Raw genomic sequence first — 255,507 nt, forward strand, 5'->3', positions numbered from 1 at the left:
CTGTAAAGGGACGTTAGAGAAGTGAGGGGCGGGATTTTTATTAAATAAATCACAAGAAGCCAACAAACAAAGACACCAAGCGGGCAGTTGTTTTTTCACCGTCTTACATTTCCATTAATTTATAATTTCTTTAATTCAATCAGTAAGTACAAGTAAGTGCCCCTGTTTTGTCATTGGTGTCATTGTTTGTTGGCTTCTCATGTAAGGGCAAGTTGAAATGTCACAATAAAAGTAAGCCAGTGCTTAAAGTGTGGCAGTTCATTATAGAATCATTGTGTCTTGCAATGTTTCGTGAAATGCCGACTAATATATGCGACGACATGCAGTTCTGCCCCATCAACTTAGTAGCAACGTAGTGTGTATTTACGCTGGCTGTGTGAGCGCATTCCCTGCAACTGCAGAGCATTACTTTGCACATTCCGATTCTCGATACTGGCACCAGCCACAGGGTTTCAGGATTGCGCTTTCAGTCCTAGCTGACATCAGCTCTGCAATTACACCACGCGTTTTGAAACAAGTCTTCATTACTGAAATTAAGTTGCTCTAGTTTTATTCCCTAAGCTAAATGAAAAAGTTATTCTAGACGTGGAATAAACTTCCGTTGCTTTGTATTACAATGCAGTTATTATATCAACATCTATTGCTTAGAATTCCCGCCACTTCTACGAAGTGTGGCCAGTAGTAATTATTTTCTTAAGAACCCCCGCTTTTTTTTCCTTTTTTTTATTTTTACGAACCTAAGACAGAGGTCGCCGAATAACACGGAAATAATGCAGCAAACAATTTTTATCGACAAATACACTAAGCAGTTGGTGTTCTTTTTTTCTTGCTTTCTTTTAATTAACGCACTGTCTCTATTGCATTCATTTCGCTCCACACTCTTTCTAGTAGTCCTCGAACTTTAGCTGAGTAGTCATACGCAATCTATTCATCCTGTTTACGAATGTTTGGAACCACAGAACACGCCAGAAGTGAGAGGCGCCGCATGCATCAAGCTCATATTCCTGCGTCCAGTAGGTTAACAACTGGCAAAGCCTAGCAACTGCATTATAAGAAGTGAGACACCACAAAAATACGTGGAAAAAGGATTGGAATGGTACTCGCCGTCGACGTCTGGTCCCGCCCACGGCCGGTAGTTCTCAGGCCCTTACACAAACGCCGGCTGGAATCAGCAGCTTTTCTAATGCTCGTTTCGTCTTGCGCTGGTGTGGCCTATATGTCTTTTCGTAAAATACCGTTAAAACACAAAATAAGCGTGCTTACATCCCTCAAGGCAAGGTAGCGTACCGACGCCCTCCGCTGCCCAAGCGCCATTTGCAAAGTGAGAGGCCGGATGTTCTCAAGCACACCCAACTTCCGGCAAGCTTACTAACAGAAAAAAAAAAGTTAAATCCGGCGTATTTCAAGCGCCAAACCACGATCTGATTATGATTTCATGAACTAGCATTCGGCGATGCGCGTAGCGTTCCCCACATCCCACCCCCCACCGGAATGCGGCCTCTGCAGCTGGGTTCGAACCCGCGACCTCGTGCACAGCAGCGCAACGCCTTAACCACTGCGCTACCGCGGCTGATGCGCATCGCGTTTTATTTGCTGGGAATAACATGCCCGAAGATATTTCTGCAGGAATTACCAGGTTCAGCGTATCAGTTAGTGTCACTGTGGCGCAGAAGCAAACAAAGTGCGCACAACCGCTAGCAAACGTGCCCCGAGGCCGTATGAATAACGCCATATGCCGTACAGACAATGTCATCATTCTAATAAATTACCATTCTGCAATAAAATATATATACATATAGGCTGATTTCTTGAGAGGTAGCCTGATAAGCCAAAAAAAGACGCGAAGACGAAAGAGGGGTGTGGTGCACGCGCCAGCTCGCCGTGACGTCATCACACTTTAATGTCATGTGCTCGAGCTTGGTTAATTTTTCATTGATAGTTATGGACTATTTGGTATTCTGGAAGAACGAAAGAGTGAACTCAGAAACTTTTAACACTTTTTAATGAGCCAGAACGAACGAAATAGCGATATAATGTTTTGAAATCCATGACGTCACACTGACGTACGGCCATGTGGTTTACGCGCGAAATCTGAAAAAGAAAAAACTTCGAACCCCATTTTCTCTTCTAATAACCAACCTATTAACGCGGAATTCAAGAAACACAATTTTAACGAATGCTTTATTCATCTAAACATATTTTCATGTTTCTCTTTAGTGTCGCTTTAAGTATAGATTGTTACGGCACTTCAGACAGACAGTATCATATCTCTAGGAGGCGTGTATCTATGTACAGAAAATGGGCTCTGAATAAAATAAGATAATATCCTAAACTGACGCACCCTGTGAAATTAGAATAAAAAAAACATTTTGAGTTATGCTAGGGCTTGAACCACGGACCTGCGAAGTTCCAGCGAGTCTGGAATCGAACCCGTGACCTTGTGGTCCGCGAAGGAACGGCGTAGCCACTGCACTACCGAGGCGGACGAAAGAAGCCGCTGCTCATTTCAGCTTAAACACTGCTTCACCGCAAGGAGTAAATAGGAGGGAAGCTCTCGACCTTTTATATATTTTATTGAGGTGATATAAGGAGACGTTGGCAGAAAAGTACGGCGCCAGGCGACTTCTTCGCTCTTGAATACATCACCAAATTGAAACATACAGCAGGCAAAAATTAACACGCAAGTTACAACAAGGTTGCGTTATCACATACAAGTCCAACTAGCACCCCGACATTACACAGACACGTTTAAAGCAATAATGCGAGCAACTGTATCACATAAAAAAGCCTGAAGCAAAAATGTCAGTTAATTTAGACCAGTCGAGGTTGATCCTAAGCGCGGGTACACGCTTGCTTTCGCGAAAGAAACAAACGGAATGCGGCCCGGGCAGTTGGCAATCGAACCTGCGACCTAGTGCTCAGCAGCAGCTGCTTTATGGACGAAAATGTTTGCTCGTAAAAGCTATCTTCAGCTATAGGAGTTATTTGCGGGCACGGAAACTACTGTCCTGGCCACTTCGCGAAGTGCCGTCTTCAATCAATTGAGCGCAAGATCGTAACCGAGCGTTTTAACACGCACGCAATTTTTTTTCCCTGCTTTCATGTGTAGCGTGTACGGCTTGACTGCTATACGTGACGTTCAAGAGTCGATTCCAGGATAATGTCGAAAGGAATAACGTAAAAACTTAGGACCGTAAAGGAAACACGGCACCTTGCGCTATTTCTACATTAAGCGCATATATGCCCGCGAACGGTGGTGAGGTCTTTCTTTTTCTTTAGAAAGATGTGGTAGGCATGCACATTAGTCTGCATAACCTATCGCATGCGGCGGTACGCGTGTGTGAAAGCAATCCTTAAAGAAATATACTGGCAGACACCACTGACTTTTTGGTTCCATTAACTCAATCACTGCGCACAGCAGTTATACGCAGGCAAACGCCTGCTGCTCCCCAGTGCTGGCGTAGAGCAGTGATAGCGCGAGCTGGCTCGAAGCTTCTTGTCTATCGCGGTGCCAACTCGCACCGGTAGCGCCGCCCGGACCGGGTGGCCACGGCACCCGACATGACTCGGCGGTCGGAGAGGCACGTGATCAGCTCTGCATCGGCGCTTGGAAAGAAATGAAAGTACGCTCGCGCGAAACACGGGTTCACTTGGCAGAAGGAGTATCATTTTTCTATTTCTTTTTTCTTTTAATGCTTGTTTCTATCCTCACAATCACCATGTCGAAGTCCTTTCTTTCGTACTGCGCATCGTTCTGCGTAGCCTTGTAAATTCACTCCAGCCGAGAATGACACCGTAAAGAAAGAAATCCGATAAGAGCAGACACTGCTATACAGCCCAGCGGCCAAATCTACTAGCTGATAATAACTGAACCTCACTTCCGGTTTCGGTTTAGGGCGCGCGCGTTTTGAACGTAGTACTAAGCGTCACGCCGGCTGCGCAGATCGGCGTGGCATTCTTTTTTTTTTTTTCGCTTCTACTGCTCAACCGCACTCGGTCTGTGCGCCATCGTTTCCTTATTTAGCAAAAATGTTAGCAAAAATGAGTGCGTACGATCCTTACAAGCCTCCATCGAATCTGCGCGACGTGCAATTTTATAAGATAGACGCAAGACGCCTTGTGAAATGAGGAAATGTTTATTTTGCTCTATGTGAGTGCTCGTTCCGGGCTTTTTGTGCATTCGTCCAACTCTCTGGGACCACGTAAACAGCAATATTTCCTGTACGAAGCTCCACCGGATGGCATCAGCTGAAAGAAGTAAATTATAAGCATGTGTTATTTTAGTATTTAGACCTTGCAGGAAAACGGCGTGTATAGAGGCAAATGGGTGGCATTACAAACAAAAGAAATTCGCTTTTACATACATGGCATAGAAAATAACCGACTCGGCCTGAACAATATCATAAGATATGAAGAAAACCTTTGATTTCCGATCATTCCCGGGCACCACTTGCGGTACTTTAAGAGCGTGGGTAAAAAGCCTGTTTTCAGTTGCTCAGAAGGCAGAATGTTCAAGTTAAAATTGCGCCTGGTTTTTTAGTTACTCGGCATTATCTTTATCGTGTTTAGCGTTATCGCTCTAGGCAATTGTTCGTCGCGTTTTCGACAAGCGTGAGCACCGAAAGAATGTATATGTTGCTGCGCGGCCAGTTACGAGCTGGGAAATAATCCGATCATGTTTACTGGTAGTTATGATCCTAGCCTAGCGTGGCACAACCATTACCTGAAGTAAAGAATAGCGCGCGCAATTTTATCGAACATTTGCCCATATCTACGATAAATACGCCACGCGCTGGAATCGAACCAGTAACCTCGCCTTCACCATATCAGGAAGTTTGATCAACGCTAGTCGAAACCACTCGGCTACAGCTGGAACAGTTACTTCGGTTGACCAGCAGGCATCGTGAGCTTGATCTGGAGACCACGTTACGAAAACAGCAATTTTGAAACACCAGTGCCGGCGAGTGCAATGGGCATTCTTGCTTTTTCTCGCGATGTTACGAACCAAGCAAGCCCCTGTTTTCCAAGTTAAACTTTGCCTGTCGGTTCTTTACGGGAGTTGGTGTGAGCCACTTGCGTTAATAACGTTGTAACACACTGCGAGTCATTTCAAGTTTCATTACACTCCAAAACGTTTCCATAGGAAAGAAACTATTGATAATATAAATTTCCCGCCTGTAAAATGTTTAGATTACAAACGTGTGCTAGTTTTTATTGGATCTAAAGTACGGAATAGCATACCACATAAAATTAGGATGTTGCAAAACTTGTTAAGATCGCTGAAAAGGTATTCTTTTTAACTAATATTTCTTGCTTCCTGAAGTCATTGGTTTTTCTGTTTTGATTTTTTCAATTGCTGTGTAATTTTTTTCGCCTTGTAGACTTGTACTTATTGTCAAATGTTGTATGCTTCTGTTATATTTATCAGCTCAAGAGCCTCACCGCGGCGTCTGTGCAGAGCCGTGCTCCCTCAAGGGCTGCAGAGGAGAGTGCCAACTTTTCCTTCTTCATAAAGAACCACATCTCTCTCTCTCTCTCTTTCTCTCTCTCTGTAAGATATATTTTTTCTTCTTTCTTTCTTTCTTTTCCTTCTCTATTGGGCGAGATGTTTTGACATCTCTTCGTACTTAACTCCTGTTTCTCTATTCGCTGTACTATTATACTGACACTTCTTCAAATGTATTTTTGGACCAGTACTAGCCTTTGGCTATGGGGCCACAACCATGTTGTGTTCCTTCCCGAATAAAGTGATGCGCAATAAAGAACTCGGAACTTTATCGTCGTTTCTTGACTAGTTACTGCAGCGGGGTGAAAGCTGATTCACTGAAGCTGGCAAAACCCCTACAAGGTTCCTATCGGCAAAGTAGTCCAATCAAAGGTCGGCTTCCTTAAATTCAGTCAGTCTGATCAAAAGCTCAACCTCGCAATGAGTAAGTATGTCCTCTCGGCTATCCTCTATATCCCAGTCATTTCACTCCTCTATCACCCACTCTGGTGACGGTCGTTCTGGTGTTAGTAGCCTCGCGGTAGATGATTACAGCGTTGTCTGCAATGATTTCCCCTTTTCCCTCCTTTTTATTTTACTTTTATGTTTTATTAGATAATGCAAGCGCGCACATTTTATACTATGCATCGGCTTCACTGCAAGACATTGCAAATAGTTGGCTTCACTGCAGCACAGACCGTGGGAAAAAATTTTGGGCCTGATTTCGCGAAAGATAAGCTTCGCGCTGCGTAAGTAACGCAACCGTTTAAAGTTTCGCGCCACTAAACTTTTTCCCCGTCTTTCTCCTTTCCTCGGGCCTCACCCTCCCGTTCGCCTTCTTCCTATTCAACTATACGTCACGTGACGCTACTTGTTTCTTGTTTTTTTTAATCGCCTCTCCGGTGGAGGGCGCTGCTTAACTTTAGTAAGCATTGCCTTCACTGCAAGACAAAACGCTGCAAGTAGTTGGCTTCACTACAGCACAGACCGTGGGAAAAAAATTTTGGCCTGATTTCGCGAAAGATAAGCTTCGCGCTGCGTAAGTAACGCAACCGTTCAAAGTTTCGCGCCACTAAACTCTTTCCCCGTCTTTCTCCTTTCCTCGGGCCTCACCCTCCCGTTCGCCTTCTTCCTATTCAACTATACGTCACGTGACGCCACTTGTTTCTTGTTTTTTTTAATCGCCTCTCCGGTGGAGGGCGCTACTTAACTTTAGTAAGCATTGCCTTCACTGCAAGACAAAACGCTGCAAGTAGTTGGCTTCACTACAGCACAGACCGTGGGAAATAAATTTTGGCCTGATTTCGCGAAAGATAAGCTTCGCGCTGCGTAAGTAACGCAACCGTTCAAAGTTTCGCGCCACTAAACTCTTTCCCCGTCTTTCTCCTTTCCTCGGGCCTCACCCTCCCGTTCGCCTTCTTCCTATTCGACTATACGTCACGTGACGCCACTCGTTTCTTGTTTTTTTTTAATCGCCTCTCCGCTGGAGGGCGCTACTTAACTTTAATAAGCATTGCCTTCATTGCAAGACAAAACGCTGCAAGTAGTTGGCTTCACTACAGCACAGACCGTGGGAAAAAAATTTTGGCCTGATTTCGCGAAAGATAAGCTTCGCGCTGCGTAAGTAACGCAACCGTTCAAAGTTTCGCGCCACTAAACTCTTTCCCCGTCTTTCTCCTTTCCTCGGGCCTCACCCTCCCGTTCGCCTTCTTCCTATTCGACTATACGTCACGTGACGCCACTCGTTTCTTGTTTTTTTTTAATCGCCTCTCCGCTGGAGGGCGCTACTTAACTTTAATAAGCATTGCCTTCATTGCAAGACAAAACGCTGCAAGTAGTTGGCTTCACTACAGCACAGACCGTGGGAAAAAAATTCTGGCCTGATTTCGCGAAAGATAAGCTTCGCGCTGCGTAAGTAACGCAACCGTTCAAAGTTTCGCGCCACTAAACTCTTTCCCCGTCTTTCTCCTTTCCTCGGGCCTCACCCTCCCGTTCGCCTTCTTCCTATTCGACTATACGTCACGTGACGCCACTCGTTTCTTGTTTTTTTTTAATCGCCTCTCCGCTGGAGGGCGCTACTTAACTTTAATAAGCATTGCCTTCATTGCACGACAAAACGCTGCAAGTAGTTGGCTTCACTACAGCACAGACCGTGGGAAAAAAATTCTGGCCTGATTTCGCGAAAGATAAGCTTCGCGCTGCGTAAGTAACGCAACCGTTCAAAGTTTCGCGCCACTAAACTCTTTCCCCGTCTTTCTCCTTTCCTCGGGCCTCACCCTCCCGTTCGCCTTCTTCCTATTCGACTATACGTCACGTGACGCCACTCGTTTCTTGTTTTTTTTTAATCGCCTCTCCGCTGGAGGGCGCTACTTAACTTTAATAAGCATTGCCTTCATTGCACGACAAAACGCTGCAAGTAGTTGGCTTCACTACAGCACAGACCGTGGGAAAAAAATTCTGGCCTGATTTCGCGAAAGATAAGCTTCGCGCTGCGTAAGTAACGCAACCGTTCAAAGTTTCGCGCCACTAAACTCTTTCCCCGTCTTTCTCCTTTCCTCGGGCCTCACCCTCCCGTTCGCCTTCTTCCTATTCAACTATACGTCACGTGACGCCACTCGTTTCTTGTTTTTTTTAATCGCCTCTCCGGTGGAGGGCGCTACTTAACTTTAGTAAGCATTGCCTTCACTGCAAGACAAAACGCTGCAAGTAGTTGGCTTCACTGCAGCACAGAGCGTGGGAAAAAATTTTGGGCCGATTTCGCGAAAGATAAGCTTCGCGCTGCGTAAGTAACGCAACCGTTTAAAGTTTCGCGCCACTAAACTCTTTCCCCGTCTTTCTCCTTTCCTCGGGCCTCACCCTCCCGTTCGCCTTCTTCCTATTCGACTATACGTCACGTGACGCCACTCGTTTCTTGTTTTTTTTTAATCGCCTCTCCGCTGGAGGGCGCTGCTTAACCTTAGTAAGCATTGCCTTCACTTCAAGACAAAACGCTGCAAGTAGTTGGCTTCACTACAGCACAGACCGTGGGAAAAAAATTTTGGGCCGATTTCGCGAAAGATAAGCTTCGCGCTGCGTAAGTAACGCAACCGTTTAAAGTTTCGCGCCACTAAACTCTTTCCCCGTCTTTCTCCTTTCCTCGGGCCTCACCCTCCCGTTCGCCTTCTTCCTATTCGACTATACGTCACGTGACGCCACTCGTTTCTTGTTTTTTTTAATCGCCTCTCCGGTGGAGGGCGCTACTTAACTTTAGTAAGCATTGCCTTCACTGCAAGACAAAACGCTGCAAGTAGTTGGCTTCACTGCAGCACAGAGCGTGGGAAAAAATTTTGGGCCGATTTCGCGAAAGATAAGCTTCGCGCTGCGTAAGTAACGCAACCGTTTAAAGTTTCGCGCCACTAAACTCTTTCCCCGTCTCCTTTCCTCGGGCCTCACCCTCCCGTTCGCCTTCTTCCTATTCGACTATACGTCACGTGACGCCACTCGTTTCTTGTTTTTTTTTAATCGCCTCTCCGCTGGAGGGCGCTGCTTAACCTTAGTAAGCATTGCCTTCACTTCAAGACAAAACGCTGCAAGTAGTTGGCTTCACTACAGCACAGACCGTGGGAAAAAAATTTTGGGCCGATTTCGCGAAAGATAAGCTTCGCGCTGCGTAAGTAACGCAACCGTTTAAAGTTTCGCGCCACTAAACTCTTTCCCCGTCTTTCTCCTTTCCTCGGGCCTCACCCTCCCGTTCGCCTTCTTCCTATTCGACTATACGTCACGTGACGCCACTCGTTTCTTGTTTTTTTTTAATCGCCTCTCCGCTGGAGGGCGCTGCTTAACCTTAGTAAGCATTGCCTTCACTTCAAGACAAAACGCTGCAAGTAGTTGGCTTCACTACAGCACAGACCGTGGGAAAAAAATTTTGGGCCGATTTCGCGAAAGATAAGCTTCGCGCTGCGTAAGTAACGCAACCGTTCAAAGTTTCGCGCCACTAAACTCTTTCCCCGTCTTTCTCCTTTCCTCGGGCCTCACCCTCCCGTTCGCCTTCTTCCTATTCGACTATACGTCACGTGACGCCACTCGTTTCTTGTTTTTTTTTAATCGCCTCTCCGCTGGAGGGCGCTGCTTAACCTTAGTAAGCATTGCCTTCACTTCAAGACAAAACGCTGCAAGTAGTTGGCTTCACTACAGCACAGACCGTGGGAAAAAAATTTTGGGCCGATTTCGCGAAAGATAAGCTTCGCGCTGCGTAAGTAACGCAACCGTTTAAAGTTTCGCGCCACTAAACTCTTTCCCCGTCTTTCTCCTTTCCTCGGGCCTCACCCTCCCGTTCGCCTTCTTCCTATTCGACTATACGTCACGTGACGCCACTCGTTTCTTGTTTTTTTTTAATCGCCTCTCCGCTGGAGGGCGCTGCTTAACCTTAGTAAGCATTGCCTTCACTTCAAGACAAAACGCTGCAAGTAGTTGGCTTCACTACAGCACAGACCGTGGGAAAAAAATTTTGGGCCGATTTCGCGAAAGATAAGCTTCGCGCTGCGTAAGTAACGCAACCGTTTAAAGTTTCGCGCCACTAAACTCTTTCCCCGTCTTTCTCCTTTCCTCGGGCCTCACCCTCCCGTTCGCCTTCTTCCTATTCGACTATACGTCACGTGACGCCACTCGTTTCTTGTTTTTTTTTAATCGCCTCTCCGCTGGAGGGCGCTGCTTAACCTTAGTAAGCATTGCCTTCACTTCAAGACAAAACGCTGCAAGTAGTTGGCTTCACTACAGCACAGACCGTGGGAAAAAAATTTTGGGCCGATTTCGCGAAAGATAAGCTTCGCGCTGCGTAAGTAACGCAACCGTTTAAAGTTTCGCGCCACTAAACTCTTTCCCCGTCTCCTTTCCTCGGGCCTCACCCTCCCGTTCGCCTTCTTCCTATTCGACTATACGTCACGTGACGCCACTCGTTTCTTGTTTTTTTTTAATCGCCTCTCCGCTGGAGGGCGCTGCTTAACCTTAGTAAGCATTGCCTTCACTTCAAGACAAAACGCTGCAAGTAGTTGGCTTCACTACAGCACAGACCGTGGGAAAAAAATTTTGGGCCGATTTCGCGAAAGATAAGCTTCGCGCTGCGTAAGTAACGCAACCGTTTAAAGTTTCGCGCCACTAAACTCTTTCCCCGTCTTTCTCCTTTCCTCGGGCCTCACCCTCCCGTTCGCCTTCTTCCTATTCGACTATACGTCACGTGACGCCACTCGTTTCTTGTTTTTTTTAATCGCCTCTCCGGTGGAGGGCGCTGGAATAGGAAGCAAAATAAGAACATGTGCTGCGGGAAGACTGGCGCCAAGTTCAAAAGAATGGAATGTGTACGTACTCAGGGGCTTCTAATGGGCCCAAATCGGCCTAAAATATTTTCCCACTGTCTGTGCTGTGGTGAAGCCTACTTCTAGCGGCACTTTGTGTTGCGGTGAAGCCAACGTACGGAAGCGTACCTTTCGCTCAAATTACATGACCATTTTTGCGCAGCCTTTATGTTACATATCGTGCCGAGATCGACGCATTCTCTATGTCGTTGGCATCTTTGTGGCGTCAGTCGGAATACTATTATCCGCATCGATTGTGACGTGAATACGTGTTTTTTTAAACCTGACCTTGATGTCTTAAGCGATAATCTGAACCGCCGCTTGGCATATCTATTTGTCTGCTTGCAGGCATAATTAGTTACAACATATATTCGACGCTACTACAGTGCGTTCAAGGGAAGGACAATCGTGAGCGTTACTTTCGTTAACATTCGAGCCTTCCTGTGAAATGGCGAAGCGTTGCATAACTTTGGAGCTTTAGACAATCATTGACCCGGAACTGATGCGTCAGCTATTGCCCTGTGTAGCCATAAATTAAATATGAGCGAAACTACTTAAAAAAGAAGTAATGAAGAACCAAAGCGCTGGAATTGATCCAGCGACCTCGTCTTCATCTTATCTAAGAGTATTTCTCAATGTTCGTCGAAACCACTCGTCCACGACCTGAAGTGGTACCTAAGCTCAGCAACAGGCTTATATCGATAATATTGCGTTTGATTCCCCTATTCCCTTACCCCAGCGCAGGGTAGCCAACAGGACTCTTGACTGGTTAACATCCCTGTCTTCCTTTTATCTCTCTCTCTCTGTCTCTCACTCTCGCGTTTGATTTAGCGACGAAGTTACCAAAACCACAATTTTTTAGCAAGCTTTCGGTCGTTTCGCGCGTAGCTTTCGAACATTCGGCCTCGCCTCCTTGAGCATCTTGTGCATGATATTCCAAGTATCAGGGCACAGCCATGATAAGTAATTAATGTTTGCCGTATAAAGAAGCGGTAGTGTTTTTTTCCTACCTTTCCCCGTGGTTTGGCAGTTTCTGGACGATCGTGTAGGCTGGGCTAATTTGACTTACTGTTCTACGGAGGTTGCAGTCTGCGTCGTGCTTGCGCTGATGTCCGTCGCTATTTCTGGATGATCCTACTTACCTTGTTTCAGTCTTGCCTTGAAACGACGGCTTTCGTTCCCGTGAGACTTCTTTGTTAGTAAGGACTTGTTTTCGGAAGCCTTAGTGAGGATTCTGATGTACTATGCTGTGAATCACACTTCTCTAGAGTGATCAATTGGTCTATTTAGCCATCTTCGTTAAAAGAAAGAAAGAAAGAAAGAAAGAAAGAAAGAAAGAAAGAAAGAAAGAAAGAAAGAAAGAAAGAAAGAAAGAAAGAAAGCACAGGCCGATGTTGAATGAGACCGCGCATGGTCAGACCACGCGCTTGGTCAATACGCTGTAGGACAAACATAAGTAGAATCTTGCAAAAAAAAAAAGGGCCACTCGACCACTCTAGACAAGTGTTATTCACACTGCACTACAGTACAGTAACTCGCTCTTGTTCTTCTCTTTTCCCCTTTTGTCTCCAAGTGTGTGCGTCGTAAGGTGAGCATTTCTGCATTATCTTTATTTTTCGGACCACCTTAAAGTTCAGTCTTAATCTGAGTAAAGGCTCCTAAGCAAGGAAAGACTCAAGGATAAATACTGGTGACGATGTCTCCTCGGAGGTCCCGGAGAAGCTCATGGTTACCTCATGGGTTTGGGCGCCGGCTTGGGACTGTTTGTCGATTGAAAGTTCGATTAGATTGCCTCCTAACGCTGCTTAGAGACTTCTACCGACAACTTTGCAAAATTTCCACGCAGAAATAACTGATACTTAAATGTATAAATAAAAGGCCCGAGGATGGGGAAATAGTGAAATTCGTAACGTTTCCAAGACTAGAAAAAAAAAAAAGAAGTTGGTCTTCAGTTGCTCCGCTGTAATAACCAACCTTCGACCCCCAAATAAATAAAATCAGCGTGATGGGAGAACCTTCTACCAGCACAATTTGACTGCGTCTTCTCTCTTTATTTGTTCCTTTAATATCAAGGGTGTGTCATCCCGTGTCAGTGGGGCAGCTGGCGCCTTGTATGCAGTCTACCTTCTGTCTTCTCCTTGAGCGCTATCCGCATAGTTCCCGGCGTTCCTCCGCCGTCGCGTCTTGGTACAGGGCCTCGGCTGGAGCCTTCGACGCGGGTCTGGGCCTCGGCGGGCACTGCTGCTTCGTGGTCCTCGTGAAGTGGTCGCCGACTACTGTCTGGATGAGCTGCAAACATACGTATCCGAACTAGGAAAACACGGCACGAGGTAGCTTCTTTAGAGTGTCTCGATAACAAACTGAGGGACTTCATTCATTCATTCATTCATTCATTCATTTATTCATTCGCTGCACAAGAACTTCGCAAATTCAGTGCTCCTCTTGAGTGTTTTGTTAATAAATCGAAGTCATTCATTCATTCATTCATTCATTCGCTGCACAAGAACTTCGCAAATTCAGTGCTCCTCTTGAGTGTTTTGTTAATAAATCGAATTCATTCATTCATTCATTCATTCATTCATTCATTCATTCATTCATTCATTCATTTGCAGCAGAAAAACACCGCACGTTCTTGCTTCTCTTGAGTGTCTGGTTAACAAATTGAGGTATTTTGTTGCATTATTTAAAAAATTATTATTTCGGCGTACTCCTAAAGGCCGTTCTCCCATTTGCACAATACATGGAGGAAGGGAGGTGGGCAGAGGGTTCACAAATAATTATCACACAAACTGGTGTGCAACTTTTACGATTTCCTCACGCTTTCCAATAATTAATTATATTAAATGTCAGTAGCGGAAGGAGCTAGTACAAGCAAGAATGCAGCAATGGCACCTAGATGAAGCACGACACCATTAAAATCTTGACCGCGGCCGGCCCATGTGTAACGCCGCTTATTTTTTTTAATGTACTCTGCGATCTCTACTCCCCCCCCCCGTTCCCCTTCTCTTCGCCCACTTTCCGATCCCTAACATTTTTTTTTAGCACTAAGCCAGTATTAAGACGAGCTAAGTCAAGGCAAACTATCCAATGGAATGAATACTGTGCATTTAGTCAGTTTCCGATAGTCTCAAAGCGAAAGAAATGAGCTAAAAACAAAACGCCTATTAGGTTTAATCCAACTTCCGCGGTCTAACCGACGCCTGGCACTGAGCCTAGCGGGAGGCCCTGATTGGTAAACGTGGAGGCGACTCTGATAGCTACCGAAGAAGCAAAGGACGATTCTGTAAACAAAAAACAGCTACGCAAGTGTCGGTGATGATGTGGAAAGCTGAAGTGCTGACACTAAAAACAGTGATTGAGGAAGTCCTCAATGTGCCCCCGCAGTCTAACAATTGTGGTGAGGACATTACCCAGCGGTGCCCACGCATGGTCAATCTGATAATGGCCCGGATCGTTTGGTACGTTTTCTTTTTTTTTTCAGCAAATAAGAACAATGAAGAATTATTTACCAGGTATACCGCACTGGTTTGCAAAATGGCGAAAAGCAACAATTACTCATCAGCTTGAAGTGCATGAACCAATGCTTTGTACCATGAAAATCTAACAAATTACTTTTTAAGGCGAAAGCCGGAGTGCCCCACGAAGCGAAATATCGGGCGTCCCGTGTTTACATCGGATGGCTAGAAAATTCACGCGACCACGTGAAGACGTCACTTTCCCGGCGTTGGACCTGCTGCAGCTAGCACTGCGAAATCCCACGGTGAACAGCCACGGCCTCGGCATGACACCGTGGCCCACGCCCAAAACTGCATTAAGGTGGATTGAGATGGATTAAACTATATTAAAGTGGATTCAAACGGATTAAAGTGAATTAAAGTGAAATAAGGTGGATTAATGTGAATTAATGTTGGTACAAATCAGAGGAATTAAGATATAGAGTTTTAATTCAAGCTGATAATTTAGACAAGTCTTATTGTTTTCTCATTCAACGTTTCGATTTACGTATGCTTTGTTACGTTTCGCCTACGACGCGCGGTTTAGCCGGCGCGATTGCAACAAAGCGGCAGACATTTTGGCCCGTTCGGCGTCGCCGCTACGCTCCCCGCCAAGCGTTTCCAGGCATGTTCCGATGCCACGTGTCTTCATGTGCGTGTGTGAGTGTATGTGCCATTGTGCCCGACCGGCGGCGATGCGACAGCAGGGGGTCACCTTCTCCTCCCAGTCATTGTGCCCGACCAGAGGCGCTACGAGAGCAGGGAGTCACCTTCTCCTCCCAGTCATTGTGCCCGACCAGAGGCGCTACGAGAGCAGAAGTTACCTTCTCCTTCCAGTCATTGTGCCTGACCAGAGGCGCTACGAGAGCCGAGGTTACCTTCTCCTTCCAGTCATTGTGCCCGACCAGAGGCGCTACGAGAGCCGAAGTTACCTTCTCCTCCCAGTCTTTGTGCCCGACCGGCGGCGCTACGACAGTGTGCGTCACCTTAGCCCATTGTACAATCACGTGCTCGTCTATTGAGGGGTTCCTTCTTGCCCTCAACTGCGAGAGTATAAAAACAGCTGCCCCCGGACGCCAAAAAGAGGGCTCCGATTTCTTCTGTTGAGTAAAGTGCTCTCCCGTCTCTCTACTTCGGTCAACCTGACCGCCAACTCTTTGCGATGTTAAAATAAACAAGTTGTTTTGTTGTTACCAGTCGACTCATGCTTTGCCGGGACCTTCGGATGCTTCCAGTTGTACCCCAGGCCGCCAGGCCAACGCTACCCTTGGGGCTTGCGACCCAGGTACAACCACGGGCGTCAGCGCCGAGTTCCCAACCGATCGCACCAGCGGTGCGACCACAACAACCGTTGCCATCGGTGCGATCCAAATAGCTTTCAGTACTCCTTGATTATGCAAAGCTTCTATGACTTTTGGTATCCCTTATGAATCAAGCGCTTTTTGTTTATCCATGAAAGCCATATAAAAACGTTGGTTGTATTCCGCAGATTTCTCAATTACCTGATGGACGACGCGAATGTCAATCAGGTGATTAAATGTAAACGTTCAAAAGTAGATATTGGTTATGGTTCTTAGAGGGTGGAGGATGTGCTGTGGGTGTCTTAAGTCTGGGGAGCGTGCCTACCCGCGGCTGGTTCGGGTCATTAATCATCGAGAGTGTGCAGCGACGTTTTTGTCGGAGGCACAGCGCGTTGGCTGCCCGCCACTCCCTGACGTAAGCAGTGACGTCGCCCAGAGGAGGGTGGCTGCGCGCGCTGTTCCGCCTCCGCGTTTCTGTTTCGCATGGTCTCAGAGCTGCAACTTGCCGCTCTGTATAGATACTTATCAGAATGAAAAGTTGGTTTTCCTTGTACAAAAACCTCGCTTCGATTTCCCCGTTATGATTAGCCCGCTGATAATAAATGTTCGAAGGTTAATTAGCATATTGGTGCAAATTAATGACTCATTGCCACGAGTCACTTGTCACCGCCTAATCGCCACGGCTGACGGCATTTCTTCGCTGGGCCCGCGATTTTATTTAAAAGCAGCAATTTTTAAATGTTACTTATGTTGTGCGTAGAAACATCCAGTATATATCGGCTCGCAATGATGACGGCCGCTGAAATGCCTTAGGTCCGCGAATAACATGGGCAACAGGAGCCTTTTGGGGGAAGCCAACGTTCCTACAGTAAACTTAAGAGTATGACGATTATGATTATTGCGCGAAAACATACGGTGGGTCGCACCGCATTTGGTTATAGGTAAGTTTGCCGGTGAAAATGAAGGGTACGTGGGGTACTAGGTAAAAGTCAGGATGCCATCGCACGCGGAAGTTTTCTGGTTTCAACGGTTCAGGCCTATTTACGTGCCCTTAGAGCTGACGGGAGCAAGCCGTTTACGAGTTGTGTGACGGCATAGACAGGAAAAAAAAAAGGCTTCCAGCACTAGCACAGAATAAAGTAGTGCCACCGTGCTCAATTTCTCTTATCTCAATTGTCCGGTTTACCTGTGTACGAACAGTTGGCTCAGCACCGAAGAGACGTGGTTGTCGAGGCCTGCTCGGTTCATGAAGCGCGTGGCGGTCTCGTCGAACGAGGAGAAGGAGGGCGGGTACGGAAGCACAGCCAGGTGACGGCCCGGAAGCAGCGCGGTCTAGAATATTTTGGAAACACGTAGACGTATTAGGCAGGAAGTCAACGAAAATACAACATGTCCTAGCCGCAGATATAAACAAATTGTAAAGGTACGCGGCATTAAATTACATTCGAAAAATAACAGTCGAATCTCCTCGTGGCAATGACGAGGTTGTACTTGAGGGGGAGAAAAGAGCACGAAAGAGAACCGGATGAAAAAGGAGCTGGCCCTGACAAGTTTCAACTAGAAGAAAGCCGAAGAGAAAATTCCTAAGCGCACAGCCACAGGGCTAGACGACATCCCCGTTAGGCTGATTAATGAACTAGGACCAAGAAGTAAGGAAGTTCTGTTGAAAGCAGCACAAGAAAAGAACCACTTAAAAGATAGACGAATAGCAGATAGTTGACGACAAAGTAGAATGAATTTAATTTACAAAGGTAAAAGGGGAAAAGACAGAATTCACTCAGACAGTTGACCACCATATCGGTACTGTACAGATTAGCAATGAGCGCGATTGAATTAAAGCTGCAAGCATGGGCACACTATAGTGGCATAATGGGAGAACTTCAGAATGGTTTCAGAATCGGTAGAATGATAACCTGGATGATAACTTATTTGTCTTTACTAAGTGCATTGAAATATCCAGAGTCAAAGGAGACCGTTATATGTGGCTTTTTAGACATTATAGGAGCGTATGACAACGTAGACCACACCGTTATGTGGAATATTCTGGAAGGTGGGGCTTAGGCGACGATTGTATGCAGCTTTCGAGAGAGATTTACCTAGAAAATACCATTTGCGTTGAATGGTAAGGGATAAGGAGCGAGGAGAAAGTTGAGAAAGTTGAGAAACCGCCCTTTATCCCCACTGCTGTTTATGATGTACATGGTAAGGGTGGAAAGGGCACTAGAGGGAAGTAATATCAGGTTTAATCTCTCATACAAACAAGCAGGTACAGTATTAAAGCAGCATGCAGCTTCCAGGTTTGTTTTATGCGGACGCCACTATTTTGCTAGCTCACAAGCAAAGTAATACACACGTTGTTCGGCTACTTAGTGCATTGCATTCAGAAAAACCAGCCATAAAGGGACGCACCCAAAAAACATACACGCAGACAGGAAAGACGCTGGCCTCTTTCCTATCAGCGTGTATGTTTCCTGTGCGCATCTTTTTTTTTTTTGGCTGGTTTTTCTTAATGCAAGCAAAGTGATATGCAACGTCTGGCTAATATCTGTGGAGAGGAAGGCGATAATATCGGTCTGAAATTTAGCGTTCAAAAATCAGGTGCTCTGGTACTCGATGAAAACAGTGAACAGACAGTTTAAATACAGGGCCTGGAAATACCTCGGGTAAGAGAATCTAAATACCTTGGTATATGGATAAACGAAGGCAATAGATATACGGGAACACAGGAAAAAACAATAACAGCAAAAGGGAAGAGAAATCCGGCCGTAATGAAACACTGAGCACTATGGGGATACAATAGGTACGAGATGCTCCAGGGTATGTGGAAAGGTGTGATTGTTCCAGGACTTACATTTGGAAATGCGGTTGTTTGCTTGAAATCAGGGGTACAATCAGGACTCGATGGCAACCAAAGGTCAGTGGGACGCCTCGCTTTGGGCGCCCACGGGAAGACTGCAAATGAAGCTGTGCAGGGTGATATGGGCTTGACAAGTTTTGAAGTGAGGGAAGCTCACAGTAAAATAGATTATGAAGAACGACTGAGTAGTATGGAAGAAAGTAAGTTTGCTGGGAGAGCGTTGAGGTATTTGTACATGAAAAACATTGATTCGCAGTGGAGGAAAAGAGCTTGGAAGCTTACCAGCAAGTATGCGGCATGTAAGGTGAGGAACACAGCAACCAATAACGTCAAGCGGAAAATCAGAGACGTTGAAATAATTTCATGGGCGGCGGCAGTTGAAAATAAATCTGCTATGAGTAATTACTTAAAAGGAAAAAAACAAAATCAGGAAATAAACAATTTATGATAACTCAAACGAAAGCTCTTTACTTTTCGAAGCGAGATCAGGACGCCTTAGAACACGCACATATAAAGCGAGATACAAGGAAGAAGAAGCATCTGCTTGCTGCGGTAAAGCTAGGGAAATGATTGTGCATGCTTCATTAGAATGTGAAGAAATCTGCCCAGTGGTCGAATCAGGCACCTCTGGCCTCATTGAAGCCCTTAGGTTCAGCGAGAGCAGGGGGAAAGTAAACATGTCCGCAGTAGAAATTAGTAAGATGCGATTGGAAGATTGGTGGAAGTAGGGAAAATACAAACAACGGAGGCGTACAAAATTCCCAATAGGGGTTCAGAAAGTTTGGTGACGGAAATTCTTCGTGGTTACTTTTTCTTTTTTCTCTTTAACATAGGTAGGACATTAGGCAATATATTAACGAAAGCTTGGTAGCACAACTCACCGCTCCATTCCAAAGGGGACGCTTATAGCATCCATCCAGCATCCATCGAATCCTCCGGTCCACTGGGCGACCCGGAACTGTTCTGAGGCTGCCCAGGGTTTGAGAACGTCACCGCGATTCAGGGCGACTGACTGCCAGTCCTCGACCAGAGAGTTGCCGAGGCTGCACAAGGTTACCGCCGTTTGCTCCGTTCACGTCGCTGCATGTAAGGCATCGTCGAGAATTGGTAAATTAAGGAGGAAACTCAATATATGGCAGAAAGCGCCTTCAGACACTTCGAACGAGTACCAGTGGCGCTTATTTCGCTAAGCCATAAAAAAACTGGGTGAAACTACAGCACTTTCGAGACAGTTCAAATCACATGCATTATTAGGTACAAATATCTCCCCTGCGTATGGTGTAACACTGCGGTGTATGATGCGTCATGATGAACGGCCAATGCCTGATCAATGAGTGCGACACCACAGTTTACTGTACGCTTAGTCTAATTCCTATGTTTATGTACGTATGTATTTCTATGTTTAGTTCGTGTTCTTCCTGATCATTTCATTTGTAATTAATAATCAACTATTTAAGTACTATGTTTAGAGCAGAGATATCGATACCATGTGTCAGAGCGACTTGAAAAACACCAATTTTAATTGTTTGCGACAAGCTATATCTTGCGCGGTTCTTTCCGCGTGTGCCGCTTGTCACGTGGTGTATTCTTATATTTTGAGGGCTTTCCTTATCACCCGTTTCTTAAAGAATTAAAACTGATTCCATTCGTAGTAGCCCTAAAGTCAAGTGTTGACATGTCAGCCGTAAGTATACTAACTAGAAAGTTAGTCAATAACTAATTACAAATTAATTAGTAAAACAACAAAACGTACGAGACACTCCTCCAGGTTGCTGCTAACGACAAGTGATTGGTTTCATCCATGTAGACGTAAGTAATTTAAAATACGCCATACGTCATAACATAAACATCATATGTCAAAATGCGGGCCGATGTTGAAAATGGTCCAGTCTAAAAATGTAAGCCGATCCCGAAGTTAGTACGGTCAAATTTAAAAATAAAATATCAAGAGTCCGACGCTCCTACTCCCATCACGCGAGGAATGACGCAGTAAAGTGCCGTGCGCAGCGGCTCCGCTCCTATGTCATCCCTAACTTGCTTAGGAAGGCTGTCTTTTGTCGACTTCAGCTAAGGGTTGAATTACCTTCCAAGATTTTTTTAAAATCATTGATAATTGCATCTCTAGAGCGAAAAATCGGGACTCCGACACAGATCAGATTTTTTACTGTTCTGTAATGTTTATTTGTTTAATTATTTATTTATTTGTTCTTGTTTTTCGTTTGCGTGCTTGTTTGTTTGTTTGTTTGTTTGTTTAAAATCCATCATCGTGATGGTGCAGCGGCAAAAGGCAACAGTAGAGTTACCTGACTATAGGCTTCAGCACCACCTGACAGGAGCAGCACACCAATCAGGTCGCCGCCGCAAGACCATGGTAGTGGAAGTGCCCTTAACAACTTCGTTCTAAAAAAAAAGGGGGGGGGGGGGTGGAACGAGCTTTAACCAAAGGAAACTCACCTTTACTGCCTCTGCACATTGTCCCAGGTCTCGTTGCAGTTGTCGCTGCTGCAGTTGTCCCACCGCCTTGTCGAACGGGAACCACATGCGTACCGTCCTGCGCCAACGTTTTTCCGGTTCCTTGGCGCTATATCGCGCACCAGAGTAAGTTGCAGGCAGCGAGCGTTCCGGGTACAACCCAACAGCGCATTGCGCCGACTGTCGCGCTGCTCCAATATACTCACCACTCACACGACTACTCTCCGGACGATGACTCCCGCCTAATCGCCGACTCACCCTTACTCTCCGACGATGAATTCAGCGACAGATCTGCGATAGAGGCGCTCGATCTTCTCAAGCTATTGAAGTTCAGCCTTGAGAACATACACTTTTGTGTTTCGGGATGTTGTCTACAAACAAGAGCACGGGACCTAGATGGCTGCTTCAACTTCAGTTAGGGCGGCGAACCTTGCCGTCGGGTCAGTGGAGAAACGAGCTTTGACTTCCTTCGACCGCTCCCCCCTCCCCCCCCCCCCCCCCCCCAAGGATTTGCCTGCACTGTATTGATGTCTGTTTTTGCAACATCAAGAAGGAATCTTTAGATGCATTCCCAGCGGATCTAAACTGCACAGAGACATCCATTCAGTTTACAATTGAAACGAAAGTCTATGGTCGTCTTCCTTTTCTAGATGTGCTGGTAGAAGGCAAAAAACGGCCGCCTTTCTTTTGGTGTCTTCAGGAAGGAGACGCACACCAGTCGCTCGTTACGAGTCTGTTCACCAGGCCTGCCACAAACGCTCAATTACCTCTTCCCTGATACAAAGAACGCATAGGATTTGCTCCAGCGAAGATGACTACCGTGCCTCTGACCTGTTCAAGATGCGCCGCGAGCTTTCCGGTTGCGTTTACCCCATTAGTTTTATTCCTTCCGTAGAACGGCGCACAAGCAAATGGCGCTTTGTCGCGCACGATACGGCCCCGGGCCCACGTAGCCGTCCCCTATGTGCCAAGGGTTCAGTGAGGCGTTGGCACGGGTTCTGCGGACATTTGATGTAGACGTGGCGCATGTTCCCGCCTGGAGCTGCTGCACGTGAAAGACCGGCTCGAGAAAGACAAGTCTCCAGTCGTTGTTTATAAAACTCCCTGCGCAGTCTCTGACTATATATGCTTATTTCGGCAGGAGCAGAAATCTTGAAAGACGGCTGAAAGACCACATGAATGACGTCCGAAAGATGAACGTTGTCTCCAACTCACTTACGGGGCACGTGGCAACTTCTGATCATATGATAATCGAAATGAAATTTATTTTCCTCGTTCGAACCCTTCTACCGCCCGATTCATCGGCGATGACCCAGAGTGTGTTTCGCACCCTTTCACTGAGGAAAGACCAACCAATCACGTTAGCGTGCCCGTTCCGAGCGTCCGCGCCGATAGGCATCGATAGTGCTCGAAGAGATGTGCGCATATGCTGTATTTAATTTGTTTTGTACTAATGCGCAATGTGTTTAAGCAGCCTACGCACGAATAGATGAACTTGAAGGTACACCCGTGAGCAAAAGTATCCTGACCACAGAGTCACCGAAAAAATACAGAATTTCCTTGTAATTAACACGCATAAACGCAAAGTGACAAGTGCACTAGAAAACTCGTAATGCCAAGTTTGGACTTCAGTCTTCACTTTCAAGTTGCATTCGCCGACAGAGGAGAAAATGAGTTTTATCGTGCAATCCCTGGTCCGTATACTTTTGCTCACGGGTGTACATACGCCAACAGAGATAACGGGTTGCTGCTTATAGCCAAATGTCATGTCTTATAAGGGTTATAAACGGGGATAAAGTGCCTCAGAAAGGCTGGCCAACGTTTCGATAGGAGGACCTATCTTCGTCAAAGGCGGCCTCGTCATCCTCGGCATGTTAGTTTTAAAGGGTTAGTACAGTGACGTCACGTGCGGTTGTTTCGGTGGCGGCTTCTTCTAAAGGGAGAGGTCTCAAAGAGAATGAGCGCTGTCACCTGACGTCTGTAAGCGTGGTTCCTAAGACGAGGGCACAAGAGCGGGAGAGTGGGATGGCGGGGTGAAAAGAAAAGAAAGAAAAGGAAAAGAGCAAGAAAAAAAAAAGATAGGCATGTGAGGGTGTTGCGGAAGCAAGAGGTTAGGGAGCATTCAGGGGTGTCGTTGGCGGCACGTTTTTTGTGGCTTTAGAAGAGCCGGTCAGGCAGTCAGTGCGCGAGTAACAAAAAAGACGCAAAAATACATCAGTTGAAATATTTACCCGAGTAGCGTAGCAGCAATGCGTCGGGCAGTTTTCAAGGAGTTAAGATGGCGACAAGGAGTCTGGGGTGCAATACATGGGGTAGCTGGAAGGCAAGCGGCATGGCCTTTCCAAGGACGTTCTGTCAGCCCCTTTCTTGATTTTGTATGTTTTTTAGCAACCTTTAAAAATATTGCAGGGTCACATACTTCACTTGTGCACATGCTTTATTGCATAATTGTCACAACACTGCGGAAAAAGCCCAAGAGGCCTACATGATCGGAAGACATCATTTCGCAATTATATGCGTATACTCTAGCAGTAGAGTTCTCTTTCGTTATCTGCATATGGCACTCATACGTTTCACATCACCAGGAGAGCATCGCCACCACAATTCCCACCACAAGGGGTCGGCCAGTGTCACATGGCGCACGGTCCTGAACAGCCCCGGTGGCGCTAGGTGACCTGCATAGTTTTGATAGATTATGTACGCTACCGAGAAGGCGTGCACAGCATGGGCAGCTGGGCTGTGCCTCTGAAACGTATAGCCAGGCATGTAAATTAATGAATTCAATTCTGGACTTTTACGTGCCAAAACCACGACACGATTATGAGGCACGCCGTAGCGGGGGACTCCGGATTGATTTTGACTACCTGGGGTTCTTTAACGAACACTCAATGCACGGTACACGTTTTTTCTTTATTTCGCTCTCATCGAAATGCGGCCGCCGCGACCAGGATTTGATCCCGTGATCTTGTGCTTGGCAGCACAAAGCCAGGCATGCACGACTATTACATTTATTTATTTTTTATTTTTCTTGACCAATTTTGACCAACCGTGGTGCTTTAACGTGCAACCACTGCACGGTACACGAGCGTTCTTGCATTCCGCCCCCATCGGAATGCAGCCTCCGCGACAGGATCGAACCCACGACCTCGAGCTGAGCAACGTAACGGCGTAGCCGCTGAGCTACCGCGGCAGGACGTGAGGAGGGTGGGGGGGGGTGGTAACGCAAGCTGTAACGGAACGCGGCATAGAACCTGCAAGCAGTACAGGGTAGCGACAACTGCCCAATTTTAGCCACTACTTGCCACCAGATTCGGCGGGCCGTCATTTCGTGGCCCAAACTAGCTAGAAGTGGCGGCACACTGCCACCTCCTTTTGTTATGCGCTGTACATGTTAATGGCACGCTTTTAATTGAGTTTTCTTAAAGCTAATTTCGTTGCAGTGCGCGCAGGGAAGTCTACATGCGCACCTCCAACATATAAGTCACGTTTTTCTTGCCCCTTTAACACACAAATTTATCTGTTTAGAATTGTACGTCGCTCGAGACATCGAGCGCATGGCGGTGCACAGTTGGGTAGCATCACCTCTCGTCAAGTATGTGAAGCCGCGTGGCATGCTCTCCGTTTGCATGTAAAATAAGTAAAAAGAAACGTGCTTTTCTCAGTGCTCCTTAATGAAGAATGTGCTTACTAGCCTGTCGAACAATAAGGTGTTAACGCGCATAAGCGTGCCGCGCGTCCAGCACACATGGGCCATGTTTTAAAGCAAATACCTTTCGTTGCCCCGTTGGCCCGTTTTCGTGGTTGACATTTCCCCGCCCATAGAAAGGCACCCGTGCAAAGGGCGCGTAATGTCGTGCGACCGAGTTCTTCGAAACGCACATGCGGTAGCGCGAGAGCTTTGCGACGTCCGATAGTTTTAGATGCTGTGGTGGAACGCCCGAGAAGGACACTCTCTCGTGCTTTCTCGCCGCCCTCTCCCAGAGTGTCTGCTGCGGGAGAGGAGGATGGCAGTAGTCTTCCGCGCAGGCGCTCGCGCCGCTGTAGGCAATGGGGACGACAAGGTACGTATGAAGCATCGGCTTACATGTTAGCCACCTGCACTACCGCTACAGATGCTCTGCTTAACGGCTCGTTTGAACCTCTGCACGACGTGGCGCCTGGCGCTGTGCCGAACGACGGGGAATTCTGTGCGCTGCGTGGCTTCAATGGGCGTCAACTGAACGTGATACTTTAGAAATCGACATGTAGAGAATGCCGTTGCTGATTCGCTATCCATATAAGCACGCAGTTCCGCTATCCAAACACTACACTACAAAGCTGCCTCGTAGCAATGGGCCTCCGTGATACACACGTTGCTATTCGCGCCTCAAATGGCGCGGAAACTGTCAACAGATACGCACACTAGCACGTGGCGTGATAAGTCGTAAGCGTAACGCTTCCGCTCAGAACCACCTAGAAATCCCTCGACGGAACCAGCGGTCCCAAATGTTCGTGATGTCGGTGAAGATGCCAGGGTTGCGTCGCCTCGGCACTGGGGTGGTCGTGGTAGTCGTAGTGGTTCGTGTGGCCGTTTTCGACGTAGCCGCGCTGCCGCCATCTTGACCTGCGACCACGCACGAGCCCTCGCGGCAGTACTGCAATCGACAGAACGAACGAATAAGGCATGTGATTAACCAGGAATTCGACCGATGAAGATTCGCGTTCGCAAAGAAAAATGCGTGGCACAATGCTAGAACTATATATGCCGCACACACTCTCAATACATATGTTTCGCTCGTTCATTCGTTCGTTCCTTCGTTCGCTCACTTACTTAACGGCGCTACACTGCAGCAGTTTCCTCGTCTGGCACGCAGTTGACTCAGGAACGAATCTTCGGGGAGAGGGGGAGAGTCATTGTTCTTAACTATTTCTATTGTGATAGCAATTACATGGACACGCCAAGTGGATTTTTGCGGTCGTCGCCGTCGCCGTCGCCGTGAGGTTCCGTCTATATTTAGGTATAGATACGCTACATGCTATGCCATGTTATAAGACATGCGCTTCCAACACCCTTCCATCACTAAAGCTGCTCGTAACAGGTTTTACATTCTTGACAATGTTATTCCTCAAAATTTCGGAATGGCAGCCCACAAACAAATGTCATAAAACAAAACACCGACAGCGTATGTCTCATCTTCAATGTACATAGACTTAAATATTAAAAGTGCAAAACGATAACAGTGCTCGAACCTCCAAATGATGTAATTTCATTGGCGCGGCTTCGCGCTACCTTCGGGGATCGGCCCACGAAAGACATTTGAAACATAGCCGATACGGTAAACAAGTGGTAAACTCGGTAAGAAACGCCCTGGGTTTAATTAATAAATAGAAATGAAATTGTACGATGGCAGGAATCAAATAGAGGACTCCTAGCACAATAGCTCGTTTTTACTTAGCTTAACGTTTAGTTCAATTCACACTGCCACTGCAGCTACGAGGCTTACACTTCCCGTAATATTCTAACATGTTGCTGTCGCATTCATTGCTTCGCCATTATGGCGAGACTGTGATTTTATTTCTTTTTCGGCTCGTGACGGATCTAACTTAAGGCCACAGCTTTACTCCCTACAAAGGAAGGTTGTAGAAGAGTCGGTGACAGCTACAAATGTAAAATCATTTGGACATTACTTAGTCTCGTGAAAAGGTCTGTAGACTGTGCTCGACTTTCTTCCAGCTGCTCTTCCGTGGGTGCGACGGGAACGGAGTGACAGGGCATGGGCTGGGGTGCTACTATTTGCTACTACATTCTTTCAACTCCTCCTCCACTCCCATTTTCCTCCCGCTTGCTTTCCTGCCTTCTTCCAATTTCAAATAGGTGAGCACGCCTTTCGGGGTACTTGTTAACCTTAAAAACAGGTGGTCCACTTGACATAAGATAAGACAAGCCCCTCGATCTGTCTTCTCTCCTCGTACACGTCTCTGTGCACTAAAACATTCTCACGATGCAAGTAAAGCAACTAGCCCAGTTTAACATTCTGTTACACATGCGGTACAAACAAGCTGCCGCGCCCTTTCCTAAATATCTCTCTATAACCCTCTTCGTTATCCCTCCACCATCACGTGGCGGTCGATTTAGCGGCCGAGTGTAACTTCACCGCATATACAAACGTGCATGCGGTGAAGTTCATGTTTACCGCAACTTTATCTTTGCGTGGTTAATACTAGAATACGTAGCACGACCGATGTTTGCGCTAGTTGGTGAAAATGTACTTTCAAATTCTGGGGCATTGTGCGTCAGAATTTTGAGGCCCGCCGCAGCTGGCGACTTCGGATCGATTTTGACAAAATAGAAGTGTACGACGTGCACCCGAATTTGAGCAAACGAGCGGTTCTTTTTTTTTTTTGCATTTCGGCTCCAAAAGCATTTCTATGTGGCCGCGATCAAACCCGCGACCTCCAAGCTCAGCACCGCAACACGCTATAGCCACTAGGCTACCGCAACTGGTTGGGCTCGTCGGTAACAATTCGTATCTATTTCTATTATTTATATTACTTGAGCAACTCAGTGAATACAAGGGACGTGAATATACCTTTCCAGTGGCACATGATGTGCCATCCAGGGCGGGGTGCGCCGAACTAGCCCACTGTCCTTCCTGGCACCACAGTTCCTGGCACACGTCCTACAGACAGAGAGAGCGAGAAAGTAACCAGTGTCACAGAGTTAGGGACAACCATCGTTAGACGCCATCATGACGCACAAGCCGATGACAGCCTGCAAGACGAAGACGGCCTACAGACACGGCTGAACGAAACCTCGTATCACACGCTCCTCTCTTAAATTTGGGAAGCCGGTAACTTAGACCCCCCTGCTAAGAGCACACGAACGTGGCGATATATACCCCATCCCCTCGCATGGCTTCGATAAAGACGCAGATCGGCAATAAGGACGTCTTTAGCGCGATAGCGTCAAAGGCCGTGTCGCAGAGAAATCCGGCGTCGGCGTCCAGCGTCCAGCGCCGACTGTCTTAAGAGTGAAAAATCCCTCCCAACCACGAATTCCGAACCATGCAAGCGTTTCGTCTAGCGCACAGAAGTTACTGCGCTAATCAAATTTCTCGAAGTAAAACGCATCAGAAAAATCGTAAAGCACGACTTAGACAAAACCTACGGAAATGATAGCGTCGCATTGTAATTTGAATATACGAGAAAGCATTATTATGTTATGCGGAAACTCAAACACAAACCCATGTTCCAGCATTTCTACCATTCATAGAGCGGCGCGCGCGGTTCCTTGCAACGGCATTCGGTTGGCGCTCGCGTGCGCGCATCCGCGTCCCACGAAGGAGGCCGCGTTTCTACCAGGAAGATCGCCTCCGTGCATAGCGTTCGCCGCCTCCGTTTTCCGGTAAACATTACGGTTACATAAGCTGCAGTTGCCGGGAAGCGTGAGAAGCAGTCAGGGATCTTTGAATGCTATTGGGTATGATCCACAGGCGAAGCTTAAGCGTCCTCCAAATTTTATTGCAATAGCAATTTATGGACACCCCAGGCGCATTTCTGCCGTCGGCGTCGCCGTGAGGTTCCATATAAAGTCCAATGGCGATAAAATGCGCAGCATGCTGTGTGTGCGAGTGAAAGCATGCGAGGGTGAGCCGGCGAGCGCAGTTGCATCTCGCGTGTGCGAGTGAGGAACGCGGACCGGAAGCGTACCCTCTCCTGTGGCGCGCGAGGCAGGGGGGTCAGGCGAGGGAGAAGGGGCGTTCTTCTCCGGCGGCTGCTAGGCTGCCTCGATGTCCTCCTTCCCAACCGCTCCGTACAGAGTGGAGACAACCACGGCGTCTACTACGATATTGGGCACGCGATCGGCGGATACCGTAGGGACGCGTTGCCGGCGCTCGTGTGTCTTGAAAGCGATCTGCGACGTGGCCAAAGTGCGCGCCCGCGCGCGCCTCATCTTCAAATCTATCTGCGGTGTTTGCAGAGCGCGCGTAGTGCCGGTGGCTTCGTATGCGCTGTGCTTTCGACGATTCGTTCGCGTTGAAGCGAGAGATGCCCACAGGTCATTTCGCTTGCTGCTGCCGCGATTCCTCACTGCCGCATTTTGACAGCGAGTTTCTGCGCTCATCGAGCGATATGTGTTCAGTTTAGCTTTGCGCGCGTGACACCGTGCTTGTCAATTTAGTTAAAACACGTTGGCGGGCTAGCTGATTTGAATGTATGATAGAATGTGTGAGGGCGACTGAATAAGGAGGTAGAAAAAAGTAGACACAAAGACAGAGCTGTCTCTGTGTGTCTGTTTGTTCCTACGTCCTCGTTTTTATCATCATTGCTAATTTATTTAGTAAGCGAATGTTCATACGGCCGCTAAAACTACTATCCTTACTTAGCACAGCTATCCACTAATTTGCTATCGCAATCGGTGCTTCGCCTTTCGGGCGAAACTGCGACATTTTTACTCTACTTACCGACAAAAAAATTATTATGCCGTCAAAATTCATTGCGTCGCGACCTGGCTGGTGCAGAAACTTCGTCAGCGTAGCCGGATGTCTTTCTTATTTTGCACCTTTTCCAGCTTGTCAAATCTCCTCTCACGGTAAGACCTTTCTTTTTTCTTCATTTACGAAAGGTAATTTATTGATACAGTCCAACGTAATTTTTCTATTTAATGGCTTTTAAGAACACGCAGCTTTTGGGAACAAACAGGTGCACAGTTAGCGTACGCTTTCGGCCCTGGCGAACGAAAAGGCGTCGAGTTCGGATTGTGCGCATGCGCAGTCAGTCTCACGACCTTTTTTTTTTCAGCATGGAGGGAGTACGCTAAGGTCCAATTAGCGCGTGAATGACACTTTTCCGCCCCTCTATAGATACTTCTAAAGCGGCACGTTACCGCGGAATACTGCTAAACTCAGCGACGCTATTCTCCGCCTGTGCAACCTCCGGCTGCCTAATTATACTTGTACTGCAAAGTGAGCTGTTGGCCGAGCTGCGAACCTAACAGCAGAGGAGGACGAAGACCGGGCTCTTCAATGTACGCTGCACTTACATTGAAGGGGCTCCTGGAGGAAGTGTACGCTCTGTACTTCGCTCCCAGCGCCAGCTGGCACTGGTCGTCCGCCGGAAACAACTGGCCAGGGAGCGGGTCCTCGCTCAGCTTCTCAACTGGGTGACTGGTCTTCGACGCCAGGCACGATGACGTTCGGCTCCTGCAACAGGAAGTCACACATGAGCCGCCAAGGGCCGTAGTACCATGCCGTTTCCCCATTCCCTATGTTCCCTATGTTAGCCTTTGGCTAAGGATGCAACGTTCTCGAGTCACCATACTGTAAAAACAAGATAAAGCTGAACAAAATACCCCTACGACTACTAAAATTGATGCTGCTGCCGCTACTACTAGTACTATTATTACAACTAACTAATGCTACTACTACTGCTACTACGACTACTGAGCTACTGCTACTTGACTGCTCCGCCTCCTCATGATATTACTACCAGTACTGCTACTACGAGTACTACTACTAGTGCTGCCACTACTTCTACTTCTGCACCTCTCCCTCCTGCTGCTGCAACTGCTACTAAGACTGCTGATGCTACTACTACTACTACTACTACTACTACTACTACTACTACTACTACTACTACTACTACTACTACTACTGCTGCTGCTACTACTACTACTAACATTAACACTACTATGTTATTGGCGATTGGCGTACACGCGCGCGGGTCGGACAACGCAATGCCCCACTGTAAACATTCGTTGGCGTCACGGTATTTCAGCAGTGCACAATTATATTTCACTGCACGGCAAAGAAACATATAGACAATAAATAAAGGACAGGAAGCTCAAAGCGCGAGCTATATGTTCAAGGATCTCAACTCTCTGCGCCAGCGCTGCACAGCTATGGCCATGTGCCACATAGGCGCGCGCGCACGTACAAAAATCTAATCGCGATGGATGATCGAAAGGGGAATCGAATGAATAATGGGCGTAAAATACCTTACAATTAAGCATCTTGCCATATGCACCCAGAGCCCACTAACCGAGAGCGTAACATATCGTGTTCAGTGGCGAACTAGTCCTAGTACCTGTTCTGCTTAACTGCCTTTTCAAGCAGTTTTAATTCGTTCTTCAGTTATGAGAGGATATGTTCGTAAACAAGCGACACGGGTATGGAATAAATTTTGTTGGACTTAAAGCTGAAATTTATTCTAAAGCAGTAAATAGCATAAACGTTCGTGCGGATAGTTCGTTTTCCTTATTTATTTATTTATTTATTTATTTATTTATTTATTTTTACATTTGCCCTCCATCACTGTGCGTCCGCCGTGACCAAGAATTGAACCCACGACCGCGTTCTCAGCAGATGGACGGTATAGCCTTTGAGGAACCGACGCAGGCCGTCTATAGAATGAGAACACTAATAAAGCTTATAGGATGTCTGCACACAGCATTTAAACCTGTGGTCTTACGCTTTTTGTCAGCTATTCTCTACGGACTGTGTTCAAAAAAGCAGTTAAAAAGCCTATATATATATATATATATACCTCAAATATCTTTTGTTGGTAGGAGATCTGTATTAGGCACACAGAAGGACCAATCTGAAGGGAGACACACTAGCCAGCTTCACAGGTTATTCGAACATGTACTGTGCAATAACTATCCAATAAATCCCTTTGCACTCTGCCGTTTTTGTTATGACCAGAGACGCGACAGCACTCACGCGAGAAAGTCGTCGAGATATTGCCTGGAGCAGGCGGACCAGCTGGTCCTTCCTGGGCCTACGCTAGGTGACATGATGAACTGGCTCGGGTTACATTTGTTTCTGGTTCCGTCATGATCCATGCCCAGATTGTGTCCCATCTCGTGCGCCGCCTCCAGGGCCGCCTGGAAGTTCTCCGCCTGGATGATGCTGCAGCTGAAGCGGCACTGGCACATGCCTCCCACAAACGCCAGACCTATCACGTTGTTGCTGTTGCCCTGCATGCACGCGTGCGATGCGAGGATAAGCTGCACGTCTGCAAAGAGGGCACTGGGTTCTTGAATTTTTTATTGCGATAGCACCCGGCCGAATTGCTGATGTCTGCGTTTGGCATCGGCGTCGCCGTGAGGTTTCACAAAAAACAAGTGCGAAAAGACAGCGGCCGCGCACCGTATGCTGGGGCGCTATAACGTAAAACTATTCCAAACTTTTCTATTCCAATTCTGCTATCAGCCCTCCGCGATTGGTCAAAAACTTTTTTCGACTACCCCCCACTTCACCAGTCTGTCACGCGACGTCACGAAAACCGCGATACCTCCCCATCTGATATGATGTGTACACACTGATTATGCATGATTTGACAGAAAAAAGAAAAACAGTTATTTTTGATTCGACCCCTTTTCGCCATTAGCCCTCGGCTATTGGTAAAATGTTTTCGGGCTGGACCCACTTCACCTGCCTGTCACGCGACGTCACAAAACCGCACAAACTCACCGCGTCAAAGTGACGTGTACGCGATAAAGATACATTAATATGCCGAACAAAACTGAATTTTTTTCGGAATAGCTGTAGGCTGCCCCATTCCGAAAGGAATAAAAGATGGCTGCCGCCGATCGCTGAGACGCTGGCTACTCGCACCTGCCGGAGAGCATGGGTGTATTTGCGTATAATAAAACTTCTTGCGTGGCCGTGTAACGTTTTCAAGCATTTTCGACATGTCTACTACCTCATTCTGCCAACTCTTCTTTGCTGAGGGTCAGTTTTAGCGTCCATCTTAAGCTTCCGTTGCATGCCGCCGCGATTTTCGACCAGCCACCACAAGCTAAGTAAGGGAAAGCCGACCAATCGCAGACGCCGGTACCACCCTCTTCATCCGGTTATCGATTTTCAGTGCACTGGCTCTGCCCCGGTGAAGCCCTCTCCACTTGAGCGTTCTCGTCGCCTCTTGTCAGCCAATTAGATACGACAAGCCGCTCAGTGTAGGCAATGTTATTCGTTTTTCAAGCAAGCACAAGTGACCTCCTATGAATGAGGAGAGCGTTTGATTGGTCTGTTCAGACAACCCTGCGGGTGACCGCCCGGTGCTTGCGTCGGTGTTTACGCAAATTTGACGTCAGGAAATTGGAATAGAAACATATTGGAATAGTTTTACGTTATAGGGCCCTGGAGGCATGAGGGAAGACTTACGGGGGTGAGCGGAGAAGGGCAGTCACTGGGTGCGGCGGCGCCTTCTGGCGCTGTGTTCTCGCTCGCCTAGTTCACGCTGAAGCAACAATCAGCACGAAACAGAATTCACTCGTCGCTGCTGCCGCTCTTTATCATGCCATCGTTCTGACAGCGAGTGTCCGCGGTCATCGAGTGAGATGTGTTCGAGTTTGCCAGCGTTCTGACAGCGAGTGTCTGCGGCAATCGTGTGAGATGTGTTCGACTTCGCCAGCGTTCTGACAGCGAGCGTCCGTGGTCATCGAGTGAGATGTGTTTGAGTTTGCCTGTATACGAGTGACACAATGCTTGTTAACTTAGTAAGCGAATGTTTACAGTAGATTATACAGCTGATAAAACTACTAACCTTACTTCGTATTGCTGTCTAATAATTTGCTATCGCAGTCAATGCTTCGCCTTTTGGGCGAAACTGCGACTTTTTTCAGCCTACAGGTAGTTCAAAGAAAGTTCACAGACACACAACGTGAGGCATAGTCTATGACAACATCATTACGCGGTCATATCCAAACTTGAGCGTCGTTGCATAAGCCCCGGACTAATCGCTACCTGTATGCATTGTTATGTCTGCTAATTTGTTTCCCCGAAGTTGGCCAGAGAACTAAGTTTCACAGGCGAAGTGAAGTTTTCACATTACATTATACAAAGTGGAAGCCAAGTCTGGAGAGTGCGCACATAATCAGCAATTCCAGGCCCGACAGCGTCATTGTGTTTTCATACATTCCCATTCCCAGCTACCGGCTGCAAGATTACTTCGCTATAACAGACAATTTGCTACATCGAGGTTCCTTAAAGAACGCGATCCGACTTTTACGCTGTACGCTAGAGCAAATGGTGCCCATATTCAAGCAATACGCACACTGTGCAGGTCGAGTCCGGACATCAGTATCGCGTGGTCCCACTGTCCACGTCCTTGGCTGGCCGCTTCCTTGTTTCGTCTGCACTGCCACGTGCAGAAGTTGTCTAAGTAGTTGTCGATCTCACCGCCGGCCGTGCTGGGACCAGACTGCGATGACAGAGTACGCATTTGCATTGACTGCGTAGCGCAATCTGGATGCTTGCTTTGACCGCTGCAGGCACATGCAAGTGCATAGCGCCTGGATGGTTCGGTAATTTTCTTATACTTTTCGTACAGTGTGTAAGTGGATTAAAGACAGTGATAACATCTTGACATCTATGACGTCACAGGATACGTGAAATTATAAACAATGGTGGAAAAAGCTTCACGTTTGTTACTAAGTTATTTCTTATCTGCACCGGAGAGCACTATATAGAAAATTTCAGAAGCGTGACCTGGAAGCCTAGACTGATGCAATGATCCCCGCAGTTTAGTGACAATTGCAGTCGAATTAATAACGATTAAAGCACTCGTCGAATAACCAGCAGGTTAAGCGGTATATGCAACTGAAGTTACCCTAAGGCCACGTATGAGTCTCTATAGCCCAGAAAGCAACGCGGTCGTTGCTGCACTTCCTGAATCTTAATTTGCAGTTCCGTATGTGAACCAGTCGCTAGCGTTTTCTCTGTCCCTCTCCTTGCACGCTTATTTTTATAGATTTATCGCTTTACCGATGTCCCTTTAGATAGGGTAGAAAACCAGACTTGCGTATGGTCTACCTCCCTGCCCTTTTTTCTCTCTCGCCGAAAGGTTACCTGCCACGACATGAATGCCATGCGGCTTCCGCATGACATTCATGTCGTGGCCAGTTGCCTTCATTGACCAGTTGCCTTCACCCAAAAAGATCACATACTCGTGACGCCTGCGGCAGAAAGGATGTTCCACATCCGCCGCCAAGGCTTGTGAGTGGTGGCGCTGGCTAACACTCTTAAGGTTAGGTGTAGTAGTAAAACATAAATGCCCAAGAAAGTGGATGGGGAAGCGGCGCCGCGGCGGCTCAATTGGTTAGAGCATCGCACGCGTAATGCGAAGACGTGGGATCGTTCCCCACCTGCAGCAAGTTGTTTTTTCATACACTTTCATTGTCATTAATTTATCATTTCTTTAATTTCAATTAGTAAGTACAAGCAATTTCCCCCATGTTGTCGTTGGCGTCTTCGTTTGTTGGCCTCTCATAATATCATTAATAAAAATCGGGCCCCTCGGTTAATCCCCTTTCTTGTCGTTCGTGCGGCTTCCGCAGTAATTCCCGCAAGACCTCACCTTCGAGTCGAGGACTTCAAGGTGGACGATATCTAGCCCGATCGGTATTCCCAGTGACCTGTACTCCAGAATAAGCTGGATCTGCAGCGAAAAGGTAACGAGAAACGTTTTTCAGAGAGGTGCTTCGATATCGTTAAACTCCCAAATAGAAACGCAACGCTACTGAGGGCCTCATTTGGCCGGGCCGCTTGGTTGGTGAACGCCCACCTGTTCGAGCATGGCTATTAGCCGCTTGTGGAGCTCGTTCTCGTTGGGACTTCTGTTCCTGAGAGCGGCATCCACGAACACCGCCAGCTCGATGGCACGACGATTTGACGCAGTAGCTCTGCAGATGAAGTACCGGTCAACATCATTATCATCATCAAACACAACAACAACCACAACCAAGTGTGCTTTGAACTTTGCTGCTCCTTACTCAATGTGCAGACGATAACCTTCATTGTGTTGTAAAATCACGAAAAATTGTCCGAGTTTGAGAGAGAGAAAGATACACGGGATGGGAAAGGTAGCGAGGTCAACCGGAAGAGATTCTTGTTTGCCACCCTGCACTGGAGGAAGTGTAAAGGGAAATCAAACACGTAGTTTAAATCTGCTTGCAGCTTTGCCTTCCTTATAAACTCTTGTATCCATCCACGTGTTTATAACAACTTTATCACAAATATATATATTATTGTTATTGATTGAATAAACAATCGCGGGTAATTATTATTAATCTCAGAAACACATATTTAAAATGTAATTGTACGCTTAAGATCAGCAGAAAAAACTGAACGAGCCTGAGTAGTTTCATCAAACTTCGTAAGGAAATGACAAATTATCCTCACAACACATGCCCCCCCCCCCTTTAAATTGCCAGTATAAGCATAAGAGAACTTAAAGCAACACTTCTGCAACGATCTCCAGAGGCAACACCTCAACGGAATTCATCGATTAGCAGAGCGATCTTGGGGCTGGCAAGTACGACATCCAAATGACAAGATGCAATTTTATAGATGTAATACTACAAAAACTTCACAACGGTGGAAGCTCCTTGCATAGAAGTAGAGCAGTCACAAGGAGAGTTATACGAATGGGCGAAATGTACGAACAGGTGCAACGACAGATAATGCAAAAACTTCAGTAAGTTTCTATAATGGCAATCCGCTTGAACCCACGTACTTAAGTCAGCAGGGCGGTAACTGCAGAGCGCAGTATCTCTCGCAAAACACCCGCAAAATGAGTACCCAGTGCGACATTTGTTCTTAAGGTGAACAGCGCGGAAGAGCGATGGACATGAACGTATGGACACAAGACGTAACTAGGCACAAACGAACCGGCAATGCGGTGCGTCACGAAGTGGATAGAACAGATCCAAGAGGGAAACCTCGTGATCGAGTGGTGGCTTACCTGCGTCTTCTGGTGGACAGCTTGCTCCAAGAGGTCAGCAACTTGGACGTCGAAGGTACGCGGCGCACCACGTGTCTTCCTTCGTCTTCGCTTCCGTCGGCGACGCCACCACTGTGGTTCCGGTTGGGCGCCACCGAGATCGCCTCGCCCTGAGCCGTGATAATCATGGCGTGCACTTCCTTGTCGCCGGGACACGCAATCACCACCGCCCTGCCAGTGCCGCTGACACCCTGTTCGTAGACGGCGCCCTCGAAGGTGCAGTTGGCCGGCGACACCGCAGGTCCGGCGAAGGACTCGATGGCAGCCCGCTTACGCCGAAGCGGCACGTACAACCTGCGCACTCCGGTGCGCAGTGACAGAATTTCTGGCCTGATGGCCACTCGTGCGTGCTCGTCGGGGAGTTCTGGTTCCTGAGAGAAAAAGAAAGAAAGCTGAAACCAACGCTCGGTTTGTATGTTAACAGGTATGTACATGGGAAAGTTTGTCAGCGCGCTTGTTGCTTCAACGTAACTTCAAGACGTGCGCTAAGTTACGAAAATACCTGGACGGGTGGGGAAAATCACAGACACGTGACACAGAGGTCGTGTCATGCGTCTGTGACACTACCCGTTAGTCTAGTTGTCTGCGTAGCATCGGAGTACAAAGCCAAGTTATGAATAGAGTCCGATTCAGAAGCCACTATTTTATAAAACAAGCGTACCGGCCTGCTGCATCACCTACGCATCCAATAATCACAAGCAAATTGTAATATGAAATCAGACGGCACTGACATCGTGCTTAGAAAACCAGACACATTAATTCTCAGTTGAAAAAAAAACTATTTACGTGTTCGATCATCACTTATTAAGCAAAATATATACGTTTCGACTCACCTGAGCAGCGGACACTCCATCCAAGAGAAGTATTTGCAGTGCCGCGCAGATGGCCAACAATGCTAACGTTACACTCGATGGCAAATGCGCGACGGGACGGACTGAGCGTACTTCACCAGTCGCCATTTTCTTTCTTCTCGAGTAGTGCACTCTCAAGAACTTTCGAGGTTTCAAAGATGGTACTCCGGACAAAACGAGAGCAGAGGACCGTACTTTCACCAGCGGCAGAACTGGCGCGCATGTAGCCTTGGCCCTGACTCCTATATCGATAGCTAGCTGCATACGCGCATGTTATATATCCGTGCGCGCCGCTCACGCTGTCTCACGGGCACACGGGCGTGGGTGGCGTGCGGAGTGAACAAAGCGTGACTCCGCGGTACCGTACACAGCGGGGCACGCCGCGGAGTCACCCGCTGTCGATAATGTCACCCACCGGAAGCTGTTGCCACACTCACGTGCATGCCAGTGACTCCGTGTCGAAACCCTGCTCGTCGCACGCCTTGCGGTCCTGCTTTTACGAATATGACCTTTTTTTTTGTTGTTTTCGCCCGAGTCTGTCTCCCTTTGTAGAGAACTGAGGACTTCCCGGTAGCCAACAACATTTGCATACACCTCCTGGGCTGCAATGGGAGTCCGATACAGGCTTGCGTTTTCAGACCGTGTGAAATTTACGTTTGGCCACAACACTTCATCGAGGCTGCTGCTGCCGAAGTATGATCTTTTCACATGGTTCACGATACCCGTTGGTAGGACATGTAAAATACTGCTTTCTCCAGCCTCTTCCAGACTTCTTGCCTCCGCTATCTGTCAATGGATTCGTACAGTGAAATACAGAAAACACAACACTCTGGCAATCAGCAACTGTGGTCGCGCAAAGACTGTCGTTAGGCGTCTACGTTATAAAAAGTAGCCTTCTCTGCGCCGACACCAAGGCAAGTTCGTTTGTCGCAACGTCGGATCCAGCGACATTCCTTCTACGACCACTCTTGACGAACTCAAACCTCCCGGTTCATAAACTTCTGTGTCGTAAGATTCTGGCAAATTATCTGTTAAGAATACTTCGTCTGTGTTCCCTGGCCTCCATCGCGGGTATTATCATGTATGGCGTCATCGTGTTGCCTTGCCAGAAGGTGTCGCGCATAATTCACTTGTCCCCGTCAGCTTTTAATAAAAAAAACACGACGTGTGAGCGGTCATGATCGTCGGTGTCGTCATCGAATCTTCATTTTCATCGTAGACGTCAGGCCATCTATCGCTTTTCTTGGATTGCACTTTAGACTTGCACGGCTGGAATGGACATCTACAATGTTTTCAGGTTCCAAGTTCTTTTCTTTGTGCAAGATCCCGCAAGTAGCAGACCCAGTTCGAGGCGCAAGTCCGAGGCTCACTGTTGGTGTCCAAGGCTTATTCTGTTGAAGACGGTTTGAACATTTTGTGAGACCGTAAGCTTGCTCCCTCTGCGGTTTCTGTAGTTATGAGCATCGCTTTCATGGTTGTGGAGTTGAATGAATACGCTTTACTCTCCGTTCATTTGAGATACATTCATGACTCTTGAGGAAGTAGGATAATGGCACAAAGACGAGGACATCGCTATTTTTGTTTCTGTCGCTCGCTCGCGCGGTTATACCGTCACGGCGAGTTACGACATACCCCAAACCAACGCTTTGCTTAATCACATAACGAGGGAGCGTGATAGAAGCGAGAAGATGGATGAAATTCGGCACTTCGCTAACCGTTGGTGTTACTATGGCTGTAACTTGAGAAATTGGAGCGGGTAACATGACGCAGGTTTCGTTGTCCCGATATCCACAATGCGACGTGTTTTCCATCAGTGCAATCCGCTCGTTATGGCTGAATGATTCAGCGGCCGTGCGACCGCGTTGTCTGAAAGTCGTGGCAATAAGCAAGAATGAAACATTTACTTAAAAAGGATTCTTAACAAATTACAGCTTACCTCGCAGTCTAAATAGATGCTGTACTCGGCGCCTGATAATTTCTTCTGGACAAAGCTACTGGCTCAAAGTATTAGCAGGAACTTAATGACTAGTTCTGTGGTAGCAGGGTTCGCAAAACTAACTCCAACCTAAATGTTCATAATTTTAACCTGTATGCACCTTTTTTAAAGTTGAATATGAAGCTTTCTTCTAAATGTTCTTATTAGATTACCATAACGTCACGCTGAGCGCATCTTCACTCAGCCTGCTTGTGTTCGACGTTTTCTTCTTTTTTTTTCTATGCACGTGCGCTGTCTAAAGGTGTGTTACTCTATCCAAGCGTCGTGGTATACATGTGCTGTCGACTATTGTTTTAAATTTCTGTTGAAATACTCGCGTGTATGCAGAAATGCTGAAAGCCTTCGCTTCACTTTATTAGAACTTAAACAGTGTGTTGGCTTTTGCAATGTATACTGGTTTTTCTATAATGTTTTTCTTTTGCAAAAAGGTGCAACGCCGAGCAGACATAGACTGATCGACTGCTTGCTTCCATACGTGACATGCTTACGCGCACTTGCCATCATAAGCACAGTGTTACATATTCAGCGCGAACGCTCTCCATTATGAACGCTCTTACCTACTTATGTATGCGCACGTTGCGTTATCTGCGCGTGCAATTTACGTCAGCTGGCAGTGTTGGCGCCTAACGGAACCACGGCAGTAGCGGGCCACGGAGGATTTCCTTTGCAGTAAGCCAGGCATGAGGGTACAGGTTACACACAATGGTTCGTCATGCGACTGAGAGAACAAGCAAACGCACAAAGAACGCCCCGTTGACGAATCATCCGGCGAGAAGGCATGGCGCGCAGGGGGGCGCGTGGCAAAAATAAAAAGGTGTTGGAATGTGAGGCGGCTTCCACGTAGCGTTGCCTATGGGATAACACCTACAGTACCAGACTGTGTGCCAAATGGTTAGGAACCGAGGTGCAAGAGGCGAAGAACAAAGGCTTTGTGACTCAACAATCTGTCAGCGGTTCAACCGTATACCATTACAGCGTGAGGCATAGGACTGCGGTACTGTGCGAGTGCTAGTATAAAGACATGCGTAAAGTATATCTAGAGATCGCGCCACATGTAACGCCGTCGACTTCTGGGTGCATCCGGGTGAGGTTCTTCCTGCTGACTGCGCGACCATGAAAGGTAAGGCGAACTTTATTCATCCGGAGTCCGGCTCCTGCAGTACGCTTCAAAAGCTGCGGTGGCTCACTGACTATGATGTTCTCCTGCTGAACATAAAGTTGAGCGTTCGATTCCTGATCTCGAAAGCCACATTCAGATGAGGCAGAATCCCACAGGACCTTGTATATTTAGATTTAAGTGCACGGTAAACAACCCCAGGTGACCAAAAAACTAGTGTTAGGCTTTCCGAGGACCTACGGCAGCTGACGCTTTGGGACGTCGAGTCTGATCAGTCATCATGTGGCAGTATGCTTTAATAATTTATAAACAGTAACTATTATTCTCATCGCGTACGTCGGAAATGTATCAGATAACTCCGTTACTTACACACAGTGCCAGATATGTACACTATAAGAACTGATGCTCAAACGGTAAGCGATGGCCGCACGACATCAGACATAGCGTTTACTGGTGTGAAAGGTTACGCCTCTCGCCACTCTTCTTTTTTTACACACAACCATTTATTGATATGGCGAAACAGGTCATAAAGTTAACGACACCTCACGAAAGCAGCTGCAGGCAAAAAATTGCCGCGCTTGCGTGTAATGGAGTACGCACACGTAAACAACCATAGACGTGCTATCGACTTCGCGCACCAGTTGTAAAGCCACCAGAGCAAAACGTGTGGTGAGGCTCACGGGGCACTCATTTTTCAAGAAATTTTGAAGGGTAAGTCGGGTAGTCCTACATCGAAAGACCATGGGCGGCTTGCACAAACATTTAATAACGAAAATAATAAAGAATTTAAGAACGCTTTCTTGTGCGGACTAGGCGTTTTCTGTGGAACATTTACGAACGCGTTCTTAAATTCGTTATTATTTTCGTTATTAAATGTTCGTGCAAGCCGCCCCTGGAAAGCGACGGGAGCGCCACCGCGAGGCCCCGCGCGGCACGAAACGGCCTGCGCGTTTTCTACAGTGAGTGCACATCTCCCGGGTAGCTTACACTCGAAGCACTGCGTGCTATTGTTCTCTCTGCGTTCAGTTCGTACGTCACACGTGCGCGCCCGGCTCACCGTGGTGCGACACGTCGGTGCTTCCATCCCTTGCCGATATATTACCGTAGCATTACCGACGCTCCGTGTCTCATTCTCTGCAACATCTGCCACCCAGGTATAAGGGCCACACAACGCCTTGTCACTGAGCACTATAGATGTGGCCGTACGTGAACGCGGATATTCGCCTATGTGCCCTGTAAGAGCTGCGGTCGGGCACGTCAAGAAGGGCTAGCTGGCCCATGCCGCCGACCGACTCATCCTCGCTAAGGACGTAGTTGAAGGAAGGAACTCGTTCTCATCGAGAACGAGGAGTACGGGATTTATTTACAACATCTATATGAAGGGTGGAGAACGTTACATTTCATCAGTCTAGCATGACTGAAACGAAGCAGACCGAGGAGCCGAAAACGGCTGCTTAAGACCACCTCTGTCTTCCCTGGATCCCTAGGCCAGGGAAACTGCCGTCCAACCTTCGTCCAATCGGAGCGTCCAAAGTCGTCGAAGCCTTTGAGGGCGAGGGTTCACACACTCACTCCCGCACTTTTGTTTCACTGAACACACCGAAAGGAGTGGAGCGTCGCAGACAGGGGTTGTCACGCTTGACTCAAGCTGGCACGTCTTGGTTTCTGAGATGACCCCGCAGTTAGCTGCCGCGTCTGTCAAACGACCGTGGCGATTACCGGAGTCCGTGGGAGAACTCCGTAGAACACCCTTTTCCAGGAGTTTTCTTGCTCCAATTGGTCCGTGAAGGCGACAGCGAACCAGAAAGACGCATTGTTGGCTTCACGAAGCGATTGGTCGCAGAGGGCAAGGATAGGCTAGAAGCTCACTACCCCCATTGGCCGATCGTAACAGCCCGCAGTCGCGTGCCATGCCAGTCTGCCAAAATGACATGTCACACACACACACACACACACACACACACACACACGCACACACACACACACACACACACACACACACACACACACACACACACACACACACACACACACACACACACACACACACACACACACACACACACACACACACACACACACACACACACACACAAGGTCAGGCTGCTTTTTCCCACCCGCGGACGTTGCGATCCCGTGCTCATTGACGTCGTTGCCGCTCTTCCCTCGTCACACGGTCTCAGATATACCTGCTGACGATGGTCAATCGTTTTACACGTTGTCCTGTGAAGCTCAGGCAGTCACGCTACGTTTACTGCAAACCGGGACGTACCCACTCCGTATTTCATAAAAAAAAAATTCACCCCGAAAGAGAAATTAGGAAAGGATGTAACATGTGCGATGGCATCATTGACATCAGACACATGCTGGCGGGCTGTCCCGCGACTCTCGCCGACCACGAATAAAAATGGCTTTACTGGCACAAGATGATACCAAGCTCTTCATATCAAGATCAAATACGGGCTGTCCAGAGGGTCCACGATGGCGCCATAAGGCTCGGCCTGGCGGTGCCGACGTGGATGCGGCCCGCCTCGGTCTGAAAAGAACGGGCTTCAGGACTCTAATAAAGTTTTGTGAATGAATGAATGTGAAGCTGTGCTGATTGCGGACGTCACAGCCAAGAATGCTGCCTATGCCTTTGTCTCCGTTCGGATCTCACGTTTTTGGTGACTGACTGGGGACGCCAACTTGAGCCCGCGTTATTCACGTCCCTCCACCCTATCATCTCGACATTAAAACGCCGCCGCGATATGGCTCGCCACCTAATGCGAGCGGCACGGCCTAGATGGACTCCATGGCCAGATGAAGTCTGCCCTCACGGCTCGTCTTGACCGCGACCACTGGGTCGATCATATGTCTATGGTGCTGCGACGTCGATGAGCCGTCTACCACAGATATCTCGGATGCTCGGTGGCTGAACTAGTACTCGGCGTTCTCTTGCGGCGTCCAGGCGATTACCTTGCCCCCATCGACTTATCATCACAGCACTGCATCAGTTAACTTTATTTATTTATTTATTTCGCAGTACTGCCGGCCAGAAAATGTCTCATGGTGTTCATGTAGAATTACCCTGTGTGTTCATAGGGTAATTGCAGTGCCAGACTATTTAGCCGATTTGAGCACCATAATGTTTTTTTTCGTTCTTGTGCGTCACGAATTTCAGCTTGAAGTAAGCGCTCGTTCTGCCTTTACCTCGCTTCGCGCCTTCGTTATATTCCTCCTTTTCTTTTTTTTTCTTTTTTTTTCGCGCTGTGTAGCAACCATGCAGTCTTACGTACTCGCTCAAGTTTCCGAGCTCCCAAGTACGAAATATTTTGACACGGAAGAGCGTTACTCTTTCTCGATAAGAGCTCAAATCACAACCACTCATGAAAAGCACGCAGAGAGCAAACTGGAAACATTTTACATTTTTATTACTTCGGTCAACAAAAACTTCGCGGCAACGTGCGAAATTCCGCGTCGCTCAGTATAACAACTCCATTATACTCCGTTCCATATATAGCAGTCAACGCTGTGGAAGCTACGCAAGTAGTTCGGTCAGGAAAAGTTATCAGCTATCAGTTTGGGCGTTCCGTCCATGCTTCGCTGCGCGCCAATGACGTTCGCTCGCGTGAGCATGCACATGAGGCTCCCAGCGACGGGTCACAAGAAAAAAACCCGAAAATAACAAAAATAAACATTATATAGAACAACGCATTAGCAGCTGCATACCACAGTGTGCTTCTTTCTAAGGAATAAAACGTGTTTCATTCAATACCGAGCCCATATAAACAACAGTTGCGCCTAATTGCGGTCAAAGAACATCGAAATACATCCAAGCGCGAACGAAGCCACTGCAAGAAGTATCTCTAGCCTCCACTGTGTTGACTGCTATGTATGTAACGGCGCATAGCTCCCAGCGATAGCAACGTACAAGTACAGGACATCGTAGAACTAAACCAGATCTATACGAGCAACCGCTCCGCTGTTCTTAAGATCGTGCAAACACTCGTACGTCAATGGACACCAGCTGCCGTATGTGTATAGTCGCAATAACAGATGAGTGAGTCAGCGAAGCAGGAAATACGTGAACGCGAGCGAGAAGCTATAATCCCGGACGCATCGGGGTAACGTCGCCCACTACAGAATACTGGGAGCCAAACTTCAGCGCCTGTATAAGGCGTGGCACCCGGCGGTACAATGAGCATCGGTCTGCTGCAACAAAATCCTGGCAGCAGCGTATTTCGCGTTAGGGGGCGTGTAAGCTTGCGCAGGTATGGCCGAATCTTCATTTTAAAAGAAACTGCTCTGTCAAGCATCAATGCCATGTCGACACTGGTATAGAGAAATTACACCCTTTCGGCAAAGGGGGGCCTGCGACACGTAATAGTATTTGCAAAATAAACGAGAATACTAATTGATAGTCCTATTGTTCTTTGTTATATATTTGCTACTTCGCGCGTTCAGCGGGAACGTTTGAGGACTTGTCCCCAAGCCTTGCCTTTCAAAAGTATATATATTTCCGGTAGAATTTGTCGAAAAATGTTTGTTCTTTTTTTTTTGCAACTGAACAGAGGCGACGTCACCGTCTCTTCGTGGCGTCATTATTCGCAACTTGTCGTAGGGTGAGGCGTTTCTGAGGTCTTGGCCAAAATTATTACTGGAAGAATAGCTGCGACAGACTACGTACGGTCTATACAACGCCTGGGTGCTCTTCACGCCGAGGAAGTAAACAAGAAGAGGAGTGTTTTTATGTCTCTGAAATCAAAGGCATTATTTATTGCATTCAGTGTCCATGTATGCGCTAACAACTAGATCTACACTACGGGCGTATATTACTTCTTATCTTACTTCAACTTCATCTCTCACTCGAGCTGTAATCAGCGCTCGAATACCAGTTAGACGCTTTAGGTTTGGTGCGCTCTGTGCGTTCAGAATAGTTATTGGTGCTCACGGACAAAATTAAGCTGCTGGTCCACCTGCAAGTAATTACACAATCCTCGATGGTCAGGCCACCTAAAACAAGTCACTCATGTTTCGCCCATGTTCGATCGCGACCGTCCGTTGTTGGTTCCAGTGCTCTCGGTCAACCAGCTTCTGCTAACTTCTGCTACGTTGGTAGTGACGCGTCACAGATGCGTAACGTAGGCGCAGACCGGAAAGGGCAGCTCTCTCTCTCTCAAGTCGAGGTCGCGATCGACAGCAACGCAAATTCTAGCCTTCTTTCCTCCTGATTACGAGATGAGCGACATATTCGCAACAGCAGGCACAGGTTAACTGCCGCTCACCCAAATATACCATATAATACACAAACGTAAATAACTTGCCAAACACACCCTACATGATGTCGCGCACTACAACTGAATCCATCTTGTCCTGCATGTGAGGCTCATGAGGGCCTCATGCATGTTGCAAAGGCCTGAAGAGTGACCTCCAGGAGCCTTACCAACTCTCTAGTAGTCCTACATAGAGTAATTATACCCCCTAGGGCATAGGAAGACCTGGAAAGATACGGGGGCGCCCCCACGAGGCCCTTCGGCACGCGCGGAACGACATGCGTATAAGAGTACTTTTCACACTGACTTCACGTTTACCAAAAACATTGAGTCGGAGTTGACAGCAAGCGGCGCTTCTCAAACGAGAACTGTCCACTATGCAAAGGCTCGAGACAGGGCCGGGAAAGCCACGATAATTCTGTATTACTGAGGTCTGGTCTATCAAGTATGTCGAGTACGAAACGAGAAACTTCACGCATTGCGTCTGACGACTTTCGCCGGTCGGTTCCGCAGCGCGCTTTATCAGCGGCTAAGAAAATTGTTGCGCTGTTGCACTACATGTGTACTACTTAGAGCGCAAAGACCAAGACGAATCTCAGCATGAGAAGCGCTTTTGCGTTGCCTATCTTGTTCGCACAATAAGCGTCGCAGATGAAACACCAACTAGGCATTTTCATCGCTTGACTCGCGGTGTGGCAAATGTTAGAAGCACCAGAGTACTTCGAATGCGAAGGCTTCGCAGCCGCTGCAAGTACCACGATGAAATTTGGCCATGTGTCGGTATCAGCAAGAAAAAAAGCGAGGGCTTCTTTCTTGGAGTAACTGAGCATCACTGAGCATCAACTGAGCATCAACTGAGCTGATGTTTCGGAGCATCATCAGCTGATGTTTTCGGAGTAACTGAGCATCAACAGTAAATTATTGCAGGATTTTATCTGGCATCTAACGGGCAGCTTGGCGTGGAAGATATGGCGGCAAGCTGCTGCGCGTCACGTGATGGGACACACGTCCAAGAAACAACTCTTTTTGAACAAGCCTTCAGCAGGTCCTTCGCCGTTCACGAGTGCTGTAACCATGCATTCAAAGCCTCGTGAAGCATCGCATCGTGCGTCGCAGTAGCAGCCCGCGGAACTAATTGCAGAAAATGTGTATAGCGAACTGATTTTGTCGGTATGTGTTCACTTAGCGTGGGAACACAGCGATGAAAAAACAAGGCGTCGAAAGACAGGCCGCACGAGCACTGAATAAGCAACCATCGCACGTGGCTAGTACTTACTATCACGTGTTTCGCGTAATTCACACGCAACAGAACTTGCTGGCACGCCTCACAGTGGCCTACAGCAAGGCCCACCTTTACAACAAGCGGCTTCTTCTGCGAGAGACGAGAGGTCCCAAATAAGTGCTCTAGGTCAAGCCTAAACGAACTTGGTACCCTGGCCTGCGAGCCAGGATTAGCTCCATGCCCTTTTTTTAACGTTTCGCACCGGTAAACATGCAAGGCGACACTACGGCTAATACCACGCTTTTAGGCATTGTATGCCTTGCCTTAAATTACGCAGGAACCTTCAACACAGAACTGCTTGTACTATAGGGCTGTCGGAAACGCAACGTCCGTCTCAGAACCAACTGGGAAAGCCGCGGCGGAACCAGTTGTTCCAGATTCTCGTGATGTCGGGAAATACCACGTTGACCACGGACCGCCGCGTCGACGTCGTGGGGTTCGTCGTCGTGGTGACCACGGTGCTTCGTGGCGCCCTCTTGGTCGATGCCGCGAGGCTGCCGCCTTGCTGGCCCGCCGGACGCACCACGCACGACCCCTCGCGGCAGTACTGTGCACGAAGAGAGGAATCGAAGTCTTAGAGCGAGGGTGGCGTGAAGATGTCACTGAGAACTGAAGCCGAGAGACGGCAGTACTAAGTTCGCAGTGAGTACACTGTTTAACTTGAAACAGGATCTAATATACTGCTCTTGTCGCCTTTTTTTTTTCGAATGCAATTGCCGTGTTGGAGACTTGAGCAGAAATATACCCACCTGAGTATAATCCTTCTGATCTTGGCAGACCTTCAACACTTATTGGCATCTTGTTCACATTTCTTTCTATCGTGTCCTATCTCGTTCTCGATCCTTCCATTTCTAAAGCTCATCACTAAAACCGCGGCACCGACGGCTAGCTGTGTCTGGCATCTTTCACTACGTAATTATACCATCGCGGTGACATCTACCGATCCTGGGTGGAGACAGAATTTTGTTTTATAGTGTCTACCGAGCACGGACGCCCGTCAACTAAGGTGCGCGTGCATGCGTACCTTGCCCTTTGCGCATGCGGTGCCGTCGAGAGCCGGATGAGCGGGGCTGGCCCAGGATCCTTTCAGACACCACAGTTCACGGCATACGTTCTGTACAGAGATACAGGAAAGAAAGCGTTACGCGCGTTTCTACTTAACACGATCACAAACGTCAAGATCAGTTTCTGTCCTTCTGTGCTAAACACTTTAAATGGCCGCTCGGTCTTTCATAAGCGCTATCGTCAACAAACCCTTGACCGACGAAGTCCCCGTGTCAGAACGTTGGCACCGGGCCGACGTTTCTGTCTTTCGCCCACGGCTGGTCAATTCATCTCCACCTTCCTGTGACCCACTTTGTCTCGATTAAAACCAAACACAGCATCATCAGTTCTCGCAAAAATTTGAACGCCAACACTGCCGAACGACAGTTTGATAGCTTGAAACAGGCTTAATCGCGCTATCTGCATGCTAAGTCACATGCTGTCGCGCACTCGAAAACCGGAGTGTCAGACGATGGGCGTATACTTGCATTGAAGGGGCTCCTGGACGAAGTGTACGCACTGTAGTCCGTTCCCAGAGCCAGCTTGCACTGGGCGTCATCCGGGAAAAGCTGACCGGGCAGGGGTTCTCCGTCCAGCTCGGCCACTGGCTGGCTGGTGCGAGAGGCCAGACACGACGACGTTCGGCTTCTGCGACCGGACGCGACTACTTTGCAACCTGGTCCGTTACGTCATATCGGCACTACACAGTTGCTATAAATTGGCAAATTCAAACCAGGGACCCAGCAGAAGAAAAGATCGATCAATCGATTCGTTCGTTCGTTGGTCGATTGACTGATTGACGTCCCAAAGCAGGTGTATATGCGAGACCGTAATGGTGGGCTCCGAATTAATTTTGACCACCTGGACTTCTTTAGCATGTACCTAAATCTAAGTACCCTAGCGTTTTTGCGTTCCGCCGCCGTCGAAATGCGGCTTACGGGAATCAAAACCGCGACGTAACACTCATCAGCAGAAAGTCATAGTCACCAACCCGTAGCGTCGGGTTACAAAGTATGTAACCAGCATACTTTTACGAACGGGACTTTCGCGAGAACATTTTGCGAGCGCAATGACTTCTAAATTCCTTCGCCGTACGCGCTCCGTGTTGTGCCTCTTGCATAATCTCGCAAACCATTCCACGCAATTGGTCGCGCTCGGTCTGCACGAGGGGGCAGACGTCGACACTTTCCGCGTGAACAACTTAAGTGTCGTGAACAACTTAAGTGGACAACTTAAGTGTCGCTACGACTCTTCGGCACGCAAAGCAGGAGTCAGCTGAAGCCTCGCCTAAACGACGGCGTCATCTGAGCGAGGCAGCAGTGCGCCAAATTGGGCCGGTTGGATACACACTTGGGCGAAGAAACAGCATTTTTTGGACGGGACAGAGAAATAGCGAGAGAGAGAGAGAGAGAGAGAGAGAGAGAGAGAGAGAGAGAGAGAGAGAGAGACGGCATACGCGAGCGCTGTGCATGCGCCGCCTTTCAAAGCACCGTTCAAACAGTGCTGCTTCTTCACCCAAGACTGAGCGCGACCTCCTCATTGACGCCGTCGATCGACTGACGACGCATCATCTCTACTGACCTGAACTTTTGGCGCACAAGACGAGTTGCCCAGATATGAAGAAACAAATGTATACCTTTCAGAGTGCGGTAGGCCTGTGCGTCGGCTGACCCGCTCTAAAGTTTGTCAGGCTCGAAACGGCACCTGTCCTGTACTGTCCTGTGGCTACTACGCGCGGGGTCAACGCCGGAGCCGCTGTCGCAGCGGGTAGCACTGCCCGCAAACAACCTGCTTTGTTGAAGGTTCTGCCATGCATGCTGAATGATTGCATGCATGCTGACTGATGCATGTCAGTGATAGCAGTAAACGCCTTAGCATAATGCCTACGTTACGCGAGATCACCGTAGCGGATCGCTACATGATGATTTTGGCCACCCGAGACTTTCTTTTTTCTTTTTCACATGCGCCAAATCTAAGCAGGCGGACGTTTCTGCATCCCGCCTCCATCAGAATAAAATTGGCGCGACCGATAATCTGACCCGGGACGATGTGTTCAGCAGCACAACGCCTAAGCCGTTGTGCTTCTGCACCGGTGTGGGTGAAGCTCTGCAGTCCAAACCGAACCAACCACCGTCGTTCGTGGCGAAAACGTGCATATTAACTATTGCTAAATTCGTGGCGACACGAATATTCGAACGAACACTTTTACCATTCCTTTTTTATGCTATCTGTTATTACTATAATGGCACTCTTCCTGAGACAAGGATCTATTTCCTTTCTTTTCCTTCCACTATGCGGCTGCTACCTTGCACGATAGGCCGGTCCCGGAAATAGTGCAAACCAAGTTAGTATATGGTCATCATACACCGGGACCAGGCATGACAGGGGCTTGGAAGAAGCGTGGAACGGAGCAAGAACATCTTCGATACGCGGCGAAGCGTTGTTCGAAACGTGAGTCCATGTTGCTGGCTCGAAGACGCCGCAAACGGAGCAGCGTCGAGCGGTGGCAATTGAGCACCGAAGATCTGTGGTCAGCATTTCACCCAGAAACGCGAAGCGGAGCGGCGTTGATATGTAGTGGATAATGGCTTGGAATATGAACGCATTTCTTTTTCAAATGTTTTTTTTTTTTTGCACGCCAACGTCAAGCCGGATTGCGTTAATACGCAGTGACATATAGCGATACGCAAAGTCGGGGCCGAACAGCGAGTGGTGAGACACCAGTGGAACGGGATGTGACGGTGTCGTTTACGGGTGGAAACAGACTGATTTCCTTCGGACGTGTGTGCGGTGCTGGAGCACTAGAAAGTTACGTCGAAAGACGAGCCGTTTCCGGTGAAAACGCGTTCAACTACGTCGTGTGCTCCATAATTGCAAATGCTTGCTAAAGAAGAACAGCGTTCCTCACAAACACAAAAAAAGGAGAAAAAACTTCTCTTACGCAACGCGTGGGACACGCGTAACATTTTTAATTCGTCTTCATTTAATAATGATACGTGCTTTCAACTTAAATTAATGTTTCTTTTTCTAATACGATATCGTAATAGCTCGAATCAGTGAATGATACAATTTCGTTCTAATCACATCATTCTTCAGTATGGAGTAGCCCTTAACAGTTCTTTGGGATCTCCAGTGCGCACTGCTCATCATAAGCCCACTTTCCTGCACAAGTGATATTTAACAACGCTGATGATGATGATAGTTGGGGTTTTACGTGCCAAAACCACTTTCTGATTATGAGGCACGCCGTAGTGGAGGACTCCGGAAATTTTGACCACCTGGGGTTCTTTAACGTGCACCTAAATCTAAGCACACGGGTGTTTTCGCATTTCGCCCCCATCGAAATGCGGCCGCCGTGGCCGGGATTCGATCCCGCGACCTCGTGCTCAGCAGCCCAACACCATAGCCACTGAGCAACCACGGCGGGTCTTTAACAACGCTGAGCGGGCGAACTCGATCCCGGGTGCTGACAACGTGTTGTTTGCGAAAAATGCCGGTCAACTTGCTGGCCAGCCTGACTGACGGCACATTACAGCGTTGAGGTCGTCTCCGCTCGCTTTGAGCAAACACAGGGTGTGAAATCAGAAAGGGGGGGGGGGGGTATTCTGTAAGAGTCCACCTAGTGGACTGTCTATTTCGGCCGCCGCTGATTGGCTAGGGCCGCTCGTCTCCTCCTCTCTCGTACACCTGCATCCAATCAGCAGCGGCCGAAATGGACAGTCCACTAGGTGAACTTTTACAGAATACCCCCTCAGGACTGAAAACAGGGCTAGTCATACAGGTTGCATGCGCTGCAACAAGCAAAAACTCAGCGCCAAGACAAAGAAGGACGAACAACGCCCTTCTCTTAGCGCCGAGTTTTTGTTTGCCGCCACGAAACAAAAGGTGCCAAAAAAAAAAAGGGCCGCTCACGAGAGGAAGTCCTCGAGGTACTGCCCCGAGCAGGCGGACCAGCGGGTCTTCCCGGCGCCCGTCTTGGCCGACATGATGAAGCTGTCCGGGTCGCAGCGGTTGTCAGGCGGCCCGTCGTGGTGCATGCCCAGCGAGTGGCCCAGCTCGTGCGCCACCACCAGCGCCGCTTCGAGGCTGCGCGCCTCGCTCAGGGTGCAGCTGTAGCGGCAGCGACACATGCCGTTCACCCACGCCAGGCCCAGCACGCGGCTGTTGTTGCCCTGCGAGCGGCGTCCCGCGTGCGGCGTGAACTCGCGCTCCGCTCGCGATTGATTGAAAACTGTTATTCCACCGAGCTGGGGTGCCCGCATCTTAACCTACACGTAGGTAGGGGGGGAGGACGAAGCAGTCTCCGCGCGTTGAGGACGGTGAGTCTTCACGGCCTCAACGACCAGGCGGATTGCTCGACGCTCCGCTCGCGAAAGAACACGGGTGTCCCTCTCGATGTCACTTCCTGTCCCCTTCAGTCACGAATTACGTTCGACTGTCGATAAATGTGTGAAATTTATGTAACTTTGTGCCGAGAGGCTGGAGACTCCATAGAAAGAAAGTCGAGGTGCTATAAGAATGACTCTGTGCATTTTATAGAGAGCCACCATAATTACACAGTAATTCAATATTCATTTATTGTACACTCAGTCGTGCTACGTTCCTTCCTTAAAAAATATTGAGTCACCCATTCGAATTACATGCGCAGGTTAATCATTGGCCAAAAGCATCGCAACACAGGAAAAACATCTTTCGAAATTACTACCGAAAGCCCCACTTCAAACGTCCCGTCAAACACGGTATAGTGCCTTCACCAAAGCGCTCGTCTGAAGCGATAAATTTCGCTCAGAAAGGAAATGGATGTACTTTAGGAAAGTGGAATGTTCAATTTACTCAAAGCTTAATGCTCGTCGTCTATTCCTTGCAACCACTGCGCAGTAGCGGCAAAAATAAGTTGCGTTCACAAACGTGTACGCAGTGACTGAAGGGGCTATTCTGACAGCGCGCGTCTCTTACTTTTCGCCCAGTGCCTTCGGGGGCAACGCGTCGCCTCGCGCTTTAGGACGCGGTTAGAAATGGGATGCTGCTACCTGTGAGAGCCTGAAATTCAGACTCCCGTTCACCTTTCAAGTTGTCCGAAGAAGATACTACGGTAGCGAATTTAAGCAAGGATTCTATGACAGACAACAAAAAATAAAGACCGCGCACTCATGTGCCAATCCTTGGCCACGTTTACAGTAATGAGACAGTAGCGTATCACATTTCTTAGCGCATCACGGTAATTACTATGGAGCTGCATTTACCTCTCATACATGCCGGAATCTGTGTCCGATCAATTTGCGTTCCAACGGTGAGTGCAGGAGTTCACACAGCGTCAGCCGTCTGACTTTTCGTGTGTCTCTCAATGCGATACGCCAGGGTTTACACGCACCGTGCGAGACGACACTCCCCGTCTCCCGCAAGCTGCCCCCTATTCCTTGCGCACTACCACCGTTTACATGGATACGATGCGCCAGAACTGCGATTCGACGCGTCACTTGTTGCATTCACGTAAACGCGCACGTAAAGTAACATTCACTTAATTGTTTCGGTACCCTTTTATTTTCGTTATGGAAACGAAATGAGAAGAACGTAATGAAAAAACGTGAAAGAAATCCACTCTAGACTCAGAGTGATAACTGCGGCCCATTACCTGACAATCGTGCAACTTTGAGCATTTTATTGTAAACCTGCCATGATCATGAAGTGACCTTGCGATGATGTACTTAATTTGCTGTGTTGAACATCGTGTGATCACTGCATGTCAGCGCGAGCTCATGCTAGTTTCAAAATTTTCCTCTTTTCAATCACTTCATGCTGTTCACGACCACCATCACCAGCACCGACGTCAACGACGGCAACGACGGAAGTGTACGTAAGAAAGAAAGAGCTTATAGAGCTGTAAGACGTCAATAACCAAGACTTCGCTGTCGTAACATTGTTCTAGCAGCACGCACCTTGACAAGGTCGAGTCCCGAGAGCATGAGCGCGTGGTCCCAGCGTCCCAGTCCCTGCTTCGCTGCCAGCTGGTTGCGGTTGCACTGCCATACGCAGAAGTTATCCAGGTAAGCGTCGATGTCACCACCGCCAGTGCTGGGACCCCGCTGCAACAAAGACGGCCCGATCACGCCGTAGGTTATACGTGTTACATCAGCAGAGCGTCGACAAGCAATACAGTTTACCTGGCAGTGAGAATGTACTGGCATATCATAAAGACGCGCAAAATGAAAAGTTAGGCGGCAAACATTTCTTGCTTGCGCCGTCTTGAGACTGTCCCGTCAACGAGCATCGTTAAACCATTTGTCTGCCCCCCCCCCCCCCGCCTCTACGCGCACACACACAAATTCATAAAAACATGCTTCAACAATGAACGGTTCTTTTCTCGCTCTTTCCTGGTCATTATTTTTGTTGTGCGTTCGTCTGATGTTTACGCTGTTACGTTTACGACGGATCAATGCCAGTCAATCAAGCCGCAGAATAGCTTACGCTGGCACATATGCCAAACACATATTACTGTGCGAGCAAGGCGTCACGGCCATTCATGTTAAACGCACTTGGTATCGCAGAAATAAAAGCACCTTCAGAAATCTGAGGTTCGGTATCTCGTTAACAAAAAGACCAAGCCGGAAAGTTTTCTACAGAGAACTGTAAACAATGTTGAAGAAATTGTATTGATTTGCGCGCCACCTTCACTTATTTGCTGCGTTGAGTACCGATACCAAGCGTCATTATCTGAAACAACTTCTGCCGTGTATACTCCGTGCCAGCTCACCTTGGAGTCGACGAGCTCGAGGTTGACGATCTCCAGTTTGAGCGGCTGTCCCAGAGACCGGTACTCCAGAATCAGCTGGACCTGCGGTGAAGAGACGACAACGGCCGTATTCGCAAGGCACGTCCTCGACTGCGAAGCTCTAAATATTCACCGAGGTCTGAATCCGAAATAGTTTAAGGCAACAGCTTGCAACGAAACAGAGTGGCAAACAAACACGCATAGCGCTGACTTCCAACTGATCTTATCGGCGACAGGTGACCCATTCTTTAAACATTCAGAAACAATAGTTCAAGTCACTGCACCCGCTCTGGGAACAAGATGTCGCCGAACAAGGCATCGTCGCTCTGCGCCACTAACACCTTACCGTGCCAAGACTAACGTTTTCGGGTATTCTTTCTTCCCTCGCACAATAACAGAGTGCAACAATCTGCCCGTTGAACAAGTGACCGGCATTGACTCTATTGAACATATATCTAATCAAATAGGCCGAGTTCTTCATGTTTAATTAACCTGCTGTTGATACTGCTGCTTAATGAACCTGTTGTTGTTATAGTTGCGGTACTTCTAGTTCGATATGATTTCTGATTTCGCACTGCTGAAGCTACATAAAATGATTTCGTTGTATCGTTTGTATGATGTAGCATTTTATTTTATTGATGTTGCTGTTTTTTCTAGTTCAATATGACTTCTACTTTCGCACTACTGAAGGTGTGTTGCATAAAATGATTTCGTTGCATCGTTTGTATGCTGTAGCATTCTATTTTATGCATGCGAAAGCATCATATGGCCCAGTGAGTGACAACGCCAACGTCTGTAGCAGCGAAAAGCCACCTGAATTCCCATCGGCTGCGACGCCACGTCACGAGCGCGCCTCGACGGAGCAGAGCGAGCGAATCAGAACAGCTGCTGCATGCTTCGATAGCGCGCAAGGTGTTTGGTGAGGGGAGAGGGCATCGCCGCGACGCCACGTCACCAACGCGCCTCGACGGAGCAGAGCGAGCGAATCGGAACAGCTGCTGCATGCTTCGATAGCGCGCAAGGTGTTTGGTGAGGGGAGAGGGCATCGCCGCGACGCCACGTCACCAACGCGCCTCGACGGAGCAGAGCGAGCGAATCGGAACAGCTGCTGCATGCTTCGATAGCGCGCAAGGTGTTTGGTGAGGGGAGAGGGCATCGCCGCGACGCCACGTCACCAACGCGCCTCGACGGAGCAGAGCGAGCGAATCGGAACAGCTGCTGCATGCTTCGATAGCGCGCAAGGTGTTTGGTGAGGGGAGAGGGCATCGCCGCGACGCCACGTCACCAACGCGCCTCGACGGAGCAGAGCGAGCGAATCGGAACAGCTGCTGCATGCTTCGATAGCGCGCAAGGTGTTTGGTGAGGGGAGAGGGCATCGCCGCGACGCCACGTCACCAACGCGCCTCGACGGAGCAGAGCGAGCGAATCGGAACAGCTGCTGCATGCTTCGATAGCGCGCAAGGTGTTTGGTGAGGGGAGAGGGCATCGCCGCGACGCCACGTCACCAACGCGCCTCGACGGAGCAGAGCGAGCGAATCGGAACAGCTGCTGCATGCTTCGATAGCGCGCAAGGTGTTTGGTGAGGGGAGAGGGCATCGCCGCGACGCCACGTCACCAACGCGCCTCGACGGAGCAGAGCGAGCGAATCGGAACAGCTGCTGCATGCTTCGATAGCGCGCAAGGTGTTTGGTGAGGGGAGAGGGCATCGCCGCGACGCCACGTCACCAACGCGCCTCGACGGAGCAGAGCGAGCGAATCAGAACAGCTGCTGCATGCTTCGATAGCGCGCAAGGTGTTTGGTGAGGGGAGAGGGCATCGCCGCGACGCCACGTCACCAACGCGCCTCGACGGAGCAGAGCGAGCGAATCGGAACAGCTGCTGCATGCTTCGATAGCGCGCAAGGTGTTTGGTGAGGGGAGAGGGCATCGCCGCGGCGCCACGTCACCAGCGCGCCTCGATGCAGCAGATACGGCGACGCGACGCCGAGGGCCGAGACGGGTTGTCGTCGGTGAGACAGTCGCGCGAATCGCGCGTGCTAGTAACGCCCAAGTCGAATCCTATCACCGGACACATTTCCCTTTCTGTTGATGAGAACCCAAACGAGGCGAGACAGGAAAAAACGCCTACCACAAAGAGCCTGGTAAGAGACAAACAATGATTCGCAACAACAACAAAAAAAGAATACAGGCAAAACACTGGCTATTTATCGGCTATTGGCAAACATGCATCTAGGTAAAGCGACATAGATTTCGCGGCCCGGTCCCCTAAAAAAACAATGTGCAGCGTGTCTGTAATGATAAATTGGAAAGAGTTAGACTTATTGGGCGCAGTTACTGGCCCAACTTGGCGCTTACCTCGAATCTCACGCGTACACATTCTGCTTAACCCATCGATGCCTTCGTGTGCATGAACCCGACGCGAGCAGATCGGGCCAAAACCCAGGCTGAGATTACCGGACTCGACAGCGCGTTTACGTGAACTCGTTGCTGACGGGACGAGATGCCAGTGGCGAACGGCCTGAGAAACGAGAAAGCATCCCGCGAACGCAGCGTCTTGTTCTTAGCTCCTGACTACGAACCGTCGACCCAACCCGTCCGGGCTTACATGTACCTTGTCAAGCATGTCAGCGCTGTCAGCCTACACCACGTGAGCGGACTGGCTAAGCCCGACTGGCTATATATCGTTCACACCAGCTCGGCATACAGAATCCGTCACTTTTATCGAGTTTACGTAAACGGCACGAACGGCCGGATTTAAAGCTGCAACTTCTCAACCAACTCAACGTCCCTGCGGTCCTTGAAGTGCGCAAGCATAAGGTCGCAGTCAACGCACGGCTCCCAAAGAAGGGCCCCTACTCATGTCTTGCTGAAGGGCATTAACGGTTTCACTCACGGCTACAAAAGCTTCCAGAGTATTTGATTCATTGGCTGCTTGATAATATGGATACGTGCAGTACTAAGATGTTCCGGAATAAGTGCCGGCCCAAGACGGTGATGTCCTTTGATAAATGGACATGGCCAAGGAAGGACTAAACTAAAGAGACCGTGAACCAAGAGCATGAACTATGCTTTGCCCTCTCACTCTTCCTCGGACAGGTTTCACCCACCATTTTAAACAAACTCTTCCGGTCTGATCTGATGCGCTACTAACTGTTGGTCGCCCATCAAGAAGAGGAATTATTGTTTGTGCCGCAGGACTGGTGAGCACGCAGAGATAGAGGAATGTATGTAACTTGTGGCCCGAGGCCAAACTCAAATTACCACATGAGTTCTGCGAAAATCTGCAACGTGGCGTTCACGACAGGAAATGTTGACCTGAAAACCGTATTACCTCAAGCAGGCTAGGTGATTACTTTTCACTGCCCCGTTTCGAAGAAGATGCTATTAGTGATAATCATCATCATCAGCGTTATCGTCCATCATGAATGGTAGCACTAAGCTACAACACATGGAAACACGCGCGGATTTATCAGGAACGACACTGTCTTCGCTGTTGAAACTTACGGGGCCGGCGATCCAACTCGGCACCATCGCCTTTCCGCAGCAGTCACTCTAGCAACTGAGCCATAATAGGGGGCAAGCCGATGGAAGGGAGAAGGCGAATTAGTCGAGAACTCAGAGCGCTGGAACGCTGAATAACCAAGTGAATTACAAAGACGGAAACTCTCAAGGCGGAAGAATATTCATCAAATGGAAAGACAAACTATAGAGCAAATATACTTACTGAAATGCTATAACTCCAGTGTATGATGATAACACTTCATCCGTATCTACCCTTTCGCTGTTTCTTGTACTGTGCGCTGTGCGCAGAAACATACCTGTTCAAGGACAGCCGTGAGCTTCGTCTGCAGTGCCCGCTCCGTGGCCATCGCATTGCTGAGCGCAGCGTCAACGAACACTGCGAGCTCAATGGCACGCTCCCTGGACACCGCAGCCTTCGTCTTGGTGGCCCTATAGGAGCAAGGCGCGTGCAAGAATGTAACCGCATGCAGTTCTCGTATGTGCAATTCATACCCCTCAGTTCAAGCTTAGTAACCATCACGCACTATATTCAACCGGAGGACTTTTCAAACATGTAGATGAATATAGTACCATTAAGGTCTAACTTTGACATGTTGCATGCTTTCGAGGTCACTCGTAAAAGTCTGCAGTGTCGTTTATTGCGTTTCTTTCTTCTTTGGAGAAAAATGACGCAATGACTACCCCGATCGGTGGTTAGTGTAAGCTAGCGTTAGGCGGCGACGACCTGTGACTTTTTTTTTTTTTGCTTTCGTCGCGTGTTTTAAACCGACGGTGGATCGCCGTGCGACCCCTTCTAGAGGTGTCGCCCAGAGCGAGCAAGAACGACTCGTATACCTGCGTCTTCTGGTGGACAGCTTGCTCCAGAAAGCGAGTAACTTGGACTTCGGGGACTCGCGGCGCACCACGTGTCCGCCACCATCCTCGATTTCGACGCTCGCGTCCCGGGATCCCTGAGACGGCGCCACAGAGATCGCTTCGCCCTGGGCCGTGATGACGAGGGCGTGGACTAGTTTCTCACCGGGACACGCGATCACTACGGCTCGGCCCGCGGCGCCGACACCCTGCTCGTAAACCGGGCCTTCGTAGGCACAGTTCTTCACTGACGCCGCACCGCCCGGGAAGGACTCAACTGCCGCGCGCTTGCTGCGAAGGGGCACGTACAGCCGGCGGTCTCCAATGTGCACCGACAGCAAGTCTGGCTCGAAGAACACCTGGACTGGCTCTTCGCTGGTTGCATTGCCGACCTGGGGAAACGTGGAACAGAAACAGAGTGAACTGCGAACTCTCTAAAGTCCGACGGGCAGATCGTCATTAACAACATCATCATCATTTATAATCAGCCTATTCTATGCTCACTGCAGGATAACAATATCCCTCATCGATCGACAATTGCCATTGTGTTGTGCCAGCTGACACCACCTGAAAATGTCCCAATTACATCACACCACCTGCCACCTCTCGATTGAGCTGGACTTCCCCTGTCCCTCACTCGGTAACTGCAGTATATTATCGGTTACCTGCCCTAAGCCTGCCTAACTCCTGTCCTTCTTCTTAATTTCAACTAGCATATAAGCTACTCCCGTTTGCTTTTTAATACACGCAGCTGTCTTCGCGTATCTTAACGTTACGTCAATCATCATTCGTTCCATCGCTCTTTGCGCGGTCCTAGCTTCTTCTCAAGCTTCTTCATCAACATTACTAGTCTAATAAATAGAAAGGCTTACGAGAGGCTTCTTTCATAGATGCCCAATTATTCCCTGTTCGGCGTCAGCCGAACCAACACAATGCATGCCAATTTCGTAATCTCAACATTCCATCAAATCCTGCTATCCCCCTCGGCCGCGCTCCTATTCCTTCGGAACCAACTTTGTTGCACTAAGAGACCGCAGGCCATCTTCATGTTTTACGCATTACATAGCCTGCCCGACTAGAACGGCAACTACAGCGGGTGAAGTTACGTTACACATACGCGTATACTGCATACGACAAAACATCCCTTTAATCGAGGAAAAAAGAAAACGAAATTTAGTCGCAGCCAATAGGTCCGACCTCGGTTGAAGGATGCCTCACTCGCCTGCATTCCCAACTATGGTGAAGAGGCGAGTAAATTTAGCTTTTTCACAAAAAAAGTTGGCATCCACCTGTGATTCAACTCGACAGCTCAGAATTTAACAAATCATTTCTCTTCCCTATGCTTTGCTTTGTTGTCTGTATAGTCGTCATGTGGTTGTTACTTAAACAACGAGTTCGCTGTGAACTGTAGATGAACCGTAGAGGAACCATGAAGGAACCATAGAAGAACATGATAAAAGCAAGACTGAGGAACACTCGTTGAGCCATATTCATATACAAATTTTATCGGTACAGTCATCATAAGATAAACCCGCCGTGGTTGCTCAGTGGCTATGGTGTTAGGCTGCTGAGCACGAGGTCGCGGGATCGAATCCCGGCCACAGCGGCCGCATTTCGATGGGGGGCGAAATGCGAAAACACCCGTGTATTTAGATTTAGATGCACGTTAAAGAACCCCAGGTGGTCGAAATTTCCGGAGTCCTCCACTACGGCGTGCCTCATAATCAGAAAGTGGTTTTGGCACGTAAAACCCCATAATTTAATCATAAGATGACACTTGCGAACGACGTTGCCGCAAAGCACCGTCTTTTTCTCAAGTAGCATGAATACGTCAGCCGTATATAATTCGACTCACTCATCCGTGGCTGTCCGGAAACTTCTACGTAAGTTGTTCGTTGTTAAGCTCGGCATCCGGACCAACGACCATCAGAGCTAGAATAATAATGTCGTGTGCATCAAGAGCAGAATAGTTGTGAACTTAATATGGTCGCTTAATTTGGGGGGCAGTTCGCTCAAGGCTCCGGGATCGTTCGAGGACGCCACAGCCGAGTAAGACAGCCAAGCTTCGGTGTTCAAAAATGCAAACTGCACAGCTAGACAAAAAAAGAAAAAAGGGGAAGACGTTAATTAATTCACTCAAGTCTTGGCATGCCCGCGCTTATATCAAACAATGACTGCTTCATCAACAGCTTGAGCGTTAGGACATACCGCTTATTCAAGTAGTCCATTTCAGTTTATCAACAGTCCTCAAAGTCGACTGAGGCGAACAGGGACAATCTTTTAAGGGCGCTCAGGTTATCCGCCTCCCAAGCTTGCGCAGTACGACAGCCGCGAACTGAACTGTATACTCGACTACCAAAGTCCTATAGCTTCAAAACGTTCCAGCAATTTCCCGCAGTAGCGCTTGAACAGCATCCGGTGATTATAAGTCAGTCAAATTTTTGTTTCATAAAAGCACACCGAACAGCCGCGCCTAATATGTTTCAAGAGGTCGAAATACATCTAAATTGAGACTTCCCGTATGTATTTCCTAATAACTCCACATATTTTCTACATTATCCTCACGGAGAAGATGCGAAACTGACGCTCTATACTGTCAGTGAGATGCCGAAAATGGAATGGAAAGCATTTGAAGTTCATGGAAGGCGTACCAAAACGTTTCAGAAGGTATACATGCGACAAAATGTTCTGAATTCACTATGAACTCTATACAGTGTGCTAAACTTTTATGAATATGCTGTCCAAGAGTCAGACAAAAAGCGTGGCTTGTTTCAACTACATTGTCGAAAACCTGAACGGGTGGCAAGCGCCAACGAAAGAGGAAAGTTGTGCTTCGAATGGTCGCGCAGAATAACTTGTCGACGTTCAGAAAAAAAGAGACCTTGGCTAACCTACAACCGCACGCACGCCATACGATGAAGAAAGCTGAAACTGAAGGGTTAGCCGCGTCTTACAGCAGTTTCATGTAATGGGGTACCTACAGAAGGATTCTAGTCGTACCGAAACTCTCTGCCCGGCAAAGCCTAGAAGGTACAAGGTTGCGGACTACCATCAGCGCAGCTGATACGGCGACACAGCAGGCCTGAAGCTCCTCAGTAACTGCAGTTCCAGATTTACGCGTACGATTCGTTCCATCAATTAGAAGCCAGGACTTGAACAGTTTCAAGAGTGCAACGAGAAAGAAAGGCCGAGTTCAGCCTTGAAATTCCGCACATTAGCTGGACACGTGTCCCCAAGCAGAGGCCTTCATTCATTCCCAGCTTAAATAGGGCGCGTAAGATGCGGGCTTACCTGGCCACTGCACGAGCCAACCAGAAGCAGCAGTTGAAGCGTCACGCCGACGGCTAGCGACGTTAGCATTACAGCACTGCGCGGCAGACGAGCGGCGACGGGCCGTAGCGCACGGCGCACATCGCCGGCGGCCATCCTTTTTTCGAATGGCGCTCGCGGCCCTCGGGTCCTTGGGTTCACAAACGGCTGCCTGCTCGGGCGTGACGGTCTCTTCCGGAGACCATCCACCTCGCGTTCGCAGCTTCGCTGTCGGAACCACCGAGCGCGCGCTCGCCAAACCCGGCGCGCAGCGGCACGTCGCACGGCTGGTCTCGCCGACAGACAACGAGACCTGCGTCCCGTCACCGACGCTGGCGGCGCTGATGCAGCCTTGGCCCTGAATCCCGACGGGAGCTCGCTACACGCCGCCATATAAACACATACGCACGCTACTGACTCACGGGAACACGCACGTGGGAGGTGCATGGCGCGAACGCAGCGTGACTCTGCAGTACAGCATGCGGCCAGGTATGCCGCCTGTCACCTCCGGAAGGCGTTGGCAAACACAGAAGTGCATACCGTGCGTGCCCAGTAACCCGCTGTCAAGACCCACGTTCGTCGTAGCACGCCTTGCGGACCAACTCTGACGACTTGCCGACATTTTTTTGTTGTTGTTTCCACACGAGCTGTCCGCCGAACACTGTGCCCTCCGGTAGGCAACGACACGGATGTGGACGCGGGTTCCAAGATCACGACGAAGCTGGGCGTGCGTCAAAGAGGTTCATCGAAAAGCGGCACTTACACCCGGTGGCCAATACCTACAGACCAAAGTTGGCGTCAAAGATGCTCATTAAAGAGCAGCACGTACCCATTGGCACATATCGAGTGATATATAGTAAGGTTCATTACAGCGCAACACAAGACACGGACAAAAGGTATAAATCGACGACAGGGCTAAACGACGACACAGTGATCTAAGCCGGCGTCAGAGAGGTTCACTGTAGAGCACGGCATACCCGGTGACCCAAACTGGTCCAACGGTTGGCTTTGAACCCGGTTTCCTCAGCGCAACACCCCGATACTCTACCCATTTGACCATGTGCTACCTATCGGCGGGAAATGTGCTACCTATCGGCGGGACCATGTGCTACCAAGTCGGTGGGAAAGAGGTTAGGCGCGGACAGACACGGCATACCGCAAAGTGGGGGAAGTTCCCAAAGAATGATCATAGTGTAATGAAGCAGACATTAATATATGCCTTGCTGCAACTTCGACGGTGACATTTCTCACTGTTTCCACCTGAGTTGTTCGCTTGTCGTCAACACCATCCCAGGCTCTGAGATTACGACAAAACCGGGAACGGCTTCCTGTAACAGGGTGTGCTTGAAAAGGCCAGGGATTTATATCTGGAACCTATAAAACAACCAATACCTCTGCCGAGAAATAAAATTGCTGACGTAACTTACAATACCGAGAGGCCAATCGCGACATTGTAGGCCTTGAACATGACACCACGGTGCAGTACAGCCAGATATACGAAGTGAACGTACCATGTCTGGCTGAACGACACCGGGAAAGAGTCACCATGGACAGATGTGCAAAGTGCATAACCACTAACCTCCTGCTAAAACTTAACATGTAATATAATTTACACTCCAGCCTTAGCAACTTTTTGTTGATTCTGCCTATATTGTTACTCGAGCAGTGGTCAGTTCAGTCCTCATCAATATCCCGTAAATTCATTTCTTAAGAACAAAATAAGGACTCACCTGCTGTAATATCAAGCCTGAACTTAAGTTTGTGAGCCTATGCACCAATAACAGCGAAGCTCTGCTTGTCAATAAAGAAACTTTTTGCACATATTAGAGGTCAGCTACGACTTAGGACGTTCGGGCACGATTTTCCGGGGCAGTACGCGCCCGCCAGGTATCTGACGGCCATGCCCTACTGTCCCCGTCGGAAAACGTTACCATACACAGACACAGTACATGTCCATTAATCTGATTTCGAAGTCCCATGGTAACACGCTTAATGTCAGACTTTGACGACATACAACCTTTCCATATCTGCATTTGAGCTGGCTCGTCGAACATAGATATGAGATCTCGACGAGAGGATGACGTACTTGGTGTAACAGACTGCGCTATGTCTAAAAGCACAACATGACGTTGGAATCCTGTCACCACTGTTGCAAACCCACCGTTAGCCGTTGCCGTTAGCAGCCAACACACACTAATACAGTGCACGGTCAGATGTTTCTATATGGCGCGCCTTGAGGCTCTGTTTAGACAACGTCCTAAGCCACTGTGTTGGCCACCAAGGTCATCGCCCAATTATTCTTGTGGTCCTCATCTTATTACCATCATCATCCGACCCTTCGTTCATCTCTTCTCCTTCCCGAGTACAAAGTAACAGTCAAGAGCACACAAGATCAGGTTGATATAGCTGCCCTTCTCAGGATAACTTCTACTCTCTCTCTTTCTCTGTATTGAAGACATTCGGCTTGTGCGGCTCTCACCTGGGTGATTCGCTCTGTAAGGTAAGGTTGTCACTACCTAGTACACTGTAGTCACCACCAACAATGAACAGAGTCTCTGTATAGCCCCTGGGAACACGCCAGAAACCGGTTACGAGAACATGCATGACACTAAATATGTGTTCAAAGCTGGACAATCCATTTTACGGACTTTACCCGCCGTGGTTGCTCAGTGGCTATGGTGTTGGGCTGCTGAGCACGAGGTCGCGGGATCGAATCCCGACAATGGCGGCCGCATTTCGATGGGGGCGAAATGCGAAAACACCCGTGTATATAGATTTAGGTGCACGTTAAAGATCCCCAGGTGGTCGAAATTTCCGGAGTCCTCCACTACGGCGTGCCTCGTAATCAGAAAGTGGTTTTGGCACGTAAAACTTTTTTTTACGGACTTTTTGCAACAAATTCCAAGATTCAAGGATACCCTGCAAACAAAGAAATGAACTTCATCAAATACGGTTGAAGTCTTTCTTCAACCTGTAAATGCTATTGCGAACCACACAGTAATGATTATTACATATTGTCCATGACGCGAGGTTATTGAAGTATGTTTACTGAAATATTTATTCACTCTTGTCAGAAAACATCAATGACATTTTGTGCACGCACGTGACAGATGCATGCGGCGTCGCTGTTCAAGTACACTGAATTTCGCGCGGACTTTCACATGCATTACTGACGACTTCGTCTCTCTTCTACATACAGTTTATTTATGACCCCATTTCAACTGTTCTGTTGCGTTCGGTACGCGGCACGCGTACACATGCACAACATCCTAATTCAGCTACTGCATATTCATCAAGAACGTTACTGTGAACCGCGCAACTTCGGCATGGACTCATTATTGCGCGCTCGGGAATGCACGCTTTGCATGCCCTCCGTGCAAACAGCGGGAATCTTCGCAGAACACTCTCACTGTCGGCAGCTAACGCAACCACAGGTACGCGAGGAATGAAAAGGGCCATGCTCAGCGGTAAGCCGGCCGTGACAGGTTTGTCGGGGTACAGCATGGTTTGTCGCAAGGACGAGGTGACAAACCAGTCAACGCGCAAATAACACCCCGCTGACGCGTGGTCGGGCGAGACGACCTAACGCGTTGGAGCATACAGGGTGTCCCACGTAATTTGTGCCAAATTTTAAAACTATGCGAGTGCCACGTACGTAGCTCGACAGAACTAAGATATTATTTGCCGTCGTCTGGAGCAAGTCAATCTTTCTTTAGTTCGCCTAATTAAATAATGATATTTTAGTAATTCGCTTCTCAAACAGTCCGACGCGACTTGTCGCACGGCAATTTTTCGCGTTTTGTGGGCCTTCTTTAACGCTTGCAAAAAACAATTATGTTGCCCGTATAGAGCAACATAAAGATGTATTGGGAATTTTCCATGATGGCCCACAATTTTTTGACAGACAATTTTCGGTCTGATTAATATATTTGAGAAGTTATTCAAGTTAACTAATTATTTAATTCGGAAAAATACGAAAAATACTCTGACTTGCTTGAAGCGACAGCAAACAACATTACCTTGCTTCTGTCCAGCTACGTGACAAGAACATATTTCTAAATTTGAGCAGAAGTTACGTGGAACACCCTGTATACAGACCCCCCAGAATATCCCATGAACTATACGTTTACAAGAACTCGGCAAAGTCGTGTCGAGTTGGCGTGTCGGACCGAAAGTCAGTCATCTCGTTCCTAAAAACGTCAGCGGGGCGGACCGAGGAAGTTCCGGGACCGGTCCGGTGAGCCCACCAGTAAAGGGTGTGTCGACGTGAACGTGAACGCGCAGTCGAGTCGATATGGGTCACTTAGACTGGTGATCTGACCCGCCCACGTCGAGTTCATCTAACTATAAACGAAGCACTCTGCGCAAATCTATGCACTCAAAAGTGCAGACAGCGCATCACTATGACAGGGAACACCTAATCTACGCTTAAGCAGTGATTCCTGGAAATGCAGAAGTCAGAATTTCCCTCACTGTTCTTTGTTGTATAGTGCCCGTGTTGAAGGATCACCCTTATGCGAAGATTTTGTTTAGCGCGAAAAACAAGAGCAAACATCGACGTTACACGGAAAGCTGCTGTTTCCTTTCCTATTGGCACTAAGCATATGTATGTGTGCTTTTTCTGAACAGAACAGCCGTTTCTGTCAGAACTGCTTGATATATGGGGGAGCAGGTTATTCTATGGCATAGGATTGAACGTTTTCGCGGCAGAATGCGATACACGGCCGAACACTAACCGTACCTGATGCTGCTTGCACTTGCTAATCCGACGAGAACGGGCGCATTGAGCGCGACACGGCCGATGGTGAACAACTTGTCGGCTTTGACATCTCACGACGACTCCATGGAATGAGAAGATACACATACACGCATGTAGCATGAAGTAATTCTAAGCACGACGACTACACCGGGGATTAGAGACACTCTACCATCGGCTGCCACTTTACGTGGCGTACACATACAACCTCCTCTACCACCTTGGTCAAACTACAAGCCCCTTGTTGCAACAACTAAGGCTCTGTGGAATCGATGGAACATATTCTGCAAGAATGTAGAACGCGCAGTGATGAAAGGTCCACATATGAGGACTACAGAACCCCACAATGGACAGCATATGGACACCGCACCAATACGACGCCACAACCGAGGACACGTGGTCCATACCAATGTCGGCACAGCGAGGTGCGAGTGCGACGTCAAACGTAGACCGCGACCGGCCACGCATATCCGAAAACGTTGCGGGCGACCTGTGACAGCACGGGGTACACCACCTCCACGAAGCCAGGCGGCACCACAACCGAGAGATCACAAGGTCCCAACATCAAACCTTCTTCGAAACGTGCAGATCAACTGCTTGCCCTCAGCAGTTTCACGTATGCGCACAATTACTTTGCGTCTAACTTTACATGCATGGGCGATTTCAATATCCCAGCTGTCCACTTGCCTACTCTGTCTTTAACCGGTCGTGAAGCTTCCTCAGTTGCAGACGTCATCAATTTTTTTTTTATCTCTTGGACTGACTCTAGTGGTGAGCAACGCTACCAGGGAAAGTTCTGATCTAGGCTTGGTGTTTTAGGTTCCGGCCGTGCAGCTAAGGACTTCGAGTGTGATGTGGTTGAAGATATCTCAGACCACAGGGATGTGTTGGTTACCATTAATTGCTGTGCTCCTAAGCCATATTTTCTTTTTAGCACATTTCTTGGCTTTAGCAAAGCGAATGACACTTCAATTGTAGATACTCTTGCTTACAATTACGGCACGTTTAAGACACTGTCGGTGGTAATATTGATACCCTTGTAAAATACTTTGAAGATATGGTTAAAATATGTATTCAGCGTTTCGTTCTGCTAAAAGCGAAAAGGGAAAAACCGCGAATCCCGTGGTTAAATAGAGATATCCTGCACCTTTAACGTCGAGTACGCAGGATTAGGCACTCTAGAGACCCAACCAAACACGACACCTTTGCCCGTTTTGCTAACGAAAAGGAGGAGCTAGAAACCCAGTCAGCCAAAAACTACTTCTTTCAAGTTCAACTTCCTCATTTTGCTGAGGGATAACCCTAAAGATCTTTAGCCTTCAATCTTACCGAATGGGGATTGAGGTTAACAATGAGGTTAATGACCCTGCAGAAGTTTCTAATGCCTTAAATAAATACTTTCACTCGGTTTTTTCACAAAGCAACGACGAGGTTCCTTCTTTTGATAGTGACTCGGACAACTGTATTCAAGATATTGAACTCGCTGCTGAAGGTGTTTTGAATCGTGTGTTGAACCTAGATACAAAAAAATTTTACGGCCCCAATGGAATCCCAACTGTGTTCCTTTCTCGCTATTCCATGTGAACTGCGCAATACCTCCCCAATATTTTAATATATATTTTACTTCTAGTATGGTTCCCGAATAATGGAAAGTAGCTAAGGCTATCCCGGTATTTAAATCCGGTAATAAGCAGCACTTATGTAATCATGACCCATTTCTCTAACCTCTTATTTCTGTAAGATATTAGAACATATAATTTACACGCACATTCTGGAATTTCTGGCAACAAATGACTTCCTAACTAACCTTCAACGTGGCTTCAGACGTGGATTTAGCGCTCCAAACACAATTGAATTCAACCATGACATCAGCCTTAGTTCGGATATTGGAAACCAATTAGACGCTACTTCAATTACTAGCATTCAACACAGTAATCCATTCCAAGCTCTCACATAAACTAGACGTGATCCTAAAAAAGCTCTGTCTTAGTCAACTGCATTGCTAGTTTTATGTATCAACGTTCCCAATATGTCGTCTCTGTTCCAGCTGAATCCTCCTTTGTCGATGTATGTTCCGGGGCTCCACAAGTGTCGCTGCTGGGCACATTCCTGTTTTTATTATATATTAATGACGTGTCCAGTAGCATCGCCTCAAAAATTCGCCTGTACGCCGATGATCCCGTGTTATATGACGCCATCAAGGCTCCTGTTGATCATCGCCACACTGATTCACAGTTCTGCGCGTAGCGATATTCATGGCAGATGAAAATCAACTTTCGAAAAACAGTTGTCATGACATTTTCCAATCCAGCTTCACCTTCCATGTTTAATTACTCATCTAATGAATTAACAATAACATGGGTTCGTGAATACAAGTACTTATAATTAGGTGCTATTTTCAACCATTCTCTTGTGATCGAAGCACATTGATTATATATGCAATAAAGCACTGAAGAAGCTTGGCTACATAAAGCGAACACTTCAGGGAACACCGAGGCACACTAAGTTGTTACTATATAAGTCCCTAATACCCTGTGAGTGTTGAAGTATGCTTGTGTTGTTTGGTCTCCTGATAAGCAACACGTTAAACATGTTAAACATGTGTGTGATAAACATGTTAAAATGCGTTCAAAAGAAGGCAACAGGCTTTACCTTTCACGGCTATACGACCGCGACTTTTCTCCATCCCCAGCTCTAGTCTCACTGAGTCTAACCCCTCTCTCTCTCATCGTCGGGATAATGATTTCTTAAAATAACAATACACTGCATCGTCAATTCTTCCTATCGCCTGTCAAACACCTTTAACGTTTGCTAAGGAATCGTCCCCTCGGAGTCACCATGAAACAAGCATTACACTTGCATTTTCACGGACTAACGTCTTCAAATGAAGCTTCTTTCCCCGGACAATTCAACTCTGAAACTCTTTAAGTCAGCAGACTCGTTGTCTGCCGCTCGATAAGATTTAGTCTACACTTCGCGAAAAGTGACCACGTTTTTAAGTGATTTGTTTTTTTTTTTAATTATTCCTTTTACCTTCTTTTTTTTTATTTTGCTGTTCATGTAAAACCACTTCCACTCCTGCACTAGCCCTTACTGGGCTGCAGTAGATATAAATAAATATAAATAATAAATACACAAGGCATAAGAGAACAATCGGTATAGTCCTTCTGACACTGCGGCGCATACTAGGCCCCCGCACTCTCCATTCATGCAACGTCAAGCGCATGACTTTTTATTTGATTGCCTTCTATCAATCAGTTTCCTCTCAAAACTACACCTGTTATCCCGACTATTACACCGTATGGAAAGCCAGCAGTGAAGTCAAGACGACTCGTATATCCAGACAAGTAGAACTCAAACGCGAAATGAAAATATAGAGTGATGCAATTTTTGTTTACTTTCTTCCGCCCTCCTTTTACGGCTTTTTTTTTCTTCCTTCTTCCCCTTCCCTTACATAGTAGTATGTAAGCGAATACTTCTACGCCGGCAAATCTTGTGGCATTTCAGTGAAGAGCTCTCTCTCTCTCTCTCTCTAAACATATGTAATTTGGCTGTCAGAACCTCGTGGAAGCGAGCCAGTGAACGCAGCAACAGCACACAGGCCGAGATGTACTCGTGAAACAATCACCGCTTGCCCTGAATGACATTGCTCGAATTTAGTTCCAAATGGGAGCTGGCACGGTGCGTCATTGCCGGCCCTCAGTATAGGAGGTAGATGCAATAGCTCCTCGGCTGGTGCTCATGCAGTTCGGCAGCTCCTCGGAAGGGTCTCAAACGTGGATGCCTGGCCTCGTGCGTTTATCAAACAATGCAAGCTCGTCAGCGTGAAATTATCCGGGGCTTCCGCCGTCTATGTCGGCAGCGTGGCAGTAAACGTCACCCATTCGCTATGTATGTTTCTTAGTACTGCCTGTGCGAGCGAGAAGAAAAGGTCACAGGAGCCCTCTCGCCCAAGAGCACACGATACCGGTTCCACGCACAAGCTCTCGAATCAATTGTACTCTCGAGTGGACTGATATCGCGCGGTGGTCAAACACACAAACACTTGACGACATCAATGTCCAATTCTCCCATCCCAAACATATCTTACAGATCGGTCTCAGTGTTGTGTGTACAGAGGTAAACAAGGACCATTATTATCACACAATTTCGTCAAGAGGGAATCGATAGAAGTTAACCCGCGTAAATATTTCTTGAATCGAAGCCAGTATTCGTTTATTGGCACATCAAAAGCCTCTATAGTTAAACGGTATTACGAAATGGCTCGCCAAATAGTACATTCATTCTCAACAGGACGCAAGGGAAATTTACTTCTTAAATGTTAATGCTGCCGCTTTAGCCTCTGTTTTACCCATCGACGAGCGCTTAAGGAGTTAATGACACATATCTTCGAAGTTGTAAAAGTTCTACAACGCGCTTTTAGCACGTGTAGGGTAGCAAACACAGGGCGAGTTCCCCGCACAAACAATATATATGTACTGTTACATTTCTATTTATTTTCGAATGCCTTCAATAGGACGTCTGTTGAGATGCAGTTGAATAGCATCCATTAAGGCAAGTCTGGTTGACGTCCCTGTCTTTCCTTTCCTCTCCGTCTCAAAGTCGTCTCTCAAATTCACGACCTTGCGTCATCGACATTACCAATTCGTCACGGCACAAAGCGAAATTCGATTACGTCGTGTGCTAGCATGATGGCGTTACGCATATAGGTTTCTTTAGACTGCAAGCCCAGTAACGGAACGATCGAATATATTTTGACGTCGTAGGACGCGTGCACCATCTGGATATACCGAAACATAAACGCAGAAGCAAGGGTCATAGTGAATTATTTAAGGCGCTCTAACACTTGGCAGTTGTTGCTTTTTTGTTTAATGCGATAGCATTATAGGCGGACCTCACACACTTTGTAGGTATCCGTCCTAACAAAAATGTAGGTAGGTCCCGAACGCAGTGCAGTATAACACACCGACTCAAAGCACTGGCTGTCATGAGGGAAGAATGCGAGAAACTGGCGTCTGCATGACGCACGCGCCAGACGTTTCAAAACCTTATGTTTTAGAGCAATAGGCCGCTGTGCTGGAAGTTCGATTCCATCGTAGGCTACACATTTCTTTACAGCATTATAGGCAGAGTTAACCCACTTTGGTGTCACAGTGTGCACGAAGTTGCAAGTTTGTGAGAGATACCGTGCATAGAAACGTCACTTCGACAAATGAAAAAGTGCGAGGTCGCCCGCGATGCATGCGCGTCGCAGCTGTCGAGACGACACAATTTCTGCATGCAATGTACAGGCTCGTTCTCTTTCTCATTCAAATCGTTTCCGTCTTCATTTAACGCAAAGAAAAATGAAGTCTGGAATTTCATGTCACTAAATTAAGTAATTACGCTCTCATCAAATTTTGTTCTTTTTGCTCGCTCGATGCATTTCTTTCCATACCAGTGGCCCACGCGGTAGAGAAACTAAACAAATTATTCCCGCTCGACGAAATTACACCAGCTTGCTCATTTTATTTTTCACTCGGTGGAAACCTTTCGTCTTTCAGTCCTTTCTCTTGCTCCGGATGACAACGCCAGAAAGCAGCAAACAAACACAGAAGGCCCGGGAAAGGGTTCTCTTTTTGTTTTGAGCGAGACGCTTGCAGCTTTCTGCCTGCCTGCCTTCACCCATAGACAAAAGGCCGGCCAAGCCGGGGACGAGGCCGCGCAAACAAGGGCGACAGGCGCTGACGGCCCTTGACTTTCGCGCGAACCAGGAAGTTCTCGCGTTCCTTCTCTTTTTCGGCTTCGCACGCCGTGTGGACTGCCGCCGCGGAATCACTGTTCAGGCGACACGTGCTACAGGAGTGGGAAAGCTAAGGTCTTACAGGAACGATCAACAAGCATGCAGGTTCCAAGCACTGCACAAATCGGTCTATATGTGCGCAGCTTCGACGAGCGAGCGAGCGAAAGAAAACGACGCCTCGCGACGAAAAACGCGCAGCGGATTCCGGCGACGAACGCGTCGCGTAACGGTCATCAGTCACGGTGGCGAACCTTGCAGGAGAAAAGGTAAGCTATATTCAGGGGGTGATGTTCTCGAGAGATCACTTTCGGTGATCGTATGTCGTAACCTTCGCAAGATTTCGCGTGCATCCGCACCGGGGGTTTTACTCCCGGAGATAGTCAAGCTCCGCCATATTGTCGAATTCCGTAATGGCGGCAGCCAATCAGAGAACCCGCAGCAGCTCTCTCAGCCAATCAGAGTTGGCAAGATGGCAAATTCGACACCATAGTGGAATCGGTCAATGTCGATAATAGCACCCCGGACGCGTCGAAATAGAAGAAATGGTAGATAGTTTAAAGCGTTCCTGGCACTGTGCGAAGACATCGAGCTTTGAATAGAAGCAGAAACGATGTCAGCCGCGTATACGCCGACGTGTCCGCTGACGAGTCGGGTGAAACCTCGCGAAAGTAATCGCAGCCCAGATAGCGACAACATGATGGCTTAAGTAGCGACAGCTTCTACTCGGCGAGAGTGCCGACGACAAGCCAAATCGCGGAGCAGTATAGGTGGAAAAACAGTTCACTTTAATAAGCCTATAGAAATCTTATAATGTTAATCATCGTCAGACGCAACAGCGGCCCAGTTAAGTCAGCCGCTTCAGAAAAGGCTTCTACCGCAGATCTCTATAAGCATCCGTAGCATCCCTCATCCCGATATCCAAAAATGTATGATCGGCTACCTCCGTAGGCATTGTGTGCCACTTCTGATTTCTGTTCGTTTATTTTTTTTTTCATACTTCTGCATCAGCAGCACCACCATCATTATCACCGTCATCATCAGCCTAATTTATGCCAACTGCAGCACGAAGGCTCGTCGCAGCGATCTTCAACTGCTGCTGTTCTACGTCAGCAGGCTAACTCCGTCATCGGAAAATTTCATAACTTCATCACATAACCTCATTCTCGGTGGTTATCAAATGCGTTTCCTTCCCCTTCACCTATTATTTTATACTCTAATGGATCGCGAGTAATATGCACTGCGAACTGCATGAGCCTGCCCTTAGAATCTTAGGACCTTAGAGCTGTACCATGTGTACTTGGACCTTGGAGAAGCGCCGGTACAGTGCTTTGCACGCCACGAAAGCCTTTTCCAGAGACAGTGGCCTCCACCAGACACTTTCGTTACTTGAGGGTACTTTGTGTTCGTGTATACTATATATGTATGAATGCATCATTTCATGTGTCACCCTCGTTGTTACCCTCGTCACGTCATCACATTGTACTGCAATTGCCAAGCTATCTCCAAGCAAGGCCAGCCGCGCAAGGGCCTCGAACGCTATTTCCAAGTTCCAAGTCAGGTTCCAGTGACTTTAGTTCTGAGTAGAGTTACAGTATATGCTTACACAGCAACTCTATTTCCAAGTAGAGTGGTTTCACATACGCACGCCTACTCCCCGTCAAACAGCGCTTAAGTTTGTGTCTGTATGGTGGCTTCCTATTTTCAAGCTTATTTCAGCACGACTGCCAGATACCCTCACCACAGTCCTGTATTTTGTAATCGCCTTTTGTCAGAAAAATGATTCCCGAGGCGCTGGTTCAAGCCGTCATAAGCACTGAGGGCATTACACGCGTCATTGCTCAATGCATCCAGGTCACAAAATTGTTGCGCTATTCCGCACGCATATGGCATATTAAAAAAAATTATCTCGTCTGTCTCTCGCTCACCTTTCAATGTCTTCGTTTTCCAGCCATCATACTATAACAGGGCCAACCATCCGCATCTTACTCTGTCCAATTTTTTCTATCTTTCAAGAACGGAGTATGCATTTCCGGCTCAGCAAGATTATCATCTAAAGCGACCGCTGCACAGCTATACCTTTGACTTCTATATATTGACTTGTTTCAGGTAACATAACGTACTGCCTACGCACCAAGGCTGAAGGAGAAACTCGTCTCTGACTGCGACATTAGTCACGTAGGGCTAGACAGCAGCAGTGACACGCTGTGGGCACGCATTAGTTATACGTTTACATGAACACTATAAAGTCGGTTCGAGTCGGCTTGTCGGGTCGAAATCCAACCGTCGGGTCAGCTCGACTCCCGAGTCAACCCGCTCGCGTCTAGTTCGTGTAAACGAAGTTTACACATAATATACCTCCTTCTCTACTCGAATAGTAGTAGCTGCCCGCTGCATCCGGCCACAAATTAATATTCGAAACTTTTGACTATCCAGTTCCCGAACCGAACACGAATAAAATAGCAAAGAGTATTAATCAATTCGTCCTCAAAATCTCTGGTATTCAGAAGCTTCAGAAGTCTTTAAACATCGCTTTTCGCAGATAGCCCCGTCTTATATCTTTTCAGCTGGATTATACACCCACACGGACAAGCAAGCAGCTCTTGTACGACAAATCACAATGTGCAGTTGAATAAATTAACAAGCCATCAATAAGCCCAGTTAAGTGTTTCCAGCTACGCATTGCTATTACGGAATTGAAGTCAGTCAGTGGTGTAGTCATTTAGCGAAAAATCCTCAGACCTTCCGAGGTGCTTACACCGAGAACCCGCTGACATATATTGCCATTCCACGCAAGATTATTTCCCCACAAGACATTCCTTTCTGAGCAATGCAAAACAAAACTGCGTGGAAAGTCGATCGATTTCGACGCACATTCCGCGAACGAATATGTCAAGACTGGTAAATTTGCGAATTCCTGCTGAATGAACTTGCCTTCAACAGTGGATCGCGCCATACGCGCAATTCGATGGCGCAGTTGCAATACGATGCAAGCGGTAGCCGATTGCGGAGTCCATCACGCAGCTTTTACACTACACAAGGCGATCATACTTAAGTTTTATAGAATATTAAAAAATAGTGTGTTGCATGCAGATAACATAATTCTAGTCCTTGAGCTGGATTATTCAGAGAGGCGGACATTACGTGCATGAGAAATCGAAACACGTATTACACAAATTAACAAAATTGCATTAATTAACTTCTGAATTAATTACCTTACAGCACGTATTGCAATTTACAAATTGCAGCTAGTAAGATTGCAAAGCGCATCTATTTGGAATGAATTTCTAGAATAACCCCAGTTTGGAGATATGCACCATGAAACTTGCTGTAAAAATGCGCTGTTGTTCCGCTTACTTATTTTTTAACAAAACGCTCTTTTATGCATTCAAGGATAAAAGTAACTGGAACGCCCATGTATTTCGCTCCACACTTAGGAAAATATCTCGTAACCGTTGTCATCCTGTAAATTCAAGCGTCTTCCAAGCTCACCGGCTACAATTCGTCAATTGCAACATGTTCCGTAGAGTAAATAATTAAGAAGTTAACTAGTGTTCTTTGTTAATTTGTCGCATATGTGTTTCGATGTCTCGTGCTAGTAATGTCCCCCTCTTTGAGAATAATGCAGCCCAAGGACAAGAATCACGCTATCTGCCACAGGCGGTTTTTAAGAATTCCACAAAAATTAAGAACAATCACCCTGCATATCACACTTTGACTGATAACTTATAAGTGATCCCAACGATAGTTTCGCGTGACACTGTTACTTGTAGAGGAATGCAGGTAACGTTCGCCTCTTCATGTAATAGCCAATTATAGATGTAGAATTATCGCTATTTTTCACAGATCAGCTCTTAAATACTATGCTCCAAGTAAAAAGACTCAGTCGCGTGCAAAGGGCGAAGAATTGGCAGCTATCGCTGCCACTTCTTTCACCAAGAATTCTTTCACCAAACACGTAAGTGCTTGGCTTCCATTAGCAACGTGACACAAAAGGATTGCTGTCGGAGACAGTCGAGGGTTTCAGCACTTCTCGATACAATCGCCACTGATAACCAGCCCGAATGCATTTGGACGTATATCGGTGCAAGTAGAGCGAGATATGTGTGATGCGGGCTGCACTCAACTGGAGGGGCACATTGCGATTTCGAGATCGCGTATAACCTTATAGGTCGCGCGTCGCCTTAGAATACGTTTGAGTGCTTCGTACTTCCAGACCATTGTGCTGCTTCAAGACTCTTGCGCAAGTATCTCTTCTTGTGCAACGAAAAGAGTCATGCAGACTGCTATGTCTCCGTCGCTTATGTTTGTCTCGGATAGCTAAAGATATTGCCCGCCGGCACACTCTTCGCTCTAAAAAGTCAAACTTGGTTCACGGCAGTACCCTATTCACGTACTTGAGCCAGGGTTCCTGGGCTCTGCACGGACTCGACTTCTAAACTAATGCGCGCTCACATATAGCCATTCGCAGTGTAGGCTTACTATTGACGACCTTGCAAAAGCCGGCTATTCGCGCTGGCCATTTTTCTCAGACTTTCACGATTGAATGAACAGCGATATGAGTGAGCTCTCGAAAGCATGAGTGCTCAAAAGTGCAGAAGGTTGCTCTAGAAAATTTGGTTCCCAGTGCCTCCTGCCCGCGTCGCGTGTTCATACGACTGCTCTTGCCGGGGAAGTATTGCTCACTCTCTTGTATACCTCTCGATGTGCAACATACCGCTTGTTCTTGTTTTTAAACTTATATATGTTTTCTTTATTTGCTTGTTTCTTTGTTCTTTTAGTGTTCAACGTGGCGAAATGTGGCTGTCACGCACAGTGCTGTACGGAAACGCATTGACGCGTCCGTTTGCGTGGGGACACTTGCACCAAGTCACTTGACACGCGACGCTGACGCCCCCTGCAGCGCGTGCCTCCAACAGGCTTCGTCGCGCTTGTTTTTCATGGAAGAATAGGCTCCACCCACATTCGCCAGCTTTCAAACATTCGCACGTGCGCTTAACAGAGCGAACAAGTCGCGACAAGCACGATTGCGTGTTGTTTCCGCTTCCAAACAAGTAAGGCACGTCCGCAAAGTGCTTAAAAAACATGTCGTGTCTGTCGCAGACTTACGTCACTTTTTTTCCACAGGGTGAGCCCAGGATGTCGTGTAAAGCTAGGCCTAAGATAAGAACCTAAGCCTAATTCACACACGTCATTTTACTTCCCCCAAGTTCCACGAGCCGGCAAAATGCGAACATGAAAACAGCTTCGAAACATACGACGAGCCGTTAATTCGGCAGTATTACGTCCTAATATTTCTGCAAAATTTCGAGTTCTTTTTATTTCACAAGAACGCAGCTCTCGTGTGAGAACATAGCAAGGAGGACACGTGCAGTGTTCAGCAATCGAAACGCGATAATCGAGGCATCATGGCTACGGACGCTTTTTGCACCACAGGTGAGAGATGGGTGATCACCGAGGTTCTAAATTATCCCGTTTTCATGTAATACAAGAAATGCGATTAGCTCGGTGTCTGCAGCCCTCCAACAGTGGCGCAAAAGGTACCGGCAGCCAGGTGCTTCGAGTATCGCTGAGCACTGTACATTAGTATTGCACCGCAGAAAAATCTGCGAAAAGAAAAAAAAGAAAGAATTATGCAGATCCAATGCACATGTTAGAATCTATGTGAAGCGTAGCTTTACTGAATCGCGGTTAATTACGTGCTGCCCGACTAAGGGCGATGCGCTATCATTGATTACTTTGGCCATGTGCAACGTGTAACATCATGCAATGTTTATGATATCCACTACACAGGTCGCATACTTAATCTCATGCCATATTTTTATACTTATTTATCGCACCGTTCACAAACTATGTCAAAACGTAAACAGCAAATTAGGCTAATGCGCAATGTGAGATACGCAAAGAAAGCTTTGCTTTAAAAAAGAAATACGTCAGAAAAATGTCGAACACTCAGTAAGCCACAACAGAGACATATGCAGTATAACGTGCACGTAAAAGTCAATACTACTAAAGATATTTGTAGCAATTCTATCGCCTGTCTCGCTTCCCTGTGCAACTACGTAAGCTAATGAGGAAAACTTCGCGACTCAAGTGAGCCCCACTGCAACGTACGATCACGTACACGCGAAAAACACATAAAGAGTTATGCGTATATGCAAAGCAAGAAAAAGAAAGAAAAAAGGAAGAAAATACGCCAACTGCTGCATGTATAAGTAGAAGCTCACAAAGAAAGCAACACCAGGAATGAATCGTGAATGAGATGAAATGGCACGACGAAGCAATATTAAGGCGGTCGTCACCGTAACTGAGCTTCAAATGCTTTTTTTCTCAAGTATAGTGACCAAAAAGGAAATGTACCTAGAGATAAAGTACCACTAAACTTTATTAGAGACTGCTTCAGTAACCGGTGTCAAATGGTGCAGGTTAACGGCCATCTCTCATCATCCAAACTAATTAGCGTAGGAGTCCCACAGGCATCCATTTTAGGCCCACTTTTATTTTTGAAGTATTAACTACCCACTATTCTTGCTAAGACCAAGTGCATATTTTACGCTGATGACACGACCATTTTGACATCCAGTAAATCAACTGCGACACTCCAGGCTAACCTTAACACTGACCTAAACAATATTACTTCATTGTGCCAAAATAATCGTCTGCACATTAGTCCCACTAAAACCACATTTATGGTGTTTCATTCCCAACGAAATTCAATCGACGTCCCACCTTCTGTTCCCATTGGTGATTACGTCATACAGGTTTTGAACGAAGCGCGGTTCCTCGGTGTCATCTTAGATACTGAACTAAAATTTCATGGACACGCCCGACCAATTGCGAAAAAGATTGCATTTGGCATCCACATTATCGTCAAGACAAGAGCTTATTTTCCACCTCACATCGTACGATCTTTGTATTTTGCTTATATCCACAGCCACCTTTCGTATTGTGTATCGTCATGGGCCAATACGTATTCCACGCATACTGAACGTCTGCAGCGACTTCAGAACCAAGCTATGAGACTAATGACTTTAAGCCCATTTGATTTGTCCTGCAGGTCACTGTTTCCTAAACTTAACATCCTCCTGTTACGACAGTTATTCCGTCAGAAACTATCCATAATAGCATATACATGCTCATCACACACACCTTCATTCAATGTATTGATCCTGAACACATCACTAACAACTGTACCCGGTTTTGCCTGCGCAATAATCTTCTTTTACCTGCCGTAAGGACAAATTGCGGCAAGTTCACAACCTTCTTCTCAGGCACAGCAATATGCAATTCATTACCTTTCGAAATAAGATCATCACGCAACGTTCATACATTCTCCGCGCGCACCATGAAATATTTAATTCCGGAATTAGCCGACACATCTTAATTTCTTAATTAACTATCAATATGTATGTCATTTTGCTGCATATCTTTTGTTTTTGTATAATTAATATTATTGATAAGAAAACCAGTTTGGTATCTCATGACGGGTTGATTATTTCTGTTAATATTCGTTATTATGCTGCTTCAGACGCTTTCGATTATTTTCCATGTTTTTTTCAATAACTAGCATTACCAATAACTTATGTATCCAATTTCCTATCATAGATAATCAACTTGCCTAATTATTACTTTTATTGTTCACATGACCGTACTTATTTGCTGTTTTTGTATAGTAACCCTATTTATGTAATCATAGGAAGTCCCCATGGCAGTCTGTTTTTTCAAAACTATGGGACCTCCTGCTGTAATACTATTACCATGTAACTTTAATATGACTGCTGCAATGACTTGACATTCAGGGTTCATTAGGGAAGAATGCAATTTATTCCGTTTAGCAGTTCACTGTGAACTGTCAGCCAGGAGCGGATTTACTGGTCCATGTAAATGGGGGTGGGCGGCAAGAATATGTTTGTTGGATTGTTTAAAATCGCCGCGTCAATTGTGTCATTTCTTTACTCCCACAATTAACGAATAAATTTTTCAATTATAAGCCTATATATTTTTTACACCATATCAAATGCTGAATGCCTTAATTCTGAATTTTGAATTCTGAATTCTAATTCGTGAACTTATGTTTGGAATGATATTGAAGCTCTATGCGACACTGGAGATTATCAGGTTGATAATTTCATCACACCGACGCGATGTGTGTAATACTAGGCTACCAGAAGCTGTAGTCAAAACACAACCTACACGGGCTCCTAAGTAGCTAACCAGTCACAATGCAAACCTTACATTTCCAATTGATCCCATCAAGATGCGTCCATGTTAGCGCTTATTCTCACACCGGCTCACAGTGCCTGATTGACAGACTTCACCGCTAAAGCATTATTATGAAGATGGAGCACCTCAGTTCGCTGTAACTAGCGGGAGAAGCTCTTACTCCCATTTTCTCGTCGGGGCCTTACAAAACTAAAGAAACCAATCATAAAGATCATGGTATCGCACGTTTTCTTCATACCCCATTTTTCAAGCATCTGTATATTGAAAGCGGCAGCGCACCTCGTCCTGACGTCACTACTTAATTCTCGGGGCCACCGCCAGTGCGCCAGCGTCGCCAGCGTTCCTCTCTTCGCTGTAGCATGCAGACGAATCGACGCCAACCGGCAAAGGCTCGCGACCTTGGCGTTCGGACGACCTCGCCGGCACTTCAGCGAGCGAACGCGAACAAGTTTTCCATTCTATCTCGTTATTCTGCGTGTCTCCATTCATTTTTCTTTTTTCAATTCCTTTTTCTCTCTCTGTTTTTACACCGCGCGCTCTCCCTCTCTCTCCTCAGCGTTTTTCATTGGTCTCTGCCCGCGTGGACCAGCATATCCGGCTCGCACGCGCCCCTAGCACCTATAGATGCGCGTGTATGTATACAAAGACAAGTACAAACACACGACCGACTCGTGCGCAGGTCACGCGACCGGCGTAACACATTGACGCGCGCGCCATACAAGTCGCACGCATATTGTGAAAGAGGTAAGCTAACGAAAAAAAAAAAAGGAAGTACACCACTTGTGCTGCAGGCAAATTCTTTTTCGGAAGAATAGCTGCCAGGCTAGCCGCAGAGCGGCTGTGCTAGATTGCACTGAAATCGAAAGCCCATTCAAGGCAGGCTAGGAAATCGTTACACAGCAACCGAAAGCGTAAACATGTATCGGCTAACGTGGCCATAAGAATTCCTGAGGCACAGTTGACAAGCAAATCTCCAAATCCTCCAAATCCACCTGAGATTCATAGATTAACTTTGAACTTAATCTTCACACCATACGGTATCTCATGGCACGTGAATGCGATGGCGTTGCTTTTGCATTTTCTTATTCATAAGATCGGACAGGTTGTGAAAGGTTTGGATGTGACACCGGGAACGACTGATTAACTGTTTCTTCAAAGGGACATTTGGATTAAATTAATTTGCAAATGAATGACGTGTATGATCAAAACCACTTCCTACTGAACTCGTACCATCTGTTGATGAGGTATTCATGTTTACACAACGTTCAATTTCTATATGTGTATGCAGTAAACTAATAATTTGGATGTCACGGCATCATGAGCGGAGGAAGCGTTTGCATCGTTTACCGTCCTGTGTGTTGTTCTTGCGTTGGTAAATGGGAGCATGTATGTTTTGGCCGCCAGCCAATGAGCTCACGAGCGCCGCGACGCCGGCTCGGAAAAGCTGGGGCTTGCACCTTGCAGCACAACGTTAAGCGTACGACGTACAACATACAGCACAACGTACAGCGCAAGTTACCTTTTCAGGACGTTTGAACACAGCGCTGGTGGAAAGTACGTACAAAAGATGAGTTGAATTAGCGGACGACACAAGGACGTGTAACTGTTACAAGGGCAGCGAAGTTTTAAACATATGCCGCTTGCAACGTGGACCAGCATGTCAGGGGGCACGCAGGGGGGCACTAGTTTGACTTCTTGTGTTTTGATATATAACTTAATTTTGCATAAGACGTAAGCATGAGGTCCACCCGATACGAAGGAGAAGTACCATGCCATCATCATTATCGTCGTCTTCATCATCATCATCATAGACGAGGAAGTGTAAATGATAGGCGACGATTATTATTTCATCTGCAAGATATATGCGGCGAGAGCTGTGATCGAACGTAAGGAAATTCGTCTTTCTACAGACACACACAGAAAATACTGCGATAACGACGGTTTAGTATTCCGGGTAGAAGTTGAACAAGGTATAGAGTTGACGGAATGCCCGATATCAAGGACGACATACAGATATGTATAGTAAACAGTCGTTCGATGGCGCAAATTGAAATTGAACCAGTAAGCACTATTGTACCTGTGTACGCCACCCGACCGTGTGACCTAACCACATGAAGCAACCCTCTAGCTACAACAGCGTCAACGTTGCCCACCCGGAAATTAACCAACCAAAACATTCGCCTGACATCCAATAGAGGTAAGATTCGAACACTGAAAATGAGATGTGATGCGTCTATGGCGTAATATGTATTTCACGGCTCGCAAGCATTGGGTATTTTTATTGGCCACGTGGATAGATAGCTAGTAGTAGTAGCAGTAGTAGTAATAGTAGTAGTAGTAGTAGTAGTAGTAGTAGTAGTAGTAGTAGTAGTAGTAGTAGTAGCAGCAGCAGCAGCAGCAGCAGCAGCAGCAGCAGCAGTAGTAGTAGTAGTAGTAGTAGGCGCTAGTGGTGCTGCGGTGGTTTCCAGCAGGGTAACCAAAATGTTCATGGGTTAAAAAGAAAAGGTATCCCAGATCTCAGCAGACATTCAGCAAAACACGCACTAAAAACAAGTAGCCCCGGGCTTCTCGCATTTCAGCATTCGTACCTAGGCTTTGTCCACGTAATAAGCGTCAATTACGGGCGTTTGGGGGGGGGGGGGGGAGGCGTGGTGTATGCTCTCGCTTCCCCCATCCCCGAAGTTGTACACGAAGGTTGAATCGCCCCCCCCCTTCCCCTCCTCCACACACTGCCGCAATTACCGGGTGTTACAAAGTAAAATGTTACGAGGAAACTATTTTTCTACGAAGGAATGAACCGTGCGTAAATAAAATTCCGCACTTTGATCACAATGATTGATTTATTTTGTGTGCCTCCCTTAATGCACATTGTTCGGCTTCCACACAAACTCGCCCTTTGGGAAAATGAAAACGGCAATTCTTAAACTTCCATAAGTAAAACTGCCTTGACGAAGGACTGAATCCGCGGCTTGCTGGTTAGTCACTTCACGTGTAGTATTAGCAGCATCGGCACTCAAGCAGGTAATGGCCTCCAAGGTCCCCGGCTCGGAGCAACGCGCTACGCCGGCGATATCGGAGGCCATGTCACAGCTGACCGTACCAATTTTGCGGCGCTACGAGCTTTGGGCTTAGCTTCACCGCAGAACCTGTAGAATGGTCGTCTCCCATGTGGAGGGGCCAGAAGATTCGATTCTCAGTCAAAGCGGGATTTCTTTTTTTTTTTTTCAACGTGCAGCTCACATCTAGAGCGCACGTGCTCTTCCAAATTATTTGTTCTGTTTGAGTAACTGTACTGAGTAACTAATGGGGACAAGTAAAAGCGAAAACAGAGAGAGAGAGAGAGAGAGAGAGAGAGAGAGAGAGAGAGAATTATTAGAAACATGTCTATGTTCAAGCAAAAGTGGAAGCACGAGAAGCATTATGCTAATTGTCTATCACGCGATACATTGGCGTTTAAATTTTTTTTGTCTTTTTTTTTATGAGGTTTTACGTGCCAAAACCACTTTCTGATTATGAAGCACGCCGTAGTGGAGGACTCCGGAAATTTCGACCACCTGGGGTTCTTTAACATGAACCTAAACCTAAGTACACGGGTGTTTTCGCCCCCATCGAAATACGGCAGTCGTGGCCAGGATTCGATCACGCGACCTCGTGCTCAGCAGCCCAACACCATAGCCACTAGGGCAACCACGGCGGGTTTTAAAATTACAGGCTTTTAGGCAGATCTTCGAGAGAGATAAGATATTTAAGGGTGATAACATTCATCGTGCTCGTGGTTCGTTCAAACACTGAAACACGACATTCAACAGCAGGGGAACTTGAGAAAAAAAAAATATATCAAACCTTCAAAAAAATAAGGAAATAAACGTATCAGGTTTCGGAGATCTTCGCGCGTACTTTGACAGCGGAACGGCTAAAGAAGTACGCTCATTTTTCACACTGTTAGCATACCCCCGCAATCAATTCTCGCATAATCAATTTCAGGAAGCCGCAAAAGTTGCAAAAATTACCGTTGGCTAAAACAATACGAGCAGTCCTGCAAAAGTGCAGTAGATAAAACTCTAGTTCTAGCCGCCGCTCTTGAATTTAAACATTTGCAGCAACCGCAGCACCATGGCAATCAATTTTCACTATCATCATCAGCGTAAGAAGCTGGCCGGTAACACGAGGAGTGGTTTCACTACGCTTCTTTTGCCGTCTGCCAAATCAGGCGTTGACCGGCCCGAATCGCCAGACGCCGGCAATCTGTTTCGTAGCACGGGAGGCCAGGGTCTTTCCTGTCTGTCATCTGTGCTCACAACTGTGCCGTCTCCCTTGTCGCAACTGCGATCCGCCCGGCCTCTTATCAGCCCTCGGGAGCGCGTCCAGAGATTACATTCGGCAGAATTTCTCCCGGGCGTCCCCTATCTTTACAAACACCGCTGCTGATTCGGGTGTTTTGAAGCGGCGCTCAAAGTTTCGTTCCACTCCCCCCAATAGGCGACTGATCGCAGGAGCCGGTTGTGAGCCAGGAGGAAAAACCTGCTCCACTGCTAAAGCTTCCTGAACAACCGAACACGCCCAGTCGTCGAAGGAAAGCAGCTGGGACACAGTCATGGCGAAAATTCAGTGTACGTAGAGAAATACGTTTACTTTAGTTTCGCTCCGGCGAACCGCGACGCTCGCGTGACCATGATCGTCTCGTCATTTTGCTTTATTCTTCAGGTGGACCTGTGGTGGACATCCTGGGCGATGAGATGACGAGGTGAGATTCGTCTTACGTGGCAAACTGATCTATGAGGGTCGGGTTGCCGCGATCTTGTGATTGATGGCGCGTGAGAGAGAGAAAAAAAAAAAAAGCCCCCCGCCGGATGTTTTTTTAATCGCCTGCGCCTGACCTCCAAAGCAAACGTTGGCCTGAAATTCTGGACTGGACGGTGCAAGGGCACGTGCCTCACCGTTTCTTCCACCATTATGTTTAACGTTATATTGATCCCGATGGCGCGTCTTCTAAAAAGCTGGCGTCAAGTTTCACTCGCGCAAGCGCGACATGTGCGGGTTTTAGTACTCTGACATTTTTAGAGATGTCTTACGGTTTCGAAACAAGCCACATGCTGTTTACGATAAGTATGCAAAAATTCCTTTCCTGTGGAAATTAATTACCTTAGATATGATCTATGAGTTGGTGCTGTGTGATGTGCAGCTGAAGCAAGCACAAATGCTAGTTACAATACGTATGCAAGAATTCCTTTCTTTCCCTATGGGAAATAATTACCCTAGATATGATCTATAAGTTAGTAGTGTGTAATGTGCAGCTGTTCACTGGAAGAAGTTTTAAGGTTTAATAATTCTCATAACACTTCATCACATGTCTTAACTGTAGTAATTGCATCACCTGTAACAGCAGTGTCTGCAGTTTGTATAAATGCATTCTTGGGATGCGGCGTGACCTCGAACTGGTGTAATGGTTGTTTCCTTGGTACACTTTAGTAGGCAACAGATTTCTCGTAAAACTGTGCTAAACATGTACGTAGTGTTTCAGCAGCACTGTAGACACTAAGGTCAAGTACTGGCTTTGAGAATGATGCACGACGTTAAGAAATTGCAAAGTTGGTCTCTACACTCTGGCTTTAGATCAGAAACTATGACTGTTGAAGCAAGACATCTCTATTACACTGAAGTGCATAAAAGTTCATTGAGAGTGCATTAATAACACACTTTCAGTACTGTGTATGCAACACTAAAAGGTTGTCATCACAACCAATTGCAACTTTAGAGATATCTTTCAGCTGTTAGATAAGCCCATTCAGCTGCAGTTGGCTGTAATTGTACTTGTCAGTACTGCATTTGACTTTTCTGTTACGAGAATATTTATCATCAGCATCATATTTACCTGCACCTCCAATCAAGTTCGACTAACCACATTAATGGACAGAATCGTTATTGAGAATTGAAAGCCACAAGTGTAACTGGAACCGTATGTACTGCCTTGAAGTTATTAATATCTTCTTGTATCTCCACTGTCATTCATTCAAGAAACTGCAGATAGAGAAAGCTGATACTGTGTAATTCATACTTGGCCACAAGCATAAGACTCATTGTCACTTGGTCGGGCATTACAAATAATGTGAATGCACGCTATAAACAAATTCTATTGAGGTTATTGTTTATTCATATGACTTTCACTGATCTCCTACTATGTGAATCATTGGTCCCTCAACCAATTCGCACAGCACGACACTTCCTGTTCACTGGCATTTTGTGCCTTTCTGCTTTGAGAAATTTACTGCACACAAATTGTTCCATGCTTCACTGGACATGGAATGCATACGTCAGGCTCATGAACAAGACATCGCTCACAGAACATTCTTGTTGAGTAGCTGTGTAGCTTAGAGTTAATAACTATACTGCTGGTCTTTCTATGGTACTGCTACTCGTATGGTTAGCATCATAGTAAATGCACCATTTCATCATGCCAACATAACACAGAGTCATCTGGGACCTGATCAAGGACAAGCTCATCCTTCCTTTCTTGAATGTGGAGCTGCACACCTATGACCTTGGTATTGAAAACCGGGATCGTACGGATGACCAGGGTAAGTAGGTGGATGCACTAATTGAAAACTGTGCAGGCAACTGTGGTCGCACTTCATGGCTACAGAAGGGCATCTAGAGTAAAAATGGTTAGCAATGACATTCAGATGGCCAAATGGTCTGTCATTTTGAAACCTTCTGTTTACCAGTCCTTTGAGAAAGTAACATATTCATTAGTGCATACAAGGAGGCAGGTGACCTTGAAGATATGTCAAACGCACAGTGACCTGCAATCGCATATACCAAGCATTTCATAAGTCTGAGTATTACTGCTGCTTAAAAAGTAGTTTTAAAAGCAGATCGTGCAATTCTTTTCACAAGTTATGGATAAACAATATGCCGTTTCTTGTGTTGCTGTACAGATACCACAGCCCATAGATGCACAGAAGTTAAGCTGAGCAAATGAGCACCACTGAATTGCATGTAAATTCTCTTTTTTTTTTTTTTTTTTGTTCGCACAGCGATCTCTATTTTACTTTTTTTTTTCCCTGAAACATGAAGAAAAATAGAGTAGCAGTTTATGGATTTTACTACATATTTGGCCAATAGGGCTGCATGTTCATTGAGGAGAAATGCAAGAGTTATTCTCTACATATTAAAACTATGTAAATTATTTATATGCCCCCACGTGTACTACTTGTCAAGCGTGCAATATAGGTTACCATTTTACCTTATAAACCAGCAGCCCACAGTCTATGTGTTTGAGACTATTACTTTAATGTAACCATTAGAAACAAAGGCCAGTTCAAGCCACTTATTTCAAGTCGCCGTGTCTTCTCTGCTCTCTGTGCACGCAGTCACCGTCGATTGTGCTCACGCCATCCAAAAGTACAAGGTCGGCATAAAATGCGCCACCATCACGCCCGACGAGAAGCGCGTCACCGAGTTTAAGCTCAAGCAGATGTGGCGCTCGCCCAATGGGACCATCCGTAACATCCTGGGTGGCACCGTCTTCCGCGAGGCCATCATCTGCACCAATGTGCCTCGCCTCGTCACTGGCTGGACAAAGCCCATCGTGATCGGCCGCCACGCCTACGGGGACCAGTACAGGGCCACTGACTTTGTCGTTCCGGGACCCGGCACCCTCGAGATCAAGTTCACACCCAACGCTGCAGGCGAGCCGCCGATGGCATTCAAGGTGCACGAGTTTCAGGGCACGGGAGGCGTGGCCATGGCCATGTTCAACACCGATAAGGTGAGCGCCAGTGATTACCATATATACTCGCATGCTGCCCGCACCACTTTTCATTCCTTAAAGATCTTGCTGAAAAGTCCGCGGCACCAGTACTGCATAAATAAAAATGTGAGACTGGATATGGCTGACTCACAATTGACATGGCTAACTGAGAATCGTGATGAAAAGGAGACCGTTCCCATTTTATAGCATCCATTCCATACGTGAGATTTGATTTTGTGCTGCAGCTTAGTTAAGCCAGAGTCCTTCGATATAGAACTAAGCAGCAAGACCCCAAAAACAACAATACACACAAGCATGGAGGCCCATTTCATGCAGATGTACTGCAATACATTTCATAAGTAGCTGTTGCAGTATCTGCATTACATGGGCCTCCATGCTTACGTGTAATTTCATTCCGACATTATGCAACGTGGCAACCTAGGTGAATAATAATTTTAAGAAAGGCATATTTAACCAAGCTTAACAAAGTAGGTAGACAGTGCCATCATACTGCAGTACACAAAGTGAGGTACACAGAAATATCTTCTACAAAACCTAACATCTTAGCTTTTAGTTTCAGCTACAAAGGAACATAGATTACATTTGGAGCTTCATCTTCTAATACTACTTTCACTGAAAACGCTGTTCTACTATGCCTCTAGTGTCTTGGCAAAAGCCTTGGCCTTCTTTCAGTTCAAGGGTGTTGCAGTCTTTTATGGCTTCCGTAAAAGCGTGCTACAGGAGGGCAGATAAAGATAAGTTGAGAAGCGAGACAAGTACAGGGAATGTCCCCCCCCCCCCACCACTTACTATAGAGAATAAATCTTTATATAGGGGTTATGTATGGTCTGACCTCCTCTTTTTTTTCTTTTTTCTTCTCTCTATCTTCTATCCTGCTTCCCCTCTCTTTCCCACCGCCCAGTCAATTAAGGACTTTGCACACAGTTCTTTCAAGTTTGCACTGCAGCGAGAGCTCCCACTATACCTCAGGTATGGGAAACTCCTTTTTCAACCTTAGATTCTCGCTTGAGTTTTGTTTGAGTGCACTTTCAAGTTGCCGATATTAACTTTGTATCCTTTCTTTTCACTCTCTGTTGCTTGCAGTACCAAGAACACGATTCTCAAGAAGTATGATGGCCGGTTCAAGGACATCTTCCAGGATATATACGAAAAGTATGTCCTCCTCTTTCTGCTTGCGTAGTGAGAATTTGAAATAGCAGATCCAAAACATAGATGCAATCAGATATGCGACATGTTTGCTAAGCTGTGCTTCGTATTTGCCTCCCACACTTACAGAATACAGTTCTTACAGTTACAGCTCATACATAACGTCATGCTTTTTAGTGCAAAAAACTCGAAAAAAGAAAACAGTGAGAGGCAAAAGGAAAAGAAAGATGAGTGCTACACTTACAACTGCTTATTCCGAGAAACAGAGCATCCTATATATACACAAATATACAAATGCGCAAACGCATAAAACAAGCAAAGGACGTCACTCAGTCAAAGGCATTGTTATCATTTTTTAAATGCTTAGCAATCTCAATGCTGAATCATAAAGCGTAACAGAAGTCTGACTCGCACAGGCTAGACCAGTGGTTTGGATATGGCAGGCCTCTAACAGTTCATGTGCGGCTTCGTTCTTGCTTCTGCCTAGGATCCTGACAATAAATAACAGTGGTTAACAGTCGGGACGAGACCTGCAATGTGCAGACAATTGTGCAGTCATATCCTTCTTTCTCCTTCTTCTCACTCTCACTATCCTTCTCACTGTTTTCCTTTTTTCTTGCATTAAAAAGGATCATGTTAAGTGAACACCAACTTGCCCAAGAAGAAGTTATCCACAGTTTTTAAAGTTGCAGAAGAGCACTTGTGATGCTTCCAATTGTAGGCACAGATTAGTTTGTAATTTTCTTTCTTGGTGTTCTTGTGTTGATTCTCTTTCTTTATGTTGTTTATATAACATATCTACCATTGCAGGTCGCATAAGAAACATAGTCAGCACTTCATCTTGCCTTTTTCCCTGTCCTGTTTTATGTGTGCTGTTGTAAACTTTGAACCTAATGAACAAGCTCAGCTTTAGACACTAAAATGAATACTACGTTCATTGTGCATATACATGTTTGTATGAAGGTATGGCCTTCTCTACAAGCTTACCTGCTAGAGGCACATAATTGCTGCTATTTTGTTGTGTGCACAGATTCTTCCTTTTGACCGAGCACTTATATACAGAGTACAGTCTGCAGAACTCGATGCATGCTCATTTAACTGTAAAACTGCATGGAGCCATTGCTGGCAAGTGGTATAATGATCTCTTTGCTTTCCAACACACAGGGAGTACAAGTCCGACTTCGAGAAGAGTGGCATCTGGTACGAACACCGGCTCATCGACGACATGGTTGCCCAGGCCATGAAGTCTGAGGGAGGCTTCGTATGGGCCTGCAAGAACTATGACGGTGATGTGCAGTCGGATGCTGTGGCACAAGGTGCGTTGTTAATCCTTTAGCTAGCGAGCACCTCAGGTTTGAAAAAATGCCCACATAACATAAATAAATAAACCCAGTATTTAAGTTGTCCTAGTTAGCATTTAGGTGGTTTGGACTTCTTGTAAGTGGTGCAAAAGGGTTGGGCTGCTGAGTGCACTTGTAGCCTTCTTCATCTTCACTCTTTGCCGCTTGTGGAGTTAATAGAGAGAAAATGCCTTATGCAAAATTCTCGGCACTCTCTCAGTACATGATTTTATTGAAATCCCCATCAGTTCACTGCATTACCTTGAAAACAACACTACAACACAAGGTGCATTGATCATTAGTCACAAGAGAAGCAAAGACCTAGAGTGAGGCTAGCTTGCGCTAACCTGTTAAAGGGCTGATAGGACCATTGGGGTGGTTTCAAAGTGAGTGTCCCTCATGCATGTTCGATACATTGCACGCAGCTTGCGCACAAGCTTTTTGAGACCAGATGTCACTTGCGTCCTGCTTATGGTGAAGTTGCGGGGTAACCGAACTGAAATGCAAAAAAGTGCGCTCACCAACCATCTGCATACGCGGTGCTGTGCGCAGGTTATGGCTCCCTGGGCATGATGACGAGTGTCCTGGTGTGCCCTGATGGTGAGACCCTGGAGGCAGAAGCTGCCCATGGCACGGTGACCCGCCACTACAGGATGTACCAGAAGGGCCAGGAGACCTCCACCAACCCCATCGGTATGTCACCTGAAGTGGTTGCATTTTGTTGAACATTACGAGGGTAGAGTTGCAAGTGACTGAACTTGTGGGTCAAAGTCACAGACTGTCACATCAGTTTAGACCGACAAAGTATTCTTTCATGACTCTACTTTCGTGAATTTCACGGTAATTGGTTGATTATTAGATAAGAAAATGAAAGTCACGCTTTTTTTTTTCACTATGAAAGTCTATTACCAGTACATCAGTGTGACATCACAGATTTCAAAGTTTGTTTAATGCAAATAACATTCTTGGCCTACTTCAGGCACTTTGAGTTTGTCTAGCCTCTTTAGGTCACTCTTCAATTTTAAAAAAACCCTTAAAAATTTTTCCGTTGTTGGGCAGAATCGAACACGTCACACAGGTTCCTCTAGCTCAGCAGCCCATGATGAGCTCGTTACTACAGAAGCCTAACTTTTCAATGTAGCTCGACTTAATATTTTCCTTTAGTCTGCCTTTAAAGACAAATACTAAGATTTTTCAGATGATCCGCAGCGTACTGCAATCAGCATGTCATGTTCATTGTTTGTGAAGGCTTTAGAAAAAGGCAAGCGATAGATATAGCAGTACCATTCCCTTTACCATTGCTAATGGGGATTTTTGCCATTTTTCCTGGCTTACTAAGCACCTTCTCACAGTAAGAGCAGCTGTTTTGGTGTTGAAGAAAGACAATTTACTTGTGCAGCTAAGATTATTTTTCTACTTCCCGTTAAAGGCATCGCAAAAATGAAAATGCAAGGACAGAACAAAGTGATGAATGGCATTTTTGCATTTACATTGGTGCACATTTTCCCACCTCACAAAGAGAAGGGAAGCAACTCTGGCACCTTGAGTCCAACCGATGGAAAAACCAAGCCACACATGGAGATATCACCTTCCGCACTATGTTTATAGTATTTGCTTATGTGGTGTATATCATGCACTACAATTTCAGTGGCTTGCCTGTAGCACACACTTTTGTAGATCTGTCCTCATGTGAATCTTGTGATGTTTGCTTCTATTACATGTACATAATTCTTTTTCTTGAAAGCAGGTAGCCCTTCTCATGACAGTCTAAGGTTTACTTCTTCATTGTTGTTATTTGTTTGTTGTTTGTAAGGTTTCCTTGCTTGTCCTCACAGATGGGCCGCTGTGTACTATTATTTGCGAATGAACAAGATTGCTTTGTAGCGCTGGTTTCTCATCATGCACCCAACTTGCGTGCACAGCATCCATCTTTGCCTGGACCCGTGGGCTAGCCCACCGAGCCAAGCTGGACCACAACAACGAGCTGGCTGTCTTCTGCAGCTCGCTGGAGGCTGTCTGCATTGAAACCATTGAGGCCGGCTACATGACCAAGGATCTGGCCATTTGCATCAAGGGCATGTCTGGGTGAGCGAGCGATGTAGTAGTCTGAAAATTGCTGTAGTCTGCAGGCAAGCAATGCAAGCCTCATTCCAAGGCCAGTGTTCTGACATTTAGTTTCTGAGCTGGGACTTCCCTTGTTCACTCGCTGTCAGTTCCAGGCATAGGCCGGCAGTATAAGTGGACACTTCCTTGAATGAGTGCCCACTTATACTGACTATGAGTATCTCCCTGTCCCTGGGAAAACAGCCGGTGCATCAGTGTAAACATATCTTCTTGTTTGTGCCCCATTTAAAAATGAATGGGAATTTTATTTGTGGATGCCCCTGGTATATTTAGGTCCTCATACCGTATACGAGCAGCAAACGCAGCTCATCTCATGCAAAGTCTTTGTGGTACAAAACAAAGTCAGGTCAAAATGTTCAGCTACTTCTAATCACGTGCACAAATTATTCGTGTGTGCACCTTTATAGCAACTGTCGGATATAAACAACTAAATTTTTTTCTTAATGCAGTTTATTACATCTAAGTTCCACTGTGTGTGAAAAACAGTCACTAAAGGTCATCTTAAAGTTTAACCAGGATGTCCTCTGTAGGCACAGTGCATCTAATGTGTACTGCTACACTAACTTAAAACAAATAAGGCACTACTTCTTTGCTTAACAATCATATTTTGTTTTTAGACATCTCCAACTTCAGTATCTATGTTCTACAGTGTTTAATTTCTTGCATTTATATTTAATGTGGTCAATAGCAGCAGAAGACATTCTTCACTTTTTTTTCAATCACAACATACTTTCTATGGCTTCGCCAACAATTGTGGTGTTTGTGCACATTGAAGCAGCAACAGTCTGATCAAAGCTTTCATTCTGCTTGCAGCGTCCAGCGCAGCGACTACCTCAACACATTCGAGTTCCTTGACAAGCTTGCTGATAACCTGAAGAAGAAGCTTGGCAAGTGACTAGGCCGCCTGTGAAGTTGTGGGGTGTTGGTCCTGCCACCTGATCGTCTGCTGCGATAACACGCAGGAGCGAATGGACTACACACGCGATGGTTGCAAAAGCCTGGTGACTAGAGAAGGCTGTTGCATAACATTACACAGTCTGCGAACTGCACATCTTTCTAAGAGAGCAAAAGCAGTGCCGACAAATTGAGCTAACTCTAGTCCCTGTCTGAAGCTGGAGGCAGAGAACTAGCACATCATAGTAATAGGTGAACCAATCTGTTCTCCCCCCCCCCTTTTTTTTTCATGCTGAAAATGAAGTTTAGATACCTCTGTAAACAAAGCTTTCCATGCGAATTCAGAAAAATCAATCCCTGTGATCTTGTAACGGCAAAAGACTACAACAATGACAGTCATGCTTATTTAAAAAAGACATTACTTATAGAAACCAGGCTCGCAAGCAACAATGCAGTTGTGCCAATTATTACTGATGTCCCATTCTATGTCTGCTCAAGTAGGAGTGCCGATCGTAAATGGCTGGTGTGGAGATTGATATGATGCAAGCTTAGCTTGCATGTGAGGCACATAGTGATGTCTATTCCATATGCTTCTGACATGGTTTCGCAAGCTGTTGCATTTCCGGTCTCTCTTTCTGAGAACAACTTCCGGTGGCCATCTCTCACAGAACACCCCCTCCATTTTCTCCTGTGGTGCATAAGATGTGAAACTCTGTATACTATGCAAGAGAAATATATTTTTGCATAAACCTTTCGTGTTTGTCTGAGGCCAAGCTCCACTCCTTGAAAGCCGCACCCAATCTACGCCTTGGAGAAATTGTGGGTATCATTATAAGTTTGTGTACATTGGCTTATGCAGCCTCCTTTCACCGTAAGGTCAGCCTGTACAGCACTAAACAATTCAAGATTGACGGCAATAATATTGCGCCAGCATCGCTACTTCACATTAGGCGTGAAACAGCAACCTTTTCTAAAGCAAGGCAAGTCCTGAAAAATAATGCAATATGACGTGGCAAAACATTGCAATGGCATGTATGCCATGCTGTGCAAATGATAAGGCAACTCGCAAGAAACATCCCTTTTAGATACCAACAACTTTCATTGCAACACTTTGCCTGCCCTTCACATGTTTCCATTCATCTAACAAAACCTGAGGTAAATAGTCAAGGACAACAGAGGATCAGTAATAATGAACAGTAATGCAATGAGACCAGCAAATTTGTAGGCATAAGATGGTTTGATTTATATGTCACAGTTGTTCTGGGAGGTCTGTCCTGCAGCTGATGAACACGTTTTCTTGTGATTTCACAAAACACATTTATGCCTAGATCTTGGAAAACACTTTGTAATAGAGTGTATTGCCACCAGAAATAAAACTGAAAGATTTATGAGCCCTGTACGCTGTGTACACTAACCAAGAGCTTGATGCTTAAATATTGCAGAACATTTGTTCAGACAGGACCATTGGAACCGACAAGCAGAAGGGGTAGCTACTAAAAATAGTGTTACATTTCTCATGAAAGCCAACTACCAAAGTCAAAAGCAAACACATAAGTTATTGAATAACCAGCAATAGTAATCAAACAGGAGCCTTGAACACATTTTTTCTGTTTCCATCTTCTCATGTCTGTATTGGCTATCCCAGCCAATCATGCCCTCCACAGTTTAACATGCTTTCTGTAGTGGTCGTTGGCCTGATCGGTAATGACTGTAAGTGATAGGCGATAGGTTAAAATGAGTCGTGAACTGTTGGGATCTTACCAAACACTTATGATGTCTGATGCCTGATAGCCTGGCAAAAGAAGCACATTTCTGCCGAGGAAGAGAGAAATGACTCCGCTGTTTTAGTTGTTTAGCTGCAAACACTGCAAAATTTTATTTGCACCCATAGGCAGGTATCGCCTTGCAAGAAATTCTCTGGCAAATTAGGTTTTTGCAACAGAAAGGAACTTTGTCCTGCATTTGGAAGTAGAGGTAAGCATAAATCATTTTCAGCTTTATAGTTTTAGCACGAGTGTTTCATTCCCTGCCATGAAACATGGCAGGGAATGAAATACATGAATACATGAAATTGCGCTATTGCGCTTCCCCTTCAAGATTATTTGTTTTGAACACACATACACAAATGTCGATCCTTCTTAAGTATGTGTCCCTATGTAATTTAAAGTTAATTAATTAACTTTGCAAACTAGTCGATTATACAGTTGAACAATTCTATTAACTCTAAAGAAAGAATACCTAGTACGCTTCCATCTCAATATGATGCTCTTCCAAGCACATGCTGGCACTTATGAGTTAGCAGACTTAGTGGGAATAGCCCCAGTTTCAGAAAGCGTTTCCAGATTGCTTAAATTATGAGGCTTTATATCTCTAAGCTGCATACTGGGCTTTGAGGGATAGCGTAGTGAGGTGTTGTGAATTAATCCTTGCCACCTGGAATTCTCAACTTAAACGGTACAGGATTTGCATCGAGTTTCAGCACCGGCACTGGTGCCTGATCGTGTATGGTAACACTCGGAAAGCATGGCTGAAATGTGCTGGGTGTCGCTTACAATTAGCGGCATGCATGCACGACACACCCAGAAAAAATTCCTGCTCGACAAGTACGGCGTGAATCACACTTGTCTAAAATGGTCGGTCAGCCTATTTGGTTGCCATCTTTCGCTAGGAAAAACACAGGCTGACACCATAATAAAACCACAAAAGGTCATGTCAAACACTTGGTGTATGCACCTGATACAATCTAAAAAAGGTTGCACCCTTTGGGGTGTCTATTTGCCACACAACAATAATCATCATCCATCTTCCTTTCCTTTCTTTCTTCAATGCTACGAGCCCAGTACTTTTAAGTCAGAAACAGCATGCACGTTATCAGCATGACAGAGCATTCTCAACAGGAAAGTATCCAGCGCAGCGCTTTCAAGAAAGGAAATGCAAGCAAGACAGACCACGATTATTGTTGTGTGGCAGATATACACCCCAAATGGTGCAACTGTTTTTAGAGTGTAGAACAAACATATCTGGAACCCAGCAGTTGCCACTAGCTGTTGCAGATGCTCGCACAGTGCCGCAGCCGGCCATTCTAGACAAGTGTGATCCCCATAGTACATTTTAAGAGTATGCCTTCACTGGCTTGCACACTCTATGCTTTCCATGCTCTTTTACTGCATTGAAGCTAAACTTGTAGGTACACACTGCTACAGATATGTCCAAATGCCTCTATGTGTTGAAACACATCGCACTTTAAAGCAGATTAGCATTTGCCAAACATGAATCCATCCTTGCATTTTGGTAAAACGTCCCACCTTTTGCCACATTCTCTCTTACCTACTTCAAAGCTTGGCAATGATTGTCAAGGTTTCAAATAGCTGACAAACAGGGAGGCAAAAGCGAGAACAGTACAGCCTCTGCTTTTGCTGTAGCATGCATTCCTTAAAGGGCCCCTAAACAACCTCGGACATTTTCTTACACATTTCAAACAAATGCACGCATCACGTATTGAATGCTGTGACCATCGTCTCAGGCGAAGAGGGCAGTGCTATGCACTGTGGGAATGCCACGAATTCAAAGAACAATCCTGTGCTCCTCTCCTGGCCTTTCCGTTACCTCCTTTGCATGTCATGACATCAACAGGAGCAAAAGTTGTCAATTGGCCAGTTGTCAAGAAATGACAGTGCCAACATGACAAGAGCCAAATTTGTGTTGTGAGAATGGAGGGCAACTCACCAAGTGTACACCACTGAACCTTTCATGAAGCTTCCATTCAGTTAGCTTCGCACAGAAAGTGATTAGGGTCAGACAACAGAGGAGCCTCTCTTCGGGCAGGCAGACTCAACTTGTAGCATTCGCGGCGCTGCATAGAGTGGATGAGCGCATGTGGAAAGTAGGAGAGAGCACGAGTGGGGAAGCTTGCGAAGGAGAGCGAGAAAGAGCTGCAGCCATGCTTTCATTCATCAAACGCCTGTAACTTTGCTATTACTGCACCATTTCAAATATTCTTGTGGCTATAGGTTCATAGTATCATACATCAGCCATTATGTAACTAATTTTCGAGTTCAGGGTGGTTTAGCCCTTGCCAGGTTTGGCCATTTTTAACAAACATGTGTAGCATATATACATGATGCACGGTCGATCATGTCTTCAAGATGCTACAGCACTGTGCACCGTGAGAACAGTTGAAATTTCAAATCAAATGCTGCGTTCCTTCCCTGTCTTTGAAGCCCGCTCCCAGTCAAAGTCAGCCACACGCATAAATGTCTCTTCGCAGTGCGTGTTTCGTCACTCACCATGACTAAGCATTCAATGCAGAAAATGCAATGCCGCAAGAAAGGAGGCAGGCCTTGATGCCATGGTACGTCCCTGGGCTCCGGTATGGAAGAAGTCAGAGAAGGAAGACTGCTTGGGAATGCTACTTGAGGCAGAAGGGAGAAAGTGTCTGTGTTGTGGGCATGGTAACAGGACAGTTTTCTTCATCCTCCTTCAATAAAGAACCAATAAAGCTGCCAAAAGAAATTGCTTCTATACGTGATCATGACTCATTTGTAAGTAATTTGAATCACTGGAATAAGCTGCCAAAAGAAATTGCTTGTATACGTGATCATGACTCATTTGTAAGTAATTTGAAGCGCAGTTTTACGCATGTTGGGTAAAAGCAGAATTTTATGCCTTTGACGCATTGTAAGTGTATCTACATGCTTTGTACGGAGTGTTGTTGTTGTTTTTTTTTTTTTTTCATCAATGTATGCAATTCTCTCCTTTTTCTTTTTATATTTTCTTGTTGTATTCGGTGATTTTTACCACGTTGTTCTATATTGCCTTCCCCCCACTAATTGTGTTTGAAATATCCTGTTGTTAACCCCCCCCCCCTTCTTATGCAATGCCCAAAAGGGCCTTTAGGGTATCTGAATAAAAAAAAAATTTCAGAAATTATTTTAGTAACACGCTTCCTAGACAACGTTTTACAGCTTCCAGTCAATTACCAGAATGTTCAGTGGGGCCTGGTGACGGGCCCTTTAAAGAGTGCAGACAAATATCTTTGAACTTGTAAAAACCCTACCACATGCTTATCCAATGTAAAATGATGACACTTAGCAAGTATGAAGGTTGGGGCACATTATCATAATCTGATACTAAAGTTAGTCTCAAACTTCTGTATCCGGAGTCATCTACATTACCGTGTAATCATAACAAAAAGCAATACTTGGTCATGTCGTGCCGCAGTACAAGGCTAGGTATGATCACATTAATTATAAATAAATTAAACAATAGAAGAAATACCAGTTAGAGTTAGAATGCCATATGGTTCACAGAACCATGTGGCACTCTGATGCTTACTAGTATTTCTTCTGGGTCTAGAGGACTTGAACCTACATTCAATGAAACAAAAAAAATGTCACCACTGCATTAAGGGCTCCAAGGAGATGTAGTTTGGTTTTCATGCTACTCTGATCAGTTGATGATGTCCCAAAGAAACACAGGCAATGAGAAATTATATAAAAGTGAGTCTTTGAATTAATTTCAGCCACCTGAGGTTTTTTGCCATGCATCTAATGTTTGGCACATGACTCTTCAGCATTCTGTACCCATCAGAATGTGACCAAAATCGGCCACATAACTACCACATGACCACCCATGACCAGCGAGAGAATGCCATAGCCACTGGCCCACCATGGCAGGTGATTTTAGCGCAGTATTTTTCTTTGCATCCACTATGGAAAAGGATGGACAAGTCTGTGCTCGCTCAATATGGTTTTCTTCCATGCACTGTGGCATCCCTTTACAATGTTCACTGCTTTTACAATAAACTTTCTGAAAATTTTTGCTATGTAACAAACATGCAACCACCCACTCCACTGACCGATGACCAACTCCACTTATGTCAATAAATACTTACTAACCTAAGTGGAGTTGGTTATTCTTTTTCTTTATTTTTTGGGGTGGATGAGTGGCAAATAAAAGGGATCCGTGTCATAGGCGGAAACACCTGTGGGGAGGGGGGTTCCTCCACGAAGTAGACATGTCCATTTCGTCTGCTGCTGAAGTTCCGACTGGCTGGGCTGTGGTACACATGAGGAGACAGGCCCCCAGCAAATCAGCACTTCAGCAGCAAATGAAACAGACATGTCCACTAAGTGGATGATTACAGCATACCCTCGCGCTTCATACACATTTACATTACAGCATCACTACCCCAGCAATTAATATATGGAGTGTAGCTCGTTACATTGTTAGTAAAGAGCTTAAACTTGTACATGTGTGTAGAATGAAGACCCTCTACCGTTTGTTCAAGGAACACGGTGTCAGTGAAGTCAAACGCATGGCTGTCAACGTAGAATGTCACACACATGCAAAACGTATGTGACACGTATACGCGACAACCCATTCGTACCTGTGAGGGGCAGTTGCGTGCTAGTGTCCTCAAACTCGACATTTTATGTTGCGAGTGCTTGAGCGGCAATGTGGCCCTATTACCGGCTTCTGGAGATTCTTTCGTGGAATGTTTGTACGGAATGGGAAGTACGTTTTGAAGACAGAGCATAACAGTTTGTAATATTCGAAACAGCTAGCTGCCGTCACTGAGAAGCTGGCACGCAGCACAGACTGGCTGCATCGATAGCACGTGGCACTGTTCGCTGAACACACCGAACGTCCTCAGAAGCTCGGCCTCACTCGAGTCCTCGCCACCGGGGTAGCCCGAACAAATGTTCAGCGCGTCCAAACGGCTCACAAGTCTGCCGAGCTCTTCCGCATCGTTCACGCGGACAGTAGGCGACGCAAGGCAGTGCTCGGTCGGCACCACACGTCCGATCGCGTTCACCGTCACCTCCAAGGTGTCGCGGACGACGACAGCTTTCTCAACGACGACGATGGAGTCAACAACGCTCATCTTGCACAAGGCGACGAGCTCGTCGCCACATCCGTGCACACTCCAACCGGACACGTCCTTGCACTCTGCCAGACTCGCCCTGAGCGCGGCGAAGCGTTCGTCTTGCACCACGGTTTGGTCCTGCGAATCGCACACTGCTGCCAGGCGCTGTCTTCTCTTGCGTCTGACGGGTTTGTCAACGCTGCTCGCGAGTCGGAGCGTCGGTACGGCGCCCGGCTTGAGGCACCAACGGCCACGCGGAATTTGCACTAGGTTGCCTTGGACGACGTGCTCGTAGTTCTTGACCAGGACGTCGTCCGAGAAATGCAGGTTGCAAATCGTGCTCTTCGCGCCTAGCGCCGTTCCTTTGCGAGCGAGCGCGGCGCTCCATTTGGCGGCTAGCGCGGGTTCCTTCGGTACGCCGAAGAAGTGTCGGCCTTTGGAAGTGGTCGGCTCGTATCCACTTCGGCATCCGTACGCGGAACATTTAGGCATTTGTTCTTTGAACAAGCGTGCGTCACGTCACTCTATTATAGAATAACGCCAAGTACTGCAATCGCATCAGACCACGGAAATCACCACGACCACCTGCGTTATGTTTTTCGTCTGCTTTCCGTCGTACTCGTGACTGCTCGTATGTAGAGATGATGTTGGCTGTTGTCAGAAGCTGTCTACAAGTTAATTTGGTAATGGCACGAGTTCATGCTTTAGTTAATATAACTACGGCATCAACATAAAAGCTTCAATCATTTCTTAATATTTGTATTTCTTTTTCTTTTGTTATTTCACAAGAAAAACTCGCAGCAATTACAGCGCCAAAGAAGTGTTGTGGGGGGAAATGTGTTTCATTTGTCTACCTTAAACGTTGATGTTTTAGCGATGCAATGTGCGGGGATAGCAGGAGTTTCCTCGGCGAAGATGCAAAGATGGCGTCGTCCGCCAATGACGCGGGCCCTGTGAACGCGCGCCGGAAAGCTCTCTTTGCGGCAGTATGTTCGATCTGTGTCGAAACTGGCTTCTCGAGCGCAGAGCGAGTAGCAGTCGAGTCTCTGGTGGAGATGCTTCAAAGCTGTAAGTGTGTCGGCGCGAGAATGGACTTGGATAAATCAGTCGCAGTTATGCATGTGTCCGCATCTCCTTTGAGTGGAGCGACATTTTGACACCTTACTCGATCCGCTAAACCCTGGCCCCTAGGTGCACTTTCAACTGGAATTGAATTTCTCTACCATGATTAACTCCCTTCCGCAGCCTGCCCAAATGAGACAAACGCGATCGAAAGTGACCCTTGTGACGACGGTATTGCAACTCGCTTGGTGCAGTGATCCACGGCTTTGTTCCGCATATAGTCATATGCCCTGCCGTGTTTTTTGTCTGCAATCAACCTGTCGGGTCAGCATCTGAAGCTGCCTGTCGACATTCAACGCTTACTGCGATAGTGTTTCTTGCGATCTTTTCAGGTCTCATCGAGATCGCCCGAAGCAGCAGAGCCTTTTGCGAGCTCTCCGGGAGAACCGAGGTCTTGTCGGGAGATGTATTCGTGGCCCTCATCGAAATGGGTACGATTCGCTTTTCAGTGAAACGATTAGATTGAGGAGCATGCCCTGACCTATATAAACGATGCGCGCAGTAAGGTAAAACATAATACGTTACGAATGTAGAGCATGTCATTGTTTTCCATGACATTCTTATGTGTCTTGATACTATCTTCTTTGCATTTTAGGCATCAATGTGGAGTCGTTATGGAGCTTTGTCAAGCGTCCGAACCGCATCACACTGCCAACACGTAAGGAAAGCGTTTGAACTTTTTTGTGTGTGCGTGTCCGCCATGTGAACTTTTTTTACCATGACATTTCATGAGATTTTGCCTGTTACTTTCATTAGACGTCTGAATTTTTATAAAGAACATTATACCGACGACATTAATTACCAGCTAGTTTGACTGAAAGGGCTTTTGTGCTGCATATTCCATTATCTAGAAGCTGATTACAGAAATATCCTTGATTCATCATTCATGCAGTCTATCGCTGAAGTCAAGAGTCTGATGAAATCTTGGTCGGGAAGAACCATGATAAAAAAAGAACAGATGCTGACTGAGATGAAGAAATTATTGAAAACTTGACATTTTGGCTCGCAAGTGATCAGGACTTCCGTGCGAGAGTTGAAATGTCAAGTTTTGAAACAATTCCTTCATCTTGGTCAGTATCTGTGTTGTTTCCTTTACATTCTATTGCTGTTGTACTGTTTGATTTTGTGTGGGGAAAAAAAGGACTTCTGCAAATCCTTCAAGCTCTAATTTTCGCATGCTTCTTGCATTTCACAAGCTGGCTTACAGACACGATCGTCGATGCCAAAGATCCTGCAGGCTGGAGACAAGAAGCCCCTGCCGCCTCACATCCCCGAACACATGGTGCCCTTTCCTGATCCACACGCCTACATCCGGACACCGGTAAGCAAGCAGAAGTCCAGCTTGTTCTAGAAGTTATGTTTTCCATTGCTGTCATAAAAAGAAAGATTGGGTCCAAAAATTATACTTGTAGCTCCATTCAGTCCATGAGCAAGAAAAAACACACAAGGAAGGCTAAGACATGACAGGCACTTACTGAAACTTGTTTATTTGAAGCATAGCATTTATAGACAGGTGATGAGTGAAGCAGGCAGAAAAAAAGGCAAAAAAAGAAGCAAGGAAGCATAACCTGACATGAATCAAGTGGCACCAAGATTTATTGGGCTTTGCATCTTGATGGCACTTGTTTCATGTCATGTTTTTCTCTTGTTTCTTACATCGCCTTCTTTCTGGTCACTTAATCTATCTTCATCTATTAGCATTTTAATTCTGGGCTTTTGCATGCCAAAACAACAATCTGATTATGGAGCACACTGTAGCTGGGAACCTCGGAATTATTTTAACCACCTGGGGTTCTTTAACATCCAAGGCAAGGTACCACAAGTGTTTTTGCATTCCGCCACTGTGGGAACTTGCCGCCATGGCAGGGATCGAACCCACGACCTCCGCTCTGCAGCATAACGCCATTAACGCCACAGCCACTGAGCTGCTGCGGCAGGTGTTGCCTGTGTGTAAATAACCTTTCACAGCGAGCACTTGTCCTGTCTCATTCTTTCTCGTCTATTTTGTTCGCTCATCAAACCGTGAATGTCTACAAACTGGCCTAGTCATCCAACCTCCTGTACTTCATTCAAGTCACGCACACTGTTTCCTGTCCCTCCCCACCCCTCTTCCTTACAGACACACAAGCAGCCCGTGACGGAGTATGAAGCTATTCGGGAAAAGCTGGCCAGCCAGAAGCGAGACGTGGAGCGTGCCCTGACCCGTTTTGTGGCCAAGACAGGCCCCACTCAGAGCCTCTTTGCAGACCAGTCAGCTCCATTTCCTCGTGAGCACCCCCCCCTGTTGTGCTCCATACTCGGAGTTCTGCGAGACCTCCAAGTGTGGCGATTCAGCCAATATAGAAATTCCGGGTAGCACTATACATAGATTTGCCTAACTTCCTCCTTTTGGCTTCACGCGATCATGTGGCTTCAACAAAATATTGTGTTACGAATAGAACAACTCAGAATGGCTGGGTTCCAATAATTGCTGCAGACAGCAGCATAGTGGACAGTAGCCATGTTAAACTTTGTTTCAGTTCTGACAAAGTCAGCAAAAAAAGAATGCTTTGCAAAGACAGCGTCAGACTCTGAATAGAATAAAAATCAGTACTGTACCAGGCTGTGCCAAGATTTGAACCCAATGCCACCTTTGTGTAGGGCGGATGTTCTGCAACTATGGCTGTGTTCCAATACTCGACATAGACGGTTTAAAGAAAGTGGACATCAGCCGTTGTCCAGAAGCTGGCAAGGGAGACAGCCGTGAAGACGGCGTCAAAATAAAGAAACGATGCAGGCTACTTTTGCTGTCCAAACAAGATGGCGGCTGAATCCAATGCTTGGTAACTGAATGGGAAGGTCATCGGTGCACAAGGAAACATTGCACTTTGTTATGCGCTTAATGTAAACCATTTTTAACTGTGGCACAGGAGGAGGGTCACACACAATCCTCTTCTCTAGTGGGCAGTTTTTTCTTGCACCACAGTTCAAAACTGTCTAACTTATACCAGCTCACCCAATTTTTCTATTTCACTTAATGTAAGCTAATTCTTTTTTTCATAGGTTCACTCACGAAAAAAAGTTAGAATGCAGCAATAGTACTATGTGCTTTCCTTAACTTTTTCTTGTAGACGCAAGGAGCCGTCACATTGCAAAGATATCTTCCAGATGCACTCCATCTCATGGGGTCGAAGCCGGAACATAGACGGTAGACAACCAAAGCTCATGTGTAGAGAGCCTTATTGCTGTCATGCATCCAGCAAAATATAGCTTCTTGAAGGTTTAGAAAAATGAAATGTAATAAATAACGCGACAGAAACGTCTCAAGCCGCAAGCTTGAAGACAAGACAAATCCATATACTAACCATTAGTATTTCCATAGTAGCTGAATGATTGCAGCAGTAGAGTTCCCTCTAGTAATCTTGTAGGAATCTTGTAAGACGAGGTAGTTAATCACTAATGCCTTCTACATAGTTACCCATCAGCAACAGCTGCAATGATCTCCTGGTTGAGTTCTGAAACCGAGCTTTTAACTGAACCCTTGCTTATAGTGTTCTTTCTGTTCCCTTGCAGTGATAGCTTGCAAGCCAATGGCCCAGCCATACCTAGCAGCGCTGCTTCCCAAGGATCAGGTGTTTGAGCAGCAGGAAGAGGAACAGGCCAAGAGCAGTCCCGAAAGGCCACCGGAGCTCGTCGACAACCCTTACCTGCGCTCGGTCAAGATGCCACGAAAGCGCAAGCGGTGACTTCTTGACACAAAGACAATGTGCGCATGCTTGACTCACTCTTTAAGAAGAATGGCTGTAGCAAGCCGGCTGCGAGGAGACTCCGTAGAGCCAAGTAGGCTTTGAAGTTTCGTTGACCACCAAATGCTCAAGTCTGAGAAGAAACAGACAGCCAACCAGAACTTCTATATGGCATCATTCTTGGCTTGACTTGTTAGTTGGTGACCTTGAGCTTCACTGTAGAATGTTGGTGACGTGCTTTGCTGTCTTGCATAGCTGGTCGTGCATGGATGTTTTGTAAGACTGAGTGGCTGCAACTGTGATAGCTCTTCTTTGCAATGTTGATGCAGGACCCTAAACAAGTATTCTGTAGTGTGATGCTGGAGACTGTTGTAATACCATGGCGTCAAGAGTGGACCAGCATCAAAACTGCTACGCAACTGTCAATACACAGCCAACCAAAAGTGCCGACATCACCTGGGTGGCAGTAAAGGTTGTGTATGTGCACATTTCTAGACAGGCAATTTCACCGGTGTTCTGCATCATGCAATGTTTGCAGACAGACAGGGAACCGTGGGCTTGCATTATACCAAATACACAGTTCAGAGGTGACTAAGGACATGCAAAAAAAAAAAAACATAGGCAAATGCCTTGTTGCTATTCTGACTTGTCATGTTTTAGTGGCAAGACACTTGTGTTACTCTGACATTTTTCACCCTCTCATGTGTAATTTCGTTCCATAGCTGTAAATGCAATACCTGCAGCTGCTCCCTTTCTCATAACAGAGTGCGCCAGGTACTTTGCTATCAGTAGCGCCATGTGCTTCCAAGTGATGCTGACTGGAAAGCACAACATACAGCATTAAAGAAAGAAAATGCTCGCAAGTAGTATTATTGCAGATAAAATTAACGACGCAAAGGCGTAAAAAAAATTTTAAGTTCGCCTGTGTTAGCCAGGAGCCGTACTATGTAAGAATTCTTTTCCTTCAATTCTCTTCGCTAATCACCCTTTTCAGCAAGTGGCCTGCACGAAAAGCATGGTAACACCATGCCTTTGGTGTTATCAGCTAATGATCAAGGATAAAACGAATAGAAAATGAAATCTGTTGCATGATACAGGCCCAGAGTAAATCCAATGATTACAGTTACTTGGGACAGTTATGGCTACTACATTGTCGTATGTCTGTTGGCTTTGCCTTGTAGTTTTCATCAGTTCTTGCACTGCATGTTCTTTTAGGCTATTCAGAAACATGCCACTTTGATAACTTTGGTTTTATTGTTAGTAGCGGCAAACTTCCTGTAATGTTGATGTTAACACTTTATACAAAAACAATGCATGCAAGCAGGGCATCACACTTAAAAACTTGAGTCCGCTATCCTGATGTTCAGGGCAGTACCTCCTCGTCTGTAATGGCCAGTAGCCAGGATGAACATTAACGTGCATATTATTGATGTTGCGTGTATAGCATTACTGCAGATTTTGGTGCGCAAAGGCGCTTTTCCATAGTGACTGTTGTGGCAGAAAATTACACTACACAGACCACGAGCCATAAAAGTGCATTTAAAAGTAATAAAATCTCTTTACTGAAAGACTGATCGATGGAGTTTAATGCCTCGAAGAAACACAATGGCTGTGAAAGAAGTTGCCGTAGACAGCTTCAGACTTGCACCGATAGCTCAGTGGCTGTAGGTCTCTTCAGTTTGGCTACACCTTCCAAACCAGTCTTTGACAGTGCAGTATGCAGCACGAATTCACTTTGTATAAGTGCAACAACGAATGAGCTCTCATGTGCTACAGGTAGGCAAGCCTTTTCAATAACTGCACTTGTAGCAAAGGCGAGGGTGTTTTTCTTTTTTGTCATTGAAATAATGACCACAGTCGTAATAGGTGGTATCCAAATCTACACCCCAGCGACAGTTGCCCTCCTCCTGTGCTGTGCTTTTGTGGGCTGCACGCAGCAGAAGAGATTCTGGAGACAGAAACACATATGAGCGCCATATTTAAGACATCATCTATACTACATGCGTGGATGCTTTTTTTATAACAAGATAATGCATCCCAACAGAAAACTATTCGAACAAAAGCAACTTGCTGTATAACAAGCTCGGCATGAAACTTGTTACTTCTGCTTACACCAGCTGGAGGCACTGTCGCAACCAATGCAGGAGATGTTTCCGTTCGCGCACCGTAAATCGACTAAAGCTGCACCCTGTCTGCTACCAAGAGCTCATGTCACCTGCATTCAAATCACTGACAAAAGTGTTGCACTACGATTTAGTGCAGGCAAATCAAAGAGACCTTACTGTGTTCTACGCAATGTTGCTGCAGCTAATAAAAGAATAGCAGGTTCTTGCTTGAGAAACCTGAAGAAATTTTTATGCTGTTAAAGATACGTTCAGTGTCTGGTTTATTTTTTTTTTTTTTATGGCCATGCGGAAATGCAAAAATGGCACAAATAATGGCAAATGCTATCAAGCACTGGTCCTTGCATTCACATCTAACAACAGCAATGTCATGGGAACATGGCAGGACAAGCACGGAAACATACCGGTACGTCAGTGACGCTGAAAGGGTTAAAGGCACTTTTTACTAGCATGAATCAAGTTCTACAATCTGCTATCCGCAATTAGCTCCAAATTCCTTGGCACAGTATGTGGTTTGAAAAACCACACGGTGCACAGGAAATCCCGAGCGCCACAACTATTAAAAGGACGCCTTGTTCCAACCTTCAAACTTCATGTACCAGATGTCATCTCAGGCACTTCCAAAACTTGTGTGAAGTGTTCGGTGTTTTGCCTAAACCCTTAAACCTAAAAATAAACAAGACACATCGCTTGATGCTCACACAAAATAAAAGTTGATTATTTCACAGAAAGCAGTAGAAAAGGTACAAAATTTCGAAACAACAGATTCTATTCTTCTGAAACTTGACAGAACACTGTAGACTCCAGAGCTTCATCAATCACTCAATCGCTAAATATTTGAAAATTCAGCAGATCTACTGGTCAGTAGCTATGGCAATGCTGGTTCTACTGTGGAGCACAAGGTCATGGGTTCGGCTCCTTAGGTGCATTCCAATAAGGCCAAAATGCAAAAACACCCATGTGCCTATATTTGTGTGCATGTTGAAAAGCCCCTCACAGGTGCACGCCAGCATGACAAGTGATACATCGAAGACAGCAAATCTCTACAAGCGAGTTCTTGCACCCTTCAGAACTACTAGGCATCTGTTTGCTGGCTCGCAGCCTCGCTCGAACGCGGCAGCATTTGCTGCTGCATCCTCATGGCTGTCTGTTCTTTGCGACAATAGTAATGGCTCCCACACAGGCCGCGTTGCAGCTCCACACCGTTGGCTTTCACCGTCGAAGCCATAGAAACTTCTAGCTGGCCAACGCGGGGCCAGCATATTAACATGGCATGAGAGGCAAAAATAAAGGATTATAGGTTAAATAAAACTGTGTACAAGCTGTTTCCTATTCGAATGATGTATACATAAGGAAACTTTTATAGTTATAGTTTATATCTATGCATTTCAAAGCAAATTCGGGGATCCGCCACATTGCATCGCACTTGCATCTGATATCGCCCATGCCTTCACATGCCGCTACAGGGATGTCATCGCAGACTCTCGCTAACAGCTTCGCTGTAAAACTCTAGGTGGTTGGAATTTATCCAGAGCACTACACCATAGTGCATCTGGTAGTGTGTGTTGTTAAACTCCATTTGATTTTTGAAAGGCCCTGAATTAATTTTCACACTTCCAAGTTCTTTGAATGGGCCCTGAAACAATTTCTGCTCAGGGCAAAACAAATTTAGTTATTGCACAATGTCATGAACATCTGAGCCAAACAGTGTTACACTTGTGCCTGCAACTGAATATCCACAATTTTGTTGGAAATACTTCCTGCATTTTCCTCCAACAGGAAGCCCGTACAGCATTTCTATCCCTAACTTCAACACAGCAGTAAACCTGCACTGCTAAGCTTGAGGCCTTGGGTTCGAGCCTGGCTACCACAGCACATTTCGATGGAAACAAACTCTCACCACCACGCTCTCTCATCTCCCTTCTGCTTTTCCCCTTTCCACTCATGATGTGACAGACTTCTCTCCTCTCCAACACCAAGACTTAACCAACGAACATGGCCGGGCTTTCATTCGCATGAGCGTCCTAATGCTGCCACGTTAATATGCTTGGTGGTTTCTGCACAATTTTGCATGCCGCAAGTCTCCACCTGAAAATGTTTTATAACTATGCTTTTTCAGATACCATCACCTGGTAATAAACAGTAGGGCACTGTCCTCTAATTACTTTCTGGAGGTTTGGGTTCCAAAACCACGATATGATTATGAAACATGTCAAAGTGGGGGACTTCAGATTGTGGCCACTTGGGGTTCCTTTAATGTTCACAAAAATCTAAGCACACGAGTGTTCTTGCATTTTGCCCTCATAGGGGGGTGGGCGGCATAGCCGGGACTGAATCCACGCCTACGGTGGCTACCACAGCCTCAAGCTCACCAGCATAACGCCATAGCCACTGGGCTATCCAGTGAATTACAAGACATTTACATTCCTTAACAGATGCAGCAGTGTGGCACAATCTGGTACTGGAGAATGATGCTGCCGATACACCATGAACCAGAGAGTTTCATACAATTACTAGAGGGAACTGTGGACTTAGTGTCTATGGCAGGTGCAAGCATAGCAGTTCAGCCAGCATGCCAATGGTGGGTAGTACATGAATTTGCCTAAACTTCGTCCTTCCGGCTTTTAATGGCTTCGTAACTTTGCACAGTGACCATTTTTAACAAAGTACTGCATTATATATAATTAAACAAACGTTACCTGTAGCACAGAAGCCCGATATTGAAACCATTGCACCGCGGAAGCATGGACAAGTTGAATCACTGCAATTAGTTGTGATTATGCGTGCTTGCAGAGTCTTATTACCCTCTGCGTAAAAAGAAAATATATAAATTTCTTTGAAACCGAGGCCAATTTAGGCCCAGATGAAGCATAATAAATGAGGCCACAAGAACTTCTGAAGCCCCAAGCACAAAGATCAAACAAATCCATGTGCTACCCATCATTCCCATGGTGGCTGAATGATTGCAGCACCAGAGTTCCCCTCTATTAACTGCAGAAAACTCTATGCCATAGACTCCTAAATTGGTGGTGCGACTCAAGAGTCGCACCACCGATTCTCAAGGTTATGCTGGCTAAAGAAGCTCAGCGCAGTGATGGCCAGGGAATGGGAGTGCATTGTTCTGTGTGGACATGGTGCATTGTTTAGAATACAGTAGGAATGGTACAGCAGCATTCGACTGCCAACAGCTTCTCCTCAAAATAAAGAATTTTGTTAAATGTCTGGCATTAAAGGGCACTATATAAATGTATATACTTTTTCAACACTTCATTTAAAATGTTAGAGAGTGATGTGTACCTAAACTTAAAGTACACAAATGCTTTGCATTCTGCTCCCTTTTGGAAGACATGGTACCCAGGTGTCGAACCCACGCCCTCAATAGCAGAACGCCATTACCAAGTCGCCACAGCTGGTGGCGACATGAAACAGCACCTTTTTAATGAGAATGTACACTCACTCACAAGATAGTGCAGTACATGGGAGTGCACTCCTCGAATGAACTCGAATGTTAGTGCTGCAGTCATGCCTTGAAGAAAACCTGCACAGGTACAATGGGCCTCTTCTATGTTTCATTCCGGACTGCTCAGGAGTGCCCTGGGCTGCCAGAGAGGCTGCGTATGCAATGCTCATTGGCTGAAAGCACCGCCTCGGGCAGTCCAGGACTATTAGGGATGAATAATCAGCACCCAGCGATGCCTCACGCCTCCAGGCCCAGCGATGCCTGGAGGCGCGACTTCGTGCAGTCTGCTACGATGTTCTCGCATGCCGATGGTACTGGTGTTGATGAGGCAGCGTACTGGGCTTGAGCTGGTGGAACCGCAGTCCCTTTGCACGCGGCACACTAACTCAAGGTTGGCTTGCCACAATGGCAACATGCTACTGAAAGCAAAATTTACTTCACAGCACTAAGACGCAGGCTTGGCAGGCGCAAATAAAGTTGCAGGCGACACAAAGCAATGCCTCTAAGCTTCACTGCGCCTGCACAAAATTGCTTCAATGCATGGCCGTGGCAGCTGCAGTGGTGCTCCACAGAGCTCAGCCACACATTTGTGTGCTCCAGAATATTATGTGGCGGATTGTATTTCGCAGCACATGACTTTGCAATGTTAGTGCACATGGCACCTGGTGCATAGCCTGTATTCCAGAATTTTCTCATTAACTGCAAGGGTTGCTACTGAAGACTATGCGATAATCTCCTCAATGCTCTATTAGAGCTGACACTACTTGCTAAAGGAAAAGAACATGCTGAAAGTTTTTCCAATCACATATTATGTCACACTAGCCAAATATGGCTACGACAAAGCTGCTGTGTTGATCAGATGAATGATGAGAAAAGAAGACAAAAAGACCCATTACAATGTTCCAGTCATGGTACAGAACAAAATTGCAGGCTTGAAACTTTAAAGGGACACTAAAGAGAGAAACGATTTCACTCGTGTTAGTACATTACCCTTCTACAATGCCAAAAATGCCACTATTACCACAATGAAAGGCTTGGTAAGCAAGGAAAGACAAAGAAAATGACGGGCGACGTCTTTCTTTTGTCTAACGTCATCAATTTTGACGGCGTCTACTAAGGCCTAGTTAATTCATTATCAGTAAAAATGGACTATACACTGTGTTCTAAAGAAGCCAAGGACTGAACATAGAAAGTTTCAATAACTTTTATCGAGCCAACTTCGCCCAAACACGAAAAAGTACTTTGAAATCTATGATGACGCACCAGCGTACCAGCACTGGGGTTTTGGCAGGAAATTCAGAAAGAGAACTTTCTCTTCTAAAAATCAACCTATTATAGTGAAAGTAATTAATGGCAATAGAGTTTTGAAAGAATACTTTATCAGCGTAAACTGATTTAGTGTTTCTCCTTAGTGTCCCTTTAATGAAGAAAGCATAGATCTTAAGAGCGTCAATGTGAAAGGTACCTGCAAAATAACATCTGAAGTGCACACAAATAGTTCAGATTTTGCTAGCCCAAAATGCAACACAACACACATTACCTGCAGTTTGCAGATTCTTATAACAAGAAAAAGAAATTGGAAATAAGAGAACACAAAGACAAGGTTTCAATTTCAGTTGTGAACGTCTTTATGAAACTGTACAAGAAAACAAGGCCAACAGAACAGTTACTGCTCATTGGTGCAGGATGCTTAATCGGTACAAAAAGCTGACACTAAGATGCTCATTTTCACGCACTGAAAGTCTACTATAACTGTACAAATTTTTGTCCCTGTGCCTGGTAGAGAAAAGCTAAAGAAGAAAACTGCCTTGACTTTAGCAGATGGTAATCTTGCCTGACTTAGCTCAGAATTCGCCTCAGCGCATTGTTAACATATAGCAACTGCCTTTTACTTTCTGGAGTTGAGGTGAAGCATTGAGTGGAGAGGCGTTCAATACAAGGTGAGTCACTCGTGAACACACAGGAAAATTTTGGCAACAACGTGCAATCTGCTGGACAGTCTTGCTATTGCTTCATCCACACACAGCTGTACACAGCAGGGTCTCGCGGTGTGAAGTGTGGCTGAGATCTTCACAACAATGGTAAATGCGTTGATGAGCGCTAGAAGTCAGTAGCACACTGATTTTTGTCATCTGCTATGATGTGCGAACAAAAAGAAAACAATGTACTAAGAATGATATCACAGACAGAATAGTTACTGCACAAAGAGACGAATACACAGAAATTGCACATGAAATGATGGGACGTAGCGCACAGTTCCAACTTTACTAAAGGACATGTTGGCAAAGGAATATATAAGCAAGCTATTACAAGTGCCATGTATCATATACAGCTCAGACCACTAGTAACGACACCACTTATAGTGCAGGACAGGATGCAGTGCCGTCTTTCACCAGTCACATTTACCTTCCCATAGAACTAAATGTATACGCATAGCGCTTATAGTTCAGCCACGCGAGACAAAATACTGGCTATAATGTGGACAAGAGAGGCAGCGAGCGTGCTTCTCAATGAGATGCGTAGGCCGATGAGGGAGCGACTAAGGTGATGCGGAGGAGGAGGAGACGCAGAGAGAGCGGGCAAACAAAGAATGGAGGGGAAAAAAAGAAAAAATGTGGCGGCAACATGCTGGCTCAGAGGGTGTGCAGGGGTTTCCTAAGCTGGCCTAAGTGATGGAGAAGCCTTTTGCTCCGACCACTTGTCAACGCCGTGCAGTTCACACGAAACATACGCATATTGTTGCTCTTTGGCTCTTCAGTCTGTGTGCAGAAAGTAAATACAGCCTTCGAATGATTTTTTCCGGACACAAACGGCGTTGCAAGAATGTCTGGATTATCAGGCAGGCCAGGAAAACTAACTTCAATTGTAAAATCAATTTATTGTTTTTTTACAACTCCAGCACCACGAAAAAATCAGCCGCGGCCGCAAGTGCGTTTTGCAATTGCCTGGCATGATGCGCATCATCGCGAAGTGCAAATATCACACGTATGGCCTTGACTCTGCGACGTTTGCCAGTTTCAACTGTGTGTCCTGCAAATTCATCAGTTGGGAACATTGTCCCCACATGAGCTTTCGTCGTTCTTACCAGTGCGTGCCCATACAAACTTTCGGCATGAGTGTTTGTGGTAGTTGCCAGCTGATCGCCTGTGAACCCCACTTCAAGCGAGCTGCCATCAGTTCAGTCTGCGTGCGTGATCTCAAGTCAGATCTCCGTGAAATCGTCTGCTCGTACTAACATACATAAAGGGCAAGCTTCCCGTGACTGCATGCTTCCCAGTTGGGCCTAACCAGTGCGGTCTTGTCAAGAGTCGGCGACCAAAGTTGCAGTTTAGTGCAGAGTCAACGAAATGCTTTGCAGTGATGGTACGAAACTTGGAAAGTTGAGAAACCACCTTGCCAACGATAGTGAGGGCACATCCCAGTCGTAAGCTTCAATTCCAGGACACACGCAGCTGTTTGATTTACATGTTTTGCATGTGCACAGCCTTTGAAAAATGTTTCAGTGATAATGCAGAAATTCACGGCTCCAACGACTTATGTTATAAACAGTATATGCTAACACAACATTAGTCGGGAGAAAGCAGCAGCACTAAACAAACGAGAATGAGATGACAACTGACATGGCTCTTCTCGTCCTCCTGTACTGTTCTCTCCTTAGTTATGAATAAGCCAACTCACCCAAGAAAATGTTTTAAGGGTCAGACATTTAAATGCTGAATCTGTCAAATATGACTATGTGGAAATAAAGCATCTTTGTCGGTGATTAAAATGAAAGACACGCTCGCACACTTGAGACCCTGTCTTGGGGTAAACAGAAAAGGATTTGATTACTTGCTTATTCATTTGTTGATGCTTCTTTCAATAAGTTGGAAGCACGCACTACGCCCTGTCGTTTCGTGTGCCTTTACTGTATATTTGTTTCGCACAGAAACCCTTTTTATGTTGAACAAGAGCCACCCAACCCACCATAAAAAGTTGTTCTCTATCACAGAGCTCGTTGAGCAGCCTACGGGAATGGCTGCGTTGTCTGGGCTGCGTACTCTGTGCCAATGAGTCCCCGGCACACCAGGCTCATTTCAACGAGTGCCTCCTTTATGAGGCGCTTGTTGGTCCTCTCTCTGCATTCAGAGAAAAAAATTTTTCAGCCACGTGTACACACAGAAGAACTGAAGATCAGGCTAGTTTGTGTTGAGTCATTATAACCTGCAGCGCAACAGGAAGACAATAAACAGATGAAGGGCACATATCACTGCAAGTACTATATACCGTGTCTTCATCTGTATCACCAGCTGTACATGCAGTCCACACCAGTGATTAGACAAGGCAATTGGTGGTAACAATTCTGTTACGACCAGTTATCTCCACAAGGGGTAAAGGGGCTTAGCATTAGAGTGTTTTAGTTTAGCGTTTTTATGCTCCGTGAAAACGTGAAAATCGCCTGCCACTCCGCTGTGGCTTAGCGGGGCAATTCAGAGTGGAGCGTACTGTAAGGACGCTCCACTAAAACACTCTATTGCCTTTTTTTCAAACTTGAGAACACATAGCGGCGTGTGCGATGCCTTTCAGTGAATATAGTTCCAAAGAAACTTTCAAAGAAGATCTGATAATAGCAAAGATACAAAGAGCAGTTGGTAGTCAGCGCTGCGTCCGCGTCTTCTCACTTGTCCTGTTTTATTGCGTGGTTTTGCATTATGTAAAAAGTCCAACACTTACTTCTGTCATTCTTCCTCAACACTCTCAGCTGGGGTGACGCTGATAGCAATGCCCTGCCAATCACTCCTCTCTTTTTCTTCCCACATAGTAGAATTTCAAGGTCAGCATCTGACAAAGGTGCGCGAGAACGACAATGGAGCAATGACAGGATGGGAGAGACACGTGAACAACTTCAGCTTCCACGTTTGAGATTGGAGGGGTTTGCATGCATGCGCAAGCTTCTTCTTGAGAGTAACACGCATGAACAATTGCTCGATGGCTGGCAACTACGAGTTGACGACGACAAGTCCTATGAGATCTACATGGGCATGGATCCCGACATGAACTATGACAGACTGGGGCAATATAGTAGAGGCCATGAAAGTTGCAGGAGAGAGATAGTGGTCTTTTATGTGAGATTGCAGGCTCCCTGCTGCATGCAGAAGAATATTGTGCTCGCATGCTCATGGCAGCGTTGCAGACAGATTGCAAGTGTTTCCTTACCACGTTCAAGAAGTATTGCAGTGCCCCTTTAAAGTGCCATATGCGGCCCAGTCATGGAAGTTTAGATAGACTCAGAGATGAACAGTGCATTCGGCTGCAAAAGTGACGAAGCCAAGTGTGTGCACTGTCATGCCGGGCTCCATCGACTCTGCAGTCGAGCCAAAGCAGCATTCTGCCTTGCGCTGCTGGCATGAGCACCGTGCACAAAAACACCAGTGTTCTTGCAAGAAGTTGTGCACGTAACGCATTGTGGTGCATACAATGATCTGAGCACAACAGGCAGCACAGTTCAAACTATGAACTTCAGTCTCATCTTGTGCAAAATTGAGATGCAAGTCCTGCAATGTTGTTGGTGATGCGCACAACCATGCCAGCATTGCGAGATGCCTGGTAGCTGCCGGGGCACTGTTTCTGCTAAACCGAAGCAGTTACCTCGCATGCTGCGTGACACCGTGTCACCGAGCCAAGGAACATGAACAAAAGTTAACGAAAGATGAATTGGCGCACTTGCCTGCGCACTGCAATGCCTGTCGCAGTGCACCTCTTTTTAAGGAGATAAAGATTCTGGGGAGAAGCCATGACCAGACTGCACGCGAACTGATGGAGGCTTATCACATAAAAAAGAAAGGCCAAGGCTGTGTTAGTGACACCTCCATTAGGTTGTTTCAATCGGAAATAGATTTTTTTTTTTTTATAATTGGTTACCACGCTAGGCTGATGAGTGTTCTTGTTTGCTGCGATCTGCGCATGTTATATATGCCTATATATGCCCACGGGCTGCCGTGAATAAAACAATTGAAAGTTACCGCCCGTGCTGTTTATGTGTTCTCTCCCTCTGTCCCCGTCTTTATTTGCGGTCAATATGATATGCAGTTACCAACACTGCTTTGCATGAACCAAACACTACTACGGCAGTGACCTCACCTAAGTAGCAGATGTAAGTAGCGCACTCTGTGTTCTTGCTTCAACTGTGGACTTGGAAAAGCTGGCTGCGAGAGCAGTTGCGTGATGACCTGGGTGGTGGCCTGCAGGTTCTGCCTGGTCAGTGCCAGCACCACGTCAGCCATGGGCTCTACCGCTGACCGTGGCGACTCACCGCCACCAACCACCTGTGGTGACAAGACAGGCATTCAGTATTCCTTGCACTTCTTTTTTAGGGCAGGACAACAGGAAAATCACTTCTGTGCAGTCCACTTATCGAGGGTATTTAACTTGCATGCAATCAGTTCATAAACATGCAGTGCATTACACTACCCGTGAATACAACAGGCATTCCAGTGCAAGTCAAATAAGATGAGACATCTTGCTCTAGCTACTAGAGTTATGTCAACGAACCAGCCTTGTGTGTTTCAGAAGTACATTTACTGCGGTAAATTTCACTTGTTGCCACTTCAGTCTCGCAAATGCATGTCGTGTTGTCTTCGTAATAACGCTGGTTTGAGGCAAGAGTTTGACAGAAGGCAAGAGTTTCAAATAATAGTTCTGCAAAAACGTTTGCTTCGAGTTGTTCACAAGTTCGACTTCGCCCTGCCATCTGCCAGCTGCCTGGTTAGCTCACATGGTAGAGCAGCTGCCTGGAAAGGCGGTGATCCCAGGTTCAAGCCCTGGACAAGGACAAATTTTTCTTAAACTGTGAGGCTTTTCTTTCGAGGAACTCGTATGGGCTTCCTTTGTAGCAACTGCTACAATTTGGTGGTTGTCTCGTTTTCCCTTTATTAATTACTTCTTTCCACTTTGCGGGTTTCCGCAGAACTACATATTACGTCAAACACATATTAGACCCTTGCCCATTTTTCTTGCTAAAAATCGGATGTGCAATAGGTTTCTACTTTGTTTAGAAGCTTTAATGTTATCTCTACTTTCGTTTCCTACTTTGGTCACACAAAAAGCAGGAGCGCGTTTGACTCGGGGGCATGTTAGAATCTGGCAAACAGTGCCAAATGAATCAGAGGTGTGTTTTGACGTTTTTTTCTGCAGCTTGTTTAATTCGACCTTCCAGATAATTCAATCATTTTTGTCAGTCCCGTGAGGGTCGAATTAATGGAAGTCGACTGTATATGCATACATATACAAATAGGCATATACACACTGCATGCAGACTGCACAGGCCTATACCAGTTGGGCACCTACCCTCTTGTATCCCTAAAGGTGCCTTGAAACACTTTTCCAACAAATCGTAGAATGGCCTTGCTATTAAAGGATGTCATTGCACGAATCTCATGCCGCAAGAATTTTCCAATCCTTCAAGCATAAGGGAAGTTATCCCACCAACTCGCGGCTTTCTCTTTCCACCTCCGCTAGCGCGATAAAAGCTACACAGGGCAGAAGCCAAGGGGGCAAAGCCCTGCCCAAAAGTTTAGTGTCTCAGTGGTGAAAGGGTTAATCATGCATCGTTGTGGCGATGGTTGCGGCAGCCCGTGGCAGACGACGCTATGTAGCACATCGCTGCTATCTTGAAGGCCACGTGCAGCAGACGATGCTATGCGCAACTTTTTTTTTCGTAATGCGGCAATGTAAATATGACGTTAATTTTTTTGTATTTTTTAGATCACAGACGTATGTTTCATTTTTTTAACTAAAAATTTGCGATTGCGTAATACTGAGAATGTTCTCACAATGAGGAAATCGGCCAATAGCTGTTTGTGGGTCCAGCTGCTTGAGATGACGCTGTACTACGACATTGTGGAAGCAAGGGCAAGCAATTTTTCACAGTTTTTGACACTAGATTCTAAATTCACTGCTGCATGAAGTACAATAATATTTGGCTCACATGTTCATGGGATACTCTTATACAGATCAGCAATGTTTTTCTTACTATGTTCAAGAAGTGTTTCAGGGCTCCTGTAAAAGATTAGCCAACAGCTCGGTTTTGAGGAATACTAAATGAGCACATATGTTTTCAAGAAATTTTAAAGGCCTTTGGTAAAAAAACTTTTCAAGGGCTTTCAAGGAGCTGTACACACCCTGTACATCGCCGATGGATGACGCTATCAGTGCTTGGAATGAACAGCCCACACAAGCGATCACTCGTAAAGCGAAATCAAGCAAAACAAGCACACCATGAGACACCTCTCCAGAAGGGACAACCGGTAGGCGTTGACTACTTGTACAAGTTGTACAAGCGACACATGCTGCTGGCTCTGCTGGATCACCTCAGCCTGCAGAAAAGAAAAAAAAAAGGGTGCTGCTGCTGAGCTCACCTGTGTATAGTATTTACTCAAAGCCATATGCACTTTGTCAACATAGCCATGGGAAAGCTTCATGGGAAATTGGCTCTTGCCGCCCAATACACAAGCGGTAATTTCTAGCTGCTGAGAGCGAGAAAAGTATGGGAGAGAGTAGAACGGGTGGCAGCGGGTGTGGGTCGTGACAAGGACATCACTAAACACTACTGCAAACCAAAAAAATGCGTTCAAGGCCCAGCCTACTTCCCGAGAGTCAACAAGCAGATAGGCCCCGAGGACAAGGCCGAACAGTGTCAGAGCAGGTTGGCTTACCGATGCTAGCTGACTGATGTCATGCTCCTTCAGCTTTGTTTCCTTCCTCCATGGGGGCCACAAATAATATGTCTTCACTCAAGACACCTCTTCAAGTTCATCAGTTATTTATCAATTTCAACATCTAATTAAACATTTTCATTCTGTGGTTTGTGGGGTTCTCACACCCATGCTCTTGGGACAAAGGAACGACAACACAGTAGTGCAAACAATCACAAGGGCATTTATTGCACCTTTCATAGATCAATGCCTGCTAGTTGAGTTGCTATCCACAAAACATGCCGATGGGCGCGTGACAAATCTAGAAGTCCGACTCACCGCGATCGGATAGCGAGCAAATATGTTCGCCCTATGCTGGATCCCAACTACCTTGAGAGTACCATGCTTACTATCATGAGAGTTTCATTTACACTCTCATGTAATTCACTTTTGCTGCGCAGCCGTTATCACATCCCTGTTAGGGTGCACAAGCACACCCATGATAACGCACGAATTATGGACATTGTTGTTTCTAGTGATTAATCGTGTTAAGATGAGGAATGTCACTAAAGCCAACGTTTCGACAAGAGAACAAGACTTAAAGGGACACTAAAAAGAAAGACAGGCTGAGCTGTGTTAGTACTAAATAACTTTATTCTACAATACCAAAAAAGCAACTCCTACCATGAGAGAATGTGTGGTAGGAGAGAGCATGAATGAAAGAGTGGCGGCAACGCCACTTTAAGGTTCGTGCACCAGTTCGCAGTGACGTTTCAGACTCACAGCCGGCTGGTTTGGTCTAGTTAATTTCTTTTATTGGAAAATATGAACTATGTTTACTCTAAAGAAGCCAAAGAATGAACATGGCAAGTTGCAAACACTTTTACTATCCACAATGGCCAGAATATGAGAAAATTCTTTAAAATCAGTGACATTGCACTGACATTGTGGTGCAGGGTGTTTCGGCTTGAAATACAAGAAAAAATTTTGGGCTTGATTTTTCCTTCTAATTATCAATCTCTTATGAAATTAACAAAAATACAGTTTCTAACGAACACTTTATCAGTTCACACTGATTTAATGTTTATCTTCATAGTAATTATTAAGTAGTAACAATTAAAGGAGCAATAAAGAAGCAACGGAATAGACTTACCAGGAACAGTGCAGCTGCCTTGACAGTCCCTTTCTCAGGAAGTGTAATGGCCACGATAGCTTAAATAGAAACAAGGAACGTTGACATTGAACTGAAGGGTACAATATTGAACAAAGTTAAAGGAAGGGGAGGGCAGCAATAATCAAGATAGTCAACTTCAATTTAACAAAACTGCTCATACCATACTAATTTACTACCTATGCGCGGTAAAGTGTCTCTTCAATGTCCCTCGCAGATATATGTGGAAAATGCAGCTAGCACACTTCACAAAATCCATTAGTCAGGACTCAAGTTTTCAACAGAACTCAAGTTTCCAAGAGCCCTGTTTGATTGTCAGAGTTGTTAGAACTTGGTAAACTACTGGTAAGCATGACATTTAGCCATAAGGTGAACACGAAAAAGCCGCTTGAAGTTCAGCATTTTCTTTGCCTGTGTGGCACATCTTATGTTCTGCCGGCAATCCTGTCAAACTTGAACTGCTGTGGTTTTCTTAAAGCGAAGCTCTTCTTTGTAAACCTCGCCAGGATTCGTGAGTGTGGCTGCAGCCTGGCTGTTCCCTTGCTGATTAGGCCAGTCGTTCACAACGGAGCACACGTGCTGCGCGTTCTGTTGAGTTCCTTGCAGCACCACCAGATGGTGCTTGCCTTCGCTCATCTGCGAAGCTAGGGAAACGCCGTAAAGCTAGGGAAACTACTGAGCATGTTTTATCAGAATGTGAAGACGTCTACCCAGCGGTCGATTTAGGCACCGCTGGCCTCCTTGAAGCCCTTGGGTTCAGCGGGAGCAGTGGTAAAGCAAACATGTCCGCAATAGGCATTAGTAAGAGGCGATTGGAGAATTGGTGGAAGAAAAGTAGGGAAATGACAAAAGACGGAGACATACAAAAGCACAGTTCGCAATAGGGGATCAGAAAATTTGGGCGCGGTAGTTCACAGTGTTCTTTTTTTTTTCTTTTTTCATTGTTTAACCTAGGTAGGACATTAGGCAGTATAATAGCTAGAGCTTGGTGGCGCAAACCACCACCCCGTTCCAAAGGGGATGCTCATAACATCCATCCATCCTGCGGTGCTAGCCATGTGAGGGAAAGGAAAAAAAGAACCAGAAGGCTCACCTTCGCGCATGTGTGCCTACACAGTAATGAGGAAGTAAGCATCTCTTGCAGATAGAATGGATTCCCACTGCGCTACGTACATCTACATGCTGCCTCAGAAACCATGATGAGTTCAAGGCGTCCGTCGTACTCGCTAGTAGTTAGCAACTCTGCTTAACAAAAGGCTCGGTATAATTTGTGTGCGCTTGCGCTTCTGTGAGTTTGCACCTGCCCACATGGGTGTACGCGTATTCCTGTTTCGAGTCTTCATATTTCATTTCATTTATTGAACCCTCAGGGCCAAAGGCATTAAAGAGGGGAGTGGTTACAAAACAGAAATACATAAATAAAAACAATGCATATTACAGAACAAGTATTATCATCTTCCTGTTATACAATGTTAGCTAGTGCAGAACGAAAATGCTGGTTATCAATTATGTTGACTATATCTGCAGGAAGGCGGTTCCATTCGCGTGATGTGCGAGGCAAGAAAGACTGAAATGCAGTTTTAGTGTTACATGTTTCAATGCCAACTTTGTGACGATGGTCAATGCGGTTTGACACGTATCTGGGGGACGAAATGAGAGAATCGCGTAGCATGGGGTGATGGTATAGTTTATGAAAAAGGCTCAAACGAATTGTCTGCCGGCGGGATGCTAGAAGAGGTAAAGAAAGATTAGCTTTCATGCTTGTTACACTTGCGGTACGGTTAAAGTTGGACAGGATAAAACGAGCAGCGTTATTTTGAACCAGCTCAAGTAAAGTTATCAGTTTTTCATGATGCGGATCCCATATCGCGGCGGCATATTCCAAATTAGAACGTATTAGTGTTTTATAAAGCAGTAATTTCAAAGAAGATGGAGTTTTGGAAAAGTTACGGCGCACGTAGCCCAACATGCGGTTAGCTTTGTTAGTAATGTATTCAATATGGCGCGTCCAGTTAAGATCAGCAGAAATATGAACACCCAGGTATTTATATGAAGTAACCGCTTCTAACGCAACGTTATTTAGGTAGTATACAGGCGGAGAGTTGGCACTTCTTGATATGCACTTCTGATATGCACTAGAACATATGCACTCAAACAAAAGCTTTGCTGCATAAGGATTCCAACTCATTGAATCTGCTGCAATTTCTTTAATACTAATGACGCAAACTTCTATGAGCATAAACAACAACTCCAATGTCAATGATGACACGGAAACCTGCAGTACTGACATCACGGAAACATTAACTGAAAGAGGTCCTTGTGGAGCTTTTGCAGGCTGATCGTGATGGTGAGGAAACTGTCAAGAAGTTGCAAGAACCAGTGGTGCTTGAACATGGCGCAGCCAATAATGCTCTCATTCCTTGGAGCATTTTTCTTCAACAACACGAGTGCACTAAAGAATTTGTAAGCGAGTTGGGTGAAACAGCAGCTTTTGTGAAAACACACAACTTTGCGCAGTGACAGCATCTAAAATTACTGAATGGCATAAACAAGGGTGACTTTAATTATGCACATGCAATAAATGTCTCCTCACTTCACATACCTTTTCGCTTTAATATATATTTGAGTGCACCTGTAAGAGCGTAATTTCTTTTCTGTGGATCACTTCTGTTAAGAAACTTCTGATAAAGCACACATTTTATTTGTTCATCTGAATTTGTCCAAAGTAAAGTCTAAAGCAAGCAAAAATAACAATGCAAGCAGCTTACCACACTGGAACGCCATGGATAGGTTGACGGCCTCATTGCTCAGCAGGTAAGCAGCCTTGCGGGCAAGCTGCAGTGACGTCATTTTACATTTGACGCTTTAAGTTCACCAAAGGCAAAGCCTTATACAACCTTTTTGCAAGGCGACAATTCTGTGCAAACATTTAGATTTTATTTTTGACGTCTCTCTTGCAGTGAATGCAGACAGGAACAAAACAAAACAATGCAAAAATTAAGATTTTTCAATTACTTACACTGAGTCTATAAATGTGGTCTTGTCCTAATAAGTATTTTGGGTGCGGGCACAAAGTCATGTTCCAAATGCAGCTTGCCTAAAGTGACCTATAATCGTCAACAACTTAAGAATGCAGTCATGAGTACACCACTGCACAACCTGAGAAGATTTTGCATAAATGTGCCCGCCAATTACATTTGCTCATTTCTGTGATGTAACAGCAGAGGCACAGAGAACCAGTGCAGTTTTCTGGGTGGAGCCTTTACTGGAATGTTTGGCTGTTATGGAGTGGAGGCATTTTAGCAACTTGTTTTGTGCCATGCATTTTAGCAACTTGCTTTATGCCATGCATTTTTCATTTCATTTTATTTAAGAGCATGTTTCAAAAAGTACTGCGTACACATCTGGGCCATTAGCAGTATTGCTAGTTTTTTTACTAACTGCTTATGGCAGACAGTACAATCAGGTCTATTCCCAGCCAGGTTATACTTGAAGAGGTGGATGCTTAATTATGTTGTTAATGAAGTTTCACTAATTGACATTATATTTACAAACTTTAGAGCGTGCTTCAATTGCAGAACCAAGGCTGGGCGTCAATGAAATCTTAACAAAAACCTCACGTCTTCGCAAAAGCCCTGATGCTATGACCAGTTTCGACATATCCGTCGACAAAAGTAGTTCAGACATACTATTGGCATGCGGCGCCTTCTGTGCTTCCTAACTCACAGAAGGCAGCACGTCACGCCCTTTAAGACAGTTGGCACAGTACAGGAATTCTACAATGCCGCCTTCGTGTGAGATTTCAGCAACAACAATACCATATTTTGACAAAGAAAAGCTTAGAGATTGTCAGGAGTGTAAACTTATCGCTCCATTGTGACCTAATTTTTGTATAAACAACCAGTGCAATCTGCTTGTATGTGTGGCCCAGTTTTTCCACGGTTCCTGTGCTACACAAACTTGCACACAGGTGCCTATTAACCTCTGAACCCACAAAATGGCTGAAAGTAACTACAAATAGAAAAATTTGCCTGGATGCTTACTGTGCCAAGAAGCTGATAAAATGACTCCAGGACGGCTGTGCTTTCTTGAAAGTCTGCGAAGTGAACAAAATGAAACAAATATCGCAGTGTATAATGAACCGCACTAGTAAGAAGGTAATGACAAACCACCACATGCAAAAGGAAACTTTAGAGAGGAAGGCTTGAGAAGAGGACGGCAATTAAAAATAAAGAGGGGGGTCACAACAGGAAATAGGTAAGGAAGTAACCGTGCAAAATGTAAATGGCTTCTCAAGACTAACCAGGGCCTGTATAATTCAGTGAAAAACAACAGCGATGTCTGAAGAACATTTTGCAAAGGAAATGCATGGCATATTTTGCAAATTAAGGTAGTGGTTGTTCAAAAGGTTTGTGATATGCATTGTCTCCATGATATCAAGTGGAACCCTGGTCACACATGTCCCCCGATTTTGCGATGTCACGAGTTTCATGAAAAAATTGGTGCTGTCCCAGCGAGGTCCCCATATAGACTAGGGACAACACGTTAAAAACCTCAAGTACACAATGTGAAATTATGCACATCCTGTCTCATACGACGACCCACACAAAACTGCAAACCATATGGTGGAACTTGTCCTGTCTGTGTTCCTTCCTCTGTGCCGTCGATATTGGTGCTTCATCTATTGAAACCTATGGTGGACAATGAGAAGCATCGCCAGCTTCTGGAAGCTCCCGCACAGTGCTGTCCCCTCCATCAGGAAGGGGAGAGCACCCCTTCGCATGCGGAAAGCTCAGACTGTTCACCGGGCTCCCTCTTAGCCTCCTTTTTCTTCCCTCGCATCCTTTGCCCCTCGCATAGTTTATTTCTCTTCCCTCTCTTCACATCACTCAACCACCGCCTGGCTTCATTGCTGACTCATTGCACTTTCTCTCTCTCTGCATTTTCTGTCAGCAGCGCCTGCTCCACTCACTGGACCCGTTTGCATATACAGCTGACAGCGCTCTTGGCCGCACAGTTCAATGCGTCCATTGCCATATCTCGCGAAAGCGAAGCTATCTCTGAAAATGATCATCCAAGAATACCACCCTAGTGTGCATAGAGTAACGCGAAAGCATGCGCGAAGATCGAAACAATTAGCCGCCGGAAGGCACATTGCTCGTATCAGAGATAAGCGTTCACAAACACACACAGTTCAGAGCCTTGTTTATACGCAAGCACACCAGACTTCTCACACGTCTGTTATTGGGTTTCCAGTTTTGCGGTGGTCATTGTATCATGCCAACACTGCTGGCTGCCGCCTCGGATGAGGACGACGTCACAGATGCAGCTATACTTGTGCCTATGTTCACGGATTTGCTGCATGGCATCGATGACATTCCGAGATTCATTTGTGCAGGCAATGAGGCCTTAGGTGACCTCCTTGGGGGCGTAGCTGCACTTGAAAGACAGCTGTGGTGCATGGCTCAAGAAAAAAAAAAGAAGATCTATGGGAAACTGACCAAAGTTTTTAAGTTTGTAAATCTGAAAAAAATGTCTTAGCATGCTGGTAGGCATAGATCACAATACACGGTATACTAAATCTCTCGAATAAAGAGCGATTGACAACTGCAATGCAGTATTCTCTTTGCATTTACTTCTGGGCAGTTTAGTTTCTGTTTCCAACAGAGTATTAGCCTATAGGTTAAATTGGAGCTCCTCACAACTCTTTTGAGCAAAACTGCGTATTATAGACAATCTTTGTTGGACAGATTATAAGACACCTGGATTATACAATGCTCTTGCATAGTCACGAGAAAGTTGTATAATCAGGGTTGTACTGTGTTTTGCACACACAGGCCTCAGTTTCTCTTCATTCGCTATCTAGCAAGTTCAAACTGGAGATGTATGTGGCCACATTGAGCAGTTCAATTCTGTGGCTTAACTCAGATAGAAAATTTCTAGACACAGTTGCCTTGACTCCAAGGCAGATTGCTAGACTTCCGAGTGAAGCTCATGAAAACCTTGCAAGTTCTTTTTGGTGTGTCATACGATTTAGGCTGTACTGCTTATACAGCATCACAGGTCCCAGCACGTCTTAATCTCGGAAGACATGCCAAGGAGTGACACATCCACTCATATTTCAAATGTTAAATTTTGTACTGAGGCTGCGCTATGTATCACACTATCTGAAATTAGGCTTCTTGTGGGCCAAAATTTCATTATAGTTGGCATTTAGGCAGGTAATTCTGATGCAAGTTCTCAAGAACTGCCCCTTTGACTTGGGGGATATAGTATACTGATGGCAAGAAAAAGAGTCAAGGGTTTCATTTTCAGTCTTGGCAGTTGCGTTCCAATAAAGGCACAGTGTAACAACTGTTGCACACTAACATTAGAGCAAACACTAAAAAGCTCCAGGTAATCAAAATTAACCTGTAGCTCTAAGCTATAGCCCCAACATTTAATGCTTATTTTAGATGTGTTCAAATGCTGGTTTAGGCAAAAAAATATATATGCGCAAGATGCTGGAAGGTACGCACTGCTAAATGATGTTGCCGCCGGCAACAAGGTTGCATTACATATCCGTGCAAGTGCTGGAGCTGCAGCTGGGTGAGGCTTGTCAGCAGGAATAGATAACATCAACAGTAGTGGCCGACAGGCTTCCACAACGCTTGCCTGTGGAGATGACAAGTTTGCAAAATAAGCACTACGGTGCATGCCTGCCAAGACAACGTACCGCACAGATAAATACACAGGCTTGCAGCTTCCGAGCATTTGAAAACGTGTACGCTGTGGAATGAGAGCAAATATGAGACTATTTTTTATCATGCATCACAATAACAAAGAAAGTACAGCAGATGACACTAGATATCAATAGGCAAATTTGTGCCCGTAATCGGATTTATAGGTAGTGGGCAACACTACTAAGGCTAGAGAAACTTCTTTTACTGCTCACATATGTGACCAAAAAGTGTCAAAAATGAAAGAAAGACAGGTATGTGTCACGAAATTCGATGTAACATTAAGTCTCATACCTTTATGCCACAAAGAATAACGTATTTATTAAATGGAAGATGTCCCAGTTCTGAAACTATACATCGAATGAACAAAGCGTCACATTTCTGCAACTAATGGTTGCAGAACATTGCTTGCGCTTGCGACCAAAACATGAACATATTAAAACATGCGAAGTAGTTATTTCGTAGGAAGCATTGCAGATCAAAAACTGTGCTGCAAAATGCACGGAGTGAGACTTCCACAGTTGGACTATTTGCCTAGCCTCTGCAGCATTGCCTGCTAAGTATGAAACTAGTGCATGAATTGAACCCGTAACCTTCGTATGACCGACACAATGCTCCACCAATTGAGCTACGGTGACAGCTGTACCCCCGTCCACTTTCCTAAGTAGTATTTGTTGACGTGCATTAGATCGAGAAGAAGTTTGCAGGGATGACATGGCCACAATTAGTACATGACTGGGGTAATGGGAGAAGTATGGGAGAGGCCTTTGCCCTGCAGTGGGCGTAACCAGGATGATGATGATGATGATGATGATGATGATGATGATGACGACGACGACGACGACGATTAGATCGAGCCCCAGGAGCTTCAGCCAGTGCCACTTGCGGCCATGCGGCAAATATGGAACATCTTTTCAATTACTGGGGTCACATAGTATGCTAGCACAGGATCAGGCAATTGGGCAGTAGCACAAGCTTACACAGCAGCACACAGCTTGACACTTGCCTGGGGACATGCCTCATGAAGTTGAACCAAAAGAGACAGGAGCTGCTCGGCTGCAGGCAGACCCAGTGAGACAGCTGCTCGTTTTACACACTCACAAAGAGCCTGCAAAGCAAATAAAGTGCAGTCTTGAGTATGATAGCTGAGTGTGTGCTACTTGTAACCTGCATACTCGTAATGCATACATTTGTGCAACATTACGTGCAGCATGTTACAGCTATCTGGAGCACTATATATGCAGCGACAACCACAGCAGCCGTGAGCACTGAGGGAGCCATGACGACGACTCTTTTAGTGTTATGAGAAGCCACACTTTACCTTAATCACGAGCTGAAATGCACCGCAAAAGCAAAGTTAATTCTTCTACGTAAAATTTATACCATCAATATCACGGTCAGGCACGAGCAAATTCCAGAATCTCACACACCACGGCAACTGTAGCATGTGGCCACCAGAAACACCCGACAAGATATCAGTGGTGTCTAGTGCATGCACAGGTGACACATATGCATTAAAGGGGCCATAACACCAAATTTCTGAGCTAAACTTATGCATTGCATGTTAAACAGTGCGCATCCCACATCAAGCTCGCCAAATTTGGACACATTCTTTGTGGTGAAAATGTTGGCAGCGGTGAGCCTGAGATAGTCTATGCTGGCGTTCTCTAGTTTGTGCTGCTGAGTGAATGAAACACTTGCAAGATCAAATCAATGGCGATGCCCTTAAAGGGCCCCTCAGCAGTTCTGGCCAGGTTGAGCTGACAAGCGCAATGCATACAACGTGCACTAACGATCATGTCTTCTAAGTACAGTCAAACTCGTTTATAACAAACTCGATAGTTCTGCGAAAAGTGATTGCTGTATCAGTAGTTCACTATATGTAAACTCCCCTCTCAAAACAAGCAAAAAATTAACGACATTGAAGGTAGCGGTAGCAGTTACAATTTGACACCACTTCAGTCCAAAGATCTTATCCTTAATATCTTACTTTTTCTTTACAACACTTTACCACATCTAGCTAAATGTTTCTGTTAAAAATGTCACCCAAAGATTGAAATGCATCGTCATAGCTTTTAAAATGTCACCCGGCCAGTTTCGATGACTTGTCATTTCAAAACTGCAAGCACAGCTGCTGCCATTTTTGCTTCGAAAGCTTGTTATATATTTTACTATCAGTGGGACATGACAGGATTCTGAATATGATAGCAAAGTGTTCTGGTTGGCTGGAAGCGAAAACTGCTGCGGCATGCATGCAAATTGTAAAGGTTTTGCCATTGCAGCTGCAGCATCAGCTGCACGCGCGCCAAGAGGTACAAACTTACACATTTTCTATGTCGCTCGAAAAAGTACGAAGTTCAAAAGGCAGAACACCTTCGCAATGTTTATCAGCAGCAACATAAACAAAGTGTTCATGAACCGCAATCTACCGATAACACATAGTAACGTCCGCCGACTCGAAACAGAGTGCTGCTATCGTGACCTCCCAATAATGCACGCAGTGGGATGCAGAGAACTGCGCAAAAAACTGAAGTGCTGCCGTCGTGGCCTTTGCAATAGCACTGGTGCATGCTGGAGACATGCCTTGAAAGCATGGTTACCCTGGCATAGTTGAAAGAATTGAAAGCGGGTTACTTTCCTCGAGGTTCCTGAAATCTGCATGCGGCGCTAGCTTATCTCGGCGGTTGTATCTTCATCATTGTTTGACTGGAGTCATACTGAAGCGGGGTGCACAATGCCATGTTCCCAGTTCGGTCAAAATTCCGTGCTTCGGAACTTCACGTGCTCCCCCTCCTTTTAACGCAGTACGGCACTGTTAAAAACATTCATTATATCTGGGCAGAGTTTTATTAGGCAAGGCTGGAAAATCATGAATGCAGTGAAATGTGGTCTTTACAACCGATACGTGACTTCGAGAATTATTCAAGGCAACATCACTTATTTGTTTGGTGTGTTGCTTCAATAGATGAACTAAAGTTTAGAGAAATAATAACACAAGCAAATCGAATGTTTGCGTGTCGTCGTTTTACTTCATACCATAGCAAGAGACATATTTTCGTTTCCTCTGCTTGCTCCCACATTGTACAGTCACACAGGCAGAGAAGAAAACTAATTTCTTAACATGTTCCAGTGCATGATCATGCTCTTTGATCTGCTCACATCCACCTCAGTGTTCAGGTAGCAGTGACTTATCGTGCCACTAATTAAGGGCGTCATTCCAGATAGCAGTTCCAGCGGTACAACGACGTGGCACATCGTGATAAGGATCCATGGGCCAGGCCAGCCTCTACAAATGTGCGCACACTGAGGGATCAATTTTTATGTTTGTCACCACGAGGGAACCAAGTGCCGGAGGAGGAAGGCACCTGGAGGTGGAAAATGAGAATAATAGCACACCGGAGCAACAGGCGTCGCATGGTTGAGGTCAATGTTGTGTAAGCGACCACGTTCGTGCCCTCCCCATTTGTGCGTCAATGCCGCGGTGCTCGCTGTGCATGTTTGCGATGTCTCTTCTTTGCATATGCAGCAATATGCACATTCCCTGTGGCACGGGAGGCGTTGCACTGTAGAGATCAATGTAGCTGCGTTTCTAAGGTGACGTCAGCAGCTTCACGTGCCTAGCGCCACTGAGCCCACTACCCTTATGTTCTAGCACATTGTAGCCGGGGAAAGTACGAAGGAGTGTGCTGAGCCAAAGCCACCTAGTGGCTGAGCGCAGCAAAGCAACACGACCTAGAGGAAAGTCTAGGTAGTATTGAGCGAAGTGAGAAAGGAGAAAGGAGGCAAAGCGTCGGAGAGGAGCAGAGTAGGCTGGGTTGACCTCCTCTGGCACTCGCTATGGGTTCTGTGTGCGCTATGGACGTGCTGGGCTCGTCTCACGATCAAGAGGCCAAGTGCTCAGCAAGGACGGAGCAGCGACGCAAGTGGCGGGGCAGGCCGAGCACGAATCGATCAACCCCGCAGTTGTCATCAAGCGCCGGGCGCAAGCTCAACAGGTCCGGCAAAAGGCGCAGGCTTGGCATGACCAGCAGGCTCCCGAGGAGTGCACTAGGCAGCTTGCCACGTTGCGAACGTCCCACGCACAATGCAGAAAAAGGGAATGGCACCCGTACGCTTGCGCGTAACCCATGTTCATGAAGTGAAACGTCGCTGTAACTTTTATTCCCTTCGTTATACCCAATATTTCGTTGAATACTATATATTCTTTACAACCGATGTTTCATTGCATCTATATTCATTACATCTGTTTGTCATATGGGCTTAACATGTCTTTAGCAGATGCCTACCTCGATAGTGTCCTCATCACGGGCATGACTGGCGGCGACAGCGTGGAGAGCAGGCAGGGCTCGTGCAATTACTGGTTCGACCAGTGAGGGCGGCTCCTCACGGGCTGCCAGCCCCGACAGGAGTGCTGCCAGCTCGCGTAATGCCTCCCCCACTGCGGGCAGCCCTGCTTGCAGCAGCTGCAGCTGGTAATCCAGCACTGTGGATAGCCAAGCCTCGGAGAGTCCAAGGTTCCAAGATGCCAACAGCTGGCCGGCCAGGCTTAGCAAGCGAACCTTGGGGGTGAGGAGAACAACAAAGCAAAAACTAGAAGACACCAATGACTCTTATTCCCTTGAAGGGCCCTTCACCAGGTTTGGGCATTACAGATAAGAGCGGTACACGTAGGTCATGCGCTGACAATCTTGACTTCACGACCTCCAGTGATAACTGAAATTTCCAATGGGCCTGGTGAGCCTGGGACCCTTTAGCCCTACAAAGCTTAAACATCATTCCACATGAAGGAGAATCAAAATAACTTGTTCATCGTTATTTCTGGCCATGAAGGGTATAAAAGAACTGAAAGGTCAGGCTAGTTGACTTTGATCACTCTTCAAACTCTTCAAACTTCACTTTTCTAGTGCAAGAAACGACCTGGACAACAGAGAAGCACACACTGACGGCGCTGTCCATGTGTGTGTCCTTGTAATCTATGTTGTTTCTTGCGCAGAAAAAGCATGCATGAAGAGTAGGTAGGTTCATACCCAAAAAAAAGTTTGAGTAAAAAGTTAGTATGGTAATTAATCAATAATTTGTTTCATGATCTATACCTACAACAGAAAACTTCCTCCAGGTATATCAAAATATGCCACTATGGTCTTCGTGGTAGTTTTCTGTGCTTAAATCAATTCGAAAGTGTCAGCCCAAGGCACCATTTCTGATATGCTCAATTTACTGTATGTGGGATTCCTTTATATACTTGGTACCACATTGTGGCCTTATGTTAGCACCAGCACAGGCCAAATATTGATACATAGCTCAGAACTGACAATGCCGGTTGAATAAGCGGCACAACAGACATACAAAAGATACTTGATGAAGCTAATGCATGTCTGCCAACCTGCGGACTCTTAAGATTTACAAAATTCTGCAGACATGGCACTGACACAGAGGGGAATAGCACATGTATTTTTGAAAGTTTGCTCTGAGCACACGCGTTCTCAGGGATACATACATAGTTTATCGACAATGATTTGCCTTTATATGCAGCCCATAAGCAACAGCGAACTTGGAATGGCAAAGATGGACGAGTGCATTGTTTTTAGATTACAGTGGTTCTTTTAGCGACTTTGCTGTGGTCAATTTCACCCGCTTCAGGAACTTGCCTCTATAAACTTACTCGAAGCAAGTACCCCTTTTGCGTCCTTTTACCAATGAAAGGCTTCAAATAGAAGGCTCGGAGATCAATCAAACTTTTTTTGTGAACAGAATCTATTTTTCGTAAATACTGATGTGACATTTGGAAATTCATAAAACAAGCCCAAATTTGTAAACTTTACCAAAAATTCTGGGGAGTTGGCATGTATGCTAATGTGCAAGCTCACCCTCTCACGGGGACGCAGCTGCTGTCCCAGGAGAAGTCGCTGGGTGACCTCTAGTAGGGGTTGGGTGTGTGGGGCAAGAGCCTGAGGGCAGTCCCGGGCAAGGTCCTTGAGGGCCAGGGAGGCTGCCATGGACATCCTGGGGCCAGCCTCCAGGCCCGCAAGAAGCACAGGCAGCACCACACCAAGCTGCTGGGGGTCCCTGCAGGCACGATGGGCTTACAGCACAAGTATGCATATGCGTAAGCAGTTGAACCTTGGTACAGCCAAACATCATGAAACATCCAACATGAAAATGACTTCAACATATCTGTTATTCGTTATAAGCATAAACACTGATATCGTAAATGAAATCATGTGTTTAAAACCTGTTATGGGGCGGTGCTATTGGTGTTGAAGAGGCCGAAAAGGTGGCCATAAATGCAGATTATTCAGGTGCAGATGCTGCTTCAGAATTAGTGTTTTCGAGCTGAGAAAATAAAATGCCCCTCTGCTATTTCATTGGGAGCTGGTCTCAAGATCTAACCTTAGTGGCCCAGATTAGGCTTAGTGGTCGCCGCTCAAAATTTGACCCTACATAATAAATACACCCTCCAACTTCGCACAATCTTTTTCTTTTTGAGTGTTCAGTATGCAAATATGTACAGCACATCTGATTTCTGTCACAAGCACACACATTAACATCATCAAAAAGAAATAAAAAATCCTGAGTTCATTATATGAGTGAGATGAAAAAAGCATCCAACAGGCTAGATTTTTTGCCAGACACAAACACACGAGGAAACATCTCTGGCTTCATTATATGCTGCTTCGTATCGTTGTTTGTTACACCGAGGTTTGAGTGTGCTAAAAATAGCACGAATTAGGAATCGAACTTGTGTACAGAGAAACAAGTAACACTAGAAATGCCTTCATTATATCTAATGCTCATTATATGCACATATTCTTTAGACACTAATATTGGTGAGAAACAAATGGCAGATACAAGACGAGACAATACTGGTGACAGGAAAGCAAACATATTTGTTTGCTCACAACTCAGGATTTGTATTTTCGTAGCAGGAATTGTCAAATACTCAGCAAGAGCAACTCGAAACACATTCTGGATGCGCGTCTTCACAGGCTCACTGTGTAATCACATCAGTTGGTCACATACATACGCATACAGGCTTTGTCCCTAGAGTAATGAGACCGCGTTTGGTAAAAATAATTTATAGACCCAATTGGTACATATCATTAAAATTTTTCAAAATAGTCTCCTTGGGCATCAATACACCATTGCCAACGCGATTCCCACGCTACACAGGCTCCCTGGAAGTCAGCTGCCATAACCTCTTTCAGAGACTGTGACAGCAAATAGGATGGCGGGAACAATGTCAAAACAGTGACCTTTCAGGCTTCTCTTCAGCTTTGAGAACAGGAAAAAGTCTGCCGAGCTCACATCGGGACTGTACGGTGGCTGCGGCAAGGTTCCAATCAAGGCAGGGAGGTGCAGGCTGGAACGCTGTCGTGGTGGAGCTTCCAGCGATCGGCAATCTCTTTTCATTTCATTTCATTTATTGGAGCCTTAAAGGCCCGGAGGCATTACATAAGGATTACATAAGGATTACATTACATAAGGATAATCTCCAGTCATTTCTGTTTGACGGCTCTGTGAAAGTGCTCAAGGACTTCTTTGTGGGGCGTGGCATTGATGGTTCATCCTGCAGGTACAGATTCTTTGTGGACCACCCCACGCTTGTCAAAAAAGACAATGAACATTGTCTTCACTTTGGACTTTGACAGTCTCGCTTTCTTAGGGCGCAGGGAGCTCGCGGTGTGCAGCTCCGAACTTTGGCGCTTCATTTCAGGGTCGTACAGGAACATCCATGATTTGTCGCCTGCTATTACGCCGTATAAAAAGTCCTGTTCACTTCGTAACTGCACCAACATCTCATGGGAAACGTCAACTAGTCATTGTTTTTGTTCACCACTCAACACTTTTGGCACCAATTTCGAACAAATCTTTTGCAAGTTCAAATTTTTCTAAATAATCTTGTGAACTGTTGTTTTGCACATGTTGAGGTTTTCAGCAGTTAATCTGATACTCGAATGACTGTTGGAGATCAGGAGATTTTTTCATTCAGCCACATTTTCGTCCAAACCACTCGTTGAAGGGCGTACAGATCACTTCATGTCTTTAACGGTATCCCATCTATTCTTGAACTCACTAAACCACTGGGAAACCTGGGCCCTTGACAGGGCATCATCTTTGTAAGCCTCCTTAACCAAGGCAAATGTCTTGGAAGCAGTTTTTCCCAGGTGAAAGCAAAATTTATTCGCGTACCGCTGCTCCAGCGAACGCTCCATTGTTTGTTTTCTGCCGTAACAAAAACTCTAAAACAGCTTTTGCGCCATTTAAGATCCTCACTGCGCCAGAGCTCGGACGTGACTGCCTCTTGGTGCATTACTTAGCTTAGAACCCTCACCACAAATTCTGCCTCTGGGGGGCCACACTACTGACGAGTGCAGCACCGCGCGACAGGCAGTCTCATTACTTTACAGAAAAACCCTGTAGACACTCACGCAAAGAGCAAGTTTTTAAATGCAGCATTGCTCAAACGTCATGTTTCAGATGCAGCAGCCTGCCAACGGGCCATCAAAGTCGGCCTTTCAAAGGCATCACACTTCTGTTTCTTTCCCACAGACCCGATCAAGGTATTTGTTGCACCCAATAAGATGAGAAATACTATTAGATATAATGAAGGTATTTCCATGTCAGGTAAGTCTTCGTTATACAAGATTCAACTGTACATCCTTTGTCAAATGAAACAAAAGCCATTAGGAACATGAGCACTGCGAAGTCTTAGCTGTTTCATAACTTGCCCTGTTAGAACTCCTCACAGTGTAGCACTCTGGACAGTGAAAAGAATTGACTGGGTATTTGATTCCCAAAGCGACAGCTCAGCTGGACCATGCGGCAACGCTGCTGCCCGTGATCACATGTTAGTAGTAACAACTTGTAGTGTTGCATCTGCAATTGGCAACAGTTTGTTTTGGCCATTTGCGTCAATGCTTGTCGTGATACACTGTACAGTGCAGTGCACAGATTTGCCGCTGTATTGTCCACCGCCACTACTACATGACAACATTGATGGCCTGAATCAAAAATGTGCTCCCCCAACAGTTCGTGGATTAATTTTAAGTGCAACTAACCATCAAATGTGGTCCAAGTAGACACCAAGGAAAACGATTTCTTACACTCCTGAGATAAAGCTTCTTAACAAGGTTCAAACGAGTTGCGAGGTTCAAACAAGTGAGCACTCAACTGTAGCCAGCTGCCAAGGGAGCCAAGGCAAACTAGGGTAGCTGGCTGGAGGTGCGGGTTAGACATGAGGCGAGGCAGGGCTGCACGGAACTGGGGACCCAGGTACGGCTCCTGGTGGGGCCTGACGTTCTCTGCCACCGCCTGGAGTGCCAACAGGCATGCCTCAGCTGCTGGCCAGGCCCGGCTGTCCTTCTCGAGGGCCCGCATCGCCAGTTCTAGGTGAACTGCAAGTGCCGCGAGCAGGCTCTCCCGCAAGATATCAAACAGGGCCATCTGAAAAAAAATAATAAAATCGGGCAGAACTCACTTATGATGACTGTCTGAGGTACACTTTATTTAACTCAAACTGGAGCTCATCACGAGTTATAAGCAGTGGTGTGCTAATATTTGGAAACTCGAATCGGTTAGTCTTCGGCTGGATTCGAAAGACTTTTACTATTCGAAGTATTTGAACCCCCCAAAATTGCTCTCAGTTCTTTAACTCAGCTTCGCCCCAGTACAGCTGTGTTATGCGGCGAAGCATATGAATTGTATTGCGGTGAAGTGTATTTGCCGTGCAGTGAATCATATGACAAGAAGTGTATACTGTCACAGGACCCCTGCTGGCACTTATGGCTAGCTGGTACTATCTGCCCAAGATGCCACACTGTGCAGCCTCCTCTTGCATCTAGACAACACCAGACACCAGGTGGAAACCTCTGCGTCTGCTACTAATCTGGCTAAGTGCATAAAAACACTGTTTCCAAACTACAAGTTTGACCAAGTAGTAAGCCAGGATGCTGTAATGGGAAACTGGTTTAAAAACCTAACTTCAGAAGAAGCAAGGAAAATTTCAACAAAGAGGAACCCAGATATGTCCTCAACAACGAAAGGCTCTGAAGAGGTTCTTAACACATCAGCACTGTCAAGACTGATTATCAACCAACAGCAATTTTCACTTGCTTGTGGCAGCAATTTTCCCTGCCACAAGTACAGGTTGAAAGATATGTGCGTGATGAAATATTGGGCCAAAAAGAAAATCAATGTGAGTGGTGGTGTAAGCTGGGTTCCCACTGCCGGCTCGGCTTGAGGAGAGAAACCTGCTGATAGCCGACACTAGTGTGTCCACTGAGCAGCTCTTTTCGGTGTCTGAAGGAACCGTAGCATGCAGGAGGGTGTTGCTGCTCCCCGAACATGTCGAGCACCTATCGTTCCTTCAAGACAACATTAAATGACTGCAGATATGATAATTTCAAATGAAAGTGTTGTACTAGAGAATCTTGTTGACCACTAAGCAAAATTTTCCTGTATGCTATTTGCTGTGCAATAAATTCACCTTTTTTTTCCATACCTCTGGTTGGCGAAAAAACTTCATTTTTTGCTAAACCAATAGCATTCGCATTCGAAAAATATTCGATTGGCACACCATTTCTATTATTTGAATTCACTTTGAAAGTGAAAATTTCATATTGCACACCCCCAGCTATAACACTTATGAGCATGCAAATTCTTGCAGAAATTTCATGTTAGCCAGGCTATGACCCCCCATGCGTTCGACAGAAAGGGTACAGAAATGGCATAGACTCAGGCAGCAACACAAAGGGATACCCAAACCCTATGACCACAGCAGAATGTGTCAGTCTCCATAGGGAGCGCAAGCACAGAAGCCCCAACCATCTACTAGTGTGACAGGCTCAAACAGCACAGGGCAGTATCGGGTGCCACCAGCAGGCGGGTAATTCCTGAGCCCTAGAGCCCCAACACTCTCTGTAAAACAAACGGGCCCACTACAAATAGGGAGCAAGCACGACTACAAAATTAGACTAAGGCCCCCATTAGATGTAACATAAGTTAGTCATGTGAGCTTTCTAGTTCATGAATAAGTATAGCTTCTGTATTTGGTTGCACAAGATGTATGCACAAGATGTTTCCCATACCCCTCTGCGGCCATGTCCCTGATACAGCTTACCCTTTTTTTTTTTTTGCATATTTTGGTTGCATAACTGAGTAAAAGCTTTTCGTAAAAGCTTTTCGTACTTTTCCAAGTTCAGTCTTTGGCTATTTTCGAAGACAATGCGATTGAGCTTCACCTATAAGAAATTAACCAGGCACGAGCAGAAGCAGACAAAATCTACGACATCATGGCAGACTAGTGCAGGAACGTCAAAGTGACATCAACACCCATCTTTTGTTTTTTCTGTCTGTCTTCTGTCTGCTTTCTGTCTCGTCAAGCCCTTTCTCACAGTAAGAGTGGAATTTTCGGTATTGTAAAAGGGTAATTTATTAACACAGCTGAAATAATTCGTCTTAAGTGTCTCTTTCAAGTGCTTGCTTTTACATTGTCACAATCGGCTGCATGCAGCAATATCTTGGGGAGAGGAAAATGAATCATTGAAATAGCTTGACAGTCAATTATTTTGTCTGCTCGTGAGCTGCATGAATTTCTCAGCTGAATGACTTCCACACAAGTGCATCTATTTCTACTAATCATTTTTTTTCCTTCATCACTAACGTGCCGAAGGCACCTCTGGAGCACCTCTGAGATAAGCTGCATATGGAATTAGAGAAACTATTGAATGGTCTCTCCTCTCACCCTCACGTCTTTCGGACAGAGGAAGCAAAGGTCTTTTCTACACACCCACTGCTAAGATATCAAAGAATGCCATGTCTCACTCACAATGCAGTCTCCAATGTCCTGGCGACAGCACCGCAAGGCATCTTTCTCCTCTGAAAGCAAGCACCATGTTCACTGCATACAATGCATCAACTGTAACATCACTGCATGATAAGAAGCTTTACTATCATGCCAGCACAAATTTAGCCCCAGAATAGAAACCTACTATCTTTCACAAAACTAAACCAGAAAAATAACACAAAAAGCTTTACTTTTACTTGAAGCCGGATGCACATAGAAAAGTTGTGCATAAACCATCAAGGATGATTGTCAAAGTAATTGCACAGCCCTAACTAGAAAGTGAATGAATGAGAGTGAGCACACGATAGAGCCAACAAGACAATGAATGAGCGAGAGCATGAGGAACAGAGAGCGAACAAACGTTTTCCTTGCCGCGTGAAACTACCAACCTCGGACCAACGGCCAAAAGGGCTAAAGAAAGTATTTGCTTTAAGAAGGTCTTGCATAATATGTGCAGATGCTATTGTATCTTGACAAACATGATGTCAAGAAGTGTCCCTTACAATGCACACTGCGTTAGCTGTGTTACCTCACCAAAAGGACCTTCCTGTACCTAAGAAGCCACAGTACACTCACTGCACAGTAAACTTGTACACTCTTATTCGAAGGTTCTGAAGCAATTCTGCAATCACATGCCTGTGACAGGTCAAGTCCCTAGTTCCAGTGGCTCTGTGCCCGAAAAATTCAGAAACAGTGAGAAGTCCTTCGCTCAATCCTCGGGGCTGTAGTACCATAGAAGAATTACAGGGATGCCAGTACACGGCACAATGAGAGGTCTGGCCAAAAGTACAGGGCCTTTTGAAACTTCTGACAAACACTGTGTAAGCGGTGCTTTGAACCACACATGACCAGATCAGATTACCAGAAGAAAGATCACTAACTCTTTGCAGTCACAGGTGGGCCCTTCCAGACATGCAAAGAATCTTTTTCACACTTTTTCAACCACTGATAACTGCACTTCCCGGCGTCTCCATATGAGGGCAGCGCTTTCTTAGTGGCACGATTCATGGAATTCATACGTGCTTTTTGTGGCACAGAGTATCAAGGATGGCGACGTTTTCTTTATGTGCACTTTATAAAATGAACTCGCATTTGATTTACGGAATTTTAATATTACTTTAGTGCCGAGAAGCAAGTTATTCCACCTTGAGGAGACCAGCATATGAGAGCACTGAAGGAGATAACGACGAAGACCCCAGAGAAAGCAGTTCTCGTAGTGATCATAAACAATGTGATGTAGGCTAGAGACTGTAAGACGTCTAAGAAATAAAAAAAATTCCAAAATAAATTGTTTGCAACGAATTTGTTAGCATGAGTGGTATTTTTGCACAGTAGTCAAAATACATAAAATAATTCCTCACCAGAAGGAACCACAAAGTGAGCAAATGATCATGATCGGAAAGGGTTAGGTTTACCTTTATGGTTTTGCTATGAAAGGCAAGCCTGCTAACATTGACCAATGCTAAAGCTAAAAACCACGGTGTCTACCACGAGGGAAAACCTGAAATTTTAAGAGAATCTGTCAGTTCTGGAAAATTCAGGGAAAAGCAGGAAATTTTCTCCCCAACTGCTTTGAATCAATGAAAATGCTGGCTGAGTAGCACTATCAACCATGATAGGACCCACCAGAGAAGGATGACAGTGCAAACCGACAAGTGGTTTAGTAGTACTGTAAATGAAACGTTGCTCATACAGTCAATGCTCATTACAACAGACTATGATAATTCAGCAAAAATGTCCGTTATATCCAAACTCCGTTCTATCCAAAATTAGGGCACGGTATGTTGTGAAATAGTGAAACTTCGCGCATACTGCTCTCTAACCCGCAGATTTGTCTGCAGCAGTTGCACTCGCACAACGCACCTGCAGTACGGCAAAGTAAACGGCCAAATCAACGGCGGGGAGCGAGCTCGAGCGCGCCGCCACCTTCGATGACACAAACATCGGCTGCAGTTTCTTCTATACACAAAAAAGTGGCCGACAGTATCAGCTCAAGTCAATTTTACCTTTTGCAACAAGCGACAACTACTGTCAAATTTGTAGCACAAGTGAGAGCTGCGGTTCAAGGCAAGTTCAACTCTGAGTCCACATCTCGCCACCGCTATTTGGCCACCACTGTCTGGATGCTTTTTTTGGGCGAATTGATGAAATTAGAAATAAAGCGTTCTCAAAACGGTACATTTTGCTATTCTTCGCCCTTGTTTTTGAAGCATCGCACACTATGGCTCCACATCGAAGCTGATTAGGCCCAGCAATGCCTTCAGCACTTGCTTGGCACTACACCGACAACAGGGGTCTGCTTGCATGGTTAACACGAAAATTTCTTGCAAGTGGGGTGTTGCGCAGCACACCATTATGGGAAGCTTGCCACTACTGCAGTCGTTCCTTAAGAAAAAAACATTATTTTCACAAATTCTGCAAGCGCCCAGAAATATTTCTGCGCAGTGCACTGCTGCACACAGTAGTTGTGTGCAGTGTACTGCTGCGTGCTGGGCATGTTTGCATGCGAACTTTGATAACATTTTTGGACAAAAGAGAGACGTAGACACTAAGATGCGCTCATGATGTCTATGTCTCCATTCTGGCCCAGTCTGCTTGCGCAAAGAGAAGCGCTTCACTGCCACATGCAAGCATCAACGCACCAAAGTAGGTTGTATTTACAATGTCTACACAAAGTTTGCCAAAATTTGCCTGTTATAGCTGATAGTCTGTTAATGCCGGGTCCGTTAAAAGTGGAATAGGTTGCATTGATAATATAGGTACAGTGGAATCTCGATGATACGAATCTCACGGGGTCACGAAAAGTATTCGTATTAGCCGAAATTTGTATCATCAAAACACAATTAAAACTAGCTAAATTAAAGAGTCAAAGGTGAACTCACTCAGGCACACATACTTAAAAAGCATTTATTTATTGAAGAAAAAGTCTCTAATGTCCTTCTGCTTCTTTTTCTTTGTCAGGTCATTTAGCAGACTTTCTTCAAATCCATCAAAACACATGCACGTGTCGTCGCTGATTTCATCCGTGGCCATAGCACTCCTCAGAACGTCGAGCGCATGCAAGCGTTTCAGCCCCCGGTGGTGGTCCTTCGCCATCGCCCTCGTCTATGTCGTCGCCATCATCGCTAGAATCAACAGCCTCGCATGTGGCCTCTTCGACAATATTTTCTACCGTGCGCGCACCACAGGTGGCGAGATTGTCATCTGCCGTGCAAGTCATCAGCTGTGCACTCGACATTAAGCCGTTCCCAATCCTCAATTGTACCTTCCAGCTCTGGGGGCACCTTTTCTGGACTCCCGAAGAAGCCGCATTTGCCAAAGCAGTTCGCTACGGTGGTCGGAGTTACCCGATCCCATGCCATAGCTATAAATTGGATGGCATCCAAGACGCTTATTCGCAGATCGCCTTCGTCCTTTCGATCAATTTTAGCAAGTAGGCGGCGCACAAGAACGCTCTTGCAATGGTGCTTTGCATTCTTTATAATCCCAGCGTCAAGGGGTTGCAGGTGCGTCGTCGTGTCCGCGGGTAAAAAGACAAGTTTGACGTTTTGAAGCGTTACTTGCCTCGGGTGGGCAGCGCACTGGTCAAGAAACAGAACAATTTTCCGATTCTTGAAAGCCATCCTCCTGTCAAGGAGCGACAGAAACTCTTGAACAGCGCCGCCGTCATCCACGCCTTTTTCTTTGCGCGATAGACGCACGGCAAATGACTCTCGCGCTTGAAGCACCGGGGCTTTTCAAACTTGCTAACTACCGTGAGCTTAAGTTTCTCCAATCCGTCGGCATTACAGCATAAGAGAACCGTAATGTGCTCTTTGCTATTTTTGCCTCCTTTGCATGCTTCGCCTTTTAAACAGATGCTCTTCTCGGGTTGCAGGTTAAAAAACAGACCTGCCTCATCAGCATTAAAAACATCACGAGGCTCATACTGAATGATGAGTGACGGCAGCTTAGCTAGCCAGTCGCTGACAACTGCCTTGTCAGCTTTTTTCACTTCGCTGCAAACGCTTTTATAAACGAGACCGTGCCTAGTCTTAAAACGTTGCAGCCACCCACCTGAGGCCTGGAATCTATCGATGTGCAGAGCAAGTGCAAACTCGTCGGCTTTCTCCAGCAAAACTTTATCGTCAAAACTTACACCAGCTGCAGTTACATGAAACCAAGTCAGGAGAGTCTCCTCAAGCTTTACATGCTGAGTGGTCTTCGCTTGCTTCGCGTTGACGTTGAACGAAAGCATGTTTTTCATGATAGAGTCTTGCTGTGCAACAATTGTGCTCAGTGTTGACGTTGCGAGGCCTAGCTCCTTGGCCAACTTCGTCCGCTTCTTCTTGGGATCCTCGTCGACCTTTCGAAGAATGTCTAATTTCTCTTTAAAGGAGAGCGTTTTCCACTTGCGAGGCGTAGCTCGCTGCGACTAGGCAAAATGGCGCAAACACAAAGAATGCGGCCCGAAGCACAGCAGCCACTCTGTCTGATGGCACACGGAAAAGGTGGAAAAGCACAAAAGCAACAGAAGCGCCACCTCTTCAAACTTTTTGCGCCCAGTCACGGCATCTGTGCTGTCCGGCACCGCGTCCACCCCTCCGCACCAAAAGAGACAGGGAGAAATCGTGCGACTGCGCACCGTTCTCTTTCGCGACTGTCGGTGGGGTGGCGTTTATTCGTATCAACCCATGCGGGTCAAAAATCTATTCATAGCAACCGTTCTCTAGCACATTGCAAAGTACTAGGGCTCGGCCGGGACCACAGAAAAATTTGTATCATCCGGAAATTCGTATTAGCCGTGATCGTATCATCGAGATTCCACTGTAGTGAGAACAGTCTGCTACATCCGAAAGCATGTTGTAGACAGACCTGTTGTAAGGGACATGGACTGTACGTAGGCTGTGGTCGAGAGAGCCCGCGCAGACGCCTAGATTATAAAGACAATAAAAAGAGAAGCCGGAAAAAAGAAACAACACGATGGTGAAACACTGGATGCAGCACACAATTAGCCCTAGCCGGGTACATTACAGCTCCAGTTTACGTGGCCATTCTTGCCAGCTTTGTCGCAGGTCCCGTAAGCAAGATAGAAGGTGTGCTTAACACACACAGTAGAACGCCATGCACATGTTCTAGAAAAACACGTGAGAAAAACGTACTAACCAGAAAAACGTATGATCCAAAGTGACTAAAAGATTTGACAGACTCAACTGCAGTTGATGTCTATTGTTACGATCGGCCTGCAGGGGTACTGAACTGCAAACCTTTCAAGGCCCACGTTTGTTTCGATCGACCTGAGGTGTTAGCGATCTTCGGAGAAGCGACCTTCGAACCTTTCCCGGCCCGCTGCGATGACTCGCTTTGTGAAGACAACAATGCGCCTCCTCAACAGCACAACAGCGCCTGCATGTCTAGCCACGTTCGGCGGACAGAGTATTGTTAGTTGGTTCGCTGTCGCCTTCACGGCTTGCTTGGAGCAAGAGAACTCCGGCAAAGGGTGTTCTGCGGTACTTTCTCACTGGCCCCAGAAGTTATCACAGTCAATGGACAGAAGCGGCGGCTAGCTGCGGGGTCAGCTCTGGGATCAAGAGGCACCTGCTTAGGTCAAGCGTGTCAACTCCTGTCTACGACGACCCACTCCCCTCGGTGCATTCAGTGAAACCAAAGTGCGGAAGTGAGTGTGTCAACCCTCCCCCTCAAAGGCGGGTCGACTACGATGACTTTGGACGCTCCCATTGGACGAAGGTTGAACGGCAGTTTTCCCTCACCTAGGGATCTAGGAAGGACAAAGGGTTTTTAAGCAGCCATTGTCGGCTGTTCAGTGTGCTTTCGTTTTCAGTCATGCTAGACTGATGAAATGTAATGTTCTCCACCCTTCATGTAGATATTGTAAATAAATCGCACATTCCTCGTTCTCAATGAGAACAAGTCCCTCCCTTCAACAACGTCCTTAGCGTGGATAAGTCAGACGACGGCATGGGCCAGCTACCACTTATTTCATGCCCGACCCCAACTCTTACACTATGTAATGCGAAGTGTTGCACGAATCGTTGCAGCATGTGACTTCGACGCGCGCCAAGCTCATGCCACCCGAGGGGCCCGATACACGCATTGCCTGTTTTTACAGCTTCGGCAAGCTTTAATTGGTGCTCCTTGGATTTGACCTGGGTCAGCACCTTCTTCAAGTGGGGCATTTTGGCAGAAAGCTTTTATGTGCCTATTCAGCGCGAATTGTTGCGGCATGAGATAACAACACGAGAGCCTGAGCAACCCGAGACGTACATTGTCGTTTTAAGCCACTGACGAAAAACTGAAACGAAATTGAGTTGACGGTCAGAAATACTATGCCTATGATGCCACCAGAGAGAAAGATGACGCTCACTTAACGCCACCTGCAGCAGGGAATATCAGCGGGTTTGGGTTATCACCTGTTAAACGCATGCAGTTGTGAAATAAATAGGTGAAGATGATTACCACAACAGGGCTGACGGCAATAGCTGTGAATGCAGGATGTGACAACCCTTTATTTTTTTTTTTTATGTGGCATTTTACGTGCTAAAACAACGTTCTGATTATAAGGCACGCCATAGTGGGGGACTCCGGAACGTGCACCTAAATCTAAGTACAAGGGTGTTTTTGCATTTCCCCGGGAAGAGATTTACCGAAATGGGAAACAGAATGTGCACCGGTGTTTTCCCGTGAGACGAGGCAGGCAAGCTGCTGAGGCAGGCGGCTGCTGTTATCAATCATAAGAGCCTCGTGCCTTTTCTCGTTTTCATAGGATCTAGCAGCGGGAGAACATATTATACGAGCATAGTCTAGCGCTGTACTGAATATTGGTGCTGAAAGGTTGCGTTTTCCAGGAATTTATAAACTGGTAAAAAGAAAGCATAACTGCATCGGGTAATTTTTCGTCTACTCGTTTCTGAACGTTGGCACCGAGATACTGTACGCAACGGGATCATATCAACGAGGTCTTACTATATCTGCATGTATGCAAATTGTGCTCTGTTGCACTCATCCAATGTGTGCTATCTTGGTTATTAGTGTTACTCAGTTGTACTTGGCACATTACAAGATGAATAGCAACGTGGCAGACACCCAGAAAACATAATGTACCTGAATCCCAGTGAGAGTTGTCTGGAGGCAGCTGCGCTTTGCGCAGAAGGGCCTCGAACAGATTCTGCCAGAGTGGCTGCAGCAGAAGCAGCAGGGATTCACGCTGGGAGCCCTCGCTTGCGGAGACTGCATCCTGCAGGGCGTGCCAGGCAGGAAGAGAGCCTCTGCTCCACGTCTCGTCTATAGGGTACTGACGAGGTGTCCCAGTGAACTTCTGCGAAAGCAAAGTTTGCAGAGGGGCTTCAGGCTCACAAGGAGTTTCCTGACCTCTTTCGAACACAAAGTGTTGCCCACCCTACCAGTGCTTAGCAGTAAATGACCCCATCCTACAAGCACAGCAGATGCTAAGAAAAACTGGCGGTGCAACCATTTGCAATTAGCAACCTCTTTTTTTATGATGGGAATGTAATTTGTGACGATATGTTTTACTATGTTATGATTTAATATGTTATGTTATTATTGTAACCCAATGCCTTATCCCCATGGCGCCGGATTTCCCACCGCTGCGAGGGAAAGCCAACTTCTGGGGGCTCTTTTGCACCGCTTGTCATCCGACATATCGGGAGTTGCTGCTATTTTTGTTCGATGTAAGCATAATTTTTGCTACATATACATATATATACATAATGATTCGATGTAAACGATATAGTCAGGTTCGATATAGTCGGGTTCGACTGTAATATGAATTTCAAGGTATCTTTTTGTGTTTGGGCTAATTTGTCTCAGCTAAAGTTTCGGCAATATCTTAAGTTCATTTTTTAGCTGTTTTAAAGTACAACTTAATCTACTGCAACACATAAAAAATTGACCCAACCCAATCAGACACTCCTGAAATCCATGACACTGCGGCAGGCTGGTGCGGGAGCATCTTTCCTGGCTCACCGAGCTTCTTCTCATAGTGATTTTTTTTCTTCTTCTTTTTTGGGGCTATTAGAGAAGGGTTATTTACTAATATGGTTTAACTAATCTTTTGCATTACCATCTCTTTGAGCCACGTAAGGTAAGGTAAATAAGTGCGTGTAGTAGATCAGGCAAGTTTTGACTACTCACCAACAGGTGGTCAAATAGCCTTAGTATAATGGGCTTGTGGTCAGGCTTAGAGAGGAGCATCGTCACCAAGCTGTGGGTGTGGCACTCTACAATTTCCACAAGCAGACTGCACAGGTGACCACATGATTCCTGCAATAGCAACCACACATGTGTACATCACCCACTACCGCCAAGATCAAGACCTGTTTGTTGGGAAATGGCTGAACTACAGTGCGGACAGTGCATATTTTCATTTTGTCAATAGCGCAGACACGCGAGGGCTGTGCCACCTTTGCTCGACTGAATCTTACTAGTAACCTAAAGAATAGCCGCACAGTGTGACACCCACTTAAATATCGAGGATACTATGAGCTCTCAGCACAGCAAGGGGCATGTAACAGCCTTTTCCAGCTGCAGATAATGATTTCAGGCATTTCAATGATGCCCATTTCATGCGATCACAAATTGGGTTTGCAATGTTGGCATTGCCCAACTGGCCAACACACACCATTTGTTCTCGCTCGCAAGCCACTTTTCTGCTACCCCGTCTATACAGCAGCACACTAACTTAGTGCTAACGACTAGTGGAAAATGAAAGGGGAGAGAGAAGGTTTCAAAGGTACAAAGAGGAAGACAGGCAAGTGGCGCAAGAGAACACTGCAATAAACAGAAAGTCATCGCACCGAGGAAGTAGTTGGGCACACCAAATGCACTGCGAGATAGGCAAGTCAGAATTTCTGTATACCTTCATCTTATGTACCAGTGTGTTTGCCAGTGGTGGGAGGAAAAGGCAACATTCCTATGCAAATCAGATTTAACAAAAGGCGTCTTGGAAACATCTTTCGTTAAAGATCGGATGAACTCTGGAAGATAAATTCCCAAAAATTTCTCGAATATGTCTCTCAGCTGTTGTAACAATGCTAGTTCTTCAATACGTAACACACGAACAGCAGTGCAACACTAAAAGAGCAAAAATACTGACCGTATCACCAGAGGTCATTTTTTCAGAGTAGACATCTTCTAACCGCACCACATGTTCAACCATCTCCAAGACAAACTTGGGGTACCTGCAGCAGAATACGTGAACCTCAATCATCAGAAGGCTACTACAGTCAGCACCTTTGTGGCTGAGCTCCAGTAAATTGTCTTCCTAATTCAATGGAACAGTTAAGCGTGCTTTGTCAAGTTGCATCCCACTTAGTTTATGTGGTGCAAACTGACTAAAATCTGACTAAAATGCTGACTAAAATATCACAAACGTAGTTTTGAAGTGTCGAACCAGTTATCACAGTAAGCAATAGAGGTGGGAAAGCGTTGCCCCGAATCACGGGCCAGGCATTGCAGTGTTAAGAACTTCTGTAGCCAAAACCTGCTCGTCATGGATGAAAAAAGGCACAACTCTCTTGCCCACGTCCTAACAGTTCTGGCTGCAGAAATCCTTTACGAAGACCGCCTAGCTCCAAATCACCATCCCAGACAAACACATGAGTACTGACTAGCCTGGCAACCGAACTTGGGTCCTGCCAATGCAATCTTCGTGGAGCAATATTCAAGCGCCCTTGAATCTCACTAGTAACCTGAGGAACAGCCGTACAGTGTGACACCCACTTAAACATCGATACTGTTAAACTGTGATAACTAAAATCAAAGGGCAGAGAGAGATACATATTTTAATGATATGCTGAGGATGTTAACCTAGCTCATTACATCACCTGCCACAAAGTTGCCACATACTCCTCATCAGACATCCACAACGCTAGCAAATAAACTATGTCAGGATTGTTTTTTTTTTCTGCCTTGCATGACGAAACATTAAGAAAACATTCTTTCAGAGGCAGAGGAACAAGGTTAGTATTAATTAATTTCTCAAATCATGCAGAATAAGCGATTGATGCCCTTTCTAGTAGGGAATGTGCAGATATTTAAAGTGAATATTTCAACTAATAAGAAATCAAATATCCTATTCAATTTTAGCACCAAATCAAAGACACCATGTACTCGCAAATCTATATACTTCTCCAATAATTTTGTAGTACTGTACACTGTCGACTCTGCATAAAGAAACATGAAAGTGAATCACTAATCCAGTCATTGTGGACACAAACAATCAGAAGGTACGTAGTAGATTCAAGAAGGGGGAACTTTGGGCCAGTTGGTCCAACATGTTTAAAAAGGAAAAGAACCGTGACTTAAGACGGGAAGTAAGAGGAATGAGGTAAGGAGGTAGTACCGCTCGTACTGTCCATTGCTTCGTCTTACGTCCCGTCTGAAGTCGTGGTTTCTTTCCTCTTTAATTACATCGTAGAGCAGGCCAAGTTACCGGAGAACCAGGCTTTTTCAGCTAAATCGCAATCATTTGCACTAAAGCTGGCATTGTTTGGTACTATTTACGTATACAGCATCTGTTTTCTGCAAATTAAATCTGAGTACGTCTGATTGCAACATCACTTGATAATATAATGGACCCATATGATGCGACCAATATAATCAAAGAAGAAGCACTATTATAGCTCTGGCATCACTGCAGGCAATACACCGTTCCTATTTAGTATTGAAGGTATAAGCAGATGCCAACTGGCTGTAAATAAGTGCCTTTTAAAGCTCATTTCCTACCATGCACAGCCACATATGCTCTGAAAAGAAAAGTCCCAAGTATGCTAACAAAATTATTTGTTCGCAATGTTTACCCCGCAAATAATACCCAGCTACGAATACCCTGCACGAGCCTGCAAATATCAAAACTTTTGAATAATCAGTCAAACGTCATCTTATTCAGCTTGGTCCTAGAATCGAATAGTCACTATACGCAAGCTTTAATACTTCACATCGTCAACCATGCACAATGAAACACGAAATGGAAGCACTAAATTCTGGGATATGACCTCGAGGTATGCTGTAGAGGGCGACTCCAAATTAATTTTGGCCACCTGGGGTTCTATAGTTTGCCTTTTACCTCCATGGAAATGTGGAAACCGAGGACAGAGATCAAGCTCACCACGTCATACCCAGCAGTAGAATGACATAGCCATTGCAGTTGGGTAATGACTCTAGCTAAAAGCTTGTGCTCAACGAAAGTTACAGCAAAAGCCAAAAGCCCGAGCAGCATCAGTTTAGTGTCATGGTTGACAGCTACCCACTTGTGAAGGTCCGGTTGTCCTGCAATGACGGTCAGTACTTCAACGGCAGGTCGGCAGAACTCGGGCTCCCGGATGCACACGAATACACGTGGCAGCAACACCAACTGCTTCTCCCAGTCAAAGCCAAGCTGGGACCACGAGCTGAGACAACTCAGAGCATCAGCATCTAGCACCGTGAGCTGGTTGATAAAGGTCAAGATTTTGCCACTGGACACTTCCAGTGGCTGTCGACTTGGACCTCGGATTGACTGCTCTGTCGACTGCAGCTGTAATGGCATATAAGCACAAACATGAGCTTCTCTCTTAAATATATAAAAATTCTTTCGTGCTTACTGCTGCTAAGTTTTTTACTGAAATATTGCAGAAAGATCGCATTTTGTGGTCCTGATCATTCAGTTTAACACGCAGCAGATTTACTTGATGGTTGTCAAAAAAAAAAAGTAACGTTGCTTTCACCTATGGGGAAGCTAGCTGCTGCCAAGGCAGTACAAGCATCCACTTCAGTCACTTGCTGTTGGCAGCTGCAGAAGGCAGCCATTCCAGGAGGGTTGCTTACTGCTCTTCTGGAACAAGCGGCAACCTTACCTATATGGCTGCCTTCCACAGCAGCTGACAGGATTAAGTCACGATTAAATGGCAAGATTATAGTCAACATTAAATGTTTAAAGAGAAACACATAGGAGCTTTTGAGGTTCAAGTGTGCTGCACGGTATCACCCCAAAATCACTAAATTTTTTAGCCGCAAACATGCCCAAAGTGTCCGATTCATGGACAATTGGTGCCGTGAAATTGGAGAATTTTAGAGTGTATGAAAACAACAAAGTGCTGTACCCTTCTACTAGTTATGGCCACAAACTGTTCGGAAATTCATTTATTCAGATCTCAAGGTCTGCAAGTTCTTGAGGCTGGCTGTACCCAATGCGGCCGCCATGGCATAGGACTAGAACCCTTAATCTCGTGCTCAGCTGCAAAATCCCACAACCACTGAGCCACCTTAGCAGGTGACAGCATGTACGTACTTCCTCGGGAATGAAGGTCAGTAGCTCCAACAGGAGTTTCAGGAGGTGGTCAGGCTGAAACAGAGAGAGTTTGGCCTCATCTACACAGCCTTTGCGCAGTCAAGTGACTTGCCAAGCCTCCCACAATGCACTAACGTTTATTTCACTCTACCAAACTAACAAGAATGATTACTCAAACCTGTAACAATCACAGAGCACAGATGAACAAAAGCAAAGCAGACACTGCAGCCTGCAACAATTAGTTCTGGTCTAATCTAACCTAGCCTGATCCAATATACTGTTACTTTCCCAACACTACGTTCAATCCAATGCCTTTCCACACTTAAGGTCTAACCTAACCTAACTTAGCCCAACTTACTATCACTATTTCACAACATTAGTTTAATGCAATGCCTTTCCACAGTGCCTGCCTTACATAACCTACCATAACTCGGCCTACTATCCCACAGCTTTTGCTTAAAACAATGCCTTCCCACAGCTAACGGCATTTGTTGACATCATACATTAGTACTGCCAATCCGAACATTTCAATGTTAAAGTGAACCTTTGAAAAAATTAATGTGCATAAAGGTGACAACACAAAGCTGGCTATCATCAGTGAACACCAGTGACCATACTCACGGCCAGGATCGTGAACACCTTTGGACAAAATGACAGGAGCAGGTCGTCGATAGCAGAAGGCCAGAAGCTTCCAATTGTGTTCACAACATATGATGCCATCTGGTAAATGAAACAGAATTGAGCACAACAGTGTGAAGTTACAATTGCCAAGAAAGTGATAGTGAGCTACAACTAATGTAAAACAAAGCACAATATTCTTAACATACATGCACCAAGAGAAGTGGTTCTCCCAAATGCAACTCTCCGCTTTAAACGAACAAGCAGAATAAAGGGAAAAGAGGGATGCAATTTTTGTTAGCTACAAACATATAAAGAAATTAGACAATGAAGCCAGATAAGGCTTTGGAGAAATTATTCATGTTAACTGAAATTTAGAAATAACAAAAAGGGAAATGAACATAAAATTAATTGAATTCAATACATTCAATTCATTCAACACTGTTCAATACAAATATTTAGCAGTGTCACCTAAATCATTCACTGCAATACCGCAATAAATAAATTGCACAACTGAAGTACTTACAGCCACCAAGACTTTGGTCAGGACGAGCTTCGGGCCACGTGCATACTTCACGATGGCTTGCAATAATCGTACTCGCAAGTCGTCATACTCATGTGGCTGCAGTTGGTGCCAGTGCCGTGACAGCTTGGTGTGTAAGGTCGTTGCACCGAAGTACTGAACCTCCACTGGCTGCGAAGGCATGGGAGAAGAAATTAAAGAAACCCATTCTCATCCTCAACGTCTTCTCTTCACCGTGATCGACAACATCAAATTTCACTGAAAGTTTCGAAGCATGTTCCAGTGTATCTCCTGCTACAGCAGCTCAGCAGCACTGCATTAAAGGCACTGCCAGCCAATCTATGCTAATGTATACAAATTCCAATGTGAGCCAATTGAAGACGCTGCCAGGTCAACACCAGCTGTGGTGGCCGGCACCAATCACTCAATCGTATACATCAATCCTAACCTAAAGTATTGTATTCAGATGACAAATGAATAAGAGTGTGTCACAGACAGCCATGTGAATGCCATTTTAGGTTAGAACTGAAATGTGTGAGTGATCAATGCCAGCCAATACAGCTGGCATTGGTATACATTAGCATGCATTGGTATACATCAACTTGCAGTGCCTTCCAGCATTAAGTGTGCGCTGGTGAAGAAGGCTCAGTGATAGGCTCGCATAATGGATTTGAGCATGCCACTGTGTCTTTCAGTCTTCTTCTTTCAACACATTGGTTATGATTATGAACTAGCGCAAGCATACGAATAGCAATTTCCACTGATGTCTTCTTAAATCATTAACAAGCTTGAGCTTTACTCGCCCTAGCCGTTATGCTTGAACCTTACACATTAGCTAAAGCAGATGTCTTTCATTGACATGTCAGGTGCATGTAAGATAAACCACACATTTAATATATTTTTCAAATACAGGTATAATGCGCAATTATTCACTGGGACAGACATGACTTCAATAAAGCTCCAGTACAATTTCACAATTTCGAGATGTGTCCTAAGTAACCAAAATGTTGATCCGAATATTTGAGGAAATTAGATTACCTTTGAAATATTTCTTGCTGGAAACTAATGCCCACGTAGCCTAGCTGTGATAACAGCAGAATATGACAGTTTCAAGAAGTCCACCCAAGAAAAGACATGCAATGTTTATATATGACTCAATTTCTCGTTGCTAATAAATATGGTAGCACATAAAATGATGTCTAGGTTGTGAATTACTATTTGTTCGGTGATTATGCCCAATTTCCTTTCTATTATGTTGAGACATTCTGCTTGTACAGTGATGATTATATTTTTTTTTTCCCTCATCAAAAGTGGCACTACTCATTACATCTACGGGTTCAAACAGGACTGGAATATCATTGTGTACCAATTTAAAGGGAGACTGCAGCAAAATGCTCAATCAGTATACGAGCTATTTTCGTTATTTTAGCAGTAGAAAACTCATCATTGGAATGGTAAATGAAGGTCAAAGTTCCAATTCTTGAATTTTGGCCCAAAGCCCTAGTGCAAGCACATCAGTGTCACATTATGAATTTTGAAGCAATTTTTTTCTATTTGGCCCTGTAGTTGTGCAGCGGAACCTGGAAACTTGCCAAGTTCAGTGTTTGTTTCCTTTAGATTATGATGTAGTACATCTTTACTGATAAAAAATTAACTGGGCTTGAGCAAAGAACAAGGTGAGCCGGTTTGGAAATTTCAAGGCAGCATCCATCTTCTTATGCTAAGAGTGGCTTTTTGCTAAAGTGGAGGGGTCATTTACTAATAACAATACACCTAAAATAGCTTATCTTTTTGGTGTCCCTTTAAGGAATGTCAACACACTTTGAAACTTCGGCATACCTTGGTCATGTCAAGAAGCTGCCAGGCAATGTCCCACGCTTGGACTGACACCTGCATCTCAGTCAGGTATCGATTTGCTTCAGCACAGCCCGCACCCGTGTTGCAGTAAAGCTGCCTCAGCGCCTGCACATTATGTGTTGGCAAGTCACAAGCAAGTATCTGCAACTTACACTGATTTTTTTGGCCCCTAGCATCCAAAATCAACACAGAGGCCATTAGAGACACTAGTGGAGGGCTCCAGATCGATTAGGATACCTTGGGCTTCTTTGGCACCTTAACCCCATCAGGCACCAGTTAATTCTGTTCATCGTAAAAGAAAACTTACTGTCACCAGATAGATATCTTGCATCTTTATAATCACAAAAAGTGTAAGGCTGCAGAAGGAATTAAGATTTGTTTATTTTTTAGCAAGCTTTTATCAAATTTGCAGAATGTGGACTGTAAGAGCACTTACTATTCACATCTATACAGTTACTTGAAAAGTATGTTGGGTAGAAAACATTGAGAAAAAAAGTGAAGTTACTAGATACAACAACATACTGACACTGAGAGAAAACAGCTAACTGCATACCTTTCAACTCATTTTACTAAAACATTTATACAGGTTATTCAAACTTACAGAACATTGTTCACAAGTGGTTCTAAGGTTTAGGTGACAGATCTTACTCATCAGTGCTATTGCTTTTGATGCACTAGCTTGGCCTGCCCACTTGTGCATACAGCATCTGAAGGGGTTAAAGGGTTGCTTTCTTTAAATAGGAAAATCACCATAATGGCTTATTATTTAGTGTGAATGGTGTTAATATTATAAGAAATGTAATGTAATAAAAGCAATGATGACAGAATGTCATCCATCATCTATGTTGTGAGCACGTCTTGTTCATAAGCCAAAAAGTGACGATCACTCATGGCACACTGTAGATAAGCTGAGGTTAAAAGGGGCCTTAAAACACATTTTCATGGAACCTTGGCAACACGCTGCAGTGAGTGCTATCTCAATATATTGAAAAAAATTTTGAAAAGTACCTAATATAGATAGTGTGTGCGAAGTCAGTTCTACAAGAATCCGCAAGGAAGAGGAAATTTTATGAACACAAAATGTTGTGATCCATCAGACAGTAGTACAAAGCAACAAAGATAACACACAAGTTTCTTGGAAGGAATGCTTTGCAGCTGAAGGAAATCCCCACTTGTACATATAAAGAGCGCAATCTTTTGCTTGCAAGTAATTCATGGTCACTGTCAAGAGCATATTCGCTGGCATCCATGGGCCTGTTGCAACCTGCTGTCACACCACTGCTGACATTGCATAAAGCTGGGGAAAAAAAAGCAGGGGGCCTTGAGAATTGCAGGTTCCGTGCTGCTTGCCAAATGCAGCTCTGTGACCCGAGTTACCCGCCGTGGTGGCTTAGCAACTTGGTGTCGCGCTGCTAAGCCCGAGGTCTCGGGATCAAGTCCCGGCTGCAGCAGCCGCATTTTGATAGGGGCGAAATGCAAAATTGCCCATCCACTGGGGGCATGTTAAAGACCCTAAGGTGGTTAAAATGAATCCGGAATCCCCAACTACAGCATGCCTCATAACTAAATGGTGGTTTTGGAACGTAAAACCCTAGAATTTAATTTTTACTTAAGTGACCAGGAGTTAAACCTGTGACCTCAGCAGTAGAATCTGATAGTAAATGAGCCACATGAGTGAATATTCACCATCTTGTACCTGAACAAAGTCAGCAAAGTTTATGGATCACAGAATCCATGCAGAAGATAAATACCTCTGCAGCTTTGCGTTCAGATTTCTAGCCGCATTTGCGTTGTCCGGTTCTCTTCTCTTGTGCACGTCTGCATGCCTTACCTTCTGTCATGATGAATCTCTGCTAACTAGCTCATGTTCCTGTGCTTCTAAGCTTGTTCTAGCACGTGCAAACAACATGGTGCTGTGTGAAGAAAGACTGAGGTTCACAGAAAGAGAACTAATAATTGGGCTAGTTGGAAATTGTGTTTCAGCATGTCCGGTATTCTGGTATATGCAAGGATGTTTGGACAATAATGGATGCTGGTAGCAACAACTTGTGATGCTTCACCTAACTGCCATGCCTTACAGAGACGCTTTTGCGTTCCACAAATATTGCCGTAGAAAAAAAAAAAAAGCACTCAGAAAGGCAGCATGTCCCCGATTACTCCGCTGCAGGAAATTTATACACCAGTAGCGAAGCAGAATACACTTGGTTACTACAATATTAGGTCTGTAATCCACTTGCGTGATAAAATCTACACGACAAAACTAGTCCAGTAACAAAAGACAAGACGAGGAAAGAGTGCCAGTCCTGTTTCTTTCGCTCATACATTTTCAGTGCAGAATTTGACAACGATGTAACACATAAAACTAAAGGCACCTGTACCGATCACTTTGTGTGTCATTCCTGCTATTAAAAAAAAAAAAAGTCCACTTTTAGAAACGTTAGCTCCCGATTGTACCTTGTTCTCGTTTTTCTCATCGTCTTGAACTTCCATCTCCCGTCTTCCCCGCGTTTACTCCCGCTACTGGTTTTTCCAAGCAACAGGGATGATAGAAATGATTCGAATCATTTGTGCGAAAGTACTGAACATGCAAGCGTGCCAACTTCCTGTGGGGCACCATATTAAATAAGGAAAACTGCAACTAAGACAGAAACTACAATACTACAACATTTTTTTTTTTTTTTTTTTTTTAAGGTTTTAACCGCATTTACGCGTACAAACGTGAATCGACAAGTTCACGTTTTGACCCACAGATTGAGCTTCGCCGACGAGTACTTACAGCTTCGACGGTCTGTAGATTGTAGCTCATTGCGCGAAGTTTATTGACTGGGTCAGAAGTCTGCTACGAAGATGGTCACCTGCCGTCACCGCGGGCTTGTACTTCCTTCGCAGCAAATGCTGCAGTGTTTATGCACAAGAAACTTAAGTGCGGCCCGGTTTCTGATGTCCTAACGCCATTTCAGCGGAGAGCGCCGCTACAAAACTAAGCAAGAATGTTCCCACAAGAATTCCAGAGCATATTGAACTCGAAAACTAAATCCTTTGCAGAACAAATCGTCTAATGGAACAGCAAGCACAGAACGAAAAAGTTTCTCTGCTAGCGTTCCAGCGTATTGACGGTGGGCGCTGCCATGACACCACACTTGCGATTAGAGCGGCACCAAAGCAGCAAAACAAATATTTAAAAATAACAAACTTATCTTGCAATACTGTAACAACTCTAAATTCGTTTATAATAAGTGCGCTTTTCAACATTTTAGAGCAATTTTCATTTCAAAAGGCAACGTGCGTACTGGAATCTTAAGCGACTACAGCGCTGTAGAAAACGTAGCGGTGTGTAGCAGCGTATCTTTCTTGAAGGGAACGAGGGTTGTGATACTGAGGTGTATTCTCCAAACCTCGCACGTGCGCACTGGTCGGTTCCGTTTTCGTTGGCGGCCGCAACTTCTCCCCGCACGCCGCGAGTCGCACCAACTTCCCGGCCGCTGCTTTTGTGCGTGTTCGTCGTCCCGTAAGCGAGGTGCCACTGAACCCCCAACCCGAGTCAAGCGACGCGAAGTTTACGCGTCCCATTTGCTCTCGGTGGCGATCGCCGATGATCGGGTGAGAACTATATATTTTATGCCCGCACGCACGCACGCACTACGGACGCTCGGTGCCGAAAAAGAGAGAAGAGGAGGCTGAAAAAGAACGGAGGAGGTGGGGAGCATTGTTTCTGTGTCAAGCGGCGCGCGGCGCGCGTTGGCTCAGCTGGCTGAGGGTGTCATTGACCTTCCCAGTCGAGGCCAGTGCCCTCTGAATGGAAGCGGTACCGTTGCCCGCCCGGACCTGAGGAGCTCCGATCCGAATGTCGGGTAAGCAAGCGCTTCGATCTCTTTGCAAGTCGTACTCGCGTACTTCTTGTGCCTCGACGCGGCGTCTGCTTGTGGGTCTTTGTGGTACATAGCCGCGGTGTTTTGCCTGTTGTGTATCGAAATCGTGTCGCTCTAACATTTTATTCCTCCCTCGAGCGCGCAATACATAACGTGCGCGTAGAGCGCTTGGTGGTTTTATAACGCGCTTGCAATGGTCGCGTGCTGTTGCGCTCGGCGTGTGAGAAGATTGCGATCATTCGAGCGGGGATAATGTAGAACCCCTGTTAATCCGATTCCCGCTTGCATGATCGCATTCTTTGGTGTTGGCGTTTAATGAAACTACATAACGGGACAGCGCGCATTTCGGATGCGCGCGTGCAGAAATTGGAGAGTGATTTTTTTTTATTTATTTGCACCACACGTAGAGTTTTATTTCGCTCACTTTTCTAGGTCACGCATATTGCGCGCGTTGGGTGCAAGTGTGCAAACTTCCTTCGATCGAGAAAAAAATCGCTGCACGTTATATACCATCCGCAATAAATTGCCCATTTCTGGTCATTCCTGTAATAATCAAAATTATATATAAGCCTGCTGGAAAAAAATTAATTGAACTGGGAAGATTCTCATACGGCATCAATTGATAATTTAAGCCTGTCATATTACGTGTAATGTATATTAGAAATTGGAAAATTTTACCGGCATTCCCAATTCCTTTGTGTTGGTGTTTTGTATGGTGTACTATGTAATAATTGTTCTTACAGCATTACAAATCAAGTAGAATGAAAATACGTGCATTAAATGCCCATGTGAACGAATGTAGGTATATAAAACGATAGCAGCTCAAATTCTATTGTTTTGTTGTGCACAGATAAATTATCTGTTGAATTTACAAAATAACGTACATACAATTAATAAATGGTAAGTATAGTCTCAGAAGAAGTCTACTAGCTCTTTGAAATTGCGTGGACAATTTCTTCAAACAGGTATTGAGCAATCAAATTGCCTCACCCCACAGATAATTAAAGAGGGTATTAAATAGTTGAAAAGGCAACACGTAACTGTTCAAACAATCAAATTGGTTTCTATTGCAATGCAATATATTTAGACATCAAATTGTATAAGAGCACATATTTTACTGTCATTAGTGAAACTTAACTACTTACATTTTCTATGAAGTGATATATAAATGGAACCTGCCCAGTTCTTAGATTGATAAGCACTCGCATTTGACATATTAATAATTAGAAAGTGTAGCATGATTATGTACATCTGAAGGACAGACATACTTAAACATGAGTGCAATGTGTATCCCTTAAATTGTCTGGTTTCATGGGCAAATAAATTTGGTTTCTTAACCATGGAATATATTTATACTCATGGTACATATGTAAGAGAGATTGAAAAATTTTTCGGGGCATGTGATTGCGAATATGTTCCTCATGACTTCACCAAATGCCCTAAATATGTACGAGTAAGAATATGATTGTATAGCGAAGTATAGACCAACTCTTTCAGTTATAGGACGACTGCACAATTTGTGACAAAATTTGGTTTTCTTTTTGGACTTCATGCTTCAGAAGCTTTTGTTTGTTGCAGGTGCACTTATGTAAGAGACCTGCAAATAACTAAAAAAAAATGTAACTATAGAAATTACAATTTTATATCAGCGGGGAGCTAGCACTTATCACAAACTGATTATTTCCATATTAAATGTTAAATGAAAACCTACTCTGCTCTCTCATTTTATGTGTGAGTGATGTGCAAATGCTGAATTGTGTTTCACAGTCACAACGCACATTGCTGGTCAAGATGCCTTTAAAACTGGTTTTATTAATAACGATGTGTCCTCCAAGGCTATAAATATTAAGCAGTTAATTAGTGATAGTAACAAATACACCTTGAACACATGGTCCTCTTGAATTTCTTAATTACAAAATGCACTCCAAGGCTGTATATCAAGAAAAAAGGGCTGATTAGTCATATTGACTCATTTGGCAACCAGTACATCTGATGCAATTTGTGATGCTCACAGCAGCTAATAGTGTGTTTGTAAAAAAAACTATTTTCTTCAGCTGCACTGTCAGTTTAACTTTTTTTCATGTGACCTTAAAATTTTTTTTTATCCATGGCACAACTAGAGATGCTATCGCACTCATCATGAGCTACAATGCAAGAACGCATAGCAAAGAGGTCGCGCGTTGTAGGTCATACTGAGCGCAATAGTACGCTATTCTTGAAGCCTAAACATAGTTTATGTGATTGATTGTCTGGCAAGTGAAGCAAGAACAGTTGCTGAATCATGCTAATTTTCTTTCTTGTGTGATTCCTTTTTTGTTTTCCTTTTTTTTCCCCAAGCCACACATTATGAAGACTACAAGGCGGCCCACAGAGTACATTGCCCCGGGGCTACCAACACCGGGTAAGTACGAAAAACTAGTGATCCATTTGGCTGTGTGCATGAGAACCAAGGTTTCTCAAGACTTTCTGATCCCAGGAAACTTAGTATGCCATTCTGCCCAATAACAATATGCCATCTTTCCTATATTTCAACAAGCTACACGTTCTGTAACTGCTGCAGCCGGCATGTGTTTGCCAATAAAGTCAATATAACGAGCATGGATGCAACAAATTATCAGATATAATGAAGCAAATAAAAATTTTAGCATGTAATGGATACACGCTTATAACAAATACTAGCTATAAGTAAAGTATTTTAGTGTCAGATTTGACTCCATTATGACAACGTTTAACTGCATGTATTCCAGTCCTATGTCAAAGTGAAAAATTATGTGTTGACAATGACATGTGTTGGTTAGATAGAGTTAATTACAAAATGAAGTGCGAATATATCTTCCGAAACAGCTGGTATTTTAGCAGCAATTTTGGTAAATGCAACAGCTCCTTTCACTTCGTAGTGCCCTAACTGCATTGTGTGTTGAATGCTGGTATCGTTACAGTTCTATTGCATTTTCAACCTTTGTCAAATTTGTCCTAGCTTTGTTTCAATGCAATGTACCTTTCGAAAGTAAATCAAAAGTCACTTCTCGACCCACCGTGATTGCTCAGTGGCTATGGTGTTGGGCTGCTGAGCACGAGGTCGCGGAATCGAATCCCGGCCACGGCGGCCGCATTTCGATGGGGGCAAAATGCGAAAACAACTGCGTGCTTAGATTTAGGCGCATGTTAAAGAACCCCAGGTGGTCGAAATTTCCGGAGTCCTCCACTACGGCATGCCTCGTAATCAGAAAGTGGTTTTGGCACGTAAAACCCCATAATGTAAAAAAAAAGTCACTTCTCTTAATCTTTGTTCAATCCATTTTGTCTGTGTTCCAGAGCACAATTATATTTATTCCTATGAACTAAGTTCGTTCATTTAGTTAGAACCAACTGCACGCACTATTTTTTATGAGGCATACGCTCAAGGAATTATCATTCACATAAAATAAGGTAGAGAAGTTTCACTCATGCATAATTTCAAGAACACAAGGGAATGATTGCAAATAAAGGTGCTTTCCTTTTCGCTGAAGCGAATTAACAAAAGTTAATCTCTTTTGGAATGCTAGTGTCACACAAACAAAATGCAGACATGAGAAGAGCACGTGACCACACAGACCACTTTTCTAGTTCTGTGTCATCTTGTTCGCGTTACACTAATGTTCCAAATGGAGCAGCGACAGTCCCACATCATAACCTTAGTTAGCCCCACAAAGCTAGATGTATCATTTTTGTTATGTTGATTGAAAATTCCAACTTAAGCAGAAGAAACCTAATGCACATCCTATAGTAACATTCTTTTATACACCAGAGCGAGTTTCCAGTTGGGTATAGTTCATCAAGTCAGTTACTAAATAATGAATTTTGTGCAGACAAATTAATTTTTACTCAACATTGTATCATTTTTTTTTTTGCATAAATGTACTCGCCATGGGCAGACATAAATGTGAACAAGTTGTTTTAATTTTTTTCATATAGAATAGTGTCTGGGCTTTCTGAGGTTAACGTCGCTGTAATACTGGCACAGGGGTCGTACCACCTCGGGCCCGGTGGCGCCGTCTCTGGTGGACTACTTTCCACAGGCTGCCGGCGATGGGCTCAAGGTGGTCTGGGAGCATGCCGTCAACAGCCGGCAGCGGCTAGCGATGGCCCTGCGAGGACCTGGCATGATTCTTGAAGGAGACGTCAGCATGGGTGCCAGTGGTCGTTACCCAGTGCCTGTCATGGCACATCCGTCCGTTACAGCAGCCTTCGGCAATGGTGGTGGGAATGGCGACTTGACTCTGGACGAGTGGCTGCATGAATTGGCCCTATGCGGCATGCCTAAGGGTGCCAAGCTCGACTTCAAGTCCACTGAGGTCGTTGAACCTGCCTGCCGTATCCTGGCACGCTACATTGACAAGGTATCCTCGCAGACTGCATTCTTGCAGACACAGGCTGCTGCTGAGTGACACAGAATGACAAATCAATTTAGACCAAGGAAATTTTATTTCAAGGCTCTGAAGATCTTCAGCCGCGAATCTTCCTTTTCTTAGGCTTCAGTACATGCTGCAATATTGTTTATTATAGTGGGCTACACCATACAGTGGAGCACACAATCTAATGACTCCGGGATGACTGCATCGACTGTGCAAAACATGCTGACAGTTTGTGCAGGCATGTCTCCTGCCTTTATTGGCACTTAACAGTTACTCTGGATGAAGTATTAACGGTTACTCCTCATGTGCATAGTAAACCACATATTTTTTTAAAGTATGCATGTAACACAGATCTGACATGTAAGGCATGCAATGCAGTCGGCCACTAAAGTTTACGGGACACAGGCTCCATGGAAATTGTAAACCTCCACTATGTTAAGGCAAGAGCACTTTATTTTAAGAAATCTAACTTAGTCAGAGCGAGATTTCATTTTAACAGCTGGTAATGGTGGTAGTGATGGTGATGAAGAATTGGCGCCACCCCACAGTTGCAAGGGCCCGTGGTGCTGAATGCCGATGTGCTGCCAGGACCAGACTGCGCAGCTGTGCCTCCTGTGGACGCCTGGACTTTCTTGACGCTCTGCCGAACCCGTTTCCCTCGCTCCATCATTTCCCTCGGCTGGACAACCCAGGAAGGCTCATGCCTGAAAATGGGGTGGGTTCTCCGGCATAAAGTACAGTATTGACAAGAGGCGTGAACAGTTATGGAGAGTTATTGATAGCACTCCTGATCCAATCAATAGTTGAGTTACTGTCTAGCTATTGATGGTTAAAAAGAACTGATAGAACTACTGATAGTACACCAGCTGAAATGATCAGCCCAATGGCTGAGAGCGTGCATTCTACAGCCATCTACATTGATGGAAGATACTACAAGTTTACTTCACAGGCACATTAGAGAGCAGTGTTTGTGGAGCCTTGGCTTGACTTTTATTATAGAAGTAAAGTGATGGTATTATATCGAGAGTGTGCTATGACTCAACTGTTTCAGAAAACTGCCTATATTTCCATGGAAAATAGTTTAACAGTTTTGCATCACCAGTGAACACACACCTGAGGGGCTCCAAAGCATTTTTCAAACTATGTTTTTTTGGAAAGGTCCTGAAGAGAGCTCAAGAGAGTCTATAGAGAGCAGATTAATTAGAGATGCACCATTTCTAAGAATAGGCCGTCAAAAAGAACCAACAAAATGCCTGGAGAGGCATTTGAAAAGAAGAAAGCAGGTAGATATCAGACCAGACTATGGACTCTGCTGCGCTCAAACGGTCCTGACACAAGCAGATTCATTGACTCCATGCAACCTGTCACATTTCTCATTGATCTAGAGAGCAAATGGCACATAAGTCACCTAATACGTGACCAATTAGCACAACAGCACAATGTTGGCTGAGTGAAATGTATATTTAGCTACTGTCCCAGCTAATCTAGTTTTCTGTGCACATTCTTCATTATAACAACCATGTTTGAAGGTGTCTCTATCCAGGTGGCCTAGGAGCAGGTCAATGGGTCTTTGATGGCAAGAAGTTTGTTGTAATATGGTTTCTGTTCATGAATGGGGAAACTTGATGGGCCAACTAGCGCATGAGTGCTACCAATCGAAGGTGCCAACATTTGTTGCCTCCTCTTCATTCATTTCATCGTATGACCAAGAGAAAACCTGGAACTGTGAATTCCGGTATACTTCTAGATTATACATATGTATATCGACTGCTTCCACCTATATATGCTAATACAAAGAATAAACTAAGTTATCCCAGCTAGAAACAAGCCACAATGCAGATCTACTTGTAATAAAATCAATTGGTGATGGCATTCTCAGCTGGTGGTAAACAGGAAGTTGTGCCATGCTGTTTGGGGGTTTAACTGAAAATAAACTGTGACAGCTGTTTCCAATTAGGAGCCGAATTGTGCGTTTTTCTTTTTGTTCTACCAAAACCAATGCCAAGTGAACCAAGATTACACATTTATTTCATGCTTTGCCTGCACAAAGGCAGTGCTGCCTTCCTTGAAGTTGTAAAGGAAGTCAACCGAGTGCTTCCTAAATGTTGTACCGCTTCTGTGCCTTGGACGAGCTGGGTTCGTCCATGCATTTCTGGTAAAAAAGACCAAGGATGACCGATGCAATGCCATGGACAAGCTGGTTTCACCTCAGTGCTTTGCTGTGTTTGTTGTAGACGGCAGGACACAATCTAAGAGGAAGTGTGCAAAGTGGGAGCGAGTTTATTCTTGCAGAGGAAATAAAACAAGTTGGCAATTCAAGCCTTGCAAAATCGTGCAGCCGGCAGTTCAAGCTTCGACGGCTTTCTCATGAAAATGAAAACCCAACTTCAGCGATTAATCAAGTTCAGCGCTGTTAAGCTTCGCTTTTGCGTTGATGGTTAAGATCCTGACGAAATAAACACATTAAACACTGTCTGCAGTGTTTTCATGAAAAATTTCTCAATAAAAAATTTCACCATTTTTGTTCAGAATTCTGGAAAATAGTGTGGCACAAAAGTAATTAAACATGACCAGCCTGTTGAATACGTGTGACATTTGTGTGTATATCTGATCGCCGTGTATGTCATAATTATCACAAAACACCTGAAGTAGCATGCCAGGCAAACATCTCCTGCTTTCACTAGAGACAGTGTCTCTCTCTGTGTGACCATGTCACTAGTCTGCAGTCTTGTGATCTGCCCCTCTATTTATTGTGATAGCAATTATACGGACGCTTTAGGCGCGTTCAGGCCACCAGCGCAGCCGTTGTTGTGCTGTCCCACTATTGATGGCACATACGCATAGATGCGGGATGTATTTGGCTGTAAAAACGACAAGGTGAAGTGGATTCACCGTCAATGCTACGCTCAATCGCTTCAGTGGCAGAACAAGGGCAGCGTTTTGCCTTCCCCTGCTGGCATGAGTGTTGTATGTGTGCATGCTATAAGCATACTGGCATTCCTGCTGAGCTGCTCAGTGTATGCACTGGTCGGAGCAGTAAACATCACGCTAACATTATCCGATATGCCACAAGATGCTGACTAATGCATACGGTTTCCTGCCATTTTCATCTCCTGCAACACCCAGGCGCAATGCCACTGGCGGCACTACTCATCATGCCAGCATTGTGAGATGCCTTGTATATTCCAGGGCGCTGTTCCTTCTGCCCAGCAGCAGTTGCCTTGTGTGCTGCATTGTTCCAACATGTTGCAATCATGTACAGTCAAACTTCCATATAACGATGTCAGTAAAATTGGCAATTTGCTTCGTTATATTGAAATTTTGTTGTATTGGATCTTATTGCATTTGGACTTTATACAAAACATGATGTGGCTCCACTTTGGCAGTTGCTCTTGTTGCAGGGCACGCCATTTAATAAGTGCGTTTGCAAGCAGCCGCTCGTAATTCAATGATTTGACCATCTGTGTTCGCAGAAGTTTCCGTTTACTGTCTCGGCATTTCTTTGCGGTGACAGTGAAATTTCAGTTATACTGAAATCGAATACAGACATACTTCGTTATATTGAGGTTCTAAATACATGGTGTTCAATGGACAAGAGGCTATGAAAATTTAGATACTTTGTTATATCGAAGTTCGTTATGTCAAGGTTTAACTGTACATAGTTAGAACACTGTCCAAGGAGTTTTAGCACAATGCTTCACCCTTTTGATAAACTGCCATACTTTTTCCCCAGAATTTTGATGTTGCCTTTATAAGAACTGTAAAGTAAGTCGCATGTGTTACAATCATAACAGATCTTGCCTTCCACTTCATTCAGGTACACGCGGGAGATGGTCGAGAGCATGGGTGCTCTGGTGCGAGAGTACAACCTGGGTCAACCCGTGAGCTTTCCTGTGTGGCTGCCTCTAGCACGTCGTTCACTGGGCGACCTTCAGCGGCTGCTGGCACAAGTGCCACGTTCTTCATTGACTGTGTTTGCCCGCCGTGGTGAGCCCTGGGCGGCCGCACTGCCAGATCTCGCAGCTCTGCGCTCAGCCTTCAGCCCGTCACTCGTCTACTATGACCTGCCACACGACCTACTCCAGGCTTTTCTGCCACTCTGCTAGGTGAGGATGCCGTAATGGCAGGCTTGCAATTTTCTCTGCAACTGAGCCACGTCTTACCGTAGAACAAATGCTGAGAGTCATAGCGCTCCTGTTTAGCGTTTACTTAAGCTAACTGGTAAGGCAATTGGATTTTTAATATCCCCCCATGTTTGCCTAAAAGAAGCCTACTTAGTTTAAAGGTATATAATCTCTGTTCACCTGGCATGGATCTATCAGGCTGAAACTTCAAGAACAACAAAGAAACTTGAACAGAAGCTAGAGACCATGCAATCAGCACTGAATTCTAACATTGTGGGTGTAATGCAAAGCAGGGAAAGACGGATGCGCTGATCCTAGTTAAGCTTAAGGGGAAAAGGGAGAGGTCCTGTAGTGTGTAGAACAGATGACTGTCTAATCTAATATAATTAGAGTAAAAGGACTGATGCCAAGGGAAGGAAAATACGTAGTCAAGGACAGCAGAGAATTAGATGGAGTGACGAGTTTAGGAAGTTTGCAGGCTTATGGAGAGTTTGGCTGACACAGGACAGAGTCACTTGGAGACCTATGAGAGGGTATTTGTCCTGCACAGAACGTTAATATATGCTGATAATGATGATGACACCAAGTCTAGATGGCCTTAGCTGGCAAAATGCAGCCACATATCTCCGCTCTGTCTACTGCGTATCCTTAGGACCATTTTCCTGTCTCCATCAGGTCAACTTTCTCAGACATTGCCATCCGGCCATGTCCGTCGTCAACTTCGGCCAACTGTTGGAAGCCAGCTACCCATCCATGAGAAGGGCATCCGCAGCACGCACCTGTGACGACGAAAGCAATCAAGACACCTGTGAAACTTCCAGCATCCGTGTTGCCTTGGGTGCTTGCCCCCACACCGGTGTTTATTTTAACAACAGTTTTGGCACCCATATAATGCTGTTGGTCTGTTGCGTCACTCAGACTTATTAGTACACCAGCTGCAATTTCCGGAGATTGCGCCAGGACGACTTATGCGAAGCATGCCTGCCCACTGTAGCTGAGAGATGGTAGTTTTGTCTGTGGCCATGTTGAATGTGTGAAGAGGCCTGTTGCTGTGCACGCTGGAGATGTTGGCACAACTGACATGTCTTCACAACGAGCTTCATAACTAATACACACTGCACCTCGGAAAAAAAAAGCAGTGAACTTCATTTTTGTTTGCTTCCACTTGCTGTATGTACTGTGGCAAGCTTAGGCATTGAGATGCCTGCTGTTACACTGCTGCCATGTGCGCATGGCGCTTAGATATTGAAGCAAGTAAGTTGCCCCACATATAGGCAACCTTAGAATGCTTTTCCATTTTTTGGTCACTTTTACCAGACCCTGCCCTCCCCGAGCACCTTGACCATGCAGCTATTATGGCAGCCTCATGACCTATAACTGAGCTTAGATAACTTAGCAAGTGGGACTTGTAGCTTTCTGTCACATGGTTGCCATTTCATCTAGTTTTGATTGCCTGGCATATGTGCTGAACAGGCATGACATATAGAGATTTTTGCCTTCACAGTGGCCTTGTAAACAGTCATTCGACAGTCCTGTGGCCCTCAACTGGAGAGTTGCAGTAATGTAAAGCATATGGCACAATGTGGGCCCTGTTTCTGTTCTTGTGCCATTAGCACACAGCGGAAGCGCATGGGACCGGGGTGTGGTCAGGTTTACAGTTGTTGAAGAGATGGATCTAGAGAGTTGTGGTTGTATTGACATGCTAGTTTTTATAGGAAGTGCTGTCTGACACTGAGAAATAAAAGACACAGAGCTGCGGCAATGTTGTGTGAACAAAATTACTTTGCTAGTGAAGCTGGAAAACGCCTTAAACAGCTTGCTGACGTGCAAGGTTTCAGCTTGAAAATGAGTGAAATGTGCACAGAGGTCCGGTACTCGCATGCCCAGAAATGTAAGCCCCAAAGAGTTCATTTATTTCTACAGCTTTACTAGTGATAAGCATCTAAGGATAGTAGAAATCATTTTAGCATATATAGAGTATATACATAGCAATCATTTTAGCTAACATATGTATGTTAGCATATGTTGCCTGGGCCTCTGTGTCATGATGATGGAATCAAGAGATTTGCTTTCTACTTGTCTTGCAAAAGTAGACCTATATCGTAATATATGTCAACTCATGGCCCCATCACCGAGACATTGTGCACTACCAATTGCTTGCAAAAGCATGTATCAATTTTGTAAAATAAATTGAGAAATTGCCCACCCCGCAAAAACTCTCCAGACTGCAAAAAGCCATGGCTTACCCGTGCATTAACTGTGTGCAGCATTTGATTGTTTATTGGCCTGTGCTCTTTTCAAAAGAAAATGATTTGATTAGGTACACAGGTCACTCACAATAATTTGAAGGTGTCCTATGAACATCATAAGAGAACATCCAAAAAATGTTTAGGACAAGGAAGCAGTCAGAGATGCAGTGCTGACTACCAACTCTCATGTTTATTGTACCAAAGGCAGTCTACCTACACAAAGAAAAGCAAGCAAACAAACAAAAGCCCAAGACCCAAAAACTGCAAAAAATGGAAGAAACTGTCAACTTGCCTTCACTTGTGCTGTATGGCAAAGAAATTTTGCATCTTTGCTTAGACATACAGCATTTTCAGATTATGGTTTCCCCCATTTTTATTGCTTTAAGAACCTCACACTTGTGCTTGTTTTGTTGCTTTCCCCATGTATATAACTGCCTTCTGCTCAATATGCATGGCAGTTGGTAGTGAGCAATGCGTCCATATCTACTTCCTTATCTCATTTTTTAAGCTTTTTTTTTTTTTTTTTGTCATGACAATTGCTCATCAACTAGCTTACCTTTGTAACCTGCTGCCGTTTATGAACAATTGCGGCTTTTGCACCGAGAGGTCGCCCACTCGACATTTTCAGATTATATATGTTTGCAGCGACTTGAGATATTACAGTAGTTGCATTGACTTGTGCTCTTTGCGACAACAACCTGGCATGACATTGGCGCAGCTCTATGTTTCAAGATGCCTTAAAAGACAGCAAGGAAGAGTGTGAAAGGGTTGCGTGCTGAAAAGAATTGTTAAAGAGTTGTTGTCCTGGAAAGGTGCAAGGGGGACCACACCGAATCGAGACTGATGCAAGAGCAATGTGCTATGGCACGGTATGCCTGTGTGTGCGCATGTTGAACCATCGTATCGAGATGTTGTCTTTGAGCATGCAGAAAACATTGAAGCACCATGTATACTGGTTGTGTGCACCTTAGAGTGAATGGATTGTCACCTTGTTTTTGCTGCAGATGTAGGGTGCTTTGCTTTTTGAGATTTTTTTAAAGGACACTTGCAGCTTGGAATGTAGCTAATGTAACGGCAGTGTAGCTACAACTTGCTGCGTGTGGCGTGAATTTTGTCACACTAAAGGACTTGCGTGAGCCACCATATAGACTGCCTTTTCATGCCCATGCTGGAAACAAACAAGTACATTAATCTGCCCATTTACTTGAAAAGATGTGCCGCTGCTCTTAGTGTTTGGAGTGCCTCATTGCTGTTTCTTCTGTGTGTATTTTTGACTTGATATGATCATTTTCAATATCGGCTATCTTCAAGGTGCTTATGAAACGTTCAACAGTGCCAGCTGAAAGCAGTTGTAACACAATGGATCAGAAAACACCCAATGAGCGTAAAGTACACTTTAGAAGCATTGAATGCACAGTTTTAACACGTTAGCATGTAAGGCAGCAAACACGGGTATGCAAATGGAACAAATTTTCAGCTTGGCGCCACCTGGTGTTGGTCTGTCAACATAGCACCATGTGCTGCTATCATTGCCAAAATGCATATTCTGGGTATCTGTTTCGATCGATTACCATACGGTACAAAATAGACATGCCAACAGTGCCAAGATGAAAATGCACCAGAAACACACTCCATGTGGTTGCAGCTTTAGAGATCATCCATAGAGTAATACCCAATATACTGCTAGCAAGCTTTGCTGCAGTGCACAACGCCATCAAGAAAATATTGTCTTAGCACTTTCGTCACAACATTAAATAGTGTTCTGCCTCTCATGCAATGCAAAGAAGCTTCATATAGATATGTACTAAAAATATCTCCTATCATGTAAAAAACTTATTTGTGTGTGCCTTGTCTTCATCTGTGCTCTCTGATCTGACAAGCTTGGCTCGTATGTACCCCTTAAGATCTACAAATTGGCCATGCAGATTCTTGTGGTCTTCAAAATCAGTCTTTATCTACACTGTTGTGGTGGCACTTATTCCTATAAACAAGTACAACTAGCACGGATTTTCATAAGTACACAATCTATAACTTCAGTTTAGTACATCTGAGCTACATCTTCAGCTTGTCTACATCTACAGCTTGTCTTGGTGTTTCACCAAGACAAGCTTTTCAGTAAACATTGAGAGAAAATTTTGCATCATGGTGCCTTTTAATGCAGTTTGAGCTGACTTGTAAGGCAAGGAAAGCTGCAAGCTATGCTAGAATCACCTTAGTCTAAAGCAGTGGGCAACATGCAGATCTAAAACTCTGTTGCAGTTTGTTCATATGAGCAAATATATGTCGTGGGATACTTAGCAGTCATTTGTATACACCTGCACTTTGCAGCACGTGCAATGCAGTGTCATTTGATGTAGGCAGCTTACACCTTGAGCATAAGGCTCTGCACATTTCACCTCATATCACACACTGAACTGTGCAAGCAACCATGGCTCTTAGACAAGAGCCACAAAAAGTCACTCCTAAAGAAGACCCTGTCTGCAGCAGTTTCAATATGAGTTGCAATTTCCTCAACCAGTCAGCCAAATAGCTTAATGCCAGAGCTTACACGTACTGATAAAAACAGACCATAAGAGGCCTTGTAAAATACTGTGCAACTTCACAAGCAAAAGTTGATGCTGAGTTGAGTACCCATCATAAGTAGGCAGTCCTATTGAAAAGTAATAGGAAGTTTATATGTACACCAGCATGAGATGCATTCAAAATGTTCACAAACCAGTAGACACAGGTTTGAAGCAAACTGAAAAATAAACGAACGACAGAAGCACAAACCCAGAGAACCATCATGCACATCAAACACTGCATTGAATAGCAGTGACTTGTGTTCCTTGATCACATCTCTCTGTTCACAACAAAACTTTAACGAAAGAGTGTCAGAGTAAAGGTGCACATGCCATAATTTCTCAAATATAAATAGATCTTGTCATGCACAAATTTTTCAATGTGGGCAAAGGTGCCTAGACTCACTAAAAGTTCAGGTACTTTGTTATAAATAAAATACGACCGCCCAAAGTCATGCCACAATTGAGAAAGACTGTGGCCCCCTAGATAAATTAGTGTCCACCATCGCTGCATTCTTTTATTTGTAGTCACTCATTTTTTGTGTCTGGTGCTTACATCCATTTATTCATACATATTTTTATTTGAAGCTTTCCTGTCTCAAAACCAGAAGCTTTCTTTGATTCAAGAAAACATGGTTACGTGAACTTAGCCTAGGATAGTGCATTATAACCTGGCTTTCCAATTCTGAGGCCGTTACTTGGCAGCATTAGGAAATGTTGTTGCATGCAGATTCATTACTTCTTAAAAAAAAAAAAAAAATCTGTGAACATGTCAACAATGCATACTTATGATTGCCAAACTTAAACCAGACAGCTTTCATGTCTGGTTAAGCTTCTTGACACAAAGTTTCTAGGTACAATGCACAACAAGCTATAGTAATTTTATATGTGAGGCCAAGATGTAGATTCTGTCAAAATTCTTACATAATGTGCTTCTCTTTTGCCTTGCACCTTGTATTACCATATGATTGTGTGGCTTCCCTGCTAAACACAAACGGATTCTCCAAAGGCGATATAATAAAAGGAATTTGAACTGAAAAATGTATCGATTCGAGAACACAGGAAGCCATTGGAAAAGAGGACTTGAGAAAACACACGAAGGCTAGGCCTGCAAAACACCTTTGAGGACACGCACATAAGTGAAAGTAATCTGAACTACAAAAGCACAGTACATAGTGGTACATCCACTTATTTTTTTTCCATCCCACTTGGACAGGATGCTACCGTGGATCTAGCAGTTACATGAATTGTGAGTTGTAACGCACCCATAACCGTAAGAGTAATGAAGGCAAGAACACAGAGCTTAAGCTATCCTAATTTCTTTCGCTCGTCTACAAAAACTGTTGTAGGTCCTTAAGTGCTGCCTTCAAGCACTGCCCTGTAGGGCTGTACTTTGTGAGGACTCCTTTTCATTCCATCCTTTTAATTTTTCTGGTTACCAGTCACAACAAATAGCCAATCCCGGCAATGACATTTATTGAACACTGTACAAGCTAATGGAATAGGACCAAACCATAGGCTTGCACACAGGTAGAAGTGCAGTCAGTGGCATCAGCCCGCTAAATCTGGCACAGATATGCTTCACAGTTATCTGGAAACTATGAGGAAGATGTGTCATTCTCGGCAGTTTTTTTGCACTCTTCTCTTGTACCACGTGCTTGTTTCATGATATGAACAATTTTTTTATTGATAACACAGGTATCCATTGTAACATATGTGTAATCCGGAAGAGTGTACCGCTCATTGGTAAACTGAAGGGCACCAAATAACAAGTGAAAGATTCCCAATTTCAAATTATTAAATCAGATATTCTCGAACAACTTTGGCAGACCTGGCCCTGCAGCTAGCTGCTATGAAGCCAACATCAGCCAGAAAAGAAGCTAAGTGACCAAAAACACTGCTGCAAGGCTATGCCCCCACCTGACTGTGGGTGTTTTTTTTTTCACACTTACAAATTAAAGACGGGATAAAGAAAACAATCGCTACACAGTCTGCAGCCATGACCTATCTATTCTTGTAGCATCCTTCTCGAGGACAGCAGCATTCGCTGTACTTTTGATTAAAAGAGTACTGACACACCTCGAAAGCTACAGAAACTCTACCACATGTTTCATGCATGTAAAAGAATGACACTTAGCAAGTGTGAAGGTTGGGAAACATTGCATATTAATTTGTTACCAGGCATTGGTCTAGAAATGGTGTACCTGGTGTAATCAACATTACTGTGACATCACGACACAGAGCAAAATTTGCTGACCTTGTGCAGCAATAGGGCTAAGACCAATGACATTGCTTGTAAAAAAAAAATAAGACTAACAAGAGTGCTGCCCGGGTTTCTTCTAACTGTGCTTGTGTGCATGTACAGTTCAGACAGAGCATGCCAGTTTATTGTGATGGCATGACACATCGAATTCCCGAGTACCGAAGCCGAAACTTGTTCACAGAAACAAATATTACGGTCAATTATCTTGGGAGCTCTGGCACTTGCCAATATTTTTCCCAATGTTCAGTGTGTTATAACCTTCATTCAATGCAAAAAAAATAATAATTTTTCATTTTCATGTCAGTATTCCTTGAAGTCCAAACAGCTGAACTTCCACGTGCCTGTATTTAGCTCTTATTGCACAGCTTGGTATTGAACCTGTATTGCAAAGCTGCACAATCAATGGTAGATACAAATTCTCTGCCCCAACAAGTTGGGCCTGTACAATATTTGAGCCTTGTTATGTGCAGTGGCCTTTCACGCACTCCAAAGCACCGTGCAGCTAGCAGCGTGTATAGTGTAGGGGTGCACGTTTTTAGTACAGTCATAGTTGTTGCTTCAAAATGTTGTTGTTGTGAGCTAAATGACTTTCTTGAAACTATGAGATGATGGAAAAATATGCTTTTTTTTTTGTCAGCAGCTCGCTGGAAGCACAAATAAAAAATTTTTTGAAAGCAGCCACCTCTGCCGTATCATTGTCACAGCAGCAAAATGTGTTTGCATGTGTATAGCCATGTTCATGTCGTTTTCAAGTTGGCGCACTGTTTGCTTTTATAAAAGGCTATCAGGACAGCACAGGAAAGGTAGGAGGTGGTGGAAGCTAAGCCACCAGAGCTGCCTTGAAACTGACTCAAAATTTATACACATAAATGTGCTCAACATACACAATGCTCTAAACATACACAATGACGCTAAAGACCTTGACATGGCAAACAGAAATATAAGGAATTATTTAATGTAAAAAAGTAAATCTAAAATGTTTCTCGCCAATATCAGCTTATAGTGACTGTATGCTTATAACAAATGCCAGATATAACGAAGATAATTTTGTGTCAATTGAGGCTTCATTATCATGAGGTTCTAGTGCATTAGTAAATTGCACTCTTGCACTACCAAAATGGCTACTATTACCATCAGAGAAGGCTCAGTAAGCCAGAAAGGATTTAAAAGTGAAACATTCGAAGTAATGCCATCCTGAAGTACCTGCATTAACTCGCAGTGACGTCATGGATTTTGACAGCGTCTACTTACGCATAGTTAATCGCTCATCACTAAAGAAGTGCCTGTATTTCATTCTAAAAAAATGAAGACTCTTCCTGTAAAGTTTACAGTACTTTTCATGAGCCAGAATTGCCCAATATAAGCTAAAATGCTTTGATCATCAACAGTGCTTTTTTTTTTGTTCTTTGCCCACTGCAGAACAAACGCCTCTCCCTGCGATATCCAATTACCCCTGACCTGTGCCAACTGATTCCAACTTGCGCCCGCAAATTTTCTAATTTCATCACCCCACCTAGTTCTCTGCCGTCCTCGACGGCACTTCCCTTCTCTTCGCATCCATCCTACGTATTACATGGCCTGCCCAGCTCCATTTCTTTCTCTTAATGTCAATTAGAATATCGGCTATACCTGTTTGCTCTCTGATCCACACCGCTCTATTCCTGTCTCTCAACGTTACAGCTATCATTTTTCATTCCATCGCTCTCTGCACGGTCCTTAACATGTTCTCACGCTTCTTTGTCAACCTCCAAGTTTCTGCCCCATATGTTAGGCCTAGCAGAATGCAGTGATTGTACACCTTTCATGTCAATGATAGTGGTAAGCTCCCAACCAGGATCTGGCAATGCGTGACATATGCACTCCAACCCATTTTTATTCTATAAATTTCCGTCTCTTGATCAAGGTTCCCCGTGAGCAATTGACATAGATAAACATACTCCTTCAGAGGCTCACGATCCTAAACTCTTGTTCCCTTGTCAGGCTATTGATCATTACCTTTGTCTTCTACATATTAGTCTTCAACCCCACTCTTACACGATCTCTGTTAAGGTCCTTAATCATTTGTTGTAATTCGTCCCCAGTGTTGCTGAACAGGACAATGTCATGTGCAAACTTAAGGTTGCCTAGATATTTGCCGTTGATCCTCACCCTAAGCCTTCCCAGTTTAATAGGCTTGAATACTTCTTCCAAGCATGCAGAGAATAGCATTGGAGAGATTGTCTCTCCCTGCCTGACTCCTTTCTTTAAAGGTATCTTTCCGCTTTTCTTGTGCAGAACCAAGCTAGCTGTGGAATCTTTGTAGATATTTCTGAGGATATTAACGTATGCCTCCTGTACTCCTTGGTTACGCAATGCCTCTATGACTGTTGGTACCTCTACTGAATTAAAAGCCTTTTCATAATCTGTGAAAGCCATAAAGAGAGGTTGATTGCACTTGGCAGATTTCTCAATTGCTTAATTGATGACACAGACGTGATCCATTGTAGACTATCCCTTCCTGAAGTCAGTCTGTTTTTCTGATTTATTAAAAAAAGAAATATGAGGTTTTATGTACTAAAACCACAATCTGATTATGAGGCACGTCGTAGTGGACAACTCCGGAAATTTGGACCACCTGGGGTTCTCTAACGTGCACCTAAATCTAAGTACATGGGTTCATTTCGTCCCCATCGAAATGCGGCCGCCGTGGCCGGAATTCGATCCTGCGACCTTGTGCTTAGCAGCCAAACACTGTGCCACTAAGCAACTACTGCGAATTTTTTCCTGATTGATTGAAGTGTTACCCTGATTCCATGGAAAATTATCTTGGTGAATATTTTACACAGTACTGAAAGAAAGCTAATGGGGCTATAATTATTCAATCCCTCTTATGGATTAATATAACGTTGGCCTTCTTCCAGCTCTCTGGTGCACTGAAGTCATGGGGCAATTGCGCATAAAGGGCCGCAAGCTTTTCAAGCATATTTCCTCCATCTTTGATTACATCGACTGCTCTTCTATCTTCTTCCACCACTTTTCCCGGGGACCATATCTTGCAAGACCATTTTAACTTCATCGCTAGTTATATAGAAGGAGCCTCTGTGTCCTGTTCATCACTACTTCCTCAATCATTTGTTGCAACTCGTCCGCATTATTGCCAAATAGAACAATGTCGTTGGCAAACCGAAGTTTGCCGAGATATTCGTCGTCGATCCTTACTCCCACGCCTTCCGTTTAATAGCTTGAATACTTCTTCCAAGCACGCAGTGAATAGCATTGGAGAGATTGTGTCTCCCTGTCTGACCCCTTTCTTTACAGGTACCTTCCTGCTTTTCTTGTGTAGAATTAAGGTAGCTGTAGAACCTCTGTAGATATTTTCCAAGATATTCCTGTATGTAACCCCCACTACTCCTTGATTACATAATACCTCTATGACTGCTGGTATTTCTACTGAATCAAATGCCTTTTCATAATCTATGAAAGCCATATAGAGAGGTTGATTGTACTCTGCAGATTTCTCGACTGCCTGACTGATGACATGGATGTGATGCGCTGTAGTGTGTCCCTTTCTGAAGCCAGCCTGTTCTCTAGGTTGACTTAAGTTTTGCCGCTATTCTATTGAAAATTATCATCGTGAATATTTTATACAACACTGAAAGTAAGCTAACGGGCCTATAATTTTCCAATTCTTTAATGTCTCCCTTTTTGTGGTTTAGTACAATGTTGGCATTCTTCCAGTTAGCTAGGGCCCTTGAAGTCGACAGATAGTTGGTACAAAGGGCCGGCAGTTTTTCAAGCATTATGTCTTTTCCATCTTTAATTAAATCGACTGTTATTCCATCTTCTCCTGCCGCTTTTCCCTGTGTCATGTCTTGCAAGGCCATTGTAACCTCATTGTGAGCTAAAGGAGGAGCCTCTCTATCCTGTTCATTACTACTTCTAATTAAGGTAGCATGGCTGTTCTGGGTACTGTACAGGTCAGTATAGAATTCTTTTACTGCTTTTACTACATCTTCTAAATTGCCGATGATATCACCTTGCTTATCTTTCAGCGCATACATCTTGGCTTGCCCTATGCCAAGTTTTCTTCATACTGATTTCATGCTGCATCCATTTCTTACAGCTTCCTCAGTTTTTCTCACGTTAAAATTTTGAATATCGTTACTTTCTCCTTATTGATCAGTTTTGACAGTTCCACAAATTCTGTCTGATCTTTTAAGTTTGACACTTTCATGCTTTGTCATTTCATTACTAGGTCCTTTGTTACTTGGGAGAGCTTACCTACTGGTTGCCTTGGTGCCTTGCTTCCCACTTCAATTGCTGCTTCTGAAGCCAGCCTAGTTACGGTCTCATTCATCACCTCTATGTCATCTTCATCTCTCTGTTCTAATGCTGCACATTTGTTTGCAAGCACCAGCCTGAATTGGTCTGCTTTTACCCTTACTGCATCTAGATTGGCCTGTTTCCTCTTGAAAAATTTTACTCTTTCTCTCTTCACATTGAGGGAAATCCTAGACCTCACTAACCTATGATCACTGCATTCTACCCTACCTAACACTTCTACATCCTACACTACATTTGCAATGGCAGAGAGTGTGAAATTTAGTTCATTTCTTGTTTCTCCATTTGGGCTTTTCCAGATCCACTTCCTGTTGCTACACTTCCTGAAGAAGGTATTCATTATTTGGAGCTTACTCGTTTCTGCAAATTCTATCAACATCTCTCCTCCAGTGTTCCTAGAATTGATGCCACAGTTGCCGATTGCTTGTTCACCAGCCTGCTTTCTCCACACTTTTGCAATGAAGTCACCCATGACTACAGTATACCGAGTTTGCACTTTTCTCATCGCTAATTCAACATCTTCGTAAAACTGCTCTGTTCCTTCATCATTGTGAGTGTAGGGTGGAGTGTAGGGTTGTACTACCTTTATTCTATACCTCCTATTCAGCTTTATTATGACTACTGCTGCTCTCTCCTTACTGCTGTTGGACCACAGAAGTTAGAACTGTGGTTGGCACATCCCTACAGCTGCAACGAGAGAAGCATTCAATGACCGGAGCATGCACCCTCAGACAATAATCAGTCACACAGAACCAACTGATGCATGTATTTTATGGCACATTTACACAGTCATGCCACTAGACCACCTTTCAAATGCTTGGCAAAACAAAAACATGGCACTGCAATTACATCAGGAGTGCAGAAAATGAAGTCTGGGCTTTCAGTGACTTTAAACAGCCTGGCCTGATGCAAACGGCCTAATAATATAGTGCTACCGAGACTGTACTCGCACCACACTCATCACAGACACGCACAAGTGAAGCAAATTATCTTCACCCAAATCCTACCAAGTGCCGCACACTTGGTGTCAAAAAGCCTAAAAAAACGTCACTGTGCTAGGTCAAAGTTTGGTCCTGCCAATTCCGTGCAGTAATGGAGGTACTGTAAGAGCACGAACCTCTTGCGCAATTTCTCATGCCACTTTTCAGTTCTGCCTACTTTTCTACAGTGGTGAATTTGATCGACCTATACTACTGTGCACAGATTTCAAAACTGCAACAGCCAAACATCTTTGAAGCAAAGAACAGATTAATGAAGCAGAGGTGACCTAAAGCATTTGGACAGCACAACAACACTGTTGGCTGAATGAGGGCAGACTAGCTGGTACTTGACAGAAAGCCAAATGGCATGTTAGACAGGGCTGAAGAGTAGGGAGAAGCAGACGACACAATGAGGAACAGACAGAACAGTGCCTGTGTAGTCTGCTTCTGTTTACGTTTGTTTCATGTAGAGTGACTTGTGTTGTTCCCTTCTTTAGTTATTTAAGAGAAGAACATTGGTCATTATATAGTGCAGTTTGGCTGTGGTCTTCCTTTTGGACAAAATGCCAACACACATCGTGCAGTGGTGTGGTGAACTGCACGAGCTGAAACGGGTCCATGATTTCAAGAGTAATAAAACTGATCTATTCCACGGATGAGTGGTTCCCATTTCTCATAATCTACTCTGCCACACTGAAAACCAAATCCTGCAGTACTGCACAGAATTAGCAAGGGTGCATACGTTCCCCAAAGCAAAATATGGTTGGAACACAATAGATAACTGCAACACCAAGATTAAAAAACCACTACATATAAAAAAGAAGTGATTCAGCACAGGGAACAAGGACAAAAACACCTTGTTGAGCGCAAGGTTTCCTGCCAAGAAACTACAGCCACACATACATGCATTGCACAAGCTCAAGTTACAAGAAATATATTTAACACAGCCATGCATCACTTCTCATACATGTATAGCAGAGATACTACTGATACACCCAACTATCCTCATACAAATGTGACCATCCCTGTACTTCAATCAACCAAAACAGAGATCCAAGTACCACCTCTTAATTATGTTTGTCTTAGATCTAGTAAACTCGTACTAACATGAAACATAAACATACAAGGAAATTGCAGGAATTCATAAATTCCGTATAAGGCTGAAATTTGTTTTCCCCCACATAGAACAAGCTACAGCCCACCAAGTTTCTAATCAACACCACTATTTTCTCTTGAATGCAGTGTCGAGATTTTCCAGTTTATTGATCTTTGCACAATAATAGCATCTCTTCCCGATGGCCACTCATTTGCCCGTACACTTGTATTCAAGATGTATTCACAATTACATTCCTTTTTTAATCAATAGTGGATGTGCAAAGAATGTCTTATGCTAGACCAAGCGAAAGCTTTTTCGACAAAGTGACTTTATCTTTGCCCGCTTGTCCAAACATTTGCTAAAGCTGAAAATTAGGAAAGCAAGTATAGGCTGACCATATTTAACTATCATAAACAGACGGTCCACAAACAGAAAAACGAAAGAACACAAGAGCACCACATCTCCATTCTTTTGTTTGCACTCTATCAGTTTGTGCTACAGTTAAATATTAACTATTAAATATTATATTACGGCCTTTACCAACTCGCCCAATTCGTAGTACTTAAGTGTCCCCATTCTTGAGTGCTATCTTTTTATGCTACAGTTAATTATGGTCATCCCCTGCTTGAATAATTACTTAGCCTCCATCTACTTCTGAATCTCCATCTTGCCTGGACTTTTTTTTTTCAGTAGCGTTATGTGGACATAATCGTCGTAGATAGGAAAACAGCATGTGCAGAAAGCTGCAGAAAGGGAAAAATTTCCCCAAGAATCACGATCACTACTATTGTTCTAAATAAAAAAAATTCAAGTGTTATACACTAATGCACGCTTCTGTCGGAGAGGCGAAAGTGCAGTGCCTGCTAAAACCTGCAATGCAAGTCACACGAAACATTGCAGTATCAGTGGCATGGTGAAGTGCTGCGACACAGCTCTGGCATGGAGCTGTAACAGCAGCACGTGATGCGACAGAGATCATCAGATTATAAAGCACATTAAACAATTCAAAAAAGAACTGACACATATTTTTGAAATTGTAAATGGACTACTGCATGCTTCTAGCAAGAAAGAGGACGACGCTTAATGAGTATGAATTCATCGACATTACCGCGACACCATAGCACAGAGTAACTCAATTCACACATTTGCAATGCAGGGTTGCCAACTCTCGAGTGGACAAAGTCGGGACGGGGGAGACAGACCCGACAGTACCAAAAGCCACCAGTCTGTACATGCAACAAATTTACAGAATTTCTTGTCCTACCTTGTCGCAACATGCATCAATAAAGGTGCAGTATAGTTACCCGGTTAAAACGGCTACTAATACAGATAGAGTTATGGTGAATGGTTAAGGCCTACAACAGAACTAGAAGCAAGACTAAAGCAAAACTGCCTTTATATTCATCACAATGCAAGAGAAGACAAAAGAGAAGAACATGCAACCGAGCTATCACGCATTAAACATTAAATCTGATTTACTGATCGTTATTCAGTAAGGAAAAAGAAAAGTTGAGATATTTACCAATACCGACTGGGTTAGGTCAGGACTCTGGCTTTTACTCAAAAGTTGGGGTTGTCGAGCTAAATTTTGGACAGTTGGCAAACCTGCACAGGTGTGGTGATGTAGCTCATAAAAGAAATTTAAAAAAGAAACGACAGGACTAGAATGTAAATTTGGTACTCCGTAAACTTATCGTGGTTTCTGAAATGCTTTAGTACTAACGTGCCTCAATAACTGAAATGCACTTCCATTGTTTTCATTGTAGTAATGGCAGAACGAACAAACGATACCAAGTCAGTCCACAAGAAAATAAGCACTATTACTTCATGCAACCAGTGAACTTGTTGAAGGCACCAAAGTGAGTGATGTCTGCAAAATATTGACAGCTGTGCGCAGTGCCTAATGAAAGTGAGTGAATGCTCCTGTAACGCAAAAAAGACCATGGTTGTATAACCAACAATAATGCATCTAGGTCACAGGCACTGAGAAAGATGAACTGTATTGTAGAAATTAATACTCAAAAGTTGTATCATTTAGGCACTTGCATTTCTTGCATGCATTATATAAACGAGAGATGTGCGCATTCATGCTGGACCTCTACTATGTCAACACAATGCATGCTTTGCATAAGAGAAATGCAATAACGTGTGAAAAACAAACATGTCACCGCAAGACAGGATGGCATTGATCAATGTGAGCCGTTAGCCTGTGATAAAAAAGCCCGACAATGTACGTCAGTGTAGTTGCCGAACATGACAAGGAATCAAAAGTCAAGGGCATACGACGACTTCTCTAAGCAAAAATAGAGGGGCACACACACTCATCTCGCATTCAAATATTGCACCCAGCCACAGACGCCTGCACAATTCATCGAGAAGTTTGACACAGTCAACACTACTGTAGATGAGCTTTTCAACAAACCATTAATCATGCATATCAAGAAGAGCCAACACACAAAGACATCAAGGACAACATAGGAGAATTGAATTGAATCAGAGGAATGATAAATTAATGGCAATGAAAGCAGATGAAAAAACAACTGGCCGCAGGTGGGGAACGACCCCACGTCTTTGCATCACGCATGCGATGCTCTAAACCAATGAGCCACCGCGGCGCCGTTTTCCCATCCAGTTTCTTGGGTATTTATGTTTTACAACTAAAACTAACCTTGGGAGCCAGTGCCACCACTCACAAACCTTGGTGGCAAATGACATCCATTCTGCCACAGGCGTCACGAGTATGTGATCTGTTTGGGTGAATGCAACTGGTCAATAAAATAAATTAATAAAAATCGGGCCCCTCGTTTAACCCCCTTTCTTCTCGCTCTAAAATCATGCACGTCACTCGTGGCCTTAAAATTGCCAAAAGAAAAAAGTGATGCGTTTTTAGATGCGTAGCATCTCTATGCCTACCCAACGAGAAATATGTCAGTGATGTGTTTTTAAATGCGGAAGCATTTCTATGCCTACCCAATGAGAAATTTGCCTGTAAGTAAGACAATGAATGGCTCATAGCCCCTTAAGCAATGGCTCATACCCACATAAGGCAGAAGCTACAAACGCTCAGCAAAGTGAAGTGAACAGTGCATACATTAATTGAAATCACCCATACAACGCACAGAACAGCATACATTTCAATACAGAACTAGCTAAAAAAAAAGCATCCGAGCCATCAATAAAGCATTGCATACCCCCCTCAGCAAAAGTAGTGGTAGTCCTGTAACAGCTCCTCTAAATTCGCCTTAATTAGTACCAAAGGCCGTAGGTTCGACTCCCACCAAAGATTGAGGGTTTGAGTGACTTAATTATATCTCAATTAACTGACGTTAATTAACTTCCCATTAATTAACACCAATGGCCTTGGGTTCGAGTGCCATAATGAACTCTATCGTAATTAAACTTGCATTATCATCAAGTTCATAACATTGATGACGCCCGGCTGCTAGGAAATGAGCAAGTGGCATAATGCTTACACACACTTGGAGAACTGCCAGAGGAGTTCCTGAATGAATTTTTCTTTTTTTTTCTTCCTAAAACAAAAGAAATGTTTCCTGTTCATTGAAAGAAAAAGATATGCTTTGCATTGTGCCAGCATTAAATGCAAGCAGGGCCGCAGTGCTTGTCGACACCTACATACCACAAAGGTTAAAGATGCAAAAGTTCTTGCACACACTGGCCACTTGCACTAGAATGTGGATAACTATTTATTCATCCACATTCATTTTGATTATTTTACTTCAACTAAGAACTACAAATATTTTTCCTTATGCTGTCCTTCATGCCACTGTTTGTTAGCTTTTTATGATTTAACTAGTAAATCAAGCGTTCGGTTTCCTTTCCTTCTGATCATAACACAGTGTTGGTCTCAAATACGACAGCTGTTTTATAGAAAGCTTTCTCTTTGTATTTTTACACTGTATTTTCTTGTGAGTGTTTGGTGTAAAGGACCTACTGAAAAAGCAAGACGCGTTGAATAATTTCTTACAAATTTGACATAAGCAGGCTCAACAAAAAAAGTAGACGTACGAGTTTGTCTTTTAACACAATTTGGTTCATGAGAAATGCATGCCAGTCAGCTTCAAATTTATTGTGAATCACCTTATCTTTAAAGCTTGTTTATGACTGTCATATAGCACTAATACTTCAATTTTTCATTTGCACCTAGTTCAAGGCAGAACCAATTTCAAAGGAATATATTTACAGTCACCGGCCAATTTTTCCGAGCATTACTTTTTCCGATCAGTCGATTATTTGGACATACCCACAGTAGCGACTCCAGCTTATTGAGTCAATGTATAAATGAAGCTGAAAATTCAGTTGCTGTTACATGAATATTTGTGAATAAACGTGATAAGCAATTCTGTTTGTGGCACAGCTTATTCTTGCAGCCATTCTTCACAGAGCAGAGACTGCTTACAACATCCCTACAAAACGATGTCGGCAAATGTTTAACAATCAACATTTTGAGTAACCAAGCATTTAGCATTTTTTTAGCATACTTAATTAAATTTTAGTACTTTATAGCTTTAGATGCACTTTATGGGGATTCTAAAGTCGGCAGGTCTGAGAAATGGTAATGCGCGTTGACCCTTTCAATTTTTCCTGCAATTGTTTTGCATGCCATTCCGTGGTTCCTTGTTGCAACTTACGAAATGTCAAAACATGCCCTCATTTTTGACAGTAAGCAGCACCTGTCACATCAGAGTCCTGTGCTAAAAGTCCAAGACGTATGCCTACTGGTGGCAGGCACTGTGTTCAATATTGAAAACTTTTACCTACAACTGCAAGCTCTGCAACTGAAACACACGAGTATGCGACCGAGAGATGGCAAAACAACTAAAGATGTTTCATGTTTGCGCAAATGGGTGCTCTCATAGATTTGATAGCAGGTTCAGCAAAGAATTTAACAATGGAATCTTCCAACGTGCCCTTCATGTGTACATATCAAGTATCAACCAACTCAAGATCTATAATCTGGCATCGACTTTGTCTGCACCTAAATGAGACTGCGTTCTGCTCTTGACAATAAGCTAATTTGTTAGCAATGCCAATTTGCTGTTTGAGGTTTAAGCAGTAAGCGAGAGTCACGTTGCCATGGGAAAGAAACATGGTACATGTGCAGAGTCAGAAGTTGCTCAGGAAAACTTTTTTTACAGCGGTCAAAACAGTGCAAGCTCAAAAGCAGCCAAAATAAAAAAGGCAGAATGAATATTGTCAAATAAAACAGAAATATTCGTTAAGAAAGTTGCAAGCACTAAACATGTACTACAGTGACTAGCTAAGGAATTATGGGCACTGGTGTTACAAGTTAACAGAGCTGAAAAATTAATGGGGCTAGTTGGTTCGTGTTTATTCTAAGATTGAATTGGCTTGAAAGTACAACACAAATTGCAGACAGACACGCACAGGCGCCCGTCTCTGTTATTCATGTCACACTTTCAAACCACCGCACTTTTAAAATTAACAGAGCTGGTTATAATCCCACATGCAACAACTGAAACAGCTATCTTCTGAAACAAATAACTTCACAGAACCTGTTCCTAGTGTTCAGTGGTGTGTAACCTGCAAAAGAATGTTCCGAAGTTAGAGTGCGAGACTAATATGTATGACAAATCTCTGAATACCACTATAGTTCTGACAGTATCCAAAGTTTCAGCTTTCCTTCATTATAATTACATTTCTATGACACTGAAGGTTGCCCTTGAACAGGCAGTTATGGCACATTATCATGCAGCCTGTTAACAACAAAAACATAACACCCTGAAAAACTGCAAAATTATCAACATATGGGAGCCAGTTGGCATTTCGTTATACACAGTGCCGTAACAATGTGAGTACAAAGTAACAAGTGGGAAAGCCGGCCTGCCAGATTGCAGCAATGAACACAGACACTCCAGTTCTCACACATGTGACCGATGACAACCATAAACACCTGCTAAAGAAAAAAAAAAAAGGCGGGGGGGGGGGGGGGGGGGACTACATTACTGTTTGATGCAAGAAAACAAGAGTCCAGTGGACACCAAACAAAGTGTCCATGTCAATCAATTCACAGGTAATTCACACCATGGCGTGTCAGTACGATTGCAAAGCAGTCTAACATCAAGCACATCCACAGGTGCCCCGTCAATCTTAAGCTTGTGTCTTGCCTTGACTTGATACCTTATGTCACCCAGCCCAGTTCGGCGGTCCCTACGACGATTCTCGCGCCTCTGCTGTGCCGTCCGTGCTGTGTCTCTCGGCCGGCGCCGGCGGTCGTGCAGGTGTCGAAACGTGTCTTTTTTTCCTGTTGTAATGCCAACAGGTCGTGTAACATTGAGGCCAGCTTCGCGAATACGTGCATAGAATTCATCATCCTCGAGGCCCCAACCCCAGTAGCGGTTCGAGATGCCGTTCAACTGGCGGAAGCGGGCTGTGCTCAACAGAAGAATGCCACCAACAAAGGTTGGGTAGTGGTACCGCGGATGCAGGCCTGGTGCAGCGAGGTGGTGTGGGCCACCATTGGGAGGGAATGCATAGCTCAGCTGGGGGTTCAGCGGCAGGAGGTCAACGTCGTGCATGGCAACATAGTCACAGTCTGCCTCGCTCTCCAAGAAGCCAGCATTGATAAGCGAGCCTCGATTGAATCGCAGTGTGTCAATCTGCAAAATTCAACAAGACAAAACTACAGTACAGCTCAGCTGACAGTGTTTCTTTCAAAATGCAGCGACACGTGTCCCTGTCTACACTCGGCAACAACATAAATTTTCAGTAAAGGTTCCACCCACATAGTTGCACTGTACTTGCCCATTATGCTTCTAATCTCAAAAACATTGTTCTCGAGAGGTGCCAATATTTAAAGTAGTTCACCTATGCCACGTTCTTATGCAAGCTGGTAAACACAAGTGGCTACTTGGACAGCAGCGTATTTGCCACTTCAATTTTACGTTGTCACTGGCTATAGGAGTCTCACTTCAACCTGTGAGTTAATAATTAACTTCTATATTTCTTACCACAATTATCAGCAACAAATCACGGCCAATATTCTGATTGTACTTGCAGGTTCTATATCGAGTCTTCTTAAGGCACGTTTGGCAAACACTTCACACGACAGGTACTATGACAAGCGAAGGATATGTAGTAACACAACCATTTGTGTACTTATTAACTGTCCAGCGCGCGACATTTCTCACGGCAGTAATAGGATAACAACTGAAGCGCTAAAGGTCGAACTGAATGGTCGCAGAAACAAATGACGCCACAGGCAGAGTTTCAAGCTTTGCGAAGAGGGAGGCAGTGCCGCCGAGATAGATTACTGTCGGAATGCGCTTGGTTTTAATTTAAACGCAGCCGTTAGTCAGGTGTCAAATTATGCAAGAGAGAAGTGCATGAACACGCGGGAGGTGACAGCAAGATCCGACATGACATCCCTAAAGAAACCATCGCGCTCCGACTTCACAGACTCAAGCAGCACGAAACTACGCACCTGGTTCACCACAACTAGCCTGTGCCGAATCCCCTGTTTGCGCAGAAAGCGGTGCAAGTGAGGCGCCAGCCGCAACAATTCGTCGAAGCGATCGCGAAACGGAATGATCACTGCTAATCGGTGGTCCTCCGCGCTTAGCGCGCGTTCATAGTCATCGTCGTCTTCGTCACCAGAGCTGCAGGCCGTCGGCGAACGTAGCACTAAAGTAAACGGCACCAGCAGCGTGCAGAGCAGGCCGCACAAGAGCAGCGCGAGTAACACGCGCCGCCCGTGCAGCATCGCGATGTCTCTCCGGCCGACACAGCGCTGCAGCCCGTTGGCTGCCGCCTGACGCCGTTGTCATGCAGAATGTCGCGTGCACAGGACGCTTGCGCCGTGCTGGCCGACACCTGGCAACGGCCGTAGCATTGCGCTCTTATTTCTCCCGTTCCAGCTCCAGTGTCTCGCCGTTCTCGACAATCACTCGTATGACATGCACATGCCCACTACTCAGACAACCTGCGACAATTAGTGGATCCCCAACCATGCTTTTCTCCAGCCTCGGGGAACAGCAATTTTCTATGGCTGCCGCTACAGAGGTCTTGGCGCTGGGGTGACGAGCGTTACTTATCCTCATCGCTTAGTGAACGTCTAGGTTTATTTAATGTGGACCAGAAGGCGACTGGTTGTGATATACAACCAAGGAGGTTTTAAACCTCTTGTATACAAACACAGAATAGAACGTAGCCTGGTATTCTGAAGATGAAGCTATTCTGTTTGATTTCATTTAAGAAGTGAGTGGTGCTTGAGAAAATAGTCTCAGATAGTCTGTTGAAGCTGCTAGGTCCTACACGTTTTTCGTAATAAGGAAATTGATGGATATTTTGAACAAACAGGCGTTTTGGTCAATGGTGTAGACAGCATTCCACTGAACTCGTCCGGAAAGGCAAAATTACATGTCCGATTTGTACAAACCTATGTCATAATTAATTGACTTTCAGAGAGGGTTCGGAACTCGAAACCATCCTCTGCCTACTCCTAGCTCTAACGCTCGGGATCAGCTCTAAAGCTTATGCGGTTTTGGCTGTAAGCGGTAAAGTTTAGAATGGCGTACGTACTCTAACCGGATTTGAGAGTTCTCCGGTCATTTCTCTGGATGCGGGTAAAGTTTGAAGGACTTTGGTTACAGGGCCAAGTCAGATGATCTGACAGCTCTCTGTTTTAGGGGTAGACAATGGAGCAGCCTTTAGTTGCACTTGATGCAAGACACTAAAAAGTCACACGCACTTATCGCCTTCAGTAAGGTAGAAACTTGGGCCGGTTGGTTTAACATAATTCAAATACTGGAAGACCAGCGCTTAGAAAAAATAACAGAGAATAACGACACAGCGCAATGTGTGTCTCCTATATATATATATATATATTTGGTCTTAGCACCGGTCTCCAGAATTTGAGCATTTATCGCGGATTTTCGGAAGTATATTGCAGATTTCTCAGTTACTGAGAGCGTTGAGAAATGAAGACATTGCACGTATGGCTCATGGCAAATTTAAAACATATTTAATGTGTGCTTTAATGTCATTTCAGATATTGTTTTGATTTTCTTCTTTTTATGCCACCGTGACAACTAGCGCCTCAAGCCACCTAGTGGCTGCTGCTGCATGTGTTCGTCGAAACCCATTCGAAGATGTACTGACGTCGCACTGCACCGAGCATGGCATCGAGCCTTCTTGTGAGCGCTTTGGTCCCTAGATCAACCATACTTGTGAGTAACCGTGTGCCGACTTTTTTTATATATATATATTTTGTTGGGGCTTCAAGATGTTGCTCGTTAAATATGTTAGATTGTGATCGGCTGACCAGAGAAAGCACATGTATGATACGTGCTCACAAAACGTATCGCAGCTACGGCGAAGCCTGGGAATTTAAGCTCGCTCGATTCCAGAGTTCTTTGTGCTATCCGCGCGCGAAATTTGAGTTAGCAAGCGACTGTGTTTACCGAACTACCACCGCGCTCGCATAATTGGAATGGTCACGATATCCCTCCCTTCCCATTTCTCTCTCATCAGATGTGTGAAGGCGCTTTGATCTCAGTCGCGGCACTGTTGCCCCAGCAGCCTGTCAGCATGCGAGCGTGAACCAGTGGCGTCACTAGGGTTAGCGGCACCCGATATGGTGGACCGCCGAGTACCGTTAACGTTTTTGTGTTAACAGGCTGAAAAACAAGAGTGTGTGCGCATTTTTTTAAATAGATGGCGCAAATAGTTATCGGGAAATGAATGTCCGGATTAAGATAAAAAAGAAAGGTGCCCATGACGTGAACAAAAAGTGCAAACTCTGAGCATGTAGAAAGACATAAATTTCTATGCATGTGCACACACAATGTACGCATAGCCGCGTCCGGTGCAAAATGCATACGCAGCCGCATAGGTATATACAATAACTTGAGAGGAGGGGAAAACGAGGACGAATCAGAAATAGTAGGCACTGTGCGTAGAAGAATACAGTTACAATAGAACACGCGGTATTTCAGAGCCCCTAAACAATCCATACCGAAAAATCCATATGCCCCATAATTCCCATATCCAATAATCCGATATGAAACATATAGGACCCCATATAAAAACCAGATTTTCCAATGCCTAATATGATGTTATTGGATATAGGACTTATGGGGATCGATACGGAGTTTTTCAGTAGGGATCTGTCGTTTCTTTATTTTTTTTTTTTTTACACATTTCAAGTAAATACGCGCATCGTGTAGAGAATTCCGTGACCATCGTCTTTGGTGAATGCGGAAACGCTGCACGCCGAGAGATCGCCACCTTTTTCATGGCGTGGCGGCATGCGCTCAGCCCTAGCCGATTAGTCGCGAAACGTTTTGGAAAAGTCGCGCGCCGGAAAATCCTCCGAAAAAAAAAAAAAAAAAGCGCTCGGAGGCGCGTTGCTGCGAACACTCGTGCCTTGTACCGCGTTGGAACTCCACTAGTAGGTCGACGTCGGTGTGGTGCCGGAAACGTGCGTAGCGTCAACATCGCTTTAAAACAAAGCGGCCAGAGCTTCGTCCGAGTGGTCCGGTCTACGCCGTGAGTCATGTAGTCGCCGCCTAGATGGCTAGTAAATTTAAAGCAAAACCCGTGCGTTACACTTGGGCGACGCTTAAAAACACGTTGCTGACGAAGTCTTCTTGCAGCGTGGGCCCTCACTTGCTGGTGGTGGCAGCGTGTGCATAACTTCGCGCACTGGTTTAAGGCGCGGTAATACTGGGTCGATACGAGACCGACAAAACGCTCGCGCCAACGACAGACCGTCTGTTTAGCACAGTGCGTCACCGAAACCATCATAGCAGACTCAACCATACACAACGTAACCGACGAGCGCGAGTCGTCGTACTGCGACGGATTTCTTGTCGACGGCAAAAACAAAATCAGCGTGCCGACCATCGTTCGACCGAACCCCGCGTGATCGGCCGTCGAACCGACAACACGATAGTGACAGCGTCTTCGCTTGTATATATATATTTAATCGCGCTCAAAATGAGTCAGACATGCATACCCTGTTGAAATGCACAAGCTTCAGCCCTCTCGAGCCGCGCACATGAAGTTGGAGCCAATGTTGATACTGTTCAGCGAAGGTTAAGACTGGCGCCGTTAAAGGCGCCGTGGAGTTCGTGCGTCCACTACCGGCGGTCCTGAACTGAAATGTAAGCAGTTAGAGGAAGGAAACTGGCTTTTATAGTTTAGTTCTGGCCTTATCGATTTGAAATCAACTACACTTCACTTTGCACGGCGTGTACAAAGCGGCAAGCGGCGACATAGCGCTGTGCCAACATCCCTACTTCACCGTACCCGTAGGCTGCCGGTCGCATTCGCTACGTAGATTGGTGGGTCTGTGCATGTTGTTATGCTGACACATTTCTCAATTCCAGAGATTCCTGTTTACCTCTGCGTCAAACGGGAAACAAGAGTTGTTTGTTGTCGTTAAAACGTTTATTAAAATAACCATAAAAAGTTTACGCCCCCAGGAAGAGGATCCATCAGGGCGGGGGAAGGGACAAAGGAGAAGTGCATCTGCGAAACATTTTATGTACCTCTAAGGGGGCGGCGTCTCTAATGCGTATTCAATTTATGTCCACGTCCTAATGCATCCTTTACTAAGAACACCCTCCCACAAATTACCCCTTTCTTTTTTTTCCCGTAGTCGGCGCAGTGCCACTGTTTCCATAAGCGAAATGCGCCCTGTGCCTTTTCGCTTCTTTGACAAGTAATTATTTGCCGTTTCACGAGGATTGTTGCGTTTCGCCTGCGACACGTGGTTTTGCCGGCGCGACGGCGGCGGGGCGGCGGACATTTTGGCCCGATCGTCGTCACCGCAACACTCATCGCCAGGTGTTTCCAGGCGCGTCTGCGGCGATGCGACCGCCTAGGGATTTCGTTCCAGTCATTGTGCCCGAAACAGGCGAGGCCAAAGCAGGGATCTCCTTCCAGTTATTGGGCCCGAAACAGGCGATGCCAAAGCAGGGATCTCGTTCCAGTCATTGTGCCCGAAACAGGCGATGCCAAAGCAGGGACCATCTTCGCGTTACAGTCATTGTGTCCGACCGGCAGCGCCACGACAGTGTGCTGCGCAGCGCCACGACCAGGTGCTACGAGATCGTGCGCAGCGCCACGACATAGTGCTACGGCATCGCTACGACAGTGTGCGTCACCATTAGCCCATTGTACATTCACGTGCTCGTCTTTTGAGGGGTTCCTTCTTGCCCTCAACTGCGAGAGTATAAAAACAGCTGCCCCCGGACGCCAGAGGAGGGCTCCGATTTCTTCTGTTGAGTGAAGTGCTCTCCCGTCTCTCTACTTCGGTCAAACCTGACCGCCAACTCTTTGCGATGTTAAAATAAACAAGTTGTATCGTTGTTACCAGTCGACTCATGCTTTGCCGGGACCTTCGGATGCTTGCAGTTGTACCCCAGGCCGCCAGGCCAACGCTACCCTTGGGGCTTGCGACCCAGGTACAACCACGGGCGTCAGCGCCGAGTTCCCATCCGATCGCTCCAGTGTCGCGATCCAAACAGGATCGAATCAACGTTATTGCATAGTAGGCTGCTATATGTAGTAGCGTTTGATTTGTCATATTTAGTGCGTTAACTATAGGCAGAAAAACACGTGGTTGCACAGCGCATAAACAGAAGGTGGCTGCTGGTCACGCTTGTGAAGAGCCGACAACCCGTCGTAACGTGAGATCCACGAGCTGTACTCGCCTTCGCCACACGTCCGTAATGCGATATAACTCGCGAGACATGGTCTGCGGGTGCCGGTCTCCCACGGCCGTACTGCAGTGTGTTCCTTTGCACTTCTCCTTCTTCCCTTGTAAGGCCATTGTTGCCCACAGGATTACTGCACAACTTGTGATCAAAATGACCTTCTACTGTATTGGGCGGGGTTGAATGAAGTCGCTAGGGCAACGCTACGTGGCTCAATACTAAATGAAGGAAATTATTGTAGAATAAATTGTTCGCAGCCACGCCTTTAGCACCAGCGAACCTGCGCACAGCCCACTAATGTCCAGGAGGCATACGGCGGTGGTAAATGTCACTCAATGGTAACGTTACGTTTCCTGTCTCTGAGCTATAGATGACCCACCATTGAGGGAGAAATGAAGTCAGTGGACGAGAGTTTTTGGTTTTACCTTGGACAGCCTTGTAGGGCTGCGCACGTGTCAACGGCGAAGCCAGCACCCATGTTTGTTCCAAACATCTGTAGTAATGCGCGTACACAATCAAGGAAGCACATAGACGCTTCGCAAGCGGTCGATTTAACGAGCCACTTTGTTTTTTTCTATTGCAAGTGGTCAGGGGCGGGGCGAAGTGTAGCCGGGGTGATACCCATGCCAGTGCCCATGCTTAGGGTGCCTCGACACCAACCCATAGAGTTACTACAATATATGGCTTACTCTATATGGCTCCCTTTAGGGAGTCATAGTTGCACCGCTGGCGCCACCTCCAGTGATACTAAGGATGATGATGACGACGATGAGCTGAGGCTGACCCCTTGGTAATAGGTGGGCTGCTTTAAAGCGCCCTCGCCAGAGAAAATACTATATACATGGCGATAAAGAACAGTGTGCCTATGGAGGGGGTGGGGAGACAGGCTGACTCAATTCTGTCCACAGCCCGGCCTGGTGCACAGACACTGACGTTGAGGCGCTGTAGTTCACCTGTTCCCTTGAGAGTTGGTCACTCTGCGCCGTTGCCAAGTGACGCACCACCACTGTGCGAGTCTGTTCTTCGTTACGCGCACTGCATTGGGCACCGCCGCCTTATAGGGTTACCGTGTGTGCTCCCAGTATAACTCTCACTGCATCTGTTTGCCGAGCGCCATAACGTCGTTAGCAGGACTGAACTCCTCGCTCGTTGCCCCCTAACGACTAAAGCCACTCCATACACGTTTTCGCCGACAAAAATGGAGGGTCCCTACGGCTTTCGCGAAAGGTATGTTCGCCCTCGAGGAACGCGCTCGGAGTCCTGTCCGACCGCGCTGCCGAGAAGCCATCATTTTACTGGCGACGCCAACACTCCGCAGGGCGCGCCGACCAAGTGCAATTGAGATCTTCACTGTTGTTGTTGCTTCTTCGATGCTGCTGGCCGAAAACAAGTGCGTTCGTAAGTGTTCTCTCGGTTAAATTGCGGAATGAATATCGTACGACGCGCTGACAGCTCCTGCAGTGTGTCGGGGTAAAGAAGAAATAAAATAGCGGTTTATTTTTTTGTTATCTATGCACGGAACTGCAGAAGTTGCGCAATTCGATGTACCAACGAGTATTTTTGCACGTACAATAATTACGTAATGCATGCAACCTTAATCAGCGCGTGTTTCTGCTACACATCATACCCATAACACGGCGAAATTTGCCCGTGACCTGTAAAACGCGACAAGATAACCGTTCTGGGATCGTTAAATCAACGTAGTGGTGCATAGCCAATGTAAACAGTCTATGGGTGCACGCAATTATCTCGTGCGTTTCACCTGGATCATATTCATTCCTCATAATTTAAACACGGGGAATGTCGGACGCGACAGCGCTGTCCCCTGACTACGGCCATTCACGTCTTTCACCTTTCGTGCTCTGAATACCTCCTGTAAACACGCTGTGAATAGCATTGGAGATATCGTATCTCCCTGCCTGACGCCCTTCTTTATTGGGATTTTGTTGCTTGCTTTATGGAGGACTACGGTGGCTGTGGAGCCGCTATAGATATCTTCCAGTATTTTTACATATGGCTCATCTACACCCTGATTCCGTAATGCCTCCATGACTGCTGAGGTTTCGACTGAATCAAACGCTTTCTCGTAATCAATGAAAGCTATATACAACGGTTGCTTATATTCTGCACATTTCTCTATCACTTGATTGATAGTGTGAATATGCATCTATTGTTGAGTAGCCTTTACGGAATCCTGCCTGGTCCTTTGGTTGACAGAAGTCTAAGGTGTTCCTGATTCTATTTGCAATTACCTTAGTAAATACTTTGTAGGCAACGGACAGTAAGCTGGTCGGTCTATAATTTTTCAAGTCTATGGTGTCCCCTTTCTTATGGATTAGGATTATGTTAGCGTTCTTCCAAGATTCCGGTACGCTCGAGGTCATGAGGCATTGCGTATACAGGGTGGCCAGTTTCTCTAGAACAATCTGTCCACCATCCTTCAACAAATCTGCTGTTACCTGATCCTCCCCAGCTGCCTTCCCCCTTTGCATATCTCCTAAGGCTTTCTTTACTTCTTCCGGCGTTACCTTCGGGATTTCGAATTCCTCTAGACTATTTTCTCTTCCATTATCGTCGTGGGTGCCACTGGTACTGTATAAATCTCTATAGAACTCCTCAGCCACTTGAACTATCTCATCCATATTAGTAATGATATTGCCGGCTTTGTCTCTTAGCGCATACATCTGATTCTTGCCAATTCCTAGTTTCTTCTTCACTGTTTTTAGGCTTCCTCCGCTCCTGAGAGCATGTTCAATTCTATCCATTATCTCTCAGCGTTATCTCTCACACACGGGCGCGCACACGCACACTAAAAAGAGCGCTGCTCCTACGCGTGCAGGGAGTGGCTTTCACGCTTGACATTTGTGGGGAGCACCCGCCTCCATTTCCTCCCGCGTACCCGCGGCGTCCCGTTCGCACGTGGCGACGGGTCGCGCCGGCGTAGACATGGGAGAGAGGCACTACGCGCCCTCCCTTTCTCCGTCGCGCTGATCACGCGCGTACCCCTCTTCCCCTACGCGGCTCACGGGAAAGGGAAACGCATCCGGCGGGCGAGGAGGACTTCCCCTCGCAAAAAGGTAAAAAAGCAAGAGCGCGCCACCGGGGGAGACTCGCTCTCTTGGGACGCCGACGCCTTGGACCGCCTGCACAGCACCTGCCGCATCCCGTGAGTGACCTCGTTTGTCTGACCCACCCAGACAACGAGGCAAGCCTTTTACTACTTTTACTGAGAGGACGTCCCTCTGCGAGTGTTCGCTATTGCTAATAGCAATAAACGTTGTTACCGTTGACACCGCTGGTTGCCTTATTCGTCCGAACCCGGCGTAGCCGCGATTCCCGCGCTACGGGTTGGGAGTCCCACGAAGCGACTGCGTGGGGCTAGATCCGGAGCTCGCCTTCAGCCCTAGCCGCACGCAGAGTGGAACCCCCACATTTGGCGCTACCAACGTGGATCTAATTCGGCAACACGGCGAGTCTTCTGGTGTGTGTTGGCGCTAGGACTACCCACGTTTCAGCGAACAATGGCGGCTGGCTTGTCCGACCTCTCAGATTTGTTCATGTTGTCAAATGTAGCGACGCAAAGTCAGCGGCCTATTGCTAACGCGGCGGCAGCTGCTGAACAAACCAGCAGCTTTGGTTTTGAGTGTTTCACGCGGAACAGTCAGGCGGGCGCAAATGCCACGTGGGCAGAGGTTAACCCTAATACGAGGCGCACCCCGTCCAGCCCCTCGCCGCATCGCGACGCGGACATAGAGGCACACATGCCACTAGATAACTCGACCCGGACGGCAGAGGCATCCGGCCCTTTGGGCGAGAGTTTGCCGTCTAGCGAGGCAATGCTGCAAAATGCGTTGCAAATCATGCAGAGCTTAGCCGGCGCCCTGCAAGGCACAATGCAGGCCTCGTCGCAGAGCGAGCGACCACGAATTAAGGTAGACATGCCTACCTACAGTGGGTACCACGATCGTACGAGTGCAAGTGAGTACCTCGACCGTCTGCTGTATTACCAGCAGGCAACCGGGCTTTCAGACGCCGAACTAGTCGCGCGCGTGATCCCGGTTTCACTGACTGACCAGGCGGCTCGATGGTTCCGACTGACCGGACACCGATGCCGCACGGTAGAAGAGTTCCACGCGAACTTCCGCGAGGAATTTCTTCCGCCCAATTACGAGTGGCGTTTGAGGAGAGAGTTGGAGCTTCGTACCCAGCATCCGGACGAGTCCCTGCTGGAATATGTTCGAGCGATGGACGAACTTTATCGTCTCGCGAACCCTCACGCCACCGATGAAGAGAAAGTTGAGCTGCTACCAATGCGGCCGACCAGGCCACATCGCCCGTGACTGCGGCCGCACGCCGGGCCGAGGCCGAGCACGTGGCTCGGGAAACGGGCGAGGCCGCCGGTGATCCACCTTGGGTCCCGTGCGGCGATGTCGAACATAGCCGGTGGTACCGAGTTACTTGCGCCTTCGGCTTGTCGCGTAGGAGGTGTTGCGGACTCGCAGGCGCCGTTCATCGAGCTAACGATAGCCCGAAAGAAATCCGCTGCATTATTGGATACCGGAGCAAGCGCTTCATTATTTGGTGACGAGGTGTTGCATCATCTCCGCGAGAACAATATCCGCTTGAGAGATAATGACACCACCCTCCGACTTGCTTCCGGCACAGCACAATCTAGCGGTGCAGCTAGGTTAGTGATCCGTTGGGAGAAACGCGTCAGGCGACAACGCCTCGTACATCTCCCGGGTTTATCAGTGCCTGTTATTTTGGGTCGAGACTTTCTCGTCAAGTCGGGCGTTGTAATAGACATCGGCAACGGAGGTTACCGAGAGAACGGAACAGGTTGTTACGTTTCGCCTACGACGCGCGGTTTAGCCGGCGCGGCTGCAACAAAGCGGCAGACATTTTGGCCCGTTCGGCGCCGCCGCTACGCCTCCCCGCCAAGCGCGTCCAGGCATGTTCCGATGCCACGTGTCTTCATGTGCGTGTGTGAGTGTATGTGCATATTGGTGCCCACGCTTGTCGAAGCGCGGCAGCCGGGGAGAGGAGCTCCCAACAACTGTGAAGCGAGGGGGTCTGACCGGCGCCGACACGACAGTATGAGCCACCTTCTCCTCCCCATTGTGCCCGAACGGCGCCGGCACGACGGCTGCGCCACCTTATCCCATTGTGCCCGAGCGGCACAGTCACGTGCTCGTCTATAGAGGGGTTCCTTCTTACCCTCAACTGCGAGAGTATAAAAGCAGCTGCCCCCGGACGCCAAAGGAGGGCTCCGATTTCTTCTGTTGAGTAAAGTGCACTCCCGTCTCTCTACTTCGGTCAACCTGACCGCCAACTCTTTGCGATGTTAGAATAAACAAGTTGTTTTGTTGTTACCAGTCGACTCATGCTTTGCCGGGACCTTCGGATGCTTCCAGTTGTACCCCAGGCCGCCAGGCCAACGCTACCCTTGGGGCTTGCGACCCAGGTGCAACTACGGGCGTCAGCGCCGAGTTCCCAACAACTCGCGCCAGCGGTGCGATTACAACAAGGTGCTTTAAAGCTTTTTGCAAAGGCGCCCGTGGCAGCGGAGACACGCCAGTCTCCGGGCGCGGCGCGAGGGGGCCACACCTGGCCACAGCCAAGCGAGCGAACAGTAATCGGCGCAGGCGAGGAGAGAGACACGGTGGCACAACAGTGTGCCACTGTTCTGCGAGGAGTAACGCACCCGCTTTTGTCAGAGGTCAATATGCCGGAGAGAGAACGGGCACGACTGTCGTCGCTGTTGTACGAATACGACGCGATTTTCACTGACCGTCCGGGCCGCACTACGCTAGTCAGGCACAGGATATACACGGGTGACGCTGCGCCATGGAAATGTAATCCTCGGCCGATTAGCTTGACTAAGCGGAAAGCACTTGATAGCGCCTTAGACGAACTCATCGACACAGGCGTGGTGGAAAGGTCGAACAGCCCATGGGGCTTCCCGGTAGTTCTAGTCCCGAAGAAGGACGATACCTATCGCCTTTGTGTAGACTACCGCAGGCTGAATGAGGTTACGAAGAAGGATGCGTACCCTCTACCCTCCATTTCCTCTTTAGTGTCTAACCTAGGCGGGGCGAAGTACTTTACAACGCTCGATGCTAGTCGTGGATACTTTCAGGTCGAAATGGACGAACGTGACAGAGAAAACGGCTTTCACTTGTCACCGGGGGCTCTTTCAATTTAAACGAATGTCTTTTGGTTTGGTCGGAGCTCCCGCTACTTATCAAAGGTTGATGGACCGAGTACTAGGAGACGCGAAGTGGCAACATGCCCTCGCATATCTGGACGACATAGTGGTTTATTCCAAAACATTCGAGGAGCACTTGCGCCACTTGAGAGACGTCCTAGACAGGCTGAGGTCCGCGGGTATCACGCTGAACCCGAACAAAGCTCAGATAGCTGCGAGCAGAATAGCGCTGTTGGGATTCACGCTGGACAACGGCCGCATCCTGCCGAGTAAGGATAAGCTCGAGGCTATACTGAGGTACCCGTCACCGAAAGATGTCGGCGAACTAAGGCGCTTTCTGGGATTGGTGAACTGTTATCGCCAATTCATTCCCGACTGCGCGGCAGTGCAAGCGCCTTTGACGAAGCTCTTGAGGAAAGACGAACGGTGGACTTGGGGACAAGAGCAGGAGGCGGCACTGCGGGGCCTCACGAAGGTGCTCGCTGACACGGCCGAATTGCAGCTGCCCGATTTGAATAGGGAGTTTGTGATTCAAACAGACGCAAGCGACCTAGGCTTAGGTGCAATTTTGCTTCAGGAGCACGGAGGCACTCTCCGACCGGTTGCGTTCGCGAGTCGTTTGTTGACGCCGGCCGAAAGGAACTACTCGGTGACAGAGAAGGAGTGCCTCGCGATAGTTTTCGCTCTGCGAAAGTTCGACTATTACGTCGATGGAGTGGCATTCAAGATTGAGGCTGACCACATGGCTCTCACTTGGTTGAGGCGCTTGAGCGAGCCGAGTGGCCGCCTGGCGCGTTAGCCCTAGCCGCACGCAGAGTAGAACCCCCACACATTGGAGCCCAAGGTGACAGACCTTAATGCAGCCCTGGATCCCTAAAGGGAGCCATGACCGTATACAGTAACTCTGCTAATCCCTACAGGCGCTAATCCCCGCCTGTCCTATACTGGTAATAACAAGCGCATGTTCGCTGACAGATGCTAAAGTTTGTCAAAGTGTGTCATCACGATAAATGTTTGGAGGCAGGATAAGCTCCAAAGTGTGCAACGTTTTGTCAATCTGTAACGTTTCCCTTCTTCTCTAATGCTTGCTTGTTACTCAAGCCGACAAAGCGTCCTTGGGGCCGAAACTGTCGTCTTCACCTGTACTGCCAAAGGGTCTGACGCATAAAACTCGGTGAAACGGAAGGTGCAGATACGTCCAGAATACTCGTGAGGGCTCGGGCGCTGTTTTAAAACCTCACTCGCTCCTCCCTAGCCAGCTGACGACAAATCACAACGCACCAGCGAACTTACTGGGTCAGCGGGCGTGCAGGGAACATTATTTCATTGCCCATTGCACTACCAGAAAAAGAAAGGGATCGGAAAGACAGCTACCGATTTTTCATTGTTTTTTTCACTCGCGTCATCCCGTTCTCTGAAAATGGAAACGCGAACCACCTCCGGAGCCAGAGTAAAGCATTACGCCTACTTTACAGCTGTAGTACAGTGTACTAGACTATTCTAGTATACACTAGCTACGGTACCTTGATGTACTGGCTCTACTCTACGGGGGCGCGCGCATGGCACACTGGTTGGAGAGGCTTCGCGCGCTGGTCTGACTTTCGGCAATGCGGTCCTGTACTCGGAGGTTCGAGCAACGTTGCAAGTGAAGCAACGTGGGGTGGGTAGGCTTTCTTTGGGAGCACACGGAAAAACACCAGATCAGTGCAGGGTACATGGTGACATGGGATGGACATCATTCGAGGGCAGGGAAACTAGCAGCAGGACATAATTTGAGAAGCGATTGAGAGAAATGGCGGGAAAGTGGTGGGCTAGGAAAGTTTTCAGTTACCTGTACATGATGAATGTTGACACAAAATGCAGGAAGCGAACAATAAAGTTGAGCAAATATTTGGACAATGGCGAAAGGGGCAAACCAATAAACATCGGTTAAGAAAAGAGTAAAAGAAACAGAAAGGAGTCTGTGGAAAATAGGGATGCAGACGACATCAGCACTGGAAACATACAAAACTTTCAAGAAGAAAATGGCCAAAGAGAATGTCGACGACAGTTCTAGGGGAAGGGCCTTGTTGTGTGAAGCCAGGACAGGAGTATTGCGGGTTAAGACGTACCGAGTCATGTACCTAAGGGGTAGACAGGTTATGCGGTGCGTGTGGAGAGGAGGACGAAACGGCTGAACACCTGATATTTTTCTGTAAAGGGCTTCGCCCTACAATTGGGCGAACGGTGAACGGGGCTGAATTTTTCACAGCATTGTGGTTTAGGGACAGCTAGTGGAGGCATAATATACGTTAAGCGGGTAGAAATAGCCAAAAGGAGGTTATCTGATCGGTGGCTAAAATCAAGGCAAGAGTGAAATTTCACCCTCCACTTAGTACGAACTATAGCACTAGTCACGGCTAGGTGGCTCGTGCTGATGCCGGATTTGAAGGGTTCAGCCTTATCCATCCATCCATCAAATGGGGGAAAGTAATCTAAAAACGTGAATGTACAAACCGCTTCATAGAGGGCTAACATAGCAGTGACCGAGTGTATTCTACTTTGCTGCTGGTGTAAATTTTCGACAGGAGCATAATCGTGAACACGTTGTCTTTTTAAATGTTTTGCACTTGGTTACTGCTAGCATTATCTATGTTGAATTCGGGGCGCGAACTACTAGGACAAATGCAAAGGCACGAGAAGAGACAAGACACAGCGCTGACTTCCATACCAACCCGCCCATTTCTTTCGCTTCTGATCGTGATCTTGTGTGTTCGGCTGGTTAAGCTCTGCGTCACTAGGTGGCTGCACCGTGCAGGACGCTCACGTTTGTGCTAAAGCCGCTCCATGACAGCGGCAGTAGCATGGGAGGGCTAGAAAGCCCCGCTCAGCTGCAGTGACACAGGCAGCGAACATCACGCAGTTTGGCGTGGTGAGCCAGGATGACTGAATGTGAAAGTTTAGGCGCGCAGGAGGATGCAATAAATATCTGGCGATGATTTCCCAACTCCACGCCATACGATGACCAGTGGCTCGGGAATTAGGCAAGCGCTCTTCCGCGACGACGACTTCAAGGTAAGTGAATCGGCTCACTCAAGGTGTCGCCACTGCCCAGAAGGGTTATTAGGTGCCGCACGCACAGCCGTCACCGTTGCCAAAAGTCCGCGATGAAACAGCGTTCGGTAAAAACTGTTTCGAAGGAACAACATTCCATGGGGCGGAGCTAGCCTCGTGATTCTGATGTCTAAGTATTATAGCGCAGTAAGTGTTCGATCGAATGTATTCGCAGTCTTTCCGTAAAGCGGCGTTCGATGAAGTGGGTTAAACACGGATCATATCCGTGTTCATATGCGTTACAAGCGTTACATACGCGGTGGAATGTCTCGGATGACACAGTGTTCGACGAAGTAGGCGTAATCCGGTCTCGCAGAGCACGTGTTGATCCAGTGGACGTTTCACCTCACGCGCCGAAACAGCGCCACGACATGTCGCGGCAAACAATGCCGCAGGCTTGACTTTTTTGGTTCAAAAAGATTGCACGTTGACATCATTATGCTTTGCGGGTGTGTTCACGCACATAAGGACAGTCAGAAGAGGGTGCCCGCTATATTCTAATCTAAACGAAGTTTCTATGTCACAAAACTTCTCTACACATCAGTAGACGCATATATTTCAACATGAAAAAAAATATATATATGCAGATCCCATGCGCTGTGTGAATCGATGCAAGCGAAGCTTTCTGCGCTGCCTGCTTTAATTGGCTATAATTAGCGGTGATGTGGACAGCGAGTGTGTAATTTCTTAAAAGTTTAGACCAACACGAGAGCGGTGCGTTGATTTTGAATGTTACCTTGCGTACACCGCTGCCGTTTGTCTTCGTAATACACAGAACACACAGAGAGAGGTGTTTGCATGAGGCGTTGTTGTGCGCCATATTTCATAACCTTTGAGAGGGCTGAGCGTTGTCATTACTCACATGGCACATCGCATCGTGGCAGAAGCATTAAATTTGAATTAGATTATGGGGCGGTACATGCCAAAACCACGATCGGATTGTGAGGCAGGCCGTAGTGGCGCACTCCGGATTAATTTTGGCACCGTGGTGTTCTTTAAAAGCTTGTCCCTAAATCAAAGTACATGAGCGTTTTTTATTTCATCCTCGTCGAAATGCGGCTGCCTCGGTCAAATCCGCGACCTCGAGCTATGTCATGGCAGCGAAGCTATCGCGGCGGGCACACAAGTGTTGATCTAACGTGCGACCGCTTCCGTTGTGTCGCCTAGACCCTGCGGTGCGCTTTAATAAATGCGGCTCTGCTTCTGCACGCCCCGCGTAAGTTGTCCGCTAGACATATTTGCATGGTTTTATTTTTCAGAAATAGCAGAAACGCACCGTACCGTACCTTGAACTTAAGTTTATCAAGCGTTTCCTTGCCTTCTCACGTGGCAAGGCTGTTCACTCGTTTCGGGACTGCGTCGGTTCTACCATTCCCTGCCCCCTCTCCGCCCTCCTCTCTTCCATTCTATGTAGCTTCCCTCTGGACTTGCACGTTGGTAGAAAGGTACGCGCTTGCGGGGGTCACGGATAATTACAGGTGTCAAGAGGCTGAAGTGGCAACGACCCGGGAGCTCCGCAGGGCATTGTGCACATTCGATGCGCTGCGGTCCAAACGAGTTCCTCGAATGTTTTCTTCTCTGCCACGCTCCTTCCAAGTATATACACGCTCTGAACCACCCCCCGACGCGGTGTGCCTGACAGCAGCAGCAGCAGTGGGAAAGTCGAATGAAAAGGCAAAGAAAGCTTCGCTTTAAAAGAGTTCAGATGCTCAAGGAAAGACAGCACGTCTTGGCCACAAATCACAGAAAAACAGTATTCTATGTATCGGGCAAAACATTTTGGAGCGGTCTTGTACGAGGTCATCGCAGAATTTTCAAGTGCCCCTAGGGCGATGTTTGCACAGGCGACGGAAACGGAATGGATGTCGGAAAGGGCAATGCAAGTTCAAACGCCTTGGCGGATCATCACATGACTACTAACCACATCATCGATTGGGATGCTGCGAGCATAATGGCGATAGAGAAGCGCCTATCTTCAAGATTACTCTTGGAATCTTTACATATTCAGACGCCTAGGAACGCGATTAGCCGGACACGGTAAATTTCCCAGAGATATACATGCGCACTCTGCGCCACCAAACACATAAATCGCCCCCTCTTGCACTCATCTTCATTGTGAACAAAGGACCCGTAGCGGTCTCGAAACGTCATTTTATGTTTTATTTCCTTTTGAACCTTAGGCGAGTGTCAGTTTATTTGACAATGTATCACCTCCGCCTGAAGAGTTTTCATCAAACTTTGGGCTATGAGGAATCTAATGTGGCGACGCCCAGGGAGCTCCGCAGGGAACTGTGCACATTCGACGTGACGCAATGACACAAACGAGTTTCTTGCGTCTGCTTTCCTCTCTGCCACGCTCCTTCTATGGCTCCGCGGTCTGCCAGACAACAGCAGCAGTGGGAAAACCAAAAGAAGAAGCAAAGAAGGTTTCTTTTTAGAGACGTTAACTGAGGCAATGTAGAAAATGCGGCTTACACAGTCGCACAATGTTCCCGATTTTCAGAGCTTAAAAAATTATATGCTTTCGTACTTTATGTAGCTGCTTTAAACGACTTCTGCCTACTCGAAAAGTGCATTAGATTGTCTGCGCAAGCCTCCAACTCATAAAAAAAAAACTTCGTAACACTGTGGCACAAAAGGTACAGGATCCCTAAACGTTTCTTGGTGCGTGTTGTACTTTTCCTTGCTATACCTGTCATCACCAAATTTGACACATCGTCGGTGACTGTAAAACATTGAATTAACCACTTCACATAGATTCCACTAAGTGCGTTGTAGCTGCATGAGTTTCATTAGCAAAGTTTAAAGTAAATGTGCGAGGAGCACACAAGCATAGAACTTTTCGTTTCCTTTGTGTGGAGAGATTCTGGTAGGTCTTACAAACATTTTGTTGAAATAAATTAATATAACAGTCGAGAGCGCCCCCCCCCCTACCGAGTGTCCTTATCTGAACACACCGTCGTGTACAATTCCCTCTTACGCATTGGTAAGCCTTCCATAAAAAAAAATTGTTTTTTTTTTGTCTTGTTTTATCGCAGGTCCTTTCAATGACTAAGTAGTGACGGAGGCAAAGAATCTGGATCTGGATATTGGACATACCGGACCATCGCGTTTGAGAACGTTCCTGTCCCTCGCATCACTGCGAGCCTTGCTACGTTCTACCCACTGCCTACATTTTGTCAAGACTTGTCGTGGACCGCGCAAGCATGCAACCTTCGGTTGGACCTTCCCACTCACTTCCGTCGACCTCTGCTGATAATGGGCAGTACGTGGAGAGAAATTACAACCTACCAACGCAGAGTAACCGTGAAGTGCTCAAGTTTAGTCTGACACACGAACTTTTCCCCGACTTGCGTCAGCCTGCTCCCGCAAACGAGAATCGTATGCTTGGGCCTTCCAGCAACTCCCATCAAGTTAGCAACCGCCCGAGAGATACCTACATGCAGTCGGCGTTTACTTCACTGCGCTGCAAATTCTGTGGATCAGAGTGCCAGGATAAGGGTAGCCTCCTCCGTCATTTCCGAAGACACAACCGAGTGCTCTCTCGGGAGATTGATGTCTTGTTGGAGCAATTGGTATCCACTCTGGACGCGATTGGTGCCGACTTAGATGACGCGCCGAGGTCAACGTTTTCCGGGCAGAACAGTACAGCGAATGTGACCTTAGAACAAACACAAGTTCGTGAACGTCTGGCAACACAGCGCAGTTGTCACGTGCCCGACCAAACGGCACAGCAAACCCACAGAGCAAACTCGTCGAACAATGTTGGTGTACTTCCAGGTAAACCCAATGCTCCTGAACAACTCGATGTCTGTGTAGACAGGGCGGGTCAAACAAGTCAGACACAGGTGCTCCCTCACCGAAGGCAGGTTTCTGCGCGCCGAAACAGTGTAGGCCCTGTGGTGGAATATTCTCAGAACCTGACAACTTTAGAAAGCTGCCGCACTGCACTTGGCAACGGATGGGTAATTCAGCAGCCCGCGCAGCACGCCACAGCGCCCGGTACGACGGTCGAGGACAACGTTCGCTGCACCTTGCAGCCAAACTGCACTGGAACTCTGGAATATCGTTTGGAAAGCCAAGCTGTGAAAGCGCGCAAGAGACCGTCGCCGCCAGAGCCCAGGGCCGCCCCTGATTCCGCACGCTGTACTGAAGGGCTAGTACTGACTCAAGCTACTTTAAGCCCTACGCAATACAAACTGTACACTGCGAATGCACCTGTAAGCGATTCAGGGAGCGACGTACTTCGTTCGCCAACAGAGGTTGCCCCTAACAACGAAGACGCCACATCGGGATTTCTCAACATTGTGAGTACTCAGCACTTAGGCAGTAGCACTACCACTTCGTCGCTGTATTCTGAAAGGCAGGGTCTCGCTGTGCAAATAGAAAGCGCTACTATGCACATCTGTAGTACCGGGCGATCAGCATTGGATGGGTCCTTGGTGAATCCCCTAAACCTTACTCAAGACGCCGACGGCACTTGTATCACAGCGTCGAACTCCGGGCTTAGTACTTCCCGACCAAAACGCGTAAGAGCAGTGACCTGGATCCCTCCACAGTATGACGACGACAACAGACCTTCCTCGAAGGCAACCGGAAGCACTCCATGCCACGAAAGCATAGGCGACGAGGTGACATCACGGCCGTTACCTACACCGTGCACTGAAACTAACGCGCATGGAACCTCGAGCACAGACGAGGTCACACGTGCGGTGCGGGAGACATCAGATGGCGAGGACCTGGTCGCCAACATCTCCATTAATCATGAGCAGGAAGACCGGCGTACTGCTTGCGACGAGGACACTGCGGACGATGCGAGTTGGGCGCAGCACTGGGAACAGGAATTCGAGCATGTTAGCACACACGAAATCACGCTGTCTCCACCACCATTTGACTTACATACTCGGGAACGGCATGCCATAAAGCAAGAGAAAGAGGAGACCATCGCCAAGTACGAGGACGTCGCCAAAAAGGGAAGCCTGGAAGAGCCAGCCTATGACAACGCCGATGCTCCGCTATCTGCACCGTGTGTCGCGGACCCCACGCGTGGGCGGGGCATCGTCAAGGACGAGAGTCTGGAACATCCATCGGAAGAGCAATCCCTCGACAAAGCTGAACTCCCGTTGCCTGCGCCAAGTGTCGTGCGCCCCCAAGGCGTGAAGCGCAAGAAAGGTGTCTCCCGGGACAATGTCGCCAAGGATTCAAGAACGGAACAGCGATCGAAACAGTTCCAAGTCGGTTCCGTCGACGAAGCAGAAGTGTCCGCCGCTCCGCCAGGCATCACAGAGTCCGCCTGCGGGCTAGGTACTTCCCGACCGAAACGCGTAAGACCAGTGACCTGGAACCCTCCAAGCTATGCCGACGACGACGACAACCGACCTTCCGCGAAGGCGTCCCGAAGCACTGCCCGCCACGAGTCAGCACCGCCATGCTCGAAGGACGACAAAGGAGCTCCCGCGTCCCCGCCAGGTGCGGCCAAGACCTGGCAATGCCCGTCGTGCGCCAGCGTGCTCTCGAGCAGGTCGAGCCTGTGCCGACACCGCCTGCTGATGCATACCAGGCAGAAGCCGCTGAACTGCCAGCAATGCACCAAGACGTTTCGCTTGAACGAGACGCTGAGAAACCATGTTCGCACCGTGCACACGGCCGAGACCTGGCAGTGCCCGTCGTGCTCCAAGGTGCTGTCGTGCAAGTACAGCTTCGACCGACACCACCTGCTGATGCACACCGCTCAGAAGCCGCTGAACTGCCCGCACTGCACCAGGACGTTCGGCTTGAAGGAGACGCTGCGGAACCACGTCCGCTCCGCGCACACCGAAGAGCGGCCCTTCGAGTGCCACCTGTGCCCCAGCTCGTTCGCCCTGAAAACGTCCCTCCATCAGCACTTGGTGTGGCACAGGAACGAACGGCGCTTCGAGTGCAAGCTCTGCCCCAGCACGTTCATCGTAAAGGGGCACCTGAAGCGTCACATGCGGAGTCACACCAACGAGAGGCCGTTCTTGTGCTCCCTGTGCCCCAAGAAGCTGTCCAGCTCGCACGCCCTCAAGAGGCACCTACTGACGCACACCGACGAGCGGCCGCATAAGTGCGAGGTTTGCGGCAAAACGTTTCGACTGCTGTCCACTCTTCAGGCCCACGTTGTCAGGTTTCACCCGACTGAGATTAGCCGCGACTGAATGAGCGGGGGTGCCTTCCACGCATTTTGAATGCTGAGTCATCAGATGTGCATTTTTGTCACGCGTCTGGTTTTGGGGCTCCACACATTGCTCCCTCATGTGCCTGAGATTGAGGTCGGTTGTTTTTGTCAAATCCGCGAAAGAAAGATAACCGACGCCCTGCCTAGTTAAAGTAATAAAGAGAAAATACTGTGCCGTTCTTTTCTTCTTTTTTTTCAGTAGTTGTATGTATGTATAAACCCGTGGAGTGAATGTGCGACATCTATCATGCACTCTGGTCGAAAACTTCACTTGTGCTCTTATGTTGTTAACTTTTTTAACAATAAGTGTCGCATCGTTTGTTGATGTAGTACTCGCCGAAAGTAAGTAGATCACTAGACGAGTTCCGGCTGTTCTCGCAGCACGTCGTTCATCTACGCCAAAAGCGACGGCGTGTTCTTTTTGAAATCCTCACTGTTAAAGGTAGTGTTGTACCGCGTTTCATGCGAGGGAAAATATTCACCCTTTGTGAACGCTTTATGAAAAAATGTAGAAGCAACAAAAGAATACGTGGATGACACGATACGCGTTCATGTTAGGCTAACAGCACATGCTGTGCGGACTCTGTTTACTTTTAATTTTTAAGACCTACATATGACTTTATTTTCTGCTGCTGCACCGGCAGTCATTATTTCGTGCAACTTGGTTACACTTCGGGCATTTAACTTTTTTGAGGACCTGGGTTAACAGCACCGCGAGTACAGTTTAGGAGTAACTTCCGCCATCAGTTGAAGTGTCACGCCTAGTTTGCTCAAACGTGCGCAGCACGAGTGCATGCATACGTACTGTCGTCTCGGGGGTGCTGTGGTGTGGACATCGCGCATGTACAGGAAGGAAACCGCCAAAATTGTCATCGCGAACTACGTTCTTGCACGTCAGTCGACAGGTAAAGTACAGGGTGTTTCAAGACTTCAAGTAGCTTTAAATGATAGGCTTTCGGAGGTAGAATTGTTCTTGCGTGAAGTGATCAGGGGCCGCGACGGGCGCTATCGAACGGGTTGCAAGTGCTGTTTAGGGGAATAATTAACTAGAATTTGAAGCTTTTTAATGATTCTAGTTGGATGTTTGATTGTAATGAGGAAATTTTAGAGGATCATCAGTCCATCCGGTATCGATTGTTAGATTTGCGAAATTGTAATTGCGCGCCGAGCTACAGCGCTCATAACCTCAGCTGAGTGACGCAATGCCGCGGCCACGCGCTGATATAAGCTGCAGGGGCGGTGCGCGTTACGAACATCTCGCACATTTTCTGCAGCCCGAACGGAAAGTGGTGCGTCGTGGCCGCCGTTTGCGTGCAGCGGCCATGACGCACGCGCAAATAATAATAATAAAAGAAACAGCAGAAAGTGGTAACTTCGTAATCTAGAAATCCGCGGTATCAAATGCTTTTGCAGCGCATCAGCATCGGCTGTTTTATCCTTTCCGCCACTCAACATGGCTGCAGCGGCGTGAGGCCATTTTTCGATTAACGAGGGAGTCGACATGGTTATTGCGTACGTAACGCGAATCGAAACCGAACTTTAGCCGCACGTCTGTACGCTGCACGACACCCCGGTCGTCGCGTACTGTCAGTTCCTACGTACAAGACTGTGTTCAAGCGCTTTCGCACCACCGCATCTGTACGTTGTCAAAGAAGACGTTACCATATCCTGAGCGAAGATTTTGAGACCGGCCTCTCGGCCTACGTAAAGTGGAAGTCACAGGCGAGCGTAAGAGAAATCGCTGGTGCATGTCAAGACAATGACGCTTCAGTTTGAAGAGTGTTGCCGAAACATTAGTTTTACGCCTATCACCTATCTCTACATCAGGGACTCGCGGACAGCTACTTCCAGCGGAGGCTGGACTTCTGCATCTGGTACCTCATCCACTGCTGCACTCACTCCTGTGAAAGCAGAAAGATGGGCAGCTTTCACAATTTGCGAGGTGGGCTATCGGCATCGCTCTCACTTCGCAGCGTTGCTGGCCGGAGGGACGCTTTCTTTTCTAGAAACTGCTCAGATGGAAAAATTCTGCTTACAAAATATCCACGCGCATTTGGGCGCATTTGGAAGTGATGCAGGTGTACACTACCGAGGGTGAGATTTGCGTTGCGCCATACAAAAACTAGGTCCGTAAAAATCGGTTGCCAATTCCTTTAATTACATTGGCATTCATTTTAAATGTAGAAAAAGTTCGCAGTTCCGCCCGAAAGGCGAAGCACACCGACTGCGATACCAAATTAGTAGATAGCTGTACGAAGTAAGGATAATAGTTTTGTCGGCCGTATAAACGTGTAAACATTCGCTTACTAAGTTAACAATGATGGAATGTGTAAGCGTGGCTCAACGAGGACGTAGAAAGAAACACAGAGACAGCGCTGTCTTTGTGTGTCTGCTTCTTTCTACGTCCTTGTTCAGTCCAGCTTACACATTCTATCGTGGATTCAAACTATCCCGTCAACGTGTTTCAACTAAATTAACCAGCACGGTGTCACGCGCGCACAGGTAGGTATGAACACATCTCGCTCGATGACAGCGAAAACTGTCTGAAAACGCTGGAGTTAGAAATCGTGACAGCAGCCGCGAGCCAATTGACCTCCGTGCATCTGTCGCCTCAACGCGGACTAAAACGTGGAAAGCACAGCGCATACGAAGCTATCGGCACTACGCGTACTCTGCAAACTTCGTAGATCGCTTTCAAAACACGTGCGCCGGCAACGCTTCCCTGCGGCGTCCGTGATTCGCGTGGCCAACGCCGTAGTAGACGCCGCGGTTGTCTCCAGGCCCGCCGCTCCGTAAGAGCATCGAGGCACCCTAGCAGCCGCCGGAGAACGCCCCTCCTCCCTTGCCTGACCTCCCTGCCTCGCGCACCACAGGAGAGGGCACGCATCTGTGCAGCGTTCCTCGCTCGCGCACGCGAGATTGAACCGCGTTCGCCGGCTCACCCTCACGCTTTCTCTCATACGGGACCTCACGGCGACGGCAGTAATGCGCCTGGAGTGTCCATATAACTGCTATCGCAATAAAAGCTACCCGGCCGGGCAGTCGTGCTTCAGGAAACGGTAGTGCCTGCGTAAAGCGAAGGCGGGGACTGTGGACTACAAAGAAGAGGGGTGCAACTGAGCGTGTCCCTTACAGCCACTCTGTCTAGGGGTCTAAATATAAGGAGCTTGACTACAGCTAACGTTTCGGTGCGCTGACTACTGTATCGGTCGCTGTCTGGGCACCGGTTTATGGCTAAAGAACGAAACAAAAATAACAATCTTGTTTTCGTGGGAGTGCAAGCCTCAAATGTCAACAATAACGTCCGTGCCTCAATAGCGCGCCGTTCTATGGGACGCGAGGGATGAGCTGCGCGAACCGTGCTGGGGGAGGGGCATTGGGATGTCGAGGACGTTACGCACGTGCAGCGCGCCTCCACCTCAGTAGCCAATTAATACTCTTTCAGTATTATTTTTTTAACTCTTCTAACAAGGGGGCGGAGGGTCTGTCTGCATTCCCCGAGTGTCTGATTGCGCCCTCCTCGCGGATATTCTTTTCTTGCCGCGCTTGTTCGATCTGTGCGTGCCTGCACGCGCCGGCCACCCTCCTATCTATCGCCCCCCTCGGCGACGAGGTTGGTTGCGCCGCGCTCGAGCAACGAACGTGCGACGCACGCCTGCGGAGGGGCGGGGAGGTGGGTGGGGGTGGCGATAAAAGCGTCTCGTCTCTCAGCGGACACGCTCGCGTTCGTGTTGCTTGCTTCTTTCTGCTTGTGGCGGCGCACTCGCTCGCCTTTTCGAAAGGCGTGTGGAGTCATCGCACGGTAAAGAGAGGCGGTGGCGTGTAGGCCCGAAGCGAGGAGGCACTCCGCCGTCTCGACGCGAGTGCGTTGACAGACATCTCGGCTGCGGTAGCAGACGACGGACGGGGAGAAGAGCGGAGCAGACGACGCGCAAACCGCCAACGAACGGCGAGGACGCGAGGGTGCGGTTGTTTGGGGCTGGTGGGTGGCAGGCGGGGGAAATCGGTGGCGGGTGCGACGACGGCGGGAGGTGGTGCGGTGGGGTGCGCAGGATTCTTCCCAGGGTTGCCGTGCGTGCGCGACAGATTCGGCATCAACGTCCGCGCGGCAACGGCTTTCGCTCGCCCCTGTGTTTCTCCAGCGACGGGACCGGAGAACCGCTGGCGGCGCGCCGGTGCCGCGGCGGGGAGCTGCATCAGCAGCAGCTGGGCGCGGCGGCAGCATCATCCGTGGAGGGGGCAGCAGGATGGGGTTTGTCCCGCTCCTGTTGCCGGCGCTGCTCGCCGTAGCGGCAGCGGCGTCGGCGGCCGGCTTGGACGGGTTCGACTGGGCCGGGCGGCTAGCGCAGCCCACCTGCCTCGAGATACCGGCCAACCTGACGCTGTGTCGCGGCATCGGCTACACGCGCATGCGACTGCCCAACCTGCTCGAACACGACAGCATGGCGGAGGTTCAACAGCAGGCGCGCTCCTGGGTGCAGCTGGTGAACCGGCGCTGCCACCCGGACACTCAGCTCTTTCTGTGCTCGCTCTTCTCGCCCGTCTGTCTGGAGCGGCCCATCTTTCCCTGCCGAAGCCTGTGCGAGGCCGTGCGCAGGGGATGCGAGTCCACCATGGCACACTACGGCTACCCGTGGCCGGACATGGTCCGCTGCGACAAGTTTCCCCTGGACAATGACATGTGCATCGGTGTGCAGAGCGCCGCTGCAGCCAGCGAGGCCTCGGCATCGGTCGCCTGCAGGGCTTGCCAACAGGCCAACACGACGGAGTCGCTCGTGGACAACTACTGCCGCGCCGACTTCGGTGGGTTTACCCCCTCTCGAACGTCTCTAATAAATGCGCACGCGCTCACGATTTCGGTGCGCTTATTTGTCGGTTTGCTATCGCCGCCTGCAAATCGTCCACATGTGTTTCGATGGAGCGCGTTCATGCCCTAGGATGACGTCACGCAATGACAAAGCTGGCAAGGATGTTTCGTAACGTGGGGTCTGCTCAGCAGTTTAGCTTTGCAGTGTTTTGATGCCGTCGAGAAATGATGCTTCTAAGGTAGACGAGAGCTCACATTTGAGCACCAAGTTGCTGAGCTGTTTGTATAAGGGGGACTCGACACAGTTTTCGTTGCCATTTATCAACATAATGTGACACAGCTGGCAGTTATGGCTCATGCAGCTGAAGGATTGAAAAGAATGAGAGCCTCTTTGTCAGTTTTCTACAGAATGATTGATTGAAGGTGTGCATCTGTCAGCAGCCTTTTCTAATGTATAGTGACAGATGTGTGTATTGTTTCCATTCTCTGAGTGTTTCACATGATCTTCTTTAACTGTGTTCCAACAGCTTTGCTAGTGCACATAATTTAGGTATGCTTTCAGGCATATACTTTTTTCAAACAACTTGTTAGGTTGTACAGAACAGCTGGTTAACTTTTGCTAGAAATAAAGTAAGTGTGGTACTGTTGTTGTGCTTTTGCCCTTGCTTTCAGTGCAGAAACTTTTAAACGGGCACAATCTGCACTCTTGCTGCAAGTTGTCTCAAAACCATTGCCACGCTGCATCTGATGGGTGGCATTAAAGGGTTTTACAATGTATTTACTCAATTATTGAAACAAATGATTGTCAAGCTAGTTGGTTAATCATATGACCATAGTGCTCAACAAATCGATTAGAAAAGAAATACCAATGTGCATGTTTGACATTTGTGTTAATTTCAGAAGCATGGATAATGTTGACATAACAGTTCTTGCATTGTCAGGTTCAAATTCAAGGTTTCTTTGGTAGTCAACTACAAATTGTCACAAATTTAGTGACATCATTTTGCCCACTAGCAATACATACCGGCTTGCAAGAAAATATGCATGTGCAATTAACTTGCAATCCATCTGGTTGTAAGTGCATCTATATTTGTCCCCTTGCTCAGTATTTGGGACTGACATGGCACACTAATTTGTGTGCAAATTGGTTACATTTTCTTGCAACCTTTATGAAAGCTTCTTGTTATACTGTAAGGGTTTGAGGTGACAGATGAGGCTGACATGAGTCTTGCATGCTCTTCATTGAAAAGGAATTTAGATAGCTTGTAAGTGGCACATAGGACAAATGACAAGACATGCTTAGCAAAGAGGCTGTTTTGTGTCCACAATCACTCGTAAACATAGCCCAATCAGTCCAGAGCACCTTTGCATGCAGTTTGACATGTGAAACTCCACAGTGAACGTTGAAGTTTCAGGCTGTGAATTGCACTGATAGGGCTTTATATTCTGAATCTGCACAACGGATTGAAGAATGTTACAGTGGACAGCTCCAGATGAACTCTCAACGTCAGGTGTTCTTTAATACGTGCTTAACAAGGAAGCGTTTTTGCATTCAGCTGTGATAGGAATATGGCTGCTGCAGTGTGGAGTTGAACCTGTGAACCAATGCCATAATATGTGTATGAGTGTGCACCCAGGTTTCAGGGAAAGTTTTTCTCTTCACTGATGCCATTTGCTGTCACATTTTGCTGCAGCTATACTGTTCTCTCACCAGGCCTAAATGAAGCGCCGACTGGAAAGGAAAATTAGCTGCTCAGTGGCAAAAACAAACTGTACTGTTTTTGCACACATTGACTTGTGTAAAAACAAAAGTATATGTTCTATTTTGTCTTTTTCATCTTGTGTTTTGCTTTGGCTCACCAGCACATAACTGACAGTCTGGTTGAATTCATATTGCATGATTAAGGTAAATGTAGCCCAAGGAAAACACTAAAAAAGGAGGTATGGACACATATAACACCTCGTGCCGTGCCTCTGCAACTGCTCATTTGCAGCATTCTGCAAAATTGTCCCGACTTTCTTCCATTTTGTGACAACAGTGGTGCGTGCCCGGGTGAAGCGCCTTCAGGGATCTCAGCTGCAGTGCAAGCGCTCAAAGCTGCTCAAGCTGCGCCAGGGCCTGCCACGACGTCAGCTTCGGCGCCCTGTTCTCAAGGCGCCAGACTTCGAACGCTGTTGCGGCCCGCTCAAGGGACAGCTGCTGCTCATGGGGCTGCGTGCCGAAAACGGCAGTCTGGCCCCTTTGCTCATCATGCCCTGGCGCCGCACCACTGCCTTCCGCAAGGCCCTGCGGCTCATGCGCGGAGTTGACTGCGCCAACCCGCTGCAGCACTAGTCGGTCTTGGAAAGAAGGAAGGTTGGCAGCACCATGTTTCCCTTCAAACGTGCAGCTGAGACCCAGAACGTCCCGTCTTCCAGCCCTATGATGGCCTGGACAGTGGGGCAGCGTATTTCTCTCTTGCTGGAGGGTAGCCAGCACGGCAGACGGAGCAGATGTATTGTTCCTGGCATGTCTTTGTTGAGGGTACATGAAACTAAATGCTTGCTTAATTTGCCTGCAACAGCAGAATTAAGGTCATGTCTGAGAGCAAGGTAGACAGGTGCTCTGACTGTTCTGTATTGCACTCCATTTCGCACTTTACCGAAGTTTTGCGACAACAGAAGGTGCATAGCATTCTACTTTTCTACCACTTCCTCTTCCTCGTACCTCCTTAGTGCTCTTTTCTTTTCCTGTCTTTCTTTTGCCATGAACATTAAATATGCACGTCACCATGCAAGAAAGGCAACAATTAAAAGCATCGGTACCCCTGATAAGCATATCGGAAGCAAAGTTGCCATATCGAACATGTCAGTGTTGTGAAGCAATGTACGCATTTGGTGTTGTGCGTCTTCAAACGAGACATCATTTTATAGTCTGTTCACTACTACTGTCGATCATCTAATAGAAAATGGAGGTGCATTTGGTACATCTCTGCAATCTGCATTTCATGCAAGACTGCAGATTTCATGCTGCACGGCTGATGCTGAACACAAGCGATAAGCTTCTGTGCCATCTACGCTTCATATGCAAAGTATGGCTGGCAATGACATTAGCATCAATGCCCTCTCGGAAGAATTAACGCCTATGTGTATTGCTCCATCATTGCAGTGATCAATCAATTTTCAAAATATTGCTTTCCATTTTCTCTGACTGGCAATACAGGGGAGTAGATGTGAACTTGGCAGACACCTTTTCAGTGAGCTTTGTTTTTAATGTTACACATCTAGTGTTTGTGCTGACAGGATGAGTGGCTGACATCGTCATGTGAACAAACGGCTACTCCCGCAGTAACCTGCAGCACTGATGTTCCACTCAAAGGTAAAAGTAACCCTCAGGTGGCCAGTTAACCATATTACTCTTGCACTCTCAAAGGTGTCGCACCCTGTCGGGTACTTTTCTTTTATGACACTACCTGTCATTATTGTGAACATTTCCTTTTTCTTGTGCTGCTTACCTCGCAGGGGTCGCACACACTCCTGGTGAAAAAGATGTGCATCCCAGCTGGAAACTATAAACATGTCTGAAATATGTTTCTGTTCACATGGTTGAAACCCACTGTCATTTTAGCAAACTTGCTGTTGAACTTAGCAGAATTTTCTGTAATGGCAAAAATATGCTTTCAGCAAATTTCCACAAAGTATTTAGTCTATTCTAGCGGGTATTAAATGATGCTTCAGTGAAATGATCGGGGGGGGGGGGAGGCAAAAGAAAGGCAATGCTATTGTCAGTGCCTGTCTTCTTTGTAAACATCTTTGGCAAATTGTATCTCGAAATACGGAATATTTTTTCAAGGGCACCCAACAAACATTTTTCTATAAGGTAAACAAACACTGCCATAAAAATTTACACATCTTAGAAGTGCCTTTGCAGTATTCACTTCATTGCTGTCAATATAATTGAAAGTTTTGCTGAGAAAGGTCTGATAATTGCATTGGAACCTAATTTGCTTACCATAGTTTGGGAGGATTTTTTTTCTAACTGGTTTATCATACCACATTGGCATATAGCAAAGGCAAAATGGCAGCACTTGAGGTTTTCGCATGTTAGTGTGCAACAGCAACGTATGCAAGGTGACTAATACTTTTATTTCTGGGCGCATGTAATTGCAGCTGTAACACTATGGTACACTTCAACTACCTTTCTTTTTAGGCACACTGTCACGGACAAATGAAACACTAGCAGGAAAGTATAAAGTAGGACAGCTCTCACAAGTAATAACTCTGGAGAGAGTGCGGTTTCGCGCCGCTGTATACCCGGTTGCCGAGGGTGGTGTGGGCTCCAAGCTAGCTGTACAAGCTGAAATTGTGCCGACATCAAAGTGGCAAAAGCGGAGACGAGAGAACGCATTCCAGTTAGCCCTAACTTGTTCGTGTTATATTTATCCATGACAGTATGTGTCCGAGTACATGCATTTATTGGGAAAAAAAATACTGTTTGCAAAGTGAGCGATACAAGACAGATAGATACATGTGGGCTCATTCTTCCATGCTGTTGAAAGTGAAGGCACATCTTTTATATGTAGAGTTATTCTTTATATCATAATTTCTGCCTCTCTTGTTATATCCATAGCAGTTTAAGTTTTGTACTCCGTTGTGAATCAGTCCTGCCTCTCACTTTCCGAATGATTACCTATGATGTGCGGGTCGATAGCAGTTAGATAATACGCTGTGATGGCCCCAACAAATTTTTCTGTAGAGAGGTAATCAAAATTCTTGTCCTTTGGTGCCGCTGCATGTCCGTATGGAGCCTGTATGCCATGGCATTCTGATGAAACTGAAATACAAAATGGCCGATTCATTTAAGTTGATTGCTTTTTTTCCCTGTGCTACTTCCTACTTTTCTTTGCACATTTGGGAGAGCTTTGGCCAACTTTCATGTCAGAAAATAACTCTATCAATGTGTTTTATCATGCATTACAATATAGCCATTTCTGAGCTGAAAGTCTGTCATTTATTTCTATTGCAGGCAAACCCTAATTGCAAGCTAGTTGATCACTCACTTCGACATTGAATGTGTGTGAGTGCTACGTGCAAGCACATTTGCTGGCTTAAGTAATTTCAACACTTTGCTTACTGTGCCTTTCATGCAAGATTTAATTTCATCCATGAATGGGTATCCAAGCTGTTTACGTTCCGACACAAAAAATAATGGTTGTAGTGCATATTTCCTGTGCATTAGCATATTTCGTAGGCAATTTCAGAAAGTTATAACTGGGGCAAATTGGTCAAGGCATGCATTGATTGTCATTTTTATCTTTGTTTGATTTTGAACCAGGCAGTTGTCTTTTCAAAACAATGCAAAATTGATGTTTCGTATAGCTTCAACAAATAACAAATGCTACTGAACTCAAGCCCCAGTCAATTTCAAGTAAAACTTTGTGGACGCAGCTTGCTGAGGATTAAAAATAAAAAAGAAATTTGCATTGAGGTGGAATAAATTAAGAAATCATTTGGGTAATTTGAGGAAACCCTTCCTTGGGCACCTACATTGCTTTATGTATATATATATTTTTGTTGCGCTGCAATTCCCAATTACTTTTCTTGGCTGGCTAACTTGATGTTGAGGATATACCAGACTCTGCTTGGCCCCGAGGAAAACTAAGTAAAAAGCAATAACCCCAACTGCCTAAAGTCTATAACATGCCATTAAGAACAGAGGCTGCAAATTTGACATCACACTGCTTTGTTAGGTACAGCATGCCGACATGGCACCATCGACTTGAGCAGCTCTCCGAAATAGTAGGAGCTAGAAAAACAAATGTAAGAGCTTAGTAGTTTAGCTGTAGAAAAAGCAGCCATGAAACCCATGTGCCTTTTTCTGACAACTGCCCATTGCAAACTGCAGTGATACTTGTGCACGATAACCATGAACATGCCACCAGTTGTTCAGACAGGATGCCAGGCTTGCACACAATTGCTACTCGCCAACTTGCGAGCGGCATAAAGAGTTTTTTCAACTGGTGAGCAGCACAAGAGGCTTCGTGTTGTCAATTTAGCTGTTTCTTTTTAAGTCTTTTGTGGGAACATACATGGAACTTTTGATGTTAGATTTACTTATCTTGACCTGCTACAGTGGCTGACATTTTACAGCAGTGCACTAGATTGCATGTTCGAATTTGTGAAATTTAAGAACTCTGCTGTAGTCCTCATGCGAGCAGAGTTATGACTAGCAGGTCGTGCTGAAACTTTTCAAATGTGCAAGCTTTCGTTAACGAGGTGACATGACCACAACTAACTGTGTCTTGTTTAAATTGATGTAGCCATTGGGGGAGTGATATTGTCTCAACATTTCTAACCTTTGAATACTACTTAACTAGCAAATAACTGGTGTGTTTGTAGCCTGTTGTATGTAAAGACTGAGCCATTTTGAGCCCTCTTCGTCCAACATTCATTTATCTTTTGCATTTAAGAATTTTCTTCCTACTGCTTACGGTTGCTTGTGTTTATAGCTTCAAGAATGACATCTTGTCTCGGAGTCCTGCATTTTATGTGAAGCTTCAGGATCTCCGTAATTCTTCGTATGTGAGATCCCCATTGAAGTGCGCATTTGATGTCCGAGATCTCCCTGTGTCAGTGCCATATTACACAACGTAGTGTTCTTTAAGATGCAAGGCTATGTATAAACAAGTGAAGCTTTAGTAGATGTTTTTCATTAGAAGTATTTTTTTCTTCCATTCTTTCATTGGGATGAAAGATAGTTACAGGTGTTGTACCAACTTTTTTGCTAGACACAGTCTATCATTGCCAAACTTTAATTGATCGAAAGGCATGTTGTTTTGTCAGGTAGCCTTAGTATGCAATCACTTGATCTCTAGCTATATATGGTAAGTTCTGTGTGTGGGGGATTTGCTACAAGTCAACCAAATTTTTAGTAGGCAGGTTAAGCAGAACTCAAGTTGATATTCAGTTCAGGTAGAGCGCTTTCCACTGGCTCTGGTTCATCATGACCAGCTTTGCCCTTTGCATCATGTTCAGGGCAGATAACATTGATAGCTCTTTGTGAATTAGAGATTTGTCATTTAAGCAGTGGCAACCCACGATTTTTAAAAGGATGCTGAAATAATTCATAATTTTAAGCTCGAACGGTAGACAGAACATCTTGAGTACCAAATGTGTCAATTCTCCCTACATGCAGGAACTTGGTAAACCAGAAAGGATATGGGAATTAGACTTGAAAATCCACACATGCTCTCATTGACATCACAGATGGGGACATCATTTGCTCGAAGCCAGTAATTTACTAGTAAAGGCGATTTCAGGGCATTCAGAAGTATGCAATGACCTAGCTTCGGAGCTTCTAGAAACTTTTGCTAAGTAAGAACAGACCCAAAGATGCAAAAAATTCCATTACATCTCTGATGACCTATCGATGTCATTTTGTTCCATGGTTTGTGTGTGAATTGCAGTTTTCATTGCTGATATTTGACATTTTTCTACCAAGTATATGCAAATTTGAGTTTTGAGAGTACGCTTTACCAGTTGAAATTGATTTATTTGGTCTCTAGCATCCCTAACAGCCAAATGTGCCATGATAGTGCCAAGTTTTTTTTTGACTAGGTAAAGAAGTGTTTATACTGCAACTCTATTTTGCCATGTTTACTGCACAATGCCCTTCCTATGTGGCTTGCATAAACCTACCCGAGTTTGTGCCAAGTATTTCATTCACTAGTTGCTGTTTTGAGAGTGCCGTTTTCACATCCATTTGTTTTCTCGCTTTCGGTATGTGAACTCTGTCCCCTTGCAGGTCACAATTTGTCTGGTTTGTCTTGAAGGACAAGTTTGAGTAAGGGTCGAGCGAGGCTTCAGCTTGCATTCAGCTGTCGAGCGCTCGCTCCGAACCCTAGAGTCAACCCTGTGTGCCAAAGGATGTTGTGCGTGTTTTTGCTTTGTGAGGTAGCTGTTGTAGCTGCCGTTACTGTGTGCCGCGATGAAGGAACAAAACAAGATAACCTATCACATTTGAAGTGACTATCAATTTTATTCAATGGCCCATACAAAGGCCTTAGATGCATCGGCCAGCAAGCTTGTACATCAAAGTCATTTACTGGCATACCCACAACTTAGTGTTCATGTTGTGTGTGCTTCTTTTTGTCATATTTGTTCTTCCACTCCAGTGTGCTTAATTGTTGTTTTGTACGAACTTGTGAACAGCGTTAATTTCCTATATCTAGCATGGACACTTGATAGGGATGCCACCTGTAGTCCCTTGGCTGTGATAAGCTTTTAGTGAATAAAGTGTCGTAATTTATTCCTCTCGGTGCCAATATTTGCCCACAACATACAAGTACTGTGGGCCCACTGTTGGTTATGGTGCTGCAACATCTGTTGTTTGAGATCTCAATTTCTTGCCTTATGCACAGTTTTACTGCAATTTGAAGCGGCTGCTGGTATTTGGAACAATCTATTCAATTACACTGGCCTCTTTCCACTATTCTCCCTACTGCCTGAGGACTGAACTACAAAATTTCTTGCTTTTAAAAGGAAAGAAGCCAGGGAGAATGATCAAAATGTTGGCTGAAATCAAAGCAGTGTTAGGAACAAACTTATGTACATTCAATGTTGGATCTCATTCTGAGACTGATGAATAGTGAATGAAAAAAAGAATGATAATCAGGCCTACACCTGAAGGGTAGAACTCGTATACGTTGCAGTAGCGTATGCTGAACTCTCTGAAGAGTTTCCTTGTCCAGATGCTGGGTGAGACCAGAAGCCGTAACTATTATTTGCACTCCATGCCGTGTGAAGATCCAGTGGCGACAATAAATTTCATTTTTGCAGGTCAGCACTGCATTCCTGGACCAAAAGGAAGATTGCATACATTTGAGTTGAGTTTACTTGAGTTCACTTTATTTACCACACACATGGAGCTTCAATAGCAATGTTAGAATGCTATCCTAATCTGAAAACACTAAACACCATTTTTCGTTTTTTTTTTATTGGGAAAAATGTTTTGATGTCTATTCTTGAAAAATCGCACAAGTTAGTCAAAGATCTTGCTTATACATTGCTTTTGTTCATTGATGTCAGCTGGTGATTACAAAAAAAGAAAGAAACTTTATACAGGCACTATTTAAGTTTGTGCATGTACAGACGCTTTCATACGAGATGCAAAAGGGTGCTCGTGACCGAAAAGGCTTCAAGACTGAACGGCAACACCCAGACTAACAAAAAATTATTGACATTTATTCACCCTATTTTTTGTGCATTGGCGCCGCTCCGTAGTCCTGGAACCACTTTGTCCACTGGCACCGTGTTGCATCTATTATACGAGCGATTTCGTTTTCACCAGTTTCCAGGAAGTTTCAACTTTTGAGCATCCAGAATAGGAATTAGCTATCTTTATTGCCCATTAATTTACACATTTTTCAAGATTTGTCTGTAAACAACCACATCATAGATGTTTAAAGCTTTGTGCACGACCTATGTTTACAACTTAAAAATTACTGCCTTTGGCATTTGTAACATGTGCTGTCACATAGTGGAAATAATGCGAAGCATGCTACTTTAGAATGTGGTCATCGAGATATTCGATGCCAATTAGTGGCGTCAATAATCTTGAAGGCCATAGCTAGTAAGAAATGACGTGGACTGGTTAATCTGTCTTTGTGCACTGCAGTTGTATATATATATTTTTTACTTACATTCTTGTCCGTTTTCCAGGCTGCGCAACATTATGATATGGTAGAAAGAAAGAACAAAAAATCTCAGTTCTGCCCGAAAGGCGAAGCACCGATTGCAAAACAAATTAGTAGATAACTGCACGAAGTAAGGATAGTAGCTTTATCGGCCATATAAACTTGTAAACATTCGCTGACTAACTAAATTAACAATAACGCGTAAGCATGACTCAACAAGGGCATAGAAAGAAACCAACACACAGAGACTTTGTGTGTCTGCTTCTTTGTATATCCTTGTTCAGTCGCACTTGCACATTCTATCGTGGCTTCAAACCAACTACCCCGTCAACGCGTTTTAACTAAATTAACCAGCACGGTGTCACGCATGCACAGGTAAACACGAGCACATCTCGCTCGATGAGCGCGGAAACTCGCTGTGGAAATTCTGGAGTGAGCAATTGCGGCAGCAGTAAGCAAATTGGCCTTCATGCGTGTCTCGCTTCAGCGCGAACGAAATGTCGAAAGCACTGCACATACGAAGCTACCGGCACTACACGCACTCTGCAAACATCGCACATCCCTTTAAAGCCGAGGCCCGCGCGAGCGCGTACTCCAGCCACGTCGCAGATCGCTTTCAAGGCACACGAGCGCCGGCAACGCGTCCCGACGACGTCCGCGAGTCACGTGGCCAACGTCGTAGTAGACGCCGCAGTTGTCTCTACTCTGTAAGGAGCGGCGGGCGAGGACATCGAGGCTCCGTAGCAGCCGCCGGAAAACGGCCCTTCTCCCTCGCCTGACCCCCCCTGCCTCGCGTGCCACGGGAGTGGGCACGCCTCCAGGCCGCGTTTCTCGCTCGCGCACGCGAGTGTGAACCGCGCTTGCCGGCTCACCCTCGCAAGCTTTCACTTATCCGGAACCTCACGGCGACGGCAGCAATGCGCCTGGAGAGTCCATATAATTGAATAAAAGAAAGGTGGAAAGTACCGCTGTGTAGCAGCAGAGCAGCGCGCTCGGCAGACTTTTGTTTGCATGTAAAGTTTGAATGACGGTGTAAGAGGAACAGATGCTACGGAAGCACGCGGCGCGCCTCACTAATGTTGGGCCGCCGCTAGGAGGCGCATGCGACTACGGGGCTGGTGTCCGGGGGTGGTGATGGCGGGGATCGAGATATTAGAGTTTTAGAATAGGGGCCCCAAAGAAATAGCGTCGAAGCCACTGCGCATGCGCGAGGCGCAAACTGCGTTTGGGTTTTGCGTTGGGAACGCTATTTCACCGATTTAGCGGGAGCTCAAATAGCGTTCCCAAAAGCTTTGCGTCAACGAACATGGCGGCACCCATCGAAGCGACGGCTCCACGGTGGACGGCTCTAACCTAGCACCAAACTGGGTTCGATTCGCGGTAACGCGTGAAGTTCGCAAGCTAGGAAAAATGACTGCAGTTATCGCTTTCTCTCAACTAGCGTGTGTTATTAAGATTGATTCATTAGACGCCGCTGATTCCGAATTCGAGTGTTGATTTTATGGCTCGTAGGCCTAACGCGGCTAAGCTTGGCTGGTGAAGGCACGTAAAGTTGGTTTTGTTGCTCAAAACTAAGCACAACTAATTGTTTGCTGCTTGAAGAATAACCTCTAAATTGTAATTAAACGCGAATACACGAATGTCAAAATTACTATTCATATCATAAAATGGTATATTTTATTTAATTATTTTTAATCGTTTGTCTTAGACGCCGTAGTGGCGCTGCCAGCGCAAGACGCTATCCGCAAACGCAAAGCCCTATTCTATTCTAAAACTCTTCACTCCTGCGTGCCCCAACGCTAACACCAGCAAAGCTCTTTGGGGCCCCAAAATATTGGGGCCCCTTTATTGGGGCCCCTATTCTAAAACTCTCTATTGTCTGACCACACTGCCAGCAGCGCGCTTTGCAGCCTGCTGTTAGTGTGCCTACTGCTGTATTTAACGATAAACCTTAAGCCACTGTCTTTACGGTTCAAAATCTTAAAATGTGATTTATAATTGTTGGTACGCTTAGCTACCTTTCCTGAACAAGAGCGTATTTCTCTCAGTGCGGCAGTCACAGGTCGTCTTTTGCTGAATCCTCTGGTAACCTAATTTACTATTGTTACTTCTGCATGAACAAACACGCTATTTGTCACAATACGCAGCGTTCTCGCTTTCATTTCTTACGAAGTAGGGTTCCGAGGAGTGCTGCACACGATTAGTTTCTGTATAAATAGAAGCGCCTTCACCTAGTAAAATAAGTTAACGTTCATATATTTCACTGTTTGTACTCAAAGAAAAATGATGCATAGCCCGTTTCACACAGATCCTATGCAGAAGTCAAAATTCTAGAAGCCACGAATTGAGAGAGAGCCAATTCCTCACAAACCATGCTGCCGTGGAATACGTGGTATGAACGTACGTACTAAGCGTTGAAAAAATAAATTCAGAGTTTATGGTTGCCAACATCGCAGCGGGTGACTCCGGTATAATGCCCGCCTAGGCTTCTTCAACTTGCACCTTAGCTTAGCCATATCTCTCAAATTCGCTCTTCCGGGCGCGTCGCGATAACAAATTAATCGCGGACTGCTTCATTACGGACAGTGCAAAAAAAGGCGAGACATAAAAGATCAACAGGACAGCGCCTGTCCTGTCCGTCTTTCTTATTTTTATCGCGCTCTATCCCCGTAATGAAGCCTTACCAACAAGCCTTTAAAATTTATTGTGCTGTCCTTGCGACGTGCACCGGGTCGAGGTGCTTCTCACATCCGTAGTACCATCCGTAGAGCATCCTAAAAACCATGCGTTCGACTCTTTTCACGGAATATGGAAACTGTGTCTTCGTACATGCAAAACCTGCTGTTGCAGTCGGTGCGAATTACTCCTTGCCTACAATCCGCCTTCACCAGGCAACGTCGCAGCTCGAGATACCGACCCCTCTCTTGCGATTCAGACTGTTCGTCTGAATTTTTAAGCGCTTACCGACAACGACGACGAAAGATTGCTCAATCTTGAAGCGAACATTGCTAAACTAAGAGCTTATCGACTGCCCGCAGCGCTTGTCGGCTACCGCTTTACAAGAATCGACACATGCCATCTGCCAGAGCACGCGGCGTGACCGAGTTGTCGGAGTCATCGTCTGTCACGGCGCCAGGGGGATTTAAAATATTATAGTGGAGGACAAGAACAGTGAAAAAATTTCTTTCAACGCATTTTGCATAGTTACAGTTGCTTACACGTTCAAATTTCCCGCTAGCCCAGCCTTGTAACGTGTGCTGCTGTGCAGCGGTGCAGACGTGAACCACAAAAAATAATGAGTCTCGTTTCTCACCAACGGTCCCGCGTCGTCGGAACTCGTAGGAAACTCTATGGTCGGAGCGCCTTTTCTTCTTACACCGTGCTTTGAATGCTTGGAGTAGTTTGTCCGTGCTCTACCCAAACGCCGTGTTCACTTGTTGCTGGTGGTCGTACCGTTCTGTTACACGCGGGGCGTGTCCCGTTCAAACCATGGAAACGTGCGACGATCATCCAACATCATTGGTCAAGCTTCGAAACAGCCAGGAAGAGTTTGAAAATCAGTTCTACGCGGCAGAAGAATGCAAGCGAAATGAAATCGCCGCAAGATATATAGCCGAAGTGTCAAATTCCGACGATCCTTTCATCGTCGCCGACTTGGGGACGGGCAAGTTACGCTGCTCTTGCTTCTGGTTAAACGAATCTCTTATTTGTAACCTGTCTCTCGTACGACAAGCTCGGGGGTGGTTGATAACGCGGCAAAACCAAATGCTCGTGATCAATTAGACTGTGCAACACATTCCTATAGCCGGGGCACGCTTATCGCAGAGTTGTTGCTGAGAATCCTGCTCGTGTTAAAAAAGAAGAAAAAAAAAGAAAAGCTATTTATATGAACCGGAAACTACAGGTGTTTCACTAGAGGGCCATCTGGTGGGCTCGCAGAACCCATCCCTCCCAGGACCGATAATAAAGTTTATGACTGACTATGTTGATGTTGGCTAGCTGGATCGTGCTTTGTGTCGATGTCAAACGCGTAACACATACAGCATGCACCATATATAGCAAATATATAGCACTGAAGGTAATGACAGCGAAACGCAGCAGTACCTTCAGTAAAACAGCAGATTATCATTTCGAACTGTAAAGTGTGTGTCTATGTTCGGTATGTGCCAGGTCTTCTCGTGCTGCATTTCAAAATGAACTGTAGTGATGTTCCATACCTGGTAGAAGAATTCCCATTCCTGTGCACGAAAATTCTCTATTTGCGCCAATTTTCCTTGCAGTGCTAAAAAAAAAATCCCCATAAATTTCCCTGCACATAAACACGACTAGTTAAACACACACACACCAACGTGTTTTTGCAGTGATATTCAATACCTTGCAGTTTGTTCAACGTCTCGATTGGACAGCAATATATTGAGGAACTGAACTGCTACAGTGGCAGTTTATAATCTCGGTTCTCAGCATATCTTCTGCATAGACAGAACTCTAGCATCAACTACTACTGGTGACTTGCAGCTTTTTAACGATTCTAAGAAGGTTACCTTATGAAATATTAATGCAACAAACTGCAGCTCACATGTTGTACTCAACAGCACACTCGCGACAAGGACCATTAGAACTTGAAGCTGACCAACTCCTAGTTTTGCCCGTGCACTGAAAAGTATGTGCCGTGGGTTATCGAAGTGATGGCTTGCTCACAGGCATAATTCTAATATTTAGTTCACCAATCTTAAAATTCCCTGTAATATCGCAAAGATTCCCTTTCGTCTTAAATTGTGGCCGAAATTCCCCGAAAAAGGGAATTTCTGCACTGAACTCCTGCACGGAGCACCACTGATGATGCTGTAGCTTTGTGTGTATTCGTTGATGCCAGATTTAGATTGATGTATTGACTGCGGCATTACAAGCAGCGATAAATAATATAGCAACTGAATGTAACGCACAATGCATGCATGCCATGCGAAATATCAGGAAAATACAGCCAATTCCGGTATTTTTCCAGATTTGGAGTGGATAAACACATCACGACCTTTGGTGGCCTCCGACCTGCGTGGCCGAGTCGTCGTGCTGGACTTCTTTACGTTCTGCTGCATAAACTGCCAGCACGTACTACCCATAGTGAAACATCTCGAGCAAGAATTCCCCGTCCACTCTGGACTCCTGGTGGTTGGGGTGCACTCAGCAAAGTTTGACCATGAGAAGGAGCTAGGCAATGTCAGCAAAGCCCTAATGCGCCTCGGCATCATTCATCCAGTAGTGAATGATGCCCAAAGCTCTCTTTGGAAACGTTTCAAGATCAACTGCTGGCCCACATTAGTTGTCCTTGGACCATCAGGACAGGCTCTGCTGTTTCTTGTGGGTGAAGGGGCGATTCAGCTTTTGATACCCTTCTGTCGGGTGGCAATGGCCTATTTCCTTCCTTCGTCCCTGACCTCATTGCCATTGGCCCCGGGTGTTCTTCCCACAGGGATGTTATGCTTTCCAGCCAAAATGTGTGCCACTGAGACAAGACTCATCATTGCAGATACTGGTCATCATCGCATCGTCATCACAGATCATAGTGGCAAGGTACTTCAGGTGGTGGGAGGCTCCGAGTCTGGTTATAAAGATGGTCCTCTAGATTGCACGCTGTTCAATGAACCAAATGGTGTCCAGTGGCGAGATCCTCACTTCATACTTGTCGCTGACACTGGGAACCATGCCATCCGTGAGGTCAACCTTGAAAACAGCACAGTGAGCACCTTAGCTGGGACAGGGCAACAAGGTGAAGACACTGTGGGAGGCCACCTAGGACAACAGCAGCCGCTCAATTCACCATGGGACATCTGTTTAGTGGACAAGATAATGTTCATTGCCATGGCTGGCTTGCATCAGATCTGGGCCTTCTTCCTTCAAGATGAAGTGCTATTTGGAAAACGGCGAGTTGACTTTTTGCTTCTTTTATAGTGCAGAAATCAGATGACCATATTTAGTGACATTTCAAACGAGTGCACTTCGCCTCGCTGAGTGTCACTTTGGCGGCATGTTGCTAACGGAAAAACTAAGTGCCATTTGGGATCGATGACAGCGACAATCTGTGAAGCCATAGGGGTAGATGTGACTTTCAGCATTTTGAGTTTTAGAAACGGTTGCTGTTTTATTACAAAAAGATGCTTCTGTACAAAAACCGCCGCCATCAAAAATAGAAATGCTGTAATCCCATCAACACATCTATTTGTTTTGAGCCAATACAAGCAAGGGACATATCCGAAATCCACAAGGTCAGAATTGTGGAATCCACCAAGCATTAACATTGCAAGCTTTGTTTCTTTTTTTTTTTTCATTCATGAAACAAAGACGCTCATAATTAGTGCCGACTCTGCTGTGAGCATTTATTTATTTATTCTTGACACATTGCTATTGAGACTACACACTTCAATGCAGCGAAGTGAGTTCTTCAAACACATTCACTGGCAAGCGCATTCCACAGCAAGTGTCACTAAGCCTTTCCATCTGACAGCCTGCGAGTAATGTTATTGCCGAAGCATACTCGCTCGAAGCGTTACTAAATTTGCTCATCTGACTAGGGTATAACACTACATATGGTGTGCCCACTCAACTCCTTTACTTTTGCTTTTCAGGACTTGCAGTGCAGGCACATGTATGTGTATTGCTGGAAGCGGTGCTGAAGGGAACAGAAATAACAGCTACCCTCTCAGAGCAACATTTGCCCAGCCATCAGGGCTTTGTTTTCAGCCACCATACTCTCTGTACATTGCAGACAGTGAGAGTTCATCCATAAGAGTACTGTCGCTGAAGGACGGGACAGTTAAAAATGTTGTTGGTGGAGGCCTTGATCCTACGGTAAGCTACCGTGTACTTGTCTTTTAGGCTTACTTATATTTAAAAAATGGCACAAATTATTGAACAACGCATGAAAAAGGGACATGATGCAGTTGCTGACTAGCGACAGTGAGTTTACTTCCATTGGCATGAATGCATAAAAATCAGTGAAAATGATTCAACCTCTAGTCGATGTCGATCAAAGCTAATGTGTTCCAAGTTTGGGTGAGAATAGGGCGGGGTCACTGCGTGCGACACTCTGGTTCAGCATCCCTTGCATGAGGAGAGTAGGAGCAGGACAGTGTAAATTTTTTTTCATGCACTAGCTCTGGGATCGGGTCACATTTTCAGACTGCACAACCTCCACGATCGATTCACGCAAGAGGCTAGAAACCCAGATACCCAATAATGAAATCTGCAAGTAATTCGCCAAGGAAGACATTGTCTTCGAAACAGAGCAGTGCACATGCCCCAACACTAATTGAGCTCAAGGTTGAGGTTGAGCTCAAGGAAGTCAGAACTTGAGTACACAGTGCTGTAGATTACCTGCAGAGTCTAACTATGCTAGACCTTTTTTGTGCAGTAAAACAAATGGCTTGCTACAATGCTAGTGTCTGTAAACCTATCAATGCTTCCACTATCAGACATACAAGAGCAGTGCTGATGCTTCAATCTGAGAAGCAACCTCACCTCAGAAAATAAAAGCGAGAGGTGTCCCTTTCTAGTGTCTTGTTCATATATTTGCACTATTTTTCAATGATGTCATCCAACCAACTCACCCCATCTTCTATTCTTGTGAATTTCCACAGGACCTGTTCTGCTTTGGGGATGCAGATGGTGTAGCCTTAGATGCAAAGCTTCAGCACCCCCTCGGTGTTGCCTGGAACACTGCTAAAGGAAAGCTTTATGTGGCCGATAGCTACAACCACAAGATACGAGAAGTGGACGTGGAAAAGCGATTGTGCAAAACATTTATTGGAGGCGCAAGTGGTAAAACTCTATCCGAGTTGCATTCACAATCAGCAAAGCTCAATGAACCTGGAGGTTTGTGCACATTCGGAGGCAAAATGTACATTGCAGATACAAATAATCATTGCGTAAAGGTTGTTGACCTAGACTCTGGTTCCATTGAAGTGCTTGCCATTGCTGCTCCTCACGTCACTGACTGTGATGGATTGAGAGAAGAAAGTGTGAGTGAAGGAAAGCGCGTGTTCAATGTAACGCTATCACCTGGAGGCCACCTGTTTCTTAGGTTTGAGCCTCCAGTTGGCCTAGCTGCTGGAGCTCCAAACCGATGGAAGGTTCATTCCAGTCAACATGTGTGGACGCAGACTCTTCTGCCTACAGGAACATTGCAACCTGCAATGCAAGCCACTGCTGAATTGACACTGCGTGAACAGTGTATTGAGCGGAACCTGAATGTTCAAGTAACTTTTGAAGTTTACATTTGCAAGGGTGATGTTTGTGAACCTCATTCATGGAATTTTTGTGTTGCAGTGTCCATAGATGACAAAGGTCCACAAAAACAAGAAATTTGCTTTTCAAAAGACTTGTACGTGTAAAACCACTAGGGGCAAAAGCAGGATACCACGGAAGCTATGCAAAAACTACATGTCTTTGTATGGTATGCCTATAGCCTGCATTGGAGAGGTGCAATACATTAGTTGTGCAAACATATTTTTATTTTATGTACATGGCCACTTTTAAAATGCTTTTTCACAGCACCTGTGCTGTCATTCAGAAACTATGAAGGTCATAGTCAAAAGCAGCAATTAAAAAGAAAATTATTACACTACATTAATGAAGCAGAACTTTGTCTCTATCATACATTCATTCATTTTCCTACATAGCCTCCATTTGTCTGCATAATTTTGTTTCCTACCAAATGGGAACCCTCAATGTACCCCTCCGATAGAACTCCATTCCAGCTTTGTGGAGAGTCTTGCACTGCTTCACGGATTGCCTATATATCACGGAGTCCCATATCCTTGGCCTCTCATTTGAAGCAAGTGCAGAAGTGTTTCCCATCCATTTCTGTGATTCTCTCTATTAAGGGACAAATGTGAGGGCAGGCATTACATACTGCAGGGCAATTTTTCCTGTAGGTCATATATCGTGTTGTGAGTGACTGAGTTTCTGCACTATTTCAGCGTACCAAGAAGCATTTATTTACCTGTAACCTAGGCTTTCAATCATCTCCCAAATTTCATTTTGCCCTATTTCAAACATTCTTGCTATTTTGGCTATTGTTACTTGCCCGTTTTCTCTGATGAGCGCATTAGCGGTTTCCTGACTGCCTTCACTCATGGCTGTCCGAGGGTGACCATTCCAACTTTAATCGTGATTACTGGTCTGGCCATATTTAATTTGCCAGACCCACCTTCGCTCACTGCTCAAGCTCTCTAACATGTCACCATATGCAAGCTGAAGCCTCTTATAAATTTCTATGGCTGTAATTTGCTCTTTCACCAGATAATGTATTACTCACATTGACAGAACAAGACATTGTGTGCCGCCATTTTGTTTAGTATACTGGTGACTGGATTATGCTATCTGTTGATGCCAAATGTCCACATGATTACAACAAAGATGGTGCCACATATTACCAAACACTCATTCGTGTTGACTTTCAGACTTTTGAACAAAAAGTTGATCATTACATATTGTACGGCATCTCACAGAGTGCTGGGATCAAAAACATGAAGGGAACACATTTAAGTGTTTGTATGTGTCCCCGTTTATGTTTCATCGCTCCAGTGGCCTAGTTTCTTGGTGACGAAATACCAACTAGCTCAATTATCCATCCTGCCTGTAGTGTCCACACTGTTGCTCCTGGCACTGCTAATTTCGAGGGTACCTGACCTCTTTCATAATGGGTTCCAATAAGCCATGAACATGTTAGCTTTGGCTCTTTTAATGAAGGAGTGTGCTTGTCATACTGTAAGTGTGTGCTGTAAGCAATAGGCTTTGTTGAAGTCACAGATATCTTTGTGCAAAGACATCTGTGAGCTGTTTATTGTCTCAAGCAACCTTACAGTCGGCAGATGATGACCACATGTGACGTCACTCTACTAACCTGTTAAAACTAACATGCCGAAGATGACAAGGCCGCCTTTGATGAAGATAGGTCCTCCTATTAAAACTTTGACCAGCCTTTCTCAGGTACTTTATCCATGTTTCGAACTTTTATACCACAGTATGATATTCCCTCTGACAGCCCACTTCTTGATTTTGAATAGGAGTTAATGCTTTTTGAACTTCGATGCAGAGAAACAGAGGAAGGAAAGGCAGGGTATTAATTTGACTTTGCGCAGTTGGTTATCCCACTTGCAGTGCAACATTATTCATGGGAACTCGTGTCCCGATGACTGTAAAATAAAAGAAAGTAAGCGAAAGAAAATCACCAACATGCATGCTGAATACTTGGTTGCTAGGTGTGCTTGTCCTTTGTTGTTGCTAATCACATTACATTTGGTCGTCGCCACTAGTTAGCTGCACCATGCAGGCCATTCACGGTTGCACTTCTGCTTATCCAGTAAAACGCCCGTCCACTTGTGCTTGCGTTTAGCCAAATACCTAGACATACCTATCGTGGCAGTAATCCTCCAGCGTGAAGTGACGGCAACGTAGATGCTGGCGCTGATCGGATACTGACAGCCTGATGTGCTGCAGCCACTCCATTTGCATGTTGCCTGGCAGAGGAACATGATGTCTCAGCTTGACATGTCGCTAACTGTTACGTTTACAGCCTACAATGTAACAAGGGTGATCCATGGTGCTCGCAAAAAAGAAAGCTCGAGACCAACATTCACCGCCCAGCTCGCGTCAACATGGAGAATCTTGTAACACAAGCAGATGACGCTTGCTGCGTGCCAGAAGTGCGTGTATGTAGTGATAAACTGTCATGTATTCTCCTTCTGTTCATTTTTTATAGCAACAAATTAACCAACATTCCAACTATTATGATCAACATTTGTCCGCCATAAAGCTAAATTATCGAGGATCCAACCTGGGTAGCCAATCGGATAGTCAGTTGGGCTAACTTCATTAATTGTGAGGGGGCAGCTGAAAACTCAGGGGAACAGCGCCGCTGCGATCGGTAGCAATGCACAGTTTTAAAACCTTATAATAAATTACAGTAGAACCTCGTTGATATGTTCCCATTACATATATTTTGCCGGTGCTAAGGTTCGCAATCGAGAACAGAAAGAATCACCCAATAGAGTTACGCTCATTTTTTACCGGTTCATACGTTGGAAAACGATTTTTCGGCACCAACGTTTAGTATGTCGTAAAACTGCGATCATATGATACGTTTTCCGGCCACTAGAGCCCACGTAAACAAAAAAATGGGTGAGGCATGTGCGATCGATAACAGTATTTAGCTTAACCGCAATACTTGGCTGCTCGTCTCATGTGAAAATGCTGGCAAGCACTCAGTTTCTCATTTGGGTACCAGCAAATCTTCTCCGGGGTTGTCGCACACTGCATTCACAGCTATCGCAGCTATAGCTATGGCGATAAGCATCTTCACATATCTGTATTACAGTGTGAGGTGCGTATTGCCATTGGTAGCGTACTGAACGATTTTAGTAGGCGATAATACAAATGCACTGCAGTTCCCTGCTGCCAGCGGGGCCATGTGGGCATCATGTTTCGCTTCAGTGGCACCCGGCGTCGCCACCCTGCTCGATTTCGTTACAGTTTCCCGTCGCCCTCTTAAAACACCATGCAATAGGAAAACAAGAAAATGCATATCGGGCCATTGGAGCACCACCAGCTCCACGTGAAACGTCGTGCGGATGCACGATGCTTCGCGTTACGTAAATGTCAACAGTAGTTGAGTCTCGAATTTTTTTGTTATTCGGATGGTATGTTTTTCCGGTTAGTAGGTATGTTTTTCTCGCATTTTTTTCTAAAAACGTATGAACAAGGTTCTACTGTTTACTCTTTACGTGGAGCAACTTAAATGCATCACTTAATGATCAGAAGGATCTACCCTAATGACTCAGTTCAGATAAAATGAACCAAAAAGAAAATTAAGCAGAGTCGAATTAGTGGAAGTCTACTGTATTCATTTGAAGTGGATGTGCCTTGCAAACACACAGGTTACACTTCATAAAATGAAACATGTGCTGTAAAGTAATTAGCTGATTACTCGTTTTGATTTCTCATGCAAGTAATGTTCACCACTTTAAGTAATACAGCTCAAGGACTAGCATCATGCTATCTGCTGCAGGCGATATCTAAAAATCCTGGCAAAACCCGTCTCACCATGAACGTTAATGTTAATGCGATTAGCATTGAAGCAATGTAGCAGCACCTGTATTTGTCAAATTCTCCATTTCTGTGTAGCCAACTTCAATTTTACGTTACTGGCATCATATTCACTTCTCCGTACCTCCATGGTCCTTGCTGAATGCATGCTCTCATCCAATTCTGCTCACTTCTTTCTCTACACTCGGCTCATTTGATGCCGACCATTTCACTTCTCTGTAGCCTGCTTCTTCACTTTTCTCTTGCAAACTTCTCCAATTCGTGCCTCATGTTCTGCCTGTCTATACAGCCACCTACCCAGTGGCGCAAACCCATCCTAGAGGATTGGCCAAGGATGTTCGAATAACTAGTGTAACTTACCCAGTTGCACATGGCCCATGTTGCCTATTTGGGCACATACCCAATTTCCTAAGTGGGCTTGAAAGAGATTACATACAGAGACATACGAAAAAATGTGTGGTTCTGCCAAAGAATGCTAATCTCACTAAAAAACACCCTGTATATTGTATTTGCTGCAAAAGCTGTGGTAATGACTATGTGTGAGAATGACAACTTCAGTTACTGACCTGTCCAATTGCTCTGCATCTTCTGTTCCGTCGTTGCTTGTTCCCATCATTTGCTCTGAACACCTAGTTGGTGTGGTGTGCAACTACTGTTCGTAAACAAGCCCTGCTTTCGCACTGCTCGAAAGCTTACGATTTATCACTTTGTTAAAGAAAGCACTTGTTTAATGATGCACTGCCAATTGTAAAGTAGTGACTTGTTTATTTTTTTTTAAATGAACACATAGCAAGAGCACCTTTACCTATGGTGGTGGTGATGTAGCAACAGGTGGGTTTAGCCTGGTGATCAAGGCCGGCAACTGCTCTGTGCAAGCATCTCTTATCACTGTGGTGTTTCACCACATGTCCATCAGACCAGTCTCTCTTAAGAATCCGATAAGCAGACGTGAAGTCTCTTTGCAGTCTATAACTGGTACTTCGGGGAACACAAGGTATTGTAGGCACGTATGTGGAAAGTCCTTTTGTTGCAGATTCTTCAGGACAGTGTCCCTTTCGTCTCGGAATTTAGGGTACGACTACAGAAAGTGTTCAATGTCCCCTGTCTGATTGCATGTCATACAGTTCGGAGAATTGATGCACCCCGTCTTAAATAACCATGCAGGTGTACTAGCAGATCCTGTCCTTATATGATATAGAAGTGAGGCTTCCTCTCTACGAAATCTCTTGGTTATGCATGGCAGATGTGGTGAAACGCGCAGTGCCCAAAGTGATTTCGAAAGTCAGATTTCTTAACTTGATTGCTCTTTGGGCCCTTGACTTTGGGAAGATGATGGAGCGCTGTGCATACACGAGCATTAGCTTTTTCTTTGCCAGCAATGCCAATGTGGGAGGGAATCCAGTGAAACTTTACCATGAAGCCATTAATGTCTAATTCTTTTATGGGGGCTAGTGATTTGTGTGGAAATGTAGACCAAAGGCCACGGTATAATTGTTGCAATGCGCCTTTGAGTCCATAAGGAGGACCGCATTTTGTGTAGGTAACGTCTTTAGTTTGCATAGAGCACCAGCTATCTCCATGCCTTCAACGACTGTTGACGAAGCTGTGCAGTCCAGCTGGCCAGACCATGCATATCTCAGAGAGGGAATATAGAATGCAGCTGCGCAGCAATCTTTGTCTAATTTGACAGAACCATCTGTGTACACTTGGAGGTGATTTGAATAAGTTTGTAATGTTCTCTGCAGGAATTGCCTCCGTGACAGTGTCGGACCACCTATTTCATGAAGAAAACTGGCACACAAAAGATGTTATGAAATAAAAATTGTAGGGGTGTCCAAGTACTGAACATTCTGATTTGAACAATAATATTCAGGAAAAATGATGTCCGCATATTGTATCAAATACAATAGAGTCCGTCTGGTTAAAAATGGTTATTTACGTTACTTGATATGTGCACGTGATGCCAAACTGGAAATTCAGTCAACTGAGGAGCTTGTAAGTGATAAACAACTTCTTTCAGCTACGTTGTGCACACTGGGAATGACCGTAATGAAACAAGAGAAACAACATGTCACTGGATGCACATATATTGTTGTGCTCATTGAAGGAGCCAATTATAATATCACAGCACTGAACGCTGATTTGAACGGATGTAACCAGGATGACACTGGCCAAACAAAGACAAGTTTGCCTAAGTCAAGACAACAAACATATAGGTCACCTAAAGGTGAGGCATTCATATTGTTCAACTGCACGTGTCTGTAAACAAGTTGGCTACATTCACTGAGGAACTGCTGCCTATCTAGGGCACTTGTGGCTGTCCTGCAGAAGCGTCTTTAGGAACAGCTCCTACTTTCATCAGTGATCCTCCCACAAAGCTCTAATAAATGTTGCTATTCCTCATATTCGAACAGGAACAAATATTCTACAATTTAAAATAATGAATTCTCACATCGAATAAACCGTATTCAAAATACTGAATTTTGCATGCAGCTAAAAATATTTTAAAACATTTAATGCAAGGTGCATTTCTTAAAAATTGGTTCAAATAGGTTTGAAATATGTTGCCATCAATTTGAAGTGTGTTACACAAGAAATAACACTACATACATTAAACCCTACACGTATACAGGAAACACCTGAAAAGCACCTCCAGTGTTTCTTCATGTAACCGACTTTCTAATGCTCTGGAGTGCCACCGCAATCGACCTCTTGTTTTGGAGCATGGTGTCATGGCCCTGGACTCACTATGCACATGAGTGGAGCTATCTATGCATTGACTTAGTTGGTAAAAAGTAAACATACCAAGCTGTGGATAAGGATATGTAGGTTAACAAGTAGATTCCTATTTAAGGTCTGACTTTACAATATGAAAAGAAGCTAGCTTTTGGCATGAGGACGCATATTAAAAGCACACAACTTTTTCAGCAGTCATACACTTATTTTATGGTATTACACCTCTATGCATTCCAACTATTGTCTAACCTAGAGAATAAGCCCCAATGTGCCTTCACTGATAACAAATTATGTACAACCAAGCCTTACAAATGTTAACATACAGTTCTTTCAATAGCAATAGCAATTTGTGGTTACAGGTTTATAATTTAGAATCACAGAAAGCTGAGTGAGTTAAGAAAAAAGCAAGCATAGAAAACAAGAACAGAAGTGGAACTAAACAGCACTTCTGTTGCTTGTTTCGCTCCTATCATTTTTTTTGCCCACTGTCTCAGACCATCAAGCAGGTTAATAATATTTCATATGTAGTGAATTTTGTCAACTACAAGATTGCAGGTTTCTTTCTTTTTTTTCCTTTTTCTGTCGAGGCAAATAATGACCTTCCAGAACACTTTATTCTGAAGTCCTCCCTTGAAAAAAAAGAGCATGAGATTCAAGCACGAAATTGACTTTTGCATAGGTTATAACGTAATATGCAAAATTCATTTTGTATCATTCTAGTTTTTAAACACAACATCCTGCTGTAAAATTTATCAATCATTCCTTCGGAACAATATTAACAACCATCTTAGAACTGCTAAAAAACGAAATATTAAAAACCGTATACTTTCACCTGCATCTAATTCACAATAGCTTCCCCAAATCACATTGTGAATTTTATACAGCTTATAAAGAGTCTGTAGAATTGTTGCTTGTTTATCACTTGCAGTTTATCATTTTTGTCTGCAACCCGTCGCGGTAGCTTACTAGTTACGCCGATGCCCTGCTAAGCTTGAGGTCGCCGGTACCAACCGGCGACCTCAACCAACGGTACTTAAATTTAGGTGCACAAAGAGCACAGGGTGGTCAAAATTAGTCCGGATTCATCCACTACATGGCGGGCCTCGTAATTAAATTGTGGCTCTGGCACGTAAAACCCGTTCACTTATTAACGTTTATTTGCAATCGTTTTACTTTCATGCAATGTATTTATGCTTGCTCAGTTATTGTATCCTGTTCTGTTAAGGTGCTGTTCTTTCATTTTGCTCTGCCACTGTTGCCGCTTTGCTTACTATTGACAGGAGGTCCCGTATAAGCCCCTCCATAACATTGTCGCCACACAGCAATGGTGGCGCGTGGATGGAGGGGCCAGCTCTGGAATATGAGACTTCCTTCTGCAAGGCAGCATATTGTCGCTCGTAAGATTTATTAAATGTTATCCTTCAGATGATAATAAAAATCTGCCTCTCGTATTAGTAAATGCAGAAACTCCTCCTCCTCTGATCGTCTCCCTTACTGGCAGCTACTCCCCGATGCCACATGGCACTTTCTAGTACTTCCGTACTTCAGTCTTGCCCTCGGCGGCACACCAATTCAGGGGACCCCACAAAATAGTCGTGATTGTATACCTCTAACCGGCTTTCACCGGTAATGGAAGCTTGAACATCGTTATATCAAAGTTGGATTCTACACTAAAACAATCTTTGTTCTATCCGATATATTGTTACAAAAGCACACAGTGGCATCGGCTGCAACAGCCATTGCGAAGTAAGCGCAAGCATGGTGGTATGTGCCGGCACCGCAAGCCACCAAAGGCTCGGAGAGTATAGATGCATTTACTGGACTTTCCACTGCTTCACAATGCTAAATTATGAGGACGCGCCTTGTATTGTTGTGAACGTGCAGTACGTAAGTCAAAAATAAAGGTTCCGCCCGAAAGGTGAAGCACCGATTGCGATAGCAAATTAGTAGATAGCTGTACGAAGTAAAGACAGTAGTTTTACTGACCGCATAAACTTGTAAACGTTCGCTTTCTAATTAAATTAACAATAATATAATGTGTAAGCATGACTGAACAAGAATGTATAAAGAAACAGACACACAGAGACAGTGCTGTCTTTGTGGGTCTATATCTATGTCCTTGTTCAGTTGCACTTACAGATTCTATCATGGATTCAAACCAACCCGCCAGCGTGTTTCAACTACATTAACTAGCACGGTGTCACCCGCGCACAGGTAAAGATGAACACATCTCGCTCGATGAGCGCGGAAACTCGGTGTCAAAATGCTGGAGTGAGGAATCGCGGCAGCAGCAAGCGAATTGACCTTCGTGTATCTCTCCCTTCAACGCGAACGAAACGTCGAAAGCACAGTGCATACGAAGCTACCGGCACTCTGCAAACATCGCATATCGCCTTGACAATGAGGCCCGCGCGGGCGCACACTTTGGCAAGGTCGCTTTCAAGACACTCGAGCGCCGGCAACGCGTCCCTAGGGTACAGCCTATGGCGACCGCTAAAGGCGTCTACTATGGTGTCCGCCATTCGCGTGCCCAACCGCCATTCGCGTGCCCAACGCCGTAGTAGATAGCGGTTGTCTCCACTTTATGCGGAGCGGCTTGCGAGGAGTACATCGAGGCACCGTAGCAGCCGCCGGAGAAGAGCGCCCCGCCTCCCTCGCCTGACTCCCCTGTCTCGCGCGCGACAGGAGAGGGCACGCTTTCGGCCCGGCCTCACGGCGACGGAACCTCACGGCGACGGCACAAATGCACCTGTAGTGCCAATCCGACTTTTCCATGGCGCGATAGCGCATGCGCCCTGCCCTGGCGGATTTGTCGCGAAACGTTTTGGAAGGGTCGCGCGCGTCGAAAAAAAGAAGTGTTTGGTCGCACACTACTGTAAACATTCGTGCCGTGTGCCGCGTTGAAATTCCACCGGTAGCTCGACGTCGGTGCGGTGGCGAAAACGTGCGTAGCGTAAGACTGCAACTCCTCTTTGAAACAAAAAGCAGCCAGGGCCTCGTCCTAACTGCACCATGAACCACGTAGTCGCCGGCTTGCATTGACAGCTATCAAAATTAATGAAAAATTCTCAGTGCCCTTCCACTCTGTGAGGAAAGATGACCAGCGAAGCTGTACATGTAGGCCCCTTAATGGCAAATTGCACCTCCGCCGCGGGTCGGCCCTCGTATGGGGAGTGCTTAACGCTTGCTTCACCTCCGCCGCGGGTCGGGCCGGTATTTCACTATCTCCGGGATTGACCCACGTGTGGGAAGTTGTCTTGCTTACAACGACACGAAAATTTCAAGAGACAAGCAGCAGCATAAACAACCGCTTCGCTCACTTGCCAACGGTGTCAGCTATAGCAGCCACCTTTTCGCGAGGGAAGACCATGACCTATATATGAGCACTTATGCGAGCACATTTTTCTCTAATAATGCTTCATGGCACGCGAAATCGTAAGAATGAAGGCGTTATAGAAAAACGAGAAGCAGTAATAAATCAACAGCCCGTAATATCGCCATCTGGATCACAGCTGCCCTTGTCTAAGTGGTTCGACCGCTCATATTGACTCGTCTCAGGGTGTAACAACACGGCGCACGTGCGCAGATATATTTTGCTACGTTTTGACCTTTCATGTCAGCGATGCACCTTTTCTCCAATATTTGACGCTAACAACGATCTGTGGCTGTAGGTGTCAGTGCAAACAAGTGCACGCTTTGCTTAAACTTCGAACACTTCGAAGATACAAAAAGCGAGCTCCAAGTGCAGAAATCAGCGACAGCAAACTCCAAGGCAGCCGTATCGGCAAACGAAACTCGGCATGCCTTTATCGGCCACTCTGTCTGCAGAACAGCGCACTCAGGCCTGCTCACCCAGTAGTCGGTGAGTGCTACATGGCTTCCAGGAACGACATGCTGCCCCGAAGAAGCCATTAATAATGATTCGCGATCCAGGAAACGTACAACCGACGCGCACTCAACGTGGGCGCAGGTACAGAAATCAACCGGCGAAAGCCCCGGCACCCTTACAAAACGTTTTCAGCGGCGTGCGGCAGAGGGCAGCACAGGAAAATGAAAAATGCGGGTTGCTATCGCAATAATGATAATAAAAAAAAACTTTATTTTACTGTAAGCAATAAATTGCGGTGCGACATTTGAGGGCGTTTCGAAGTACGATGCTTTCAACGCCTTCGATGAATGAAATCGCCGTCGCCAGTTCGACTTTTCCCACCGTGAGGAGCTTCTCAAGGTATGGTGCAGTCGATGGTGCGATCGAGATGACCATGCGTACGAAACTTTGGTTGAACGCTTACGAGCAACTGACAAAAAATGCGCTCGCGCATTTTAGAATACGCACTTTTATGCGTGCGCACTTCTATATGTAGGGTTATTAGCGGGACAATTATTAGCTTGCTGTAACCGACAGTGCGATTGATTTTGCATTTCGTCAGAGCCGTAGGAAGCCCTATGACACCAAGCCTGGCCATCCAAATGTAAACTTCGTTTTATCGATAACACGTTATATCCGTGTTCGTCAGTATAATAAATCTTAGTGCTGCGACGTTTACGTGAATGCGACAAACGCGGGTTGAGTTTCCCGGTCAGTTAGTGTGAACAGCTTAGAGTGAGCGCTCGCTTGACCTACACCTGTCTGTAATGGGGTAGGCGGCACACTGGTCACGTGACCCTACGGCTCCACTGAAACTTATGGGTTAATGTGCGGCCTGCCCAGTGCCTCTCTGTCCCACGTCGCCCTCCCCGTCCCTGGTCAAGTGCGGCGGACGAGAATCCATAGAGGATACTCGCCCATGGAGTACACACCGCAGGCGCAAGCGAGCATTCTGTCGAACGCTGACGCCGTTGACGCCGACACACCAACGAGAGCAAGTGGACGCATTCCCTCTCCACAGTTGTCACGAAGGAACTCTGGGAAGGCGAGGGAATGGGCGCGTGCTCCGTCGCCGAGGGGTTCTGCATAATTTTCTTGTCCTATTAGTGTGCGCTGTTTTCATTCTAAATATCATATCAACTGTCCTAACAGCAAACTCTCTTTAGACAAATTTCGCCATCCGCCTTGGGCCGGATTCTCGATGGCTCTGAGAAATCCAACTGCGTGTGTAGGAAACAGTCAAAATCTTTCATGTAGGTTCAAACGTTGACCGTTTGTACTATTCGCAAACGCGCAAGTATCGCACTTTGTTTTTTTCTTTTTTTCTAAGGTAGTGGTGCACGAAACCGCATTTGTTGCAGCATGCGGTGGGCGGGCTGTTCGGGAATGCATCATCTGAGCTTTATTCCTCAGCAACCCTGGGCTGTCATTGTTCTCAGAAAGTAAACCAGCGGGCAGGACACGCTGTGTATTGAGCTTGAACAGGCATTGACAATCACACAAGTTAGCTTCAGGCATTTTGGTCTGTCTACATGTAGGGTCTTGCTAAAGACACTGTGGTTCCTTTGGATCAATTTATAAATTTAGCATGAACAGTAAAGGTTGACTGACGCCAGGTACAATTTTAGATGAAATAAATGTCAAAGGTTCTTGTGCATCCATCGTTGCTCATTGCTCGGACGCTTGTTGGGAAGCAGTTACACAAGCTCCCGTGGGAGTCAGTTAAAGATAAGGTCCTTGTAGCAGGACAGAAGGTAGACAAGCGTCACCCGGCAGTTTGTTGTAGAACGAACCAGCGTGTGTCTGTCCGCTCGATCGAAGTTTGACTTAACGAGTTCAAAATACTTTCCGTCGCAAAGAACGAGACAGCGCAAGCGGAGACACTTAACTCGCACCGTGTCAATGGCCTTACTGCTGCGGTCGCTAAAACGAAGCGTTTCACTGTCCCAGCCAATCTCCAGTCTCTCAATCTCGGCACAGTTATTGGCAATGGCGTCAAGCATGGAGTCGATGTGAATCTTCTGGTGAATCTTCTTGCAGCAGCCAGTCGCCATTCCAGCAACGAGAATCCTGGTCGAGAAGAAAGCCGAGTTTAGATTAGTGTTCGCGATATTCAAAATTGAGATTTTTAACTTCCTGCTCTACTGTTAACGCTTAGACCGCCTTCCAGTTTTGCATCTGCTAGCTGAGCCTCAATCCTGTGCGGCTTGGTTAACACGCGGAAACATGCCGGCTGGCGGAGAACGGTTTCGATAACGGTAGACCGAAAGCGGTTCGCTAAAACTGTATAATGGATAATTTTAGCTTGTAGGTACTGGGTAGGATCTGTTTCCCTCAGCGAAATACAGTGTTACTGATAACGTGAATGGAAGTACAAGTAACAACGCCAGTAGCGGCTTACTGTGACGTATTGCACAGCCAACGTATTAGAAAGGTTCTTTTTTTTATTACATCAGTAAAAAAAAAACTGCACGCTAACGCTTACGTCGCTGCCGAAGCTTTGCACCAGCAGCCAAGTAGAAATAGTCCGTCACTGCATTAGTAACTTTATGCCCTACCTGTTTAAACTCTTCGCTACAAGGGGGCGCCACCAACGCGACAGCTCACGTGCACGTCTGCGGCAACCCGATGTCCCGTAAATGGTAATACGCATGCGGACAAGCTAAACATTTCGGATGTTTGACGTACCGTATCTTTTTGATGATCTGCAAGGTGCTTTGCCAGAACTGTTCGCACAGGTGGGGAATGCCAGACAGAACAAGCCCCTGAAGCATGTGGCCCTGTACCTTGAGGAATTTCAGAAGCGCTTCCTCGGACAGGTTCTCATTCCTGTCAAGATCCAGTGCGATCAGGTTCTTGACATTCCCCTTTTCCATCCAGTCCTTCAAGACCTGCAAAATTTCAACAGTGAGCTGGCATTGCTTCCTTACACGCTTCGTTCAAGCCAGGACCTGATCAGTGAAGCCATCCTGCTGGCCCGCGCATAAGTAACGCAAGTTTGGCAACCGACAGAGCAGGTCGCAAAGGCATTCTGTAGGGAGCTCTGTGGCTGTAATGTCCAGCTCCTGTATGTTCGTGTTCTCCCAGTCGGCTGCCATGACGTGCTCCGCCTTAAGTCCTAGGTCGAACAACACAATTAGAGGCTTTTGTAACGGAAACGCCTCAAAGCAAAATTTGCTTACCTGTCTGCTGCATCAACAGGGTCTTGAGCTTTTTACACCTCTGAAAGAGCAGCTTCAGTGTGGAACCCGTTACCTTAGCGCAGAAGTTCAGTGAAAGGCACTCCAGTTGAATACAGTTACTGCTGAAGGCTTCAACGTGACTGTCGTCCACAAACGCGATACCGTACATGTTGACACAGCGCAGGTTCGGCACAGCACTTTTAATCTTGTGAATATTGATGACTTCGTAAATTTCCTCCTCTTCCTCTTCAACCTTCTCATATGTGCCTGGCAGGAGGAAATAGAGAGGGGGAGAGATAGAGATAAACTAATGTTCAGAAGCAGCTCTTGATTACCGGCCTATAAATCCGCACGATGTGACTACTGGACTCGTGAAACCAGCGCCAACAGAATACAGTAACACAAAACACATTGAAGAAACCGCGGCATATTACAGTAAGCTCACTTCTATTTTTTTTTTTTTGATGTGCTAATATACGTATTCAAGCGAACTTACATTCTTGCTTTGTATAACTAATGGAGAAGGGAAATCAGTGACCACGTTGTCAAGATCTCTTTCACATGTTATAATCGTTGCACTTTGTTAAGTGCGGCAACGTACAGCATTCATTACATATTTCCGTTGTATTTGTCAACTCTCCCGCAGTTTTGCCACGTGTTTCGTATGTTTTCCAGTACGTACCCTAACTGTCTTACATCGGAATCTTCTTCGCTAACCTCGTTTAAGTGCAGGTGCATTGTACCACGTGACACCGATCACCCGACAGAACGTTTTAAGTTCGAGCAGGTGCACACCGCTCACCGATGAGGTGGAGCACCTCGAGCCCGTTGATGAAGTTGTATATCTTCCGCATGAAGCCCTCCATGAAGATGACCTCGGAGAGGCAGATGCACATGACGCGCAGCTTGGTGGGGAACGTGTGCAGGTCGTTAAAGTCGTGCAGCTGCATGGCCGTCGAGAAGTCGAGCAGCATGTGCGTCAGGTTGGGGCACTTGTTGCCCAGCTCGTGGAGCACGGTGTGCGTGATGAGCTCGATGGGCAGCTCGATGTAGCGCAGCGAGGCGCCGAATCGCACCGCGATCAGCGCCAGCAGCTTCTCGATGCTGGCCACGTGAAGGCCGGACACCTCGGGCCGCAGTGACACGTGGGTCCAGAGGCGCGAGTCCGCCGACACGGTTCGCCACTTGCGGCACACGCGGGCGAGTCGGCCCACCTCGCGCTGCGGCAGGTACGAGAAGATGAGCAGCAGCACCTTGTCCGGAAGCTTGTCGATCGTCTGCGCCGAGAGATGAAACGCGAGCAGACGACGTTCCATTTGCCCCGAGATCGAGAGAAAGAACACGGCAGTTCGATGGTCCCGACAGCGAGCAGAACAGCTAACGGACGGTTTACTATGTAAAGGACGGCATCGAATCGGGTGGAATGGTCAGAGAAGGAAATCTTGTCGCTCCATCGACTGTCGCAGATTATTAAAAATAGGGGATTCCGAAAAAAAAAAAAACAATGTAATTCTCGCCGTCGCAGTTTCGCTGCTGTGATGGACGTCAAAGTCTGCTTGATGACCGCGAATACGATTATTAATAAACGTAATTTTTGAATTAGTTTCTTAATTAATGGCTTTAGGGGACACACTGTAGTCAAAGAATTGAAGCCAGTGAGTATTGAAACCAAAACCTTTTGCTAGAAACATTGTGCCTAGCACCTATTCCAAGAAGTACGGACTTTCAATGTGAAATGTATTGTTCCTGCTCTAGTTAACAGTGTCCGTAGTGATTTTTTTTCCGCAGCGCGCAAATATGATCGCTGAAACAACAGGGCATTTCGATGAATGTTTTGAATAGCTGTATGTCGAAACTGCTACAAGGCATAGATTTTCTAGCTAACAGTTATGCTTTAAATAGTTGCCGACTTCAATTCTGCAACAGTATGCCCGTTAAATTCATGTTAGAAGGTTAATTAGCAAACGTTGGTTAATTATTTATCGCAATGGCAGTAATCAGGCTAATTCCAACGTCCGCCACTGGTGTGAAACTCCGGCAGCAAGATAATATCGTTTTGTGCCGGATACCCTACATTTTCATTGCCTGAGACAGCCGTCACAAATACATGCCGCAAGCTAAACTCCTACCGCGCAAACTACTCTACAAAGTCGAGTGATATGTATAAAAGTCCAACAAAACCCTTCATCATAGGACGAAAACACGCTATAATCGTTGGCAAGCACTTCTCAATGGCACGCCGGAGTCGCGTACCTCGGCATATTCGCAGGTATAGACTGCCGCAAAGTACAGTGACCATACGCACCACAGCGTGCCTGCCGTGAAAGGAGCCCCCATGGCTTGATTCCTTGAGGTTGGCGATTGCCGCCGAGGACACGTCCTGCGTAACGGCCCACATGCTGCTCCTGCCGCCCTGACTGCTGCCGGCGGGTCTCGCTTATTCCGCTCGAGGATCTGTGCCTTGCGCGTGCGTGCGAGGGACTCGGAGAGCCCGGCTCGACTAAATTTAGGCCGCGTATTTATATTGCCGAGCCCCGACCTCCTCTCCCGGAGCTCCGGGTCTTTGCTGGGAGCGCTCCGTTGGGCTGGCGTTTCCTTTCCCCCTTCCCCGCAGAGGTAATTCGTTATGTTTTGTTGCTGGAATGCGCTGGTCGTTTGAGACGCTCGCTCGATTGGCCGGTGATCGTCGAACTGCTACAGGCGGTTGTTCCGCAGGGGCGCTCGAGTACGAAGCTGTACGCGTCGCGGTGACGCTAAAGATCACTCGCGCATTCCCGCCCCCCCCTCCCCTCACCACACTTTTTGAATTTGTTGGTCTATAAGCAGTTAAACCCAAAATTCCAGCACATCACTAGAAAATTTGAAAGTCTGTCTGCGGTTGAAAATATTCAGTCTGCAGACCTGAGGCCAGGTCTGCCACAACTAAAACTGCCGGACCATTCCTTTTAATACAGTATATTTTTTTCTTCTGCAGACCGAACTGCTATATAGCATGTCTTTAAAGTGAGCGCTGCGAAGACACATGTCGACACACCAAGATAGCCGAATAAACCAGTTACAACACAGGAACATAAAATGAATAATAATAATAATAATAATAATAATAATAATAATAATAATAATAATAATAATAATAATAATAATAATACAAAAATCACATGACAGTCCGTTTATACAGTAGGCATGACCGCTCCACATTTCGACAGCCTCCACAATAAGGCGAACTAGTGTACTGGTCTGGATCGAGATCTATAAAACAACTGTGCACCCCAATATAAAGGACATTTCCTTCCTTCTTTCAGTTTCTTTCTTTTGCGAGGCTTCATCGCCTTGCGAAGCTCCACTGCCGACGACTGCTCGTACAAAAGTATGTCGCACGTTCTAACGTCCCTAAAGAATACACGGACCGTGAGAAACGCCATGGTGCCATCTTTCACAAGGAAACGACGCAAAATAAAGTGAAAAAAAAAAAGAAATAAAGGAAAGGTTATAGGCATGAACACACGAGGTGTCGAAACAGATATTAAACTTGAGCAGCTTAATATAGCTGAGCATATTACAGAAACGGCAGCAGAAACTGCACGGGAGATATATGCATCAGTTCCTACCTTCGCGCTCTAGCTTTACACGAACATCTTTCGCCTTTCTTGAACGCTACGAAATCGCTCTCTCCAGACACCCTGCCATCCCCAGCGCGCCGTGTCGAGCGAAGTTCAATGACATACGTTCGTGTGCTTCGTGCTGTTGTACTTACATCGGAACTACCTGCGGCCAGTTCCCCGTCAGCTGTACTTCCTTTAATATACGCCAGTGTAGCCTACATACTTATTACGCGCGTCGAAAATCGCCGTCGAGTGTCCAAATGCCTGCGTACGCGCAGGTCGCCGAAGAGCGCACTTCAAAGCTGGCTTCACCACAATAAGAACGTCGCTGCCAAGAAGCCCACTTCTGAGATCCTTCCCGCTCTACGGGCGATTGAACCAAAATGGGCATCGGGTATACGTGTCGCGCCTGCGACAGCACCCGACATTCATCACTTTGAAAGTTAAAAGCGAAAAAAAAAACTGCGATAAGCGTCAATTGTTACGAAACATTTTAAGGCACAGACAAGCACCCTTAGACAGCTGGTCACTATGGCCTGCAGTGGTTTCTCTTACAAAATTTCAGCAAATACTCGTCGTTGTAGACGTTTCTGGGCAAGTTAACGGCCGTTCTGGGAATCTGATTATATATATATATATATATATATATATATATATATATATATATATATATATATATATATATATATATATATATATATATATATATATATATATATATATAGAGAGAGAGAGAGAGAGAGAGAGAGAGACGAATAAAGGAACCACTGGAAATTGCGCCTTCAAGGCCGGTTTAAAAAAGGAAAATACAAGCTGCACAGGTCCGCGCTTAATCCGCCAGTCTTATAATGGTGGTGTATCCAATGTCGCACAGATGTTTATGTCCATGCGGCAAGGCATTAATTAGGCCACCTCGCGCTCCCCCCTCGCCCTCTCCCCACCCGTTATTATTATTATTATTATTATTATTATTATTATTATTATTTTAGTGTGGATGGATGAAGGATAAATGGCTGGACTGGAATAAATTTATGGACATCTCATCGAAAGTTAATGGTGCCTGGTGCCAACAGGTATTTCGAATTTCACAACGTACAGTACACACGGAAAACAAGTTAAGTATATCACAATGAAGGTAAAGTCACAAATTATATATCCCAACACTTTTCTTCGCTTAATGTCGAAGACTTAATTACTATCATTTGAATATTATTATTGATGTCTATTTCTTAAATTCTGTATTTATATTAACATGTTCTAAAAAAATGATCCGGAGTCCTCCACTACGGCGTACCTCATAATCAAATCGTGGCTTTGGCACGCAAGAATTTCAGAATTGAATTCCTCTTGAGTAGCGCCCTCCCTCCCCCCTTAACAATCCGATAACTGCTGACTTGATGATGAATATAGTGATTTAACGCTCAAGGCTCAAGTATGAGCAAAGCGCGCCAGGCCAGTGGTAATAAGTTACAAGTGAAGCGTTGAATTTTTAGCAATTGATGTGACGGGACTCTGGGGCCTAAAAGACGGTCGCTGTAAAGTGCGTTAAAGCTACATGTAATAAAATCATGGGAATGACTATGAATTGTGCCGGGGACATGGAAAGATGCAATGTGAAAGAATTACGATATAGTAAAATTTACGGTATACTAAAAGCAAACAAGGCATATAATTAAAGCGCTTGGACTAAATACGAGTAAAAGCTTATTACGACATGTGTAGAATAACCATGTAAAATATAATTGTTCAGAGATAATCGGCTAAATTAGTAAACAAGGCATATAAATAAAACACTTGAACGGAAATACGGTTACAAAGTCGAGGATTGCGAAGTAATGTAAGATAGACCTCCGATAGCTAGTAGTCATATCAATACAAGGAGCACATGATATACAGTTGCAAAATCCGCAGGCCTGTGGCAGGCTTGTATCATCAGCTGCTGTGAAAGGGCATAAGATAAAGAACTCATGTCAATGGGTTGCCTGAACTGTTTTTTTTTTTTCCTTGATTATTCGAAGGCACACGCTTCAGGGTCAGCTTCCAGTCGATGAAACCTATCTCCGATGTTTGACTATGGGCACGGGCTTGAGGCTGGTCCAGTTTCGCATGTCGCATTCGGCCGCGCTTCCTCGTCGCTTTCCTCCCTTCGTGCGCGAGATTGAGCCACTATCGTCGGCTCACCCTCGCACCCTTTCACTCGCACATATACACAGCGCGTGGTGACGATGTTTATCGCCTTTGGACTGTGTAAACATAACGACGACGACAGAAGTCCGCTTAAAGTGTCCATACAATAGCTATTGCACTAAAAAAAAAAGAAGATCATAACATGGTCGCTCAAGCCAACAAAACTGTGCCTGCGGCCCAACGACGTTCTGAGAGGACCGACTGCAGTATTTTCTCCTCTAGGTAAAGCTGTAATTTATAGTGAGCATTCGTGCGATTGGGCCGATACATTGGGCCGAGCACTCGATACATGTACTATATTAATTTTATGCGTGTTCCTTTCTAGTGAGTGCACAAACGAGCTATGAGAAATAAGTAATGAGCATATAGCGTTTCCTGTTGTTTTCTACGATTCGTTGTTGTCAGCATGAACCCGCGAACCTTTCGTGTCGAGGCGACTCCATCTCGATCGAGCCGAACAAAGGCTTATTCTGAATGAGGTGCTTAGAAACTGTATTGTCTCCTCGCGGATAACAATCCGGCTGTGCTTCATTGTTAAAGAACCGCTTACTCTGTACGCGGTTCGCTTCGCTTTCGATAGCTGTGCACTGTTAAGTGCAGTAAAGTGCTTTCAGTTCCACCGTTATCCACGAGGTTTCTCAGAATTCTTACACCGTGCCAACTGACCAACCGTGCCAACCGTGTCAACAACTGAAAAACTGCTCCACAGTTTGATCACATTCTTCTCTACTCGTGAGGGGCGTACACATAATAGCCACTGAAGGTACCAGCGCTATTAAAAGACGGGCGAGAAAGAGAGAAAACACGACGAGCGCTGACAGCCAACAATTGGTTTTATCGTGCGTGCACAAATATATAAGCTCGAAAAGGAAGGGTAGTTTGGGGAAGGTAAAGAGAGAAGAATGAAAATTCCACTTGAGCATGGGTCTGAAGATAAAAACGAACGAATACGTCATGCTTCGGTCCCGGAGAAAGCTCCTTGTCGGCGAGGACGAGTCAAGGGGCGCTGAAGCGTGCATTTGCACATCACAGCGCGTTTTAATAGCGATGTTTTCCTCGTATGATTGATACGAACGAGCTCGCGTTCAAACCTTCTTAAATAACCGCATTTCCGTACATGTCAACGGAAAAGAAGCGCACGCTCATTTCGCCGTCCATCAGAAAATATAGGCGCACCAACGGCACTCAGAGACGAAAAGAAAAGAAAGAACTTCGCGTAATTTCAGTCAGTATACAGGATTCCTTTCGATCGGTTCTAATCCTTTCCTATCCATTGTTCACTGATCAAGGTCATAAGATGTAAACGGAGCGCCGTTGAAATCTGTGACGAAGTGAGAAAAGTTATAGCGTCGCAATAAAATCGTTCATTCATCCCGGCCTTGGATTCAAAGCATTCCACTATTGGTTGCCTTTCATTACAGTCCCGTAGACGAGACCTCTACAGTAGACTGGTCTTGCGAATCTTATGGCGACGCACGAGAGTGCCGATTAGATCGCGGTCGGCTGCGACAAATGAATATGCTCCGGCTCTAGTAAGCGAACTGCGCGAGATACATATCTTTTAACAACAAGGGGTTCATACTCGCAATCTGGAGTGACTGGTTATCAGAAGTTGCCGGACGGATAACACCGAAGAGTATTCTAGAACATTACTGGCCCTTCGACGTTTCACAATGTCAGGCTTGCATCCGGGTAGACATCTCAAGTCACAATGAAAAACATCTCCCATGACTCTCTCTCTCTCCATTTAAGCGATCCGCACCCAAAGTGCCCATCAGATTCCAGAACAAGATTGAAAAATACGCCGGCTTACGCGGTTAGCGCTTCATGCCATCACTATTGACCAATTGACCCGGTTTTCTACCTGACTGAAAAATAGCAATTTTGCTTCAAGACAGGTGAGCCGCGAGGTCGGTAAGAACGAGGACTCGGCCGAACCACGGAGTGCACGTTACCAGCGCAACCAAGGATGAGCTAGTCGCCAGCTTCAGAAATATAAGCATTGACAGCGCTGACAGGTGTGCATTCGTTTTTCAATATGCAAGCGAAAAACGGAGAGAACGCGGTCTGCAGACACACAACGCGATAATCGAAGAGGCGCGGCAGCATACACACGGGTTCAAGCCGTGCGATAAGACGCTGAACGTCGCCGTTGTATGGAGAATGAGCTATTATGCTTACTTGCCCCCAACCCCCCCGCCACCCCCCCGTCCTTTTCTTGTTGTTGCTTTTTTCAAGGTCTAAAGGAGGAGATGTGCACTCAACAACATGTTTTTCCCATCTGATGCAATCGTATGACTATCAATTGTCTATGTAATCGTCTAATGGATTCGGTGCCACATTCTCGTACAAGCGAACTACGTTAACATATCATACTACGTTAACACAAGGGGCCTTAATCTCGGACGATCACGTCCAATCGCTTTCGCGAAATTTTTCCTGACTAGCATCGGATACATCGGCGTCTTCTATACGAGCATAAAGCATTCTTTGCATGATGTCAAACGTCGCCAACCGCAGCGCCAGGAGAGCTGTCGTCCGTGGACGCCGACGCGTCAGGCAAGTGATTACGAGCATTCAATGGAACAATGAAGTGCCGCGGCTTCACACACAAAATCACTCGCCATCGCAACCGCATTCCAAAGATTTCGTGCGAAACAGCGGGGAATGCTCAGTGTTGACACAATGACGTCGCACTGCGCGTCACTGATCTTCAGGAATCTGCACACGTGTGCACAAAAAGCGTGGTCCCGTGGTTTGTCCCGTTCACGTCCACCTAACCACGGGTGCCATATGATGAGTGGTCCGAACGTTGACCCCACTCCGCTGTTCGCCGTCCGAGAAGCGCGAACTGGTTGCCACCATGACAGCAGGGCTGACGTCACTTGCGGGGGAGCGGACGACGGGGGGGAAATAGGAGACGATGAAAAGCCCCTTTTTTCTTTCGGCGGGAGAAGAGCAGTGTGGGTGGCGTGAAAAAGGACTCCCGAGACTTGTCGGGAGCGGCGCTCATTTCGCTGTCGACACGGCTCCTAAAGCTGGAAAAATGCAGAAATAAACCAAGCCTTCAGCCCTCGAGCGTCAACATCTCTTCCGCACGCTTCAACATCACTTGCCGTAAAGCGTTCGAGGTTCCGGACACCGACCTCGCCCAGAGATATACCGGGCGGCCAGTAGGAACTTTGCGAACTCATTGGAAACCCAATACGATGCTGTAAGCCAAACGGAACAACATTACGAATTTGACAATGCGGAGAAATTGGACAGCCTTCAACTCCTATTACAGTCACGCGGAAACTCGCGACAGTGACTGATTGTATACCCTAAAGCACCTGCATCCACGCGCCACCGCACGTGGATGGTCGGCGGAAACGTGTGTGGAGGGGCTTTAGTATACCCGAAAGTGTTAGTTGGAACACCGCCGCCTTCTATTTGATGTGGATTTCGAACCGGCCTGCGTTCCCAGGTGTTTTCGAGCCTCTGCGCGTATCGTAGAAGCGGTGAAGCCACCGGCTGTGCTGTCAAGGAAGGAGGGAGAGGGAGAGAGGAGTGGCTGCGAAACAAGAGCAGCGAGTG

At 45.9% G+C, this 255,507-nt stretch overlaps 11 protein-coding genes and 2 long non-coding RNA genes across 17 annotated transcripts; 6 read left to right on the forward strand and 7 right to left on the reverse strand.

The window, feature by feature from the left end:
* Positions 1-18,459: 18,459 nt before the first annotated feature.
* LOC142559473 (uncharacterized) lies at positions 18,460-21,380 on the reverse strand. The gene is made up of 3 exons (XR_012823123.1): positions 20,922-21,380; positions 19,349-19,547; positions 18,460-18,574 (listed from the first exon to the last, which is right to left on the reverse strand). It is a non-coding gene; the product is annotated as an uncharacterized LOC142559473 (long non-coding RNA).
* A 1,978-nt stretch (positions 21,381-23,358) lies between these two features.
* On the reverse strand, positions 23,359-37,925 carry LOC142560227 (A disintegrin and metalloproteinase with thrombospondin motifs 18-like). The gene is made up of 9 exons (XM_075672175.1): positions 37,538-37,925; positions 36,666-37,075; positions 35,487-35,604; positions 35,280-35,360; positions 33,978-34,124; positions 31,640-31,896; positions 29,962-30,121; positions 27,509-27,598; positions 23,359-25,573 (listed from the first exon to the last, which is right to left on the reverse strand). Exons 1-9 carry the CDS (start codon positions 37,817-37,819, stop codon positions 25,382-25,384), a joined length of 1,737 nt encoding a protein of 578 aa, XP_075528290.1. The 5' UTR covers positions 37,820-37,925; the 3' UTR covers positions 23,359-25,381.
* Positions 37,926-44,060: 6,135 nt separating this feature from the next.
* Positions 44,061-63,079, reverse strand: LOC142560226 (A disintegrin and metalloproteinase with thrombospondin motifs adt-2-like). Its single transcript, XM_075672173.1, has 9 exons — positions 62,683-63,079; positions 59,374-59,783; positions 58,836-58,968; positions 55,001-55,081; positions 54,186-54,332; positions 52,162-52,421; positions 48,738-48,897; positions 48,230-48,319; positions 44,061-47,752 (listed from the first exon to the last, which is right to left on the reverse strand). The coding sequence occupies exons 1-9, from the start codon at positions 62,815-62,817 to the stop codon at positions 47,540-47,542; spliced, it is 1,629 nt and encodes a 542-aa protein (XP_075528288.1). The 5' UTR covers positions 62,818-63,079; the 3' UTR covers positions 44,061-47,539.
* Positions 63,080-85,648: 22,569 nt separating this feature from the next.
* LOC142560228 (isocitrate dehydrogenase [NADP] cytoplasmic-like) lies at positions 85,649-95,487 on the forward strand. The gene is made up of 10 exons (XM_075672176.1): positions 85,649-86,068; positions 86,163-86,202; positions 87,927-88,033; positions 88,829-89,226; positions 90,131-90,198; positions 90,313-90,381; positions 91,540-91,691; positions 92,268-92,408; positions 93,638-93,800; positions 94,653-95,487. Exons 1-10 carry the CDS (start codon positions 86,053-86,055, stop codon positions 94,732-94,734), a joined length of 1,236 nt encoding a protein of 411 aa, XP_075528291.1. The 5' UTR covers positions 85,649-86,052; the 3' UTR covers positions 94,735-95,487.
* Positions 95,488-102,500: 7,013 nt separating this feature from the next.
* Positions 102,501-108,022, forward strand: LOC142560230 (transcription initiation factor TFIID subunit 8-like). The gene is made up of 6 exons (XM_075672181.1): positions 102,501-102,669; positions 103,056-103,154; positions 103,319-103,381; positions 103,920-104,044; positions 104,843-104,990; positions 106,276-108,022. The coding sequence occupies exons 1-6, from the start codon at positions 102,525-102,527 to the stop codon at positions 106,446-106,448; spliced, it is 753 nt and encodes a 250-aa protein (XP_075528296.1). The 5' UTR covers positions 102,501-102,524; the 3' UTR covers positions 106,449-108,022.
* A 147-nt stretch (positions 108,023-108,169) lies between these two features.
* cdm (importin-13-like protein cdm) lies at positions 108,170-158,849 on the reverse strand. 4 transcript variants are annotated; one of them, XM_075672180.1, is made up of 22 exons: positions 158,499-158,849; positions 155,705-155,827; positions 153,869-154,036; positions 153,346-153,444; positions 152,725-152,778; positions 151,706-151,971; positions 149,551-149,635; positions 148,590-148,718; positions 147,540-147,753; positions 140,421-140,470; positions 137,766-138,037; positions 134,461-134,659; positions 132,880-133,152; positions 129,600-129,701; positions 128,393-128,528; positions 125,918-125,970; positions 124,643-124,709; positions 121,857-121,915; positions 120,287-120,385; positions 118,152-118,336; positions 115,998-116,149; positions 108,170-108,396 (listed from the first exon to the last, which is right to left on the reverse strand). In XM_075672180.1, the coding sequence occupies exons 1-21, from the start codon at positions 158,526-158,528 to the stop codon at positions 116,038-116,040; spliced, it is 2,775 nt and encodes a 924-aa protein (XP_075528295.1). In that variant the 5' UTR covers positions 158,529-158,849; the 3' UTR covers positions 108,170-108,396; positions 115,998-116,037. The 4 variants fall into 4 exon arrangements, with proteins under 4 accessions (XP_075528295.1, XP_075528294.1, XP_075528293.1 ...); XM_075672179.1 differs by having other exon boundaries at positions 108,170-114,163; XM_075672178.1 differs by having other exon boundaries at positions 108,170-114,166.
* Positions 158,850-159,113: 264 nt separating this feature from the next.
* Positions 159,114-175,857, forward strand: LOC142560231 (protein FAM151B-like). The gene is made up of 6 exons (XM_075672183.1): positions 159,114-159,573; positions 161,929-161,992; positions 163,595-163,970; positions 164,534-164,700; positions 167,803-168,091; positions 168,785-175,857. Exons 1-5 carry the CDS (start codon positions 159,567-159,569, stop codon positions 168,089-168,091), a joined length of 903 nt encoding a protein of 300 aa, XP_075528298.1. The 5' UTR covers positions 159,114-159,566; the 3' UTR covers positions 168,785-175,857.
* A 4,394-nt stretch (positions 175,858-180,251) lies between these two features.
* beta4GalT7 (beta-1,4-galactosyltransferase 7) lies at positions 180,252-189,556 on the reverse strand. The gene is made up of 2 exons (XM_075672184.1): positions 189,041-189,556; positions 180,252-188,216 (listed from the first exon to the last, which is right to left on the reverse strand). Exons 1-2 carry the CDS (start codon positions 189,317-189,319, stop codon positions 187,620-187,622), a joined length of 876 nt encoding a protein of 291 aa, XP_075528299.1. The 5' UTR covers positions 189,320-189,556; the 3' UTR covers positions 180,252-187,619.
* Positions 189,557-190,680: 1,124 nt separating this feature from the next.
* Positions 190,681-209,956, forward strand: LOC142560233 (uncharacterized). Of its 2 annotated transcripts, none has more exons than XM_075672185.1 (2): positions 190,681-190,784; positions 206,619-209,956. In XM_075672185.1, exon 2 carries the CDS (start codon positions 206,787-206,789, stop codon positions 209,754-209,756), a length of 2,970 nt encoding a protein of 989 aa, XP_075528300.1. In that variant the 5' UTR covers positions 190,681-190,784; positions 206,619-206,786; the 3' UTR covers positions 209,757-209,956. The 2 variants fall into 2 exon arrangements, with proteins under 2 accessions (XP_075528300.1, XP_075528301.1); XM_075672186.1 differs by lacking the exon at positions 190,681-190,784 and adding an exon at positions 197,401-197,445.
* A 3,563-nt stretch (positions 209,957-213,519) lies between these two features.
* LOC142560240 (secreted frizzled-related protein 5-like) lies at positions 213,520-222,870 on the forward strand. The gene is made up of 2 exons (XM_075672195.1): positions 213,520-214,579; positions 216,623-222,870. Exons 1-2 carry the CDS (start codon positions 214,024-214,026, stop codon positions 216,916-216,918), a joined length of 852 nt encoding a protein of 283 aa, XP_075528310.1. The 5' UTR covers positions 213,520-214,023; the 3' UTR covers positions 216,919-222,870.
* Positions 222,764-227,655, reverse strand: LOC142560241 (uncharacterized). The gene is made up of 2 exons (XR_012823325.1): positions 227,571-227,655; positions 222,764-223,415 (listed from the first exon to the last, which is right to left on the reverse strand). It is a non-coding gene; the product is annotated as an uncharacterized LOC142560241 (long non-coding RNA).
* LOC142560237 (NHL repeat-containing protein 2) lies at positions 227,585-238,255 on the forward strand. Its single transcript, XM_075672192.1, has 4 exons — positions 227,585-227,921; positions 229,260-230,175; positions 230,878-231,100; positions 231,889-238,255. The coding sequence occupies exons 1-4, from the start codon at positions 227,747-227,749 to the stop codon at positions 232,639-232,641; spliced, it is 2,067 nt and encodes a 688-aa protein (XP_075528307.1). The 5' UTR covers positions 227,585-227,746; the 3' UTR covers positions 232,642-238,255.
* A 6,158-nt stretch (positions 238,256-244,413) lies between these two features.
* Positions 244,414-248,636, reverse strand: FipoQ (F-box/LRR-repeat protein FipoQ). Its single transcript, XM_075672193.1, has 6 exons — positions 248,448-248,636; positions 246,945-247,419; positions 246,143-246,409; positions 245,912-246,078; positions 245,649-245,851; positions 244,414-245,030 (listed from the first exon to the last, which is right to left on the reverse strand). Exons 1-6 carry the CDS (start codon positions 248,538-248,540, stop codon positions 244,679-244,681), a joined length of 1,557 nt encoding a protein of 518 aa, XP_075528308.1. The 5' UTR covers positions 248,541-248,636; the 3' UTR covers positions 244,414-244,678.
* Positions 248,637-255,507: the final 6,871 nt, after the last annotated feature.

Source organism: Dermacentor variabilis, chromosome 10, assembly GCF_050947875.1.
Source record: "Dermacentor variabilis isolate Ectoservices chromosome 10, ASM5094787v1, whole genome shotgun sequence".
Classification (NCBI taxonomy): domain Eukaryota; kingdom Metazoa; phylum Arthropoda; class Arachnida; order Ixodida; family Ixodidae; genus Dermacentor; species Dermacentor variabilis.

What these genes read in the sequence shown, in the direction of transcription:
- LOC142560231 (XM_075672183.1), top strand. An exon ending in CCCGGGGCTACCAACACCGG is followed by an intron (nt 161,993 to 163,594) that starts GTAAGTACGAAA and finishes ATACTGGCACAG; the next exon opens with GGGTCGTACCACCTCGGGCC. An exon ending in TGGCACGCTACATTGACAAG is followed by an intron (nt 163,971 to 164,533) that starts GTATCCTCGCAG and finishes GCCACCCCACAG; the next exon opens with TTGCAAGGGCCCGTGGTGCT.
- LOC142560227 (XM_075672175.1), bottom strand. Translation starts at nt 37,819, where the DNA reads ATGCAGCTAGCTATCGATATAGGAGTCAGGGCCAAGGCTACATGCGCG. An exon ending in ATGGAGTGTCCGCTGCTCAG is followed by an intron (nt 37,076 to 37,537) that starts GTGAGTCGAAAC and finishes TTTTTCTCTCAG; the next exon opens with GAACCAGAACTCCCCGACGA. An exon ending in TTGAAGTCCTCGACTCGAAG is followed by an intron (nt 34,125 to 35,279) that starts GTGAGGTCTTGC and finishes CTGTCATCGCAG; the next exon opens with TCTGGTCCCAGCACGGCCGG.
- LOC142560228 (XM_075672176.1), top strand. An exon ending in GAGCTCCCACTATACCTCAG is followed by an intron (nt 90,199 to 90,312) that starts GTATGGGAAACT and finishes TGTTGCTTGCAG; the next exon opens with TACCAAGAACACGATTCTCA. An exon ending in GTCGGATGCTGTGGCACAAG is followed by an intron (nt 91,692 to 92,267) that starts GTGCGTTGTTAA and finishes TGCTGTGCGCAG; the next exon opens with GTTATGGCTCCCTGGGCATG.
- LOC142560233 (XM_075672185.1), top strand. Translation starts at nt 206,787, where the DNA reads ATGCAACCTTCGGTTGGACCTTCCCACTCACTTCCGTCGACCTCTGCT.
- cdm (XM_075672180.1), bottom strand. Translation starts at nt 158,528, where the DNA reads ATGAGCTACAATCTACAGACCGTCGAAGCT. An exon ending in TTCATGAGGCATGTCCCCAG is followed by an intron (nt 128,529 to 129,599) that starts GCAAGTGTCAAG and finishes TCATCTCCACAG; the next exon opens with GCAAGCGTTGTGGAAGCCTG. An exon ending in AGGCAGCTGCACTGTTCCTG is followed by an intron (nt 120,386 to 121,856) that starts GTAAGTCTATTC and finishes TCTTTTCTGCAG; the next exon opens with GCTGAGGTGATCCAGCAGAG.
- FipoQ (XM_075672193.1), bottom strand. Translation starts at nt 248,540, where the DNA reads ATGTGGGCCGTTACGCAGGACGTGTCCTCGGCGGCAATCGCCAACCTC. An exon ending in CGAGGTGCTCCACCTCATCG is followed by an intron (nt 246,410 to 246,944) that starts GTGAGCGGTGTG and finishes TCCTCCTGCCAG; the next exon opens with GCACATATGAGAAGGTTGAA. An exon ending in CCTGTTGATGCAGCAGACAG is followed by an intron (nt 246,079 to 246,142) that starts GTAAGCAAATTT and finishes TGTTCGACCTAG; the next exon opens with GACTTAAGGCGGAGCACGTC.
- LOC142560237 (XM_075672192.1), top strand. Translation starts at nt 227,747, where the DNA reads ATGGAAACGTGCGACGATCATCCAACATCATTGGTCAAGCTTCGAAAC. An exon ending in CGTCGCCGACTTGGGGACGG is followed by an intron (nt 227,922 to 229,259) that starts GCAAGTTACGCT and finishes GTATTTTTCCAG; the next exon opens with ATTTGGAGTGGATAAACACA. An exon ending in GAAGTGCTATTTGGAAAACG is followed by an intron (nt 230,176 to 230,877) that starts GCGAGTTGACTT and finishes TTTGCTTTTCAG; the next exon opens with GACTTGCAGTGCAGGCACAT.
- LOC142560226 (XM_075672173.1), bottom strand. Translation starts at nt 62,817, where the DNA reads ATGGCCGCCGGCGATGTGCGCCGTGCGCTACGGCCCGTCGCCGCTCGT. An exon ending in CTGTCCACCAGAAGACGCAG is followed by an intron (nt 58,969 to 59,373) that starts GTATACGAGTCG and finishes TTGCTCCTATAG; the next exon opens with GGCCACCAAGACGAAGGCTG. An exon ending in CGTCCAGGAGCCCCTTCAAT is followed by an intron (nt 48,320 to 48,737) that starts GCAAGTATACGC and finishes ATCTCTGTACAG; the next exon opens with AACGTATGCCGTGAACTGTG.
- LOC142560240 (XM_075672195.1), top strand. Translation starts at nt 214,024, where the DNA reads ATGGGGTTTGTCCCGCTCCTGTTGCCGGCGCTGCTCGCCGTAGCGGCA. An exon ending in CTACTGCCGCGCCGACTTCG is followed by an intron (nt 214,580 to 216,622) that starts GTGGGTTTACCC and finishes TTGTGACAACAG; the next exon opens with TGGTGCGTGCCCGGGTGAAG.
- beta4GalT7 (XM_075672184.1), bottom strand. Translation starts at nt 189,319, where the DNA reads ATGCTGCACGGGCGGCGCGTGTTACTCGCGCTGCTCTTGTGCGGCCTG. An exon ending in GGCTAGTTGTGGTGAACCAG is followed by an intron (nt 188,217 to 189,040) that starts GTGCGTAGTTTC and finishes TGAATTTTGCAG; the next exon opens with ATTGACACACTGCGATTCAA.
- LOC142560230 (XM_075672181.1), top strand. Translation starts at nt 102,525, where the DNA reads ATGGCGTCGTCCGCCAATGACGCGGGCCCTGTGAACGCGCGCCGGAAA. An exon ending in GGTGGAGATGCTTCAAAGCT is followed by an intron (nt 102,670 to 103,055) that starts GTAAGTGTGTCG and finishes CGATCTTTTCAG; the next exon opens with GTCTCATCGAGATCGCCCGA. An exon ending in ACGCCTACATCCGGACACCG is followed by an intron (nt 104,045 to 104,842) that starts GTAAGCAAGCAG and finishes TCTTCCTTACAG; the next exon opens with ACACACAAGCAGCCCGTGAC.